We start from the raw sequence: 231,043 nt of genomic DNA, 5'->3' as shown, positions 1-231,043 counted from the left end.
ATAAATGACAAAAGCTATCAGTATTAACCAATGACCACCATAATTGCAAAATCTAACACAACTGTCATGTACAGTCATGGCCAAAGGTTTTGAGACTAGCACAAATTTTGATTTTCACAAAGTTTGCTGCTTCAGTTTTTATGGTGACAATTTGAATTAACTCTAGATTGTGAAGAGTGATCAGATGAATTGCAGTTAATTGCAAAGTCATTCCTTGCCATGAAAATTAACTTAATCACAAAAATTACTGCATTCCAGCTTCTGCATTTCAGTCCTGCCACAAAATGGCCTGCTAACATAAGTTCAGTGATCTTCTCGTTAGCTCAGGAGAAAGTGTTAATGAGGACAAGGCAGCTGATATCACCCTGTCATGCTGATTAGAAGAGCAGACTGATTGCTTTAAAAGGGTGGTGGTGTTTGAAGTTTTCTTCTCTTAACCATGGTTACCTCCAAGGAAACATGTGTAGTCATCATTGCGTTGAATCAAAAGGGCTTTACAGGCAAGGCCATTGCTGCTTGTAAGCTAGCATCATAAATGATTGTTCCCCATCAGCATGATAAACGAACCATTTATCAAATCATCAAGAACTTCTATGGTATCAAAACATCCTCCAAGAGCAACTCCTCACAACAACCCAGGAGCAATTTGGTGATGAACAATGCTTTTTTCAGCGTGACTGAGCAGCATGTCACAAGGCAAAAGTGATGACCAAGTGGCTCAGTGAACAAAACATTGAAATTTTGGATTCATGGCCAGGAAACTCCTGCGCTCAATCCTCAAAAAGAGGCTGTACAAACAAACTGATCAACTCTGAGCACAGAGAAGGCATGAATGGGTTGTCAAGATTTATACAAGAACTGACTCACAGACTTTTTGGTATTTGTAGTTGAGTGCAAATTTTTCCACGAGGAACATGTCCTTTTAAATGCTGGACCACATTAAGCTCCAAAGAGGTCATTATTCATTACATCCTGCATGTTATGTTATGGTCTTACCTATGCACTCACATTTAAAATTTTGGATATGAATCTTTGAAATTTGCTATATGGATTATGCCACATGTCTGAAAAATTTGTGAGACACCGGTAAAGTAAAGATAGGAAGTAATGGAAATATTCTGACTTTGGTCATGGTAACACCAAGGGGAAAAACCCAATAGCCAGGTGTACCAGAGAAATGCAGTAATAGGCTGAATAATCAACGGAAATATTGTGTGGCCCTCTGTGGAGGTAGGGTTCAACATCAGTGTTTAACAGCAAGCCCAGCGTTTTTTGCCTGTAGTTTCAGCTCCTCCTACAGTGCTTCCCCATTGCTAAGTCAGGATGATGAATTGAATGGTGAACTCAATTCTACGAACAGCATTCTTATGTAGATATTCTTATCCTCTACAAGTGCAGTGTGTATGGCCTGCAAGGTTGTATCTTCAGTGGATCCATTCATAAGGAACATCTGGATCCAGTGCACTGAAAGGACTGTTCTTAATATGTGCCAAGACAAGATTTCAAAGCATTTCATTATCAATTCTTCTTTCTTGTGGCTTAAATTATTGCAGAGTACAACCAATGTGAATACAATTTTACACACACATAGGCTAAATTCATTCAAACTCTATTTTTAGGATATGTGCTTTGTTTGCAAAAAAGGTAGTTTCAAAATCAAAGTCAGGTGATGTGTGTGTGTGTGTACCTCATTCATTGCTCCACTTGTGTCTTATTATCTAATTATGTTGTATTATATCTAATTATGTAACGCCCCAGGGGCTACTCTAGCTAGGATGGATGTGGGGCTTGTAACACGAATTAGACTAGATTTATATAACAGGCTTCCCAGATCAAGGGTTTGCCTATGGTATTACTTTACTTAGAATAAGTAATACTTATCAAACAACTCTATCCCTTTGATAGGGTTGATGAAAGGAACCAGCCCTGGCTATGTGCACAGCTCAGCCAATGTTTACAGTTTTGTGGTCAAATTGCTATGGTTTCTTGTACTTGCATTCGTTCCAGCCCAGAGGTTGACCTGATCTACTGTAGTTCCATTCATGCCAGTGGGAGGATGAAGAGGAGGATGGGGAAATGGTAGAAGCCAAAGTATGAATGGTGAAGAGGGAGAGAAGGAGTAATCTCTCAAGATTATGCTCCATAAGGAGAAACCTTGTCTGAAGTAATGGAAAATATGGGGCTGTTTTAGGCAACCCCCGACCACCATCAATGTCCATGTTAGTGGGTGCAAAATGGCATGCCACCAAAAAGCTTTCCAGACACATTTCCCCCATCCAAGCCTTTAATGATGGTTTACAATTGAGAATTACAAATGCCACTGATCTATCTGGGGATGTCATTCTCTGTCCATCCTGTTTTTCTTCAGCTTCCAGTTTTGCTCATGCCTTGACACAAAAACAAAACTTCTGAAGTGCCTCTGTAGCCTAAGAGCACTTCTGTTGTGAGAGACCTCAAATACAGCATTTTTTGTTGCTTGTTTTTCATTTTGATGTTATGGCTTAATTCTAAGTTGATTTCACATTATGTTTGAGTGCTGTAATTTTTTTAATGCTTCATTTATGCATTGTTGTTGTGTTACATCCCTGGATGTTGTGGGATTGTTATTCATGCTGTTGTGCTTTGACGGGTTACCCACAAGAGGTCTATCTGAGAAGAACCAGTGAGATGTGGCTCATTATTACAATGATGACCTGATTGGCTAATGGGACAGTTGACTCCTCTTTAAATTTCTGTGTTGCTTATATGTTGATGGCTTGTGGTATTTTATCAGTAGTCCCCACCCAGTCAAGGTAGATGCAGCTCTGTAGGGCTCTGAGTTTGTGTATCCTTGTCAGCTGTAGGTTTTAATTTAAATAAGGTTTAATGAGATTGAATTTACCCTCATCTGTCATTATTTCTCATCTGTCCCAGTGTGTACTGAATGTAATGAGGGGCAGTGGTAGCTCAGTGGTTAAAGTACTTGACTTGTAATCGGAATGTGGTTGGTTTTTTTTCCCCTCCCTTTTCTATATCCTATTTTTGCAACAGGGATTTAGGGTAGGAGTGTTCTTCTTTTACATTTTTTTAGGGAAAATAGTGAATGGGCTGTCATTAGTTAATTTTTGTATGTTTTGTTGGTGTAAGCCCACCCTGAAGATATGCTCCTGTTTTGGTTTATATTGTGATTGTTTTTGTTTCTTTCTGCATTATACAGATAAAATAATCTATAACTGCGTCTCCTTGTATTTTATGTTGTGCTCTTGTGGTCCTAGATTATTGATTTCAAAAGGGTTGTCTGTGTCACGGCTTCCACTGCAACCCAGTCTACAGCGGACTACATAACCCAGAAACCTCCTGTGCGCTCCCAGTCACCTGAGTAATAGCCTCACCTGTGTCTATTTCTCCCTAATGTGGTTCACTATATAAGCCCTCTTGTGTCTGTATATCGTTGTGAAGTCTTGTTTGTAGGACTTGTTACTGAGCTGTGGTTTAATACTGTGGCTGCTGTTCTGGATTATTAGATTACTCTTCTGTCTGTTCCCTTTTGGATTTGTTAGCTCTGTGCCTATATTGGATTGACCTCTGCCTGTTTTGACTACTCTTTGGATTGCCCCTATTAAACTATATGTTTTTGCTGCATTTGACTCCATCTCTGTTCACAAAGTCTGACAGTCTGTGATAGGCTCATAACAGTTGTGTTATCTCTTAATGTATTTGTACTCTGCTTTAATGCATTAGTGTGCTTGCTTAATGCAGTCATGTTCATTTGCACTGTAAATGACAGCATATATGTGCCTTCACGAATCATATTTTAAAAATGTTCCTGGTGACATATGATGCATCCCTTTATATTCAAATCTGGAACATTCTTCCCAAGATCATCTAGTTTTAAAACTGAGGTGAGTGATTTAAGTTGCTTTCTCAGCTCTGCACTTTAGTTTGGAGAAGCATGAACATACATAGATTATGCCCGATGTGAATTCCCTGTAATGGTCTCCATGGTCCTGTTCAGTATATCAAGCTAAATCCGCTGTGATGTTTATCACTCAGACAAAAAGTGAAGACAAAAAGTTGATTTAAGTAACTTTTAATTGACACTTAATAAAAAACATTACTACTGTATATCATGTTCAGATATTGTTAACAATCATAAAACAATGATCACAGTGACTTTAAAATGTGATTTAAAACATTTTCGTTTAAAATAAAAAGAAACTCATTGCAAAGGCATTATTTCATGCTGATACTGCACGTGACGTCTGCGTCGGCAGTGGAGAATTCAAGGTTTTTTTTCTAAACTGGAAAAGAGAGAAATGACTAATTATAATAATATTACCAATACATCTTCAATTTATATTCCAAAAATGATTTTTGTGATGTGTTTGGTTATACATAAACTCGCTACCTGTTCATGACTTCTTTTATATACTTGTTGACCCACTTCGCTTTAGGATCCACACAAACTGTTCTATCATCATGTTTGGTGATCCTGGACAAATAACAATAGATACAAGTTTTAAACTGCAAAATAAATCGCACCTATTATGTAAGAACGAGTAGCCACGTTATGAAGTCATACTTAGTCAGTTTTACTAGTTCTCGCAGAATGTTTGCTGGGTGGATTAACTCCATGGCGCAGGCTAATCATGCAGCTAATGAAGTAGATTTTTAAGACGTTTTCTAGGTGCGTGTGTTCCCTAGCCCGTTTTTTGAAAACCGTAATGAGTACAATATGTCCACAGACTCACAGCACTTCGGTTTTGCGACAACGCGCGCCAGCAGGCAGGATTTCCACTCTCCTGAAAGTTCGAGGGTTGATGAAAGAGGTGGTGGTCTTGACGCAGCGGCATCGGAAACTGAGAGTGGTTCCCTCCATAGGAAGCGCTGAAAGTGATTTGGTGCGAGTCATTATAAGGTTAACAACAATGAAACCAAGTGAGAACACTCGGTGTCCTTTAAACCTTGTGCCATAGTTAGCACAAAGACGTTAGCTCAGTATAACTGATTACAGAGAAACCGGACTTTTCGGTCAGAGGTCCTTCATCAGCTGATGAAAGAACCTCTGAAACGTCCTGTTTCTCTGGAAACCTTGTGTACCTCACTACAATTCTGAATATTTACATCTTTTACTACACAACTACTCACCTGAAATCTTCTATACATAGACATATATGTATATGCGTGTGTGTATGTATGTATGTATGTGTATGTATGTGTGTGTGTGTGTGTGTGTGTGTATAGACAAATTGGTAGCATACACAATGATACAGTGGCATTTCTGATTGTAAATACAAAGGTTTTTACCATGCAGAGTGGCAAAGCAGCAGAGCAAAGTGGCTGACAGCAGAAGGTAGACGACGCTGCGGGACATGTTGAAAGTGATGGCAGTAGAGTCGCTCTTGGGAAAGTGCACTACTTCACTGAGTATATAAGGATACTCAGAAAGGAAGTAGTAGAAATAGCTTAGCCTCACACATCATAGTGTCAAGGAAAAGACCCAGCTTTCAAGGGGAAACTGTGGGAGGGTATAGCATGCTACAAACAAATCTGTATGTTTTCTGCAACTAACTGGCAGCAGAGGTTTCATGTAGTTACTGTAAATTAAATGTTTATAGCACGTAACTGTAATGACAGTGATGCCGTGTGCTTTTTAGAGGACAACAGTACATTGCTCTAATAAACCATTTTGTGCTTTTTGGATATTACTGCAATTTGGGGGTTACACTGTTATCTTAACAATTGTATTGTCTAATATGTAGCCTAAATTTAAAACTACATTAAATAGTCGAAAGATCCTAACAAACGAATACAATATAATGTCTTTAAACGTTTTTAGATGTTAAATAACAAACCTTTGAAATTACTTACGATTAACTTGTTGCACTTAACCTGGTTCACTAATATCCATTCTGAATGGGGAACTGAATTCTGCAAACAGCATTCTTATGTAGATGTTCTTATCCTCTACAAGTGCAATGTGTATGGCCTGCAAGGTTGTATCTTCGGTGGATCCATTCATAAGGAACATCTGGATCCAGTGCACTGAAAGGACTGTTCTTAATATGTGCCAAGACAAGATTTCAAAGCATTTCATTATCAATTCTTCTTTCTTGTGGCTTAAATTATTGCAGAGTACAACCAATGTGAATACAATTTTACACACACATAGGCTAAATTCATTCAAACTCTATTTTTAGGATATGTGCTTTGTTTGCAAAAAAGGTAGTTTCAAAATCAAAGTCCATGTCCATGTTAATGGGTGCAAAATGGCATGCCACCAAAAAGCTTTCCAGACACATTTCCCCCATCCAAGCCTTTAATGATGGTTTACAATTGAGAATTACAAATGCCACTGATCTATCTGGGGATGTCATTCTCTGTCCATCCTGTTTTTCTTCAGCTTCCAGTTTTGCTCATGCCTTGACACAAAAACAAAACTTTTGAAGTGCCTCTGTAGCCTAAGAGCACTTCTGTTGTGAGAGACCTCAAATACAGCATTTTTTGTTGCTTGTTTTTCATTTTGATGTTATGGCTTAATTCTAAGTTGATTTCACATTATGTTTGAGTGCTGTAATTTTTTTAATGCTTCATTTATGCATTGTTGTTGTGTTACATCCCTGGATGTTGTGGGATTGTTATTCATGCTGTTGTGCTTTGACGGGTTACCCACAAGAGGTCTATCTGAGAAGAACCAGTGAGATGTGGCTCATCATTACAACGATGACCTGATTGGCTAATGGGACAGTTGACTCCTCTTTAAATTTCTGTGTTGCTTATATGTTGGTGGCTTGTGGTATTTTATCAGTAGTCCCCACCCAGTCAAGGTAGATGCAGCTCTGTAGGGCTCTGAGTTTGTGTATCACTGTCAGCTGTAGGTTTTAATTGAAATAAGGTTTAATGAGATTGAATTTACCCTCATCTGTCATTATTTCTCATCTGTCCCAGTGTGTACTGAATGTAATGAGGGGCAGTGGTAGCTCAGTGGTTAAAGTACTTGACTTGTAATCGGAATGTGTTTTTTTTTCCCCTCCCTTTTCTATATCCTATTTTTGCAACAGGGATTTAGGGTAGGAGTGTTCTTCTTTTACTTTTTTTAGGGAAAATAGTGAATGGGCTGTCATTAGTTAATTTTTGTATGTTTTGTTGGTGTAAGCCCACCCTGAAGATATGCTCCTGTTTTGGTTTATATTGTGATTGTTTTTGTTTCTTTCTGCATTATATAGATAAAAGAATCTATAACTGTGTCTCCTTGTATTTTATGTTGTGCTCTTGTGGTCCTAGATTATTGATTTCAAAAGGGTTGTCTGTGTCACGGCTTCCACTGCAACCCAGTCTACAGCGGACTACATAACCCAGAAACCTCCTGTGCGCTCCCAGTCACCTGAGTAATAGCCTCACCTGTGTCTATTTCTCCCTAATGTGATTCACTATATAAGCCCTCTTGTGTGTGTATATCATTGTGAAGTCTTGTTTGTAGGACTTGTTACTGAGCTGTGGTTTAATACTGTGGCTGCTGTTCTGGATTATTAGATTACTCTTCTGTCTGTTCCCTTTTGGATTTGTTAGCTCTGTGCCTATATTGGATTGACCTCTGCCTGTTTTGACTACTCTTTGGATTGCCCCTATTAAACTATATGTTTTTGCTGCATTTGACTCCATCTCTGTTCACAAAGTCTGACAGTCTGTGATAGGCTCATAACAGTTGTGTTTTCTCTTAATGTATTTGTACTCTGCTTTAATGCATTAGTGTGCTTGCTTAATGCGGTCATGTTCATTTGCACTGTAAATGACAGCATATCTGTGCCTTCACGAATCATATTTTAAAAATGTTCCTGGTGACATATGATGCACCCTTTATATTCAAATCTGGAACATTCTTCCCAAGATCATCTAGTTTTAAAACTGAGGTGAGTGATTTAAGTTGCTTTCTCAGCTCTGCACTTTAGTTTGGAGAAGCATGAACATGCATAGATTATGCCCGATGTGAATTCCCTGTAATGGTCTCCATGGTCCTGTTCAGTATATCAAGCTAAATCTGCTGTGATGTTTATCACTCAGACAAAAAGTGAAGACAAAAAGTTGATTTAAGTAACTTTTAATTGACACTTAATAAAAAACATTACTACTGTATATCATGTTCAGATATTGTTAACAATCATAAAACAATGATCACAGTGACTTTAAAATGTGATTTAAAACATTTTCGTTTAAAATAAAAAGAAACTCATTGCAAAGGCATTATTTCATGCTGATACTGCACGTGACGTCTGCGTCGGCAGTGGAGAATTCAAGGTTTTTTTTCTAAACTGGAAAAGAGAGAAATGACTAATTATAATAATATTACCAATACATCTTCAATTTATATTCCAAAAATGATTTTTGTGATGTGTTTGGTTATACATAAACTCGCTACCTGTTCATGACTTCTTTTATATACTTGTTGACCCACTTCGCTTTAGGATCCACACAAACTGTTCTATCATCATGTTTGGTGATCCTGGACAAATAACAATAGATACAAGTTTTAAACTGCAAAATAAATCGCACCTATTATGTAAGAACGAGTAGCCACGTTATGAAGTCATACTTAGTCAGTTTTACTAGTTCTCGCAGAATGTTTGCTGGGTGGATTAACTCCATGGCGCAGGCTAATCATGCAGCTAATGAAGTAGATTTTTAAGACGTTTTCTAGGTGCGTGTGTTCCCTAGCCCGTTTTTTGAAAACCGTAATGAGTACAATATGTCCACAGACTCACAGCACTTCGGTTTTGCGACAACGCGCGCCAGCAGGCAGGATTTCCACTCTCCTGAAAGTTCGAGGGTTGATGAAAGAGGTGGTGGTCTTGACGCAGCGGCATCGGAAACTGAGAGTGGTTCCCTCCATAGGAAGCGCTGAAAGTGATTTGGTGCGAGTCATTATAAGGTTAACAACAATGAAACCAAGTGAGAACACTCGGTGTCCTTTAAACCTTGTGCCATAGTTAGCACAAAGACGTTAGCTCAGTATAACTGATTACAGAGAAACCGGACTTTTCGGTCAGAGGTCCTTCATCAGCTGATGAAAGAACCTCTGAAACGTCCTGTTTCTCTGGAAACCTTGTGTACCTCACTACAATTCTGAATATTTACATCTTTTACTACACAACAACTACTCACCTGAAATCTTCTATACATAGACATATATGTATATGCGTGTGTGTATGTATGTATGTATGTATGTATGTATGTATGTGTATGTATGTGTGTGTGTATGTGTGTGTGTGTGTGTGTGTGTGTGTGTGTGTGTGTGTGTGTGTGTGTATAGACAAATTGGTAGCATACACAATGATACAGTGGCATTTCTGATTGTAAATACAAAGGTTTTTACCATGCAGAGTGGCAAAGCAGCAGAGCAAAGTGGCTGACAGCAGAAGGTAGACGACGCTGCGGGACATGTTGAAAGTGATGGCAGTAGAGTCGCTCTTGGGAAAGTGCACTACTTCACTGAGTATATAAGGATACTCAGAAAGGAAGTAGTAGAAATAGCTTAGCCTCACACATCATAGTGTCAAGGAAAAGACCCAGCTTTCAAGGGGAAACTGTGGGAGGGTATAGCATGCTACAAACAAATCTGTATGTTTTCTGCAACTAACTGGCAGCAGAGGTTTCATGTAGTTACTGTAAATTAAATGTTTATAGCACGTAACTGTAATGACAGTGATGCCGTGTGCTTTTTAGAGGACAACAGTACATTGCTCTAATAAACCATTTTGTGCTTTTTGAATATTACTGCAATTTGGGGGTTACACTGTTATCTTAACAATTGTATTGTCTAATATGTAGCCTAAATTTAAAACTACATTAAATAGTCGAAAGATCCTAACAAACGAATACAATATAATGTCTTTAAACATTTTTAGATGTTAAATAACAAACCTTTGAAATTACTTATGTTTAACCTGGTTCCCTAATATCCGTTCTGCTAATTTTGGAAAGTTTAAACTAAATAATGGAAAGAAGAGAATGGGGAAAAACATGTGGGATTAACCAGTAGTGCTTCAGAAAAGTAGTTTTGGCAGCATTTTACTGTGTTCCTACAATATTCTTATTGTCACAGTAGCCAAAGAGTAAGATTTTAGATACTGTATTGTGTGCTACTAGTGTTAATATTTTCCAAAATGTAAAAACAGGGTCCTGTATAAAACATCTAATCACATTTAAAGTGCCACACTGATTGTCAATCATTGTACAAAACACGGAAATGCTTTTATTTAGTTTGCGGGAAATGTAATTAATTTGCGGCCCGCTATAAAGGCAGAGCTCAACGTCCTCATGTAAAGAGAACACAGCATTTCCCCTCTATATCTGCTAAGTTTGATATCGCCTTTGGGTTGCTGGGAAAGGCTGCACCGTCTGAATGATGCTGTTCAGCTAAATCATGAAATGCGATAATGAGTGTAAGACACTGGGGAAACAGCTAATGTCCCCTGTTCCCTTTCGGAAATGAATCACAACGCCTTTTCTCAACGCCTCATCATCTGCAAAAATAAATCTAAGAGAAAAGATAAGAATGTAAAAATAAGAGTTCAGTTACAACGTTCCTTGGTGTAATAACATACAAAATGTTTGACATTTTCATTTGCATTCTGTATGTCATTTTATCATATTCTAAGTACTGCTCCTTACAGCCTTCAAACAACAAATCTATGCCTCTATAAATCTTGCTGATACGTTTCCGTTTCCGCAGGTGAGAAGCACAGGCTGTTTTATATGATCTTTCAAAGGACAGTTGGTGTTCTCGTTTTAGTTTCTTGCGTGTATAGCCTGGTTTCCTGCTGCATTTTTTCCCCAAATTCAGATAGCTACAGAAATGTGAAAGTGCCTCTCATACCACCATAAGCGTGTTATCGAAAGCAAGTGGAAAGAATAATTTGAGTATGCGTTAGATCGAAATAATGCCATAATTCACTACTATTCCTTCATAGTTAGTGAGGAGTTAAGTATGATCCCTATGAGATCTGGACTGGAGATCACGATCTTCATTAGGAAATGACCAAACATTAAAGCTACACTTTTAAAAAATCATGACATTTAACTTTGTGAAATTGTAACAATATCACTACTTGTAACGAGGCGAGACGCAGGATGCAGGCGCAAGCACTGAAACGCAAGCGTTTACTGAAACACAAACGAACGAACAAAAGGAAATAAAACACGATGATCGCAAAATGCTTAACTGACACACACAAGGGGAGTCCAAACACACAAGGTATATAAACGAGAAACGCAGGCGAGGTAATACAGGCAAAATAACTGACAACAAATGGAAGCAGCGAAGTTCTTTTTAGTGTCGCTGGCCTTGTTCTCGCCTGTGGACTGGTTAGGAAATTTAGGGCAGTGTTCCCCGGAGCTCGTTGGGGGTGGGTGGGGGACTCATGATTTGCCCCAGAGCTCTCCATATGAGCACGGTATGCTCCAGACCTCACACAGGAGACATGGTATGTCCCCAGAGTTCAACAGGATGATCTGCTGTGTTTCTCCTTTCTGAAGGTTAGGAAGGTACCAGGAGGAGAGTGCCAGTCCACACCAGACCAGCGGACCCTGCCCTCAGTCAGCTGACCAGTCCACGCCTGACTGTGTATGGGTGTGAAGGTTGGTCCTGGGGGCGTGTTTAACCTACCTTGCTTTTGCTACCAGGTGTCAGTACGATGGCTGCAATTTGTCGATATGAAAAGGCACCGTCTCCGTGCCTCGTGGCGTGGCGCACACCACGTCTCGTGTTCAGTGTGGAGAGGTGCTCGCCGGACTCCACATGCAGGATGGTACGGTCAGTAAACGGATTCCAGGAGTGTGCTAGTGTGGCCACGTTCCCCTGCACCCGCTACACCACCTGTGTCTTCGTACGCCGAGAGGTGCGTGTTTATTGGGGGTACTGCAACACTCCCTCCTGGTCAGCAGCCTCCACCCAGTGGTGGTGGCCCCTGCGTCGCTTTTGTTTATGTTGTTTTTAGTTCCACGTGTATTTGTCTTTTGGCACAGGTAGTGCGTGTTTCCTTTTTTCTGCTGTGTTACCCATGTGTCATTGTCTTTATATCTTCCATTAACATTCCCCTGTTTGCTGTAACCACTGTGTCTGTTATTAATGTTATTTTGTTTTTGTTTTTTTTATTTTCTCTGTCTGTGACATTACTTCTCACTAATCATTTCAGCTTTTAAACAACAAATCTCTGCATGTCTGCATGCGAAGTTATTATAGATTTTAGTACATACATTTGCTGTTAATACAGAAAAATAAAGTGAATAAAATAAAATTATAATACTTGAATAATAGTACTTGAGTAACTTCTTGAATAAATATTCAGTATTTCATTAGTTTTGTAGTTTTGCAATATTGTTTTTATTCTTATAATGACACACAAAAAACCTATTCTTATTTCTACTGATAAATGTTTTTAAATGGTCTTGTAGACTGATGAAAAATGTGACTACACAGGACATGGACCTTTTGAAAGAAAGAAATAATTCATAATATCAGAACTTTGTAGCTGACAGTGACTGCGTATAGCAGCACTGTTATACAGTTATACAATGGTTTGTTATTGATATAGCAGGTCTCCAGATACCTAGTTACAATCAGAACTGTACAGTATACATAATCCAGAGAATACAAAAATGGACTGCGGAGGGTAAGAAAAGGATTCCTAAGGACTTGGGCATCCATACGTCTATAGTCAGTTAAATAATTTATAAATAGCACTATCAGAATCAGTGCCTCTCTCCCTAAGAATGGCTGTCCTACCAAGATCAGTGCAAGTGTGAGCATTTTACTAAAAAGGTTTTTCAAAGGAGGTTTATAGCAAATCTGTCATTTTGGGCCCCTATACTTGTAAGCAGAGGCAATAAGAATAAGGAACAGAAAAAGCTAAGTAGACTGTTGGACATTGCCATCTGTTTTTAAACTACACCCATGGTGTGTTATTAGGACCTAGGACCTCTCTGGTAGTGCTGATCTCTGTGGGAGTTCATATCATGGTTTCTTTCGAATCGCAATATTTGATATTTTGGAAAATGTTAGTCATTGCCCACATGATGCGCTTTACAGCAATGACATGCACATGCCACATATGATAAATCAGATTTAGCACTTTGTCATTTCTGAACCTAAGAACGTTCGATACCTCTGGCCAACACTTCTTTTTCCTGTCTGAAACCTAGACCTGCTGTTTTCCTTTTTGTAGAATAGAAAGTCAGTGAGCACCATGTGTGCGCAACGCAACGCAATGCGCAACGCTGGATTACAATAAATAATAAAATATTTTTTTTTTTTGATACAGTAAAATGAAAGTAATGTGGTGGTTGGAATAGATGTGGTGGTTGGAATAGATTGCATGCAGCATTGCATGTACAGGGGAAAGCTGTAGGTGGAGTGCAGTGAAAAAGGTGCCAAACCACATGCACATTAAATAATGAGCAGGTTGCTCCTATCTTAGATGAAAATATCTCCATGGCCGTGAATGTGGCCCAACCATGGTAGGTGCACAAACTAAATGATACTGTCTTCAAGGCATCTCCATGATGTAAGTGCTTATTACTTGTATATTTAATATTTCAGATGTCATAAAATAAAAAAGATTAATTTAACAGCATCTATTAAAAATGCTTTTCCTGTAACTAGCAGTTGGTTTGATAATAGCTAATCAAGCCAGTGTGATTAAATATGAACAATATTGCAATATAGAATAGACACCTGTCCAAGTCTGGCTGTTTCACACTTCACACAGCTTTTTCATGTCTAATCCCATAGGTCCTCCACATCCAGACAGATAGGTAAGTAATGGTGAGCCAACCAGACATTGTGATTGTAGATAAGATGCAGAAAACAGCACTGATAATAGACGTGGCAATCCCAAGTGATGAAAATATGTAAAGGAAGGAATATGAACATTTTGAGAAATACCAGGGACTGAACAAGCAAAAAGAGAACATCCAGGTTGTCCCAGTCATGATGGGGCACTTGGAGCTGTGACCTCTAAGGTGGAGGAGCGGCTCCAAAATAATACCAAATGACCACACCAATCTCACGCCAAACGCTTGCAATCCTAGGAACAGCAACAGTATTGTACCATACTCTTTAACTTCCAGGGCTGACAGTGTCACAGTGGTAGAAGGCCCAAGACAGAAACACACACATTTCGGTGTAATTCGGTGTTCATGGATGTTCATGTCCCATGCACTGCATTTGGAATCTAAACTCCTTCTGATTTTCTTATTAATTTTTCTCCTCTAAACCTATATTTTGTTATCTGCAAGTTGTTCCCACTCTTCCAACGAGTGTGCATTCCCAACATCCAACTCTCTGACTTCTTTTTTTCCTCTCTCCTCAGACGAAATTCTTCAACTCCTGACTTCCAGCAGTCCGACTACATGCCCACTGGATCCAATTCCTTCCACTCTGTTCCAGACAACCTCAAGAGATCTAACTTCCTTTCAACTCCGTCATCATCAACAACTCCTTATCTTCTGGATACTTATTCCTATGTGCAATATATGTATATACTTATACTTTATATATTAGGGGTGGGACTTGATTAAAAATAATTAATCTAATTAATTAGAAGCTTTGTAATTAATTAATCGAAATTAATCACATTTTAATCACAACAATTCTTGTTGCTAACAGAGGTCCAGTGATCCCCAGTCAGAGGCACATTTGTGGCGCTCTTCACGAGAACCTGCTTTACTTTACTTTCCTCATCATACAGCTGCTGGATTTTTTTTCGACATTGTCTTTCTGGACGGCAGTTCGTAACTTGCATCAGCTGACGCAATTTGCAGCGTCTCTTGTAACCCTTTATCTTCGACCACAGAGAACGGTCTACAGTCCACAGCAATCCATCTCGCCAGTGAATTGGTCAATCTGTCTGACGTGGACTTTGACATTTTGTTTCTGAATGTGAACCCCGACATGTGGTAGAGTGTTGAGTGGCGACACTGTTTGCTCGTACTAGGAATACTATCACATTTAGCAGCTAAGTTAACATTACTGACCTGCGCGCTAGCCCCAACATGTTTTGCGTTGAGGTGGTAACGAAGCGTGGAAGTGCTCCTGTGATGAGCAAGCTCCTTCCTGCATAAAGTGCAAATAACAACATTTTTGTTTGTACTTCCATCTGGAAGTTTCTTGTATTTAAAATTCCCATCCACCAGCGAAGCCTCTTCCGTCATCTTCATCATGCTCATCACATTGTGCGTCAATATAATCTGTATTCCTGGAACTCGTGCACTGAGAAACGTTCCACGGTGCAAAAGTATGATAAAAATGCCTTACATTTTTTATTTCGTTATTTTCCCTGTAATTAATTAATCGAAATTAACGCGTTAAAGTCCCACCCCTAATTATATATATATATATATATATATATATATATATATATATATATTCGTGTGTTTATACGGTGTCTTGTCTCATGCACTTACTTTTATGTATAGTGTATATTTGCACATCGGAGTTTGGAGAAACGCAATCTTGTTCAGCTGTGCAGTACTTGTTGTATAGTCTGAAAGACAATAAAGCTGACTTTGACTTTGACTTGACGTGCCAACTGCATTCAAAACCGCCAAGGTGGTAGCAATCCTCAAGAAAGCCACACTCGACGGTTCCAATGTTACCAACTACAGACCGGTATCACTTCTCTCTTTCCTCTCAAAAGACCTCAAATGAGCAATTTACAATCAATTGCAAATTTCCACACCCAGAACCAGCTGCATGATCCCAATCAGTCTGGCTACAAACTAGCACATTCTACAGAAACAGCCCTCATAGCAGTGATAGAGAAACTTCATGTTGCTGAAGCTGCCAAGCTGTCATCTGTTTTGATTCTCCTAGACCTTTCGGCAGCCTTTGACACAGTAAACCAGAACATTCTTCTCTCTGTTCTCTCCAGTCTTGATGTGACTGGCTCTGCATGGAGATGGTTTCAGTCCTATCTGGAGGGACGGTCCTATTAGGTGACATGGAGAGGATCCTAATCCAAACCGTATAGACTCTCCACTGGTGTTCCACAGGGCTCAGTATTAGGCCCCCTTCTCGTCTCTTTGGTGTTCTCTTGGTGATGTACTGTCTTCTCGTGTTTTTTTCTACCACTGCTATGCCAACGACACTCAATTATTTCTTTCTTTTCCAGTTGACATGCAGGTCTCGAGATGTATCTCAGCATGCTTGACTGACATTGTGTCATGGATGACAGCCCACCACTTGAAGCTCAACCCCAGTAAAACCAAGCTTCTGTTCATCCCAGGAACTCCCAACCCTTACCATGACTTCATATTTTCCTACTAGAACTCTCTGGTATCACCATCCGAAACTGCCCATAGCCTGGGCATAGCTTTGGACAACCAGTTGCCATTCTCATGTTTCAAATCTAACCCGGTCTTGCAGATTTCTGCTTTTTAACATACAAGGGATTCGGCCCTTTCTCTCGCAGGAAGCTACCCAGGTGCTTGTGCAGTCTCTTGTGATCTCAAAGCTAGACTACTGCAACTCGCTACTTGCTGGTCTTCCTCTAAGAGCCATCAAACCTCTACAACTTGTCCAGAATGCAGCAGCACGATTGGTCTTCAATCTTCCAAAGTTCACACACGTTACTCTGCTGCTGTGCTCCCTTCATTGGCTTCCAGTAGCTGCATGCATCAGATTTAAAACCTTGATGCTTGCCTACAAAGCCAAAAATGGACCAGCCCCTTCATACATGAGGTCAATGGTCAAAGCCCGGTCCGTACCTTGAGTCCTTCGATCCTCAAGTACGGCTCGGCTTGAAATACTATGCTCAGGTGTCATGGAAGACAAGCATCGAGACTATTTTCTGTCCTGGCTTCAAGATGGTGGAATGAACTCCCACTTGCTGTACAGACAGCAGAGTCCCTTGCAGTTTTCAAATGCAGACTGAAGACCCATCTATTCATGGAATATTTAAATGCTAACTGACCCTGCTCCTATATTGACTGACTAAATGAATACTTATTGTAGGGTTTTGTTTATTACACTGATGTTGTATTAAAAACTCTAGCACTTATTGTTTATTACACTTATCATTGTTTAAGATAAACCTTATGTAATTTGTACTTCTAGGCATCAGCAGTGATCCCTGTATTTCTACAGTATTCTAGATCATTGGTATATTGGACTCTAAACTGCTGTACTGGCTAGGATGTATTCTATGAGTAAATAACAAAGTGCTTTGTTATTTACTCTGGATAAGAGCATCTGGTAAATTTCATAAGTGTAAATGTAAATGTAAATGCAAGTTTCATTTTCATATCAAAGCTGTTTCTGAAGAGGAATATCACCATCTGCTGTTCAGTGCCAAATCAGCCATCAGGAGATACATGAAAGAAGTTTATTAGTCTACCTTTGCTCATTACAATATCTTCAATAAAATAAAATATATGTAGTCAACACATTAACTTCTTTCTCAGTTGGCTCACTAAGCATCTAATATCTATTCTATCATAAAATCTTGCTATGGTTTTACATCAAGTATGACTTGAAAAGAGGTGGATAAGGTAAGGTAGAGTAAAGTTAGGGTAAACTCCTCTCATTTGTGTTAGGGTGTTACTCCTCTCATCTTACTCCTCCCATGTGATAAATTGTCACAAAATAAAACCTCTTAGCAATTTAAAAAATGAAATACTGTCTAACTTTATTTAGCGGTAAAGATAATACTTTATCATACGTGCCTTGTGCCTTTTCAGGGAACATCACAACAGGGTCTTTGGCTCGAGGCTGATGGGAAGGACTAGGATGGACGTGGCAGCCCATCGCAGGATGGGCAGAAGAGCAGACAAGGTGTTGAACATGAGAAAAGATCACAGGCACAGAGACAATAACAGGGACGGCTACGTAGCCCAAGAGGGGCAGAGACAAAAGGGAGAGGCATAGGAACTAGGGTGAAAGACCCAGCGGGTGTCCACGAAGGGAGGAAGGGCAAGGGTCCAGAAGCAGGCCAGGGAACAGAGCCGACTGGGACACCAGGATCCTGGGAGCCGGGCATGTGCCGGCTGTTGACAGTCCTGGGGGGTCTGGAGGCACAGCGGCATCAGGCAGTGGTGCATCCAGAGGCACCAGGGGCAATATCTTCCCAGGCATTGTTGAGCGACAAGTCTAAGGTATGCCTTCCAAAGCACTGGGCGCACCAGGTGGCACTTCTCCAATAGTGCAGGGCACGCACAGTGGAGTGCCTGCTAGAAGAGCAGGTGATGGCAGTGCAGGGTGGCATGCCTACGGGAGCATTGGACACACATGCTGGAGCACCTGCTGTAGGGTCAGGCAGGTGCACAGGCACTGAAGCCATGTCCACAGCCCCCATGGACACAGGAGTGTTAGGTCTTTCGCCCAGGGGTGACCCAGAACCAGAGAAGAGCCCACACAGGAGGCACAGGGTATATGGCAGCCCTCCTCAGGGCACTCGGGTGTGTTCGCTGCCTCTTTGGGTTGGGCCCCTGAGCAAGGCCCCTAACCCTCAATTGCTCAAGTTGTACTCAGTCATAATTGTAAGTCGCTTTGGATAAAAGCGTCAGCTAAATGCCCTAAATGTAAATGCTTAGTAAGACACCCTGCAGGGCCCACCTGACCACCCCCAGTCCCTAGTGGGCCCAGCATGGAAGCCTCAGGCCCACCCCCCATGAAATTCCAGGGCAGACTTCCTCCTCCAGGCCTGGCATGAAACTGGCCATAAGGAGGGAGGCTGAGGAGGTGTCTGGTTCAAGCTGGGTTTTTCTATTTTTTTCCTAGTGGGATGGCTGGACACATGACAGGATAACAAGATAACAAAGGCAGTGGCTACAAAAAAGGAAACAACACAAACACAAGAACATGGCCTAGCTGAGTCATGTGGGTCAAGCACCGTGACAGTCCCCACCCAATATACTTAGGTAAAAAATAAATATATTCCACTGACAAGTTTTGAGCAATGCTAAGATGCATATGTAATACTACCTGTTGATGATGGGATACTCATTATTGTAGCACCTTACCACCATACTAAATAACATCTGACTAGCAAACGTCTGACTTGCAGGAAAAAGTAACGTTAATGTTACGTTATGTTACTTTTTAAGTAATGTTAACATTACTTTTTTTCACTAAAACTGTAACTGTAGAAATAAATAATATTTTACTAAAATGTGTCAGTAATTGTACATTGGTAACAAACATTTCTACTGAATATGGACCAATTTGCAAATTCTGAATTAACTATCATCACTGACTTTAGCAATAAGAGCTAAGTTACATGGAAATTTGATTAGCCACACATTAATGCAGCATCCATCAGTAATCATGAGCATATTCAACTATTGTTAATGTTTTTATATTTTGTTATATTTGTTAGAAATTCCATATGAACTCTCAGTAATGCATGTGAACATATAGAGAGTAGCAGCTTTTAATTTATTGCAAATTTATATAGTATCCTGTGTGCTGTGCTTGGTTATGATAAATGGCATTATTAGTGTTTATTTGATTAAAGTGAAAGAAGTTTTTATTAATCAGCTTTTGTCATGTTTCATTCAGAATAAGTAATGAGCAAGATGAAGGATGGCAATCACATTTGGCAGTTTTTTGGGAAACCTCAGAAAAAAAGAAAAGTAAGCTGAGAGAAAATAAGTATTAGATGATATATAGAAGAGAGTTGTTTAAGAGTTGAGTCAGTGTTTCCTGACATAATAATTACCAGCCAGATAAGACATTGTCAACAATCCACTCCTGAATATCATGACAAGAAATACCAGTTGTTTACTGATAATATTTCCATGTTCACTCAGCTTCATTCAAAGTAGAGAGAGAGGGAGAGTATGAGGATACTTACAGGTCAGGGAGAGCAGGTGACTTGGAGGTGAGTAAGAAAAGGAGCAAATATTGTTGGTGATGACATCACAATTTCAAATATTAGGTAATAATAAATCAATAAAAATAGATGAAAAGTAAATAATGTTCTGTTGGTCAGAACTCTTTTCCCTCTATTTGTAACAAGTGGCTCGCAGTACCAGCGGGCCACCACCAGAGGGAGGCCACGCGGCTCCTTTTTCAGTTGCCGATCAGCTTTGTTCCTTTTTCCACCTCATCTGCCCTTTGGTCCATCTAAGGGTCCAGACCATCAGGGTCCTTCAGCCCTGCTCGTTCCCACGCTCCTGCCGCCCCGTTACTCTATTTGGCAAATTTCGATACATTTTCCAGTCAATTTATTGTTATGTAAAATCTGTGTACAAGATGGTGCTTAATACTCAAAACCTTTGTAAAAGTCTATACATTGATATTTTTTGTAACTTTAGTGGGCAAAAGGATTTATAGATTATCAAGTAATTTTTAAATGTCTTAACAGATATCTTAAAGTGATAATTAACTTGAAAATGTATAGTTTGTAAATTACCTATCGGCATCTATAGATATTTATACATACAAAATAGTTTCCACATTAGTTTTGGGGCTGCAAAATGCTGCAAATAATTTCTATGCAACATGTAAGTCGTTTATAAACTATGACTAAGAAAATCACTGCTGTCTGTTCATGTTTAATAAATCATTTGTAGGCCACTTTTAAGCTGTTTTTAACTGGGGTTCACAAAAGACACATTGTATTAGCAGCCAGGATTACTAAAGCTGTGATTTTATTTTTATTTTGTAAATATTCATGCAATATTAACTATTGGCCATAAGCCCTTTGCACTCTGACTGACTCATATTCGCAGTACACCACCGCACCTATAACACCCACATTAATTCACAAAACATATGCTTTGTCCTGTGTATTTTTATATGTCATGCTTTTCAGTTTTGTATTTGTTATTTGCATTCTGTATTTACTGACATCCCGGCACTGGCCTGTGTCACACGTATATAGTATGGCATTGCTACTTTTAGATTTTCATGCCTATATTATTTTTACTTATGTACTTCGCTTTATTTGTGTTCATAATTATTCTGGGTTGAATATTATGGAACGTTTATGCTCTGGCTGTGTGTGTGAGATGCATCAGGACAGAGATAACACAAGGACTGAAATCTTCTGAAGGAAGCAGCAACCACCTGTTTGTAACAAGGCAGAAATGGAGTATCATATGTCTCTTTTAGTGACTAATAAATTAAATCTATTTTTTTGTGTGTCTGATAATCAATAGGGGAGTGACAATACCCATGTTAGGACCTTTTTTTAAGGTTCATTATAACATTACAATGGCAGTTTTTTTTAAGTTTTTTTTGTTTTTTTAAATAAAATCACATTTCTGTCAGCAGGGGGCATGAGTTACCTTTCTGCAGCTTGCCGTTTAAATTTTTCTACCCAATTTCAATTTCTCGCCCAGTGTGTCCATAATGAAAGTATTCCTAAGAATATTATGTAATATCTTGATAATTCATCTCAGTCACACCTGTATGCTGCAAAGATTAGGTTCGATCAGATCTTTTCAAATTAAACACTCAGATGCTGGCAGGGCATACTGGTAAATATTTACCAGTATTTATGGGAGTGGTTTATGTAAAGAACAACAGACATGCCAGGGCATGGGAATAGTACATCTTCTGTTCTGGATGACAAATTCATTGTTCATTCAAGAGCAGAAACAATTGAATGTCAGATACAATTGGGGCACTCACCAAGATACAAAGGCAACAAAATGTATGACTTCAAGAATAAGACCATGTCTGACATTAACACACAAATAGATATAATGATTTCTATTCACATAGAAAAGTCAAATGGTTATTAACGTTCATATTTTACTTTCATTTTTGAAATGGGTAAAACAAAAAAGAGGGTACATGTAACACAAAAGTCATGTGAGGATAAAATAATAATCCAAAATGAGGAATTTGAGAATGTTAAGTAGGTGGCTTTATGCCTATTGTTCCAAACTGCAAGTTATCTCATATGCTTGGATTAAACTGATTTTCATATTCATTCACTGTTGGATATCACATATTGAGTGTGTTTGTGTGTGTGTGTGTGTGTGTATGTGTGTGTGTGTGTGTGTGTGTGTGTGTGTGTGTGTGTGTGTGTGTGTGGTAGCAGTTTGGCCATTAGGATTCCCCATAGTTCTCAAAGCTGATAAGAGAAATATACAAAAATGCTACTGCTACACTGTCTGGCCATGTACCAAATTCCATAAAGTCACATGATTTCCTGTCAATCAAACATTTAAAGGAATGTTTATTCTCCTGCAGTTTGTCCAGGTCTGGTGTTGTCTAGTCAGGTTTTGTCAGACAGCACCCATATTGGATTCTGATTAATATTCATGACACTTACTTTTTGCAAAATGTAATCTTATTAAGAAATTATACACAACACTTATCAAGCTCTTTAAAATTCAAAGACATTAGATTTGCTAGCACAAAAAAACAAAGAAATAAACCAAAATAATCTTATAATAAATCAACTATTCCTTATTTCTTTAATTTTCTTTTTTCTTTAATTTATTTTAACAGTTTTTAGATATACATTCAAATTCAAATGAAAACTGACACTGAGTATTCAACATGCCCACTACCATGGAGTTTTATGGGATTGCTGCATCTTCAGGTTTTTGTGCTTTTGGTTTGTTGCAGCCAAAGGTCTCAAACACAAAAACAGTTCACACACATGCATGCACACACACACACACACACACACACACACACACCCACACACACACACACACACACGCACACGCACATACACACACACACACACACACACACACACACACACACACACACACACACACACACACACACACACACACACACACACACACACACACACACACATATACACCTTGGTACATATTGATGGAAGAGAAACACCACTGAAACACACTTTTTTTTAAAATCTATGCATGAATTTCATTGATTTTAATTTAGACTTTTGGTTAGATTAAGCTTATAGGCATTTGTAAGTCAGAGGCTAATTTCTGTCCATGATGCCATTTACACTGACACTCTGTATGCATACATTATTGTTTTCCATGCCCTTGAACTTGGATCCAGGCAGAACTGCTTCCTGTTGTTTTTCAGCATCCCCCTGAGAACACAGAACAGAAGCAGTGTGACTTTTTTCAGTTTGTCCTGATTGGCAGGAGTCAAGCAACATACAAAGCTTGAATTTTGCAACCAATTGACTTACACAATCTCAAAAGCATCACAGAATGCACTGGGATGGAAAACTTTCCAATTTTGAATATTCTTAAGATGGGCTTTGTTGAAAGACCTACAGAGGCAGCGCTGTTTACTGTGTAGCCTTAAAGCTGAAACACAGAGAAAAGATTATCATTCAACAGACAAAGTGATTGTCTTCAAGTGACAATGAGTAATGTTTGTGCTACATAAAGTCCCCTGGGGAACCAAGCCAGGTAAGCCTAAGTCATATAACATAGCTGCTAAATCACTCCAAGTTTCACAAAGTTCATTTATCTCAGATTAAACTATGGAAGTTGTTGATTCAATTAATTCATTGCCAAGGTCATGTCAAGGTCATTAGTGGCAAGTTTTTAGTTTGTCAAACTCTGGAACACTGCAATGAAGAAGAGTGTGGATTGCAGTCAGCAGATGTCAACAGAACTGGCAGACTGAAGTGACTTGGTGGAGTGATCATTACCCATGACTCTTCAATGCTATTTGATTCTTGTCAGACAAGTGTAGCAAATACAAATGGTCAAAACCACTTCATATTATGTACAGCACCTTCATATTCATACAGAACTGTAAATCACAAACCTGGCCACTGATGAATATTGTTAGCCACAACTTGAACTATAAATTAGCAAAACCTCTGGCTAAGCTTTCAGGCAGGTTTTCTCAGCCTTTGTGGCTCAGCTGAGCAGAGGTGAAAGTGCCAGAAGAAACGACTTAGGCTCACATACCTGCACTGAGCTCTGCACACGTCAGAGCAAACAGCAGGAGCAGGACCAGGGTGCTGCGGCTCATGGCTGGTGTCTTCTGCTGCCCGAACCCTCTCTGGCAGGAGATGTGATGGACTGGCCCTGGACAAGTGTGCAGGTGGAAGGAGTCTAAAGGGGTTTATATAATTTATGCATGGGGCTGTCCTTTAAAGGATTTTCCATTCGAAATGTGGCATATGTAGTAATGGAAAACTGAGCCAAACAAAGAGGAAGCTGATGCGAGTGATGCAATGATGTTGAAGACGGCTGTTCTCTGGCCAAGATTGGGCTTCCGCCTACACTGTAACTCCCAGGATTAAAAAAAAAAAAATCCAGACTTTACCCACTGTGAGTGCATACCGTATGTTAAATCATTTTATGAAATGTTTATGAAATGTGATATACAATTACATTTTATGACAAAAGACAGTTCATAATGGTAAAGAAGCATTCATTCCATTTGGAAGCTATGAGGTGAATTATCTTGTCTATCCCATGAGATAGGTTACTGTTTTGTGCAAATAAAAGGGCTATAAGGATACTGAATGCTCCTCAGAAAACCCTCTTCATGTAGCTGACCCCCCCCCCCCCCCACCCACCCACCCAATTGACGTATCTGAAATCTAAAAAGTCCCTTGGATTTGACAGTACTGCACTGATACTTTAAAATAATATATTAAAGTCCTGATACTTTAATATAATATATAATATATATGTCCTGATACTTTAATATATTATATAATATATAATATAATAGTTTTCACACTTAGTCACTGTACAGTTAATTGGCAACCTACTTTGTTGTGCTGCTCATTTGTGAATAAAAATGTAGATGCATATACTGTAACTTGGAACTACATTTTGGAAAGCGAGAATACTCATGTCAGACAACACACTGCTCAAAGCATTCTCTTATGAAGGGAGGAATAGATATGGCCTGTATTTTGTAGCATCTGTCGGGCTGGGTAATTTTGCGGGGATTTCAAAATGCCATTACATTGCGAAATGCAGGAGTTGTGATGTGCATCCTTTGCAGAGGAGAGACTGGCAAAAGTCTTTCACAGTAGACTGGGTTGGAGTTTTGGAGCACAAACATACACTCATACAGAACTTTGTCAGTAAAGATGAGTGAGAAGAACAACTGAAGAGGGGATGGGGAGGAGAAGTTGTCAGCTAACAGTCTTACCTGGAGAAATGCATAGCTCGGACGCATGCATGCTCTGTTCCATTGTCTTTATTGTACTACATTTTGAGAGTTTCCCATTCTCAAAAGGAACATTTTTCAGTTATTTTTCATCTTAAACAGTCTTAAACTTACAGAGAAGATCAACACTCAAGCATGCAGCATTATGAGCAAATGGAAGAGATGGAAAAACAACAAAAGCAGTTTTGATAGAAAATAAATGAGAAATTGCATGAAAGAGCTTATAATAATACACTACACACATTAATAATGATACACCTATTGTCATGGGAAAACCCAGAAAAGGCCCAGAAAAGTGTGTGTGTGTGTGTGTGTGTGTGTGTGTATGTCACATTGGGACATTTGGGGATTTCATAATAACCTGTAAAGGGGCTGAGGTAGCGCTCATGACTAATCCTTACAACTCACCCATATAATGCTGTAAAGATTAATGCTATGGAGATTTCTGTAGGGGGAAATGCGGCCCTGGAAGGAGAGCCTCTTCTGGAGATGGGGATCTGTAGCCTACCTGGAGATAGGGAAATCCAGTGGGAGTTACCAATATGAAAGAATCATAAAGTCACTTGACAAATAAGTATGCCAGCAATACAACAACTATTAGTGATGACTAAACGTGAGATTCGATATAAATATTACTGTAATTGCTATTATTTTAGTAAATGCTATTGTCTGTTACCTACGCCCTAGAATGATATACCCAAAATACTTAAGCGGAGGAGCCAGGGGGTATAACTGGGGGGGGGGGGGGGGGGAGTTAGATGTTTGTATCCCAGGGAACATCCAGTTAGTTTGGAGGAAGTCATGCTAACCCTAAGCCTGGTTTACTTTCATTGACTGGCCGAGGCTGGCTGAAGAAACCAGCATTACTATAGCTATTTATTCATCTTTATTTATTGAAACCCATTTTATAAAAGTTTTATTTGCTCCATCTTCATCAGCAATGAATGCAATAGGTATGATTATTTACAATGCTTGCAGCTTCATGGCTAGAAGTGCAAACTGTTCAGTTCAACAGCTTTTTTTGTTTTGTATTTTTACCTGTGATTCATCTGCAACCACTTATGCCTGCTCTCACTTGCACTGATGACAAGCCATTAGTCATTTCAAATGCACATAACGGTTATCAAAATTAGAAAGTTCAACTCACTTGCTCCTTGTTATCTAACCTTTAACATAGGTCTTGGAACACAATCATACAAAATCTGTTGGCATGCAAAAAATGGAGCAGATGAAGCCAGTTCTCCAAGAGTGCTTTCTTTATATTTGCTTAGTTTAACCTCGACTCCTTCCTTTGTGTGATCTAATCTGAACAAAAGGTGCCAAAACTTACTTTCCCCCACTTGTAGAAAAAATAGATCCCTACATTAACCCACATTGTCATTAAAAGTGATTGGAAACAAAATGCTGTTTTGCTTTTTTTCATAATAGTAAACAAATCTTTTTTGTTTGTTTGTTTGGGGTTTTTTTGCTTTGCATACGTAACTTTAATTCATTTAGGTTTGGCCAAGAAGCATTTCTTGTTTTCCCTCAGTGGTGCAACAGCAGCAGTTCTAAATTAATGTTCAAGAACATTAAAGAATCCATTCAAGGATCAAGATCAAACCTTTGAAGGGGAGATACTGAGGAGCCCATGACACCATATGATTTTGAGTGGAACGAATAGTGTGAAAGGTTTGATAGAACAGTGCTATGCACCTCATAACTCATAACTCATCTGCCTTTTGACTCTTAGTTGCAGTGCAGAAAGTGCTGGGTGCAGCCTTTACCAGCAATGTCACCAGCCCAACTCTTGGTTCAGCAACTCCTGTTCATTGGATTGGCAATGATACCCTGACGGCAAACTAAGTGAAATGTTAAGCATCGAACAGAATCAGTGTCAAACACCGGAGGTGAACTGAGTGCCTCTATCAGATACAATGTCTTCTGGTAGGTGAAACACATTGTAAAGAATAGCTGTGGGGAGTTTTGGAACGTATACTAGCCTGCAACCTTTTGAGAAGTGGTCGATCACCACAATAATGCATGTATTAGCTTGTGAAAGAGGTAGATCCCTGACAAAGTCTATGGCTAGATGAGACCATGGGCACTTCAGAATGGGGAGCTGTTCCAACAATTCCATCGGTAGCTGATGAGGGGCACAGATATCACACTAATTGACAAAGTCTATTGTGCCTTGAGACATACCAGGCCACCAATACCTCTTCCTAAAATTGGGATTGACCAGAACTGAGTGAGGTATGTACTCACTGGAGAAAAACAGGACATATCTTGTCCCGAGGGCAGTCACTGGGGGGTGGTTTAGGGGTCTGTGACTGGATGATTTGTGAGTTGATGATCTATTGTATAGGGGCCTTAATGACTGATGGAGGTATTATGGACTTCTGGATCTCAGGTGAGTCTACTCTATCAAAAACACTTGACAGGGCGTCTGCCTTAGTGTGTAATTGTAATTAGTCTGCCATAGTGTGTAATTGTAATTAGTCCGCCTTCATGTGTAATTGAACTGAGTGAAAAACAGCGCCCGCCTGGCTTGCCTATCTTTCAGATGTCTGTGCTGCCGTAATATACTCCAGATTGTTATGGTCAGTGAGGATGGTAAATGGGTGAAGAGCGCCCTCTGGCCAGTGCCGCCATTGCACTAAATTGGACTTTATAGGCAGCAATTCTCTATTCCCTACGTCATAATTCCTCTCTGCAGAAGCGAGTCTCAAAATCGCAGGGAAGAGGATGGCCCCCGTGCCGATTTCAGAACTTCTGACTGTATGTTTTTTAGTCTTTGAGGCTTCGGAGGTCAATAGATCTTTTCACAAATAACGTAGGCCAGGTTTGATATAGAAATTTGTTACTCCCTTGTGTACCAGAATTTAATGTTGTGGTGTTTGACAGCACCAAGCCTGTTGCAAGGTGGAGTAAACCACTGTTTTCCGTTGTCTCAGTTTGTGTAGTTGAAATGATTTTTAATTGCTTATAGAAGATAACATCTGTATAGACAAAAAATACAATTATTAAAAAAGGAAGATGGTATCATATGGCTATTGGGTGTTAGTGGAGGGTTTTATCTTTGTGTTTTTTATTATGTGGACTTAATGTTTTTTTAGGTGTGGGGATTTAGGTCGCACATTATTGGTTTATTCTTCTTTGGTTTTGTTTGGAGTGACTTTTGTATTTTGATAACTGCCTACTTCAGACCACTAGACCCATGTAGTTGAGTGTTTTCACTTCTTGTCCCCAGATCTTCTGTACCAGTAACTCCAGTAAAAATGAACTAAACTGTAATATGTTGTATAGTTCGTACTTCAGCTATTCCAACTGTAGTGTTTGTATTATTAACAATCACCGAGGACGTTGTATGGCTGAGAGAGCATATCTGATTACCACTGTGTAACGGCCAGAGTGCCGCAGGGCAAAGAACAGGATGCAGAAGCGTTTCTTAACGTAGACAGACATTTGTTTAACAAGCTGAGACACGGAAAAACAGTGAACGTTATCGCACTCACATAGAATAAGCAGCGCAGTGTGATACAAACGGCGAACAAGAACAGAAACAGAAGCACGAGCGGTAACTAGAGCAACGAACATGATCGGTGAACACACGCATACACATGAACAACGACCGACAAACGACAGTATAAACACAAGGCTTTAAATACATACATAAGTGCCATGATTAACAAGATGCAGTTGTATGATAACAACGGGTGTGCGGCTACAAATAAGGGGGCTGTCACAGAGAACTGACAAACACGATTCCCACAGCACGTGGCGGGCCGTATGTGTGGGAAGGGGAGCGTACCATTACGCACTGGATTGCTGATTACAGCTGAATTATTTATACACTTTTATGTATGTCAGTAAAACCCATTTGTACATAAGTTCTGCAGTCCTTTAATCTTTGCTGTCAGAGTACCTGTTTTGGTGGGAACCTGTAGCTTGTTCCCATCATAAACGCTTCATCAGTGGTGGAACGTTGGCCCGTGTGATAGTCAGTGGATGCCACAAATTAATAGATAAGAATTATGGAATAATGGAAATTCAGGTATTTTTGACAGCTTTAGATTCATTACATGTTTCATAATACAATATCAATTCTATCAATAATTATCATATCAATAATTTCCCAGATCATGCTTTCTGAGATAAATACTGCTTTTGCTGCCTTTCTTGTGCATCTCTACTTTTCAAACCTGCACATGATCTAGGCTAATAGATAACTGAACATTTTTATTATGAATGTATTGGTTAAGAACATTAGATTGGTTCTTGTTAAAACAAAGGTCTTTTTGCTAAGTCAATAACTGCTGATGTCACGCAAGTTTCTTACGTTGATATCATGCTGTTTTCTCCACTGTAGGCACTTTACATATATTTCTAGATGTCGGCTTTATGTCTTTTGTATCCCAAGAGGAAACAGCCTAATATGGTGTGGAAGCTAACAAAGCAGCCTTCTTCTCTCATTTACCCAGTCAAAACAGCTCATAATATCGTGAAAAAAAAACAACGGATATCCTATTTTAAAATCAGTTTGTATAAAGCTAATTCCCACAGTTTTTTAAAGATGTAGTCTGTCCAAAGCAGGAGAAAATCATGCAGCAAATAATTTTCTGTTAATGAATATATTCATCTTCGGGCACTCATCGCATGCTCCAACAGCATTGCTGGTCCTGTCCACCAGCTGATATGTGGTTGAAAAACAGGCTGCCAGTTTACGTTTAACAACTAATGTCATATGAGTCAATGGCACCACTTATTTATTAATTTTTTTGACCTAGCTCTGAAAGATGATAATTTTGCTCAGTGTTGGTGTAATTTTAATAAGCTCTGAATTAGTGCAGTAAAACCCTTCCAACTTAACAAATCACATCAAAGTGTACGTTTGTGCTTTCTGGAGATAAGCCAAGGTAATCATATTGCGAGTTCCTCATTTCCAGCTTGCTCTTTCTGAGAAATGTTGGCTGTGATAGTAAAACGCACTGAATGCAGTGTGCTTGAAAATGTTTATAGTGCAATATTAATATTATGTTCAGCTTACATTTAATGGCTGTTGTGATGTTTCACAAAATGTCATAGGCCTATCCATAAAATACATTCTATAGGTATGAGCATAAAATAAAAATTATGCATTAATTCACATAAAAGAAATTTGCTGTGGATGTTCATTTAATATTATATTGATATTAATATGAATGGAACACAAAACTGTTCATGGTGAATATTGTGCATGGTGTGATTTCCGTATTAATGTTAGCTAACATAGTAAAATGGAATAAAAAACATTTGTGATATCATACAGGGAAGATCAAATACACAGGAACTCTGATATCCATTAAAATTTTGAATATGTGTAGTCATTAATATTTTTAGAACAGGTTCATACAAGTTTTTAATCACATGGAGGAGAAGAGCGTTTATACTGATTGCTGTAATAAAAGTATTGTTTGGTGAGAAAATGTGTAAATCATTATTTCTTATGATGAAATGTTTCCACAAAAACCTGAAGAGCCTATCATTGCTTTCACTGTAAAAGGAATTCCACCAGAGGCACTCAATCCAACTATTATGATAATGTTTATTTCAAAAGATTATTTATTGTGTTCCTTTCTCAACAATTTAAAAAGTCAAAATATCAAGACACATGCATAAAAGACATAGAGACAAAACAAACATTATACATCACAGTGTTTGGTGGTCTGTTACATAATTTAAAGAAGTAACCAAACTATTTACATTGAAAAACTGACTGAAGTGCTGATTTTGTATATAAAAATTTTGGCACATTGCTTATGAACACATGACTGGATAAACAGTTGCTTCCACTCTCATGACCTCAGCGCATTTCTCCAGGGCAGTATGAGATGAGGCAACTCTCTCACAATTCCTCTATTGCTGACTCCTGGAAACAATCATAAGCAATGATAGTAAACATTTCACTGAATATAATAAAGCTCAGGACACAATATTCTGTATGACAGTATACAACCATAAAAGTTGTTTTTTTTTTTGGGAAGATAATGCATAAAAGTTATAAATAGACATAAACTGACCTTTTTTGCATCTTCTTGATGAGATTCTGGACAAAGCCAGACTCTGGATTTAAGCATTTCTGCTCCATGGTATCCTTTAGTGTGACACTGCACAGAGCCATTGAAAGAATCACCAGGTTGACTGATTTATTTAACCAAGATACCTACAGTATATGCTCATTATAAAGTTATGATACTTACATGATCTCCTGTTTATCACAAGATGGGCTGGGAGATAATATTTCAACTTTCTCAACCCGATTTACCCGAATTACTTTGAGGCCAGAATCCCCACACAAACACCGTCCACGGGTATGTCTCGCCTGTCCTGGAAAACAAAAGCATTGCTTTTCATTGGGCCCACTGTGGACAGTAAGAAACAATGCAAGTATGAGTGTTCATATAAAAAGCTATCACTTCCAACAAAAAAGGCTTCCTTACCTTTGATATCTGCAACAAGCAGACAGATGAGGATGAAAGTTGCGATGGTCTTCATTCTGTTCTTGGGCTTGGAAATCTGCTCGGTGTACAGTTGCCTTTGCAATCTGAGTTATAAGTGAAGGTGATACTTTGCTCAGATTTATACTCCAGCCTGGGCCATCCCCAATTATGGCAGTTTTAGTTTTCATTTCTTAGTGGTGTGGGTTCCTTTTCCTTAGTCATTTTCACTTCCCTGTCAGCTAACAGCCTTGTAGACTTTAATATAAGGCATTCAGATGAAATTGTAGAAGTGATAATGAAAAATGGAAAATACACCTACTGTGTTGGTTTTTTGGAAGTAAAAAGTAAATGTGGTCTGTGAAAAAGGATTATAGCAAAACACAAACCAGGGCAAGTCACCCTAAAATGAAACAAAGTGTTTTGGAACATTTATTCAACAGCACATATTAGTGGATGAATTAAACATCTAAGATGTTAGGTTTCCAAGTTACAAGCTGTTTTAGAAATAAAGATTTACTGTAGATTAATAATGACTTTTATCATTGCAGTGTATTCAAAATTATAATTTCTTGCCTCAACACTACTTTCCTATGAAAGTGGAAACTTGGTGTAGATAGGGGAAGCGAGATGCTTTCAAAATGTATACTGCTTCTCCTGGACTTATGACCTACATCAAACACTGTTGCAAAACCACAAGGGCACGTCTGGAAGACATTTGCTATTTTTTTCATGCAGACACATTAAGAAGAACTACGCACAAAATGTTTGAGTGAAGTAGAACATAAAAGATTTAAATATGAGACCCTCAAACTCGCAGGCCTCTGGTGGAGAATCTGAGCTTGAAGGAAAAAGACCGCCCAGAAGAAGATATATATTTACATTTATATATATTTATATATTTATCCTGCTCCGGGAAGATTTTTTTTAATCTGTTCAACCAACCCTATTGCTCACCTCGTGCTTTCTTACCCATTGCATTAAGCAGAAACACAAACCTTAAGGCAGAGAGGGATTTACATAGATGTGTCTGAAATTACCACATAAGAAAATATTTGGAACCACAATATCCCATTACTCTGTTAAGCCATAACACAAGACACACATTTTTGTTTCGCACCTAATGACTAATTGACTAATGGAACCATGAAAAGACCCAATTGTTGTATATCCTGGACACTTCATGAAACACATTCCTTTAACTTATTTACATTGCTCTCCTATTTTTTTCACCAACCCCTTTAATGCAGTGCACAGTGTGTAAGGCTCGAAATTTACAGAAAGCACATTGAATTATCACAAAAAAGTGTCTTTATCTATGCAAGAAAAAAAAAAGGCCAGGAAAATACAGGTTGTGAGGCTATTGGCTAGACATTATTGGTGGCTGGTAGTACTTGCTTCAGTAAGGTGAGCAATATATACCAGTGGCGATGAAGCAATCAAGCAGGTTTGGTCTAGAGAACCTGTTATTGATAAATGTGAAAGAGATATATTCTTCAATTTGTCACTCAAGACTGATTAATGGCTTTAGAGCAGATGTCTTTCATGTTTATTCCTAATATGAGAGGTCAAAGGTAATTAAATTAACATTAAATGCTTTGATGTTAATTGATTATTCCAGTGGCAACAAAATTCTAAATAGTGACAGATTGTTATGTTAACAGATAACCCTTCAGTGTACACTAATGGATTTGCTTCTGAGTCTGCCACAATATCCCAAGGTATGCCCCAAGGCTTCATTCTTGGACCATTTCTGTTTTTAAACTATAGTTAGGCTCTTACTACTGTTTATTCAGTTTTTCTCCCATTTCATTTGCCAAAGATACCAACCTAATTTTGTCTAACAAAAATGTATCTTTATACAGTATGATTTAGACCAAAACAAGTTAAATGTATCCAAATGAAACTTAATTATATTTTCAAGGAAAAGTAGCATATACTGAGGCAAGCACCAGTTACTACTGATAGATATAGCATTGCTATGGTCTCAAATGACATCCATACTGATGAAAATGTAAACATATTTACTTCCTAATACAAATGTTATTAAGAACATTTGATTTGTTGCTAATGAGAAACCTGGTAGTTTTTCGTGAAATTGTCAGTCACCTTTATTATATGACAAATGTACACTTTTGTAGATTCCAATTAAACCTTTAAAAAACACTATATACTGCAACCTTTTTGATATTTTTAGGCACTTTTAATATGAAAGATACATAATACAAAATCATTAAAATGAACAAATGCAATAATACATAAAAAAGTGAATACAAAAGCAATAAAATATAAAATATAATCTTACAAAAGGTTACAAAACATTTGTACATCTGACAATATACAGTAGTGCTTTTTATTATATAAAAATCAGAATTATCAAAGTGAAATTGTTTGCAACATCTAACGTCTCTTCAATTATCTTGACACACAGTAAAGAATTTTAAAATGTATGATGTTCACAGACTTCTCTTCCACATCAAGAGACGTGTTTTATCCTCTAGGCTCACTGCAGACTCCTAAAACAAATCAGTGAAAAGTCATTGAATATTCCCTACATTTTAAAAAAATTGTAGTTTTAAAAGGGGATGTTATTTGACCATATACACTCTATTATTAAATTCAGAAACAAAAAGGTCAATTACTGTCAGTAACTGAGAAATTCTCACCTCTTTTGAATTGCCCTCTTGATATAGTTCTGGGCAAATTTAGATTCTGGTTTCAAGCATTTCTGACCTGCATCCTTTTTCAAGGTGACACTAAAAAGAAATTTTAAACTGGTTAGTCTGGATCAGACTATTAACATGAGACAAACTATGAGTTGTTCTGTATACGAGCTATTGTTTTACAGCTTACATGATTTCCACATTTTCACAGTATGCGCTGGCAGGATAAATTTCCACCTTGTCGATATTTTGTGGTCGAACCATATTCAGCCTAGGACCCTGACATAAGCACCTCCTCACACTACTCATGGCCTGTCCTGCAAGAAGAAAAGAATCATATAATTTGTTCTATTATTAGAGATTTATTCATCAATGTTCCAGAAATAAAAGCGCTATAATCAAATATAAGGATATAAGAAATTAGCCTACCTTGCACATGGACAATAACCAGACAGGCAAGAAGAACCAGAGCTGCTGCAGACTTCATTTTGCTGGGAGTTCTTGAAGATGTTGTTGATGATGCTCTTGAAGGAGATCTTTACTGCAGCTTGGAGACTGAGCCAGTGACTGAGTGAGGGTGCTTACTCCAGATTTATATGGTTAGATTGGGGCTTCCCCTGCACTTGGATGGACATATCTGATTTTTGCCTAGGAGCAATTTCAGTTTCTGAAGCACTTCTTCCTCTTGAGAGGACCTTCTGGTTTCCTTTTTTTATGTTACTGTCTAGTTTCTTGGAAACACTTGGCTTTTAGTTATTGTTGCATGAGGCAGCATTTCATCACATATTTAAGTTGCCTTTTCCTTCTTCAATTTAAATAATTTCATTAGAATAATTTTCAGAATTTTAGAAAATCCACCACACTGAGTATGGGCTCATACTTCAACTGTGTAAACACTGCGGGAGCTTTAGTTTTAGTCTGAATACCTTTATGAAAGGTAATTTTTGAAATTCCATAAAATCAACACCAGGTAATAGTCCTGATTATGGAAACCCAGACCAATCTTTTCAGTGGTGGCCTCACTCTATGTACATTATCAAATTTTGCGAAAGTTTTTCATGAAATTAAAAAAAAAATCAAACACACTTTACTGACAGTCCTATAAGTCCAAACAAAGCTATCTGTGTTGATGCAACTCAAAAGTGCTGAATTTTCATTCCAATATCACACATTTTTCCTTTTATGGGGTTGGTTATGCAAGATGATCTTTAAGTTTAATATGGTTTATGCATGTTTTTAGTATATCAGAGCAGGTCTATTTTTTAATATTCAAATGTATAATTTTTCTTAGATTATTTTTATTTATTTATTTATTTTTGCCTGTGAACAGCAGCCACTTCTCTCTGAAGGACTATATAGACTTTGTTAGTTCTAATAGATAGTTACCAGATCACTGAGGGTGTGCAGTGCAGAGGGAGGACATATATAACACAACAGGGGTGGAAGAACAAAACAGAAAACAAAACCATAGTAATATCATCAATGGTAGAACTATAGTATATAAACTGATCGATATGCATGTAAATATACCTGATTTACATAGTAAATCCAAAATAATAATAATAATAATGATAATAAATGGTATTTGATGTGTGTGTGTGTCTCAGTGTGTTCATGTCCAAGTATGTGCTTTAAATGTGGTAAGCGGAGGGGGGGATGTGTTTTGATTTCTAAGATGTGTGATATGTTTTTTGGATCATATCTAGGTGTGATTCGTTATTGTAATACTGTTCTTATAGTTTTTAACTGTAGGTGGTTAATGAATGGTGTTCAAGTTAAGTTGAATTGTGATGTTTTGTTTTTGAGGGGTGCAGGCAAATTTTCCATGTAATCTAGTATTACAGTTTTCCAATCTGTAATACTGATGTGGCTTCTTTATTTCCAGTTGATGAGGATGAATTTCTTTGGCAATGATTAATGCCATGTAAAGTGTTGTAATATTTTCAGTAGGCAAAAATCAGTAAGTCTCTAAACAAACAGAGTAGTGTGACACTGGGAGGTAGGAAACGAGAACCGAGTGCTGATATGGAGCTTCTTGATTCTCCATGACGGCAAAAGGGAAACAAGAAAGAACAGTGGTGAGGTGGTTTAAACAAAACAGAAATATAAATAGCTGGTAGAAGAAAGTACTGAGATGTGACGAAGCAGCAGGAGGTCTTGTGGTGTGATAGCCAAGTAACAGGCAGCACTGGAGGAGTGCACTTGTGGGCTTTATATAGGGAGAGGAAACAAACAAAGAACAGATGAATGTAATCAGCAATCGGGCGATTGAGAATGGTACAAGTGCAGTGTGTGTGTGTGTGTGTGGCCCTGAGATTGGGTGCCTGGTCCAACTGTGACAAGTATGGCGATAGGGGATATGTGTGTTTAAGCAGGAGGATAGGAGGTTGATCGTTTTTTGCTGGTGAAAAACAAAAACCAGTTTCTTAGATATAAGCAAAATAAAAAGCGACTGCCACATAATTGACCACATAAATGACCTTCTCTTGACGTAGCCTGAACAAAATATTGCAATGTTCTTGGTTTTGCAATTGGTGAAATCCCATGTGAGTTTTTTTGTGCATCAGTCTCCTGTTTGTATTCCTCACCCCTTATTGTGCTCTGACTGACTGAGTGAGGGTGCTTACTCCACATTACACGCTTAGATCAGGGCTTCCCCTGCACTTGGATGGACATGTCCTATTTTTACCCAGGAGTGAACTAAATTTCTAAAGCACTTCTTCCTCTTTACAGGACTTTCTATTTTTCTTTTCATGTGGCCAGCTAGTTTCTTTGAAACACTTGGATTTTAGCTATTGTTGCATGAGACGGCATTTCATCACTTTGTTTTGATTGTCTTTTCCTTCTGTAGTTTATGATGTCATTTTAATTAGAATAATTTTCAGAATTTCAGGAAGTCCACCACACTGATCATACTTTCAGTTGTGTAAAACTGATGGAGATATAGGGTGAAAGTGTCTGGATACCTTTTCAAATTTAATGAAAGTATGTAAAAATATTATTTTTGGAATTTCATAAAATCAGCAACAGGTAATAGTTTTGCTTGTGGAAACACCGACCAAGATCTTCAGTGGTGGTCTCAGTCTATATACATTTTATTTCTTTTATTTTTCCTTATTTAAGGTATCAGCTGTATCAAAAATGCAAAATAAAAGAATTCCTGTATGGTACACTTTTGCTTCCAAGTATCTGTTGACACATGCTGGACACCCCTTATAATTAGCTGTAAATGGAGTTCAGCTAAATCCTAATGTACAAATTATTACAGCTATGTCTAACATTATATCTGACAATGTGTTGCAAGACTGCATTAACCTTCTTGTACTTGAAGAGAAATAGCTCTCATATTTAATTGAATCAAAAACTCAGATTGAGCAAGAAATCAGCCACCTACCCAGGAAAGGTCAGTGAGGATGAACAATGCTTTAAGGAGGGCAGCTGGATATGTAGTGTTTTTGGATACATCAGCTGCACCTCTGTGAGAATTCAAGCCCCATCTAGAGACATATTTGTTATGTTGATGGAAGGGCTTTCATTCTTTAAACGTCCAGGTTGTTTGTCCCTCTGATTTGAAACTAGTTGTAAACTAGGGTCAATTTATAGATAATATAGATCTGCCTTGGATGTATGCATTCTAATGGAGAGTTTGTAAATGTGTATGTGTAGCTGTGATAACTGTAGGCAGGCACCCATGGAGAGAGATATTAAAATATACCACGATGCTACTACACACAACTTGGTGAAATTACTCAATACTGCAATATTCACTACAACAGGGGAACAATCAGGAAATAAGGCATGACCAAAACCAATTATCAAAAATAGAAAGTGCTACACGACTAATCTCTGTTTAGTATAGTAGCTAGCGCATATAATAATATTATATTGTAGCCTATTATTTAGCTCTTTGCTGTTGTTTCCAGCCTGTTGGCTGGTATTTGAAATGCATGTGATAATGAGAGATAATGAGAGTGTTGTATCAGTAATGTACAAGACAAGCAAACAAACAAAAAACTGGATTGATCCCTCTCTTACTCGCTCACTTGCTGGCTGATTAGTCTTGTGTGGGTGTGTTGGAAGCCAGACATTAACCTACAAGTGCAAAGGTGGTTCTTCTGTGCACTATGATATATAATTCCACCGGCACCATAATCCTGCCAGCAATGTATCAAAAACTGAGAACATTACAGTGAACACGCAGCATCCAACAGTTTTAAATGGTAGAATACAGACATTATTGATCATGGCTTATTTGGCAGACAGCAAGAAAGAGGCACTAATCACCATGTGGTTTTTGTTTTGTACTCTGTCACCATGTGCATTCTGTTTACTTTCCTTACTCACATGTTGCCACACCCCCCGTGATAGCAGTGTTCCCTGCTACACGAGTATTCTTCTTTCCCTTGATCTGTGTGTGTATATATACACCCCTCTGTTAAATCAGTTTGATGTCGGTTATTGCATTGTAGTTGCTCTTAGGTGTATGTGCTGGTTAACGTTGTGTGTGTGTGTGTGTGTGTGTGTGTGTGTGTGTGTGTGTGTGTGTTTGGACTTGCGCCTGCATACTGCCTCTCTTTGCAAACACACACACCACATGAAATCACAGCTACAAATATATTTATTGGAAAACCTATGTTGGGAAAACACTACTGAGGACACTTATTTGGCATGTTGTTAATGAATAACAGTTTTTTCTCAAGTTTTCAGGAACATTTATTTAGTTTAGTATATTTCAGATATATAAAACAGTAAAAGACTACAAAAGTAATAAAAACTTAGAATTATGGCAATCTACAGTTGCATCTCTCTTATAAATTATACAACAGAAATGTATCGTACAATAACAAAAAATATTTTCAAGTAGCAAGTCAAACAGTAGCAAATGGTGTTCTGATGATATCCTGACAGCTTCCTGTTCCATGTGAATGCAGTGTTATCCCTCATGCTTTACTGAGCACTCCTAAAGAAACATAAATAAATTGTATCAGTTAAATATATATTTGTCTCCATTTCATGATATATGAGAATATATACTTTGGTCTTGTATGCTTCAATGGAATGATTGCACAGAATGATACATTATAATCGGTATGGATTCAAATATTCTTACCTCCTTTGAATGGCCCTTTGGATGTAATTCTGAGCAAATCTGGATTCTGGATTTAAGCATTTTTGCCCTCTAACGTTTTTCAAAGTGACACTGATAAAGAAACATGAGACAAGTTAGACTGGAAGTGAATTATGTTGCACTACCAAAGTTCTGGATATTGGACTGAATAGTTATGCAGTTACTGAACTTACATGATTTCCACGTTTTCACAGTATGGGCTGGCAGAATAAACTTCAAGCTTGACGATATTTTGTTGTCGAACCATTTTTAACCCAGGACCTCGACACAAGCACCTCGTTACATTATCGATGGCATGTCCTGCAAACAGAAGAGAATCATACAATTTGCTGTATTACTATTCATTTGTTGTATTCTATTCATTGATCTGCAAAACGTAAAAGAGCCACAACCAAAATGAACAGAATTGTACGTACCTTGTACGTGTACAATAACCAAACAGGCAAGAGCCACCAACGCTGCTGCAAACTTCATTTTGCTCGAGCTCCTGAAGACTCCGTTGCAAAAGCCGGTGGAGTTGTTCTGGAGCGCGCTCGAAAGGTGAATGAACGAGGCCGCTCGCGCGAATTTTATAGTCGCCTCGCAGACGGTGATTTCCCGTCTGCTTTCGCCTCTCAGCTCACCGCGTTCACGACGTGACACTGTCTTCTTTCTTTGAAACACTCAGCTTTACGTTCAGCAGTTTTCATAGTTTCGGTTGTCGTGGAAGGGTTTCGTGAACGATGTTTACGTTTTTATTACGGTTCATGTCAAATGTGTGGAATACCAGGGTATGGTTGAAAAAATACTGCCACATTTACATGTTGCATACAAAAAAAATGACGCTAAATTTAAAATGGCTGTTATGTAGTCTTTGAATCATTTAAACAGTATAGTATATGCAGATGTAAATTAAATTAAAAAGATCAATAAAAGATCAGTGTAGTACTTGCTTCCTGTGCAACAGAAGAATTTCAGAAATAAGAGAACTGATTGTGTCTGTTCAGTATTTCACCCAGAACGTAGCGGAATTCCATAGTTTTCCTGAAACAAGCAAACAAAGTCAATTCTGTTCTTTCCCTTCTGCGTATGGCCACAAGGTGGAATGATATGCGCACTGTATTACACAGCGACTTACATACAGTCTGTGTGTATGCTTGCTTAATATGAAACAAAAAATGAATTCGCTCTTATCTTTAAATAAAGTATATATGTATCTTAATGTACTCAGTCACTGCTTATTCTTGCAGAGAATAGTGAAAGACTGTCATGGTGACGTTATGATGTTAGCAGCCCATTCACCTCCCATGTGATTCTCACTGACTGACTCATTTATGGATGTGCGCTATCTATCATGCAATGCCTTTGGGTTATTATAAATTTGTATGCAGCCTTGATTTCTATTTTTGTTTTGTAGTTTGTTGTATGTGTACACAGAATACCGTTGTGTCCACTGCTGTGTCCAAGCCCACGTCACCTCACTATGTCATTTTAGAGATATCATAGCTGTTTTGTTGTTTATCAATTTGGTTTTAGCTGAATTCACTAGCTTTGTAATTGACAGCACTTGCTACTTGAAAAATAACACTACTTTGTTATTAATATGTACTTAAATTAGAGTGGAATATAAACCTTTGTCTGAACATCCATAGATGTAAGCAGAGGCTTGGTAAACAAGACTACATGATTACTTAGTGCCCTACATAATCATGTTGTGAGTAGACCACTGTGCACTTCACAAACTCTTTACACTTTATCTGTACAGTTTATTCTGTTTATTAAGGATGCAATAGAAATGATATCTCTTTGATTAAATAGTCTATATTTGGATATGGAAGTTCCGATCTCTAAGTGGTGGAATATTTCTTTACAGTACTACTTCCACTCATTATTACTTGTAAATTTCTCGGAAATACTTTCGCTTATAGTCAGTGGCGCGACAGGGTCGCATTACATCACGTTGTTTGGGTTGTGGTAGAGCCTGGTGTAGACTGGCTTCTGAGGCTTTCTTACCAAGACTGATCCTCTTTGCAAGTGTCATAATTTGAACTGTATAGCTAACAAGGAATGATTATATCTATCATATCTATGATATCTATTTTTTTTGCTGACCTAAGGATTATGTGGTATTGCAGACATCCCTTCTATTCTGTCATATTTTTGAGAAGTAGAAGATATTTTGAAAAGAAAGTTTGATTTGATTATGATGTCTGCCATGATTCTATTTCGTATACCTTACAATATCTGCTCTGAATATGCAACCATATTTGATAAGCTGCAGTTAAAATGCATAATGTACTTATAACACCTCATGTGAGGAGAAACTTCTGATACATTTTTGTGGGAAAAAAAACATTGTTGTTGGAGGTCATTTTTCACAGCTGTGTGATATGTGCACCAGAAAAGAGACTTTGTGCATTTAAGGGTTTTTCCATCCTCACACTGGAAGTCATGCAAATGTCTGTTTTGCAGACACATGTGTACTGAGGGGAACAACACAATCTGAATTTTTGTGAGTTGTAGTTTCAGTTTATTTGAAGATGTTTGGAGAGGGGTAAACAAACAGGGGATCTCAGACTTTGCCAAGCCTGTACTGTATGCACCAGGAAGTGACTTTGCTTTTTTCCTTCTTTTTCTCTGTGAACAAAGACTCATTGAGTTCTCCACTCACGCCTCATTCCTGACTTCCAAATGTCACAGATTACCAATACATCAGCTTCATTAGAGAAACATATTTGCAAAATGGGTCAAGCATACATTGAGGTTTTGAGTGCTATTTTGGCAACAGGTGTGATGAGTTAGTTATAGTGAAAGTTGACATGTGATTCTGTTCCTCAAAATGTATCGTCGATCCCCTTCCAGTGATGCTCATTGGATGCCAATGAAGAAGAAAATGCATCGCTTGCATATTATAGGTTTCCAGAGATCATATGAAATATAATACCATTATGATGCTTTTCTTGTGCTCAGCATGTGAAAACAACATAAAAGGTATTTTCCACCAGAAAAAAAAAATTGCAAACAGATCCATCTTATTGTATAAATGGTTGATTCGTGAGTTTGTTCATTAATTAGTGATTATTTAAACTACCTCTTAAGATATGCTGTGACTATGTATATGCATTCTGTTTATATATTATCACTCAATTTGGTGGACATAATACAATACAAATATGTTCATTTATATTGAATATCTTACAAGCAAATGCAGGCAATTAGGTCTTGGCGGTCAAAACAGCATATATTAGCATTTTCCAAATGTATATTTTACAGAAAATTGGAGACACAAACAGATCATCTACAAAACAAGAGGTAGACATTTTATTTATGCTGGCTGCAAAAGGTTATACCAAGATCTTATTTATTTTTTGTTTCATTTTTCCACAACAAAAGAACTGTCATCTTACCACATCAACAGAATTAAAATGAAATTTGAGTGCAGTAATCAAATCCCAAAACTATATAAACCTTAAAATATATATGATTCATTCATTATATAGATGCTAAAAGCCATAATTTGGCTGGAAATAACCTGGAAGCAATAGGTGATTTGAAACAGGGTTCTGAAATTCACACCCAAAATTATGTTGATAATCACATGTGGAACAGAAATAACCACAAATCCACATTAGTCCCATTTTAATCATCTCTGTTTGTAATTAGCTGTAGTAGATAATGGGGAGTGAAAGCAGGCATCGCAGCTTTAGGGGTGCTTCTTCTGTTTCTTGCCTCTTCGTTTCTTGGGTCCTGGCTTTGGCTTCTTTTCACTGAAGGCACAGAAGGAGGGTGATCCCATAACAGTGATTTTGTTGGGCTCTCTGTATTTAGAGAGTTGGGAGTAACTAAATTAGCCTGAGCTGGTGCACTGAGCCTGAGCCCGTATGCTTTAGAGCACATGCAGGCTACTCACATTCTACGCTGCAGGATCGTCTGTCCTTGCTTTCCATCCGGGTCCAGGCAGACCCTTTTTCCTCTCTTGAGTGTGATACTGCATAAAATAAAACCAATAAGGATAAATCACAAAAGGTATGATGTCAAATGATCATCATATAATGATAATGATGATGGTGATGATGATGATTATGATGAGTTTTATTTATATACCACCTTTCAAGCTCAAGTTACATAATAAGAGACAGTGGATGTATATATAAATACATAAACATATCGGTGTAAAAGCATATATACACATATTAATGTACAGATTGGCACTTAAGGAGAAGTCCATAAAGATAGCAACTGAATTGAATATTAAATACCCATTATAATGATAATTTAATTACATTGTGAAACCTACTGCTTTTTGGTATTCACTGTCGTAGTAGTGTCTCATGGTTTGAAAGCCACTGATATGTACTCACACGAGCTCAGTCTTTGAACAGGAAGGACTGGGGAGGAATGTTTCCATCTTGCCAATATTCCTTTGCTTGACAGTGGGCACAAGAGTTCCTGCACACAAACAGCGCTCTGCTGGACCTCCTACACTCCCTGCAGGGCCCAAAAAAATGGTACCAAATAGTTTAATGAATAACTATGGTTAAACACTGAGGTCACAGGGACATGAACTACAGTCTACAAAAAGTACAACATTTTGCTTCTTGTTTGACTTTTTTATTTTGAAAGAAAAAAGATAAAATCATGACAACTTTTGATTTAATGTCATTTTGATACAGGAAGTTTACCTTACCTGCACAAAGTGTTGCAGTTACTCCAAAAATGATCAGAAATAGCAGTGTGACAGTAGTAGCATTCATAGTGGACCACTGCTAGTTATCAGGATGGCAAAGTGAACTTATCTCATAAAGAGGAGATTAAATGAAATGGGTTTTAGTTTTACAGAGACATTGACAAGACTTTCACTTTGCACTCCACCAATGGCAAGCTTTATGCAAGTCAACCATTCCTTTTGGGAAAATCCCACAAAAAAAGCAGTCCTAATGATGTAACCCAGCCTTGCAGTGAATTCAGACAATTATGAGGAATTAGGAAGTTCTGTAGAGTCACTCATAACTCTGTATGGGGCATTGGTCTCTTTATGAGGATAATATGTGATCTGTGATTTAAAATCAATAAAAACATATAAATGAAATGAATACATATAAAATTGAAAATGAATGCATAAAAAACAAAACCATTGGTACAGATTTAGAGTTTAGAGTTGACTGTCCTAATGTTACTAAGAAGATATTCTATCCATGGGTCAGATACAAGTCTTCCATACAAAACATACAAGAAAAACATGTCCATACATAGAACATGAAATATCATTCTCTAAATGCTGCAAATTGGGGAAAGAGTAATTAAAGTGTGACTGGCATGGGAAACAAATATCTGTATCTAGAAGTGGCAGCACAGTTGGGTGGCGGTGCTCCATTGCAGTTAGGTGTTTTCTGAGTTATCATTTTGGCTTTTCAATTTGCCAGTGACTGAGAGGCCTTGCTGACAGTGTCCAGTGTGTGATGTTTGAAGCTGAGGCTGTTGCCCAAGGTGATACCAAGTGTCTGAAAGCCTGAACCTCTTCCACTCGCTCTGCTTGGATGATGGTGGGACTGGAGATGCTGTTGATGCTACTGAATAAAGTTTTTTGCCAATAGTTTTTCTTGAATTCAAATGGCATGAACATTGTGCATTCTACATGTCTATGCTTTCCATTTAGATGTTATTATAATGCTGCAGTATTATAAATGCAATATTATTTCTTAATATGCAAATAGACATTGTGTTAATATCACAAATATAACAAGGGACCATGATAGAAATGCAGGTATACTATTTGATAAATCATAGTGCTGGATTTTTTGTATTTATTACAGGACTGCCTCTTTAGTTTTCAAAGGAAAATGAACTAAACTCTTAGGACGTACAAAAAATAGTATAAAGAGCTTGCATGACACCTAGTGGAAAAACTGGGCTAAAACACCCCATCTTTACTACTTTGTTAAGACCTGTTATTAGGCTGCATAATGTTCAAACTCTGAATGTATGTGCTTGATTTTATTGATATGGGCAAGTTACAAACCATTATACTAAATCAAATTTTGGGGTGAATTTTTTTAGGTTCAGGGTAAAAGTTTAATTTCTGAGGTGGGTTCTTGGAGTAACCACTGTGCATTATGTGGACCTGACTAAATCATTTACATTTTTCATGTAATACTCAGCTTGCTCTATGATTTCATAAAAGCAGTTCTTTTTCTGATTTATGCACTACCCAGCTTTGCACTCTGTGCACGTCCATGTTGTGCGATGCCGACTGTCCTTAGTGCTGTACTCAGTACAACATCTTGGTGTGATTTGCTGATCTTTTCTCAGCTGACAGTATTTCATCTTTGAGGTAATAAAAAGTATACTTGCAGGTCTGGGCATTGAATAACAAACTATAAAGTAAAGCCTAGAAATTAGAACATAGAATAAAGGCCCCTGAGGATCTCTGGTGCACAGCAGAGGCTTTGAGGCAGGTGGTTTCAAGGCCTTTGTACAAGCCTAAGGCAAATAATTCTGAACTATTGAGTCTAGAAACGTTCCCATAAGAAATAACTTCATTAGTATTGGGAAAGGTCATTGTTTTTAAAAGACTTGAAAGCCTCTTTGAGAGTTCTGTGGCTAAGCAAGGATCATTATCTTATCAACAAGGGCAGGGTGATGCTGACCTGTAACTTTATCTTGCAGGTGTTGCTGTGAATTGAAATCATCTTTGTTTGAAAAAAGTTAGATCTTCCAATGGGATATAATGGTGTCAAGCTTCAACTTGCATAATGATAGATCTCAATTTGCATATATTGAATAATGTATTGTATATAATGGTGCATATTTCAAACACTAGTATGAAAAGGAAGTTGGGGCGATTATATATTCACTCCTGAAAACTGTAAAAAAAATGCCTCAATAATGTTGACTTACAATAAAGAATGGGACCAACTATTCTCTTCAACTAATTCTGTAGTCTGCATTTTTATTCCTGAATGAAATAGAAATTATTATACCAGCATACTGAGGAATTTAGGAACAACATCTTCATTAGAACTTGTTTTGGTCTCTACTAAACCTGTTACCACAGTGCATTGGATGTCAAATGACAAATGCTATCTCTGGGACTTTACTGTGCCATAGCAATAAAGGCTTTTCTGCAGTATGACATGCAATAAAGGCACAAATATAAAGTAGTTAAAAAAAACAAAACAATAAAATCTGATAAAATCTTTCTTGTTAGTGGTGCATACAAAGCCATCACCAATTCACTGCCAAGGACTTGTTCTGTCCTGTTGACCGTCTTCCCAGTGAATACCTTAAAGTCAATCAGATATCCCGCCATATCTGCCATTGTCCAGATTTTGGAACCTCTCTTCACAGACATTCATTGGCAGATACTGTTTGAAAGAGGATCTTCCTTTGAATTTCACTATTACCTCATCTACGGCTTGTTGTATGGTTGGACTTTAGAGCTTCTTATAATTTTCTTTCAGTTTTCTTATGAGAGGATGAATTTTGAACCTCTTGTCATAGCCTTGGAATTTTCTTTCTGGCATGAGCATGTTGTCATTGAGATGCAGGTTGGCCAGAATACAGCTAAATTTGTTGACACTCCTCTCAGAGGAAATGAATGAACCTCACATTTCTGCATGAGAGAACCAGTAATCTCGATATGAATATTATGTTTCAACCGTCATGAGTATGTTGATTGCCATAAAAACTTTCATTTCTCCAATAGTGGCAGGTTGGGAAATTTTATCTGCTTGGGTTAGCTTGAAATGTCATGTCCTCAAAAAGCACATGAAAAAGTCTGCTAGACTCATCAATTTTTTCGATTTATCATGGGGGCAAATGTGCAGGTCAAGAAGGCAGAAAACTTTAAAAAATGTTAGTCCTCAGACTAATCACAGACTCTGTTGTAGAGGCACTGCCAAGGGTGGACAGGGGGCCATGGTTTCAATCGCCGGTTTCGCTAAATCTCCAGTATAGTTTGGAATAGCCCAGCCATCAAATTCATACATAGAGCTCGAATTCATACATAGAGAGTGCAGGAAATTAGTGTTACATTTTTTCAGCTCCAAAAACTGATTCATCGCCTTTATGAGTGTAATATGCATGTATGAGAAAAGAAGGAAAACTAAAATTTGTTTTGCAGAGGTATCCTAGGACGACGACATACTGAAAAAGTCAAGTGGCATAATGCACGCATTTAAAAATTTAACTGGTTTCTATGTACATGGTTCACGCCTCTATTTTGATTTTGATTTGATAACACTGAAAATGTGAACCAACTCCAATCAGTTGGAGTGCAATGTAATGTGGATTACACATAATTCCTGGAATTTATGTACTACTACGCCTTTAATAGTTCTAGCGCTGTCAGACGTCCCGCCCTTAAACGTGATCACTTAGTTTTGTAGCTGATTTTGGACAGGAAAAGAACGTCCTATTTCTGTCGTATTCCTGGACACGATTACAGCCAGTATTATAATGTCTTGAGAGAGGGACGTGACACAGAATTGGCTCAAACTGCTGCTGAGTATCACGTGAATTTGAACGGAAGATGGCGAACCAACACTCAAACACATTGGAGCACCAGTGCACAGAAGTTTCCAAAACTTCTTCTGCAGAATTTGTACGGCCTCAGTTTCAGGACAATAACGGACATTTTGCCAGCACCCCAGAGGAATCGTTTTCTCCGACCTCGGTTATTTACTTCAAAGAGGCCCTAAATTCTACTAACATACAGTTTGAGAATAAGAAAGGCTCGTCTGTAACGGCGCAAGTACCAGCTGCAGTGCAATATGAATTCCGCATTGAAAGAAGCAAAACAAAGAGTGAGTATTTTACACGGTTACTTATAAATAGCGTTTGTCATACAAAAATCAGCTTGTGTGCCCAGTGCTTTGTGGTATTACTAGCTAGCTAGTTAGCTAACTGTTTACGTATAACTAGCCAGCTAGTTGCTCTCAGTGCGACGCTGGATCATATTTCAATGTCAACACCATGAAACAGAATGGGGAGTTAGCGATATCTAGCTAGCTAACTCCATTTGAAGCTCCCTGATTGCAGAGTCTTAGTTAGAAAGTGAATGTTTTATATTTTTAACGTAGAGTTTTAGATAGGACGTTAACGCTAATGCTGTTAATGTTGCTGTTGTTAATGTTTAGCCAGCTGTTATCGGTCAGAGAGCTATCCGGTAACTTAACCTACCGCTACTGTTGGCATAAATCTTTTCTTGTGGTGATTTACCCAACTAACGCTAGCTAACTAGATTAATGTGGTTGGCTTTGTAATACTTGCCCATCATCAGCAATGTTCAGTATTTTGTACAAGTATTAAAGAGAGGCTTTGGAAATTGAAAATAGGCCAGCTGTCTACATTTACAATAAAGCTAACGTTAGTTCAGGAAAAAAAACAAGTCTGAATAGTCTTAAAATCAGTTGCCATCTCGCGCTCCGTATGGTTCCTCTATTCACAGCGTCATGATTAGGTGTAGGTGTGTGTGTGTGTGTGTGTGTGTGTGTGTGTGTGTGTCTTTCTTTTAAATAAACAACTATATTATAGGTCAGTGGGGTTGCAACAGATTTGACTGCTACATTCGTCGCTTGCGAACTCAGTGAGTAAACATCATGAGCAACGTCCAAAAACAAAAATGTGTCCGGATGACACATTTTGTGAAATTACTTACTGCTACATAACTGAACGAAGAAGAAAAAAAATCATCATTTTAGTAAATACAACAGACAGTGAATTTCACCTGTGGATCCCTTTTTAATACTTTTGATTTGTGAATGTAACAGTTTACCGTGCATGTCTCAGCAGGCGATGTCTTGACAAACCTAGATAGTGTGTAAGTGTGCACGAATGGCCCTTGAGCTGAGAGCAGTTACTGTGGTAATAATATTAGTTACTTAATTCAGTTTTTGCATTTTCTTCCTTATGTTGGTTCATGTGGCTGTATTTGCTAGCAGTGAGATTATTGTTCTAATGTTTGTGCATGACATGGAAAAATCAGACAGGTTATTAATTATCAAACAGAATGATACATTTTTGTGTCATGATTTGTGCAGGTACTGTCTACAGTTTTCATATATGGGCAATACTCATTTTAATGGTTTGAGACATGAATTGCCAGGACCTGAGCAATTTGTATAGTTGCAGCAGAAACCCTCTGTTTAAACAGTTAATGTAGTTCACACTTAAAAAAAAAAAAAAGAAAATAAAAGAAACTCTTAGCGTTACCAACCATGTCAACAAATTAAAGCTTCCTAAAATTGTGTAGAATTTTCTTTTAAACCCTTTAAATCAGGTCAGGGTTTTCCAAATTAATCTTTTACTGCCATATTTTCTTGTATTCATGTATGTGAGCTTGTATTTTTTTGTTTTTAACTTTTTATGGCTTAAATGACAACCTGGCACTTGTGAAACATTGTGTATTGATTGTCTAAAGTCTGATGGTGAGCAGTTTTCTACCTAGTACCGGTTTAGTCTTAGAATGTCTGCCACTGTTACACAAATAAAATTAGAGTAAACGGTAGATGATTTCTCACTTGGGGTCTGTTTACTGCCATTTATTTATTTAATTGATGAGCATTGATTTTTCCTTTAAAAAACATAGCATGATCATCATTATTTGTCCTAAATAAGTTTCTTGATTGTAGTTACCCACTAGCTTGAATCACCAGCTTGGTGCTGCGAATGGGTTGCACTCACAACTTGATTAGTCTTGCCTGCACCCCTTTCTCAGGCAGCCTCTCAGAACTAAGAGAAATAGATCACAGATGAGCACACTCCTGCATCAGCCTGCCCCTGGAGAATTCATCTCTCTACGCTTGCACCATCTGCTCACGTGATTCCCACAATTCCTGCTTAACATCACGGCAGCCATCTTGGTCGACACCCACTTGGTTGCAAGAGCACAGCCAATTAGCCTGAGCAGGGGGCTGTGCAGGGAGAGAGAGAGAGAAAGAAAGAGAAAGAGGTCCATCGGGATTGTTTCTCTGCCGCTGAGCCTCTTGTAGCATCTCAGTCCTCTGGCTGTGCTGAGTCGGACCAAAGGGCAGGGCAGCCTTTATCCGGATTTTCTCGACTCGCTTGGGGGGGGGGTGGGAAACGAGGGGGCAATCCCGCCCGCTCGCGCTGGAGAAGAAAAGCCTTGCAGGCTGCAGCAATCCCTGCCTCCATTCCTGCTCGGGCCCATTGTTTTGCTTGCCTTTCTCTTCTCTCGTTCTTTCCGCCATTCTCGTGAGGACTAAAACCAGGAGCCAGAGTGGTGCGCTTACACACCCCTACCCCTGCGTCCACTTAATTGCCGATCCACCCCACGTTCGGGTTGTTGGTGAGGACTACCATCACGGGCGGTGTTGTCATTGTTGTCGTCGTCGTCATTGTCGTTCCCTCCGCTATCAGCTGAGTCACCATGGCCGATCTGACGCCCCAGAGTGAGGCCCCCACCCCCACCACCGACAAGATCACGCAGGCCGCGCGGGAGACCATCTACCTGTGCAACTTCCGCGTGTCAGTGGACGGCGAGTGGCTATGCCTGCGTGAGCTCAACGACATCTCGCTCACGCCCGACCCCGAGCCGGCGCACGAAGGTAAGTGGGCCGGGTGCCACCACTTTGCTGGCCTCCTGCCGCCAGTGGCCCCACTGGGGCTTCCTGCCAGCCTAGAAGTGCAGTTTTTGAGAGCAGCACTGCTCCCCCCCTTAGGTTTGGACCTGTTTGGAAGATGACGTCTTGTCAGAGCAGGTGTAGGATGCTTGTTTATCATTTAAGGCGTGTCAGCCATAGACCAAGAATCTAAGAAAATACTGATTACTAAGCTGCCGATGGATTTGATTAAATATTTTGTAGTAGTAAATATGATTCTTTTTATATCATTGGTAACATTTTTCTGGTTCTGTTGACAGTTCTGTTAATGCAACTGTAAATGCCCTGTAAAATGCTTGTTTTTTTTTTTTTGTCAGCTTTTGTCTTGGTGTTTCTGTATCAAGACTGAAGATGGCATAATTTAGTATTGGAAAGCCATGTATTGTTGTGTTGTCTTAATCAAATCCTGGGGTGATTGTGGTCACATGGACCCTCCATGTCTGTTGCTAACAATATTTTCTGTAGATGCATTGAAGTGGAAGGCCCAGGGCTGTGTCCAATTAGCTTTTGGTCACGATTTATCCCTTTTGATCTTACATCGGATCATTTCTGTTTTTGAATCTTTTTATAATAATTAACTATAATTTGTTTCTGTGTATGTGTTGCTTAGTTGTGAAAGCTTGATTTAGTTTTATTAGTTTAGAAACAATTAGATTGTTTCAGATTGGCGGCATCCAGGCATACGTTAACAAATAAGATATTTTGCTAGTTCTCTCATTGTGAATAGCAATTTTGTTAATTTGTTTGAGAATAGCAGCATAAATCAGACTGCAATTGTAGTAAGCAGTTATCTTAAAAAGCTAATGAACTGATTTAAATAAGATCTCATTTGTTATAAAATGGTGAGATTTGTGGTTGTAGATGACCCATCGGGCATTTTCTAAAAATCTGAAAGAGTGAGGCCTAAGAATAAAATTGTAAATAAATAAATAAAAGGAAAATATGGTTCTATATTAGATATGTAGAGGAAAATCTATGAAGATAAATGTAGTGTTAAGATAACATCCGGTGCTGGAGCACAAACAAGTAATTCGCTATGCATTTATTACGGCAAGTGTGTCCCTGGAGAGTCAAGGTCTCCACAGCCATATATTAGCATGAAACGATGAGAGTCTGACAGAGTAGTGCTGTTACCCTGGAGACGAAGTAGCAATTGCCACTCGGTCTGTTGTGTTGAGTTGTGATCAATGGCCGTAGGGTAAATTGCAGCTTCTGTTCTAGGCAGTACAGGAGACAAAGCATTCAATTTTAAGAGAATTAAGATTATTTTATTCTAGCCTGTTTTATTTATTTAATTTTAACATGTGTATTTCTAAACTCCATCATTAGACTGCCATTTATTTAATATTTTCATCATCTTAAGTAAATTAACGAGAGTATTTATGTATTTTTTTTAAAGGTTGCAACTTAACTAAAAACAACACCAGGATAGCACTGGTTGATTTCATGTAAATAAGCTTTGATTTAAGATCACCAACACCCCCCCCCCCCCCCCACAGACACATATACACACACACACAGTCTGCTACACCTGCCATGCACAGTGCCAACTTTGTTGGTTTACACGTTGAGATAAAACGCCATCGCTGATCAGTGTCCCTTCCAAGGCTATTGATGGAGACACATGATGTCATGACAGAAGTCAGCTTACATTTACACACGGCACGTCAGCCAGTGAGGCCCTTGATATTACTCCATGCGGCAGACTCTGTGTGCAGCGCCTGTCCGAATGCATTTGACTCAGCAGTTCCTCACGGTGCACCTCTTGCGCATTGCCTTTAGACTGAATCCACGCAGTGGGCCAGCTGCAACAGAAGTAGTGTTGTTTGTTGTTTTGTGTGTTGGGATTTGTTGTTTGACTTTTTGTACAAGTTGTACAAAAGGAATATTACTGCCTGTAGTGTTCTTTCGCAAGGCATTCAGTTAGACATATTAGTATTGATTTGAGCAAGATTAACATTTTTTATGTAGTTATAACTGTGGAGTTTGTGATGCAGTTTAAAATGATGTCGTTTTAAAGTTAATTTCATTTTCATAATGATTGTCATACACAGGAAATCAAGTCTCATTGCCATATGAAGTGCGGTAGTTTCCATACAGAGCCACTGAATTTATAGTGGCTGACAGTTTGCCTACATATATCTCTCTTGTTGTGTAAACCTAACCTAATGCATATTAAACTACAGTATATTTCAACTGTTCCACAATTCTACAAGTTGCAGAACAGTAAGAATCATGTAATAGCTCTATCATAAAATGTCATGAAGGCATCAGATGGCCCTCATATTATTGGTCATGTTCTGGAAGCTGAAGTACAAAATGAACATAGACAAAAGGGGAAACCAGCTCTTCTAGCTACCTGTCTACATAATTCTGTCTACATATCTCTGTGTTTGCCTGACATTTTCAAGCTTGAATAATGCAAGACTACTTGGTTCAGAGTGCAGACCTCCATTGTCTGCAGTTTTCCCTTGTGAAATGGAGCAGTGGGGCTCTCCTGGTACATATGTCCTGGGCTCACTGAGCTACTTCTGTTTTCTCATGATGATTCTGAAGCCAAAAACCTGACACTAAATATATCCCTATATTGAAGCTTTTGGCCTTTGTTTTATGACTGGCCAGTTCATGTACCTGCAGTGGCTGGGCAAAAATGATGAGCATTTAGGCTTAGTGGGCTTTTGCCATTTGCACTTGGGGCTGATTTAAGATCAGCTGCCAGGGTGTAAACATTTAGGAGATTTTAAGCAATGGCAAAGGGAATGTATCTTATGGCACATTATGGTACAGACTTTGCTAGACAGCTAGTGATGTTAAAAGGTATGTAGTGATGTTTAAACTCCATATGCGTCCAAGAGTTACCTGCAAAGTGCAGAATCTTATGAAAAGCATTGCTTTTTTGTGTACACTCATGATATGCATGAAACAATGAAACAATTTCTTTTTGTTTTGTTTTTGTTTTTCTTATTATTATTCCTTTCCATTGCTCTGTGCAAAGACTCATGGGAGGATTTGACTGAATTGGTGGAGCATATGCAAATGCTTGATGAGTTCAAAGGTGCGTATGGCAGCATTGCTTTCCCCATTCCCACCCCAGGCACCATCTAAAAGCCATAGCTGCTGTTTTAAGTGGCCATCCAGCTCTGTACCTACCATATAACCGCCACGGCCCCTCTGAGTCACGCAGCACGGACACTCCAGAGGCTGATCTTCTCACCCACTGTCTCTCATGCTTGTTTTTTCCCCCACAAACCCTGTTTTTGGTTCTGGTATTTTGGACTTCGTGCCAATCTCTTAGTCATGGGTATCCAGCTTTCTAGTTTGCTAGTTACTGCAAAACAGCCATAGCTGTCCAACTCGCCAGCTAGAAGAGCTGGTTTCCCTTTTGTCTTTTTGTGTCTGCTATTTTTGCCCAGATTATTTCCTCCTCCGTTTGCCACGCTCCATTCTTATGGCTGATTATTGCTGACAAGTGCATGTCCTCGTAGGCATTTCACACTCGCTTGTCCTCTTTGTGCCTTGGTGCCTTCATTTAGTCTCTCAGGCCCGAGATGCTGATTTAGATTTACATATTTAAAAAAACAAAACAAAAACAAAACTGCCCTCACCTCCTTTGACCCTTAGTGGTGCGGCAAAGTAGAGAGAGAAGCTGCCTGTTTTATTGGGAACAGGAGCATATTTGACGTTGGCATGGTCCACTTATTTTGCACAGCCCACTAAGTTTGCAGCAGTGCTGCACCTGGCTGACGTGTCGACACCTTGCCACCACACTTTGAATACAAATCGAGGAGAAGCCAATCAAACTAGGTTTTGAAAGAGTCCTTAGATGTCCTCTCTTATTTGCTGACATTTTCAGTATTAAACTGAGTCTTTGTGTTAAACCCTTAAATAAATAAAATGTCATGTTTTGAATCAGAATTTAATATAATTACCTGCATTGCTCAGTCATTTTCTCTTTCACTCTCAGTGTTGGTGAATTACTTTTACTTTTTTTTGCTTCTGGAAGCATTTTCTCCATGTCACACCTCCACAAAAATTAATGAGGCTTTTTTGTGCTGTGCCTAAATATTGTGTGATTACTGGTTAATTGACATCAGAGGCATTATCTGTTTTTGTTCCCTTCAGTGGGTTTGCAGACACCTAAAAAATTAAAAATACTTAATTTCTGCCTTCAGATCTGTCATATCAGCAGATTATTTCCATATAAACAGCACTTGAGGTAACATGCATTTTAAGAACTCAAGTAATCCATAATTTGGGATTATGATGTAGCATTTGTGTTGCATGTTATAATAGATTGCAGAAGTGCCCACATTTGATTTGAGTAAAAGGTATTATAGTTGGTTCACCCTCTTACTAATGGGTATACAGTAGGTTTCTAAGGATCTTATGTAAAATATTGTTTTATAACTTTGTTCATGGCTCTTTCAGGATAATTAAGAATATTCTGAAATTCTTATCTGAATTAGACAATCTTAATGCAATGATTAATACCATCAATGTGAAATATTTTCTTAAATATATGCATAATACTGCATAGCCTGAACAGTATCAGTTGGCCTAAAGGTTTTAGGCAACTGTTTTCTGTGCTGTAGAGCTGTCTGATATCTACAAGAATTAGGAAACTCCAAACTTTGATGAAGTCATTGAAAAAATGTAATTGAATCACTTTGTGTTATGTAGCATAGTGGTTTAACTTTTTAGTAAGCGTCACATTTATATGGTAAGTGTGCATGGTCAAATATCACACAATGCAGCTCAAACATTGCAGTTGTAAGCGAACAGCTATGATGGCTGGGAAATAGGAAATCAGAACAAAAACATACTTTGCGATTATAGAGATGTTTAAAATAGCCTATGAAGTACAAATCAGATTTGTTTTTTTTTTATCAGGTTGCCCTGTCATAAGCTACAAGCTTCTGGTAATTAATCAATACCATATTTGTGAAAATAGGATGCTGTGGTTGCCGGAAGAGAACCAGGGGTGATATAGGAAAAACAGCTGACCAATTGTCGATATATGCAAAGACTCTGATGGTGATACTTCATGTTATGTTGCATGGTCTTTCATGTGCCCTCAGATCCCAAGGACCCTATCGCCATCGAGAGGCTTAACCTCATGAACATGGCCAAGCTGAGCATCAAGGGCCTTATTGAGTCTGCCCTCAACCTGGGTCGCACACTGGATTCGGATTACGCCCCCCTGCAGCAGTTTTTTGTGGTGATGGAACATTGCCTGAAGCACGGACTCAAAAGTACATGCCAGGACTTGGAGCACACACTGTTTCTGCTTCCTCTTTCAGCTTTGTCTGTCTAGTGTCTTCACATGATGTCTCAATGTTTCGCGTATTAAAGGTAAGAAGACGTTCCTAGGTCAGAACAAATCCTTCTGGGGCCCTCTGGAACTGGTGGAGAAGCTGACTCCAGAAGCTGGTGAGATCACAGCCAGCGTCAAAGACCTTCCAGGGCTCAAGTAAGATGAGTCTTTGTTCCCGTTCTCACCAAGCACATTTTCTTCTCATGTCCCACATGTTTCTGACTCAAAACCTTTCCCACCTTCCAGAACTCCTTTAGGAAGAGGCCGAGCATGGCTGCGGCTGGCCCTGATGCAGAAGAAGCTCTCAGACTACATGAAGACCATTATCAACAGAAAGGACCTTTTAAGGTGGCCACTCCCCACTGACCCTTCTGCATTCTGGTTTTACTGAGAAGATGGGGACACAAACCTTTGAGGCATCCCTGCTTCCGAAATGCTTGTGGTCATTTTTTGGTCTTCTCTCCTTCAGTGAGTTCTATGAGCCCAATGCTCTGATGATGGAGGAAGAAGGAGCTGTAATCGCTGGATTGTTGGTGGGACTCAATGTCATTGATGCCAATTTGTGCATGAAGGGAGAAGACCTTGATTCCCAGGTACTTTATTTACAGGTTAATAAATAGAACACCCATCATTACCAATCAGATACATCTTAGATCATGTGGCTAATTTGATCATTTGGTTAATTTGGACATGTCAAGGAACAGAATTTGCTCACTCTATAGGTTGGGGTGATAGACTTTTCCATGTATCTAAAAGATGGAGGCCACAGTAGCAAGAGCACAGAGGGGTAAGATACTCTCACCAGACCTTCTAACATGTAACAAATTACCTTTTGTATTAACTTCCAACATGTAAGACATGACCATTGTAAGACATGACCATACTTTCCAACATGTATTACATGCACAGTCTGACCATTTGTTCAAGTTACAGGAGTATTTCCTAGTTTTTAAGTTTATTTCTGTATTTCAGTGATGGCCAGATCACTGCTATCCTTGACCAGAAGAATTATGTTGAGGAACTCAACAGACATTTAAGGTGGAGTCAATTCTCCAGATGTGTTTCTTCTTTATGGAGCATGTTCCTAATTTCTGGTCTAGTTGGAGAACACAGCAAGTCTCATGTCATACCTTCTTCCCCTTTCACAGTGCTTCTGTGAATAACCTACAAGCCAAAGTGGATGCACTAGAAAAGTCTAACACAAAACTAACAGAGGAGGTGCGTCATTCTAAATCTAAATTTAAATGCTAATATCTGGACTTCTGTAAACTGTGATGGCAGGAAACAAATAAGAAAATGTAGCTCCACTTCATTGTTCGCTAGTCCAGCTGTCCATCTATGTTCCCCTGACCTTTTCTCTTTGAAGAGTTTATGAATGAAGATATTGGTTGTGAACAGAGGTTGGGACACATTGCTGTCACCATTAACTACATCTGTTCGCTGATATCACAGCTTGCAGTTGCAAACAACAGAATCATCACTTTGCAAGAGGATGTGGAGAGGGTGAAGGAAGAAAGCTCTTACCTTGTGGAGTCCAGTCGCAAGGTCCACAAAAATGAGTTACTACCCACTATGCACCTTCTGTGCACACATACCAGAGAAAGTGTTTGCATACCAGTGCGAACAAAACATATGTCTAAGAACATTAGACATGACACATTTTGTAATTGGCATATGTGTTTTAAAAACCTAGCTGTAGGAATGATGTGGGATTTTTATGTATTTGTGGAAGGCGTCAAGGCCAGACGGAACTGCGGATGGCCAAGTACTTGGAGAGACCCGAAAGCAGCTCAAAGAGGAGACTCAGCTCCGGCTGGTCAGTTAGGTCTCGAACGTGTGCATCTGTGTCTGTGTGCAGTGTGAGGTCTGGAAAATTTGAACATGTCTTCATTTAGTGGGTTTTCAGAGTTGCATTTGAGTGGTCAACAGAACAATTGATCTCGAAAGAGATGACAAGATTTACACTGCTGGCTCATGTGTAGGATGTTGAGAAGGAGCTGGAGGTGCAGATAGGCATGAGGCAGGAGATGGAGCTGTCTATGAAGATGTTGGAGAAGGACATCTGTGAGAAGCATGACGCACTGGTGGAACTTCGACAGCAGCTAGACGACCTGCGCAGACTCAACCATGAGCTCTCCCACAAGTCGCAGGTACCAAACTGTTCTAAACCAAGGTTGGTTATAGCGGTGTTGTTCGACCATTATCCATGCACTGCCTGTGTAGATCCATGTTGATGCCTAGACCGATACACTAGATAAGCTAGATGGGTTTTGTGCATGATTTGGGGATTCTGTGTGTGTGTGTGTGTGTGTGTGCACGCGCACGCTTGCCTGCCTGCTGCCTACAGAGCTCAGAGATCAGTGTGAAACAGAAGAATGAGATTGTCAGTCGCTTGGAAGAGAAAACAAACCAGATGGCAGCCACTATCAAACAGCTGGAGAGCAGGTATCTGATTACTTGCTAAACACTCCCACACACAGATTTCTTTTCTTGCACACACACACATTGACGTCATTACCCCTTATTCTGCACCCCCCCCCCCCCCGGCCATATTAACCATTTTGATTAGGTTAGCTCTCAAATTGTATTTGATTAAGTGTCCGTTTCTGTGTGTTTGAATAATGAGCCCACTGTAATACCAGTTTGGCCTCAACACATTAAAGAACCACTAATCTTCTTTCCTTTTTCTAAGATCTGGACTAGCCTGTGTTCTTTCTCTGGACCGATATGGTGGTCTTTTCTTGGAATAACTCCTCTCTCCCCCTCCTGTCTCTTACTTTGCTCATTCCCATTCATTTTGCAATCCCTCCCACCTCCTCATTTCTCTACTCCTACTCCATTGCCCTGATCAGTGAGAAGGATGTAGTCAAACAGGCACGAACCTTGAACATAGCTGCGGGAAAACTGCTGCAAAACCAACAGTAGGCCACTGACCGACGTTCTATAGCAACTCCGTCGACACAGATCCTAAATTTGTCTTTGCATATTATAGAAACAACTAGGGTTCAAGATCTGTCACAACTCCTTTCTCACACGGGCTACCGTGTATTTTTAATTTTTTTTGTTGTTGTTGTTTTTATTTTTATTTTTTGCCTCTACTTTTAATAGCATATTCTAAACCAGCGCTTTTCTCTCTAGTCTCCCTGTACTTGTTTTACCAGATACAAAGCGCAGCATTTTCAGACAGTGTGGGAATCGCTCATGGGCTGCTTATAACTGATAAGAACAGTCAGTTTTTTTTTGTATTGGCTTTGAAAATGCTTCAGTGAACAGTTTGAAAGCATTGGTAATAAAGCAGTGCATCTCTCTCATATCTCTGCAGTGTATTTCCATGCTGTATAAAAGACTGAATGGTAGGATATTACAAAAGATTGTTACTAATAAAAGGAAGCCTTTGGCCATGGATTGCCCACCTTGGGTAAATGTACAGCAACATAAATAATGGTCATAAAACTGACTCCGGTTAAACAAAAAATGTACAATCCAACATTGCAATAGGAAAGTGTGAAATTTATTTTCATCTTTATTTGGTACATGTTAAGTTCAAAACTTTGAAATATGGCTGTTTTACACAACAACCCAAATGAAATAAATAAGCAACAAGTTAACATTGGTTCAAGAGTCCGATGATGTGATGTTCAATCTGCTTAAGTGGACTCCCATGTTTAAAGAAATGATGATTAAATTGCAGGCATATACTCTAGTTTTAGGTTTTAGTTTGCTGTTTTGTGTATGACCACGTGCCTGAATTATATTAAAGTGGCATTTAACCGGATTAAAGTCTGGCCTGAATCCAAATGTGATGCTCAAGGTGGTAACAGATGCCAAACACGGAAGGCTACAATCTTGTGTAAGCCCAGTAATAGTTTCCTTAAGGTTTCCATGGATGACCTTGTCCTCTGTTGCAATGGAATGACGAAAAGTGTATGTGGACGTTAACAATATATGTAAACTGTAGTACTGTAGCATAATAAAACACAAACCAAACACTTGGACCTCCTTGCTTTCTTTAGCCTCATCATTGGCCATGTTCACCACTCAGACTCATAAGCAAGCTTTTTTTTTCCCATTCCCCTCTCTTACTACTTTTCCCCCTCATTCAGCTCTTCTCCCAGTTCCTCGCTGTGGTTTTACATTTATTGCGTTTCTCCTCCCTGCCATGGCTTTTTAGTTTTCATTTTTTTTTTTACCTCATTAAGTTCATCTGGCCCAACTCCAGATGTAAGCAGGTGGAGCGGCAGAGGGACCTGGCCGAGGAGGCCACCAGGCTGTTCAAGCAGGAGTTTGGGGACAAGATCGAGAGTCTGCAGCAAGAGGTGGAGCAGTTACTGAAGCAGAGGTGTGCAGTGCTCATACACCGAAATATGGCTGGCTTTTATGCTAACTGTGCTGGATATCTTATGTGCGGATAAACCGCATCCAGAACTACCTTCTTTCCAGAATGCTGATACCATTACATTGGTGACTCTACGATATCAATCCTGCATTTTTACTATGTTGTTGTAAAATGTGGCATTAAAGAGTCTGTGCTTTTTATGTGGGGTTTTTTTTTGGGGGTGGGGGGTGGTCAGGAATGGCTTGGAACAGGAGCTGAAAAAGGAGCGCGAGAGACGGGGAGGCCAGTGTTCTCATGCTCCTACGGGGAAAACCCCATCGCCGCGGCCAAGAGACGCGAGACAGCATGCTGAGAACATCCGAAAGGTGTCCACTCCATCCATCATGCTTCAGCTTTCCGATTTGTATTTCATGACGCTTCTGGTCCCTGAGGTATTGGATGGCACCGTGGGTGATGTTTTTTACTTGGTTCAGCAAATATGCTTTTTTTGTGCAGGAACTGGAAGCAGTGATGCAAGAGAGAGACGCACTCCAAAATGCACTGGATGAGAAAAGTCTCACCTCAAGTTTGTAGGTCTTACCGTCTTTGCTGTTACTCAGACACAAACTAATACATAAATACTGCAGCCCTTTTCAAATAAACAGTGTTTTAAGAACATTGTGGATAAGCTTGTCTGGCTTTGATTCCTAGGTCACTTTCACATGAAGATGAACAGGTACATTTGCATTGAATTTTTACCACATAACAAAAACAAAGTACATTATTATGCCAGTGTGGTATTACCCAGTTTGTCTAAATGACCTCTGCCAGCTTAATGTCAACTGCATTCTAGCTCAGTAAGAACGATGGCGTACTGAATTTTGGTGAGCCCTATCATAATGTTCATTATCATGTTTTAAAAGGGTCAGTCTTTTCATGAAGATCCAGAGCCTTCCATCTGCCCAATGTGCCAATGTGCAGAATCCCTAACCAGGCCTAAGGTATTTATCTGTATATAAGGGAGCTCAGGATGAGGATGAAACATAAGGGAGAAAGTTAATTGTGATTTATTTTAAAATGTTTTTGTCTTCATTTATCCAGAAACAATTATAGGTGCACATTGTATTTGAGGATGACACATTATTTGGATAATTATAAGGATGTTAAGGACAATTTAATTCATTCTTAGTGGTTTGATATTGGAATTTCAGCAGATAATTTAGTTTTTTGTTTTTTTTTTCTCTTTCTGGGGGCTTTAGTTTCTAGCCCTACACTTTCTTATACTTGCACAAGTTGAAGACAAGACAGTTCAGAAATGTTAAGTGCCATTATTTATTACAATACAATGTAATGAAACTATTTTTGATCCCTTTTGTGTTAACTGCAACACGTTTACAATAATTGTGATTTCTGATACACCTGTGATATTGTGTAAAACTGTGATTAAGTAAAACTAAGTAAGGATCCATTTTTAGAATTTAACATGACTTAAACTAATTGCACTTCATATATAGACTAGTTTGTACCTGCTTCAAAATGCATAAAGGTATCGGTTATTTAATGTTGGTATCTTCTACCAGAAAGTGCTAATTGTGGGTTATCATAATGGTGCATCTCTAGAACTGATTAGTTTATTTAACACAGTGCCATATAAGTCCAAAAGGAAGAAAACAGCCCAAGATGAAAAAATTCAATCATATGGATTTTGTCCCAGTTACTAACGCTACCCCCTGAAAACCCTGAAGCGGTTTCACAACTTGCTAATTTTATTACATCCCTGTGAACAGTCACTGATGAGAGGTCATGTGTGTTTCACTTTGGTCTGCTGTCTCAGCGCGAGTGCAAAAACTGCAAGGGTGTGTTCTGCGAAATCTGCGTGACCAATGAACTGCCGCTTCCGTCTTCCATCGACCTGCAGCAGGTGTGCGACACTTGCCACTCCCGTCTGCTGCAGCAGTATGCCTCAAGCCCTTCCTGAGCACACAGACGACATCAGTAAAGGAGAACAATTGGAGGACCTCTGTCTTTGATCTCACATTTTGAATGTTTGCACCAAATACTCAACTGGCTGGCTTTTTTTAATGCTTGCTGAAAAGGGATTGTTTTAAGTGTAATTTGTTACTTGGGTCATATGTTCTTTGAATTCAGTTAAAAGGCTTGAGCTTGTCCACCGAGTGGGCTTAAGCAGTTCTACGTGAGGTGTGTGCAAAGTCGATTTTGTGCTTGTCATGTGATTCTCTTTAAAGATGATATGTTGTGGAACCAAGACAAATAGAACACACTTCTTGGCTGCTCCCCAGGGTGAAATATTTAATTCTACAGATTTAATTTTAATTTTACTGTTTTATATAGAGAATATACTGTTTTTAGCATCATGTCTTGACAGGCTTGAGCTGCCTTGTATAGTTTCTGCTGGTGATCATGATCATAGCTTATATTTTATGGAGCCAAATGATTGTTTACATGTTACGTAATTTTAAAGTGCATTTATTTTATTACAACTTACTTTTGAAGTAAGCATGTTTAGATTAATTACTTATGTATTTAAAAGGCTTCAGGGGCTGTGTGAGGCTCCACTGACCTGTCATGCTGAAAGAATGCAAATATAACATCGCTAAACTTTCTTGTTTAACTTGATTCTAATAAAGACCTCAATTCAGTTGCACAAATATCTTAGTGTAAACACATGGCAAATAAATGTAAGATTTCATACAGGTGTGGTTTTGACTAGATTCAAGCTGTCTTTTGTGCCATTATACATTCTTATTTAAGGATCCATTTCTGTCATAAAAGACTAAAAACCAAGGATCCAGGAAAATGTAATGTTGAACACTGTTAAAACTGCTCAGATAGTTTTTTATAATGTTATTTTTCTCAACAGACCAAACCGTAAGGTGCAGTGTGTATGAAAGGCCTCCCTCAAGTGCAGGCACCTTTATTTGCCTGAAGGTGGCACTGCAGTGGCATTAAACTATTTGGTCAAGAAATCTGTCAATTTGAGGCACTATAATTTGCAGATAACTTACAGGAACCTCTGGTCTGATCAAGCTGCAATTTTGCCTCTCATACACAATTTATCTTAAAGACATGAAATTTGATTCCAATAGTGCAAAGAGACAACTTTACAGTTTCAAGTGTGTCCAGTTATCTTGCCAATTGCTGTTGCTGATTGTTGGCAACACACTTCAAACAAGTTCAAACGATTTTAACTGAATTGTCTCAAAATTGGGTCTTAAAATATTTGGCAGAGTGAAACGGAATGATTATCAAAAAAATTGACTAACAAACAGCTGCTTTACTGCAATCAAAACTGAGCGATGTTTTCTAGGCTTAATTTGCTGACTTAAAAAGGCGTACTCTGACTCAATTTGGCATGCATTTACATCACAATCTGCCAAGTTTGTTAAGAATTGGCCTCGGGAGATGCTATAATGGCGATTCTGTAAAAATGAATTGCACTACTACAGGATGGTTGCAGTTTTTCAACATATTCTTGGATTGTAGGATTTCAACTTTGGATTGTAGTGATAGTCTATTCTTTTTTCCCTCCGATTCCTGGCAGCATGCAGAATAAATCCAAGTGGGCACATTTTGGTCTGCATTTTAGATTGAGTATTAATAAGATTTATAGATTCATAAGAAAAACCTACTTTTGCAAACTAGTCCTTGATTTTTTATTTTTTACTCTGAATCATCACAAATGTGATCTCAATACATGTGCAATGACATGTATTAACAAAGTAGCAAGTAGTTAAAACAATGAACAAAAACCATGTACACATCATGGCCTTCACATGTCACTCTATCCTTTGGAGGGGTGATTCTTCAGGCAACACAAACGCAATTGCGGAATTCCTTAAGTAATCCTGATACTGGACAGGAACATTTAGTTATGGATGTAGAGGTAGGATTTAAACCAATAGGGAGTGATATAAATAGGTACTCTGGTATTTAAAAAACAATAAATGTGCAAATTCCATTATGTTTAAATTTAAAAGTGCAATATTTTGTGTGACAATTTGGTTACTCAGTTTTTTGTGTTTCTTTAATTTTTATTTTTAACTAAATTGGTTTGTGAAATTCAGTTTTCAGACTTACTGGCTTTTCACTAAATGAGTTCAACAAGGATCTAGAAACAATCTAGAGAGGTTCTACTAGACAGTTTTTTGTCTTATCAAAAATATTCACAAGACTTAATAATGATCAAAAACGTTAGCATGTGTACACAGATACCCTGTACATGCTAATCAAGCCTTCTTTGCTTACTGATTCAAAATGGCTGCAAATCAGCAACTGAGTAATTCTCATGAAACTTGACAAACATTCAATTATGTTCAATTAATGTAGGAATTTAATCACAATTTGACATCTCAATTAAATACTGCAGAATTAACATTTTCACAGCCAAGTTATACACCTAGAGAAAGAGAACGAGAACATTATAGTGGTACATTTCAAATCTGTAATTAGTATTAACAAAACAACTGAAAATGAACACTCACTTTTTTAGTGCTCCTTTGCTGCTGATGAATTCAGGAACAACTCAATATATCTGTTGTCTGAATTAAAAAAAAAAAAGTAATTCCCTTTGAACAACATAAATCTGGGAAGGCTGACATTCCCAACCTCTGCTTTCCACATTTTCCATGTGCACCCGTCGAGTATCTCTGATCATTTGTAATGCTAAACACTGACCCGCGTGTCCAATGGCTTGATGTCTTTTGCCATATTTATGGTTGATTAAAGGAATAATATGTTTTTACCACCAAAAAGTGGCAAACAATATTTATTAAAGTGATTATTTTTGTATTTTTTCTATAAAAGCAGCTCACATAAGGTAAATAGTCAAATTTGTGGTAATCCTCAAATGAACTAGTTTATGTGCCATAGAGCAGGTCCCCCACATGGAGAGGGTCATGTTTTTAAAATAGATTTGATACAGAATCTCTGAAACATCTAGGCCTCTGGGTGTCAGTATAATGGCTAATTCATACTGTAAAGAAGAGCCACTGGAAAAATGACTGACTGTTCCTTTAAGCTCGTGTGCAAGACTTACGTATATACTCCTTATCTTTGTCCATTGCTGCAACAGCGTCACAGTGTGACTTGAAGTGAGCCTGCGCCTCACCACTCACCCGCCCATCAGGGCCGAACTCCATCAGAACCTTCACCACTCTGATTGGGCAGAAGAACTGAGACAACGGCAAAAAACAAACAAAAAAAGGTACATACTGCAGTACTCCTCACTCTGTAATGCTTATCTATGTAACTGAGTACAGATAACACTTTTCTAAAATTACTAGCATCAAAGTAATCTCATTCCTTTTAACACCTAATCTCCTGAAGGTGACAGAAGTGAAGTGAAGATGAAAGCTCGAGTAAAAACACTTGGCCTATGGTTGTATGTTTCTGGTTAAAAGCGCAATATAATCCAAACCCAAACCTTTTAAATAGGTCTTACATTTACTATGTCTCCAGCTGTGGCTTGAAAAGGTAGGCCTCTTATGTGGATAAAATGTTCAGGCACAATACTGTTTGCTGTAAGAGAGGATAGAGAATGGACTAAGTCTGCATAATATTGAATTTGAAATCCTTAATATTGTACTCCATTATTGAATTCCATAAAATACAAAGTGAAATGGAACTCACTCCTGTTTGCACAGAACGCAGCGGCTGAAGCATCTACCCTTGCACTGCCATAACTGGTTTTAATCTCAGTCTTCTTGCTAGGGAACACTTCTATGTACCTGCACAGTCAGGAAGTCAACATATAGAAAGACTATTGACAGTGGAATGAGAATTAATCATGTATTTCACTGACTGTTATTTCAATGATATACAGCTAACCAGTAAACTTCAGCAAAGTCAGTGGTGACCAACTTTGTCCTCTGTTCAAACAACACCAGGCCGGATGCTGCTTAACAATCACCTTCACCACCCCCCACCCCATCACACCTCAGTATGGTCTAGTTAGTGTCATGAAATCTATGCAACAGCCTGACCTGGTCCCGATGACTTCTCTGTCCCACTGCAGGGCTTGATCTGCCATTTCCTGCGTAACAAACTGCACGTACGCATCACCTGAACTTCGACCTCGTCGGTCTGTCACCAGGGTGATCCCGTCTTCCACAATGTCCAGCCCTGAAAGGGTTTGGCCAGCATACAGTGAATCGGAAGCTCCAGAACACACGGCCGATTCGAGAGCCACAAATCTGCGAGATCCTCACCCGAAAAAAATTTAATGATTTCCTTCTCTGTGCAGTTAAACGGGAGACCTCGGAGGCGAACCACTCCATCTTGGCCCTTGCTTTCATCTGTGCCCTTTATCATAGCTTCAGCCTCTTCGTTCGTTACCTCATACACTGCAACCAAAAACATCAGAAGACAATCAGGCACAAAACAGAATCTAGATTACTTGCTCATTAATAGTTTTGGGAGATTCGTATGTCACTCTTACTGGTTGGTTGGGGTGGGTTGAAAGATTTGAATGGTTGGCTAAATCAGATTCAGTATAATGGGCCATCTTTATTAGTTTTATGCTTTGGGCTTAAAACAAACAAATCCAGTGCACCTGCCTTCTACATAACGTGGCCCAAGGTATTGCCTATGCCTCTCCATGGCTTTACTGATATCCTCCTCATGCTCCAGCTCAATGAAGGCTTGCCCGTTTGGCTTTCCGTATCTGTTGGTCATCAGATGAATTCCATTTACCCCACCACGAATCTGACACTCTGTGTGAAAGCAAACATGCAATATCAAGTATATCTTTGTAACGTGAGATAATGATGTATGAAACAAAAAAGAAAGGAATACCTTAAATAAAAACACCCAATATGTACCTGAGAAAAACTCTATCAGGTCCTCAGAACTACATGACCATGGAAGACCTTTGACATGAACAATGAACACTTCCTTTGTGTCCATCTCTTGAGAGGAAGTGTACTCGGGAAGTGGGGGATATTCATCATCTTTGTATGGAGCCTAAGACAAACGACAAACTGATATGTTAGCATGATATGACGGGTGGTATTGGATAGAATGGCGGGCTAACAATACAACCAACTTCCACGATATAAATTCAGTCAGACAGCTAGTTAGCTGAGTACTCCAAGTGTACTGAACTAGCGCTAGCTAGGGACATAAATGTGTGAACTAAGTACTATGGGGAAACGCGTTAAAATGAGAGAAAACACAAATTTAACTTGGCTAGCTACAAGTACTAGACTGCCAACAGTTACAAGTTTTCTAGCAACAGGACTAGCGACAGGGCTATGCCTATATAACAATACACCTCGACACTAACTGAACGTCTGGTTTATAAAATAACTAACCGCTAGCTGGCTAAATGACCTAGCTAGCATTCTTCCTACAAAGTTTGGGAGAGCAGTTTAACTAAGTTCATTAATCAAAATACAAAAACAAAAACACTTACATTTGATGTCAAGGTTCTCAAAGGTAATGACCAGGTTAACCTGACGTTAAGATTTAGTGTATGGTTCGCTGACCAAGAATGACTTTCTTTTCGAAATCCAGCACTACACATGGATAACGATGTGATTTTGTTTTGCTCAGTGATTTTCTTAACGCATAAGGACTGTCTTCCCCAGAGGAAACGGAACAGTGACGAGACAAATGCTGACCTTGTATTCACAGCCATTATACAGAAAATCAGCTAAACTGCAACGTTACTGACAAGTATTACTAGCCTAGCTAACACGTTGACCTAAGTGGGCACAGAACAGGGTCATGACGCATGATAAGTGAAGTTGGTTGCAGTAAAATGCTTCAAAATAATAGTTCTAACAGTATTCTCTATGTAATAAGTAAAGGAACGCAAGAATTGTCATAAAGTACAAAAAAAAAAAATTAAAACAATATAATCTAACATCTAGCTGGATTTAGATTGCTTTATTGTAGTATCTCAGTATTATATTCTAATGGAAAAATTATAAGGTGTCAGAAGGTAGGACAAAAATACCCAATATTTCCAAGGTCTATGCCTCATCAAAATTTAGTTTCAGATTAGTTTGTATATGAAGATTACATTTTATAAAGTACATTACATATTGTTTAATGTAACACATAGACTACATAAATTATGTTAGGTATTTTATGTTAGGTGTTTTTTTCTTTTTGTAAATATAGTGCATATAAAACAATTCCATTTTTTGCATTCCTGTTTATATTGTTTAATTGTACTTCAATATATATTAATATATAATATATATTATTCATTTTGTATAGTTCATATAGTTTGATTCAAGGTAGGTTATCAGTGCTGAAGTCAACCAGTGGACTTTTTTCCACACACACATCAGTAAATCTTGGATGACAATGACCCTGTGACCTGTTTACTTGTTATTCTGTTTCAGACTGCTTTTGGTAGGTACTAACCACTGCATACCAAGAACACCCCACAAGACCTGCCATGTTGGAGATGCACTGTCATCTAGCCATCACAATTTGTCACATGTCAAAGCTGCTGAGATCCATGCACTTTTTCCTGCTTCAAGCACATTTGTAATGAGAAAATCATTGCTATTTACTGTTATGACTGACCAATATATATATAGAAAACAAATCAATTTAAACACACACACACACACACACACACACACACACACACACACACACACACACACACACACACACACACACCTACAGTTTATTTTCATCTTTTATTACATAGTCTTTATTTTGAAAAAAGAGTAAACCCCTAACTACTTCCGTTTTGTGATGCTACTGTAGTTCATGGCTTCATGCATGTTCGTTAAAACGTTTTCTGGTGTTGCCTGCTAGTTATGATATACACCAAAGTAATCTTTGATTTTATTTTGACAATCGCATATTTTAGGATTTATTATAAAGCTGGTTACATAAGCAAAGCATTTTGCAATTATTATTTCGGCAGAAGATAACTGATAATATCAATTGAAACGTTTAAATTCTTGTGTCTTTATGAAACCTCGCGAGAATGTAGTGATATCGAGACTTTGAGAAGCAAGGAGAAGTTTTGTGGCACAGACGGAGTAGCTGCTGGATTAGTGTCCATGTTTGGAAATATCGGCATATAATATTTTGTATTTTGAGTGTTTCTGGTTGTAAGGAAGGACATATTTTCGACGTCGTATTTGGATAACTTCAGTGATAGATATGAGCTTTTTATTGTAAGTATGAAGCGTGTGTGTGTGTTTTTGTTTTCCTTTTGTTCTTGTTGGTAACGCTGTATCCTACTGCTGGTGATGGCTAGCTAGCTGTCGAGCACCCATTCAGAAATATTGCAAGCTATGGTAGCTGTTTGACTTCCACTGAATAGAGACCATGTGCTCGGGAGGGGGGGGGGGGCATATAACTTCTAATCTGCTAATGTGAATACACTGTTTGTTTATTACTTTCATCTCTGATATGCACTCACTGCTCTCTAATATTTAGTTATTTAGCTAATGCTAAACAAAAGCTTATATCTGAACTTTCTAGCTAGCTAGCTATGCGATAATTTAGCTAACCTAGCTGTCATATTTAAACCAAGAAGACGTGACCACAGGGTTTTCGTATTTAATGTTATCTAGCTAGCTACTAGTTAACACGTTAAAATAGCAGTAAGATAGCTACTACTATTCTGGCTTGCTACTTCCTGTGTGATGAGATCTGATGTTAGTCTGTGATCCATCCTGCAATGAACGTCGCTACCTACCACATCTGACTAGGATGGCGAGGTAGTGTTCGTAATTCTGACAGTCTGGTGCGACGCCCTGGAACTAAGATTGGTGCTAACCTGTGTGGTACAAGCCTTAGCGGCATAACACAGGCCCGTAGCTAGCTAGTGGAAGACTATTTAGTAAATTTTTGCCAATGCAGAACTAACCAGAAATCCCACCAACCACTCCACTACTGACCGCTATCATCTACGTCGTTGTCTTCTGAGTCACTTTCCCTTAGCCATAGCGTGCTTCCAGCTGCTTGAACGAGGATTACATATGTTGCGTTTGTTGCTGTATTAGGGGAAGATGAAATGCATTTTTATGTGGTTTTAATTTCTGTGCTGTGTATCTGGAGCATATTCTCTTCTGCTTTTCAGTAAAGTAGATAAGAAGAATGCTCTTACATTTTCTTACTCAAAAGCTTACTGTTTCTCCACTCAGGTGTAGTTCACTCCTAGGCTCTCTTTAAACACTGTATTTAATTTAGAAGCTTTAATTAGTTCTTGAGTCGGGTGTTCTTTTAAAAACAATGCCTGACTCTGCTACCCTGTGCCTAAAGTTCCCTTCAAGTGAGATTATTATCGTATGAAGTCTTCCTTTAAATTGAATTCGCCTCTTGCATTGCATAGAATAAGGCTTTATTCTATTTTTAGGTTCCCCTGTGAAGGCTGAAAGTTCAAGTTCAAGTTTGGTTTATAAGTCTGCAGCCAGCAATCATAGTGATTTAGCACAAGACAGACCACACAGTACTTCAGTATTAAGAAAGTTTGCAGCCAAAAAGTGGCAATTTCCTCTAAGTGTGCTTTTGTTTCATGGAACCTGCAGTTCCCCATAATGCTTTTATGCACTGCTCTTGGGCAAGTCACTTGACTTAAGAAAGTGTCTTTAGCATAAGACCTACAATAACAGCTGACCTCAGTTCAAGTTTGCAGCTCATGTGATTAGATCTCGCCTTCACTGCAGGTCCTGTCATTGTTCTTTCATCAGTTATTTTCAGTATCTTAAAACATTTTCTTTGAGATGGACAGGTCAGGTGCTTAACTTCACAGGCAATTTAAAGACTTTTCTGGAATATGTTGTATGTGAATGTATGTCAGCTTTCACACCCAAAGTACTGAGCAATGAATCATTTGATGGCACTCACCATTGAAAGGTCTTGCTTTCAACAGCCAAGCCCAGCTGTAAGGAGGCAGGGACTATGGTGTCTGCTGCCAGCAGCATTTTGTGTTGAAAGAATGTAGCCAAATGTGAAGCACTGGTCTTCTTCAAACTAATTTTACAGGCTCTGTCTTAGAAGACAGACTGGTTTTGGCTAGTTGTTTCATTTCAGGTTCAGTGAATTATTATTATTATTATTATTATTATTATTATTATTTACATAGCACCTTTTAATTAATTAGTAATGCTGCTCAAAGTGCTTTACCATACAGAATAAAATGGTAAATGAAGAAAAGATTGCAATTGAATAAAACATGCAAATAATAAAAAATGGAGCACAACTTGATTCTTCTTGGAATTTCATGTTTAGCAGGTTATTGTTAAAGTATGTGATTCACTTGCTGTACACACACCCTTTCAGTTACTGGGACTGCATATTTGGGCTTAGACATGTTGCATAGCCTGTAGCAGCCATGTAACTAGGGAAACTTTCGGCTAGTGGTATGTGAAGTCCAGTGTGTTCTTGCTTGCTTGCGAAAAAGAGCCTCTTCTCACTATTGTGTGGGATGTTAAACACAGAGGGCTGACTGCCTAACAGGCCAGTATCCATTTACTACAAATTCACAGAAATTTCGTCTCCTCCTGAATATTTTTCAAAGCTGAAAAGAGGCCCTTAATGTTGTGATTCCATGTAGTTTTTAACCTTGAGTTCTTAAATGTTTCACAAAGGGGAAAAAGAGCACTACTGATGAAGAATGAATTAAATCTAATGCCTCTGTGTCTTCGCAATCTTTCAGCCCCTATTTAACTGTTTTGTTTGTTTAATTCTCTCTACGTGTTTCTATTTGAAAGACCTCCACAGTTGGGCAAAACAAGTGTCTGAATGTCAGAAGGCCTCACATAAGAGCATGTGGTTGCTTTATCCACTCAGCTGCAGAAGAAGAGGTCGAATTACGGTGCGGCATAGATGCTATTTAGCCTTCCGTGCTCTGTTTTCTGCAGCCTCGTGGGAGACTGTTGCATTTCCTCACATTAAGTCTGAAGATCTATATTTGAGGCTGCCTTGGGGCTAGTGAGGTTTCAGGTCCAGGTCCAAGGTCAGAAAGGAGGTTGCAGCAAAGAAGGCTCCAATGAATTTGTATTAGCAGAAAAAGGGACACCCAGAGCTTTTCTGCTGAGGCAGACGTGATGTTCTCACTATGATTTCTGCTTTCTTCTCTTTATCTGTGCAGCGGGAGCCGCTCGTCAAAGACGTTCAAGCCGAAAAAGAACATTCCGGAGGGCTCACACCAGTATGAGTTGCTGAAGCACGCCGAAGCCACGCTGGGCAGCGGGAACCTGCGAATGGCCGTCATGCTGCCGGATGGAGAGGACCTCAACGAATGGGTGGCTGTCAACAGTAAGTCCCACGTGAGCTCACCCGGCACATGCACTGTATAACCCGGCACATGCACTGTATAGTGCTTCCTCACTTACTCAGAATAACGACCAGCTTTCTTCAGAGGCTGAAAGTTTTGCCCGGGCCTTGGCCATGGGAGTTTTTTTGGCCTTCGAAGCTGCCTTTACAGTGGATCAGGCCTCATTCACTACATTTCTTCTAGAGCATCTTTTTAATTTTTCTCTTTTTTTTTTTCTTTTTCTCCTTCTTAATTTGATCTTCGTGTATTTGATTGCAGAAAGAAATGACAGTGCAAATAAATAATGAAATGAGCAGTAACACACCACACTGTAGAGCAAGACAAGCCATCTTCGTTCTGTCTGAAATGTCATATTCAATGATTTGCATGACTCGAGGAAAGACTCAAGTCATGCCTTGTTGGTTCCTGTAGCAGAGCTATTTTTTGCCAAATTTAGGAAGTTGCTCATGCATGTAGTTATGAGGAAGAGAAGCAGTGAGGTCCACTTTACCTCTGCTTATGTAATTGTGAAACTGCAAAGCTTAAAATCTAAGAAAGCAAATTGTACTTCTGGCTCGAGGTCACATCACCTCATTTTCAGCTCGGCTTCCAGAATGCCGGCGGCATTTTGAGTGTGAAACAAACCAGACGGTGCGTGCTTCCAGTAGTCCCCTTGTCATCAACGCTGGTTAAAGTACTTAGAAGCATGCTGGCCACTTATCTGTATCCCTGTTCAACCTTGGCGTGCACCACATGCGTTTATTAACAGCCCTGGATCGATGAGCATGCTTGATGGCATGAGTCATCGTGCCTTTTGATGTGGTCTGAAAGGTTATTCTTCAGTTTCTCTTAGATGTTCCTTATGGCTCTGCGGCCCATTGGCCCATTCACATGGTAAATATCCCAGTATGTACTCTGACCAGAAACAGTCTACCAGCACCCCACCGCCCATTCCCCCACAAAACCAGCATTGTGTATGCATCCCATTTGTTTTGTGGCATCTTCTATGACACTCTCTTTCTCACTATACATAGCTGTACAGTTGGCCTGTTTCTTGAGTGCCGCCCATTTTGTATACCAATTATTCCCAAGGTGTTTGCTCAGTTATGTTTCCTTTGGCTTTGGCTGCAGCCTATTTTTAACAATGAGGATACGGCAGTGGAGGTAGAACTGCTGCCAGTGTCGGCCCCAGGGACGGGCGGTTTGTGATGGCATGGGTTTGTTTGTGGCGCTCGAGGTGTATTATTGCATCTTATTGTAAGGAAGGCCACCAGAGGTGGGTGTAACCTATTGCCTAATAGCCTAGTTAGCGAGAGTGTTTTCTGCAAGTCTCTTACAGGTTCAACTTGTCCAAACATGAGTAATTCCTTCACTAGAATTCAGGCACTGAAATGCCAGGTGTGTGATAGGCTCACTTGTTTGTATAGCTTCAAGAACAGTGAATCAGTATGGGCACACACTGACTCCTTTGAAACAAGACCTCAAGGTGCACTTTGTACTTTTGCTTTGGTTTCATCACTGGATTCTAACATTTCTTTTTCCCTTTATTGGGAGGGGTAAAAGTGGGGTAAAGGAGGCAAGAAGAGGGAGTGGATGACCTCGCAGTCAAGCTGCCCTGTCATGGCTGATGAGCAGAGACCTTGCGTTGGATGCCTGAAGACAAAAAGGCTCCAGTGTCTAACACCCGCCACTTTGATTCCAAAGAAATCACATATCAGTATATAGACCTTTCCTCATACACAGGCACAAAGGCAACACGAGCATGATTAATCACAGAGGTAGAAATGCGAGTTATGAAAGAAGACAGCAGTGACAATAAACAGGGTCCACAAACAAGAATCAACACAATAATCAGGATTATGGGAAAACATATGTTTGAGGCAAGATCCCCAAGTGCCAACAAGGTCAGTTAGCCAACTGAACCAAGACTCATGGGCAGGTGGAGGCTCAGCAATAGCGGCCTTCGTGTGCAAAATGTTGTCAGTAATGTTGTTATAGTAACTAGGGATGTCAAAGCAACACGTTTCATTAATGACCTTGCAGACACCTCCCTCCTTTGCCAAGAGGAGATCTAGGGCTAGGTGGTTCTGCAAGACAGCGGTACGGATCTTATCTACCTCATCATTGAGCAATGCCAGGGTGGTTTCAGTCCTATTGGCTAAATTAAGTACCTGCCATGCCAAACCCATTAATTTTATTAAGGGCTGCAGTAGTTTCTCCTCCCAGGAACAAACTCCAACCCACATTCGCTCCAGGGTTAGTCCATGGGTTGGCCAGTACATACCCACCATACCCATTAGGGGTGCCTTTTAGCCCTGCCAAATGTCAACTGCGAACATGTATATACGACCAGAGACAGGATAGTTAATGCTGGGGTACAACAGCCTTTCCAGGGAAATTGATGACGGGTATTACCAACTATCAAAATGGATAGGCTGGGGTATGCCATCCTACCGCATACCCACATGATAGCTACAGATGCTCCAGTGCCTAGGATCTCAGGGCAAAGAGACGGTGTGCCTGTTATATTATTTATTGTGCATCTTCCCAGTCCCATTTCTAATGCCCATACCTCATTTTTACGTAGCGTGTGGCTTAAAAATGGACCATCAGGTAAGCCTGCAGATCATAGACAGGTGGTACCTGTCACAGGTAATACTGCTAGGGTCATATTTCTGCATTTGAGGTAATACCGTTTACTAATGCCAATTTCACAGTCTGTCCTGTGGTCCAGCCATGAACCACCATCCAAGGCCCATGTGGGGGGTTACCACTGGCAGCTACTGCCTTAGATACATTTTGCATAGACCCTACTCCCATATTGATTTGACAGTCTGATGACTTATGATTAAGTGCTGTTGTGATAGTATCATCTACCGGGACCGATATTCAGGGTGTATGGAATGCTTGACATACCAGACAGTCCTTCCCTGGCTCCACCTCTCCTGCCACTACCAGGGAGACCACACAGGCTAAATTACCGTTACATTGTGGTAGATTACTCTGAAAGCCCACTATCCCCCCTTTTGTACCTTTTGAGACTGTGTAATGATATTGGCGTTATTTTTAGATGGGGCCCATTATTCCTACAGTAAGATTTTGCATGCAAGTATCAGGAAAATAAGGAGAGAAGAGTCTACAAAAGGATGTTAATAGGTGGATAGGATATCTATCAAGTTGCACTACCAATGCTAAAGTGTATTGACATAAACAGGGCCAAGGAGTACTTCCTTGGTGTGTGGTGCAGCTGAGGGGCAGTCCCTCAGCATGAAATCATATAACAAATTTTGTACTATATGTGAATGTGTTAAGGTGCATTTGGCTTGTCTGACGCTTCAGCTCCTGGTGATTTCTTCAGCCAGCTGGCGTGTATCCACTGTGCTGATCCTGATGTTAGCACAGCGGTTCGGGTCACTGCGATCACGGTTGTTGGGGGTCCGTATGCAGCTTCACCAGCTTTCTGCGGGTTCAATGATTTAACCAAAACAGTGTCACCTGGAATAAATGGATGAGTAGGCTTGTCTGTGGGAAGAGGGAGAGTGCAAGAGACATTACCATGGGCACTGTTCAATTTCTCAATCAGCATTTGGGTGTAGTCTGCCAAGGTCACGTCCGTGTCACCTGAATTAGAAACACCTGGTTTACCTCTGACCCCTAGGGTGGTAAATAGTCTACCAAAAATTGGCAAATGGTGACAATTTGGTGGTGGCACTGGGCGTCATTCTGATCTCACACAACACTGCTGGCTGTAGACCTATCCACTTCTTTCCTGTTTCCATCATAGTCTTTCTTAACCTTTCTTTCAAGGTATGATTCATTCTCTAAACAATGCCAGTTGACTGAGGATGATGAGGCATGTGAAACTTCCAATCAATAGTTAGGTAGGTACATAGTTTCTGAGTTACCTCAAATGAAATGAAACAGGGTCCCTGATCTGAATCCATTACCTGAGGCACACCGTACCTCGGTATGATCTTCTATATTATCTACCTTTGTGTGACGTGAAATCCTGTGAAAATTAGGCACAAGAAATGGCAAATCAGATTTAGGAAGGGCGATATGCTCCTCCGGGTCATGGATCAGACCATCTTTATCAGGCTTATATGCTTGATCAGCCCGCTGAGAGCAGTCCTGTCGTGTACCCTGAGCTTGTAAGAAAAGCAGATCGATATCATTCGGTACCAAACAATGAGAAAACATGGAGACAGCTTCACATGTCGATGATGCAGTGTATGGGCATGAGGGGGCATTAACAGCTGCCCAACATGCAACTTTGTCCGCTAAGGCATTACCAGAGGCCGTGTCAGATCAAGAGGTTGTCATGACCCCTGACCTTTACGACAGCCAGCCAAGCTGGTAGTGTACATGCAGACACACACTAGTCCGGAATTAGAAATGGGCTTACTGTCCGAGGTGCGGAACCCCCCGGGAGTGCCGAATCTTACCGAAGTTATGAGCAACTCCAAACACATAACGGGAATCAGTATAGATGGTGACAATCTGACCCTGGAATAAATGACAGGCCCTGGTCAATGCCATCAGTTCAGCTGTTTGAGCAGACCTGTAAGGGAGAGAGTAAGCCTCCCAAATGAGGTTGGGCAGAGAGTAAACAGAATAACCACAGGAAAATTCGGAGTCAGATGGTTTAAAACATGAGCCATCTACAAAAATGTGATAGCCGCCTTTCGAGCGGCGTGCTAGAGAGATGAGAGCGCAAGCTTGAGGACTCAAGGATAGCCTCCATGCAATAGTAGGGCACAGAGTCACCTGAATGATCTAGTGATGTCATAAGCGATTGCAGCAGATTAGCAGGTGAACTCAGGGTCATGTGTGATTTAATGGTTAAATTGAGTGTTGCAGAGGGTGGCCTCATAGCCCGAACGTCTCTGTGCCGTCATGTGCTGTGTTTGAATGTTATTCAGAATATTAATAACTCGATGTGAAGTGCGAAGAACCATGGGCTGAAACAATGCCAATTTCTCTGCGTCAGTGACGCGCAGGGCCGAGGCAGCCACGGCGCAAAAGTAGGCTGGCATGCCTTGAGCTACCGAATCAAAAGTATTAGAAAGGGTGGCCACAGGGCGATAACTGCCACCGTGCTCCTGGGCCAGGACGCCCACAGCTGTGGAGCCATTTTCAGAAACATAAAGGTGGAAGGGCAGATTATAGTTCGGCAGGCCAAGCGCTGGAGCAGAGCACAAGGTCGATTTCAGAGTCATAAATGAATGATGCGTTGATCTGGACTGAGCCCATGTGTCAGGACAGTTATCCACAGCCCTGCCTGAGGACTTTATCATGATTGGCAGCAGTAGTTAACCAGACCCAGGAAACTCAGCATGGCTTATTTTGTGCTGGGCAGAGGGATATCACGTATGACTGCCCGACGGTCATCTGAGAGGCGGTGTTCAGCAGCAGACAGCACGAACCCCAGATACGTGACAGACGGCTTGCACCACTGGAGCTTAGATGGTGAAACTTTAAAAACCCATATGAAGCCAGATGTTTCAGTAGTGAGCAGGACCCCATTACACAGCGCTCCTGCGTTGTTGATGACAAGAGGATGTCGTCTGCATAACTGATAACAACACAGTCCTCTGTAGGGACCCAGGACACCAGAACACAGCTGGGGAGTCCAGGAAGCCCTGGGGGAGCCGGCACCATGTGTATTGCCTCCTCTGAAATGTAAATGCGAAAAGTGATTGGCTGTCCGGGTGGACAGGTACAGAGAAAAAGGCAGAGCAAATATCCACAACAATAAAATAGTGATGGTGTGCAGGAATAGCAGTTAAAATGGCAGACGCATCATAATAGGTGACAGACCTGCTTCTTTTTTAGGAGAAATAAAAAAACAAAATGCTTCAAGATCGGCCTTAAGAAGTCAGCATTAACTCTTCAAAATGGGCAGCCATTTTGGTTTTCAGAAAACTGCCTTTTTCTGTCCCATTAGATAAATAATAACTGGGGGGGGGGGAAGAGAAACTTCATTAACTAGCAAATCAAGCCAGTAGACCCAAACTGTGAGTAACTGCACGTTGAGTAGAGATGCCTTCCCTTTGCAATGTTCTGTCAACTCTGCTGAATGTGAATCATTACAGATAATTTTGTGATGACTTTTTTTCTAAGGCTCTGCACTGTTTCTCTGCAGCTGTGGACTTCTTTAACCAGATCAACATGCTGTATGGGACCATTACTGATTTCTGCACTGAGGAAAGCTGCCCTCTTATGTCTGCTGGGCCTAGGTAAGAGTGGCTTTTTTTTCCCCTTTTTTTTCTTATTGAAAGCATTAGTTTGGTAAGAGTGAATGCATGAATCCAAGATACTGTGGGGAAAGAATTCACCCAATAGTATGTTGTTTTGTATCATGCTTGAACTGTCACAGGTATGAATATCACTGGGCTGATGGAACCAATATTAAAAAGCCAATCAAATGCTCAGCTCCCAAATATATTGATTACCTGATGACCTGGGTTCAGGACCAGCTTGACGATGAAACACTCTTCCCCTCCAAAATAGGTAGAGTTTTTTCCTAGAATGTTGTATTGTAGCCTGAAAGGTAAACCTATATTGAAAGCAACATTATATATAAAGCACCTGGCGACGATTGTCCAGAAAATGATGTTTTTGAAAAGCCCTTGTCGAAAACCCCTTGTGGCCTCCCTTGGTTTGGCGCTTCCAGGTGTCCCCTTCCCAAAGAACTTCATGTCGGTGGCCAAGACCATCCTGAAGCGGCTGTTCCGGGTCTATGCCCACATCTACCACCAGCACTTCGACTCTGTCATCGAGCTACAGGAAGAGGCGCACCTCAACACCTCCTTCAAACATTTTATCTTCTTCGTCCAGGTGTGTGCTTGGTTCTGCTAATATGAACTGAAAGTATGAAAGCAGCATCGCTGATGTTAGATAAAATAGATTGGTTTTGGAGCAGTTATTTAATAAATGGTCCACTCAAAACAGTTGCGTATTGCAAGTAATGTTGAAAAGTCAGAGGCCAAGAAGGAATTTTTAAAAATCTCCACATTATTAATAGGCGAGTTAGTGTTTTTGCAAGTTTCCCACTAGCTAGCCTCTCACTGCTCAGTAGTTTAGCTGTCCCACAGGTAAACCAAATGTCATCTCGGTTCACGTCCATAACCTACTTTAATTTTTGCAATTATGTGCACCTCTGCTCCTGTGTTGTGTTTCAGGAGTTCAACTTGATTGACAGGAAAGAGCTGGCACCTCTTCAGGAGCTGATTGACAAGCTGACGTCTAAGGACAGATAAAAAAAAAAAAGAATTTGACGTGGGTTTCACCTAGCGTCCCATTTACTCTCATTACTGTGCACAAGCAGCTTGGCTTTGTTCTCTCCAATATTTTACAGATTGTTCGGGACAGGTGCCTGAAACTGCAGAAAAACAGCTGCCTCTTAACAGTCCTCTAGAATTTTTACGTCCAGTTCTCCATGGTTTTAACTTGGGCAGTGAATACTGTTTATGTTGTCGTTGTGACGTTTTCTCTCAAAGCCGACCATATCTACGTAAGTGCCTGAAGTGTGTCCACCTGCAAATTGTAAAAGTTCCACTGTTATTATATGTCTTCATTACTGCTAACTTGCTACTAACCAAGGCCTTTTTGTTGCTATGGGGTTTTTTTTGTTTTTTTTTTACTGAACATGAAAAATATAGACTATATAGAATAAATGAAGCATGTAGACACTTTCTGTAGTTTAGCATTTATAGGGACTGATCCTGAGGTCTGATCATTTCTTTGAAAATTCTGTTGATTTAATCACAGCTAGACTATTTTTTTTGTCTTTCTTATTTTTTCCCTTGAACCCTGTATCATTTCTTCTAGTCATTGAGGTGCTGCACAAAAAAAGTCTAATTTGCACTGGGCCTGTAGTTGCCCAACATGACCTTTGTACCAGTAGAGTTAAATGAATAGTTAAATATGTAGATTAATCTGGTTTTAGATATAGGCTCTACTAAAGGTGGGTGGGCCTTAAGTCATAAGCTTACTATGCAATGTTTTTGTTTTTAATCACCAAATTTCTTTTGCATCGTTGACCAGACTTGCAGACCCCAAATTGTTTTGGCACAGAAATTGCAGCTAGTGCCAATAACCAAACCACTACGGGTTAACAAAGAGAACATAATTTCTCATCAGAGTTCCTGACTTGCCACTAAGTTTGTTTTTGTTTTTGTTTTTTTTCCCCCTGCAAATTTGTCATGTTGTAATTTCCTCAGAATAGTGGGAACACAGATTTAAGCAGACAAATATATAAATGGAATATATGATGTGTAAACATGAAATATTTTAAACATGAATCATATGAATATCTTGATTTTATATAATGCTTGGCTGTTTTTTGTTGTCTGCACTTTGAATTAGAATATTAAGAGGTGTGTTCCACTAAAGCTACCTCCTCCAAGATTTGTGGTAATGACGCTTTGTTGCAAAATTTAAGATTTTATCAGTTTATGTAAAGTATCTCTACTACAATATATAGAATAGTATATTATTTGATTTGGTTTCACCTCATGAATGTCACTTTCTATGAATGTCAACCAGTGGGTAGGAATTTGTGATGGCTATACTTGATCTTTTCACTAGACCCAATTTCAAAACCATATAAAGAGATCCTGTCGCAATGGTTGAATACACTATTTTCTTTTTCTGTCTTTTTTTTTTTTTTTTTTTTTTTTTTTTTTTTTGAGAAACTTGTAAATAATGTACACAGATTAGGTATGCAGTGGGAATAAGATGAAATACTTAACTTGCAAGACTTTATGGTACAATATTGAATGCTGTTTATAGTCTAATAAAACTGGTTTGTCCAAGATTGGATTGATTCCTCTAGCAACACACCCCCCCCCCCCCCCCGAAAAGTCAAATTTATTTGGGTAGCACTTTTTACAATATGATCTATTGGGCTCACGTTTGGTGAAATGTTTCAGCATACAACTTCCATAGTTTTCAAAACTTCCTCTTAAAACATTTCTTTACAGGATGTTTACTTTGTAGGAAACCAGAATTCCCTGAACACATGTTTACAGAGCCTGGTATGTACAGGAGGAACATTAGTGCTGTGCTGAGCCCAGCCATGCCTACTGAAGCCCAAGATCAGTACTATCACCCCTGAAGGATGCAGGGCTGAAGGCTGCATCTGCTGAGTGTTGACCTGTAGGCAGCTGCTACTGTCCTTAGCCACAGACGCTCCACAGCTGACATCCCGCTGAATAGCTGAGCCAGCAGCCAGCACTCCCTTTCTGTCTTGCTATGACGACCTATTTGAAGGAGCTGGGGTGTGGTGTCCAGCGGGTCACGCCACCGCGTGTTCAGTGTCTCCCCTGTTCCAGCACGCTCAGCTCATCAATCACTTGAGACTAACTAGCAGGATGACTTGGGTTAAATCACAGGTGAGAAACCCCAGAATGCAGTCTGGCACTCCCCTTTTAGTCCCTCTCTTTACAAGTTTGTTCCTTATTTTGAGTTGGGTTCGAAGAGTGCTGTTTGAACTTGCTGCGCTTTGTACTTTGGGATATCTGACTTTGTGGTAGGCATTCTGTGCTGTGTGTGTAAACATATGACCTACAAACTGGGCTTTCATGCTTGGCCTAATTCAGTCCTCCCTGGCTCTTAAAATACCAGCCAACAAGTTTATTAAACACACCTACCACAATGAGTGTGCATGCTTTGCAAGTAATGGCGAGAGGAGGTGAATTCCTTATTTGATGATTGCTGACCGTGATTACTGCTGTCTCTTATTGTGCATGATAAACATTTGAGAGAGGTTTCCACTTACATAGATACATATCTGCAAATCTGTGTGTTATATGACCAATACATCCAATTTATGTTTGCCCTGTTCAAATAGTCCTTTAAAAAAGGTCAGAGTTTTACAAATATGCTGCAGTCAGTCCTCTAAGATCTGAGTAGAACAAAATAAAAGCCTTGAACAATTCAACTGCCTCACAACTCATGCAAGGTAGGAGTACCCTAGAACTGGAATGTCTATATTCGGAGCACCAGGCCATTTGACATCACAAGCACATGATGAAGGTGAAATAATTTAGTGGCTTCAGCTCACTAATGTTTCTGGAGGCTAGAAACAGGTTTTATGAGGTCACACTGTAGAAGCTGCCAGGCCTATCCTGAGTGGCTTCACTGCACTGACAGCTCAGGCCCAGTGGGTGGTGCCAGATGAAAGTGATTAGTTCCCAGCTTCATGCTTCACACTGCTGGTCTGCCCTGGCAGAGCAGAACAGACACCCAGCAGTTTTGTAAATGCCCTTGTGCTTGTTTTAGATATCAATGAAGGTCATGACCCATGACTCACCCTTGTTTTAATTTTTTCCTTGATTGATATTTACTGTCCAAGTAGATGTTTAGGAGGGTGGGTCTCTATTGCATAAATAATGTATAATATTTAAAATCTTGATGGATAAAAATTACATTTACCTTTAGTGGAAAGAAACATGTTTGGTGTTTTAGCTGTTGGAGTATGATGCAAAAAACGATTTTTCTTTGGCCACATGGGGGCATTAGTTCATTATAAATAATTGATCTCAAGATGGTCCAAATTTAAATATTCCAGTATGAGAATAACAAATATAACGGTTGGTTTTGATTCATTCTTTTGCCACAAAATGTTCTGGCCTTCCCTTCTGCTTTGCCCTGAGCCCTGGAATGTGCCTATGGTGAATAGTGTTTCCTGTGGCTTTGAACATGACAGAGGATGATCTTAGAGGCCCAGAGATTCAAAGATTGCCAGCTGGTAAATGTTATGAAAAATGTCTCCCTGCAGACCTTCCATGAGGCATTAGGGTAACTGAAATAGTCCTCAGAAGACAGGTGTCTTTAGAGAGAGGGGGGGAATTATTCTGCAAGTGTGTCTTCCTTACTTTGGCAAATTGCATTTTTGCACAATTTGACCCACTGTAGCATACCCTTTTCTCATAACCCTGTCCAAATCCTAAATTTATTGCTCTAATCAGGTGTCTGAACAGCATCTAATGGAGACCTCTTAGACCTCAGCTGTCTCATCTTTCAAGTAATGTTTTAAGTTGGTGTAGGCAAGTACTAAGTATAGGCTAAATGGGAAATCAACTGAGAAGTCACAGGCCCTGGTGTGGGATAACTGTGACCTTATAGGTATTGGTTGATCACCAGTTACTACATCACAGGATCTGCTAAACTGTCCATGTGTAAATTTGTGAGCATGGGTTGACCTTGGCCAACACCTTTGCCATTTGGTTGCCCATGGTCCCACAGTCACAGACTTTTTCACAGAATCTGTGCTGGTCCATGCGTCATTGGTCGAATATTGACTTTTTTTTTTTTTTTTTTTGCAGAAAGCATGTCATTTCGTTGCCCTTGGTGTTTGACTCAAGCTATTTTAGCTATTTGTAAAAACTATTTTAATATCAATATGCACAGTAATTTTAACACAGTATTGCGTTACCCTCCTCTTTCTGGCAACTTCAAAATCACCTATTCCCAGTGAGCCCAGTGTTCTGCTGAGGTGCAGGTTTGATTGTTCTTGTTCTGATTGCTTTAGTTCATTTATCATGAACATGTTTGGGAATAAGAGCGTCCTGATTTCCTTTCCTTGTTGAGGAAAAGTCTAGGTGCTTTAATTTTTTTTTTCCTCCTCTGCTTACATCTTTGCTTCTAAATTTTGATGTTGATGTAGGCTGTAAAATTATGGAAGAAGGGACACTGTTGGGAGACCACTCAGGCTATGTTTTTGCTGACACCCCAGGTATTCCGAACTGCCCATCTGGAAATTTGTGAGCAAAGGTCAAGCTCAAATGAAGACTGAACATGAGCTTCTCCAGGATCCCAAGCTCATGGAATGTGGTGTGGAAATCAAGCCCTGTCACTGGAATTCTTATGACCTTTGATTCACTTTGACACTATGGTAAGCTATAAATTTGATAAAATTGCAAAAAGCTTAAATTGTAAGCTTTATTTCGAATTGGATACCTTTTAGAACGTGGAACTATGCTCTTAGTGAACGAGTGATTTTTGGGTTTCTGTACTGAAAACTTTTTCAAACAACTGTGATCAAGTGTAATCTTTATTTGTATAATTTTCAGTATTTTACCCAATTACTAAGACTGGCAAATTTTGTCATATACTATATTACCAAAAGTATGTGGCCATCTAACCATCACACTTATATGAGCTTGTTTAACATCCGAATCATGACCAATAAGGAGTCAGCTAGGCCTTTGTGGCTAGAAGGGTATCTAATGATTGTTAAAGTGTGTCTGTGGGAATTTGTGGCCATTCATCCAAAAGAGCACTTGTGAGGTCAGGGACTGATGTTGGATGAGAAGGACTGGCTCACAGTCAACATTATATCTCAGCCCAAAAGTGTTGTTGTCAAGACTCTGTGCAGGCAACTGAAGTTCCTGCAGACCAAAGTGTCAAACCATGTCTTTATGGACCTTGATTTGTGCATAGGGGCAGAGTCTCACTAGTACAGGAAAGCACCTCCTCAATCTGTTGACATAAAGTGCATCCGATTGTCTCAAATGTTGTCGTATGCTGTCATGTATGGGCAGTGGTAGCTCAGTGGTTAAGGTACTTATAATTGAAAGGTTGCTGCTTCAAGCCCCACTACTGCCAAGTTGCTACTGTTGGGCCCTTGAGCAAGGCCCATAAAATCAATTGCTCAAGTTGTACTCAGCCATAATTGTAAGTTGCTTTGGATAAAGGTGTCTGTTAAATGCCATAAATGTAAACATTAACAATAAAGTAATATATAAAAGTAAATAGCATTATCTTGGCCTCCACAAAACCCAGATTCATCTGTGAGTCTGCCACATATTAAAGCATGTTTCATCACTCTAGAGAACATGCTTCTACTGCTCCAGAGTCTGGTGGACTCTTACATAATGTGCTTACTTAACAGAGTTAGCATCTGGTATTGCACTTAGAGATCTTAGGCATACATACAGCTGTTGAGCCATGGAATCCAATTTTCATGAAGGTCCTGACACACAGTTCTTATACTGCTTTTGCTTCCAGAAGCAGTTTGGAATTATACAACAGAGAATAAGAAATGTTTACATGCTACTTGCTTCAGTACGTGGCAGACCAGCGCTGAGTTTGCATGCTCTGCTGCTTTGCGGCAGAACTGTTGTTGCTCCGAGGTACCTCCCAGTAATAGCACTCTCAGTTTTGACTGGGGCAAAACTATTTCACAAGTTTTACAAGTTATCTTGTGGTTAAGTCAGCTTCCTATGGTCATTGAGCTCTTCAGTATGACCCATTTTCTACAGTATGATCCATGTTAAGGTAAAAATTGTAGTAACTGAAGTGTATAACTTGAAGTTAATTGTGGTTGCATTTGAAAAATCAAGCCTGGTACATTAGATTGGGTCCACATCTAAACTCAGTGGGGGAGCTGATCTCTAGGGAGTGCCTGAGGAAGGTGTTGCCAGTTAAAAATACTGATAACAGATCTGCATAGCCTCTTTTTAACTCCAAACATCCTCATGTTGGAATTGGCCCACCATGCTAAGTAGTCCTAAAAATGGAATTAGTGCTGGATAGAGTGACATAAGAGAGGCACCTCAAAAGCAAGGTCTTTCTTAAGAGAGGATCACCGATATATTGACCCCCCCCCCCCCCAAAAAAAAAACCCAAAAGAAAAACTTAAACACAATAATTCAGCAATAATTCAGCCTTGGAGCAAAAAGGCTGGAACCTCCATTGTCTGACTCAATTCCAGAAATCAACAGGGCCACAGTAAAAGCTCTACCACCCCTCCAGGTTGCTGCAAAGAGATCTCCAAAGAGGCCTACTCGAGGCCCTCACAACACATGGGTCTGTAGTGATGCTTTGTTTCCTCACGCAGTAATGTACCTGTAAACACACCATCCTGCTCAGTGTCTGCCATAAAGCATCTTGTGCACAGTGAATTGTCTCTTCTTGCACTAACAAATTAGTGAGTCATTTTTGGAAGGCAGGAAGAATACTGTTTATAGAGGGGGAAAAAAGGCTGAACTGCCTTTTGCCTTGCAGCATGTTTGTTGGAAAATATGTATCTCACATCAATATCAACCTTTTAAAGGATGTATGGCACATGTGCCATCTGCTACGCACACAGCTGGAGTGGGCACTTTTTTTGTAGAACACTCTTTAAAATGCTAATACCAAATGAAAGGTGGTATAGTGAGTATAGTGCAAAATAGTTTATGCCAAATCCACACTAGTTTTCATTGTCTCATTCACATTTTTCATTGCACTGTTCTTTAAAAGAGTGGCATTTTTATACTTACAAGCCAGTGCTATTCTGATAGAATTTTAAATCTAAAGTAAGAATAAAAACACATTATTTTCAAAATAATGTCTTCCAAATTAAATCAGTGCAAATTCCAAATTCCAGTTCCAAATTAACTCAGTGTAAATTGTGCAAACAGACTGAATTTCACTAAGCCCATTTAAGTTCAGTTCATGGATAATATTCATTATGAATTGTGCTCCCAGCAAACACAATGTAAGACCCTGATGATTCAGCTATAACTGGAACTATGGGCCTAAAGAAGACAATACTTGAAATTCTGCCTGGTTAAGCCAAAAATGATAAATAAAGCATGAACCCTGTCTTAACTACACACAAACACTGCATTTGAACTAGTTGAACTAGTCACAGGAAAAGTACCAGGTAATGTTAAATTATAAGCTTATTATTATAATAAACTTAAATTCAGCATTTTACATGTTACATTTGAACATTTATTGCACCATTGTGAAGATCAATGAGGGAACTAATATAATATGTGTAATTAATGTGGTAATTAATGAGTGAATGTATAAGCCATTGTTTGTTGCTTTAAAAATATTAAAACTTGTATACCTAGACAATGTCATTTAATAGCTATGGTGTAACAGTGTACAATAAAGTTGTATAATATGGATGATGTCAGCCACTTCAAATCCCAGTAGCTGACAGTAGTATGAGCTTCAGAGCTTAATTAAATGCAGCATTGATCTTCTAATTGTTTGTTTTTAACATACTCACTCACTCTCTCTCTCTCTCTCTCTCTCTCTCTCTCTCTCTCTCTCTCTCTCTCTCTCTCTCTCTCATTGTCTCTCTCTCTCTGTCTCTCTCATTCTCCCTCTCTTTCAGATATAAAACAGAATAAGTATAAAGTGTGGGTTTGATTCATATTTTGGCACATATGAATATCTTACTTAAATTATATAAATCAAAACAAGCCACCAGTTGTAAAACAAATGCTTACTGTTACACCAAGCATCAAAAATCAAATGGCACTCATAAAATGGTGGATATGATTGCCTATTAAATTATTAATTTCCTGTGGCTTTTATGGATTTGTGTTTGTGAAGGGCTGATGTTGTCGTCTATGTGCCATTCTCACTGCACATATGGTGTGTGTTCCCATGGGGGAGAGCAAGCCTAACAAGTGGTTGACCTTCAGAGAGACCGACACAACTCTCCCTGTGTGAATTAGACCTTGCCATGTACTAGATTAGAGCAAGAAACCTGCTGAGATCAAGGCACAGATGTGCATGGGCTGTCTGTTCTCTCTCTCTCTCTCTCTCTCTCTCTCTCTCTCTCTGTGTGTGTGATATTAAAGGATATGCTTAACATTTATGGAAAAACTAAAGTTCACAATCAGTATTAGACTTACAGCAGCATATTAAGGCAATTATATATGTCTTATATATGTCCATGTTTCATTTCTTAGTTTTAGAATACTAGTTCACAAATTCGTTAATTTAATCCCATTCACAATCCACAGCCGATTTTTGTTAAAAGAGCTGTACAATATGAACTGTCATTTCCCATTTGCCTGGAAAAATATGCATTGCCTGGAAAGAAGTCCGCTAAAAGTGACGTCAGACCTATTGTTTTTTCAATAGGTGTCGCTGTGTGGAAAAATGAAGCGATGAACAGTCGATGAAGTTGGTAACGTGTAGCGTACTCACGGAGAATATATACATATATACTTCAGGACGTAATGTAGACGGCTGTTAATTTGGAAGCGAACGGCAAAAAGCAAAGGCAAATTTGAGACTACATAGGTCACCCAAAGTGAAGTATACAGCAAGTTGTTTTCATTAATTAACTCAGTTGTTCAGTTCAAAAGGACTTGGTATCGCTAAGCCGCAGGTAAACCGCGTGTTTGGAGCGCACCTCCAACTTTTCTGCGTTTGACCTCCCACTTTTGTCGTGACGTTATCGTACGGATGACTCTTAAAATATGAAGCGGAGACGCTGAAGTTTTATGCGGTTCTGTTGTACTTAAATAGAACAGCACGCTTTCACATGTCGAACTAAGGAACAACCAAAGAAAAACTAAACTGAAGGTATTTCCCCGTGAGATTTCTCCAACTACAGATTCTTTCCACGTTGTTTTCTTTCATACTAGCCATTTTCTGTGAGGCAGTTATCAGACTTCTGGTAGCCTAATCAGGAACCACTTGGAAATTTTTTTTTTTTCTATTTATTTATTTATTTTTACAAGTATGGCAATAATTTAAACAGGGCGCTGCTTAAATCTCAAAATCTTAACTCAAAATCTCTGCAAACCTCAAAAGGTTATTGCGGCGACGTCCCCGGATTGTGTTGGAGCAGCCTACTCCAGATCTACTGAAATAAATTAGACTACCGGCGATTCAGCCTCAGAAATGAGCGGCGCGAAGAACAAGTAAGTAACTTCAGGTTTTGCTGAGTATAGAAAGTCACTTGTGATGTTACAATAATGCGGAGCCTCTTTCCACTCCATCATATGATGATCTACAGGATAAATTGGAGAATTTCGCTCATCCAGTAGTATACAGTTGCGATTATTCCATAGGCTCCACTATCGAATTTAATGACTTAATCTTATAAAAGAGTGCAGTTAAATCCGGTTCTGTTGCAAATATATCTTTAAAAGTCTAAAATTGACGTAGCTGATTTCAGTTAGCATAAAAATAGGAGCAGGGTCTCTAAAATATCCCAATACTCTTTTTTGAAAGTCTCGTTTCAATAACAGTATTATAGGGAAGCAGTTGCCTTTGAAATGATTTGAGTGAAATTTATCTGATTTATCCATTTTTAATTCTGTAAACACAAAACCTGCAGTTTCAGGTGTAATGCATCTGTCTAGATTCTTTCAGAAAGATGGAACCTTAATATATGACACTGTGCTTTTTTCACAGAAACCAACTATGCAAAATTTCCTGAGAAAACTGGAAATATATAAACATGTAAATGATTAAGATTTTGGTCTATGTCACATACTCAGCAGGTCCCCTTATTATTGTTTAGGGCCATCAGCAAACACATAGCAGGAAAGCAGCGGCTTCATCTCCAACGATACTTCCTAGTGCCTGCCATGTGTGTGTTCGTCCGCAGGTGGCATTGTAGGTTTGGGGTGACAGAGTACTTACTACATGCCTCATTTTGTTAATTAAAATCCTCATGAGTTTGTGCGTGTCTCAAATGCTTGTCTCTTAATATCAGCTACATCTTTGTTCCTCTTTAAATGGACACATTTATGAAGTTTCATGTAATGATTAAAAAAATAGAAATTTTGCTAAGTGTTCTGATATTAATAGCCCCTTTCACCTGACTTTATTTGGTGCTGACTCAGTGGGAGTGAGAATGTGATTTGTTCAATTAAGTTTTGCTGCCCCGCCCCTTCTCTCTCACTGAAACTCTCACTCTAACTTTCTGTCTATTTCTCTCTCACTTTCTCACGGTGTCTCTCTTTGTCTCTCTCTCTCTCCCATTCTGTTCTCAAATCTGTGTGCTGCTCATAGAAATATAGGGGTGAATTGTAATGTCAGGACAGGATCACGGATACTGTAGGCACTGTAGGTAGAGGGAGGACTTGTCATTTTACAGAGTGTGCACCTATACCTATATCACAAGCCTTTAATCATAAACTGTGTAGCTTCTTAAATGCTGTCTATTAAGATGGACCTTTACTGATGTTACAAGGTACACACGGAGTTATTAAGTAACTAGTTACATCTGTACAAGTGATGTTTGGTGTTGAAGCGAATTCTGGATTGAGCCTTTTTTGTGAATAGTGAGCTGTATAATTCAAAATTTAAGCATGCCTATTTAGTTCTAAATGTTAATAGTTTTGCACATTTTTATGATACTTGATTTTGTTAAATGCCACCAATCATTTTGCACCTCAAAAAGCAAAATAATAAAAACACCAAACACCTTCAGGTTTAGTTTTGATCAGTTCAGGAAACAGGCTAGACTCTTTGACTGGCATACCACAACAGCTCACTATTTGTTTTGCTGTGATTGGAGGTTGGAGTTGGCAACCTTTCAGTTTGTTCGACTGAGTCTGTTCAGGCTGTTTGACACCGTGTGTCTTGGGGGGCCAAGCACCGCTATCAGATGGATCAGCTCCATCGTTTGTATTTCTGCTGATTTCTTTACATTCTGTTCATGTTTTTTTTCACAAACAAGCAGTAGAAACAGACGGAGGGTACAGTCAGTGCTGAAAATGTTTTTTTTTTTTTAGCTCTTTCTTTTATAAAAAGGAAAACAGCTTAGCATTGCATTATGAACATTTGGTCAAATATTGACTTTACAAACAGTGGTTGCATGGCTACTATACTCGATACTGTTTGAACTCCTTGTTCCCCTTTTCTTTGCAGTTTGGTGAAGCTGATGACAAACAAACCTACGCATACCTCACAGAAGTATTTTGCGCTCAAAATGTAGCAAGCTCGACTAAAAGGCTGTGGACTGTTCTCACTGTACAGTTTGGTCTTTGGACATCTCATATCTTACACCTGAGAAACCTTCATGAGAGAGAGAAGCCTCATGTGCTGACTAGCAGTGATCTTTGGGCTTTGTCTATTGAAGGCAAATGGCTTAGCCCCCACCTACCACTGCGCTACTTTGCACCGAGCTAGAGGTTAATGCCAAGACATTTATATGCAGATTGCTCTGTTAACCTTGAATAGGCATTAGTGACTGTCCCCAAAAAGTCCATTTACCAGAAGCTCAAGGTATCTGTTTAGCTAAAGCAGATCAGAGCAATGAGTGAGTAAAATGAGTAAAAGAGATTTTTTTCTCATTCATTTTACAGATTAACTGACTCCTTGCATATAGGGTCTTTTGATTTAAGGACACTGAACAAATAACAGAGTTATTATTTGTGGAAATTTTCCTTTATAAAAGATCCTCACACAGGAAATGAGTTTATTTTAGTGTTGTTATGGGCTCCTACATTCTACTCTGCAAAGACAAGCTCACCTAATCCTCAAAGATCACATGACTGAACCGGTAGCCACATAATTTCCCACCTGTATATCAGTTTGGTGTGTGTGTGTATGTCCTTAATTGGGTCAGCTGGAGAATATTTCTTACACGTGGTATGGGGGAGTAAACTGTGTGCTTAATGTGTATATACGCCACACGGAAACTTGTGCTGCAGGCCACCACAACCCCCTGCTGCTGATCTGGGATCTGTGCATGACTGCCCTATCATCACCTCATAGCCCATCAAAGCCAATTAACATCTAGCAGGGCCACTCAGCCAGCCCTGCACCTACCCTCCCCCTGCCCCACCCTCACCGTCCCCACAGGGCCAGATTACCCTCCTGGCGTCTACCTGCCAGGGACGCTTCACCGGCCCTGCACCCTCCCCCATGGGGCCGGATTACGCTCCTAGCATCTATCTGCCAGGGACTCTCCAGTAGCCATGCACCCTCCCCCCTGGGGCTGGATTACCCTCCTAGCATCTATCTCTGTCTTGCGTCTACCTCAAGGGCAGCAGCTTTTTCAGAGAAGGGAATGTGAAGCATGACTCATTAGCCCTTGGTTCCAGAAGCAGAACTGCCACCTCTCTTTAGCAGCCCCCTGTTAACAGGGGAAGATGGCTAGCACTACCGGCAGTGTCCTGCAGGTGAATGAGCCCAGACGCTATAGCTCGACGCTGCCTCTGGATGAGAAATGTGAAAAGTCTTTCTTCCTCTTCTACTATTACAGGATGGAGGACGAGGCGGTGCTGGACAGAGGGGCTTCCTTCCTCAAGCATGTATGTGATGAGGAAGTTGAAGGTAAGCTTGGTGCCTTCATGAGTGGCTCACCTTTGTCCAGGAGTTGGCTGCTAGCTTGTGCTAGCTTGTACTAGTTCACTGCCAAGTACACCTGAATTGAACAGTACTCAGATTAAATCCTTCACAAGAATGTTGAAGTTACCACAGCACGATGTTATATATGACATTTTGGATGTTTCTTAAAGAGAATTAGCAAATGAATAATGGTGGAACTGAATTCTTGTAATTTAAAATCAGACAAATTTGGTTTTCAATTACATTGTAGTAATTTATGTATATATGCATTCATTTTATGTTCTTTTAGCATTGAATATTGTACTTTAAATACATCCTAGTTATACTAAGTTTTCTGGACAGTGTATTCCCTACAAAAGGAGAGTAGCTAGCGCCCTCCTCCCAAAGTGTCGTTGACCCCCATAGGAGTTACCATTTTACTGAGGGTCAGTGATAGGGGTGCACGCTAGTTTCCCCTCCTTGCAAAGCCTGCTTTGTTTCCTATCACTTTTTCCTATCACTCCCACACAAGCCCCCCTCTTACTCTTTCCACAGTATAGCTGAGTGTTCCCAGGTTGTCCTTGATGGACATTTCCTCTTCCACTTACCTCGCAAGTCACTTCTTTGTTGGTGCCAGAAAGATCTCAGCTAAGTGCAAGTCAGGACAGTGATGTGCTGGGTTTTAGAACTGTGTGCAGTTGAGCTACAACACACGTTACGTAAAACACCTTGTACTACAAACAGGAACTTAGGAGCCGTTAAACAGATGACGAGGCGCATTGTCGCCTTAGCTTTAGAAAAGAGAAATAACTCCCACTGGATGGTTATTTGTGAAGTGGTTCCCATTTATACAAGTACATTTTGATAAGTACTTCCTATTTTATCTTTATGGGAACTGTTTTAAATATAGCTATCAGTAGTAAAAAAAAAAAAAATCTGTTACAGCAATAAAGGCCAAGCATAGACGTCTGTGAGCTCATGCATCAGAGGGAGGCGGATGGCGTTATCCTTCGAGTGTGATACGAGACGATGTATATGGCTGCATGTATTACAGAGGAGTCACGTGATAGCCCTTGCTCTTCCTGGTTAGCATGTGATAGGGGAGAATTATCTGATGGGTGGGAATTGGCTACGAGTAAAAAAATGTTTTTAAAAAAGCAAAAAAAAACCAACCCATATTATTCGTAGTATTAAACAGTATGTTACAAGGAACATTATTTGTGTATTTATGAACTAGCATGTGTCAGCTTTTTGTTTATTTATTTATTTATGTACTTATTGACTTTATTAGCATGCTGGCAGTTGTATAGCCTCATTCTCCTCTGGAACCCACTGTCCCAGCAGCTCCGTTACTGGGGCAACTGGGGGTACCAAGCTATGGCAGCCCACATGGCCTGGGCCAGGCGCAGGGAACTCGCTTCACGCACCGACAAACAGCGCGCCACTCTCATTCAGGCTGCTTTCTTTGCCCTTCCAGAAGCAGCCTGCTCCGAAAGCACAGGAAGCCCGCTACAAAGCCGGGGGAGGGGGGGGGCAGTATGCAGTCCCACCCTCCCTCTCACCTCCGCTTTTCTTTCTCTGATGCTTAAAAAAACCCCCACTTTTCACTCCCTTTTCCTTGTTCTAGCATCCTTCCACTGCTGTTACTTATTCTTTCCCTCCCTCTTTCTGTCATTTTTTTTCTTTTCTTTTGTCTTTCTCAAATGCTTTCTGGTTCCTTCATGCTACAATCAGATTATGTTGTCCATGCTGAGAGATGTTTCATTTTTAACCAGCATCCAATTTCTCTTCACATCTGAATGTGTAAGAGCTAGAGCAAGACTATTTGCTAATGCTTTAAGTTATACCTTGTGGAAAAAAGGGCAAATCAAAAATTGTGACGCATGGCTATAAATGTAGCTTGTAATCTAAACTTAGAATGTGCCATGCATTTAGATGAAATATACAAAAATGTCTATTTTGTCCTCAGATAAAAATCTTAAAAAAAACAAAAACAAAAAACAGGTTAGGAATTATCTTAAGTATTATATTAATCAATATCTATCAATAGGTTTAAGTTACATTAACTATATTACAGTATTAAATATATTACAGTATTCTGAATCTGGATATATTATACTTAAAATGTCAGGTAATTAGCCTTAGCTAATGTCTTTTTGATGATTTGTTATGTTAGAGCTAGTCCTAGCAAGTCATCTAAACCACGTAGAGCATTCACCTTGAGAGCAAGACATTCGGGGCTTTGAGGTTCTGATGGTTTTAATAGTTGTTTCCTAGCTTTTGTAATTTGCCCTGCGGTACCTTGTATTGCTGTGGTTTGGGGAGTGGACAATTTTTGTACGTTCACAATGTAGCTATAAATGTTTAAGCAGCAGACCAAGTTCCAGCAAAGCTAAACCAGAGTGCTAAGTCTAGAAGAGACACCCTGCTCTAGCATGGGCCATAATCAGTGTTTTGTTTGGACATCATATCACCACACAAATACGTATCTTACTAGAAGTCCACATCTGCACCGATTAACACACTGATGACAAATGACTATTACCAGCTGCACAGAGTCCTTTTATGTAGCATTTACAGACGTCAGTCTATAATAGAAGCCATAGTTGTTGTTGCTGTGCCTGGATGGGTTTCCTCTCGGCTCACCATGTGATTGGGTGAAGCAGGTGTGATGTCACAGATATACAGTGATGCTGTGTAGGTTGATTCTGTCCTATAGGGACACCCCAAGACTCCCAGGAGGAATATTAAATGAGGGCCCAGTCTGTTGTGCAGTAATGTAACATAAGAGGTCTTAGCAACTGACATGTTTCTGTCCTTGCTGTGGTATACCTTGGTTTAATAGGTTAAACAGACCTAATTTAATAACTTTGCTCATTTCTCCCCTTATAATGTGACTAAATAATGTGACTTAATTTTGTTCTGGTAATGTAACAAAATCTTTTCCAGTGATTGTTATTTATTGAAATAAGATAATCTGCTGCATGGCAATTCTGAAACCCAGAAAAAAACAAGAGGGAGTATGTTTTGTTAAATAATCTCATCTTTCAGGCTAAATCAGTGTGTACTAGCATTCCCGAGATTAATTTGCTCTGAGGTCGAACAGTCCTATCTTTGGAGAGTTCTATCGTGGCTCGAGCTTTAATCCAAATGCCAAAAAATGAAACCCGCAGCTTTTTGAAAAACTGCTAACAGGTGTCCTTCTGAGACTATGGAATGCATGACCATGAGAAAGCCTTGAACCTGAAAGTTAACTTCTACCTGTTCACTCCCCTCAAACAAAATATTTGGCTTGATGGTCTGCTGCAAACCCTTCTGGCGTGGGCCAGACCATTTTTTTTGTTCTTGGATGCCTTGGTCATTTCCTGTATAAATTCTGTTAAGGAAGTGGTTGGCATTTATTTACATCCTTACTTTAGCAAGAACACCAAATGTCAATCCCAGTGGTCCCTGAGGAAACAATTGACACCCAGGTCCTGACTTCAATGTCTTGTACAACATTTCCTTTCTCAGAATCAGCCACTGTGGAAATGACTTGCTCTAAGAGTTCTTTGTCAAGATTCAGTACGTTAGTAAGATTTTTTGGCCATGTGCCCTGACTGGCCTTTAAAGCTGAGTGGAAGTTCTGGATGGGGATTTTGGTCCTCTTTGAGTAATCCATAAAAGATCGGTTTGTGTTTTTCTTAATCTGCTTGACTTCTTGGCAAGTCCTAGGCCATTGTCTTGCCTCTGAAATCCCTGTTATGCCTGCTCACATTATGAATGACATTTTTAAAATACTTCATTCTGTTTCATTGCTAGCCAGTGCAGGCTAATCTGTGTCTTACAGAAGTATATCTTTGTGTTTAATCTCCACTGCTGTGTTATGAAAGTGTTTATTTTTTATGAAGCTATGTGCAGTTAAAATGCTATGAGTGCACATAGGATTCTATCTGGCTTCTAATGGCCTCACCCTTTAGCAATCACTCATGGTTCTCACCTTCTCTCTGCCAGGCCATCACACCATCTACATCGGCGTGCATGTACCCAAGAGCTACCGGCGGCGGCGGCGGCACCGGCGACGCGGTGCCCCCAAGGAGCGGAGGGAACAGGTGATGGAGAACACCTCGGACAGGTCGGACGGTGAGAACGCAGAAGAGGCCAGCAGCGGCATCCTTAAGCCACTCAGTAAGTGGCTGACACACACACACACATACACACGTCCATCCAAAGCTGCTGTGACTTGAGGCACAGGCACAGGCAAAATGCTCTTTTGTGCAATAGCCGCTTGAAATCAGACACATTTGCCTGATTTGATGTCATAGGGGACACAAGGCTGAGGTATATAATGACAGGGGAGGATCACCCGTACCAATTTGCATTTTAATCGCTCCTTAATGATGGCCGCAGGAGTGGAGCATGACAGTGGACGACAGACAGAGATCATGAACACCAAGGGGGGGAAGGAGACCAAACAAATGTCAGTCATATAGTGGTGATATAGTCACATAAGCAGCCCACTGCCTTGCTGCAGGACCAAAGCTGCCCCTTCTCTGCCCCTTACTGTGCGCAGCTGTTAATGGAAACTTGCTTCGGGCTGGAAGCACAGTTACGCTCAGCAGGACTCATAGTTCCTCTCAGGCCCACTGCCCTGCTTGCTGTTGACCCTCGCGGCTTCCCTGTCTAAAATGTGATTCAGAGCAGGACTCTGGGCTGGATATGTTAATGCTATTTGACACAGTTTAACACCAATGTTTCCTTTATATAAACACCAGAGTTCGCTGCACAGGGCTCAACATTAACTCTGGATATACACTGTTGTGTCCATATCTCTCTCTGGATATGTAATAGATTTTCTGCAGGAAATTGATATCGGGAGGGAGAAGATTAAGCAAGATTAGGGGTAACAATGTCCTGGCTTCTGGCCACGTGCCCTGGGTGGTCTATGAAGGGAACACTGACCTTTTGTTTTTAGATGGATTATTCGATTGTTATCATTGACCCAGCTGCTTGTTTGTTGTTGTCAATCATTCCACAAATTACTACCAAAAATTAAGTAGTAAATCTGCGTAAATATTATTAGAAACGCTTTGGAGCCATGCTCATGTTTCAGGAAAGCATTACAACGGATCATCTTGGAAATGAAAAAGATAAGTGACACTTCAAGTCTGAAAAGACTGTCAAAGCCAGACTGCTTTTAAGGGCACAAATGATGTGCAGTTATAGGTTTGCATATGTTGTTTAATGTAAATTTGGATTTATACATGCTTAGACATAAGTTTTTACAAACTTAGTCGATATCATGACTATTGAGAAGTAGCTGCTTGTAAAACTAACAACAAAAATAAGAATCAGTATTGCACATCTACTTTATTGATCATTGTCTAGCCGTCTAGTTTCTGATGTTTCTGGCGGCTTTCTTCACCCCCGTTTCTCTTGCTCTATTCTTGGATATAAAGGAGACCCCTTGTCTTGGTTCTTCTCCTCTTCCTCTAACAAAAGTGCTCCTTTGTGCTGCAGCTGGGGCCCTATGGAGGATTCATTTACATTCTGGAACTTGGACAAGATTTGTGGGAAGCCATTCACAGTCTTTGGAAGGTGCCCCTGTTGCTGATCTGAGACCAGTTTTACACATTCCCTGGTTCAGCGGCTTCTGTGGGGGCCTGAGTGGAAGTAGGCGCATCCAGATCTGTGGCTCACGCGTGAACTTTACAGAGTAAATGCTTTTCCCTTGCTTACTCGAGCAAAACCAAAGGGACTCCCTCAGTGGTCCACTTCTGTAGTTTGAATTATTATATTCATCTGGCTTAAAGCCACAAGTCTGAACTTCACAATAAAAAAGTTCAACCCAAAGGCAATGTGCTGAGACGTGTAAGCATTGTTCGTGTCTAAAACAGTGTTTACAGATAAGATAAGGGAGCGTTTATTTCCTGTGCTAGAACTGTTTGTTTTTGATGTCAGATTGTCAATGGATGCCCACCATTTTTAAATGAATAATTGCTCAGTCTAAACTATTTGTTTATTATTTCAGAACAGTACTGTAGCATGGGATACAACTGTGAATGAACATGGAACTATGGCGATTGCCAGCAATTTATAATTGTTAATAGTATTTATTGGTACAAGCTTGAATCATACATAGGGTAAATACTGAATGAATGGCCAAGTGGTATCAGGGCTTCATGCATTTATATATCTGAAGTACTTAAAAATAAAAAGAGGTGTGTCTTATTTACTTTTAACACAGAAATCCAGATTCTGTCTCTTAGACAATACTAGGGGTTAGTTCAACTCACTAAACCAAATTTTAGAATAATTTACCAGTTGACATGCAAATATGCTCTTACAAATGTAACATTTGGCTATTCACCAAAGAGATCACAGAACACATATTAGAAAACCTGTAATCATTGCAACAAATCTGGTATATCTGTGATTTCCAAGTAGCCTAAGTGCATGAACATGGTTATAAAATGACTTGTGAATACCAGAATGCTTTCAGTTTTGGACCTATGGACTGTGCCTATCTGTATGTCTGTATCATGGCTTCACATGCAAAAGAATTGCCAGGAATTGAAAAATCTGATTGTGAGACTTCACAACGATGGAAAGTGATACAGCAAGCTCTGTCACCAACTAAAAATCAGTCAAAATACAGTTGCAGCAGTAAGCAGAAAGTATAGGACAAGCCATAGCACCACCAACCAAAGCTGTAATGGCATGCATAGTCCTATGACTGAAGCAGAGATGAGTGTGAAATGATATTGGATTTATAGATAGCACTGTGAATGCCTGTGGATATGCCAAAATACTGGCTGACAAGATGATTCCTAGTCCACAGAAGCTTGGCAGAAGAGGAATATTTCACCATGCTAACAATCCAAAGCACACTGCCAAAACTATGCCAGAGTTAATAAAGAGAAAAAAGATTAAAAATTACTCAACCAAGTATGTCGCCTGACTTGAACCTAAATAGAACAGTTTTAGGGTCTTTTTAAAGAGAAAGGCAGAATCAACACAACACGTCCAGCAAAGACCAACTAAAAAGGGCCTGGCAAAACCTCTGTCCAGTTCGTGCAAGACTGGTATCTGAGGAGCATTGAGTCCATTATAAAAATAACACTGGACAAGTATTGAAAAATGAAAGATTTGAATCTCAGTAATGAAATGTGTCCTTTTGTTGTGTTGAATTGTAATCTCTTAGCTCTTAATTTGGCAAATCTTAACTGTTAGTTTTTAATTATACTTAAGAGAAAATACCCTTGTTCAGTTTAGAAGTAATGTAATTAGTGTAAGTTGACAGAGTGTTAAATCATTTGACATTTAAGTTATATTGCACAGGGGTGTGCTCATTTCTGTGGTATATTTTATATCATGTTAACTATTTAATAAGCATGTATAGATTGACTGCTATTGCATCTTTGACTAATTAAATGATCACTTATGACTATCAATTATAATGACTGAAAGGGTATATACAGTTTATGTGGATGTTAATATCATGCTTCAGTTAATTGGAGTTATGTCCTTCTCTGAGGAGAAGGGACTTAGAGTATCAGACAACGCTTGATGTCTTATGAACAGCTGTCTCCCCGGAAGAGAATAGATGGGTTCAAGGACAGATAAAGGAGCTCTTAGCAGCTATGTTTAATGAAGTGTTAAATTAATGTTATTTCAATTAAACATTGCCAAGCGCCTTCTCTTATGAAGTGCGATGTGGACTAAGCTAAATGTTTGGTACAGGAGTAAAGATTAACCAGCTGACATGCTGAAGACTTATTTATCTCACAAAGTTCAGGTGTATGTTTGGGGGAGGGGGTTGAAATCTGTATTGCCAATTTAACATGAATATATTTTTCAATAAATTGATGTTTACCCCTCTATTATTATAAGGTTGCTCAAGAAATGTGCTGTTATAATGCACACATATCAGTGAGTTCTCTGTGTATAAAATGAAAGTCCCTCTGCTGTGTTCTTTACATTTTTCCATTTGAAAATCAGTAGTATTTTCTTCACAGTGGTTATGCTACTTTTCTTCCTTCATTTGGCAGAATAAGGCATGACGGCTAAGGTGTCACATTGTTTCATATTTTGGCCATGCCGTTTTGAAAAATGGACTTGCCCCTGTGTTCTCCATGGCCTCGAGGGGGCTCTTTTTAATGGCCCCGCCCCCATGTGGAATGTGTCAGGCAAGGGAAGCAGCCCACGGTAATCCTCTCTAAGGCAGTTGGTCACTCCTCTGACCACACGTTATAATCACTTAATCTAACCTTCTTTCTCACCCTAAGGCTGCATTTACTTATGAGCAGACTAAGACAAGTGTTGAGGGGAAAAATATCTAGTTTTTTTGTTACATTTTTCTAGCTTTTTTTTTTTTTTTTTGGAAAATTGTTCAGAACAAGGGGATTGACCAATGCAAAATATGTGGTAATATGAGCCATGTATAAAGCTTAATAAACAGTGAAAGAAATTACTCAAGACTACTTGAGAAAAATAAGTTTCCCTCAGCAGGGACTGCTGTATTGGGTGGTGTATGTCTCTCAGCAGGGATTGCTGTATTGGGGGGTGTATGTCTCTCAGCAGGGATTGCTGTATTGGGTGGTGTATGTCTCAGCAGGGACTGCTGTATTGGGTGCTGTATCTGTCCCTCAGCAGGGACTGCTGTATTGGGTGGTGTATGTCTCTCAGCAAGGTCTGCTGTATTGGGTGGTGTATCTGTCCCTCAGCAGGGTCTGCTGTATTGGGTGGCGTATCTGTCCTTTAGCAGGGTCTGCTGTATTGGGTGGTGTATCTGTCCCTCAGCAGGGACTGCTGTATTGGCTGGTGTATATGTCTCAGCAGAGACTGCTGTATTGGGTGGTGTATCTGTCCCTCAGCAGGGTCTGCTGTATTGGGTGGCATATCTGTCCCTCAGCAGGGTCTGCTGTATTGGGTGGCATATCTGTCCTTCAGCAGGGTCTGCTGTATTGGGTGGCGTATCTGTCCCTCAGCAGGGACTGCTGTTTTGGGTGGTGAATGTCTCTCAGCAGGAACTGCTGTATTGGGTGGTGTATGTTTCTCAGCAGGGACTGCTGTATTGGGTGGCATATCTCTCCAACACAAGTGCACAGGTCCAATCTTGAGAAGAAAGTGACCTGACCACAGTACAGATCTTCATGACTGCAGTATATTTGGGTGCTTTCACAAAGAGGACTGGGCATTTTGGCCTGCAAACTAGAATGTCAACCAAGAGCTTTTGGTCAAGGAGACCTGAAGTCTCTTTCTTTCACTCTGTGTGTGTGTGTGTGTTTGTTCTGTATATATTGGGCCCTGAAATACAAAAGGTATCATTATGCTAAGCTCTAGCAGCTCAGCATGACAGAGTTGCTTCATCATCACGTTCATATTATTCTTATGGTTCCCAATTTGGAAAGGGTTGTCACAGAAAGGAGGTCTGTAGATCTCATGACTTTGCAACCTTTTGTTACTTTCTCCAGGATACGATTATGGAATCCTTGTCCAAATGTCAGATGTTAGCTTGGGCAGAATTAGCTGTGGTCCTACTGTTGTACTGTTGACCATTCTTCAGCTGTACTGAGGATTAACATGAATTTGGAGATAGTGAAATATTTTGATGAGTAGAAAATTTGGATAGCTTCCTTGTGTGTTCAGTTACCTTTGACTGGCATTATGAATAAGGTCTAGAATAATACATTTGCAGAACAAGCTGAGGGCACATAACCAAGACATACTCAGTCTGGGGTTTAAAAAGTCACTTGGGTTGGATTGAGAAATAAAAATGGTGGCAAGTGAATTGAGTTTCCCACTTGTAAGATTTGATCAGGGGAGATATTGCTGAGGAAACAGAATTATTGTTAACAGAATCCTGTTACCATATTAATATTAGTTTAGCCTGTAGCTGTACAAATCATTGATAGTCTGTTCTATTCACGGTTCATTTAATGTAACATGATATACCATTTCAAACACATATATTATAACTGAAGTAGGTGTAAGTACATAATTATTTTCAACATGTCTGTACTCTGGCTTGCTGTGGGCTACTACTGGACAATACAGTTAATAGTGAAGAAATACTTTAAAGTAATGAAAATAAAAGAATATTTACACGGGAATTGAATAAATTAACTTTGAGAAACAAGCTGCGCAGGAGGTCATGGCAAGTATCACTACAGCAGTAGAATATTTCATTGCTCCATTTTGTGCAGAGCTTTGAGTGTCTGCCATTGTCGGCTAGCGAGCAACTGGTGGTCAGGGTGGGCACGAGCTGAAAGAACAATCGCCAGTCTCAACGAAGCGCCATTGTGCTGTGAACAAAAGACAAGAGCCACTGGTCCCAGACATGTGACACCTCCGGTGTGTTTTCCATCCCCTCCTCTACGCATCAGCAAGGGTGCCAACGGAACGCCCCGTCTATATGCCAAATGCTAGAAAGAGAAGTACAGAATTTGTAATTGGTTCCCCTGAGGTGATGTATGTAACCGTGGTCCTCTACCAACTGGTGCACAAAAGGGCAGCTTGCCTTGTGAGTCCTCCCAGCTCAGTTCAGTTTCATTAGGCCAACATGGAGCGTATACCATGGGAAGCCAGTCTAATCAAAGAACATGTTGGGTTTGGGTTGCTGCAAGCGAACATCTCTACATGTACACCAGCATCTAAGAAAAAACTGCTGGACCTCAGTAAACTACAACATATATCTTAGGCCTTATTTCGTTAGGCGAATCCTCACTCTACTCCTCACAATGCAAGCCGTGAATGTGACCACTATCAGTAGTGAATTTCAAGTTCTTTTTGTGCTTTGATGTGTGGCGTATCGGCTGCTTCTAGCCAGTGTTCGTTGCCAGGCAATACAAAGCCAGAGTCCTTGTCCTGTTTGCTTCCAACCAGGAGTTGTAAGCCACAACGAATAGGAATAGAGCTTTCCTCTCTCTTTCAGCATGATGACCACTATGCGTTAGAAACATGCCGACCTGCCAGTACCTCTCATTGCAGTGCCAGCATGCTTGGTGGTGTGGGTTCTGCTTCCACGCTGCTGCTTTGCTGTGGATCAGCGTGTTGCGCTTTACATTGGGAACAGCCATGTGGTTGGGGCAGAGTATTCCCTGTTCAGTGCTGGCGTGGTCACACTGCATGTTCACTTAATGGGAGATTGCTGGTTCACATTTGTTTCCTCTGACAGGAGCTGTTATTATATATAATATATATAATATGCTCATGTAGTACAGCATCTTCTTCATTCTCCTCCCCAGTATAGCAGAGACCACTTACTGTCTCATGCCGAGGTTCAGTATGTATTTATTTAAATTTATTCAAATGTGTCTCCCCCGTCTCCACATAGCAGTGGTTGGTTCATACCTAATGAGGTCTGCAGAAAGCTTACTACCACTTTGAAATGCCCCAATGTATGAACTCTTTATAGTCATATCAAACTGGAAACTGATTTCTAGATTTCATATATACACGAATGTGTAAGTCACTTGGGTGGCAATCATTGTTACAAAACTTACAACATATTTATGTCCTTTTTTGATGTAACATTTTGCACTTGGTTAGCCCACCTGGCCAAAGAAATAATATAGCAAATATTTGAAGTAAATTATTACGAATCCATCACATACATATATACAGACACACACACACACACACACACACACACACAATGGACTATCTTAGATAACATAGGATAAGGTTTTCAGGGGATAAGGTTTTGTGGATTGTAGTGTTGCACAGGATTATTGACTTGTTTTCTAAGGCTAATATCATCTCTTCCCATAATGTCTGGCTTTCATCATCTCCCTGTGGTCATTTTTGTGTGAATTTCTCAAAAACCTGCACCTCTGTCAATCAAGACCTCTAAGAGATTCTTCAAATTGGATTATGAGAAGAAAATCTGTCAAAAATGGAAAACTCTAATACCTTCAAATTAAAAACCTGTACTTATCATATAACATATCGTGTTTATCAACACTTTTAGTCCGCAGTTTTTAGTGATTTATCTCCTGCCATTTACAGTAGCAACACTGATCACTGAAGAAACATACAGTCTACAGGTGTGAGTCTACAGGTGTGAGTCTACAGGTGTGAGTCTACAGGTATAGACTATATGACTATACGCAGTTTGGTAGGGTGAGCGAGGGCAAGTCTTCAGCTTGGAACGGCAGCTCCACTAAGCCCTTTTTCGGGCAAGGCCATTCCCCTCACCACCACCCCCACCGCCTTTCCCATGAGCACCCCCGTTGAAGGAGACAAAGTCCCCTTTGTGCAGACATTGGGCTCTTGGCGACCGAGGCTGTGGCTTTGAAATGCTCTGAGAACGATGTGATTTTCATTTCTATCTCTACTCCTCCTCCTCCTCCTCCTCTACATTCGCTCTCCTTGCTTGCTTGCTGGTATTGTGCCCCCCCCCGGCTTGCCGCACGGCGTTGCTGGCGGTGGTGTCTGCATGCAGCTCAGGGACACCGTGTGCGGGGGACTCTGGAGCACAGTGGGGACAGCTAAGCAACCCAAATGAGTTCTGCTGTGAAAGGCTGCCCATCCTACTCGCCTGCTGTGGTCATTAAATCAGCCTGTTATGAAGCATGAAGAAACTCTGAATTTTCTATTTGCATGAGCAAAGTGAGAGAGAAGGCCATATAAATTCTTTGTGCTGTAACTGGATGTGTTATATTTTTAAAGGTAAACTTTTTTTGATGTCTCCCCTTGCAGTCTATGAACTATTTAATAATGTGAATGAGAGCATCCCATTTCCCTTATTTGACCTATCAGTTGTCCTGTTTCTGCATTGTGATAAGCCAGACTTGAGACGTAACCTGAAAGAGATTCAGAAGCATGCAGTTGTAGCTGCTGACCTAGTTCTAGTCCACTGATTTTAAATGAAATTCAAGCTCTGTCATTTAAACAGCAGTAAACTTGTTCTGTGATGATTTACCAGCTTAGACAATAACAAAGCTTTTCATTAATCACCAATAACAAATCATGTGCCTTATACAAAGTTCCTCCTTCTAGCGTGACATAGCAATGCTTAAGGTGCATACAGAGTCATTTGCAAATTCCGTTGAAAGAGACCAAACGGGTTGGAAGCAAATACACCACGACATGAAGAGGAGTGGGTTTTTCTTCCACAAAGTCCATTACTTGCTGATAGATGGACACTTCAGTGGATGTCTATCTCGCTTTTTCCATGATTACTTACCAGCGTTTAAAAAATTTAGACTTTGTACATGTTTTGTGAATTAAATTATAAAAAAGAAAAGTCAACTCATATTTACCTCACTTCCTAGTTCCCAACCCCCAAAGTGATGGATACCTGCTAGCCAGTCAGTAATGGGTATTTTTGATGACTGTGGTATAATATAAGATAAGATGTATATATTTATAAAGTAAATCCCATGTGAGCCTGGAAATCATGAACTACAGGACCAATGGCTACCTGACTGCAAGGCTCTCTGGCTGGAGGCCTGTCTGGCTTTTTTGCACTGCAAGTTGGAAGAGAACAAACCTGAACTGGTTTTGGATCGTAGATCATAGAGCGGAATACCTCATTCATATCTTCTCTTCAGTTCCCGTTAAAGCATGACTGGATATTCAAATACGATTCTTAAGAATTTTACCTTAACAAATTATCTGTAGGCTAAGATTCCAACTTCAGTTATCCTTTGAAATTTCTTCAAAACATAACAAAGCACTTTTTTTTTGACTGTAGTCTCATTGCAAGATGCTCTTTTGAGGGTGATTTTTGTTATGATAGTGATTGTGAATTTACTGAACATTCACATCTATTGACACTTCCATGTGGATATGTGAGAATCTCTGGTATAAGAAACTTTCTTACCTGTTAGTCAGAGTTGCTTTCTCTGACAGTGGAAAATTTTCAAAATGTACTGTGTCATGAGCTTAATGTCTCTCAAGTTGTTCCCAGACTGTTAAACTTCATGTCCCTGCTTCTTGTGCTATATTTTATATTTCATCTGTATTGAATGGTGTTAGGCTATTTTCCTCTGCAGTTGTGGATGCCTGACAGATATTCAAATTAGAAGACAAGGGGGAAGGAAAGCAAAGCCCTCTTGCAAAGAAGGAACAGTTTGTGAAACATCTCCTAATTGTTAATGAGGGGCCGAGGGCAGGTTGCCAGAGCGTAAGGGCCAATGGCGAGCGGGGCTTCTGGCGGAGCAGCAGAGGGGCAGGCTGTTGATGTCAGCGGATGGGGGGGACCCCCTTTTTTTTTTAGCTACCTGGGTGACATTGCATTAGAGTGGCGGACAGAGAACAGCGGACAAACTCGCCCCCAGGCTCCAATGAAGGTCTGAGCATTTGCTCGTCTGTGGGGGTGGGGGGTTGTGAAACTGACCTCCGTCCCTCTCTCTCAGCTCACCCACACTCAACTAAAGTCACACACAGCTAACTTTCGGGCGGAACCAAAACTCTTTTTTTCCTGTGAGGGGTTCGGGATGGAGAACAAGGGGGAGATCGCATCGGGCAACAACAACGTGGAGAAGAACAAGGCAGATGAGAGAGTGGAGTCAGACTCTGGCCAGGATCCGGAGCAGGTGGCATGTAAAGGAGAGGTCCCATACCCACCTGAGCCCTCTCCCCCCGTCAACGCTGAGCTCAGGCCCAACGGCTTAGCGGAGGAGGGCCAGCCGCAGGTGGCCACTCGCATGTCTCAGCACCTGACCCCCAGCATTTTTCCTCTTGCAGTTTCTCCAGCGGCCGAGCGCATCCGCTTCATCTTGGGAGAGGAGGACGATGGCCCAGCCCCTCCGCAGCTCTTCACGGAGCTGGACGAGCTCCTGGCTGTGGACGGCCAGGAGATGGAGTGGAAGGAGACAGCCAGGTAAGAGCACGCTGGACCAGGGCATGGCATTCTGCTTCTCTGCTCCACGAGAGGCTGAGAAGAGGGAGATGAGAACAGCTTTAGATTCATCTCAAGGCAGAACTTTAAATGGCACTATCGCTGTGTTAAGAACAGGTTGGATGGTTCCCATGTTGCTGTATTTTTTCATGGTTGTGACTTTGCCAAAACTTCAGAACTTTTTCAAATTTTTGAACATGGTATACATTTACGATTATTAATTTTTAACAATATATTTTCTATTGAGCTTTCTGTGCAATGTTCACCTGTTAATGAGAAAGACTGCGAGTGAGGACATTTATTTACCAATCACCTTCTTTTTGAGCAGGACATAGGCAAAGAAAACCAATTTCTTCTATTAAGAGCAGATTAATTATTCATGAAAAAGCATTACTTGATAAATGTGCTATGTCGAGCAGCACTTGTGAGACTGATAATTCATGAATAAAACATCCGGAGCCTCTGGCACAGTGCCAATACCAGCTTTGTGCCAATATGCTAAGTTATGTCCTCCTGCCAACAAGAACATTATTAACAGCATTTTGCAAGGGGAACTCATTTGATGGTGATCAAGTGCCCCTCAAACACACCACTCAGCACCGCTGAAATAATGCAGTGCTTCCGCATGATCAGCTCCATCATCCACAGTTGGAGGCGAGCGTGAAATATGACGCACATGCCATAATGTAATCCTGTAAGCACGATTATAACAATGCAACGTTACGACATGCTGCACCGTTACATCTCCACACCGTTACATCGCCGTGATTAGCTGCCTGGTAGAATGAGCAGGAGCTGTGTCTTCAGTAATAGAAGTGTCAGCCTTTTCTAACAGGACCCTCTACCTCTCGCACACCATGCTGAGCAGCTGTTAACGCTTGCCAAAGCCCGGGCACTTGAATGTCCTTGAGAATGAAGTCCATCTCGTGTTTGTTCTTGATACAGACTTTTTAATACAGAATTTCTTTTTGCAAAAGTGGAAGTTATAATGTGGGACTTAGCAAATATCTATTATTTTGACTGTTTAAATGTTTTGACATTGTAATTGACTGTTCAACTGTCAGAGCTTCGTATTTGGCAAATTTAATTAGGGGGAGGGGAGGTGGGTTTGGCTGGTTAAGCTCATTGGTTTGCAGCTTTACTTAAGGGCAGTTGAGGGCAGTTGTTTTGTTTAAGTGTTGTTTTCTATGCTGAGTTGCCAAGTCTGCAACTGTTATTTAGCCTGGAAACAGAATGAAGACACCTGCAATTTAGCATATCCACAAAAACCTGTTTCAGCACTCTGCAACACCTTTCATTCCAATTAAACAAGTTGGGATTTATATAATCTAGTTTGTGTCTTGCATGTCAACAACATGGGCTGTGCTGGGACACTTCTCGAGCTCTTTTTACTTCGACCACGAGCCAACATCGCAGTTGACCTCTGTTCTTTTTCCCTCACCTCTCGATTCCAGGTGGATCAAGTTTGAAGAAAAGGTGGAGAAGGGCGGAGAGCGATGGAGCAAGCCCCACGTGGCCACGCTTTCCTTGCATAGCCTGTTTGAACTCAGGACCTGTATAGAGAAGGGCACCATCATGCTGGACCTGGAGGCCACCACCCTGCCGCAGGCTGTAGGTGAGCAGACACGTCTTTACCCCAGATCTGAACAAGCACAGCGTCAGTTACATAACTGATAAACTACGTTTTTGTTCTCGAAGCCTCAGTTTCATTGACATAAAGTAGCTTTGGTGGCTATACCCTCAGCCCTTTTTGGATCCTCATTCAGATCCCGGCTGAGGCCTGCAATCCCAACCACGATTTTGTCTCAAATCCATTTACATTTTACAGACATCACATGTAGAGTTACGGTACTGTGCTTTAAACCCCCATCTTGGTTCCAAGACAGCCAAACAGCCAAAAGAGCACAGCACGTCTGCGAACAGCAGCGCATATGGGGGAAACAGAAATGCGTTTTCAGTCCGAGCTGCAGATATGATGCACACTTAACAGTCACAGTTAACAGGCTACCTGTTACATGGTTTCCAGCCACTGCCATGTCAGAACATATTTATAGATCCATTTAATACACTCCGCTTTCAGTCCCCAGTGTGACTGCAACCCCGGCGTTCCGGGTGGGTGCATCCATTCCTGGAAGGCAGAGCGCTTCCTTCTTCCCACTCCCATTTTATTTCCTTTAGGAGGATTTAAGCCAGAGTAAGTGGAAGGTCAGGATTGCTGCTTTAGAAATCACTAGATCACTTTGGAAGTTACCACGGATGTTGCGGTACACTGTTGTGGTGTCTGTCTGAGGTCTTTTCTTTAGGATCTGCTTCATAAGAAGTTAACAATGCAAACCTGTCAAAACCCAACAAATGTCTTGTGCATTATGCAGAAAATAACTCAGAGCAGTGTCACATACCCTGCTTTTGTGTAAGGACAGGATGAAGCTTGTTCAGACCAAGAATGACAGAATGTGATTGGTTAATGAATCAATTTAGACCTATTTAAAGTGGGGTTCTCCTGTTTCAGTACCAGTTTTCTCTGAGAATGAGAGATCATGTTCTGTGATTATTCAGTAGATCCTTTGAGTACAGATGCATTAAACTACATCTTGTTTACAGAGTTCTGCTTTTTGTGCCTGAACTGAACGGAGAGTTTGTCCATTAAGCACTGGACCATTCAGAAAAATGTCCAGGGGCACCCAGCCTCCTGCCTCGGTACTTGACTTTCTTTGTAAAAACAGAACTGAAAAAAAACTGCCAGACAATCTCCTGAGCAAAAGCTTAATGGCTTAAAACAGAATATGAAGCATCACTCAAACATCTTTGGGTGATTTAAACTTTTCAAGTTGCAGTTACCAATTTGATCTTTTCAGTCAGCGTTCCTCAAACTAATTGAAAAGCTAGGGTGTGGAGAAATAAAAAAGTGTGCTTGTGGTGATAAACCTACATATGCCCGCTGTTTATGAAATCTGATCATGAACAGAAATGACTAAATAAACAAGGAGATCTGCATTCTCTTTTTCTCTTTCGCTGTCAGAGATGATCACGGACAGCCAGATAGAGACTGGCCTGTTGAAGGCAGACCTGAAGGACAAGGTCATGTACACCTTGTTAAGGAAGCACCGTCACCAGACCAAGAAGTCCAACCTGCGCTCCCTGGCTGACATTGGCAAGACGGTCTCAAGTGCAAGTAGGCTGTTTTCCAACACGGATAATGGTAATAGAGGTGCCAGTTTGGTGCAGTTCTTTTTTCAGCTCCTTCATAATTTTGCACTTTGACCTCTCTTTAAAAGGTTAGATTTTTGGTATTTTTCATTTTTTAATAAGTAGCTTTTTTTTTAGTTTTATGGTCATTTGAAAATGCTTCAATGTTTTTTTTAATCTGATTTAGCAGGTAGATTTCATTAAACAGCCAAGCTCAATTTGAACACTCCCCAATTTTACCAGACATCTAAATCCTAATTTACATAAAAATTCCAAGATATGTAGCACTTTATTTTTAGTTTTGCGAAACAGCAAGTTGTACTTGTTGCAGTTTTCCAAATCTGTTTGCAATTTAGAAAGAGCTTGATTACTGAAATCCACTGTATAGCACAACTGAGCATGATCCTCACACATTACACAAATGTGCTTATTCCACCTGTAACCATAAATCAAATGAGAACTTTTAGAACAAATGTTCTCCTTTTATAAATGAAACAATAATTTTAATAACATTCAATGATGTTAATGGTTTCATTTATAATTTTTTAAATATTATCATCCTGTCTGTTGTGCTTTTCTGACCTCAATATAATTATTAGTAAATCATATAAATTAATTGACAAATGCAGCAGTCTCAGTCTAGTAATTCTAATGAAGTTTGTTAAATGTTTCTAATTAATATCTGTCTCAAAAATGACTCACTAACCTTAGACGTAGTAAACAATTGCTCCTACATCAGTCTGAGCTACATCCTGTTTGCCTTTTTTTAAAACTGAATAATTACCTTAACTGGACAAACTAACATTATCATGTGTATTGATTGTGTTTCATTTCCCTTAATGAAATATCTTTGTATGTGGATTTATGTTTGTAAATGCATACAATGTCATGTTTCATGTTGTGGCTGGGGTAGTAAATTGTTATGTACAGTATAGTCTAAAATACTTTAGGTGACACTAATAGCAGTACTATCATTAAGGCCATGGTCTAGAGTAAATGGGACTGATAAGATGTGGTATCTGAAGAGATACCTCATGCAACAAATAATGTCTTTAGTGCTGTGTGAAGCAAACCTTTATGAGTTAATATATTGTAGTTATTAACTGTATTATCTTATATTGCTTGACTGAACTTTTAACCTATTGATGTGGTAGATTATTCTGGCGTCAGAAGGCCCCTCCTATTGAAAGTGTCATTTAAAATATTTTTTATTGTTGTTTTGCAATACTGTACATAACTTGCTGTGTGCAGACTTGTTATAGTCATGTGAACAACTTCTAACATCCTAAGTATGCACTATAGGAAGTAAAGGTCACCCGTCTGCCTTTTAATGAACTGTTACACTTAGTAAGGTACTTTAATTGTTTGTTTTCAGAGTGACTCAGCACTGACTGTAGTGGTTCTGTTTAGCCTGTCAAACACGCTATTTCCTTTAGCATCTCAAGGGATGCAACTCCAACTCTTTCATGGCCTTTCGCAAAAGCTAACTCTTAACAACAATGCTTTGGCTTTTTTTTGGGGGGGGGCACCTTTCTTCCTTTAGTCCTTTCTTGTACACCCCCCATCCCCTGCTTGTCTGCCTGCCTTGCTTCTGCTGCTGCTAAAACACCCCCCCAAAGTCTACTTGAGAGCTCAGTGTCTTGCCTAAAAGCTTCCGCCTCCAAGGAGGAATTACAAGTCACTGCAAGCCCTTGCATGGGATGCCTTATTTAGTTCAGCGACTCTAGCCCCGTGTCACCATTTGTGCACCTCCCTGCTCGACCCACCCATGTCATAAACGTCGTCCCTAAAGCCCGATGACCCAGACGGCGCATCTGCTGTAACTTAGCGCCAACAGCTCGTGACTGCATCCTGCCATTCAAGCCAACTGTGCGTGTGGCCTTCCTGTTTGGCATATTCATTCAACAGTAGTGACTGTTATGTAATAGGAGATCATATCTCAGCTTTGCCTTTGTGGTGGGCTTCACCCTAGTAGGATCTCATGCCAGGGTCTTTTTATTGCCTTTAACGAGACAGAAATTTCCACTTCTCCCTGTTATATACAAAGATTTTACTCAGCTTCTATCCAGAGTACTGGAATAGGTATGGTAACTTAACTAGGAAGATCCGTGAGTCGCTATTGCCCTCGATAAAACAGTTGTCACAAGTAGGCTAAGTGCATTTTTGTCCTCCCAGCAACTTTTTAAGGCTGTTCAATGTTTCCTTTTATCTGCATCAAACTGACACACCCACTTCATTATTGCATAATCACCTGAGTTTGCTAGTATTGGGAAGCATCTTATATGATAATAGTGGTGTTTAATTATACTCTACTGTTTGGTATTTGTTTTATTCTCTGACTGTAGTATTTGCAGTGTGGCACCTTCGTCATGCTTTCAGAAGGCTTAGTGATTAGTCTGCACTAGGGTCCACCTAGCTGGCCACGTTAGCTTCCCAGTCCAGTAAATTGTAAACACTGATTTTGTGTTTTTAAAAATCTGGTATCTTAATGTTAATGGTATCTTCTTCAAAATTTAATGTCCACCGACATTTAACATTAAAGGAGATTAATAAGTTACTTCAGCCCTTGGAATTTCATTGTATAGTTTATGAATCCTCTCCCATTTCATTCCCAATGTTGGTAGTGACTGACGAGATGTGCCTTCTTGCTGCAGTCTGGAATACGCTCTCTGTTCTAAAACCATGCATGCAGAGTGGACCAGGCTGCTGAACTCACTTTCATTGCCTTGATGCTGGGAACTGAGGGTGCCTGTCTAACCACATTCTGGCTGCACATGTTTCCTTCAGGTAGCCCCACCACTGCGCACCGGAATTTGATGTCAACCAGCTTGAATGACATCTCGGACAAACCAGAGAAGGATCAGGTATGTCCGCCTTCAAAACATTCCCTTCCCCCGTATCCCTTGCCTTGTTGAGGCATCGATTTTATGCCTGCTTAATCCACAACTATTTGCACAAAAACTGTTTGCACAGTAACAAGTTTGAGATGGTGTGTATCTGAATAAGTCATAAGCCAACCATTCAAGCCACTGCATGCCGCCTTGTTTGCTGGTGATTAGCAAGTCCAAAGTACAGTGTCTTCTCTGGGATCCTTCCAGTTCTTTTCCAACTAGAGTTATAACAACTCCTTTCATCCTCTGCATTTATCTCTCGTGGGAAACAGATAAGATGCCATGGATGCATGCTGCAGTCATACTTGGACCCACTAGCAAAATTTGACGCATCACAAACATAAACAAATGGAGTTGCAAAGGGGTACACAAGGACATACCCTGAGATAGATAAGCCCTGCCGGCTTGCAATCTCAACAGGAAATACTCTGCCGGGGGAATAGTGAAGAGAGTCTGCTTTGGCACAGCAGCATTGCAACAGTAGGACTATCTGAAAACTAAAGTTTTTCCAGCACCTGATATGGTGGAGTGTTCTCTGCGCTACCCCGGCGTGGACCTTCATTGGACGAAGCAGTGACGAAGCAGATCTGTCTGTGTGGTGGTTCTTTGTGAAGTGACGCTAATTAGGGGACCTCCCATCAGGTTCTTACTGATGCCAATTAGGAGAAGTCCCGTGCCCGGTAGGCCCAGGAGGGGCCCCTGGGCTGGGTGGAGGGGTTAAAGTGCCCCCCCAGATGCGTTGCAAGATTAGGAGGGTAAACAGTGATCAGTGAGAGGCATGCATGCAACATGCAGTGGCGAAGCATCAATGAACGACCCATTATCCTGTCACGCGCAGGCTTCCCCCTGGCTAGAGGGTGCGTTCATCCCCAAATCCTTAAATCCAGGGCGACCCCACATTCCCATAACATGGCATTTAGCATTGCAGATTATAGGGTGAGAAGGAATAGGAATTATACCAGACTATTTAAAGCATTAACTCACTGTTTTCTGGACTTGTTTGCTGTTGGCAATGTGGAGTAGTTGGAGTGGAATTCCCTCACATGGTAACTCATTTGCAAAGATTACCATCTGCTCCTAAGATTTAAAGTATGCAAACTAACAAAACAGCCTGATTGGTCAAACCTGATGGCGGATTAATTTCGCAGATGGAATACACGGTGTGGCTCTCTCCACCACAGACCGAAGAGAGCTAGGAGAATGAACATACTAACATAATAGTAACCTTAAAAACAGTATCTTAATAATAATAATAATAATAATAATAGCCATATACTAATAACCAACAATAATCCTAATATAAAGAAACTTATTTATTAATCTTACAGGCCACCACACACCATGTTTAAAAGTTCAGTTGAGTGACGTGGTAATAGAAGAGTAGACTGCTGTTTTACCGTGGTGTGAAGAAAAATAAACAAGTTAATGAATCGCTTTTTTACTAACTGTTAATCAGGTTTTACTGTCAATACGACATGTTACCACAGACACAAATTGTTAACACAACTACAGGTCTGCAAGTGTTACTTGTATTGAATGTATTGATCAGTTAGGTTTTTGATTTGTATTCACATTTTAAAACTTATAGAGAAAATGCAAACATATAGTATCTGCAGTAAGTAATGTACTTGTAAAATGTAAAAACAAAGGAAAACTTCTCCTATGTGTACACCACCCAATATTTATTCACAACCTAGCCTAGCAGTGACATTTTGTTGTTTGACAGGCACTTTGAGTTGTTTAGGGTTTTCCCAGTTAACCCTGTTAACACTTCACCCTGTTAAAGTTATAAAGTGATTCAGTTCTTGTCTGGATGCCTTTTCAAACTTCACAGACTTGACCTATGATGTTAAGGTCCATAAAAAGTGATGGAGCTCTCAAAAGTATCCGAGGAAAAAGTCAACTTCTGGGAAAAGACGGATATGTCCTGCACAAGATTTTCATGGACCAAAACAATGGAAATTATACCACAAATGTTCTGTAAAATATTTGCATAAATTAAGATCAACTTGTTGAGGTTATTTCCAAAAACGATCTGTCATATTTCTTACAGTTCATTCAGTAATGGAGTTTCCTCTGAACCATATACAGTTGTTTAGAAACTTTGAAAGAACAGAACATTCCTTTGGCTTTTTGCTTCTGCTTTAATTCTAAACAAGGTCTGCAGACATGAAATATGTCATGGCCTGTAAAAAATCTAATTTGTTACGCTTTAAAAACTGTCCTGTAGTCCAGTGCCACCAAATGGTCCACATTTGTACTCTAACCTATCTAACAGGACACTGGTAGTAGGTATTTGGTGTTCTTAACAGCTTGATCCCGATATACTGGAATGATAAGATAAAGCAAGAATATGCACTGTTTAGGTGACCCTGAAGACTGGGTTGAGAAACTGCTACAGCCTATTAATGTCGAGAGCCTGTACAATAGTGCTATAATCTCAAACCCTGTGTTTTGATATGACTTGTTTGGTGGTTAATCAACATGCTCAGTTTGAAGATATTTCATAACATCTGCCATAGCCTACTATTGGTGAACACTGCCACAGCCTGTCCTATGGAAACATAAAAATGTTAAACCTGTCTTAATCGTTAAACCTGTCTTAATCGTTAAACCTGTCTTGATCGTTAAACCTGTCTTAATTGTTAAACCTGTCTTAATTGTTAAACCTGTCTTAATCGTTAAACCTGTCTTAATCGTTAAACCTGTCTTAATCGTTAAACCTGTCTTGTTAACTTAGTAACTGGGATTTAATGCCCCCTCAGTGTCCTAAGTAACAACCCTTTAGAATACACATAATTTTATCTTTCATCTTTTTGCTTTGCTAATATGTGAACAGGAATATCTGGTCACATTCTTATAAAATTAATGAGAATTTATATTAACTTATCTCCCTATGAGTTTATAAAAAATCCTTTCATGTTATGCCATCTTTAAAGAAAATCAGCCTCCCCTTTGCTATATTAGTAGCTGTTAGTTGTGTTCTGTTAGAGAATTGCTTTAAAAAAACTTAGTTTTCTTAGGGAAATGTTCCATTGTCAACAAATACCCAAGTAGAGCCCATTCACAGTAAGCTCAACCTGACATTTATGGAAGTGTTTTTAAAATACACACTTAAGTATGCTTGTGCTTGTTTTATGAATGACTTGACTGCAATTTAGATAATAAAGCAAGCAGATTCAGACTTTTATTAGTTCAAGTTCAAGTTCAAGTTCGGTTTATTCGTCACATACATAGTCATACACAGTATAACGCGCAGTGAAATGGTGGAGGGTGCTCTGTCCAAACTCAGGAAGAGAAACGGGTGCATAGAGAAAAATATATATATGCAGATAAATATATATATTTTATGTATGTACAAAAATATATTAACAATGTATGTACAATATATGTATATTATGATTATATACACAATGTACAATGTATATGGTTGGGTATATAGTTTATTGTTGTAAATCCTTATAACCATATACTCAAGGTTTATGCTCCTGTTAACTGTTCGATTTTGGTCAAACAAGAAGAGAAATTTGGATAAAATTTAAGTTGTAATGCATGAATGCTTACAAAACCTAAGGTCCCCACAGTGTTAAATTAACAGCACACAAAAGACTGGAGAGTGGTGATGACCTTGGAAGCCACGTCTGAAGATAATTTATCCAGTGCCAGATTATGAAGAAGGGAGTGGAGGGAGTGCTAATTATCTCTCCCCTGTAAATTTTACATTTGGCACCAATGCAAAGGCTGCATGTCACCTAACAGCGTTGGCTTTGAAGCTTCCCTCCAGCATCCCTGCAGGAGCAGCAGCGATGCCCCTTAAGTAGCCGGTTAATTTAGAGGACGTGTCCAGGTTACCCTTGGTACCTGTGCAAGACCAGGATGGCATGCAGCACCCACAGAAGGCACTTGCTGATCAGCAACCCCCCGGCCCAGTCATCCGTCTCTGTAATTCCCATCACACGGATAGCTGTGGCTGTTTCCTAGATCCCGCCTCCCCCCATTAATGCCTTGCCTTGGCTCGCAGATCAAGGGAACACAGGGACTGCCCGTTTAACTGTCTGAAGGGGGCGGCGAGAGCTCAATGGTCAGCCCTTTTGTCCACGCTTTCCTGCACTCATTACGCCACCCCTGTGTGTGTCCAGCTGAAGAACAAGTTCATGAAGAAGTTGCCCAGAGACGCAGAGGCTTCCAACGTACTGGTTGGGGAGGTGGACTTCCTGGACGCCCCATTCGTGGCTTTCATCCGGCTGCAGCAGGCCGTCATGCTGGGTGCACTGACCGAAGTGCCAGTTCCAACCAGGTGCGACCAGTCCCACTCCTGAACCGTGTGTCCCAAAATATAGTCCATCGCACAGTCAAGCATAATTTACATTCTTGAAAAATCACCAGGTGCGTCCTTAACCATTATTATGGTCTCTCTTATTTAGGTGCTCATGAGTTTAGCAAGATAAAGTATTAGATTAGAGCTAGAGCTAAATTAACTAAACAGGGCTTGAACAAAATTATTTCTATAAGTTACAGGCATTTCAGGAGAGAGCGATTCTTTGGAATTACCATTTCAGATTTTGCCATGTGTCATAATATTAAATGATATTAAATCTATGCTGAATTTTCCCATACAGGTTTCTGTTCATTCTTCTTGGCCCAAAAGGCAAAGCCAAGTCATATCATGAAATCGGCAGAGCGATCGCCACCCTTATGTCTGATGAGGTAAACAAGGCTGAGTTTATAATCGGGGGGGTGGGGGGTGTCGAATCATATTATATCTGAAGTACGATCATATTGTGGATATAAATGTCGTGAGCCTTTACTGTGGCGCTATCTCAAACCCTTTGCTTTGATATGACTTGGTGAAAGTCCAGGATTAATTACATACTCGTTGTGAAGGTTTTCCATGACATCGCGTACAAAGCCAAGGACAGACAAGACCTTCTGGCTGGCATAGACGAGTTCTTGGATGAGGTCATCGTCCTGCCTCCTGGTGAATGGGACCCTGCCATCAGGATAGAGCCTCCAAAATCACTCCCCTCATCAGACAAGAGGTGCAGTCATATCCTTAACACTGGTTTTAGAGTGCCATTTATTGGGAAGCATCATTCTACCTTTCTTTATTATTCATTTTTCCCAGGCCCTATAATTAAGCTAATATGCCCTGAAAAATTGTTATTTTTTCCCACTCCCTGTGGAAAATCCTCTGCGAAATATGCCAAAGAGCTTCAGTATCTCACTTTTTTTCTCATCCGAAAAAGAAGGAAACACAATTGGGTACAACACTGAGTACAAGTGTGAGAAACTGAGGAACCTCCTTTTGGTCTGTATGGTGATCACAAAAAAGTTTGATGAGCTCTGTGCTAGTTTTTCGTGGAACCAATGAGCTTGGTGCCCTCCCTATGAGGGCAGATGATGAATAAGATTTCATTAGTTCTTTATTACGCTCTGAAAAATGTATCCTTGTGATCCACACTATAAAAAAAATGATTGCATCAAATAGAAACAACAGAAATGTATTTTACATGTGTACTATTTGAAAATTGGTGTTAATGTTCAGATGTTTACATTGCAGAATGCCTCATTCTTATGAAGGAAACTAGAACAACATACAGAAAGTGTATAAATGAATGAAAGCCTCATGTACTAGTTTACATTGACTGTCCTGTTCATTGTCCACTGTCTACACTGTTCCTATTTGCTGTCCAGGAAGAACATGTATGCTGGAGGGGACAGCACACATATGAATGGGGACATGCCCCATGAAGGTGGACATGGGGGTGGTGGGCATGCCATAGGCGAAGAGCTGAAAAAGACAGGGCGGTGAGTGACCCTAGTTTTGAAAATATTCCTGCTTTTTTTTATGTTATGTTGCCCGCCTCAGCTCAGTGACTCTAAGTGTAGCAGCTCATATGAGACAGGTTCATAGGAAATCTCAGACAGTCAAAAAGAATTACTGCCAGGCAGAAAGTCTGCAACAATAAAATGCTAACCCCTAATGCCGGATCAAATGTCGAATGGGCTTAGTATTGAACAAATGAGATAATGTTAATGGTCTCCATATTTTTCATTTAGCCATGTTAGGAGAATCACCTCTGATGGTGTGATTTAGTCCAGCATTTTTCTTAAACCCTGAACTGGGGGCTTTATCCTACTGACCAAAACAGCACGATCAGCATATATTCCATTGACCATTCAAACTGTTTTCCTCTGATTATGTTGTCGCGCAAACCTCAGCATCATGAAAGCTGAACTCTGTATTTATATGGTCACTGTTAAAAGTACTGCTACCACCTTCTCTGTGACAGGTCTGCTGAAAAACTCAGTTTGCTCTCTTTTTTAACTTTCCCCCCAATAGCAGCTCTGTTTGCCACATCTGTGAGAACAGAGACGATTGGCTGGTCAGCCCTCTGCAGCACAGCAGCCTGTCATTCGAGAGTTCACTGTATCAAACTCCTTTTCCAGATTCTGTGGAGGCCTTATACTTGACATCAAAAGGAAAGTCCCCTACTTTGCCAGTGACTTCTACGATGCGTTGCACATCCAATCTTTGTCGGCCATCCTGTTCATCTATCTGGGGACGGTCACGAACGCCATCACGTTCGGGGGCCTGCTTGGGGACGCCACCGACAACATGCAGGTGAACACAAACAAATGTAATACTTCAGCATCAGCACCGGTGGCAGTGTGCAGTTCAGGTTCGGGAAGTAAAAATCTTCCCCAGCACATTGTCCCAGCCACCTGACTCAGCTAACTGGCTCAGACTAGCAGGTAGAGTGAATTGATGAAACCAACCAGATTATTCCTAGGCACAGCATCAGTTTTTGAAGTTTCAGACCTCTGCCTACAGTGCAGCCTTTATCCTGTACTTCTGGAAGACTGTGAAACATTGCAGATAAAAACCATTGTGCTGTTTTGTTACTAACCAAGAAGTATTAGGACAGCTGAATATTTGCCAGTTTAAAATGTGTCTATTAGAGAAATAAAAAAAAATCAGCAAAGAAAAGGACATCCAGTGGGTGTATAGGTCTCCATATTTTCCTTGCTCTGCTTTACAGACACACCTATAAGCCTGAGGCACACTCCAGATATACCGTGCACATGATGTCCTCACATTCAGACTCTGTTCCATTCCTTTTGCAGACACACACACACACACACAGACATTCACACACACCAGATATATCATGCACATCATGAAAATGATGTCCTCATGTTTGGACACTAGCCCCACTGCTGCATTCCTAACCTCCACTTAGCAATCAAGTTGCGCTCACATACACACACACACACACAGCCAAGCTTCTACATCAGTAACCCTGGCCTGTCCGTCTCACCTACAGGGCGTACTGGAGAGCTTTTTGGGCACGGCTGTCACTGGAGCGGTCTTCTGCCTCCTGGCCGGACAGCCCCTCACCATCCTGAGCAGCACAGGGCCAGTGCTCGTCTTCGAGAGGCTCCTCTTCAACTTCAGCAGGTTCCTCTTCCTCTTCTTCATCCTCTAAAAGGGACAAATAAAGAGATGTTGCAGTAGAAGTCTCTGGGTATTTATATACGTAATGATGAAAATAAATGTTCAAGTGGTAGCTAGCATATTTGTCTGTGTACACTATACAATATTATATTATATATATATATATAGTTACAATATTACATATATTGACATATATTACATATACTGAACAATGTATAGATTTTGTACTGTCCTCGAAAATTTGTCACACAGCAAATTCACTGATGGGGTGTGAAAGTGGTCTTCAAATGTGCATTGTGTAGTCATACCATACTGTATTGAACAATACAGAATGTAGCATGTTAATAATGTATTATGCAATTTTGGGAATATATCAACATATTGCAGTAATATTTCATTTTCACATACTCCTTAAATAAATATAAAGAGTGTAAAAAGAACTTGGCTCTTGCAGGGACAACCAGTTCGACTACCTGGAGTTCCGGCTCTGGATCGGCCTGTGGTCGGCCTTCTTCTGCCTTGTGCTGGTGGCGACCGATGCCAGCTTCCTGGTGCAGTACTTCACCCGCTTCACAGAGGAGGGCTTCTCCTCGCTCATCAGCTTCATCTTCATCTATGACGCCTTCAAGAAGATGCTCAGACTGGCCCACTACTACCCAATCAACTCTGATTACAAGGCTGACCACGTTACGCTGTACGACTGCATGTGCATGGCACCCAGCACAGGTAGGAATCAGCACGGGGTGTCGGTGGACTAATTTAGTGCTGCTTTACCCTCTGCATGACCTGTAGGAGTTTCAGTAAGGGTCAGATAGGCTTTAGCGAGTGTCCAAGTGTGCCATGTTCCCTCTGTGCTGGGAGGGGCAATAGGTAGTACTGCCAAGCAGAGGGAAAAGCAGAATATCTAGTCCACGTTTTCGCAGCAGGGATGCATATTACAGAGCTCACTCACTCATCAAAATTAGATTTATAATAACTGACCTTTTTTGCCCTGGTCACTTACACAACTTATGCGTTTACCTGAGCTCAGTGGCTATGCATAAACACTCTGACATTGATGCTGTGCACAAAATCCATGTGGAACTGATGGCACTGAGTATGCAGTAATGGTGCTAGTCACCGAGGAGGCCAGTATGGATTTTATGGTTTAGGGAGTGATTTGACTGTGTGGGGGCAGCATAGTAGATAAATATAAGGAGGTTCAGAGTGTGCTGTTGGCGTAGTGCGTGAAATCCATATACAACTGGCGGGAACTGAACACAAATTAACGAATTTGTCAGTAGAGCTGGGCATGGCCTTACCCACCAGGAAGGCCATTGCGGGTTTGTGTTTAAAGAAATTCGTTAAGTGATATGTGGTTTGAAAGTGAACTAGTCTGGGGGTGGGGGGAGGGGGGTCCCTCTGAACTTCAGAATCTGGAGGTGTCCTGGACTTTAATCAGTGAAACACAGAAGAAGGGAGGCTTCTGTCTGATGAGCCCTGTGAAGAGCTTTGGGGGGTTCTTAGAGGGCAGAGGCTATTAGAATTAGAGGTTAGACATAATTGAGTGGAGTGGACTGGGCCTTTTATGAAACCCTAACGGTTTGGCTCAGGATATCTCATCCTGTGTATTATTTAGTTTTTGTATATTATTTCCATTTAGAAGCACCTCATTGGTGCTAGCGATTTTGACCCATCTTTTGTCATGCATTAGCCATCCTCTAACTCTTCGTCCATGATTATGATCACTGCTGACTGAGTTTTGGGGTGTTAGACTACGCTCAGCCCAGTGTGACATCGGCACATGGACACAGAAAACATCTCACTGCTGGGTAGAAAACTGCTATACACCCACCACCCACTCCGATACACCCACCACCATGCTACTGTCATGGCAGTGTCACCGCTGTGCTGAGATACCTGGTCAGCAAATTGGTCAGCTGTGCTTCTTTGGTCAAACAACTGACCAGTGATGAACTGGCTCCATAATGAGTGACAAATTCTGCATAGCGACAGAAGACGCATGTACTGCACCTATAAGAGGTGTTTTCCTAATAAAGTAGCTATTGAATGTAGGTGCAAGGTAGGTGTTACTACTAAAGTCATCGAGTATTTCTAAGTTTTATCAAACGTCATTCTTTAATATTGTTATCTTTAGTTCAGTTTTGGAGTGATGCCGTAAGTAAGATATCTTTGACTTGATACATTGCTAGTCCCAAGGCTCAGCCATTAGACAAAGAAACTTTTAATTCCTTTATTTTATTTTCATTATTAAACTTTATACACAAAGAAAAATGATTTTTGTCAAGGAAGTGGAATCTGCTCTACATGGTATGGGACGAGCCCATAAACCTCTTCACTAGTCTTGTACATGCAGTGCTAGGCAGGAGCAGTTTTTAAGTGCAGATGAAAAAGCTTTTAGTCTGTCAGCCAAGTGTATGGCGGTAACAGGTCTGATTTCACAGCATCATTTGCAGCATTTGAAAATGTGGGCAAAACAGTATTATGTAAGCAAGCCCAGCTAGAATTTTTTTTTTTAATGTCTATATGATCCATCATAAATTCAAAACCTACCCTATATCATGTTATAGTATACACAGTATTACTGTCCTGCTACAGTCTATGATACACTGGTATTACATAGTTATTAGTTACACATTCTGTCACTATCAATATTATTATTGGTAACATTGATTCTAATTAAAGAATTTGATATTACTGTTTAGAATACCCCAGGATGGTACTGCATGCTAGAATGCTGTTTTACACCTACAATCTATATATCAAAAATAAAATAAAATTTGCTTCACAGAAATTTGCTTCCTTTGAGGCAGATGCTTCCTTCTAGCGCTCACCATCAGCAGCCCTTCCATTCTTGTGTGCCACAGCTGATGTTTGTTTATTGTGCTCGCTTTGTTGCGTGTGTGTGTGTGTGTGTGTGTGTGTGTGTGTGTGTGTGGTCACGTTTGCCAGTGCAAAAATGAAGTTGAGGGAGTTAATCACCCCCATCCCCTCCCCCCGACGGTGCACTAATGCATCATCCACCACCCGCCACCTTCCTCTGAAGTAGCTGTGTACTCCACCTACCTCCCCTCCCCCCAGGTTCCTCCAGCGCCCCCCCTGGGAACCAGGAGAAACTGCAGACAGGTGGAAATCAGCATCTAATAAGCCGCGGAGGCTGGGAGGGTCTTTAAAGATTAATGGCGGAGAGAATGCATTGAGTGCTGGCGGTACACACACCAGGATGTCACAGCTGTAGCAGGCTGTTCACCGCCAGTGAAAGGAAGTGAAAGCTTAGGTAGATGCTAATTCTGTCAGAGGAGAGAGAGAAAAAGAGAGAGTGAAGCACTCTTAATGTCGCATGACTAATTATCAACGGCGCCTTTTTATTTACTGTCTGATACTTAGGATATAAGTAATTGTACTTATATGTACATTGCTGGTGATGAAGAGTGCTGAACTTCCTTTGGAATTTCAAAGTAAGAGTGGTATATGGTTCATACTGCAGCTGGTGGTTTTCATTCTCTACCTAACAAATATGTTATGATGCCACAAATATTGGCTCTATAACAATAAACAGTCTCTAGGGTTGCAGGATATGTCCTAATAGTCAAGTATGAGTGTTACCTTTTAAAATCCTCCAGGATGATGCTGCATGTTTTTGCTATATGTGGGTCAGTATTTAACCTGCTTTTATATCTTTCAGTAAATAGCTCAGACGCATACAACGATGCAGATGAAACATCCATTGTGTTGGACAACTTAACCGACCTAGTAAGTTCAGCCTCTCCATCAGCCCTGATCACTTTAAAGTTTCCTTAATGTTTAACATGTTCCTTAATGTTTCACATGTTTTCACATGTTTCACATCTCATGTCTACGGTGTATGGGACAAACAGATATGAGTCTCCCTTTTGATGTGAGTGACATATAGTTGTCTCTAAAACCAATTTTGCACTTGCTTGAGTTAAAATAACGCACAGCTAATCTACACAACCCTGTTTTCGAAAATTGCCCTCAGTCTCAATTGCAATCCGGCCCATAACTGTCATATTATCCTGCGGTATCAATGTGTAGAAAATGGCCATAGTCTCAGTGGGGTTAAACCCACTTCCTCTGCCCTGAGCTCACTGAAACATAATGCCCAACCACAATCCCTGCCACCACCTGCTCGGCTTGCCTGAAGGAAATCTCTGCTCTCGTGCTGCACCCTTTATCTAACACAGGGCCACCGTGGACACACGTTTCAGTCAGCTTCCCTACCAGTTCTCCTTTAGCATATTGCAATGTAAGAATCTCAAGGTGCCCCTCCCACTGTTTGGTAAGTAGAGTGAGTAAGTAGATGCTGTCTCCTACGAGAAACATATCAAGATGAACATATAGAAGAGTTTGCTGGGCTGATTTTTAGACTAATTCACAGAATAAGTAGGAGTTTTTTGAAAATCCATCAAGTCTTTTGAAGAAAAAACATACACAACCCCCAAGGTTCAGTTCTAAAAACATACTTTAACACACATTACCCATGTAGGGTTTCCTGCGTTTAACATAAGGGGTGTGCTTTACCTCCAAAAGCCCTTCAACACTACCTGGTCCTCGTTGACGAAGAAGGAATGCCTGAAGTATGGTGGCAATCTGGTGGGGAAAGCCTGTGACTTTGTGCCTGACATCACTCTTATGTCCTTCATCCTGTTCTTTGGCACCTATGCCTGCTCCATGTGTCTGAAAAAGTTCAAGACCACACCCTTCTTCCCCACCACGGTAAGCCGCCGACAGAATTCCCCATCGCCATTCCCATTTTCGGCTCCACTTCATTCCCCAAAACTATGGATTAAGGGAACTGCGTCCTTTCCGCCTGTCCCATCACAGTTCTTTCTGTTGCTAGGTGAGGAAGCTCATCAGCGACTTCGCCATCATCTTGGCCATCCTGATTTTCTGCTGCGTCGATGCTTTGGTGGGAGTTGACACACCCAAGCTCATTGTGCCAAGTGAATTTAAGGTAGGCCTCAAGTCCTTTGATTTATAAACTTCTTCAGATTCATTTATTTCCACCCAAACAAATTGTGTATATTATTCATTACTCACATGTAAGTATTTCTATCAGTTATTGCTCTCTGTTCCTCTTCTCACTCTTTCCCCCATCCTGCAGCCTACGAGCCCACACCGAGGCTGGTTTGTGCCACCGTTCGGTGGGAACCCCTGGTGGGTGTACCTGGCATCTGCTCTGCCAGCCCTGCTGGTCACCATCCTGCTCTTCATGGACCAGCAGATCACGGCCGTCATCATCAATCGCAAGGAACACAAGCTGAAGGTAGCCCCCCCCGATAGACACACCCCGCCAGCTCCGAGACCAAGACCGTGGTCGGCAGGCATTCTCCTGGAAACCAGGAAAACCCACATAGTTGTTGGCAAACCACAACCAGCCTTGCGCTCTCTGCCAGTACTGCCATATTTAGAGGGTTTTGTCATATACAGAGGGTTCTGTCACTCCTCCTTTGTTCCTAGGAGGTGAGTTAAGGCTTTAATGTAAAAACAGCTTGGCACTAGCAGGTCCTTTTGAGTCACAGATAATGGCAAGCATGGAAGATCAGGGCAGAATATTGGTCCAAAGTATAAACCGCAGACCCTAAATTAGTGAGAGATAATTGTGAGAGCACCATGTGCAACCGCTGGATCAATCTGTTGTGTGTGCATCCAGCGTTTTACACAACACCACAAACCATGTGCACATTTGCAGTGGGAACTATTTTCCCTCCATTCAGGCTATCCCTACACTGCTTAGTCAGCGGCCGTAACAACTGGGCCTTTTGTTGCTCGCAGTGTGAACAGATTTGGAGGAGCCTGACAAAGACGCGTTTGTGAACCAGCCGAAAAAAACAAATCCTTTCATTTGCCTTTGGATGACGCAATATGACACTTTTTCTGCAACACTGCATGCCCCTCTGTCCGAGACCCTCAAAAGCTTCACTACTAAGGGAGAGCTCCTCCTTTATCTGTGCCTTTGATTGTAATGAATAACGAACTGGGATCAAGAACCCTGACCCCGGTTTAATAAAGTACCCAGAGTGAAGTTGTGAGTTGTTGACTTGCAAGTCTTGATTTCAAGGCTCATAAATGTTCTTTGGGTCTGGACGTTGAGAATCTCGGTAACGGCCTGTTCTAAGCATGCCTCCTTCTCTCTGTGGTTTGCGTGTTGCAGAAAGGTGCAGGCTACCACCTGGACCTCTTCTGGGTGGGGGTCCTGATCGCTGTATGCTCATTCATGGGCCTGCCGTGGTATGTCGCCGCCACCGTCATCTCCATCGCCCACATTGACAGCCTGAAGATGGAGACGGAGACCTCAGCTCCTGGAGAGCAGCCTAAGTTTCTGGGGGTCAGGTAAGTTTCACCAGCTGACAAATCCCCGTTTTGGCAGTAGGGACCACTTATGCCTGGTAGTGGCAGCATAATAGAGTTATGCAATAACTGAAGTTTGGAAGAAAGTCCACACCTGAAGCTCTTTTCTCCCAGTTAAGGTTTAATATATACCAAAGCTACTGTGCCGCTACCTTCCCTGTTTCACCCCGCACCTGTCATCTCCTCAGCAAAGCAGAAGCCGCTTTAAACTCCCGAGTCCTGACTCCTTTCCGCTCTCTGTGGTTTCACATTCTCTCCTGAAACCGGATTTGGTTGAATGCGCAGTCCACATGTGCATCTGCTGACACATGTGCCATGAGGTGGATTCAACATTGTAAATGCAAATCGCAACGACACATAATCCGCTCTCGGTGTGCTGCCGTCATGGCAGAGATGTGCCTGCCAGGTGGGGACCTTATTTGCCGTTACGCCGCAGGGCTCCGCAGCACTGCACACTGCGGGGCTGGAGGAGGGTGGGTCGTGTTTAGAAGGCTGCTTATTTGGTTACACTTGGAGAAGCCATATTGACACAGCTGTAAGCTGCACAAACATCAGCACTTTTCCAGCAGTGGAAAATCCAACCCGGGGGCATTTGGCATATGTACCGCTGACCAGAACTATGTCAGTAGCAGCCAGTAATGACTTATTTACTTCTTTAGTTGTAACAGCCAGGCAGTATTATTGTCAGACCAGGCATTTTCATCATGGTGGTATTAATCCTCTGCAGGGAGCAGAGGGTGACCGGTGTCTGCGTGTTCCTTCTCACCGGCCTTTCTGTCTTCATGTCTCCAATCCTCAAGGTAACATGGCTTTTTATACAAAAGAGCGTATTTCCTGTTGTGTTCCTGCTGATGGCATGGCATTTTGCTTGCCAGATTTTTTTTCTACCATGTGCATATTATACTGGGCAGTCCTTAATATCCTGTGCAGTGACATGAATTTGGCTCTCTTCTCCAGCATATTGAATTGAAAATGAAACACTATGAGATTAACTCACTGTGAGGCACTGTGGAATGTCCTGAGGTTAACACTATGACTGCAGACAGTCAACCTTTATTTGATGGTATTTGTATCAGTATCGCCTTTACACATTGTCCAAGTAACCTAAGGTCTTTTTAAAAGGGAAATGTATTAAAAGGCCATTTGACTTTGTAATGGTGCATATATGTAGACTGGCATCGCTAATTATTAGTCATCAGTTTATTTCTCGAATTACCTTATTTATACTTGCAATGTTTGTTCAGGTTGCATATATGTGTGTCATTCTCCCCAGTTCATTCCCATGCCTGTTTTGTATGGAGTCTTCCTCTACATGGGCGTGGCCTCACTCAACGGAGTCCAGGTGAGTTGGTCTGGTATCTCTCGCCACACCTTCCCCCAGCCACCCGTCCACACGATCGCTCCCTGCTCACTCTCGCCTCTCGTCCAGTTCATGGACCGCCTGCAACTACTCCTCATGCCTGCCAAGCACCAGCCGGATCTGATCTACCTGCGGCACGTGCCCCTACGCAAGGTGCACCTCTTCACCTTCATCCAGCTGCTGTGCCTAGCCCTGCTCTGGATCCTCAAGTCCACCGTGGCTGCCATCATCTTTCCGGTCATGGTAAGTTTGCATCTATCTGCTCCAGCCACCCCCGCAACCCACCGCTTGCTACGGCTCACCGAGCCAGATCCGTGTCTGGGAAACACATCACTTGAGTGTCGACTTCGAAGAATTTTGGTCAGTCAGAGGCTTCTGTTTCCTGTATGCTGGTGATGTATAGAAACCAATGGAAATTGGTAAGCTGAGCTACCAATAAGCTGGGCTAAGATGACCTAAACATGTGACGCTTGCAGTCACATAAGAATCTTGTTATAGTTTTTTATATTTTATCGGTAGATGAAACTTTATCAGTACAGTACAGTACCATCCTCAACAGTGTTCCAGAGAATGAACCTAATGCAACGTCTAACACACTGCCATGTGTTTGGCCAGATCCTGGCTTTGGTTGCAGTGAGGAAGGCCATGGACTACGTCTTCTCTCAGCATGACCTCAGTTTCCTGGATGACGTCATCCCGGAGAAGGACAAGAAGAAAAAGGAAGATGAGAAAAAGAAGAAGAAGAAAAGAGGAAGCATAGACAGTGACGCAGACGATGTAAGTAACCCAAACACTGCTATTATCATCTTATATCATCATATTATCATCTAAATAACTATAAAGACTGTCGGAAGTTATTTTTATGGCTCAAATAAAGCAATAGTATTGCTTTTTCAACGGTTCTCCTCTATCCTGCATGTAGCTCCATGTAGGAGTGATATTGCTTCAGGTCCCACCAGTACATTTATCTACCTCGCCCACTTCGGTGGCTGCCAGAGAGACCAGCGCAGGGAGACACACTGCTGTCACTCCCCATTACGCCTCCTATTAAAAATATGATTCTGCAACTTTTGATCTTTCCTGTGCACCCATGAGTCTGAGTCTGTTGGGACCAGGTTTCATTATTGGGCCTAACCATGAACTGTGGTTCAAGTCAAGTCAAATTTATATATAACTCTTTTTACAACAGATATTGTCACAAAGCAACTTTACAAATGTCTGGGACCAAGCCCCCAGTGAGCAAGCCAAGGGCGACAGTGGCAAGGAAAAACTCCCTAGAGCACGAGGAAGAAACCTGGAGAGGAACCCATGTTTTTTCTTTCTCTCCATCTTTGTCATTGTAAAGTGACCTTGAGTCTGTGAAAGGCACTAAATAAATTAAACTTATAAGACTCGGAGGGGCCATCCCCCTCTGGCCAACAACGGACACAACAATTGTAACAGTATAGACAACAAGGAGCAGAATAAGTAGTGAAAGAGAAATATAAATAAATCATAATCAAATAAAAAATAAGCAATTAATGTCTAGTCAGGTTCTCTAGAAGTCCTAGTCTGTTCCTGATGGCGTGCATGGGTCTGAAACCCATACTGCATGAGAAGCACCATCAAGGGCAACGGAGACTTGGATCCATAAAAACTCCAAGATCTTTAACTGTTAGAGAAGGTGTGATTGGGAGATCATTGAGGTTCATTGAGTAATTAGAGAGTGAGGATCTAGCTATCTCTGGGCCTAATAGAAGCAGCTCTGTTTTGTCAGGATTAAGTGAGAGAAAGTTCCTCAACATCTAGTGTCTGACGTTCTTTATGCATTCCTTAATAATACTAAGCTGCTATTTGTCCTCTGATTTAGCTGACAAATATAGCTGAGGATTATCAGCGTAGCAGTGGAAACTAACACGGCGTTTACATATAATGTCACCTAGAGGTAGAATATATAAAGAAAAAAGCAGAGGCCCTAGAACAGATTCATAGCTAACCTTGTTGTATGCTGAGAAGCCTCCCTTCATGTTAACAAACTCAGAAAATGTCAGAACTTCAGGTCTTGAATATAATCAGGCTTGATTGCATATCAGTAATTTTAACTTTAAAAAAGTGCAAAAGATTCACATTTTGATTGAGATGTTTCAAAGTCCATCAATAGGTAAAAATAAATCTTTAGTGCTATTACTGTTTTCATGTATTATCTTTGAAAAATGCAGTTGCATCTCCTTTTGCATTGTCTTCTTATAATTTTTAATGCAAATTTCTAGAAATTAATTGTGTTCTGTCAATAATGCCTAAAAAAATAATGCCTGAAATCATGAAATTTGGCTAACAGCAGACCCCTATGCCAGGTCCTTCATGCTTAATGGTGTGCTATATCCGTCCAAGGCATTCAGCAGTTGTGAGCATGCCTTGCCCCCACCGCATGCTGCCCCACCCCTACTTCCTCTGACCCTTTTTTAAGTGCTCAGCGAATCCTTTTACCTCCCCCGCAGTCGGACTGCCCCTTCAACGAGACCGTCCCCAGCATTAAAATCCCCCTGGACATGATGGAGCAGGAGCCTTTCTTGGGGGAGAAAGCCTCCGACAGTAAGTAAGAGCCGAACGGTGATGGCACCCCGACCCTCTTTCCGGGCCCCCAGCCGCGGGGTCCCGGGCACTCCTCCCATCATGCTGCACTGCCTGCAGCGCATGTGGTTACTAAAGCCTCCTCTCCCATCAGTGGTTCCTTTTGCTCTCTCTCTTCCCAGACTTTTTAAACCCCTTCTTTCTCTCTTCTGAATTTCAGCTGCATGCTTTTGCTTTAATATTGTCACATTTGGAAAGGACGGGTCTCGTAGTAGAAAGCAGCATCGCTTTTCTTTTGGGTCAATTTGTGTGTCAACACATTTCATCGGGCAAATTGGTCCCATTTGTTTAGTTGATGCATTACAGAATGATCTCCTGGTAGTGAAATGATGTTGACCATGACCTTGTGGGTAACGTGGATGCCAAAGTTTGCTTGTATTTGCATATGCAAGCAAACGGGCCCAAATTGACATGGGCGCATAAATATTTGTACACTTTTTTTGGCTCCTCTTTGCATGCATGATACTGAGCACTTTCTAACGGCACGTCAACGCATGCTTGAATATGATGTTGCTTTTCAGTTCACTGCAACAAAAGTGCATTAACCAGCCTTGAGACGTGGGTTCCAGTGGATTCCAGTTTGTGTGCATGGGAGGCATTCTTGTGGTGCAAGCGTGACGGTGTAGCTGCAGGGCTTTTGTGTGTCTCGCTCTAACCACGCATCTTGTCCCGCAGAGGAGAAACCTTTTCATGAACAATACACCTCATGCTGAGAAGCTGCACTGCTGTCAGGACAGCCTGGTGTCAAGGTAAGCCAAAGGGTGTGGGATGCCTGCGCTTGTGTGAGTGTGCGAAGATCAGTTTGAATGTGGAATATTTACATTTTGAATGTGTGCGTGCATGTTTGTGCATGGGTGTGTGTATGCCTCTGGGTGTGCGCGTGTTCATCACCCAGTCAGAACGGTCGTGATTCGTGCGTGGAAGGCCTCCGGACAGCCTTATCTAGGCTTAAGGCAGATCGCAGTGTGCAAGGTGCAGATGACTCCAGGCAGTGTAAGCAGTGTAGCAGTGAAGAGCCAGTAAGGGCTATACACACAAATGCCAGTCAACGTTCTAGACAAACATGAGTGTGCAACTTATAGGAGTCTTATTTTCCTGGCCTGTTATCACCCCCGTGGGTAATTATCCCTGCCCTTCTTCTGACGAAGGCTTGTGTAGGTCACACTGTGCTGCTGCAGTGGCAGTGATACAATAATCTCAGGGTGGTGCTGATAAAAGCAAACTTTAAAATTGATTATGGCACCTAGAAAACCTTTGTCAAAGCCTACGTCTTATACTGGCAGTTTTTATGAGTAGTCTAGACTAAAATGATCAAGAGGCAATTTCTGTTGGCTAATCCAAAATGAGCTAATAAAAGATTGTTAAACTATAAATTGGACTGATAAAGCATTATGGTAAGATGCAAAGTAAGTTGTTGATCTGTAACTCCACAACTCCATTATGTCTACTGTGTTGAAATGATAAATGCATGAGACTGTCCTTCTCTTAAAATCACTAATAGAATTACATTCCTTATTTAATCTGTTTTTCAGTCCAGAGAGACTGTGCCTCAGATTAAATGTGCCTCAGATTAGAATTAAAATGGACTCAGACGACGACGACGACGACTACAAATACTTCTGGAAGCATCAAGGGTCTGAGACATCACTATAGCCCCTCCTCCTCTTTCAGCCAATCAGCAGCCTACAAAATGAACTTTTCAAGTGGTTCGTCAGTGAATTCTAAGGGAATCCTTTTTCTCTTCACGGAAAGCCATTTGGTCAAGGGATGAGACCTGAAAAGACTTGTATCTCCTTTGGAAGGATGCTTTCTCTGACTGGACCATACCAGCCATGCCGGGGGCCGTTCCCGCCATGGCCTCTCACCCGAAGTCTTCCATGATGCCATTTCACTTGTCGCTTGTCTGTCACTTCCTTCCTAAAAGCCCTGGCTGATGTGTCATAATCCCTTACTACTATGCAAGTCCTCATTTCACTCTTTGGCTGATCAACAGAAAATGCTGTAGCTGTTTCTCACCACGTGTTGGGAGAAGACACTCCCCTCTCCCATCCCACCCCCATTTGTATGCATTTCACACCTGACTTTTTAAATAAGGAATTACTGTAACTGCATTTTCCTGTAGCAGGAAAATAATATTTTGATAATTTAAAATTTTTGTAGCTCTACCTCTTATTTTAGATGACAGGCATTCTGTACAAAAAAAAACAATGACAGAAATGTCAAAGTTTGGATTTTTTTTTTCAGCATGGGATTTTAATATTAATATTATCTTTAGTGTATCTCCTGTCTATTTAGGGTACCTCCTGAACAAAATATTGAGTCAGAAATGTATTATTAACACGGAGGACAATGCTTGAGATATGAAAATAATATATTGTTATATATAGCTGTTCTTAACATTTTAGTAATACTTAATCATATTGTTTATGCTTAGTTTTATAATATTAAATATAATACAATTATTACAGTATTATGATGTATATTGTATCCCTTTACAAGTGATTACATATGTTAAAAAATGCTAAAGGTTCTAAAATAGTCTAATAACTAAAGATACTCTCTAATGTAAAGATCCACTCTTTAATTGTTTGCATTTTGCACTATGGTTACATTAATTGCATGTTTTATTCATACTGTAGATATCTGCAGTAACACCTGGTTATATCACAGCCCTTAATATCTTCCTTTCTTCCTCTTGGAAGTGTTTATCCTACACAAATGACCTAAGTGACTTAACCAAGGCTTGCAATAATACATGAAACACTCTAAAGTTATTTAGCGGTGTTAACACAGTGCCGTTCAATACACTTTTCTATTCATGTGCATTATTTGAGTGTTTTCTAGTTATCTATTGGTCATCATACTTCTAAATTACTCACAAGCTTTAAACATTTTGGAACTCCACACTTTTTGAGCGGAACACTTTTCATGTGAGAATGTAATACATTTTCATCTGATTCAACACGTGAAACCAACACTGGAACCCAGGATGATTGTAGAATTGGAAGAGATTTCACAGTTGCACTGTCCAGACGTAGCTGCCATCTTCTGTGGCCTGTGTGTCCGAACCTTCATTCTTGTACCTGTTTTAACATTTATATATGAATGAATTTGTAACTTATATTTTGAGGAATTACATAGTGTAAACTGATGAAGAATTCTACAGAGGGCATGTTAGAAAAAATTCACATTGTTTAAATGAAGATTATATTAATAGTAGTGTGTTTTAAACTGATAACATTTTAAATCACAATTTTGTGACTTAAGAGCACACAGCTGAAGTGATTTTAGAATTTATATTTTTCAAAAGATATGAATATTAAAAAATAAACTGAATTTATTGCATTCTGTCTGCATTTCTTTAAAATTGTTCATCCAAAAATAGCCTCAGAATGAGCTAGTAATGAACCATAGGTTTTGTTTTCCGTAATAGGTTTACTATTGAAAAATCAACTCATCATGATTCGTTGTGATTCACTTTCACTGTTGCAGGATCAGTAAATGTATTTTTATGAAAAATAAAGATCAAAATATATACTAGAAGAGTCTTCTAATATGGTTAATAATGCTCTTAGATGAATATGAGCTTTGACAGTTTATAAGCACTATGCGAAAGGGCACCTGTTTCTTTACTATGTTTAATTACACATACATATGCATAAGAGTGTAAACAAAACCAGCTTGATAAATGGTGAGTCCATAATAAATCACAGTTCTTACAACTGAGTCAGTTCTTACAACTGAGATCAGGAGCTGATCGTGGATTGCAGCAAGAAGCAGGAGCGGCTCTACCAACCTGTGAGGATCAGTGGAACCACGGTGGAGAGAGTAGATCGTTTCAGGTACCTTGGTGTTCACATCTCGCAGGACCTGTCCTGGTCCCGCCATACCAACTCCCTGGCAAAGAAGGCTCGTCAGCGTCTTTACCACCTCAGACGCCTAAGAGACTTCAGACTGCCCTCCAAGGTATTGCGGAACTTCTGCACCTGCACTATCGAGAGCATCCTCACAGGGAACATCACAGTCTGGTTTGGGAATAGCACCAAGCAGGACAGACAAGCACTCCAAAGGGTAGTGCGTTCAGCAGAGCGCATCACTCACATGGAACTTCCTGACCTGCAGACCATCTACTACAAGCGGTGCCAGACCAAGGCCAGGAGGATTGTGAAGGACCCCACCCATCCCAGCAATAGACTCTTCTCTCTGTTGAGGTCAGAGAGCCGCTTTCGCTCCCTGAAGACCAAGACAGAGACTGAAGAAGAGCTTCTTCCCACAGGCCATTCGGGCCCTGAATCAGGGAAACTGATAAACTGTGGGGACCACCACCACCATGTAACATAACTGTATAACTGAGTATATATATATATATATATTCAATTACTTTGTAACAAAACTGTAAATATGTTGTTATTCTACAAAACGGATCTGTACATTCTGTACATTGTGTACATATATACACAACCATATACATTGTACATTGTGTATATAATCATAATATACATATATTGTACATACATTGTTAATATATTTTGTACATACATAGAATATATATATATATATATTTCACATATATAGAATATCTATATTTCTCTATGCACCCCTGTTTTCTTTCCTCAGTTTGGACAGAGCACTCTCAACCATTTCACTGCGAGTTATACTGTGTATGACTATGTATGTGACAAATAAACCAAACTTGAATCTTGAAACTGCCCCCCCCAAAAAAGTCCTGTTGATTATAGCTTGTACAACTCTGCCATCTAGTGTTCAAAAGTCAATCTTACACAATACCTTAAAACAAGTAGCTCATAAATGATCAACGAATACCTACATTGTTATGGCATATATGGAGTTAAAGCCACTGAGAGCTGAAGTGAATAACATTTATTATCTTTTTACAGAGGCACCTGTTAAGGGTGCAAGTGAACAGTCAGTTATTCCAACACATGCTGAAGCAGGAAAAATGGGCAAGTGTAAGGATCTGAGCAGCACTGACAAGGGTCAAACTGTGATGGCTAGACTGGGTCAGAGAATCTCCAAGCAGGAGGTCTTGAGGGGTGCTCAGTGGTTAGTAACTATTAAAAGTAGTCAGATGAAGGACAACTGAACTGGTAAAAGGGTCATAAGTACTGTAGGTTCATTGATGTGCGTGAGGAGCAAAATCTTAAAGTCTGTAGCCTGGTCCAATGCCACAGAAGAGCTACTGTAACATAAATTACAGAAAAGGTTAATGCTGGCTAGGATAGAAAGGTGTCAGAATACATAGTGCATTGCAGCTTTCTACATATGGGCCTACGTAGCTGCATATCGGTCAGAGTGCCAATGGTGACCCCTGTCCATTGCCAAAAGCACTTATAACGGGCATCAGAACTGGGCCATGGAGAAATGGAAGAAAGTGGCCTGGTCTGGTGAATCAGGTTTTCTTTTGCATTATGCAGACAGCTAGGTGCATGTGTCGCTTTCCTGGGGAAGACATGGCAACAGGAAGCACTATGGAAAGAAGGCAAGCTGGTATATTCAGTGTGATGCTCTGGGTGATATTCTAAAAACCTTGGGTCCTGGCATTCATAAGCATGTTACTTTGACATGTGCCACTTGGTTTAATGGTATGTCTGATTCTTCTGAAGAAGATTCTAGGTAGAAACTTCAGTGTACTATTGTTAAAGATGTAGAGGTTTCAAACAAACAGGTCGTTTTGAACAGAGGACCAAAACAAACCTTATACTACAATTTTTACTACCTCTCATATTCATATATATATATATATATATATATATATATATATATATATATATATATATATATATGAGAATATGAATGAATATATATATGAATCAGACATACCATTAAACCATCTGCCTAATATTGTGTAGGTGCCCCTCATACTGCTAAAACAGCTCTGAGCCATTGTAACTTGGACTCCACATGACCTCTGAAGGTGTTCTGTGGTATCTGGAACCAACATGTTAGCAGATCCTTTAAATCCCATAAGCAGTGAGGTGGGGAATCCATGGAACAGACTTGTTTTTCCAGCATAACCCACAGATGATTGAGTTCTGTGGAATTTGGAGTATTTGGAGTATATATAGACATATACATGAGAGAGAGGAAGTAAAAAATTATGTTTTAGTGTAGTACAGTGTAGGTGTAGGTTTGTGGAGGTATCCAGAGAAGCTTAAACTGGATTTACCTTCTAGAATTTTAAAAGCACATTGCTTGCACAACTGAAACATCCTATGGAAACTTTGCATACAATGCTTTGTTTTCTTTCTTTCTTTCTTTCTTTCTTTCTTTCTTTCTTTCTTTCTTTCTTTCTTTCTTTCTTTCTTTCTTTCTTTCTATCTATCTATCTATCTATCTATCTATCTATCTATCTATCTATCTATCTATCTTAATCTTTTTCTGTATTTACATGATTGATAATCAAATTAACAAATTATATCAGAACATCAGCTGAGAGAAAACTCTGGTGCTTGAGCAAGCGAATTAAAATGCAATGTACAATTATGGAAAAACTGCAAGATATTTAACACAGTACACCTCATTCATATAGTGCACTTCATCATTCCAGTTGTTTCAGGAAATTATATATTCACGATTGAGAGTACTGAGCTCATGGTCTCTTTAGTAGAATAGCACTTTAATGACATTTGAAGAATGGAAACTCAAAATATGAATTTCCTTGCCACTCATTACCACGCAATTTATCATTACCATGTAGAACATATTAAATAGTGCCATTATGTCAGCACAATCACTTGCTTTCAGTGGCCTGAATCATCATAGTTCTTTCCACCTCAAGATGCTGATGTGCAGCAGATGCAGTGTCTGGAAGAATCAAGCTCTAATGCATACAGTACTTGCATTGTGAACTATGACGCTTTATAAAAAGCAAAGGCAGCTCTCTAGAAAAAATAACAATGCAGAAGCTTTGAAATATGTTTACCAGTGTAATTTTAAAAGGGTAATGGTAGTGGTTAATGATTAAGATTCAAAACCTTTCATTAACGATCATATTTAAGATGAAGATGGTTACATTTGATAGTCACAAGAAACGTTATAAAAATGATCCTGTGAACTATCAATTTTTCAGCTATACCCCCCCCCCCCCCCCCCCCCCCAAAACAAGTTGTGTAAGCAATCACAGGCGAGCTATTAAGATGGTCAGAAGGAAGACGATTTCTACACATACAGCAAGTGTTCGTCGTCTGTTACAAAATTCAAAGGTTTAATCTGTAATCAATTGTTTCGTTAGCCTATACTAAAGTAGCGCGTAGATACATTTTACATTTAAAAATCTATTGCTGAGATAAAAGCATTTTGCTTCTTGAATCAATCGATTTTGTGGCAACACAAACAGCAAGCTGGTTTAGAAACTGGTTGTGCTTTTAGGGCCTCCGAATGGAAACTTCCGTGAGCGTTCAAGATGTAGCGTCATCCTCTGATTTAATGATCGCCTCAGTCTGTGAAAAGCAACAAAAGAGGCAAGTAATGAGCGAGGAGACTATCGCTACTGTTAGATGGTAATAATTAGATGGTACTGGTTTTAGAGTTACTGACATTTACCACTTTACATCTGAGTCATCTTTCTGGAATATAAAAATAGTACCTAGGGAGGCGGATCTCGCTCCATCATAGATTAGCCCTATTTGTAGAACACTCTCCGGTTTTATTTAAAATAAGTACACAACTGAAATTTTAATTACTATGTAGTGTAAACCCTGTAATCCAGGGTCTAAATCCTTGCACTAAAAGGATTTTGTTTCCCCCCCCCCCCCCCTCATATCAACACACACCAACACACTTCACTGGGCACTCATTAGTCAGCCAATTGATGTCACGGTCGCGTTTGCGGCTCACAGAAAGAGAGGGGCGGTTAGCGGAAGTGGCGCGCTCACCAGCTTTTGGCACGCTAGTGCTGGAGAGTGCTGGAGGCAGCATGACGTGGCCAGCTCAACCCAGGCCCGGGCACGCTTCTCGGCCCCCTCACCCTGGACCTCCCGCTCAACCCTGCAACACAGAACGCAAAAACGTGCCGAAGCGTTTCGGTTTTACACGCGAGCACAGGCTTCGAAAAACTAAAGGATAACTTTAAAGGCTCCCAGATCGCTAATATGGTCAGTGGTTAACGAATCTAGTGTGGTTTAGCTTTAAATGCTAACCGGTGGATTTTGGTGAAATTCATTAGGTTTTAGCAGCGTATCCTTTGGGTGAAACACTCCTTCAGTCCTTATAGGGGGCGCAATACTGGTCACGTAAAGCTGAGTTTATTTTCGATCACCTAAATGAGGATGCATGGTTAGAGCACCAATGCTGGATTCCGTCAGGTTTATATAGAAACAATTTTGGTACTTTTCGTTTGTCTAAAATGACCGAAGCAGCATGTGTTTTGGAACAGGAGCGGGCGTGTGCGTGGCTTGTACGAGACATTAATTTGTTTGAGGTGCAATTTTAAGAAAAAAATAAATTATAATTTACGCTTGGATGATGAATATTCATAAAAGATCTTACATTGTTTTGAATGCAGGCAGCTCGGTTTTAAAGTACTGCGAGCAGAAGCCATCTATCTTGGTCAACAGAGCTTCCGTCTTTTCTAGTTTGTTCTTCTGTAAGATAAGAAATCGAGAGGATAAAGTTCTTCACTGGCAGACAGGATGGCAATAGGAATCTCAAAAGGAAACCAGGCTTTCTTCTAATCGTTTTTTATCACGCGTCTTGACAAAAAGATTAAAGGCTGTAAAGTTTTCTTAACAGTTCATTTATACATCAGCGTACATAATACACAAAATTCATCAGTGAAAGGTCGTGGTTTCTCGAAATCAATTTAAGTAGAATTTAAGTTCAGCTCTGTACCGGGACTATGTTCGACATAAAAGTACTTATATATGTAATTGGAGTATTTCCAACGAAAAATGAACGTGTTATTACAGTCAAGGTGGTGACCTTGACCTCAGGTGGAGGTTTTGTCTTGTAGCCTTTCGCGCGATATTCAATTAAAGTATTACTCAGCAAGCTTCGTTACAATTATGAAATAAAATTGGGAGTCCTTTGTATTCGGCGGCAGTGCCCAGTAGTATACGACCCGCAATGCCGCACTTTCAACTCCTTATAAGTACGCATCTAGTGCTTCATTTCAGAATTGCAGTCACACTTTCCTGTCTTTACGAGAGAATATTAATGTAACATATTTGTTGTTGTTGTTTTAGTAATAAAGTGGATACTATACGTAATAATGTTGCTTTCAAATACAAGTGGGGCAGTGCAAGGTTTCAGAGATCTTAAATGAATGCACAGACCAGTGGGCATACAGATGCACGCCCGTCTGTCAAACCCTTTCGAATATTTGCAATGGTATAGGTGTCGCCTTTCTAGCTGGGCAGCATTTTAACTGGACATCCAACGCATTGTGTCACTGAACGGCTAAGAACCTAAGAAAAGCCAAAATTGGACCCGAAGTAGAATATATTTAAGCCGCCTATAGCATATATGACTTGCATGTAAGCCGTTCATCAAAGCACGGAATCCTGGTGGGAGAGTGCTTATATCATTCACTTGCAGTGTAGTCCCACCTTCTCCTCTAAACACGCTTTGGTGTCATTTGTATCTGAGCAGCAGGCCTCCACTGTGCTTCTCATCTGATCTTGGATAGTCGTCAGCACTGGCAGTGGCACCGATGCATGCTTAACTCCAATCTGGAACAAATGTCTGGACACAATCATGCTGAATTAATTCACTTCACATTATATTGTCACTACTAATGATACTATTGGAATAATTCACAGATTGCAGTCATAGTAGGAAGAAATAAGAGTTTGTTGGTAGTCTGGTTTAGTGGAAGGTGTCAGGGATAATTCCGATTAGTGCTGTCTTAAACAGGTGTCATGAGGTGCTAGATGGTGGACCTTTAGTTCCCTGCTCACGTTAACAGAGAAGGAAAGGATGACTTTATCATTACCTTTGACTCACTGCACTGTTTGCACCCTGAACAGTATTAAAAAACCTTTTAGGGTCATAGTGGGATATTAAGATATTAATAATATATTAATATATTAATATTAATATATAAAAAAAAAAAAAGAAGTTTATAGTCGAGTCTGCTTTTTGCCCTGCATACAGCTGCATAGTGAATAATGAGAATAACGAGGAGTCATTGCAAAAATAATGTGAGAGAAAAGAAATGTGATCACCATTGTTGATGTCAAACCTTGCTGGTCTTATAGAACATTAGGCTGCTTTGCGATAGCCTTTTTAGCTAGGGATGCTTATATAGTCTCTGAACTCAAAGAAAACACTATAGAAGGTAAGCCATACAGAGAAGCCCATCTAATTACTGTCTGGGGTGAATTAATCATGGCTTCTCTGTGAGCCTGTCAGCCACTCTGTATGCACGCCTCTTTTCCTGTCCACCCATGTCCACAAGAAGCTTTATTAGCTGCAGACAGTGCATCATAGCCCTAGTGTATTTGTTTGCACCAGATAGCGTGCACAAGGCCCAGTGCTATAGTAGCCAATCTCTGATACTGCTTACTGACCACTGTAGCATGTAGATGAAACAGATCTTCAATCACTGTTCAAAAATGACCACATAATGAATATATTAAGGGCCGAAACTGGGCTTCATTATGCAACAGGAAAGAAACAAGAAGGGTTCAGTATGGTTTATACATTTTTGCGCTGTGTATCCCAGCGTGCTGACTGTTTGTGTGAGCCCTGTGTGAAGATCTGTAAATGGTACTGCTTGTAGGGAGTGGTGCCTGTTGTTTGGGATTGGGGTTTGTGTCTGTTTTTCTGGTTAGGGAGTTAGAGTAGGATATATATATAAAAACAGTATCCATGATGCTACTGCTATTAGAGTGATATCAATGGTCGGCATGCAAAAGGTTTTAAGACAAACACCACACAGAAATTTCATAAAATCAGTAAAGGTCTGCCCTGCTTTTATTGCTTTATAGCTTTTTATTACTTAAAAAAAAAATCTTTACTTTTGTTCTCCTTCAGGAGATGTAGCATGCAGTGTATGATGGATGGTGAATTGAGCACCTGTCTAGACTGTCTGGTTGGGTCTTCTCACAGAACTGGGTCCCAATGACCTGAGTCATGTTCCCAGATGCCTGCGGTCGTATTTTCAGGTTGTCCACACAGGTGAGAGTATCAAGAGGTGCTTTGCTGCAGCAAATCTTGAATTCCTCAGGCATGGAGGAGAGTATTGATTCCTTGCACAGGACCTTTTGAAAGCTGGTGAACTACCACAAATTAAAACAGCATAAGGGGAATGAGTCTGGATTTACCAGTGGGAGTAATTTAATAAGCCCTGTCTATCAGTGATCTGAACTGGGAAATGGCTTCAGTCAAGAACAAAGCAGCCAAGGCTTATCAACTGCTGATCTGATTATAGGACTTTTCTCTGTTTGAAAAATTCAATCCTCTTGATCTCTTTACCTTCTTTTACTTTTCTGTCTAACTGAGGTGATTAGTCAAATCTCCAGAGCTAAAGTTGCACTACAGCTCAGAAAGGAAAATGTAACAAATTTCATCCATGGTTTGAATTGAATCTCTCACACACAAACACACACACATGCACACATACATATACACACCCAAATTTAAGTCACACTATGGAAATTACGTCACATTCAGTCCTATTCATAAAGAAAAATATAGATCAGACCAATATCTGACCATGTCTGTGGTCCAGAAGAAAGAGTGAGGCCATGTATCAGGGACTGCAACTGTATGAATCTATAACTTTGATCCTTACCTCTTCAATTATATATTTAGGTCGTGTCTGAAAACAGAATTTAGTAAGTGCAGACTGAAAATGTTGAGCAATCTTGGATGCTTCTTCAAACTGTACTTGCAGGAGACTTCCATAATATGAAGCTAACCTGCAATTAACAGGTAGGTGACATTATCAAGCAGAGTTCTTATAAAGTGCATTTGGTTTGTATGATATACTGTAGTTGTACAAATTAAAATGGAGACAAATCATAGCATCAAAGTGAGTGTTGTCCTTCTGTAATAGATTAGCTAATTTATGAACTAACTAGTTCTATTAACTAAATCAGATCCATTAGCTAAATTTAATGTTAATTTCAGCTCACCTGATTAATTTGAGAATGATTAAACATAAACAGTGAAAGTCATTTAGCCAAACATTATAATGACCTGAGAGAGAATTATGTTAAATACTGCAATAGCTATTGAGTGAAAATGTGGATTAAGATTTTGATTAAGTCAGAATTGAACAGAACAGCTACCAGATAGGTGAATTAGTACTGATGATTTCTCGGTGGCGCATCAGAAGGAATTGCACCTTCAGCACTAGGAAAGTGCATCAGTTAATCAGTGGCTTACTCAACAGTACTTGACAACTGAAAGATATTTACCCAGTTTTATGGAATTTTAAATACACATTGTTGTAACAAACGTAGGTAAGAAATCTCAAGAAAGTGGTCAAACTCCTCTGCTGATACTTCTGCAAACAGAAACATTTAATTGAGAAATTAGACAGCAACACTACTGTTTCTTTCTGCTTGTCACTGTCAACACTGAATATGCCATCTTCTCTCTACTCTTTTTTCTCCTCCTCCTCCTCCTCCTCCTCCTCCTCATCATCACCACCACCACCACCACCACCATCTCTTCCATTATCACCATTATCATCATACTAATCACCACAACTGTTATACAGTATAGTTGTTTTTCATTTGTGTGAAAAATCTAAAAGTTAATCTATTCTTTTCTGTATAAGTAACAAACACCTGAACACTATACATCTAAACATTTGAACACTGTATACCTCTAAACATCTGAACACTGTATACTTGTAAACATTTGAACACTATAATTCTAAATGTCTCGACACTTAGTTGGTTTTGGGCAGCAGATGAAGAAAAGCAGTAGCAACCTCCCCAAACTTCAGAGAGCAGTGTCTTAGAATCAGCTGTGTCTGTGACTAAGCTTAAGCAGGTTGGATGTCGTGATGCCAGGACTGACTACGAAATTCCTTGCATTTATTTTACTCTGATCCACCATAGGACAGCCAGATAATTCTTTAAAATCTTAGATGTAATTTTGAGCCTACATGTATACTAATTTATGCACATAACTATATAGTCTTGCCTACTCACTGGTGACGTGAGTATTTTGGTCACTGTAAACAAATAATAGCATATGGTGATCAGTAAGTAATTACAGCATTTGCTGTTATGTGAATCCACAGATTCACCTTTTCCAAATATAAAATTTACAGCAAGCCGTCTCCAGATATATCTACATACACAAAATACAGATATGCTTGTTGTGTATTGGTATTTTTCAATACCAATAGTAGAATCAAAGTATGACCAAAGCAACAAAAATGACACAATGACACAATGTTCTTTCCATTGTGTATCCACTGGACTTGGATATGAACTTGATTAACGAGCTGATCCAGTTCAGATCATTTATGTCTGAATCTGAAAAATGCTTGCACTAATGTGCAGGTTTCCAATGTTTATGAGAAACCAGATTTTTCTTACTTTGCCAGTAGCTATCAAACTGCCATTGGGAATGCACATGTTCACACTGGGCCAAAATTTAAAAAAATGAAGAAAGAAGCAGGTGCCAAATTTATTTCAGCTTGCTGTCATAGAATACGACATCGCTGGTCTGTCCCTTATGGCCAAGGATTCAGATCTTGTCAGTCAGCTGGACTTTGATCAAGCTGTGAGCAATTTTGTGAAGAGGAATGCCTTTATAAGGTGCCTTTATTAAAGTATAAAATATATGGTTTATTCTTGACTTATTGGTTCTGCTTTGATAGCGATAGTGATATTAGTGTATCATCTGAACATAGCAGATATGGTGTAAGTTGTGCATTTAACTGAGATGAATGATAGAGTTATTGCATCATTTCAGTTTTTCTATCATGAACTCTTGGAATACTGTTGAATACTGTCCAAATAAATATTTTAGTCTGTGTGATCATGGTATTAGGATTTACACTCTGTGGCTGTACTCTACATTTGCTGTGTGTGTGTGTGTCCTTTCTTTCTTCATTTTGTCTTTAGAATGATCTTATAACATTTTGAGGGTTTGTGTGCCTGTTAGAATAATTATTCGCATGGTTAACAAACAAGAATCACTTTGCAAATATTTCTTATTTTGTTCAATCATCTCTATTACTTTCCCTTTGATCATTTCCATCAAAAGAAAAGGCATACCTCTTGGAGGAAGCAGGAGGTGGAGATTTTTGGGCTGCAGCAATTCTTAGCCATCCTCACGAGATTTAGGGTTACGTTGAGCAGTAACCCTGCTGGGACACTCCGGTGTCTCCGGGCGAACTCATGGACATACCTATCAGGCAGACAGGGGAGGACAGACCTTGACTGTTTTAATGGCTTTTTTATTTTTTAAAGGCATGGAATTATAAAATGTCACAAGATTTTAGTTATATATAGATAAGGATCAGATCACATTTTAGGAACATTCATGCAGAAATTTAAATAACTTCCAAGCATTCCTAAAATGTTTCTCACAGCTGGATGAAACAATGGCCTTAAATAGTGTCCAGTGTTCACACACTTCACCCTCATCATCCAGGTGTCCTCCCAGTATTTCCTTCTCTACTGTTTGATGAATTGCATAGTTTCATATAAAGACATTTTTATGAAGTACTGTACAGTCATCTTGATATACTGATGCAGAATCTAATATGCTTTAGATTTTAGATGCTGCATGGGTTTCTAGCATAGACCTATGGAATGTTGTCATTAGTTTATTGTCTCTACATCCTTTATTTCTTGTTTATTGACAGATGTGCTTTGCTGGCTATAATTCTACCTGGACTATTTTGTATCTCTGTGCTGTTGTTTGCCATTTGCTTATTTGAATAGCCTCCTAGTTTTTGGACATATATTATACATACATTAGAGAAAACATTCTCATGTTCAAAGCAGCCTAATCTAATTGCTGACATATTAAGATCCTATAAACAAATGACTTTATTTATTTGTTGGTTGGCCCCACTAAAGGACCTCTGTTCTGGTCTGCTTCAGTGTCTGCTATAAGCACTGTAGCTAAATGTCACTGAGCCTCTGGTAGGGCCATTTGTGAAAAGGAAAGCAATTAAACACTCTCTGAAAGGTGCGACAATTTGTTATGTTCTGAGCCATAGAGCAATGTGCCCCATTGTACCACTGAAACTTGCTGGAAAAAAGCCTTGCTTACTAACCTTGTTATAAGAGCTTCCCAGATACAGTAATTACCTTTCTTATCCCCTGAAATAAAAATGCCAGTCCTTCCTCTGATTTTAACCTTTATTTAATCAGGTAAGCAACAGCTGTAAGACTGATATTTGACCTGAGTCATAGTTCCAGCAATACAAAAAATAAGGGGCATGGATTATGCTATTAAGTAAAGTTTTCCTAAGAAACAGAGATGGGTGAAGTGCATGAACAATGTGAACAGAAGAAATGAAAAATGAATTAGAAAAGAAGTGCTGTGCCACAGTTTGAGGCTGTGTGCATAACCATTTTGTGTAATTATATTCCCATGTAGTTTAGTGATCTCAAATTTTTATAGTTTTGTGTAGAAATCACTGATGGAACTGAAAGGTTATAAGAGTAAAACAGAGACAACAAAGATTATATGTGTTTTAGTCACAAGATCTGAAATTGGTGATAGTGATGGGTGGGTGAACAGAATGAAAACTTGTGGATAACATACCACTCCTGCTTCTCTAGTACCCTCTCCCTTCCATAAGTATATAAGTGCTTTTTAAATTTTTATTTGATCAGAAATGTAAATGAGTATATAATGAGTAAAAACAAACACTATAATGCAATCAGTGGCATCTGTGTTTGACATTGTCTGGAGATTTAAAGCTGAATGCCAGTGTTTCTTGACTGGTAGAGTCAAGCTCATTAATTTACATCTTGCACTCAGGTTATATCATTGCTGGCACAGCCATCAAATGAAAAAGAGTTGCCAAGCACAATGGTTGCTAGGTTTCATTAATCATGACATGACAAGGAATGAGCTTGAGGAAGTTCATAGGTTAATGTCTACTGGGAAATGAACTATGATGTCAGAAGGTACATCATATGTTTCTTCTCTGCTCCATGATTAGGTGACATTGATAGATTTGTCTGGAGCTACTTCGGTTTGTTGAAAAGGTCACCGGACCAATGATTAAGTGCTACACATCCAGTTGTATCTGCATATCTGCTTACCACAGACAAGTGGATATGCCACTTTTTCCCCATTTGCTTCTCATGTTTGATAAACTGGCACTGCATCTTAAAGGCACTGCACTGCTAAAGGCTTTAGCAACCCTCTAACTGGTCTTCTACAAAAGAGAAGAATGTCACACATTTACATTTCAGAGGGTCATTATGTCAAACCACTTGAAATAAGGCACTTTTGACACCCTAATTCAGAGATCTTTGACACTAAATAAGTTAAAAACAATGATGATATCTTTTCATTTGTGTGTGAGAATATATATCAGACCATCAGACCTTCACTCTTTGCAATACCCCACAGACAAATTCTCACCGAATAAGAAGAAATTGATGCCCTTGTGAATTGTGGACTAGGAAAGTAAATGTGAGAAAAAGGAAAATAAAAAGGCAATTAGAAACTGACAAGTAATTTACACACACATGAAGACTTTTACCAGTTGTAGTTTATGTTTTTGAATCAGAAAGAGATAATAATTGCTGTACTAGTTTAATCAAATGTGTATCATATTTAGAAGAAGTAAAAGGGGGCTGGGGAATTAATTACTGTTAATCTAAACATCATATAAAACAATTAAATGACTAACATAATTTATTTATGAAATGTTTGCCTGATGCAGTTTATTGCTTTCTTTTCAGTGCTAGCATTCTCAAATTCCAATCATCATTGGTTCACTTGGTCTTGTGATTTTTTGAACTGCTAAAAAGGTAAAACACCAAAACAAAAAAATACATGATTTTTGCTGGATTTTATTCAGTCCATCTTGTACTGAGAGGAACAGCCTTTACATTATGGGTGTGCTGTATCCAATTTATCCTGCACTGTCATACATAGCCTTTGCATCCTAGTTACATTGTACCTCTGATTTGGACAACAAATTTGCTCTACCCTTTTACTCAGCTGAATTAACTTTTGTAAACATGCCAAATATAGTTTTAATTAGTGCTGATATCAGCTCCCTGTTTGATGTCTGGTTATATTGTTCATGTATATTAGATTAAAGCCTTAGCTCCTTCTATTAATTGAATGCTAATTTGTTAGGGTATTTTTAATCGAACAGTAGACATCAGAAGCTTATTAGGTGGGTGGGAATCATACACAGAGTCATATTAATTCATTAGCCAATTAATGTATCACACAGATCACACTTTAGTGCCATTCTCTCCTGTTTTTAGTACAAGAAGGCAGAGCAGGGTAATTAAGAATCAAACCTAACAAAAACACACCACATTACTAAGCTTAGTTTATCTCAGTGACATTTTCCCTAGTATTGCTTATCTATTATTATAGTACCTTTTCACTGTATTTCTATGTAGCATATTCTTTAACATATTTTACATCTTTTATTTCCCAAATCACCTCTAGCTGTTTGTCATAACTGGTCTCACAGAGGTATTCCATTTTTTAAAGAAACAGCAAAAGGATTCACAAAAATAGCATTCACAAACTTTAAAGTAGTTACTGGGGGGATTAATACCAATAAACGTCTTGTAAACGTCAATAAACTTGACTTGTAATTGGAAGGGTGCTGGTTCAAGCCCCACCACTGCCAAGTTGGCACTGTTGGGCCCCTAAGCAAGACCCTTAACCCTCAATTGCTCAAGCTGTACTGTGTCATAATTGTAAGTCGCTTTGGATAAAAGTGTCAGCTAAATGCCATAAATGAGTGTATTAAAATACATTATGCTCAGGTGGCTCAAGGGCTGCATTTCTGGGTTGAAAATGAACAAACTGCATATGCTGACTAGCTTCTTCAGTGTCCTTTCAGAAGTTCCTAATTAAATAATTTATTTAACCAATGAATGTAGATGACTAAATATAGGCTGAATAGATTGGCCTCAAGAGGCTAATATTGCCAAATAAGTTTAAGCTCTGACTCAGATTGCCTCTCTTGAGTGATTCTTAGTTGATGTAGAGTGCATAATATGGTGGAAAAGATTGTAAAATGACTTATTTATTTTAAAAGCACTGGCCAAATGGGCCATTAGCAGGAGTTATTAGTGATACATTTAGCATTTAATTCCCTGGGAAATCATTTCAAAGTAACAAATTGAATGAGAATTATTTTATGTAGGCAGAAAACAAAGAACTAATACTATTTATGTATTAGTTCTTAGTTTTCTGCCTACATAAAATAATAGTTTAAAGAAAGATGAAACAACATTTATATATATATATATATATATATATATATATATATATATATATATATATATATATATCTCAAAATGTATGGGTGGAGCATAGTGCAAAAAATAAATATGCATATAGGTCTAGGATACTGCTCTTTGTGGAAAGAGGAAAGAGCTGTGTGTATGTGTAAAGTACACTTTTATGCACAGACGAGCAGTAATATTATACTGTTATACTGTTGATTGTGATTTTAACTGGGTTGGCACATCAGGCTGGAAAAAGCAGTGTGGAAGATGTGAATAATGCAATAGGAAGTACATTCTCTGATCTTCTTTATGCTGGAATCAATGTGGGTCTCATGTTCGAGATCCTGAGAAACTACTCTTCTGTGGAACTTGAAACACTCTATGGCAATATCAGCAGAGGTACTGGAAATGAATGAAAGCAGATATTGCATATAAATCCACAGTAATTTGTGCAATTTTTAGACCATTTAGCTCAAGATTATTGAAACTGCACCAGGACTCCAGCTGTTCCACCAGCCACCATTATGTACACTCTTTATGAACATTTGATAGCCTAGCTGTTGGAGGATAGATGTGAATGGTGGGTTGAGGTGGATCCAGGGTTAGGCTATTCAAATATTTGAAGTTGTTGGTTAGTCATCACCAATGGAACAAGGGGTCTTCTTCTCTAGTTGATTTCTTCCATATCTTTCCAGACTGACAATAGGTGGTCATCCGATAGCCAACTTTTCATATTTTTAGAGAACCTCTGTGTTTTAGAGTGCCACTTGTATTTACATTTAAATAACATTTAGAAGATTATGTTCTCCAGAACAACTTACAGATGAGTATCACTTTAAGCATGCCATCAAGCTGAATCCCTGTCCAAGATAGGAAGTCAATGCAGGAGTAGTAGTAGTTGGAGCAGGTCCATTTTTGGTTTTATAGGCAAGCATCATGTAGCTGCCCACATCAGATATAATGACAACAGGTCAGCGATGTGAACACAACAGCTCAGTGATGTGGGGGGGATTTGGCAATATGCTTGGGTGCTGTATTTCCCTTCTCTGGTATGTTCTTGGCCATTTTTAGAGGTCATTTTTTTTCAGTTCATGATAGCTGATGTACACAAGGGTTTGAGATTATTGTACCTCTCTCAAGGTCTGGAGCTGTCTACACAAATGCTTCAGTATGATGTCACAGTGTTTGTGTCTGTTTCCCTATAATGAATTAGCTTTGAACTCTAAACTAAATTCTGCTGCTAGTGAGAAACTGTGCAATAATCAGGCAAAAGGAGGAAGGGCCATCTGATGTTTATTAATTGATTGGATTACTAATATAATATATCAGTACATTTACAGGTATTTTACATGTTACATAAAATATAGTGCTATTCATGAAATATGACAATTGATGTAAAATGTGCAAGTTGGATAGATAGATAAAAAATGTTTTCAAATTGCAACATTACAGTAACAGAATATATTGGTTTACAAAGCTGAATAATTAATATATCTTGAGGAATTAAAGATAATATACATGTGTTTATAAATAAGATAACAGGTTGCTTAATAATATAACATATATGAATATATTTACCTAAGAAAATTCTAAGGTAATTGACATAACCTAACCTGACATGACATAACCTAAAGAGGTAAGGTGCCAGTACACTGCAACAGTGTTGGTACCCATTTTAGTGCCAATAGCTGTGAGTAAGAATGACTTCACATATCGCTCCTCTGAGCAATACATTGTCTTAATCTGTTACTGTGGAAAGTGCTCCACTATTTATGCTCTGAAGGCCACCCTGGATAAGAGTCATTCTCCAAGTCACCGCATCCCATAGAATCCAGACAGCCAGCATTCTTAATCTATTTATTGAGTTTGCTGACATCACCTAATCTAATGCCCTTGCTCCAGGACTCTACCGGCCAGATGATGGCACTAGTAACTACAAAGACCAAAGCTGCTAGCTGTTATCCAACAAACAAGTTGTTGTGCCATTTTTCAGGTGAGCTGCTATGAGCATTTCCCTGTCAGCATGTGCTAATCAACAGTCTATTCATGTTTATGTAGCTGCAGCAGCTTGATTCAGGTGTCATTAGCCTCTAAACTCACTCCTTGTTGTGACACTCTTATTGGAATAAAAAGAGAAACTAATTGTTTGAGCCATTAATCATCTCATATGTTATTGTAACCACACCAGCCACGCGTGACACGTGACACCGCAGGTAATCATCACGGCAAGCTGAAAATACACTTTGGGTCGGGTTTTGCCACATGTCGCACATATCGATTCTGCCTAAAACACTAAAACAATGACTAGTCAATTATCGTTATTTCATGCAGTCCAGTGCCATAATCAAAACATAAAATAGCTAGCTTGGGCTATACGTTTACTTAGCAGCACTAACACAAAAGTCAAAACTAGGGTTGCTTTCTTAATTTGTTTACTACTCATCAGTATTTGAACTTATCAAATGGAAACTATGAAAAAAAAAACTCATCAGAAGCTGCTTTAGATTAATCCATGAGGGAAAAAGGCAGTTGCTGTTACCAAATTGTTAAGAGATATTATACTGTAGTTCCGATAGAGGCTACCATAAAGCTCATCTCCATTCCTGTTGTCACTGTGGGAATAGTCATCGTGTCCCTATCAAATGCAGGGGATCAAATGCCTTCTGCAGGTGAGGGTCTATTTTACACACACAAGAGGTGGGTACAGGAGTACAGCACAGAAATCTGATCATGTCAGAGTGATCTTGGGTCTGGGATTTTGTCCTAGTGTCTGATGGGCTCTGGTTCCAGGGCCCTGGTGCTGGCTCCCTCCTGTTCCTCTGCTTGCAGCACATGTGTCCTGCTGTTTGAAATGTTTGTTTAGTGTCAAGTTAAATGCTGATTCTTTTGATGAAAGAGTCAGGGGAGGGGAGTACAATTGCAGTGTTCTGTTAGCCTCAAGACTTCCTTTTTACAAAGATAACATATGAGTAGAGGGAGAGGGAGCTCTTGTAGATGTCAGACAGCATCCCCCACTCATACACATGCACACACACACAGTTTGTAAATGCAGCAAAGCTCTGCACATGTTCAGTCTCACACATGTAACCACCTTTCAAAGGCACACAGCACACAGACAAAATTGTCCCTCAGGTCTTAGTTTGTTGCTACCAACACTGCTTGAACAGTTTCTTTACCCTTTTACTAGCAACCCAAAAATATTCTTTATACTGTCTGGCCAGCACCCTCAGATTGTTTCTCAGCTCTGTTTATGTGGTAGCTAAACAAAGCACAGCGCCTGATTTCATGGCACCTGGTTTCTTCCACCCCCATGACACATGGCTATACTTGAACGAATGTGAATATTAAACACGTTGCATGTACTACTTAAAGCCTACTGCACCTGTTGTTCTCGGCATTTAAAAACCTGATCAGTGGATCCTACTGCACAAGGTGCATGCGTTGGTGCAGTATACGTGTCTCGAGGATAAGCAGAGACTTGCTCTACACAGGTTAAAGTCAGCTGATGGTTTGAGAAGAGTGTGAATTCATGCAAGGCGTACCAAGCAGTGCTTGCCATGTTTGGGCAGGGTGCTGCAGATTTGCCACTGCCTGCCTTCTGTGTTTGCGCACACAAATGGAGACTGCATTTTTGTGAGCGCGTGTGACTGTGGTGCCCATGTGGATGTAGTCACTATTGGTCAGGAAAAGAAAAGGTATAATATTGTTGTAACATTCCGAGCATGAACAGAGACGAAGTCGCATGCAGTATAGCAAATGCAGTTTAATAGAGAACACAGGTAGTCCACAGTCGTAATCCAAAGAACATAAGCAAAGGTCATAAATTCAGAGGAGCAGTCAACGAGGCAACCAAAACAGACAGGTAAAGAGGGTAATCCAACAACATATACAGAAATCCAATAACCAGGGGAAACGTACACAATACAAATGGCTCAGAAACTACCAAACAATGGCGAGACTTTGCAAAGACTATTGAGGACTAACAAGATACAGGTGAATGCAATAAAAGGCATAGATGTTAACAAGGGGGTGGAACAATGAAACTAAAACAAGGAAGCACAAGGAAACAAAACCAGGAAGTAAACAGACTGGTAGGTTTGATGTGGGAACTGTGAAGCCAGGGAGGGGAAAATGTGACAGAACCGCCGCCTCCTTAATGCGTGGCTCCCGATGCGTAAAACAAAAACTAAGAACCAAGAACAAAGGGAACCGAACCAAGACTAGATGGGTACAAACACTATAAACATAAACAAAACAGGAAACTGAACCATCGAATGAATAACGGATTGCACAAATGACACCAGGACTGGACCGTAGACAGACACAGGAACAGATACGGTCAAGGGCACAGGAATAGAAACAGAGGCAGAAAATGAGATTGACACAGGCATAACCACTGCAGACATTAACACAGTTTCAGGAACAGGTGACAGAAGGAACATTGGGGCAGTCTTAAGTGCTGACACAGCAGCTTCAGAGGGCAAAGGACACACTTGGCAAACACAGGGGAGTCACTGGTGCCTGGGAGGCCACAAAAGAGGCCTCAGGAGTCAATGGTCAGCTGTGGAATATGGCCTCGGAAGTCCTGAGCATCACAGGAGGTGCCGGGACAGGCAGAGCAGCTTCCTCCACACCGGAGACAGGAACTGACAGGGCAGCGTCCACTATGCCAGGGATAAGAACAGGCTGGGTGGCGTCCATTATACTGGGAACAAGAAAAGGAACAGGCTGGGTGGCTTCTTCCATGCCGGGAACAGAGATGTACTGGGTGGCTTCCTTCTTGCTGGGAACTGGAGGCGCAGCTGCGGAAAGTGAGGGGTCTAGGGGCGCAGCATCAATCAGGTGCTGGTCCAGGTTTGTGGCTGCTACTGCTGGCATGTCCTGTGTCACTGCAGATTTGGCCTGTGCATCCCCAAGTGTGCAGGATGTGGCCTATGTGTCTCAGAGTGTGCCGAATGCAGCCTTTGTGTCCCGGAGTGTGCTGAGATCCAGATGCTGGATCTTGCGTACCTTACCAGTGTCAGAAAGCTGGCTGTTGCGTTCCTTGCTGGTGTCCAGAGCTTGTATCACAGGGGAATACAAAGAAAGAGAAACTCCTAAGCAGTCCCTCAGGCCCAGAGTCCTCCTCACATGTTCCAAGGGGCAGGCGTGCTGGGACTTGAGGGCCTGATGCTGGTGCATAGAGCCACCCCCCCCAAAATATTGGATGCCTCCCACTCGGAGGCCAGGGTCTTGGGCTGCAGAGAAGGAACAGGCAGAGACTCCCTTAGGGAGATAGGATAAACCTACAACACAGCAGCAGACTCAGGCTCCCCTTTAGGCTTTTTCTATTTGTTCTTCTTATGACTGGACTAAGACTTAACATCTACGGTGCCTGGGGCTGGTAAGTCGAACGGAGGTTGGGTGGATATATTCCACTGTGGATCAGGGCCCTAACATCAGCTGTGATATAGTGAATCCTGCTCTCTCCTGACCCGGAAGTATCGCATTCATAGAGCCAGTCAAGTGTGTCTGCCAGTCGATGTGCTGCCAACGTCCAGAAACATTTCTCCTTCATTGACTGGTTGGAAAGCATGAAGTCGGACACTTTTTTGATAATGTACTCTAAATCTCTTCGCTGCATTCTAATGTCAGGTATACGGTAACTGCTGACTCCAAAAATGGCGAAATGATGATGAGACTTTGCGAAGACTACATACAAACATAAGGTTGAAATACAAAGACTAATGAGGACTAACAAGATACAGGTGAATGCAACAACAGGTATAGATGCTAACAAGGGGGTGGAAAAGAATGAAACCAAAACAAGGAAGCATGAGGAAACAAAACCAGGAAATAAAAAAATAGGTGGAGTTGCCATGTGAATTGTGACGCAAGGGATGGGGCAAACATGACGATTGTATTTCACAATATTGAAATAATGGCTATTGCTTTTTTTCTTAACTTGCATGGTGGTATGAGTGTAATCTCTCTTGTTTTATAATCTAAGTCAATTTGTAATGGGTATTGTTACATTGGCAGAGGAGAAGAATCACAAAACACCTTTTCTTCAGTTAACACACTGTTGTATTAAAGAAAGTCACCAACAATAGGTGGTCTAAAATGTGGGCCTCTTAAGGCACACATCATAAACACTGTATAGCATCTTCCTAATTGCTACTTAGACAAAAAAGAAAAGCACATGATTAAAGAGACCACATTACATATTTCAACTAATTAATAACATTACAAATTAAAATTTTAAAACTAAATAAGGCTGTGGAAAGATACACAGCATCTTCAGAGTCCTTGCTGTGCTCTTATCCACTCTCCCATTAGCCTAACTCCAAAAGTCCAGTAGTGGCTGCCGTTGCATATTTTCCAAATTTTCATGCTCTGATAGTAGTATTGTACAGGACTCTTACTACACTTATGATGGACTGAAGACTAATTTAGAAAGCTAGCAAATGTTTGCTGTGGTTCAATGTTATACATCTCTTATTTACTAACTTACTTCAGGGGGGCCTAAGGAAAGATTTCTCAAGGCCTCTGTACATTTTCACTGCTTGGGTTTTGTTTTGGACTCCTGACATACTGAGACACCAATATAAAAAAAGTGCCGGACAGAAGAAGTGTGGGGTGCCTGAGCCAGTGTCTATGTATAAGCAGCTCTATTTAGGCTTTTCAGCAGTGACTTGACTACATTTTCCCACCCCTTTAACAGGCACCTTTCATTAATTCTTCCCAAGGCAGGAGCCAACCCTGGAAAGGGTGCCAGTCCATCGCAGGGCACATGCACACACCCACTCAATCACAAAGAGATTCCTAACAACTGGAAACTGGAGGCTCCAGAAACTCACATAGGCAGCAGCCGGGCCAGAAGTTGAATGTAGGTCACCATAGCGGTCAAGCAGCAATGGTAACCACTGCACCCCAATACTGCCCTACAAACAGGCATCTCCCATTGTGAAGAAAAAATAGGCAGTTATTGCAGATGTAGCACTCAACAAAACAGCGTTTGGTGACACTTTTGCAAGCACCAACTTAGATATATAACCAAGGATGATGCTTCTGACATGAAGCAGGTCAGTAAGAGCCTGAGTAGGTCACCATTAACCATAATTGTACTTTGACATTTAGAGAGGAAGGAACTGAACAGTGAAGACAAGTGCACATATGCACATTACTGAAAGTGCAGTTGGTCTTTTTGGACCCCATGACATTTGGTCTTTTTTGACCCTGAAAAAAATATTATCCCCAAAGAAGGCAGATAATGCCCTCACCCATAACTTGCTCTGTCAGGCATGGCCCATGCTATGAACAACCAGCTCTGCACTGGGCAGCCATTTGCTAAAAAACATAAATCCCTGTTTAAATACCTTCCTTGTGTTTGTCCTCCTGACGTTATGATATTGAATTTGAAGCAATGCGATGGGGTCTCAGTAATCAGGCAAAAATCCCAAGGCACCGGGAATGAACAATAATTTAATTAACCAGGATTATTAGAGATCCCACCTAAGCAATTAATATTTGTAATTTTAAGATTATTCATTAAAAAAATTAGATATAGAAATAAATGTTTGCCATAATTTAATGCATAGCTAAAATGAGAGACAGAGTTACAGCAATGATAAGCCTGCATGTGTCATGGGACGCTGCTGATAAGGCCCAGAGGGCTTGAGAGGGAGCCTACATGTGACAGGTCTAAGATAAGCAAGGGAATGATGATGAAGCGCTTTAAATGTTAATAATATCTTAGCTTTAATCTATCGTGACACAGGGAGTCAAAGTACTTAGATCAACAAGAGTGTGACATGCTCAGTGGACGTGGAGCGTGTAATAATCCATACTGCAGAGTTCTGAATGTTAGGTAGTCACTGGAGGTCAGTAACCTTAACTAGGGTTGTTCCTGTGCTATGTTTAGTTAAAAAGTTAGATTGGAAATAGGATGATCGTTGATTAGTCACTAGAGTTTAAACCAGGTTTTTTGGTCTGATTATAACAACTTTCAGTGATTGATTACTGCTACAGTTCCCCCAAGTGGAGCTAACGTTATCAGGGAAATGATTGAAGGCAAGCATGCTTTAATTAGGGCTGTGGGGATCCAAATAGTATGTGGAAGTACTGAACTTAGCAATTAGTTCAGTCTGTATGATGTTATCAAAAACCAGCTGCTCATGAACTGGATTCATTTTGGAGTTGAAAAACTTCAAAAAAGCACAGCATTGCTCATTATAAATGTTAGTCTCCATATTTATTACTGGTGACTGTGGAGAAGAGAGATAGTGTTTCCTTTACCTGTACTGATGATATTTTTACATTTTTTTAACTAACTTAAAAAAAACTTTAAAAAGCTTTTTAAAAAAGTCTAAAGTAGGAGTATATTTAATAGTGTTAGATTCCATAATCAAGGTGCTCTACAAAAATAAGCTCTTTTACCCATGTATTTAACTTTGAGAGGAGGCCGCTTTAGAGAACAGAAGGTAAAGAGCAAGAAGGAGTATATGACTTTAAGAGCTCAAAGAGGTAAAACAACCTAAACCATGGGACTAAACTCTGAAATGCTTTATTTGTTCAAATCAGATAATTAAAAGAAATATGAGTATGTATATTGGAGCCAGTGTAGTGCAGCAAGTACAGGAGTAATATGAGCACAAGATGTTGCATGAATGAGAACTTTTTGCACATGTTTAAGGCTACTTACTTAAGGAGAGATTCATAATGTAGCCCAGAAAAACAGCATTACAGTTGTCCAACCAGCAACATTCAAATGCATGTACAAGTTTCTTAGCATCAGAATGTGAGAGAAAAGGCAGTAGAAAGAGGTTTTGGTAATGTTCTTGATGCAAGTTGATGTGGGTGTCAAATGTTAAGGATATAATAAATAATACTTGTGTAGAAGGTGGAGATAAAATATAAATATTGAACGCTAATGGACCAAGGATAGATCCTTGAGTGACACTTTGGCAAACCTTTACACTACAGGTTGTTACAACCTAACAAATAGAACAGTCAGAAAGGTTAAACCAAGCAAGCACAGCTCCAGTTATGTCAAGAAGGTTTTCCATACAGTTTAGCAGGAGAGGGTGATAAAGTGCATCAAAAGCCGCACTAAGGTCCAATAAAATAAGGATGTACTTTCAAGATGTATTGCGCCATGGCGCCAATAGAGGGTAATAAAAAGAGGCTAAAGGTAGTGCAAGAGGTTGCAAGCTCCACGACTCTTGGTATCAGCTCTCACCTTACTCAGGCATGGCTAATTACAAACACACTAGTAAAACACCTCCATCCCCAAACTGAACTACATGCCGGCAGCTGCTTCCTCAAAAAGTTACAGCTCTTCCACGCCCTACCTCAATGTGTAGTCGCTGGGGTCGTGCTCGTATTGAGCACAGATCTCCTCATGCGAGAGCTCCAGGAGTGAGGGCAGCTGGTCCTCTGAGTAGTGCACTTTGAGCAGGCAGGGAGTCCTCTCCTCGACTTCCCGGGCACAGCATTGTTCAATACCTTGGTTCGAGTGCAATGGAGAGTCCTTCTTGCAGGGCTTCTGTGCAATCACACTTTCCTTATGGAGGATAAAAATTCAGTGTAAGGGTCATGTAATATTGAATTATGGAAAATGTGCAAGCATTCCTAGATGGTTAAATTAAGCAAGTGTAGTGCAAAAAAACAGCCACATGTATATACTTTATGTACTAATACCTAGCAAACTTGTAGTACAAACCAGACAAGTAAAGGTATGTAAGTACCTGCAGAAAGTTAAAACCCAGCTAGTGTATTCACAAATTTCAGTGTGGAAAGCAAAGAGGCATAATTACTGTTATTGGTACAAATAGTGTAATAGCTTTTACTGATTTCTCAAGTTATTACTAAAAACCTGTTACATATTTGATGCATCAAAAATTAATGTTTACACCACAAAGGGGTTCAATCCCATATATTATCTGGCTTTATGATTACTTCTATTTGACCAGATTAATTTCTTTCATAATTAGGTTACTTTAAGGGAAAGGCCCTCTATAGTGACACCCTGGAACTGAAACAGCTTGAAGTGGAGACTGCTGAAGTTGGAGCTAATCACAAAGTGTGAAAGGCAGCAGCTAAGATAAAGAGAGGACAATCTGGAAGTGCTATTTTTACTGACATTTGATTAATTTTTATTAGTTAATGTTTCTCTGAAGTCCCCCCCCACCCCTAAGCATTCTGCTTGATAGAGGTTTGCAGTGGACAGAGGCCAAGTTAGAATCAAGTACTCCATTCTTCTGGCCCATACCCTTCCCTGTCCAACAGGTTCTGCAGCTGCTTTCCTGTCCTCCACGAGACCAGCAGGGCACTCACATAATACACAGGACCCTCTTCAAGTTCCAATGGCGGCAGAGGAGTTTGGGGCGGTGGCACTGCTGTCCACAAGGGTTCCCTTGATTACAGGCTTCATGGCAGACATGTAGAAGGCCAACAATGTGCAGCTGCTCCCTGGCAAGCCAACCCATTAGGTCACCTTGTTGATCCTGTGGCAAAACAAAGAGAGGTAAAGGAGAAATACTCCAGATTTTTGTGGTCTGTAATCACTATGAAGGGATGCCGTGCCTCCTCAAGCCAGTACCTGCACTCCATGAATGCTAGATTCATAGCCAGCAGCTACCCTGTAATTCCGTTCAGCTGGCATTAGCTTGCAGGAAAAAAAGGCGACTGGCTTTAGCCTGGTCCTTTCCTCTGCCTGCTGAGACAAGACAGCCCCCACTCCCACATCTGAAGCATGAATCTCCATGATAATGTACTTGGTGGGATCTGGCTGCTGCAGCGTGGGGACATTGGTGAATCCAGTCTCGAGGTTTTTAAAAGCCTCAGATGCTGCTTGCATCCACTTCAAAAGGGTAGTCTGTCCTCGGAACACGGCCTGGCCAGGCTGCTAAAGGACTGGATGAACTGTGGATAGAAATTGGCTTGCAGTATGTCCGGGGTGTGTCATTCCTGATGAGGTAACCCAGGAAATTTATCTCACAGAGGTGAAACTCACACTTCTCCAACTTGCAATATAAATTATTCTGCAGGAGAGTGCTGAGGGCTTGCCACATGTCATGCACATGTTGGTCATAGGAGGATTAGACCAGGATGTTGTCAATGTAAGTGATGATGGATCTACCCAGGAACTCCCTTAGGACCTTGCTAATGTATCCCTGGAAGACGGAGGGTGCTGTGGCTAGGCCATATGGAAGAACCAGGTAGTCGCAGTTTACTAAGGGCATCCTAAAGGCCATCTTCCATTTGTCACTCTCCTTAATCCTTATTAGATTATAAGAACTGCATAGGTCTATTTTAGTGAAGTACCACGTTCCCCTCAGCAGCTCCCCTCGGCACTAGCAGCAGTGGGTTAGGGTACTTCATTAGCAGTGTGCTTATACCTCAATAATGTACGCATGGCTTCAGCTGACCATATTTCTTCTTAACAAAGAAGATGCTGGCCAAAGTAGGTGAGGAGGAGGGGTGGATGTAGCCCTGGGCCAGGGCCTTCTGGATGCACTGCTCCATGACCTGCTCCTCCTCCTGGGACAGTGGATACAATCTGCATCATGGGGGGCAGCTCCTTGATGTTGATGGCTATAGTTATAGTCCTGATGAGGAGGGAGCTGGCCAGTCTTGGTAGGACTGATAACTTCCACCAGGTCATGGCACAGTGCATTGATGGGGCTGTCCTTATGGGCATCTGGGCTTTCCAATGAGGTGGGCAGGAGAGGCACAGCCATGTTCTTGAGGCAGTCTCTGGAGCAGGAAGGGGCCCACTTAGTGATGATCATGTTCCTCCACCTTGCACTGCATCCCAGCATCACCCAACTAGATGGGCTCCTTAGGGGCTGTGGTTGTACCCACTGGTGACGTGGACTTCTTCAGAGAAGAGCTTGCCCAGGGAGCGATGCTTTTCTTCCAGGAGGTGGTTGTACGTGATGGCTAGGTGTACAATGTCGTCGAGAGACATTGACTATTGCTTGCATGAGAGCTCTGCTTGCAGGTCTCCTCACAGGTTGCTCACAAAGGCATCCACCAGCGATGCTTCATTCCAGCGGGTCTCGGTGGCTAATATCCAAACTTCATGGCATGCTATGCCACCGAGTGTAGATCCCGTCTTAGGCATAACAGTGCCTGACCACAAGCCCTACACTAGCGGGGATGGTCGATTACCACAATTAGCTCCTTCACAAACTCAGGGTAGTCAGCCAGCAGCAGAGAGAAGCAGGACACCAGCACAGCTCTCCATGACATAGCCCTCCCTGTGAGCCTAGAGATGCGAAAAGTCACCTTGGCATGATCTGGCAGGTGTGGCTGAGGAAGCCAAAAGTGACTTTTTAAACGTATTTTTGTGTATTTTCTTGACTCATTAGCAAGCAAGAGAGAGGCTATGAATAAGCTCCCAGAATCCAGTATCTTCACAGCAGTAAGGTCAAGCAGGTTCTAATAAAGGCAACATATGAATGTTTACATAAAAGCAGACATAGAGTCTAGACAGAGTTCGAACAGGAGACAGAAGAGATTCCTGGCAAGGTTGGCTGGCAAAGTACCTAATTTGCTAACTATATGAGAATTGTTCTGGAGCAATTTTGCTTCATGTTTATTGGAAGAGATGTAGAATTTTATATATTTGGATCTATGGAGTAGCATTGTAGTAAATGGACTGGAGTAAGTTACGTACAGTCGAACGAATAAATGAATTGAATAAATGAACAAATATACTGTAAGGAAATCACATGTTGTAAACTGAGGAAGTAATAAACTGTTATGTATTCTGAGAAATCTAGGAAAAAGTGGAGTTTTCAAAACTCTGCTTTCACACAAATGTTGAGGCCCACTGAATGCACTGTAGAAGTTAAGGAAAGTAGCAGCTGCATCTTCATAGCAAAATCTTCATAGCAATAAGGTCAAGCAGGTTCTAGTGAAGGCAGCAGATGAATGTTTAATTAAAAGAAACATAGAGTCTAGCCACAGTCTGAACAGCCTGTAACATTATGCTTGGGCTGACACTGCAGACACAGGATTCCTGGCAAGGTTGGCACGCAAAGTATCTCTGTGACATCATTGAATTGTTGAATTGTACTGGAGCATCATGTTTATTGGCAGAGATGTCAAATTTTACTATTTTAAATTTATGCAGTAGGCATTATAGTAAACAAACTATAAGCTATGTTACCTACAGTTGAACAAATTAATGAATTAAATCAATGAACAAATATACTATTAGGAAATCACCTTTTGTAAAACTAGGGAAGTAATAAACTGATCTGTGTTCTGAGAAATGTAGCTACTGCTTTCAAAACTCTGCTTTCACACAAATGTTGCACTGTAAAGATTAAGGAAGGTAGCAGGTGACAAAATAGTTTTACCTGGTTTATATTATATTTCATGTGTGTAAACCAAATTGTTTTGTGTTTGCCATTCATATCAACAATCATTTATCATCACTACACCAGACTTGTCAAAATAATATTTAAATGTTCTGCATACGTCTTGAAAAATAAAAAGGTTACATGAAAATATCATGGATACCTTTTTAATAAATCATTTTAAATTATTTTTTATTTGTTTTGCATTTCAGAAAATGTTTAATTGAAAACCCAGAATATAAAATGGCACTTAAATACACTAAATTAGATTTAGTTTTGACATATACTGTTGTAACGGCCCGAGTGCCGCTTAGCAAGGAGCAAGACTCCCTCGACGTAGACAGACATTTATCAACAGACATAAAGACAATTGCACTCCTGTGTAACGTAAACAGTGAAAGTTAGACACGAATACGATTAACACTAACAAGGTGAACATCGACAAGAACAAAGGCAATGACCGACAAAGGCTGCACACTCCCACAGTGGTTTAAATACACAAAGACATTACACGATAAACCAGGTGCAGGTGTGTGCAAACATGGACGTGGTTACAAACGAGACAACTCCCACAACACAAGGCAGGCCATACCACATGATCAGTGGTAAGGGGAGCATACTGTGACAACTGTATGCAATTTATCTTATTTTCTGTTTTGTATATTTACTATTGCTCTTTAATTAAAAGTATTTCTTATCCAATTACATGATTCATTGATGGAGTAATCTAGAGAATCCTTGATTACTAAAATAAACTATTACTGTAGCCCTAGTTTCCTTTCATTTGCGCTCTTTGTTTCTTGCCCTTTTTTCATTTGTCATCTAGTGTCAACTTTGTCACGAAAAATGTGTTAGGTCGCATGTACAAAAACTATTTTTAATTGCCAGCCTTTCCCCTTAGGGAGAGACAGAGTAAGAATACACTCTATGTACACACCACACATACGTTACACACTGCACACTTAGACACACACACCCCCCACCCCCCTTTGCAATACCTCACATCTCTTTCCTCTTTTCTTTCTTTCTGTTTTGCTCTTTCACACAGACAAAACTCACACAACATAATTATATGTTGCTTGGGGTCTTGAGGGAACGTGGGAAATACCCCCTATGATATGTCCACACTGGGAGACATATTTGTAATTTAGGGGTGGCGCAACAATACAAAAAGGGGAGGACAGAGCTTTGTGAAACATTTCTCTTTCTCTTGTACTGCTTATATTCTCTCTGCTGTAAAAAATACAAGCAAAAATAAATTTGCTTCTGCTGAAGGTCTGGAAATATGTCTTTGTAACAGTGAGAGAAATGAGGATGTATCTGAGACTGGTGACAATGTGGATGACCCTGAAAATGAAGGCTCCTCCTCTAAAGGGAGTGACTGTATTTTTCTTAGTGTGGAAAACACAATCAAAATGAATCCAGGCCCCACCAGACAGGCTGGCAGCTATGGTACAGACATCAAAGCAGATTTTGAGTTATACATCCCGATCGATTGATTTCTACACAAGAAACTGAGGCTAGCCTTTATCATTACACAGATACTATACAGACATTTTTCAATGACTTGCAGTGACTTACCTCTTTATCAAAACAGTCAGGATCTGCTTCATTTTGGCAGCAATCTTCTGCTAACTTAGCGAACTCATTGACCACGCTGCTCACCTCCTCAAATGTCCCATTTGGGAATTTCTGGCTGTATATAGCCAAAACTCTGAAGGGACACATATAGTTTGGTCACATTTTACATTAAGGTTCCCTTATATAACATAATTTATGATACTAGTTAACATTAACAATGAATTTCAGTATTAAAAAACTCTAGGAAATATTCATAGATCTTGGGTATGTTCCAGACTCATGGAACACCGTGTTTTTGCTCTTGTTTTGGAACTATTTTTTCCATTGAATTCACATAATACACAGTACACAAACATACAATTAAGATACAGGTAAGAAGAGATGCCTATCCAATAAACCACCTTTTAACTTTTTTCTTAACGATCCTGAACATTTTAAATAGTTTTCTTCAATACTAGTACTTTTCATTGTACATCAACTTAGAAAACATTTTCTCGAACACAAAAAATGTATCACATTTAAAAAAAAAACAAAGGTGACAAGAGCTCTGGTATTGCCTTCAATAATAATAATAACAACCAACAAACCTATCTATTCTTACCTGTAACCTTGCTGTAATTTTCTCCATAATAAAAACCCTTTTTGTTTACATTTATCTGACACTTTTATCCAAAGCGATTTACAATTATGATTGCATATAACCTGAGCAATTGAGGCTTAAGGGCCTTGCTTAGGGGCCCAACAGTAGCAGCTTGGCAACGGTGGGGCTTTGACCCGCAAACTTCCGATTATGAGTCAAGTACCTTAACCACTGAGCTACCACTACCCAGTATTGTGAAAAGCTATGAATTTTACAATACTTGGAGGTTGCCACTTAAACCAAGAAACTGTTATCCTTTTCATTGATATTAAAAGCAAAGTTCTAAATACATAAGTCCAATTTCCATCTATCATATTAGGTGGTATAGTAGGTAGTAGGTCAGGTAGTATACCCAGTATGAATAGTGATAGATCTAAGGTAAAACTAATCCCCATAATATGTTTAATCTCTTTTTGAACACTTTCTCAAAATTCCAACAGTTTTGGTCAATCCCAGAATATATGTGTCACAATCGCCCACCCCTAACTAGTTCATTACATACCTGTTATTGTAACCACCTTAATCGTATTAGTCTCCATAAGTCTCTGTATTTAAAACCTGTGTTTGTGTTTAGTCTTTGTGAAGTCTTGTCTACTTTGTTTGGTGTGTTTCTGACCTGTTGTATCTTTGTCTGGTTACCTGGTGTGTTTGATCTCTGCCTGTTTTTTAGATTATCCTTTTTACCTGCTCCCTGTCTGTTTTGGTAACTTTATGGACTGCTTTTCTGGACATATGACCTTGGCTTATGTACTTTGGATTCTGTTTGTGGACTAAGCATGTTCTTTAATAAAGCTGCATCTTTAATCCATTACTCCATCTTGACACATGCTCAGAACAGGACAGTATGTTTGGTTTGGTTCGTTTGCTATGTTTGGTTCATTCTATTCTGTGGCCTAGCCTTCATTATCTTTTTTTAGCCTTGTTAATTACCTTGTATGTGTCACAGTAGGCTGGTCTCCTACCAGGAGGTACACACCCACTCCAGACAGGGGCTGTACCACTAACCTGCCCCGTTCACAATCACCGGCCTTTTGACCTGCTCCTCATTACCTGTCACTATATATTCCTGCAGGTTCCGAGAGACAGCACTGTGCATTAGCGGTCGAAACCTCAAGTGCCCATCGGTGCAATGCTAATATTACGAAGACGCTTCGTCTTAGAGTGGTTTCGTATTATTGCATTCCTAATGAAAAATAAAGAACAAGTCTGTTCTACCTCACCTCTCACTTCATCTGTGCCGCCTACATCACAGAATGCGCAGCTGCCAGGAAGCGACGCTAGCAGCCCTGACTGGGCTCACCTGGTGGCTGCCCAGATGGCGGCGCTGGAGCAGCAACGGCAGGAAATCGTGGAAGTTCGATCAATGGTACAGACTCTCGGCCAGTACGTCAACCACCTGGCCGTGAGCCCCGAGGTACGAATGACCTCCCCTGCTAGCCCACCGGTGCATGGACCCGCCAAGCAGACCGACAACCCTGAGGAGCAGCTGGAAGCAGCTGGATGCAGCAGGGGTACAGCCCAGGAGGGGAGACCAACGAAGAGGCAACAATGTGGTGAGTTGTCCCCAATCTCGCTCTATGTTTAAGGTCCCACTGAAGGTGTCATACAAGTGTCGGGCAGCGGGGACTGGGGTTTCACAAAGAGGCTAGGAATCAAAGCCATCGCCCTACCCTCTTCGCTAAGCATGCAAGCCCTGGACAGGGGCCTTGTAGGCCCTGGCTATATCACTCATGTCTCTCCCCGTGTTCTCCTCGTCACCCAAGACGGACACTCGGAGCGCATCGCCTTTTTCCTCCTTACCTCCCTCTCTCACTCTGTCACACTAGGTCTTCCATGGCTGAGGACTCATAACTCACAGGATAAGTGGATGGAGAACCGAATCCTGCAGTGGGCTCCCTCATGCAGCCGGAGATGCTTCCCGAACAAGGTGGTGACACTAACGGTGACCTGGATAGAGAGTCCCGGAGCCGAGAAGCAGGTCCCTATTCCACACGAGTGGACTTGGTGCAGGTTTTTAGCCCAATGAAGGCCCATCGGGACTGGGACTGTGCTATAAACCTCAAGGAGGGGGCAGTACCCGACAGGTGGAAAATCTATCCCCTCTCCCAAGAGGAGAAATGGGCAATGTAACAGTACATAAAGGAGGCACTGGAACAAGGGTACATCCGCCCCTCTAGCTCTCCAGCCTCAGCTGGAATCTTCATTGTAAAGAAGAAGGACAGGGGCCTGAGACCTTGTGTGGACTACTGGGGACTCAACAAACTGCTAGTGAAGTACCTGTATCCTCTCCCCCTGGTTCCAGCAGCAGTGGAACAGCTGAGAGGAGCCTGGTTTTTCACAAAATTAGACCTGCGTAGTGCCTACAATTTAATTCGGGTCAAGGAGTGGACGAGTGGAAGACTGCATTCAGCACATCCACAGGACATTATGAATATCTGGTCTCACCATACGGTCTGGCCACATCTCCATTGATATTCCAGGCCTACATTAACGAGGTTCTCAGGGAGTTCTTGGGAAGATCCGTCGTCGCTTACATCCACGACATTTTGATCTATTCCTCCTTCCTGGAACCAACATGTGCAAGATGTGTGGGCCTTACTACAAACCCTGTTACAGAACCAGTTATACTGCAAATTAGAGAACTGTGAGTTCCACTGCAAGGTGTTGGACTTTCTGGGGTACATCATCCAGGAAGGGAGTGTACGCATGCAACCAGGCAAGGTGGAAGCTGTGATGGCTTGGCCCAGACCACTCACACATAAGACACTACAGTGTTTTCTTGGCTTTGCCTACTTCTATCGGAGGTTCATCCGATCCTTCAGCTCGTTAGCAAGACCCCTTACAGACCAGCTCCGGGGCCCTGCCCGAAGGCTCAAATGGACCTCCGAGGTAGAGAAGGCATTTGACGATCTCAAGACTGCTTTCTAAACAGCACCGGTGTTACGACAGCCTGACCCAGACAGACCATTTGTGGTGGAGGTGGATGCCTCCAACATAGGAGTGGGCACTGTACTATCTCAGCATACAGGAAAAAGAGGCAGCCTATGGCCTATCGCATAACTTCTCCCAAAAACTGAGTCTGGCAGAGAGGAACTATGGCATTGGGGAATAGGGAGCTGATGTCCAAGAAGCTCGCCCTCGAGGAGTGGAGGCACTAGCTAGAAGGAGCACGACATTCCTTTACCATGTATATGGACCACAAGAACCTGGAATACCTCCAGACCACCAAGATACTAAATGCCAGACAGGCTAGGTGGTCAGTCTTTTTTTCCAGGTTCCAGTTCCGGGTCACCTATAGGCCTGGGGAGAACACCACTCGAGCGGATGCACTCTCCCGGCAACACAATGCGGAGGCCCTGTCGATGAGCTCGGAGCCTGTTCTCTCTCCCTCATGCTTTTTGGCATCTCTAGAGTGGGAGTTGGACTAATGAATAAAGGCAGCCAACCCGCATCCACAATGCCCTCCTAATCACCTCTACATGCCACCGAAACATCAGGGAACTCTCATCACATGGGTGCATACATCTTTGGGGACAGGACACCCCGTCGCCACTTGCACCGCACAGCTGATTGGGGCGTGCTATTGATGGGCGGCGATGAACAGGGAGGTGGTGAGACTGTGCCTGCAGTAAAATGCCATGAGTTCCTTCTGCAGGTAAGTTTCTGCCCATGCCTACGCCTCTACGACTATGGTCCCACCTGACGATGGACTTTGTCATGGACCTACCTCTTTCAGAGGGCAATACCGCCATCCTGATGATCGTTGACTTGTTCTATAAAATGGTTCGCTTTGTCCCTTTAGCAGCCCTGCTCACTGCGCTAGAAACAGCAGTCATATTATTCCACCAGGTATTCAGACAGTTTGGCTTACCTGAGGACATCATGTCAGATCGTGGCCCCCAATTCACATCGCGGGTATGGAAAGATCTGTTAGGTAAGCTGAACATCACGGTCAGCCTAACATCCGGCTATCACCCTCAGGCTAATGGGCAAGTAGAGAGGGTGAACCAAGAACTTGGTAACTTCCTACACCTCTACTGTTAGCACCACCCAGAGACATGGATCGCGTACTTCCCATGGGCGGAGTACGCGCAGAACTCTCTGCGCCACATGGGAACTGGTCTCACCCCATTTGAGTGTGTTTTAGGTTCCTAACCGCCTCTATACCCCAGAGCACCCCCGTGTCAGACCAGCTGGCAGTGGAGAGATGGTGCAAGGAGAGCGAACGGACCTGGCAGGAGATGCACAAGACCCTCGGGTGACCCGCCTCCACCTTTGGAAACAGAAGAGGGCCTGGCATATAGGGTGCGGACCCTGCTGGACTTCCGAAGGAGAGGGAGGGGACTACAATATTTGGTGGACTGGGAGGGGTACGGCCTGGAGGAGCGCAGTTAGGTTCCGGCCTCCCAGATTTTGGACCCTGATCTTGTTACCTCCTTCCATAGGCTGCACCTGCTGAAGCTTGCCCCGAGTAGGTGGGGCCGGCCATGTTCAAGGAGCCTGCCGAGGTCTTGGGGGGGGGGGGGTTGGGCGTTCAGTCACGGTAGGCCGGTCTCCTACTGCGAGGGACACACCCACTCCAGACAGGGGCCGTACCACTAACGTGCCCCGTTTACGCTCACCTGCCTTTTGACAGGAGACACTTGCTCCTCATTACCTGTCACTATATAGAGAGACAGTGCTGCGCATTAGCGGTCGAAACCTCAAGTGCCCGTTGGTGCAATGCTAATACTACAAAGACGCTTCGTCTTAGAGTGGTTTCGTATTATTGCATTCCTAATGGAAAATAAAGAACAAGTCTGTTCTACCTCGCCTCTTGCTTCATCTGTGCCACCTATGTCTCAGTATGTCTCTTCCTGATTTAATGTTTAATAAAATCTCACTGCACTTGCGTTCAACCCCTCACCTCGCTTTGTGATTACCCCCAAACGCTTACAGTGTGAAGTCCACCTCCAGCCCACATTCTCTCCAGCATAGTTCATATGTATTACTATATCTTGGAGTGTTAAAATACTGCATTTTATTTTTCAGTCACGTTTATCTTTGTTACGACCCCAGGTGGATCGTTTCTGTTTGTGTGTCCTTTTTGACTAAGGAAGGTACACACTGACTATTATTACTATTAACTATTATTGACCCTGACTTTGACACACCATATGTGATCATCGATTTTGCCCCATATTGAACTTGGCTGCTGTTCTAAATAATTGTGTACAAGTATGTAATACTTGTTTAACTATTGTCATTATATGTTTGTTGTAGTTTGGGAAATAGGGAGGTGATGCCAATTATTTTGTGCTTTCTGGGATTTTGTCTTCTGTTGTGGTTCAGAGAGTTAGGGCAGATAATTGTTGTTTATTTATATATTATATATTTATTCTGTTAGATAAGACATCTGCACTATTTTCGTTCCAGGATTTGTTTGTTATTTTGGCACTGTCATCTCCTGAAATACACTCCCTCTATGAAATAAACATCTCCTTTTTCTTAACTACTTCCTTTTCCCCATCTCTGCTTTCTGTATTACGGTCCAGAGCCTAGATCTGTGTGTGACATGATGGTTATAGTTTGATAATTTTACATAATGCTGTAAATTCTGTAATGCTCAAACTCACAGATCCTTCATTGTAGATTCATCCTTAATACATTTTTCTAATAATTTTTTTTTTCATAGAGACACACATACAGGCTGATTAATAAAAAAGAAATAACAAATACTGGTTGCATAAAGATTCTGGCCTGCAGACTCTGATATCTCTATTAATACAGGAGGTGAAGAAGACATATGAGGCCAGCTTCTAGTAGGGAAGTCACTTTACTGCATGGAGAAACAACATTTAGTATCTGGTGTTTGTAAAGCAGCAGGGCTTTGGCTTTCTGTGCACAAGAGGCTTGGGGAAACTTTGGACCCACCACAAGGTTATGTGAACAATATGAATTAAGCAAATGTATTATGGACATAGCTTTTAATGTTACCCAGTGACTGTAAACACAATTTAAAATTTACATTTACGTGCTCTTATTCAGAGTGACTATATATTTTATCAGTATGACAATTCTCTCTGGGAATAGAACACATGCTGTTTGTCAGTATGCTGTAATTCCTGTATGATATCTACATGTTATCCACTGAGTACAATTATTATACCCATATAACACAAACAGTTATACAGTAAACATGTGTGTGTGTGTACAGTGATAGAAGAGCTGGGAATGGGGCTCCAAAGACATAATCTGTTCCTGAGGTTGTGGTAGAACTGCAAGGGTCAATAGCCGACTGGATGATCACACATTAGCAATTCAGTAATTGCATGTGTGGATATGATATATTGTATACATTGTATACATACATTGTGTACTCTTTATGTCATTGTGGTGATCAATGTATCATGTAAATGGAATAAATATTTTTTACTCAACATTAAAGAGCTGTGAAGAGGTTAAATATGCAACCAGTATATCTTACTCTTTCTGCATAGACAATAAATATGCAATGTGAAGAATCTGGATGGGTGAGTATTTTTGCAAGGTATTGTATTTAACCAATATGTAAATGGTCAGATTTAAAGTTTATAGTGCAAGTACATGAACATATGAGTAATATGTATATATGGCTTGATAGATATGTAGCGAGAGAGAGAAAGAGAGGTAAAAATTGCACTGTAGTACACATGGTTTCCAGAGAAATAGGATGTTTAAGATGGAGGCCTTTTGTTGGCTGTTCACAAATTACTGTTCTTCAACTGGTCTATCATTCCATGACATATTATATTAGGAGACGGGCAGAAGTGCTTCCTTTCCTGCACTGAGGAGAAAATGACCAGTTTGCTTCAATCAGACAAAGCTAAGAGATCAATTTAACTGGTTTGCTGGGTGTTTTTTGGACATCAAATCTAATCTAACCCTCCTTCAGAATATTAAACAAAGTTTGGAAATATTATTTAGAAATATTTAGAGTGTACCAACTGATTAGGCTCACCCAGTTTTATGCAAACGTTTTAAGTAAAGACTATACAAATGCAAAGAATATTAACCTTTAATTTAGAAATTAAAAAAAATGCATTTAAATATTCACAACAGACACAGTGAACTTTTTTCTCTCTTTTGTTCTATTTAACAGGATTTATGTTTGTAAAAGGAAGCATACATTATTAAATACGAATATGCATACATACATTATTCTGAAGTTATTTTTTCCAATGACATTCCACTCCTCACATATATATCCCTGTGCATAGTTCTTGCCTGTAAAGATAAAGCATCAGTGGTAGTTTGTTCTGAGAAACCCATTCCTAAGTGGTTTTGTTCTTTAAAGTGTGATTTGGTGGGGGGAACAAGAGATACTGGAAAACCACCTCAGCATTAAAACTTCCTACCTGCAGCATTTTTTTTTTTTGGGTAATACCTCAGTTAGTAAAAACTGTTATATTAATGTAAAAGTTGTAGTCATAAAAGGAAAATGTGCAGAGATGTTGTGAAAACATTTGTGAAAATGATCCAAATGTTAAAAGCAAAAGTAATGTTCTCCAAAAATAACCATTTGCCATGCCTTGCAAAGGTAAAAGCACTACTGTTTTAGTCCCGTGACTATGTACATTTGTGAATAAAGCGTAATCATATTTATGAAATTTCCATACCTTTGTTCGCTGTCATACTTAGAACAATGATGGCAGAAATAAAACTGAGAGCTAGAGTCCTCATTTTTGGTTTCTCAGGAACTGTTTGATGTAGAAGGCACCGTTCAGTGTTTGATGGAGTAGGCACATATGAAACAAAAAAATAACAGCCTACAGTTGAGCAAATATTTCTGTACAAACAGAATTTTGGCACAGACACACATGAGTTACAAAACCATTTGAATTGCCCTTTAATATTTTGTCAGAGTTCCTTCCTTGAGGTGCTGTTAAAAATAAGACCTGACTGTTTTGGCTCCAGTGACCTTACCCAGAGTCTGAGGGGGGCAATTCTAAATAACTTCTGTCTGCTCTGATTATTTGCAGTGCAACTGCAGTAAATGGAAGTGGACCTGTCAGCATGCTTTTAATAGTAACCCACACATGTACCAAGTACCCAAGCAAAGGGTGTTGCTAAAAAATATGCCCAGTAATGGTGTCACTATATGTACTCTGCTCAGCAACCCACAGTATGAGCACCCCTTGCCTAAGTAGCTTTTTATTTTAAGTTATGGCCTTGGTGTCCAGGCAGCTCCACCACACCTGAACTTCAGCAGATGTTTCTGGTCCATTAAAATGCAAGGTAATCTGCTCCTCTCCAACATAGGACATCATGGCCCAGAGTGTCACATAAATATTTTTTGCCTGCTGCTTTGCCTTACCATGGCCCATCAGATTCCACTCTAGTCTCTTTTAAAGTGCAGTTGTTTTCCTTTGAACCAGCGTTTACAAGATTACAAAGAAAGTTACGAGGTCGATGTGAGGTGGAGCACGTAATGATGATAAGGCAAGACCTGTGGAAAATATAAAAGCACATTTCTCCTCTCCTGAAAACTTTCTAGCATCGCTTGCAGCCACAAAACCACACTTTCAGTTTTAACACATCAGAAATGGTATGAAAAGGACCTCTGACATCTTTTCATATGGTGAAAGACATCATATACAACTGCACATGTAAATTCTATTGATGGTTTTGGAAGATAATTAGACTGCTTTAGCACACTGCTAATGCAGCAAAAGAAGATGAAAAAGGAGAGAAGGAGCACTTCTTCTTAGAAGCTTGGCACGATGAAATATACATTAATCACACAAAATGACCACAGGACTTGCTGAGAGATCAAAGCTCTTAGAGATCTAATAGCTGTCCACTATAAGAATTCAAATATTACAACAACAAAACAATTCAGGAATCGCAACCATCTGTACCTGGCTGTCCCATGGACAGCAAGGTTTTGTAGAATAGTTTTAAGATTCTTTTTAGTGTCTGAATGTTGATTGCATGGCAAAAAAAAAAAGAAAACTGAATGATTTGTTAAAACGTTGATTCATTCTGAGGTTTGATACTTCATCAGTCAGAATTTCCTCAATCTCAGTCAGATTTTTAAAAATATTTTTTATTGTTTTTAGTATGTCTGCAGAAAAACACAAGCATATACATTTGATGTATAAATAAATCTTCAAAAAGAGTCTCTCATTGAGTTTTTATAAAAATAAACAATGCTCAAAACATTTCTCAGTTTGAGGTCTTAATGTCAAACAGAACACATCTCACATGCTTCTGAAGTAGTTCCTGAGAGCTTTTTGGACACCCAGCTGATAAATACTTATGCTTTCCTTCACTAAATTGAATGATTTGCTTTTCAGAGCTTTTCAATTTCACCCAAATTACTCTTAAATTCCTCCATGCTGCCTGGATATGGAGGTTCATTTTTTGCAGTGATGGGTGATCAAGTCCAAGGGCTCACCATGGTGGAACCTAAAGCTACAATAATTATCATCATATTTCAGTTCATTCCCATGTGGCTTTGAAAACAAAATACTCAAGGAACATTTTCTTTTCTTTGTTTCTTTTTCATTTTGCCACAAAAACATCAAACCGTTTACTCCTCCCACACACCAGTCATTTGTACCTTGACAAAAATGTAGTTTCCTCTGAGCGAATCAATCAAATACGTAGTTGGGGTTCTGCATTGTAATTACAATTTTCAGTGTTATGCCCCAGTTTTTAGCAAATCTATTCTGTGACCCAAATTATTGCTAAATGGCCCTGTGCCAGATTGCATAACTGTGTTTCAAGGGGAAAAATTACCTTATTTTTAGATTCACCCAGGGTTAGTGCTGAATCACACTTGCAGCCTTCTGTAAATGAGTGCAGTGTTTGTTGAAGAGCTGACTTTGTACAGCAGACATGATTGAATGTGGGTCCCAAAATACACACATATCCCTGAAACTCAGAGAATAAAGCTCTTTTCAATCTTTCTCACAAAAACTCATGCTATTTTGGGGCTGACATATGATGGAAGATCAAATGTAAACATAGCACATACATTAGTTTACTTCTTGGTCACCTACACTGACCATCATTATAAATATACAAGGGCAGGATGAAACAGGTAGGTTGAATTGATACTAAAGGTGAAGAACTCATCAAACATGAAGCAACATGTTTGTCTTACTGAGGACTTTCACCCCTGTTGTCCAAATATATTTTCAGCTTGTAATGAATAAGAGAATGGAGAGTGGATAGGGAGAAGTGTAGTCTAAGTCACTAGAGCAATGGTTTGCTTTTGGCCTGTGCTCATATGAAGACAGCAAGAACAAAGTGTTTCTTGAATTTTTGCTGAGAGTCTGAGTGCTGATTATCCTGTTCGACTTTCTCCCAAACTTCAGATATTGCGTGTCTGCGTAATGGTGAAATTCAGCCAGGATTGGTTTCATTGTAAGAAGAGTAGAAGGGACAATCTCAGCTCTTGTATATTTGTTAGTGAATTTAAAGGTAGGATTGCAATTACATAAGATTGCAATGGTTTGTGTACTCATATGAACCACCAACATCCACCCTATCAGAACAAGGAGGTGTCTGTACTTGCTTGTCTTTCATGTTGAACCTTCATGGCTTAACCAGAATACTGAATGGGAGATCTGTGCATCTTTGACTACAGAGTTTTAAAATAGCTAACTTCAGCTACTTTCTACCAAACTCTGAGGATTTCCCTAAGTGTGATGTGAGTGTAACAGCAAAGAGGTGGTCATTCTGTTAAAATAGCTTCAAGAGTACCCAACTCCGGTCTTGGAAATCTAATGCCCTGTAGACTTAACTTCTAACATCCCTGGCTCTAATATCCAGATGGTACCAAAGGCCAGTCTTAACAGGATCACATGTGTAAGGATTAGAACTAAACTCTGAGAGCGTCACTGATCAGGAGGCACATGGGCTAATATTGTCTATACTTCAGTGTATCTTCGATAAAGTAGCTTGTGTTTATGGTAATTTACACCAAAAAATTAACCACCAGCTACTGGACAGAATATTAATGGAGTTGTCTGCCTCCACAAGGATGAAAGTTAAGCATTATTTGCATACATTGTGAAATACACTGCCATGACCCAAATGTCAGGATGAAAGTTAAGCATTATTTGCATACATTGTGAAATACACTGCCATGACCCAAATGTCAGCTGTGAACCATTTTGAAATCAGCGAAGCATGGGTGCTAAAGGTAAAGTGGACTAGCTAGAACAGTCTTTTTCAGCACACTGTGCAGTAATTTAGTTTGTGACTTTTTCACTCTAAATCCTGATGGATAGATGAACAGATTAATACATACATAAATAACGATAGAAGTATTGCTGAATAATGGCCTTGGATAGAAAATAATTCTTAAATTAAATATATGAAAACAATAAGTGGTTACATATATGTTACTTTAACCCCCATTAAAAAGTGAGGATTACTTTTTTTCATGTTCTGCTACTGCAGCGTTCTTGGCTAATATAGAGATCTTACCCAAGTATGATCCAAGCAATTTTTTTTTATCTGTTAAAAATTAAAATGTCAGTCCAAGCATTTTGCACTGAATCATGTTGAGCACTTAGAGGCTCCAAAGATGGATAATCTACCTAAATTCTAAATCAGGACTAATCTCTAATGGAGTGCTATGTGAAATGTTAAATTAAATATGTGGTATGGGGCAACGTGTCATACGAAATTAGTTTGCAAATTATAATATCCGATTTGCTGATTCAGTGGACAGAAACTCATACTGGACTATTCTTCCTAAAACACATTTTGGGGGGTTTTACCCACTTAAATAAACATGATTACTATGCCTCATAATCAGTCTCATTAATAAATCAGTCACAGTTTTGTAATCAAATTCAAATCATCACAATTCTTAATTTTTAGCCAAAGAAAGTAATGTTAATGATTTAATCTCTGAAGGATTTAAATAACTGATTTCCTTGTTTCTTCTTGTTGATATTAGCAACAATTAGCATTCGAATGATATTGTAACTTGGTGAAAAGACAAACAAAAGCACCAATATTCAATATATTTACATTAATAGGAAGCAAGATGGTGATTTATTTTGCCTTTGTGTATGTGTGTGTGTGTAAAAAGGGAGAAAAATGAAAGTGAATGTTGATGTGTGCACACTCATATGTGATAGAGCCTCTCTTTGAGGTCTAACCTTAGTGGAAGGGAAAAACCAGAGACAATGATGTTCTGTTGGTCAAGGGTATTTAAACCATGGTGTTCTGTGTGCTATTGGACACACCCATATTCTTCCATTGATGCAAGGTCTGCGTGCTGCTGGTGGTACTGCCACCTGCTGTTAGGCATGTTACCTACAACATAAGGCTTATTCAATGATTAATAATTGAATAAGCCTTAATAAATTTTATCAGGCATGTTAGCATAGGGAAATTATTAACCTACACAGAAGAAAAATATTAAACTGCTCATTAAACCACTGGAGCTGTCTTCTAAGTGTAGAGTTTGGCAGTTCAGATAGAGGAATGTCATGTTTTCCTTTCTCTAAATTTGGAGTGCTCTTGACTCCACTGTGGTGGAGACTAAAGGTGCAGCCCACAAGTCCAAGAAGTGCTACCCCAGTCACAGTAGGTGTGCTCCAGGGTAGGTGGAAATAGCACTCTAGTGGCTCCTAGGAACCTATTATGTATCCCAAGACACTTGAGGTTTTTTTCCATTGCCAGGGACAGATGCTTACCACACATTGTGCCATTCTGTGCCAGTGTGGAATGGATTTTCTCTTTTGTGCATATATTTTTTTGACAGCTGCTCACATGTAAGGTATATTTTTAGGAATATTAGAATTTATTTATTTATCTAATTATTTTACTTAAAATTGCTGGTCTTATCTTTATTAAGGGTGAATGTACAGTTATCCAGTCCTCACTGGTAGATGAAAACAAATGGATTAAACTCTGTGAGGTTATTCTGCAATAATGTACATTTACACTTCCTATTACATGGGAACATAAAACATAAATATTAATTTAGCACAGAACAATGATTAAAATTATTTGAAACAGATTTCAAGCCTCTACTACAAAAAACAGCATTAGTATTCCAATGTAGAGAACTGCACAGAACGATTAATAAGAGTAGAATAGCCTAATTTGTGTGATAGATAGTGTTTCTTTTCTGTTGTAGGATAGGTCAGCAGTAATAAGAGTTTTAAGATACAAAATGTTTAGTTAGCTAATTTCAGCACTAGTAGCCAGTTGACATTGCAGTGTAAAACTGTATTGGCTCAACCAAGAGCTAGGCCACCTTTGGTCACCAGAGGGAGGCACAGTGTGGCTCTGAGGTAATTGTGGCAATTAGCCACACCTGTCCTCCTGCTTACTTAATAATAGCAGCTCACTAGCACCTTGGTGCTCAGTTTTTGTTCAGTGTACTGGTAAATGACAAAACTGGCATTTTGTGTAGAAACCTCAAGGGCTATCCTGTGAGTCTTTTTCTTTCCAGCTTCTCAAAAGCCTCTCAGAAAAGTTGTGCCTTTCGCTTCTTAAGTTTTTGTTTTCTCCTTGGTGGCTCTCCAATAGTTATTCAAGTTATTCTAGTGCTACTTCTAGTGCTACATTATTGCCAAAGGTTATTTAACCAAGTATTAAGTGGAGGGTCTGAATACTTAAATACATATTCAAGCCTTGATTATAAGTGCGGGGTTGACATTTCTGAGCCTGGAGTAAATTCTCTTGTGTTAAGTGTCCTAGTGAAAGGCGTTTTGCTCTTAGGCCGAGAACATACTAAATATTGTTTTTACTATTGGAAGGTCTCTGTTCACAATTTTCAAAAATGATATCTAGGACACCTCAAGGCTTTTCCCTGTACAATAATTCAAAGGGAAGAACCCCATGGATGCACTGCAAACCTAGCCATTTATCCCATGACCTAGCATTCTAGTGTTCCAACGTATGAATCATATGCTTCAGTTTTGTTAGTGTTTGACTAGCCCATCTGTTTGTTTGGTGGTGGAAGACACTAGTCTGAATCAACTTAATTCCCATATATATTACATAATTTGCATAAAGTGCGTGACAGATTTGCTGTGCCATGATCAGTCAGGATCTCTTTCATGATCCAGATTCGAGACCAAGTATCCCACTACAACCTTGTAAAGTGTCACTACTTCAGGATACTTGTTTACATAGTCCATTAGAACTAGCACAAAGCAATGTCACTGTGTATTCCACTCTAACAGCCTGTCGAAATCCATACCCATACAGTCCAATGGGACCACAGTTAACAGTAGTGGCTACAATAGCGTTCTCAGGACTGCAGGAGGATTAACAAACTGGCATTTGGAGCACATATTGCACACCAGCCCTGCAATGGAATTGCTGTAGGCCATATGGAATAACATTTCCCTATATATATATATATATATATATATATATATATATATATATATATATATATATATATATATATATATATATATGGGATTATGAGCTGACCACTTCATCAGTCTGAGTGTCCCATGTCACTTGGTAAAGGTGATCTATAATAATTGAGAAATAAGGTTATGACAGCAACGCTCCTGGATCAAACTTTTTTATACTCATTTTTTTTTTAAATCTTGAGATTATTCCAACAGGAAACCCTCCACAGGAGATCCCTCTGGGGACAATGGTGCAGAATGCTAAGGGTCAGTCTTCCTTTTGCAATTGATCTAAAGGGATTCAGCCTGCATCTCCACCTCTTCTGGCTCATCCTGAGATAGACTGAGAGTGGTGTCCAACTCAAGTGTGGTACAAGTCACACATGCATATCTCAAGCAAGAACCAACTCTTATGCCTTTGTTTCTGGAATCTTACAGTGACCAGCACTAATGGGTGCTCATGATTGTCCCTGTGCAGACACCCAGCGCACACCTTCCAATTTGTGCTCTGGTGGATTGTGATTTGATTACAACCCAAAACCACCAGCACCTCATATATACCCCTTTAAATATCACAGGTATCCAGTATGGCCTAGCTTGTTTGGGGCAGGGTCATCAGAGTTTCACTTTCCATGTGTGGGGACTATTCTTGGCTCCTGCCACCTGGAACAGCATGAGATGAGCCTCTGCAAATTGAATGGTGATGTCTAGCATCTTGAGGTGGTGGTACTAGACCCACACTACAGTTCTTTCCAAGAGGCACACAATGAATTTTTTCAGGAACACCAGGTCAACCAATGCTGCCGCATACAACAGCCAGTGCCTGCACCTGTCCCGGAGTTACTGTGCAAACACGGATGGCTAGTGGAACTTCTGCAGAGAACTTATGTTCCTCAGGGTCTAGGTGACACTTTGTAAGATTGCCTGCTGCAGCCCAGTTCAGCTGGAAGTCCACTGGAAGCTGATGTGCCATTGAGCTATACTTTTCTCCGATGAGCAGCAGCATCAAGCTAAGTGCTCAACTGTTTGAAGGCCATCTGCCTGCAGTGGCAACACAAACAAAACAGCTCAATATATGTCTCAGGGTTGTCCTGAGACATCGCCTTTGCTTACGTTGACAGATGTGGATGCAGGGCCGCTGGGCCACTGCAGCAAACCCTTCAGGACTTGCCACATACTTCAAAAAGCAGGAGCTGTTTCCTGTGCCTGGTGTTGCCTTGACTAGGGTTTTAATGACTTCATTCAGTGGAGAGGCCTCCATGGAGGCATACCCTTCCTCCCAGATTTCAGCACTATCGTGACACTAGTACATGTAGGAAGAATGCTTGGAGGCAGGAATGTTGAGGCAAACTAGTTTTATTTAACATAAACTGTGTAAAAGGCTAATTTTAATTTCTTGTTGTGCCAGAACTTGGCACTTGAACCTAATTATTGCCTGTGTGTGTGTGTCTCTCTCTCTCAGATCTGGTAGCCTACTGCAACAGAAACACATTGTAAGGTGCAGGTGTGCCCAATTTCAATCACCTGCTGGTTTGTTTCTGACTTCACTGCCTTAGATAACACTTCACAATAACCCTACATGTTTTTCAGTTCAAGGCCATAGGCCATGTTAAAACTGCTGTCAAACCCTTGACAGTGAATATTTCATGTTGGCCCTGGACCACCTGGAAGAATCATGCAGATGCACATATAATTGCATGCTATTTTGAAGAGGAGATATCAAAACACATTCTGCCCTGGGAATGCTTTGATGACTAATTTGTGGGATATGAAACGATTCTTGACTGAACTAAACTATGAGAATGGAATCTTGAGTGGCATAATTCAGACTTGTAGTGAGATACAGGCAGAACAATCAATAATACAGGGACAGGGTTATGGCAGGCCCATCCGCAATAAGCAGCAGGCAAAGACAAACATATGGACAAAACAGAGCTGGGAACACAGAAAAACAATTCTACAGCTTAATACAGCTCAATGATGGAGGCATTGTGTGTGAGAAGCTCCGCAATCAACAGAGGACAATAGAGGAGGACGCTGAGTCCATGGGGCAGGAGGGATGGAAGCAGGAAGTGGCAGAGTCTCTAGGATGTGGTGATTTAGGTTACAGTCCATAAATTTTCCTTAAACATGTTTTAAGAGAAATAATAAAATTAGCAAAATTCCGAGAAAATTACCGGTTTTATTTTTTATCTCGAGTAGCTCTCTGTAGTCACTGATCACACCAGCATGAACAAACCACATTACCAGTTGAAGACGTCACAGTATAAAAGCATTGCCGTCCACTTGCATCAAAAGGGCTGGCTTGAAATGGCAAGTTTTATTTGGAGTCAACAGACTAAGTTGAAACTATATACAATTAAATAGTTGTATTTATTTATGTCAATTTTACATTTACATTCATATTTGCAACCTGTGTTATCATTTTCAGACTTTAAAATGTTTCACTGAGTATGTTTGCGCTTTTTATACTAAAAAAAAAAGATTTTTCAAATCTGATTTTGCGTGACCTGATGTGTTTTGTGTGGGGGATTTTTTGTTCAGTATGTTAAATAATCCATCTACATCAGGTTATATATATGATGTTACACAAAGGAAACAACACATTTTCCATTGTAGTTAAGTGTGAAAGCATAAATTGTAGTAAAGGAACATACAAAAATAGTATATACTGTAGACAATCATTAAATGTTCTGTTGTGGATGTCATGATATCATGTCATGTGAATTAAATCACTTATGCACTTCAGATCACATGTGCAGTGAGGACACCAAATGGCAAACTAGGCCATGGTGGGTATACTAGGCCATATTAAATACTTGCAGATGAAGGGAGGCCTTATCATGGAGGCAGACTTGCTTAGGAAATGTGAGACAGACAGCTAGATAGATTGAGAGGGAGGAACCAATTTAGGAGCTATTAAGAAGGCCAAGTGTGCAGCTCTACTTAATGTAATGTACTGTTCTGTGCTGATATCAGGGGTATTAGCGTATTCTGGAGCTTGACCTGCTTAAATTGTCTTTTTTACCTCCTGCTGTCTAATGTTCCTGTGCAGCTTCTATTAACAGCTCCACTGAATTTCCATGTGTTTTTTTTTTAAACATCAAACATGAGCTCATGTAGAGATTCGTGGCAGATCTTTGAGCTGAACTTGATATGAACTCATTGGTCATGTCTCATTTACTCTGGCAAACCATAATTGACCACTTCACCATTTTACTTACTGATAAATATACACATGCAAAGCAAAAAGAGTATGCATTAAATGCATCTTCTTTGTTATAAGTATGTCTCCCTCAGTTAAGAAATATGAGGTGATAGCTTTGTATAGGCCTACCAGTTATGGGATACTAATATGTATAAACTTGTTTTTTGTTTTCTGACTAGAATTTTATTCAGCAACTGAACACAATTTCATTTGTTTCCAGCAAATCAAAGGAAAATAATAAATGTCTCATTCTATAACCATTACCCAATGCACTTTACAGGCTTTTTCTAGGAAACCTAATTGTATGTTCTTTTTCACTCATAATTATTAAAGTCATTTTTGTAACTGCTATAATGAATCATGCAAAGTAACTACTGAAATGGATAAAAGCCAATAGTGACTTGATTGCTCACTCTGCAAGGGGCCTTTAAACTAATCAATCCACTATGCATACAAGCTCATTCAAGCCATTTCTAGTTAAAGACCAGTAGCACTTTGATTTAACGCAAAGGTGAGGTATATCCCTTTATCTAATTGCTAGGCAGTAAATAAGAGCATGAGTCCATGTCACAAAAAAGCCCGTAATTCAAAGGTCTAATTTTCCTCAGTTGGACAGACTTTTATTTTTATTTTACCATTACAAACTGCATGCACTGAACTTTTCTGGGTTCCTCCATTTAAGTATAAAAGATGGAAAAAAGCACAAAATGACAATACAGTATGTGTTAACTAGAGGACAATTTAATTAACTCTGTTACAATTTTACATCATGCTTTCTTTGGCAGTGTAAGGAGAATCTCCCCCAGTAAAATGAATGACAAAGATATCCATTACAGCACAAAGTTAACAGATCTCTGAAAGAGATTCATTATGGTCTCTTGGTAGACATTCAACATTTCAGTAGATGATGCTCTAGTCATACAATTACAATATTAAAAGATGTATGAAAAGTATATGAGGGTGGTTATATACTAACCTCAAGCTAGGCAAAGGCCTAGACATTGGAACAGATTCATAACCTGATAGTAACTGTGCTATGCCACCCTAAATATGCAACTTGATATTTTATTTCTATTCAGTCACTGTGCCGTTAATTAGTGCTGAAGGTGAAAACCAATCAAAATCAACATATAATGAGACTGACTAACCCCAGTTGTGAGACTAGTAATGTGATAAAAACTGCCAGCTACATAAAAACATAATGCAAGACATGATCTACATCGTTGCAGTGAGGTAAAAGACTTCAACAGCAAAATTATATCTATCTAAGCCCCTCCTGGAGCATAACTCTTCAACAACTGTCCTCTTCCTGTCAGGTGCCAGTGCCACTAAATGCTGCCATCCAGGTCTGGCAAACTTGGCATCAGCATTGAGGTCTTGTCTCCAGGTGTTCCTCAGCCCCTACCGATTTCTCTTGCTCTGAGGGTTCCATTTTAGCGACTGCCTCATGATGTTGGATACTGATTTCCATAAGGTGTGACACAGCCGTCCCCATTGTCTCCATAGGATTTCTTCCTCCATTGTGTCGTTGTATACTGAAATTGTATCTCTTCTCAGTATATATCTGTGTATGGTTTCTTCCTAGGTGCAGTTAGGTGGACAGCATGAAATGGGGCCTCAGATAAGACACATAGGGAATAGATGTATTATTTGACATAAAATGGTAAAAGTGAACTTGGATAATTGAGCTGAAATGTCACTGGGCACTTTCACTTTGAATTTCTTTAAAAAATAAATGTGGCCATTAGCTACCATTTAATTATTACTTGGACAGGCTTGTGTGCTTAATTAATTGCTTCCAACATCAAATTTTCTAATGCTGGCTGACTAAGATTTGTTCTGGTTCCTGCTATTCTCCAGAAGTGCATCGGAATTAATGGTTGCAATTCAAGTTGCTGATGGTAATCTTAGTGGGAATTTTTGATGGCGCCAGTGATCACTGAAGCATCTCCTAATGTGCTCATCTCAAGACAATGTCTGAGAAAGTTAGCAAATTTTTTTTTGCTCCACACTCAGTATGGATCTTAAAAAAGCACCTTTTCCTGGTGCAAAAATAAAACCTTTATCAAAGAAGGCTTCATTTTAATCTTTGTGCATCAGACGACAGTATGGAATAATTTTTTTGCCTGAATGCTTTGAAAGGTATACATTTTATGTCCAGGGGAAGCTGCTATAGCTAGGGGTTGCCATCTTTCCAGGGTAGTACAGCAGTGAGCAATGCTGGGTGCTTTCACCCTGACCTGACAACCACAATACATCAGACAGTTGTTTTGCATGTCTGTGCGTCTTCACCTGGAGCCACAAAGTTAAATAGCTTTTAGGCCTGGTTCAGGATTCAGTTCTTATTTCACAGTATTCTCACTGCTGAGCTGAGTATAGAATTCATTGTGTGAAAATAAATGTTTTCCCTCACACAGGCAGCCAGTACAACACACACACACACACACACACACACACACACACACACACACACACACACACATATGCATACTTTAAAAAACTGTACTGTGAACAGTGTATAATTGGTTGAATCATGCTGACACTGAATAGGGAGGCATATCTAGAGTTGTGGGGCACAGCAGAACCAGTTCAGACTGGCAGTGTTTGAGTGCTGTCATATGGCAGAATAGGTCTAGTGGAGCTCATTTGATGGTGCAGATAAGAAATTTTGGTAACATTACTGAATGTAATTCAGTAATTCTGACTTTTATACATGTATGCTAATGACACAATGTGTGAGACACAGGGAGGGCATGGCCAATTTGACGAACACACACACACACACACACACACACACACACACACTCACACACACAGACGGAGGCGTTCGGGGGGAGGGGCCGTACCGTGACACTAAGGACAAAAGCTTAGCCACTTAAGTAAACTTAGCTAATTAGCTAGCTAGCTAACAAACAGGAATCGTGGTTGGTTTAATTAAACAGTGAGCTAGGAATCACCCGATTCCTATCTAGTCACAGAATCTATATTGTTGTTGGTAAACAATTTTATATGAAATGACTGCTATGTGAGAAGCCTCTTGTGACTTTACAAAGGGCTTATATAGGTGTCATGTAGCCTTCGAAACTGTCCATCAGTAAAATGTTACTGAAATTTGTTCATGTATTCTAAATCTCTTAAAACCACAGGCAAAGTAATAAACTGGCACTCCATGGATAGCTAAACTCTTCAAAATTCTTATGAAGGCATTGACATTTCCATATTGACCAAGCTTTTGTTCCCATTTGCTGATTGGATGGTGCATATTGTCTGGAGGGAATGTGATTATTCTCAGCAGTATACTAATAAAAGCAATATTAATGTAATTATTGGTTAATTATTGATATTGTTCCCAGAAAGGATTATTCAGATGAACTTGCCTGGTACAGAAGATTACAGTGTTACTGGAGCCAGGCAACCTCAGTCTGGAATCCAATTAATCAAATGATCTAGGGATCTCAAAGAACATGACAGGCTAAAATGAAAGTAACGGTCCACTTAGATTCCTGTTGAACCTTGCCTCAGAGAGTAAAGGGAAGCAGTTCCCCAATCTGTGGTAGATTGCTTCAATCTAATTTAGAGAAACCCTTCTTAATTAGACCTGTAGATAATGGTGCTAGAGAGCAGGCAACATTTCGATCACTGAAACTTATTGGACTTAAAAGTGGAATGATTGAGGCAGATGCCACATATCTCACTTGAGAACTAAATCCACTGTAGAACACTGAGAATGGGAAGAGCAAGAAATAAGGCTGAATCAATGTGAGAAGTGTGGCCAAATGATTAAATAAACACATTATTGACAAGGGTGTCCTGACCCAAAGCATCCCAAATCAAATCACCGTGCAGCACAAAAATCTGCATGACTGGATACTTTCAGCTTTTACTGACAACTTCTCCTAAGCCTAAAATAGTTGTGGTGTGTTTGAAAACTCTGACCAAGTGAATGACTGAGTGCTCACTTAAATGTCAGTTAGCCCTACATGGTTATAATTCTTCATCCATTACGTTAACTATGCAGTGTGTGTAAGATCATCAATGCAGTAAATATGATCAATTATGCAGTTTGGTAAAGATGATCAAAGTCCTATGAAGATGGCCTTTTTTACTATAAACTATAATGCTAATAAACTGTTGACACACCTCTTCATGATATTATTTGCAGTATTTTACCATCTGATTGCCTAGATGTTAATGTCTGAGTTTGACAGGGAGAACTTAGTCAGAGAGATTGGATTTGTTTATGTGCTTACACAAGGAGTTTATAATTAATTAAAGTTTGTGTTTTAATGCACCCTTCAAAGAACATTATTCTTATGTTTTGTAATGCAGAAAAATGATTACCTACATAGTTTGCATGAAGCTTCATGAAAACCAGCTTTCAAAGGAATCATGTGACAGATGTTTCTAATATAACATGACACAGCATAAGCATGACACACAGAAAATGTGAAAATTGTACATGGAAAGAACTGTAGAAGATTACTTTGAGCAGTAAAGATAATATTTGTCAAGAATTTGATTTGGAACACTTAAAATTGCATTACAAGAATGAAGAAGCAGTGAACATTTTACTTTCCTTCTCGTGGCCAAATCTACCCTTATAGATGGACAGCAGCAGTATAATTCATGTAAACACACATGTGAATTTAGGTAATGCATGTTTTGGCTCTAATGTACAGTGATTTATTGACTGTAACAGGATGTAAGAGACTATTATAATTGTAATAATTGTAAAAGGATATGTGAAAGGAATTATACTATGAGGGTACTTACAATGCAAATGGCCTGGAAATGTCAAGTTGCTCTTTAGCTAAACCCAGCTAAAGATTGGGTTTTAAACCAATCTGCAATTTAGCCATACGTCCACAGTAACAGAACATGACCTGCCTATGAATTTGTGTTACAAATTACCCCCCCCCCCCCCCCCCCCCCCGTTGCTCAACTTGTAAGTCTCTTTGGATAAAGGTGTCAACTAAATGCTGTAAATGTAAAACGTGTGTATGTATACATAAGACACACTATAATTAATCTGCAATGTAAGGGTTGTTAGCCTTTATTTGTCATTATTCTATACATTAACAGGTACATTTACAACATAATTTATAGTTGATGTGTAATTACATGAGTTGTACAAACATATAAAATGGGACTCAGGTTTGGAGGACTCAATTTAAAGTCCTCTACTTGGTCACTAGATCAAGTGAATTCTGAAGTCATGAAGATAATATGCTCATGATGAAGGTTTTAGAAGTTGCATGTGAAATAATATACAAACGAACTAGCAACAGCTAATAATGATTTTTTAAAAGAAGTACAAAGGTCATAATCATTAGCATCTTTCAGTGCAGTGCAAAACTCAACTCAGCCAAGCTGTGTTTAAGATATAAAGTAAATCCTGAAGAACTGCAGCATGTCGTGATGGGAAGCGTCCTTTGATATAATTCAATCACAATTACATGGGCTATGTGTTTGTCACGATTGCTCCTCCTAGCGTCTCTGTTGTCATGGTTACTCAATTCCTTGTATCTTACCGCTACTTGCATTTTTGTTGTTCTTGTCCCCTCGTTTTCTGTCTTCGTGAGTATATTCCTGTCGTTATGTATTCTCGGACTTTTCACACTGGCTCTATGACCCTAGACTGTTCTAATGATAAAGATTCTGGATTTGCCCATAGTAAATCTCGCTCTTCTCGGCGTATACGTCCGCCTCACAACCGCTCAACGTTAACGCTACAGTTTCTATAAAATATGTGATTCATTATTACAGTTAGTGTGTGCCCAGCAATTTAACACTACTAGAGTGTTTTACTTTTGGTGGGCATTAAAAAAATCTGTTTCAGTCATTGTCTGTGATATTACTGTCAGGTGTTAGCCTCTAAAGATGTGATGTTCCACCTGCTGTGGAATCTGATTGATGGATTATGATCTTTTGAAGTGTTTCAAGTAACCCATTTTTACCCTGGTTGAGCTCTGTATGTAAAAATGATTTCCTCCAAGTAATATAACTGGAAAAATGTTTATCAGGAGATCGACAAAGACCTCAATCTCAAAGCAGTGGTTGAAGTATTTTTTAAATATAAATACAGAGATCATAAAATCCAAAACACAAGTTATTTAAAAAAATCTGAGACTCTAGAAAACATGTAAATATCTTATTCTTAAAATAGGAACAGATTGAACAGCAAATTTTCAACACACATTTGATATCTCCAGGAAAAATGAAAAGGTCCGTTACATCTGTGATCCATGCAATTCTGTTTGGCAACGCTTACTTGCAATAATATTTAACATACATTTAAAAAAAAAAAAAAAAAAAGCCCATCACCAATTTAAACGGCAAATTTATTTCGAAAAAAACTTGAACAAGCGTCTCCGCTCCACCATATATTGGTTACTAGTGCCCCCTATTGGTAAGCAAATTAACCCAACCCTTTCGGGTGCTAGAAGTATTTGGTGCCAGGTTTATTTAAGGAGTTATAACGTCTATACATTTTGTTATTTAGATTAATTTGCAGTTAGCTAAAATCAAGTACATTTAAATTTCCTTATCAAAAAATAAATTTTCCCTTAGATTGGCCGCATCTTTAGTCGCAGGCGCAACCTCAATCACAAGTGCTGCGTGCTCGTTTCCTATGGTCCATCTTCGTTCAGTGACGGTGAAAGGCTGCATCGTCATTCCTCCAGTCCACATTATGTGTCCCTCGTGCTTCTGCGTTGTCGAAGAGAGTGTATCTGAAAGTCGAAGCTTTTGACTTCAGAAACGTTTGGAGACGGAAAATGATGGCATTCTTTTTTGAGTTTATTTTAAACAAACGTGTAGTTTTTAAACTACACAACCAATGGCTATATAATGTTTTTGTAATGGGTTATTTTTAATTCGAAATAGGTTCTCCAGAACATCGTATAACTTCTATACTGGAAATTCAGAGACCATAAAAGGTAAGAATGATGCTACCTCGGGATTGTTAGGCGTGAATGGATACTAGTGGGTTATTATATGAAGTTATCAAGGCTACCAGCTGATCAAGAAGAGTGGTTTTCGTAACTTTATCTTTAACATTACAACATACAGGAAATATAAACCAGTGTCAGCAAATATTGCAAAATCTATTTCGTCCAAAGGTCACTAATGATTTGTAATAAAATAAGATATTTGGTTTAATTTTATCTGTTTTTTTGTTTGTTTGTTTTTTTTTCATTTTATTCTCTAGCTACTTACTCAGAAGATGTGGGTTTTCTTTAGATTTCTCTTTGTGCACATGCATATAAACTAGTCAAAAGACCCGCTATGGCGACTGAGGAGTAATGTGCGTGCAGAATTGACTTCAGTCTAAATATGGATTAAACTTATTGTTTCCTTTATGTGCATGTGGATGCAGCCAGAACCGCACAATATACATACACACACACAAAATAGTTGGTGGTGTTACGCGAGATTAAAAGACTACCAAATTGCCACTTAGACGATGGTTGAGAGATCGCAGAGCTGAATGTAAAACCTAGCAATAATTTTAGCACAGTTCATAAGATCACCCTTCGCACAAATGTCGTGAGTCGGCGCTTGTCGCGCATTCATTTAAGTTGGGACTTGAGAATGTACAGCTCGTTTTATCAAGAGAAAATACAAAAGTTTATTAATGTGATCTGTGGCTAAGAGATCTGACTGGCTGCTAAATTCTGGAACGAAAAAGGACGAGACAGGCGTGTATAGAGATTTCCTGGTACACATTTGATAATAACATCAGCATCAATTACTTTCAGACTAGGCAGCACTCTTAGGCACAGCAAAATTAAAAATATTGGTGTGTGTGTGTGTGTGTGTGTGTGTGTGTGTGTGTGTGTGTGTGTGTGTGTGTGTGTTTGTGTGTGTGTGTGTGTGTGTGTGTGTGTGTGTGTGTGTGTGAGAGAGAGAGAGAGAGAGAGAGCGAGAGAGAGAGCGCATGTGAGTATGTGAGTGACAGAGGGAGAGAGAATCCATACCTGAAGCCATAAAAACTCTTCAATGACTTAACTTCTTTTCTTACAGATTAAAAATGAACAGTGGACTGCAACTGAACTTCACTTTTACAGATGATGAAAACTGGACTTTGCCCAATGTAACTGAGGAGTATGTCGTGTTTCGGAGCAACATCACATATGTTGGATTTTACTTGCACCAGCCTTCAGTAGCTGCTATCTTCATAGTGTCTTACCTGCTTATATTTTTGGTCTGTATGGTTGGCAATGGAGTGGTGTGCTTTATTGTCTTAAGGAGCAAGAACATGCGCACTGTCACCAATCTGTTTATCCTCAACCTTGCTGTCAGTGACCTCCTCGTTGGGATTTTTTGCATGCCAACAACTCTTCTTGACAACATCATTACAGGTCAGTGCAGTGCCCTGCATCAGTGCATTTCTAGCTGGAAGAAGCTCATTTGCCAATCCTTGAGGTTCCTTTGAAAATACATGAAATGCTGTGAATTTTAGACAAGAATGGTCCCGCACAGCTTTGAATTAAAATTTGAATTTATTTGACATAACAAATAGTGGGATTTCAACATAAGCAAAGTCATAGTTTGAAATTGACTCCTGATTCGCAAATACAGTACACATTTTTGTTCTCTTCACCTCTTAATCTGCCTGAAATGTTTTTAAGTGCATTGAATACCTGGTACTGGTATACTGGGAGCTGGTTTACAGCAAAAATATTTACCATCTTTTGGATTCCAGGAACTGGTTTGAGAAACACTGACATATAGTAGACATGCATACATTTTAAGATGGTTCATGCTGCTCACTGATAGTTGTTGCCAGGCTCATGCTTGTTAAAGGTGGACTCGGTCAAAACAGCATTTAATGATGTAACATGAATGTTGGAAGACAGGTTAGGTGATAGAATAAGATAATAAGATTTTATTAAATTACAACATAAATTAACAATGGAACAGAAAACAAAATGTCTTTCACCCTCTTTCACTATTTCACTCTACTTGTTTTTGACTTCTTGGTTTGAGATTGTCTGACACACAAAGTTCCACAGGGTGCTTGTTGCTGATAACCTGACCTGGTCATTGCAATCCTCCTCTCTTTAAGAGAGCACACCAGCTTCTGCATTTCCTCCTGTGGCTGAGGCAAGCATATTTGAACACAGCAATCCTCAGTTTATAAAGGGGCACCATAGAGAGTGTTTTGACCTCTGTGTTTGACATTTCTCTGTGGTTTGAAGGCTGTAATGCCTCAGACTGAAAAGCCCTGACGAGAATGGTAAGGACAGTGGAAGGAATCATTGGGACCATGCTCCCACCTATTAAGGACTCCAGCATCATGGATGCCTCCGCCCACCCCTCTCACAGCTTGTTTTCCCTCTTACCCTCAGGTAAGAGATCCCATAGCTTGTGTTGCAGTACTGCTAGACTCCTTAAGAACTTCTACCATCCTTAAGCGCTTCTGCCCTCTGCCATCAGACTCTTGAATACAGTGGAAAAAGTGCAATATCTGAAATGACTGAATTCTGAATAGTTCATAAGTGAATGAGCATGCAATATTTAGATTTTATTAGGTTTAATTTATTCTTATAATTTATTTATATGTTACTCTATATTTATTCTCATAATTCCGATTTTATTATTAGTTCCTTGTTTTTATCTTGCTCATGTGTTTTAAGTGGTAAAGCGAAATGTGATGTAATTCTGTTCTGCTGTGTGATCTTTTATAACTGAAAGTCATGGTATGTATAGCTGATGCTGTGTATAGCTGAAAGTCAGTAAATAAATCTTGAATCTTGAATCATAGACCGGTTCTGGCTCTTACTGCAGATGATTGTCTGAATAAGCAGCAATGTGTATATACAGTGAGGTCTGAGGATTCTGTCCATAAAATGTTGACATTGCCAGAGTGCCGAAGAGCCCAAACAGAAGGGTGACCCACTGTTGTAAACTAAACAGGGTAGAGAAGGTCATTTTTTCCTTTGATGTTAGAGTCAAGGGGATGTGCCAGTATACATTAATTAAATCCAGTGTTGAGTAAAAGCAAGCAGATCAAGCAGCTTGTGATACATGGCATTGGATAAGCAACAAATTTAGACACCCCATTGACTTTCCTGTAGTCACAGAACGGATCAGACCCATCAGTTTAGGATCCAGCACAATGGGTCTGCTCCAGTCACTGATGAACTCCTCTATTATCTTGATGTAGAACATGGCCCTGAGGTCATCCTGAGCCCTGTTTCTTTTGTGTTCAGGTAAATGGTAGGACCGGCTGCTTTATAACCACTCCCAGGGGAGTCTCATTGAAATGCCCTATGAGATCTGTGTTACCGGGCAGGAGTGAAAACACTTCTGTGAACTCTGCTTTCTGGGCCAGGGAGAGATAAATGGTTGCTACAGAGGACCAGAGCAAAATGTGGATTTTTAGGAACCTTCGGTTCATCCCTCTTGGGAATCAACATCATCAGAGCCACCGGGACTGCCACTCGCTTTGGTTTCAGGAGGTTGGGGTGATAGATGTGGAATGCATCAACCTGTCACCTTCTCATAGTCAAGCTACCCCCCATGTAAACTCACACAGCTGGATGCCTCAATTATATGCACAGGGTTGGACATGAAGCAAATTCTCCTGCTTTAATCAACTTAGTGAGTGAGGTTTTGCTGTCAGGCCATGAACTTACTGAATTTTGCTTTTACTATCAGAAGATCCCTCCTTCCAATTCTTTCACATCGCACAGCAAAAAAATAGTGTTTCTAAGACATAGTGACTTTATGTATAAACCTCTGAATTTGTTTTTTATTGAACCATTCAACCATCCCATCAGTTTTTGGGGTGATGGACACTGGTGAGAATTTATGTAATCCCTAATCATTCACATAGTTTGTGTAGTGGACATGACCTCTTTTGGGATTTCAATTTGGGAGACAACTTGAAAGAGTGCCTCAACATCACTGTGTTCTGAGATGCTGGAGAGCGGCAACACTTTCGGATATCGTGTGGCATAGTCTAACGAGAGTAGTCTAGTCTAACAGGACTAACATAAAGTGATATACTTGTGCACTTTGCTTTAAGGGCCCAACGATGTCCATGCTGTTTCAATCAAAGTGAACCTTGATTAAGGAGAGCGTATGAAATGGAATTCTTGTGACCACAGGGAGATTAACCAACTGACATTCAGAGCACAAAGCAAACCACCTGTGTACATCCCCATCAGTGCCCAGATAATAGAGAAAAACCATCGAATAATTGAGTGTTTTAAGATGATTTAAATGCTGTGCCATGTGGTGGCTGTGGGCCATGTAGAAAAGCATTTCCCTGAGGCTTTTTGTAACTAACAATTATGTAACATTGGTTATTGCTTATTGGTCTGTGTGTACCACAGCACCCTGTAGGGTCTACCCTTAATGATTCAGAAGTGAGAATACGACATGCCTGTTCCTGACTCAAACACCTGACAATCACTTGTTGTAGATGTTCCTCAGTGTGTCAGCCTAGGACTGCTCTAGAGGGAAATCCTCTAGAGGAAGACCCACAGGAGGCAGTGACACTGAGACACTGCCTCCAATTCGGGTTCAGTCTCGGAAGCCCCCCACCCCTCAGTCTCGGGATCCACCACTGCCTGATGAACATGCCCTTAAATACTCACAGGTACTTGGTGTGCCCCTGCATGGTCAGATGAAAGCTGTGTCTCAGTGGGGACCTGGATCAGCATTCCTACTTCCATGTGGGGGTCCTAGTCTTGCTGCAGTCCTGCCCAGGTCTTATCCTAGTCAGACGCACCCATGGGGGGTGGGGACATGGAGAAAAGAGGGAAGTGTCTGGAGAAAAAAAGAAGAGGAAGGATGAGTGGGTTGGGTTAAATTTGTTCAGGGAAAAGGTTTGGGGGTGTCACTCCCCATTTCCAGGAGCTTTGATGGGATAGAGAGAGAAAGAGGGGGGCTCCTGACCCGCAAAATGTGTTTCTGCCGGCAGGATGGCATCATCCAGGGTGTCAGGGTAGTGGCACGTGACCCACTTTGCTGTCCTTTCTAGAAGGCGAGTGACGAGCTATTCCAGCACCACAATAAATATCCATGATGATTTGTGCATCACATCCTAGACCAAGCAGCCACTGACTGCCTGCAGCAATCTAGGAGCTGCTGCTCATAGGCAAAGATCTGGCCAAACTCTTCCAGAGACAAAGTCTCTGTCTTTGCTGTTCTGGGCTTCAACCAACCTGGTGCAGAACTGCTCAACTCCGTGCTTTGTAGTCCAGCTGCACTGCTATTGGGTGCTGGGTAATGAGCTTGGTTTCTGGCTACTGGGTCATGAGCTGCTGTGTCATGAGCTCATTTCCTTTAGTGACCAGTGGTACTGGCTGCTCTTAGCCTTGCAGAATTCACCACGTCCTCACACTTCACCCTCTGTTGCCACAAATGAAAAGCCAGGAACATGCAACAGGAGGTAAGCAAAAGTTGCGTTTGACAAACTGAGACTTGCTAAGGGTTTTCAACACAAGTACAAACAACTTAAGATATCTAGAACAGAATAGCTCAAATAAATTTAAAAGTGTTCAAAAGCGCTTGTTCAGATATGGAAACATTTTACAACTGGATAAGACTTCTTACAGACATTTTGTAACAGAATTATTGATATTGCATTTTGTAACCATTGCAAAATCTAACTTTGATATATAACGTACCGCTTAATCTCTACAATATGTTGTTATATGGGTGTCTTCGGCATAGCAAGTGGCTGCATTTCATCCCTCATCATATTGCTCCTGACAAAAGCAACCAAATAATTAAATAACAATTAAAAAAACTCTACAAAATAAATGTTGCATATATGCATACTTGTCAGAAGTCCTAAAGTGTAATTAATAATAGGATAACACAGAGCACTGCTGCCTCACAGCTTCTGTCACCGGGCTTCTATTCCCAGCCTTGCTGATGCCTCTGGTGAGTCTGGAAACTCTCTCTGTGCTCATGGGGTTTCCTCCTACCTCCCAAGGTGTGCATGCTAGGTTTATTTGTGTCCTGAATTGTTCTGGTATAAATGAGTGGGTGGGCATGCATGTGCCCTGTAATGAATTGATGCCCTATACGGGGCTGGTTGCTGCTTTTTGCTCTGCGCTGCTGGGGTAGGCTCTATAACCCTGCTTTGTACTAAGTGGTTTAGAACCTGAATGAGTTAATTATTTTGAATGTAATTAAGCACTTTTGCACTTTTGCACTTAACAGAGGCAAAACAAAGGCTTTTTTCTATTTCTCTCACTAATACATTTTACCATATTACCTGAGTTTATATATATATATATATATATATATATATATATAGCAAAGCAAAGAAAATTAAACATATATATATATATATATATATATATATATATATATATATATATATATATATATATATATATATATGTTTAATTTTCTTTGCTTTCCTGTAGCTAACAGCCTTGTTTGTGAAAAAAAAGACATTTTAATCCTGTTTTAACTATGTTGCTAAAAAGAACTGCCTTCCCCCCTTAATTAATTTAGCCATTTTTTACAGCATCATTTATTTTGCCATTGTTGCATTCTGCTATTAATAAGCTCAGCATGATTTGGTAAACAATCATAAATTCTTAATTACTATCCACACATTATCTTATAATACACACTTGTTGATTCTGAGAGCCCATTATATGTTGTAAATATATTGCTTGTTTGTTTGTTTTATCAAAACCGATAAGCAGAGCAGTTAACATTTAACATTTGCCATTAACCTGTTCTGCACTTAACTCTAATGGCTAATGCTATTCTGACTGCCAGTCTTGCACTGATGAAAAATTAGCATCCTTCCATCCATATACTTGTAAGTGGTAGCATTGGTCTTCCTCTTATTGCTCATTAGTACTCTTAAGACAATATGCAAATAGCTCATATGCCCATAGGTAATGTGTATTAGTCACTGTTGTATTGCATTTCCAGTCAGTAAGTATACACATCATGCTATATGTTGTATGACTCACACATTATTTAGATAATGAATTTCATCATTAAATCTGTGTCTGGGTTCTTTCTCCAAGCATGTTTTATGTATGTGCTTTCTGTTTCTTTACAGGCTGGCCGTTTGGAAGCATGGTTTGCAAAATGAGTGGAATGGTCCAGGGCATATCCGTCTCCGCCTCTGTTTTTACCCTGGTTGCTATTGCAGTTGACAGGTAATGTTCTCTTACCTCGTCTCTCACAGTATAGTACCAGTAACACTTTGAGTATACTTTTTGGCACTAAACCAGAGATCTCAAATATTGAACTGTTTTAAAGCAGACTTTTGTTTTAGCAATAATTTTAATCATTAGGTATTAATGTGGCATGTTTTAAATGACTTTCAATTGACTGAACTGTCACTGTCTACATGTCCACTGCTGTGGATTACCATTTCATTCAAATTACAAATTTATGTTTATTAAAAACAACATAAGCCTTTGTATCTGTATTTGTACAAACAAATATATATTAAAATCAGAAGTATTTAATGGATTTTGATGGCATAGAGAATCATGAAAAAATAAGTGGGTAATTTTCAATTAGGTGTACTTAAATTGTGGCAATGCATACAATGTTGCTATGGACATTTAAATTAATATGCAACATAGAGAACATTTTCTGGAATTAGATTATGAAATCAATGGTGCATATTTGCTACTTCACACTTCATTTTAGCCATCTGTTCTCATCCTACATAAGCTTTACATGCATTCTATAGTTCCATAGTCTGCAAGCAAGTTGAACAGTGATGAGTATCAACTGCCAAACAGTACTTAAAGCCAAATGAAAACAATATCTGTTCAGACTATGTGGCAGGGTGACAGGAGTGCTTTACTGCATGGTGGCTGTAGCACTAGAGTATATGAACTTTGTGGTCAGAGCACAGGATTGCCATCTGGAACACCCAGGTTCAAGGCTGGGTGTGATTCCTGCCTTCAGAGGATGTTTTTAATCACAGTACATACAAAGTGGAATTTGGATAACTTCCATCTTTTCTTCTTAATGTGACTACTGCATCAATCAGCTTTGTATTAACCAATATTTTTGCCAGAATGTTTTGTCACTTTGTTTTGTACTACTGTGAAACAAGATAGGCTCACAGAAACACAGTCATCTCAGAGTGTGCTGGTAATGATGGTAGTGCTCCTGGATTTTTGCTACTGCTGTCTGATTACTGGTGCTCAGATGATAGCTGCAAGTCATGAGCCTAGATCACAGCCTGGGCCTGTAATGGCCTATCAGAGCTTCACTTTGCTGGTCCTAACCACTGTCATGTCCACTGCTCATTACCTCTCTGCTATAAAGGACTGTCTAGGTTTGGAATCCTCATGAACCACAAACCATACAACAAAGACAAAATGCAAACAAAAGAGCCATATGCTATTAGGAAGCACAAAATCCTCAGTTCCATAAAGAACATCTTACAATGTAAACAACTTCAGAATGCCCTTTTCACATATTACTAGATCAGGTGATGTCAAATAATGAAAGAGGAGAATTACAAATAAAATTAAATCTTCTTTTTACATTTACTTTTCCTTTTACATTATGTTTTGGAAGACTGATTCAAATAAGATGCTCAGAGTGACTCAGCCTGTTCATGTCCTGGATATATTGGGGAAAGGTTTATAATAGTGGCTTCTTCTTGTTAGAGGATATGATAGGATTATGTCCTCTAATATGATAAAGGATAGAATTCCTATTTGTTTCCACCACACCATGAATAATTTATTCATTCCCAATTAATCTACTTTTTTGCTTTTCCTCAGGGTAAGGGAATTTCATTATCAATAATGAGTTGAGAGTTCCCCTGATAACCTGTTGAGAAAAGGACTGGTTCCTTATCAAATACATCTTAGAAATAGTCACTACCGTTCACTTAATCCAGTGGAGTAATGATTGAAACTTTTGCTGACAAATTGTTTTCTACAAATTGTATTTTTCTTTTTCACAATGTTCTGTCAGATCTCCTGTTTAAGGTATTGTAGGATATGAAAATTACAATCAAGTTTCATGGAACACTCCACCTTACTATCAAAGTCTTTGATAAATAATTCACTATGACAACTGCTGAGAGAACAGGCAAAAAGAGGCAGTGAGGTGGAAGATGTAGGCACGACTTGAAGCCAGAGTTCAAGTTCAAAATGTGAAAGTCCTCGCCAGGTCTTTGTTTTATCTGTGGACTCAAGGCAACAGGCAGAATTAATTAGGAAGCTAGGTGCTTAATTAGTGAAATATGGCTGGACATTTAGGGGATGGATTTTAATATTTAAAATTCAACTTGAACACCTCTTCATGGAGGTCATCTGTCTCACAAAGGTGAATTATTTCCCTCATTAGGTTGCATTTTTTCCTTAGATTGTTTTTGTTGTGGGCAACATGACATTCCTGCCTGCAAAGGACCTTGTTATTTTTAAGAAAGATGCTATCAACAACAATTTACTGACTGATTACACAAAAGTGATAACTGATTACACATAAGGGGAAATGGCTGATATATGGTTTTTCATTGGAAGGTTTTTGGATGTTTTTTTCATTGGAATTATTTAGATTAGCACTGTTGTCAATATGTTATTTTTAACAGTGTGATTGGGATTTGGTAAATTTTACAGCTTTCTCAAACTCTACTGTCCAAATTCAGATGTTTATTATTTATTTCAGATTATTATGTACATTGTGAAAAATAGCAGTAACTGTAATCTAATAATACTGACTGAACCCAATAAATGACCCAAGTTAATTTACTTAATTATCTTGTGGTCTGCTAATTGAGAACCTGTGGTGGGAGGTTTTTAAATCAGTCTGCATACAGCTGCACATCTCTCCTGCCTATTGATGGCCTGAGGATCATCTCTCTGAAGAGAGGTTGTCTATATTTCTGTAAAGGACTGTGGAACATACAGCAGCAGCAGCAACATTTTCTCATCTTCAGAAGTCCTAGCAGTGCTTTGTTGTTTGTTTGTTTTTTTGTTTGTTTTTGTTTGAAATTCATATGTAGGTTAATCTATAGGAGCATCTCATATAGGGATGAATTATGTTGTACTTGAGTTAGACTATGCTGCAGATTGTGTAAATGAGACTACAAACAGACCACTTTTAAAACAGCTCATGTAATATGCATGTTACCTTGGCCAAAGTGGAAGCTGGAGATAGATTTTGTTTTCTTCATGTTTAGCTGTATGTCTTCACCTGCCTTAATAACATTCTCCGACAGTAGTTATATAAATTCTGGTTGGTGACAGCAACATTTGAGAAAGTTGAAATATTGAAATGGAAACAAAATGAAAAAATAATTGCAGCCATAAGTGCTATCAAAACTAAATAACAGATCCTTGTGAAAGAGAGAAACTTTAAGCAATTTAAGTTAAAAAACGTAAAATGTCTGCCATGATTTTGTATTACCCAGTTTCACAAGGTAATAATACCTTATGGCTTTTGTGCAAATCCATCTTCCTTTTGCAGAGCTACAGTTATGTTTGTAGCAGCATAAGCAGATGTGCCTATAATGTTTATATTTCCTACACTATTTGATGGGACAAAGGCAAAGGGCATTTCTTCAGTCTGCAGCTGTACCATGTGCAGAATGAATCTGCAGCTGTCTTTCAAGTGCCTTGGTTAAAACCTTTAAGTCATCAAACATAAAGAAAACTTGCAATCTACAATTGCTTGAAATGTCCTACCAGATAATTATTTAAAAAAACAATTCAATTATAACAGTACGTTGATGTGTGTACTGTGGTCTCCGGTCTCCACTTTTTATAGCAAATCAGTCCCTATTATGACATACTCTTACCAGCCAACCACTTGACAGAAAAGGAATTTCATAAATTTTGATAAATTGTACATTTTCTTACAATTATAGCAGTATGTTGATGTGTGCTGTGGGCTTCAGTAAAATATCACTTTTTCCAGCAAATCAGTCCATGTAATGATACCCTCTTCTTAGCTACCAGCCAACCACTGAAGGCTTAATAGAAAAGTAATTTCATAAATCTTGATAAATTCTACATTTCCTTACATGAGTTTATGTCCTTGAAAGACCATTAAAAAAAACCTTTATAATATACTTTTGGAAAGAAATGATCAATCTGTTAACATCCTGCTTAAACATCATAATTCCCTTATCTCCAGAACGTTTGATGTGTCTCTTTTAGGAGCAATCAATACGACGAAAGCAATCACCACTGCACTGCTCACAGCTTTAACCATCGCCAAGACAACTATCCTCATGAACTGGAAATAAAAAATACACCATTACTATCACTCACTGGAAAAACTCACTAATGGGTCGTATATCAATGGAAAACATGTGCTTCCATCAAAAACAGAACCATTCGATACAACTCAATCAAGACCCTGGTCATTAATTTTCTACAACAGTAATCACCCCAACAAAGTAACAACACTGAAAATCCAATACCCAATTCCATACCACCCTTTACATAATCACAAAAAACCCCCCCACTTTCCTCCATATTCACACTCTCACACACAGACACATACACACACACACACACACATTCTATCCCTGTATAACAATGTTATTTTATTTATCTGATCTAACATACATTTTGCTGGTATTATTAATAAGCTTTTAAAAGGTATTATGATTTTGTCCTTGTTCTTCTCTTATCCTATTTGTTGGTTTGTTCATGTTTATTTGCTGGGATGTTCATGTTTATGTGCTGTCCTCCCTCATGAATGATAATATTTGCATAATTGCAAATAAAATCTTAATAGTCCTCTGAGGAGTGGGGTTGGTGGTGGGCAAAAAACAAAAATAAACTTTTATTAAAGCCCTCTTTCTGTAAAATGGGAGGCTTGGCAGGATACAGAGATGAACCATGTTAAACACAGAGACGTTTATTTGCCACACGTAACACAAGGAAGAACAGCGGAGCACACAGGCTTATGTAGGGTCAGACAAAGACCATCGACGAAACAGGGCCTTATATACATGCACAGTAATTATGTAAACAAATACACACACACAGGGAGACATCTGGGATGAGGGGACCGTACTGTGACAGAACCCTCCCCCCCAACAGTGCAACTCCCAGTGTGCCAGCCTACCAGGCTAGGCCCCCAGAGCATCCTCCTGGCATCCTTCGGCAGTCGGTGTTTCTGTAACACAGGAGGCGAGGCAGGATACAGAGACGTTTGTTTGGCACACATAACACAATGAAGACCAGCGAAGCACACAGGCCTACGTAGGGTCAAACACCGACAAACACCAACATCTAAACAGGACCTTAGATACATGCACAGTAAAATGTGGAACAGGTGTGATACACGTGGAGGTTGTGGCCATGCAAACGAATACACGCGCACAAACAGGGAGACGTCTGGGATGAGCGGGCTGTGCCATGATACTCTCTCATGCGTACTCATAAGTCCCCAGGACCTGACAGCTACCCAGCAGAAATCTTCTCATCTGTTCTTTTATTTCACTTTTTTTTCCCCAAAATGCAGCCATACCTCCTTATATGAACACTCCAAAAAACATTTTTGTTCCAATCTGATTGGTCCAGCTACCTAGCATATCACTAATTAACTAGGATATAAAAATCATAATTAAAGCCTTATCAAGCTTGCCAACTTCAACATGTGCACCAAATAAATTTGTGACGATACTTTCAAACTCGGCACATCGAATGACTCAAAGCACAACAATTCCTGACCTCCTAGTAGATTATCTATTAGAACCGTCTCCTGGTTCCAAAGGATTCATTTCGAATGCCTTCTCCTTAGTCAAGTCTTGTGTTGCTGCAGATAGGATTAAGGCTAATTAGGGAAAGAGTTAAGCAAAGGATGCATGGAACCTTGCAAAGAGTAAATTATATTACTTCCTGTGCCAGATTGGGTCTAATACAATTTAAGGTTCTCCACCATATACACCTAAGCAGGGCAAAGATATTTTCCCATTTTATCACAATGCTGACAAAATTGTAGATGTCACAAATGTGGCATTGCACGTTTTGGCTATGCCCTAAATTAAAAGGCTACTGGTTAACTATGTTAGACATTATCTCTGATAGTTGTACCCTGACAATTGAACCAAGCGCCAAGATAACCATATTTTGGGTTTCAAAGTATGAGGGCCTTCTTACCCATAGACAACAAAAGATAATTGCTTTCACATTATTAGCATGCAGACAGGTCCTTTTTAAATTGGAAATTGGCCAGCTCACCCAGAAGAGCACAATGGCTACAAGATCTTGTGCTGTTCTTACATCTGAAGAAGATTAAATACAATATCAGAGGATCATTTAGAAAATTTAGACAGAGGTCCTTCATCAACTCTGCAAGCAAAGTGCTTCTGAATTAGTAGAAGGAGGAACCAGCCTATTTATAAGTTCCTGAAAAAGAGATCATATTTGTGTCCTGCTTTAATCACTTTAACCCAATTCAAAGCAAATGTTGGCATCTTCGTGTAACGTGGGAGGAGTGAAGAGCGAACACACTTGCGAAGTGCCGACGCGCTGGATGTTATGCGAAACGGGACTAACGAGGGATGCCATAAAGAGTGTGACAAATATAATAAATAAATAATAGGTTAATAACAAACAAACAAACCAACCAACCAACCAACCAACCACAGAACAGAACCAAAGACAGCCAGCAGTAACGGGTTAACAAGGTGAGTGCGAGATTTATGCAACAAAGGAAATAAACAATAAAGAAAGACTAACGGAGAACAATGATCAACTACAACATACAACTAGAACATGTAGGGAGAATACCGGGCGAGAAAAGAGAGTGGAGTCAAACAAGTCAACATTAACGGGGAAGGCAGCGTAGACGACAAACACAGAGTGAGAGTACAATAATCGCGCGAACAGCAGAGAACTAAACAAGGAAAGCAACAGAGACAGCGAAGGTAACTAAACAGGGAGCGCTGGAAGAAAGTACATAGAAACGAGCGGCGAGATCAAACGGGAAAATACTAAACACGTAAGAGCAAAGACTAACGAGAGTTAACCAGAGCCAATGGCGCACAACGAATGATTTATTAAAAAAAAAAAAAAAAAAAAAAGACCGACAAACAAGAGACGCAGGAACGCTGTTTACATGGGAATGCAATTAGGGACAAACTCGGAACAGCTGGGCACAAAGGGGAGGAGACACAGAACTATGGAAACTGACGAATACCCTGAAGTGACTCGTTTGCTAGGGAAACGGGGTACGCTTAGGTCTGCGGACGTGACACAACACTTTTTTTTTTGTGTGTGTATGTTTGGTTTAATTGTGTTTAATTATTTACTACATATTGTTTATTTGTTTATTTTCATTTATTTCTTTATTTATTGTTAATATTTTTTATTTGTGTAAAGAAAACTACTTTGAGAATTAAAAGGGTTGAGTGGAAACATAACTTGGTTATGTTCATCATTCCCCTATGCTTGTCCACTGTTGCTAAACAGTTGCTAGTGGTAGCTTGGTGGTTAAGGTATGTGACTTGTACTTGGAAGGTTGCTGGTTCAAGCCCCACCACTGCATTGTTGAGCCCCTGAGCAATACCCATAACCCTCATTTGCTCAGGTTGTACTCAGTCATGAATGTTTTGGGTAAAAGCATCAGCTAAATGTAAAAATACATTGAAAAAATTGTATTTATAAACCAGCTTGGAATAAGTGATCACCACTCTCATAAGCACAGATCAATGTGGTTTTATCAAATGGATACACTCCTCAGAAACTACCAAAGCTTATTCACGTTAATTCATATATACAACAACACTTCTTCAAATAAATCACCATGTTTGATAGAGTAGAGTGGTCTTTTCTCTTCAGCATGCTCAAACAATTTAAATTTAGCCCTTATCAATTGGATAAAAACATTATACATTAGACTACTCACCCTCTGCCTCTGTTTCACCAAATACAAAAAAATAAATAAATAAATATCAGCTACAAAAAGGAAGTCGACAAGGATCTGCTTCATCATCATTATTGTTTTGACTTTTCATTGAATCACTGGCTACTCACGTCCAACGTTCAGACAGATGTCATCATAAAATCAGTTTATATGCAGATGACATTTTAGTATGTATTACCAATCCTTTACAGCAACTCCTATCAGTCTATGATCTGAACAATTCTAACAAGGTGTCTGGCTACACCATTAACAGGTCAGAATCTTTGCTGCTGCCTTCTGAATTAAATTCGACTGGGATAACAAGTTCTGGTACATACTAGGTAAACATGCCACCCAATTCATTAAATGCCCCTAAGATCTCCCCAAACCTGAATAATCTATATAAACTCAATGATATCCCTTTACTGCAAGAAATAAGACTAGCATGATGGAATAAACTATGCTTATCTTTAATTGGCTGAATATAAACAATTAAAATCATTAGCCTTCCTAAAATCAACTGCTTGTTTACTATCAAATCAAATGTATTTATATATCACTTTTTACAACAGATGTCACATAGCAGCTTTACAAATGTCCAAGTCCAAGCCCCCAATGAGATAGATAGATAGATAGATAGATAGATAGATAGATAGATAGATAGATAGATAGATAGATAGATAGATAGATAGATAGATAGATAGATAGATAGATAGATAGATTCAACTTTATTGTCATTGCTTAGTACAAGGCAATAAAATGCAGTTAGCATCTACCATAAGTGCAAATAGTAGCAATGTGTAAACAGAAGAATGCCAGAATGTGCCTAAGTATATAACTATGACATTATATATATAAACTCTATATGTAAAAGTTGTTTCTAAATATATATATATACAGTGGGTGAAATAAGTATTGAACATGCCACCAACTTTTTCCCTGTGTCATTTCTCATTATTACACATAATTTATGGACATTTATGGTTTGATTTCTTTGCATGGGTGGATTGGATGGGTTGTTGCCGACATCTGGTGAGAATTTAATGTCAATAGCACCTTTAGAAATATATTTACTTAGAAAATTGGTGACATGTTCAATACTCATTTCACCCACTGTGTATGTTTATATATATAATGTCATAGTTATATACTTAGGCACATTCTGGCACTCTTCTGTTTGCACATTGCTACTATTTGCACTTATGGTAGATGCTAACTGCATTGGTGCCTTGTACTGAGCAATGACAATAAAGTTGAATCTATCTATCTATCTATCTATCTATCTATCTATCTATCTATCTATCTATCTATCTATCTATCTATCTATCTATCTATCTATCTATCTATCTATCTATCTATCTATCTATCTATATAAAGCATAACAGGATATATACATAATATATTAAGTATAAAAAAATAAGTTACAATACAATGTAGGTAGTACATAACATAGTGAATATTTACAGTGCATCTTTACATAGTATGTACAGGATAGATATAAACAGTAGTGTATGATGTGCATACACTATATCCAGTATGGTGAATGCTAAATATAAATAAGTCCAGGGTACACCAAATAGACAGTGTAGGGGCAGCAGTATTTATTGGTGTATATCGGTGTATAGAGTTAAGTAAAGTGATGGTGAATGGAAAGAAGCTGGACCCGAGCTGACTGGTTCTAGCATGGATGCTCCTGTATCTCTTCCCAGATGGTAGGAGGTTAAACAGTGTGTGGTTGGGGTGGGAGGAGTCCCTGATGATGCTGCGTGCTCTGCACACACACTGCTGGTGGTGAATGTCTATAATGGTGGGGAGCTGTGCACCAACGATGCACTGAGGAATCTTCACCACCTTTTGCAAGGCCTTCCTGTCAGCCACAGCAGAGCTGCCATACCACACTGTCACACAGTTGGTCAAAACACAATCGATGGTACAGCGATAAAAGTTAGTCAGGAGACAGACGGTCCTTCCTTAGTCTACTCAGGAAATAAAGATGCTGGTACGCCTTCTTAACCAGATGAGATGTGTTGAGTGTCCATGAAAGATCCTCAGAGATGTGGACACCCAGAAACGTGAAGCTGGAAACAGGCTCTACTTCTGTTCCGTTGATATGAACAGGAGAGTGTGTGCAGCCTTTGGTCTTCCTGTAGTCCACAATGAGTTCTTTGGTCTTTTTCGGTGTTGAGGGAGAGGCTATTGGTGGAACACCAGGTTGCCAGATGCTGAATTTCCTCCCTGTAGTCTGTTACCTCATCATTGCCAATGTGTCCGATCACGATTGTGTCATCTGCAAACTTAATGATGTTAGATCTATGCAGAGGCACACAGCTGTGGGTGAACAAGGAGAAGAGCAGAGGGCTCAACACACAGCCCTATGGCCCACCAGTGTTCAGAATGAGGCTTGAGGACATGTGACTGCTCAACCTCACAGCCTGGGGTCTGTTGGTTAGGAAGTCCAAAACCCAGTTACACAGGGGTACTGCCTCCCAGGTCACTGAGCTTGGTAACTAGCCTGGTGGGGATGACTGTATTGAAAGCAGAGTTAAAGTCAATGAATGGCATGTGTAAGTAGGTGTTCCTATTGTCCAGGTGGGTGAGGGTAGAGTGAAGGGCAGTAGAAATGGCATCCTCGGTCGATCTGTTTGTACAATACGCAAACTGGTGGGGGTTCAGTGATGGTGGAAGCATGGCCTTCAGATGACTGAGAACAAGTTTCTCAAAGCACTTCATTGTGATGGGTGTGAGTGCAACAGGGCAGAAGACGTTCAGACATGCTGCAGAAGACCGCTTTGGCACCGGCATGATGGTGGATGTCTTCCAGCATGTTGGAACAGCAGCCTGAGCCAGTGACAGATTGAAGATGTCAGTGAAGACCTGAGCTAGCTGTTCTGCACACGCTCTAATGAGGCATCCTGGAACGCCATCAGGGCCAGCGGTTTTCCATGCGTTTACTCTGCTCAGTACTGAATGCACATCTTCAGTGGATAACATGGGAGGTTCATCCTTATGAGGAGGATGCCCATCCCATTATCAATACATAAGCAAGCCAAGGGTGTGACAAGGAAAAACTCTCTAGAGCACGAGGAAGAGGAACCTTGAGAGGAACCAAGACTCAAAGGGGGTGGTTCATCCTCCTCTGGCCGACAACTGTCACCACAATAGTAACAATTTTAAGAAAAATATAAATAAATAATAATAAAAATGAAAAAAAGCAATTACTGTCTAGTCCAGTTTTCTATAATTCCTAGTCTGGTCCCGATGGTGTGTGCATGTCCGAAACCCATCCCGCACAAGAACATCCATCAAGGTCAATGGAGAAGTAGTTGGCTGGGGTGGAAGTGTGGTGGGCTGCAGCAGGGGACATCAGGGGGTGGTAGAAGTAGCCATGACAGCTGAGACGGGTTGAGGCTCAGTAACATGAAAGCAGGTGTAGGTGAACAAAATAAGTCTAGCAATGATTTTTTCTATGTATAGCATCACTCTCATACCTGAGGTCACCTCAGATAACATAAAATATTAAGAAATACCAAAAGGAACCAAGAGGAACTGCATCTTATCACATTATAACTTCACTATGAAGGATGCTTTTTCAGGTTCTAAACTGAACTTTCAAATAACAAAATGGTTTTGTCATCTCATAACTTAAATATGTTACATTTATTTATTTTAAATTTGTTATCTGTTATGTAAAACAGATCAGCTCAGGGAGTGATTCTGATGTAACTGAATGCCAGTGAACACTGCAAAAATAAAAAGAAACCATAAAGACAAAATGTCGGCGTCAAGACAATGTTTAAACATAAGCACGTATGTGTATAATGTTTGTGCACTGTTAGAATTTCCTACAAAACAAATCCTTTTCATCTACAGTAAAAAAAAAAGTGTTTTCTATCTAGATGTATTAAAGATCTATCCTCTATCATGTTAGCATGTCTAGTTTTAGATAGGTGAAAGGCTACTATGGTCTGAGGTAGTGACAGACGGCTTTCTCATTTTAAATACTGCATATTCTATCAAGTCTGAACATGCTGCACCTGCTATAACATTTACATATTTCCACTTATTCTTCTACCTTGCCATCTATTTATACTCATGTATCTCTGAATAAAGTGTGCGTGCTTCTCAGAATCTTTGACTCTGTGACACTCATTCTGAGCAACGCTCCCTAGGGCCCTGAGGTAGGACAACCAGAACAGGTGAGGCATACAGTGGGACTAGAGGGACAGGTTTAGGAAAATTTTCCTTACATGTGAACATTTTATTATCAGATGAAACTATGGTCTCTGTGGATTAGATAGACTGAATAGTTCAGACAGAATCAGGGACACTTATCCATGAAATATAAATGAAAATTACACATTGCAAAATTTGAAATTCACAAGAATAATCTAGTTTAATGATGTGGTAATTCCAGTTCTTGAGTGGTAATTCTTGCTCTCCTAAAGGCACATTTCCAAGGTAGAGGTTCTCTCGTCCTCACCGTATTCACCAGTATTCAATGACTGAAGGCATAACCAACTTTAGATGTAAAGGCATCCTGTTCCTGCAGCCTACCACTGGAACTATGGATGATGTCATCATACCGTTCAAAATAAACATACTCACTTTTATCACAAAGGTGTCTAGACCTTGTTTTCTCCTGTTTAAAAATGGTGTTTTAAAGGGGTTCCCCACTAAACCCAGCACATTCCAGTGAATAAAAAAAACCCCTACATATTTGCTATGATTATTTAGATTCACAGTGAAAAGAATTTATACTTTGTTGGCATGGCAATTGCAGCTTGCAAGTTGTTATTGATATATATTTTGACATAAATAAATAGTGCATTTGTGAGTAAAATATGTGATTCACACAACTGCATGAAACATGATATGTTGAAGATATGCTAAGATTAGTGAGGCCTTCCCTCCACCCTCTCAAATCCAGGGTGGAGGAAATGGCATCAGAGACTAGATTGAGCAGCCTCGAGCTCTGAAAATGAAACATGATTTGTGAATAAAGAAATTAGGTTTGCCCTTACGCAATTTCTTATTTTGACTTGTTAATTATGCTTCTCTCCATTTCCACTTTGAATTGTATGTAGTGCTGGATGACACCGAAAGCAGGCTGAACCTGAAGACATAAATAAATGCTACCACTTGAGACACCACATTTAGGTTCATCTTTATAAATACGAAATAAATATTAATATGAAATAATGAGAGCTGGAGTAAATCCTCGAGGAACACCAAATGGTGTAGTTCTAAATTCTGTGACAGCACCATCCACACCATCCACATGTAGATGAAATGTTACACAACAGCAGCAGTCATCAGAGGTTTGGCTTAAACACAGTGTTTAGGAAGAGTGTTTTGTTCATCACTCTTCCGGATGTTTCAAAAACAGACGATTGTTTGCCAACCACACTTGCACTGATGATTAACTTTATGAACCCCTTATTTTACCACATAGACCTACGACCGTTATCACTGCAGTAATCACTTCTGATGACTAAAAATTGCTAGCTTTATTTTATTTTAAACTGCACTCAAACACTTGGTTTTGATCTTATTCCTCATTGACATATTCCTTCATTGTTATTTTATGGACACAGACAAATTCACATCTTGTTGCATCACAGGCTTAATGATATATGAAGAGATTTTTGAAGTAATTGATTGTAATCAGCAGATTTGCTAGCCATGCATGTAATCGGCAAAAAAGACATGTGCGTTGGGACTCCCTGTCAGTTAAAAATGACCTATAACTATGCGGATTCATGTAACCAGTCACTCTCCCATTATTACCAAATATTTTCAATGTTGAGGTATGACAGGCTCATCACTTTAATTTGATATTCATACTGTTACCTTCTGTAAGATCTCTTTACTACCTCAGAAATGCATCCGTCTTCATTGTCCTTATCTGATGTAGATACACTGATATATGCACTCATTACTTATAGGTTAGATACTATAGGTTAGATACCCCGTTGGCTGGAATTCCTAAAAATAATATCTAGCAGTTGTGCACCACTTTTAAATCTAATAAACAGGTGAAAATATTGTGCCAAATGAAATCCCAATCTGGATTTACATTCTCTCTATTACAAACTAAACATAAAACAGGGTATTTAGCTTTAATAAACAAATTGTGCATATATAAAACCAGCCCACAGGAAGTGTTAAACAAGTTCAGATGTCTGCATAATGGATGACACTTTAACTGGGAGTAAGAAATACCATATGCTTGAAGAACTGAATGTAGCCTAAGATATAAAAAGTAGCATGTTGTTATTATTATTATTATTATTATTATTATTATTATTATTATTAATAATAATAATAATAAATTTGATGCTTTTTCAGATATGAATGCTTCTTGATTTTAGTTAGTAATTTAAAGAACAGAATCAGACTCTACATAGCATGGCAAAAGTATGGGGCAAGCTATGCTTATTCAAATTCATTAAACATTTTATTAAAATTTTAGTCTAGCTATTTCATGCCCACAAAAACCCATGATATGTAATAGACAGCATAAGACTGAATTATGACTGGAATTACAATCTAATCTTAGTCTGTATCATTGCGCTTTTTCCTTTTCTTTCTCATTTTCTTTTTCATTTATTTTCATCTTCAAAGATACAATCATAACAGACATATATTGTCTTTTGCAGATTCAGATGCATTGTTTATCCCTTCAAGCAAAAGCTGACAATATCAACGGCCACACTTATAATTGCAATTATCTGGATCCTGGCTATATCAATCATGTGCCCCTCTGGAGTCATGCTTCAAGTGACCAAAGAGCAAAGCATTCGTGTGTTTCTTGGAAGTGGCAACAGGACAAGTCCTTTCTATTGGTGTCGGGAGAACTGGCCCAATCAGGAAATGCGAAAGATATACACCACTGTTCTATTTGCCAACATATATTTGGCCCCTCTCTCCCTCATAGTAGTCATGTATGCAAGGATTGGGATCACTCTGTTCAAAACTGCCGTGCCAACAGGGGGGAAACGTGGCCATGACAACCGTCACAGTGTATCCAAGAAGAAGCAGAGAGTCATCAAAATGCTCCTGATCGTGGCCTTGCTCTTTATCCTGTCTTGGCTGCCTTTGTGGACATTGATGATGCTCACAGATTACGCTAGACTCACTGAGCACCAGTACAGGCTTATTAACATCTATATCTATCCTTTCGCCCACTGGCTGGCATTCTTCAACAGCAGCGTCAATCCAATTATTTATGGGTTCTTCAATGAGAATTTCCGCCGTGGATTCCAGGCCATTTTTAAGTTCTGGCCATGCGTGGCTGGAGGGCACAGGCGAAAGACCTATTCACACAGGGTGCAGGGTAACTCTGTGCTGCCAGCTCTGCAGCCTTCTACAGAGCCTATTTCTCTTAACAGTGTGGACAACAGCTCAAGGAGGGTCAATCACGTCAATGAGCAAGACTTGGTCATGGAGGACCTGGAAAAAGTATCAGAAAGCAGTGCTGAAGGGGCTTCTCTCTAAACAGATGGTTAATGGAATTAAGGCAGCCCATCTGTCACTTTGTGGCAGCCAAATAGTGTTATATGATGTGTTTTAGCTGTGTGTTGTGAAATATCCATTTGACATGTATTTCTGTTTATGGACTAAACTTGCTTACAGTCAGTGAATTCACACCCTTGTGCATGAGCTATCAGAAATGGTCAGTTATCAGTTAAAGTATTCAGGAATGTGGAAATGGGGTAAACATGGCATGCCAGTGAGATTGCTCATACTGTACCAAGCATTCAGTGTTTGAATTATTTAGTGTATCATGCTCTCTAGCTATAGGTGTTTGTTAGAAACTTATGTTGATGATGCAATAACATAATGATTGTTTACAGAGAAATCTGCATTCACTCCAGAAAAAAACAATAACATGTTTTGTTTTTGGTTGCATGGGGTCTTGGGGAATTCTATACAATCATTTTTCAAACACTTAATCATTAAACTGTGGGATACTCAGCCTTTGGGCTGCTGGATAAAGAGTGTTAATGAGAAGTGCAGTTTCTCATACATGCTTGGTGACCATTCACTCACAAGTGGTGTGAATTCAAATTTTGGTCATTTACTGACCACCATACACCAGGGTCACTTTAATGTTAAGTTTTTCTGTTTTCACATGATTGTAAATTTAAAATATGTTGGATTCAGAAATACTGTTATGCTAGTGATGCATTTGCTATGAATATACTAAAACTGTTATATCAGGAGGATCTTAAATTTCAGAACTACTGAAGCACTGATGTATCACGATTAGTTATTCCAGTTCAAAGCACATTGCAAAAACAAATGGAGGATTCATTTAGAAAGGAGGCTATGATAGAGTGCAGTATGGGACTTTGTGTTTCTCACATGTAATATTCAAGCATGTCCACTTGGATTTATAATAATTTACAAACATGCAGAAACATCTGGACTGCATTATTTACTTACTTACAGTGCAATTGATGAGGTAGATGTTTGATTTATTGTTGAAAGAACATCAAAAAGAATTTGTCACCTGAGGCATACTAGGCAAATTTCAGCTACATACTCACTTTAATTGCTTCTGACATAAATGCTGACATGTTGAGTACTGAGCTGAAAGTCATTGGTGAAATTTAATCATAATGATTTTCAAGTGAAAATATTTTCAGTTTGTGACATAAATTTGTAATGATTACATATGAGATTATTTGCGTGGGATTTTTGAAACCTGCTCTTATTACACAGTATCTTTTGGCTTCTTCCTTTTAAACAACTGGCAAAACATTCACTGCTACCATACAGTCATTGTGATGGATGTCTTGATGCCATATGGTGAAATGTAGCCCATAAGTCTGATTATTTACATGCAACACGTAAAATTATGGTGTAAGGTTTTCTGCAGTCCAATGTCACCACTTTTAAAAAAGAGGAGTCCTGTCTTGGTGTAAGTGATTACCACAACTGATGTGCATCAGCTGCAAAGACACCAGAAAGACTGGTGAAGTCTCTGAACATCATTAAGAATGGCTGAGTGATGGCCTTCCTTCTGAAGTGAGGTAAGACATTAGATTGACATTAAACTACATAGAAGTGGGAAAATATCTCCAAGCTTTATCAGTTCTTCTCAACAATATTGAGTTTTTTAAATTCTGAAATTAAATTTGTGTATTGCTAATGGCAAATATTATAGTTATGTTATAAAGGGTACAGGGCTTTGTAATATTTGTGATAATGATGTGGACATATTCTGTATATATTTTTTCAATCTATTTCTGTTGCCAAAAATGTTATGAGTGATCTATAAATAGATGTTTAGAAGATGGTCTAGGCCAGATCCAATGCCTTTATTTGTCATACAGTACAATGAAATACTTCTTTTTGCAAATCCCAGCTTCTTTTTGGAAGCTGGGGTCAGAGTACAGGGTCAGCCATTATACAGCACCCCAGGAACTGAGAGGGTTATGGGCCTTGCTAAAGGGCATTGATCCCACAACCTTCTGATTGATAACACAAAGGCCTACCCACTAGGCTACCACTGCCTCCAGTTGTTGATGTGTAGGGCCCACAAAAGTTTAAGATCCATATCCACATGGGTAATGATGAGTCTAATAATGAAAGTTTAAATGTACAGTTTACATACAATCACTAACTTAAACATAATACATACATTTTAACTAAATAACTAAATAAAAGCAATTTTTCCTGTTGTACTTCAAAGTACTGCTTATGTCATGGATACACCATTTCACTACTGTAGGATTAATAAACCTGTGACAATAGAACCTCTTTTGCCAGTGCATTTACTTTGCCCGTCTATGACACAGAATATATTTTTTAACCCCACAAGAAAGATCTTCATGAATGTCAACATATAATGACACTTGTGTATTTCTTAGCTACTCAGTTTTACAATGAAATATAACCATTTTTCCTCATGTACTTATACCTGGTTAAGATGACCTCTGTACAATGGTTGAATTAGTGTCTCCTCAGGTGCCTGTTTAGGACATGCTAGCCTAGAATGTGGTGGAGCCAACCATTCCCTTCATCTTGAGAAAGCAGTCAGACTAAAAATCCTCTAGAACATCTTACGCCACAGAAGCTATATTCCCAGTTGTAGCCCTTTGACATGGTACACAGTATTCAGCAGTGAACTGTAGTCTGTAAGTGGACAAAGAGAGGTCGAGCTTCCTTCACCTTGGTGAGACACTTCATTGTGCATCATTTGGGTGAGTGAAGGGTAATGAATCCTAGTGGCAACTTGCCTTTCACAGGTGACAACAAACTGGGCACGAGGGGGTTTGAGCAGGCCACATGTAGTTTATGTAGTTTATGTGGTGTTATGTGGTGTTAGTACTGAGGGATTAACACCACATGAAGGTAGTTTATGTGGTTTTAGTACTGTAGGATTAACTGAAGGCCTGAACCCAAACCCTGCACATTCTCATAGTAATGGAGTTTTCACCAGTCTGGATCCAGGTTAGAGTCCTGGATGAGCATTTTGTATGGATGGAGAATAGTAGGCATATGGATTGCAGAGAATGCAAACATCAAATATCTGCCCTTCTATCAGTAGAAGTCATTCTTGCTTGTGTCAGTGTTGGCCCAAGAGCCAGAAACACAGGAAACTTTCTACTGTGGTACTAAGCGTGAACAGCCTCAGCTCCACTGAAAGTGCAGACGTTTTGTGGCCAGCTGCTTCCCCATCTAATTCAGGATTTCCACTTGGTATGCCATAGGGAAAGAGGTGGTTTTCAGGGCTCTCACCAAAAGGAAAGAAGATCTTTTAGATCTTTGGAAACATGGAGGACTACCTTTCTGCCAAGATCTGATGGGCTCCACTGTGAGGGAGACGAGAGTCTGAACTCATCTATGTCACAGACATCCTTCATTCTACAGGTTGGGGATTGAAGAATCTTTCCATGAGGCTTCAAACTGAGCTAGCATTACAATGGATGCAGCTGCTCGGATCTACTAAGGGGATAAGACAGTCTTGAATATCACTGTTTGCTTCTCACTTTTTGTTTTTCCTGAAAATGCACCAAATTAAATAATTAGAAACCTAAATCACTAGGTAGGACATGTTTGATCCTTTAGTTTGGGTCCTTGAGTGATCTTATCTTACATTGATTTTCCCTTCTATCTAAGGGAACCATATGCACAAATAAGAGCAGGAAGCTTTTACTAACAACTCTTTGAGGTGGCTGGTGTTCATTACTGTGTTTTGTTGTTTTGGGGAGGAAACACATTCATAGGTGATACAAAGAGTAAGTATATTCATGCTGTGCATGCAGCACAAAGCTTACTGTTACTTCATTACACATCATACAATGATCATATATGCTGTCACTAAAAACCTTTATCAAAAATTACATTGTTACATGGCATAGGTTTACTTTAACAGTTTAACAAGCAGACTTGACAGTTGATATTATTTAAAATTATTCAAAATAAATAAATAATAAATTATTTAAAAATGACATTAACAACTAAACAATCCATAATGATGCATTAACAGAGTAAAATAGGAATAAATAATTATTTAGATTAGATCATGAAAATGGGTCATAACAAGACATTATGATGCATTATTGCTTGTAATAGTTTGCCATGGTAGGCCAGTGGTCCAGCAGGAGGGACACACCCACTCCTGCTCAGGACCGTACTACACACCTGCCCTGCTCACAATCACCTGATTATTAACCCAACACACCTGTTCCTTGTTTTCCCCTTTTATTTAAGCCCACAGATACCTGAAGTCAGCGTTGTGCATTAGCAGACTATAGAGCGACTACTGAGCGCCACCGAAACATTGACTTCTCCTTGCATTTGTTTTTCCTTTTTTCTTCTTGCTCTTTTTATTGTCATGGACAATAAAGACTACCTCACTAAGAACTCACCTCTCACTCCTTCTGTGCCGTACACGTCACAGAATGTGCAGCCTTCTGGGAATGAATCGAGCAGCCCTCACTGGGCAAGCCTGCTCTCTGTTCAAATGACAGCAATTGAACAGCAGAGACAGGAAATAGGAGAGATCCGCTCCACGGTACAGGGTCCTGGATGATGCGTGGAGAACCGTTGCTAGTCCAGAGAACAGAGTGAATCCGCCTACTACTCCTTCAGAGCAGGAGCAGGTAAGATGTTTGATTGCCACCCCTGAGGTTTATGGAAGAGAACCCGACAGCTGTGAAGGGTTCTTGGTTCAGTGCGAGTTGTATTTTGGCTACCAGCCTCATCTGCCTGACCACACCAAGGTGGCCTTTGTGATATCCAGGCTTACGGGGAAAGCCCGTGTCTGGGGCGCAGCTCTGGCAACCAACTCCTCACCGCTGCTGAGCAACTACCCTGGTTTCTTCTGGGAACCTGCTGATAGGACCTGCTACATCTGTGGCAGGGTTTGCAAACGGCTGCTGATTATGCCTTGGAGTCCTGGACACTGGCGGTGGGAACACGGTGGAATAAGCCAGCTTTCATGGATGTGTTTATAGGTGGCTTGAGGGGAGAGTTGCAGGCTGAGCTTGCCTGCAAGCAGGAACCAGCCACGCTAAATGAAATCTTCCACTTGGCCATTATGTATGACTGCCTTCTGCAAGAGCGTCATCGTCACTTTCGTCATGGGTCACCCCATCGAGAGGTTACCCCAACAGCCAGACTGACTGAGAGTTCAGAGGAACCCATACAGCTGGGCGTAACCAGAGTGCGACGTAAGCCAAGGGCACAGAGAGAGGAGATTCGGTGAGTTGCTCCCCAGAGCTTTCATTGTTCTGTATTCTGTATTCTGTAATGATATTGTACAGGGGCTGTCCTCTTTCTTCCATGGCCTTGGTGGACTGGGGAATGGCAGGGAATCTAATGGACGGGAAAATCGCGAGGAGGCTGGGGATAAAGGCTGTTTCATTACCCTCCCCATTACATGTACAAGCACTTGACGGAGGACCTGTGTGCTCTGGGTTCATCATGCATGTCACTCCTCATGTACGCCTGGAAATAAACAGTGAACACGTAGAGCACATATCCTTTTATTTACTTTCTTCTTCTTCTCATCCGCTCACATTAGGTCTTCCCTGGTTACGTTCTCACAACCCTCACCTGTCATGGAACAAAAACCGTATCATCATGTGGGCGCCTTCCGGCAATAGGCATTGCTTCCCTAACCAGGCTCTGCCCCTCCAGTCTATGTAAATAGAGAGTCCCGAGGCTGACAAAGACATCATTGTCCCTCAGGAGTACCGAGACCTTACTGAGGTATTCTGTCCCATTAAAGCTACTCAGCTCCCTCCTCATCGTGCATGGGATTGAGCCATTACCCTGAAGGACGGGGTTGTTCCTCCTCGATGCAGGATTTACCCCCTCCCCCAGGAGCAAGAGCTACTGATGGAACAGTACATGAAGGAGGCTACGGCTCAGGGTTACATTCATCTCTGCATATGTCCCGCATCAGCCAGTGTATTCTTGGTAAAGAAGAAGAATAGGGGTTTGAGACCATGTGTGGATTACCGGGGACTCATTGAACTATTGGTCAAATATACCTACCCTCTTCCCCTGGTTCCAACTGTGCTTGAACAGCTGAGGGTAGCCAGGTATTTTACTAAGGTAGACTTACGAAGTGCATACAACCTCATACGTATCAGAGAAGGTGACAAGTGAAAAACAGCCTTCAGTATGTTGTCAGGACACTGAGTATTTGGTTTTGCAATATGGTCTAACCACAGCTCCCTCTGTATTTCAAGCATACATAAACGAGGTCTTAAGGGAGTTTCTGGGTAGATTTGTCATCACTTACATCAATGATATCCTAATCTACTCTTCCTCCCTTGACCAACATGTGCGTGCTGTACCTGCAGTTCTCCATACCCTGTTACAGAACCAACTGTACTGCAAATTGGAGAAGTGTGAGTTTCATTGAACAGAGGTGAGTTTTCTGTGGTATATTATTAGGGAGGGTAATGTGCGCATGCAACCCGGAAAGGTGGAAGCAGTAACCAGCTGGCCTCGATCTCAGATGCGCCGGGAACTACAATGGTTTCTAGGGTTTGCGAACTTCTATCGGTGATTTGTTAGGTCCTTCAGTATCCTGGCCAGACCCCTCACCGACATGCTTCAGGGCTAAACCAAAGGGATTAAATGGACTTCCAAGGCAGAAGAAGCCTTCGCAAACCTAAAAACAGCCTTCACAACCGCTCCTGTTTTGCAGGAACCCAACCCTGAGAAACTTTTCGTAGTGGAGATCAATGCCTTGGATGTAGGAGCTGAAGCTGTTCTGTCCCAGCATGGGGGGAAGGAGGGCAAGTTGAAACCCCTTGCCTACTTCTCTAAAAAACTAAGCCCGTCAGAACAGAACTACGGGGTTGGAGATCACAAGCTCCTGGCCATGAAGCTGGCATTCAAGGAGTGGAGAAACTGGCCGGAAGGAGCACAGCACCACTTTACGGTAATCATGGACCATAAAAACCTGGAGAACCTGCAAACCACCAAAAGACTAAACTCCAGGCAAGCAGGGTGGTCACGCTTCTTTTCCCGGTTTGACTTCCGTGTTACCTATAGCCCGGGAGATAAAAACATAAGGGCGGACGCGCTCACGCCAGTTCGGTACTGAGGCACAGTCTACCAACCAGGAGCCAGTTCCCTCTCCCTTGTGTTTCGTGGCATCGATTAGCTGGGAATTGGATCACAGCATGGAGGCAGCCAACCCATACTCTCACTGCCCTCCTAATCGACTCTATGACTATATACTGATGGCCTGCCATGCAGAAAGAAGTGGTGAAGTATGTGGCGTCCTGCTCAGAATATGCACGTTGTAAGATGCCACGTACACTGCCTGCAGGTAAGCTGCTTCCCCTGCCTACTCCACAGCGCCTGTGGTCCCACACACGTATAAATGAGAACACTGATAAGGAACTGATATGAAATGGAGCGCTTTAATGAACACATTACTTTTAACACTTTTAATGGCACACTAATTTTAATTTGCAATACACAAGTCAAAATAATGATTATGAATTCATCACCTTTGAACATAAAACTATTATAACTTGCTACCTAAATTAAGCTCCACTGCGATGATAATACATTGTAAAACATTTGGTGTAACACCTATGAACAAAGTGAACAAACTTCTGGATAAAAAAAAATTAAAAACCCTTTACACTTTTCTTTTCAACCTAAATATGCGTAGGGTGCAGCTGGTTCACTAAAGTAAAATAATGTCTTTCTTCTGTTTTTGATTTTTATGAAATTATTTATAATACTATGTGACCTTTCATGCATCAATGTCATGGCTTTCTAGAGGAATGATTTACAATATACAAATATATAATATATGAGCTATATGCATATATAATATGTATTATATAATACAGCTAATATATGAGCTAAGACGGAGCTATGACTGAGCTTGTGTATTATGACATAATCCTGTCAGACATACACATCTGTGTATGTTTTCTTTTTCATTTTTAAAGCAGGACTCCACCAATTTCTTCATCATTCAATGGTTAAATGTCATCAAGAGTGGTTTGGTTGGATGACCTCGGACTCACATGGCAGACACAGAATTACATGGTACACAAAGATTTGTTTGGATGTCCTAGAAAATACATGGCACATACACCAGGCTCTCACCAACATGGCAATCTTGCAGAGCACAGTTAGCATGCCTCTTTGTCACCCACTGAAATGAAGGCTCTATATGAAAATGCTGTTCGGTGCAAAACCCACAAAACCCAAAGCCTCTGCCAGGCCATGTGATGTGTGAAATTTGCTTGGCACTTTGTAGAGCCAGCGTGGGTTGGCTTATCTTAATGCTTTTAGAGCCACGTTTAGGTTAGACGGAAGGCTGGTTAGAACCGTCAAAACCCTCTTGACAGGGACTGTAGCTTGAAATGGGAGACTGGGCTTTCATTCTCTTAGTTCGTGTGAGGCACAAAAAAAGTGGCGCAGTATGCTTTGTGCCATCAAACTCTTTGTCTGAAGCTGACTCTACAGGCATCTCCTGGTAACATGTGAATAGTAGGAGGTTGGATATTTGGAAGTAGAACTGGCATTAATTAGTGTAACTTGGGTATTTTATCAAGTCTGTGCACACTCTAGTGTGCTAAACTAATGACCACTTTGTTTCATTTATCTCAACTGTTTTTGAAAGGAAAGCCATTGTTTTTATGTTTCTTTCTTTTATGTTTCTTTTCTTTCTTTTATATGTTGCAGTCAAGAAATTGACTGCAACAATTTCTTCCTCAATTGTTTAGTCATCAAGAGTGTTTTGGTGTCAAATTGTGCCTTTCTAAAGAAATTACGCATTTAGCCAGCTACAGAGTCAGAATAGTTCACAATAGTAGAAATATAGCTATTTTATGTGCTATTTAAAATAACCAGTGATCAATTTTGTGAACAATTCCGACTTGATGCAAAATTTCTCTATGTAGGTATACATGAAATGACATATGCATGCATGTGTAAGGGTGAGATGTGGTAGTAGCAGGCTTCAAGTTGGTAACAATGCAGTTCTAAATAACAGCGACCAGGCTGAAGTTCCAGTATAGGCTATCATGTGCATACAATAATACGGCAATACAGCAATGGGTAGTAGTAAGTAATGCTATCAACCATGGAGCAGCTTCAGATGTTGTCAAACTGGATAATGTGTAATATATATATATATTATACTATACCTTAGATAATATACATAGTGTACATAATATATACAGCGAACAATGCAAAAATGGGCATATACTATTATTGATTGAGATTCCCACGGTAGTTTCTGCTCCTGGTTTTGCTCGGTTATGTTTTGACCACACTTCCTTGTTTGGTTTCATTCTGTTCCACCCCCTTGCTTGTATCCCCACCTATAATCATGTTCACCTGTGTCCTGTTAATCTTCATAGATCTCAATTATTTAAGCCCTGTGTTTCCCAGGTTGTCAATTATTTTGGTTTGTTTGGTTGTGTGAAGATTTGATGTCGCTAACGTAGTCGCTGTCATTATGGCTTACTAGTTAATTCCTGATTCCTACCTACTTCTGTGCAGTTGATGGAGAATGACAAAAAATTACTTAACAAACTATCATTTTGTTTTCCTTGCCTTTTGCTTAATTCATATGTAGGTTTGCCTTAGTGTTTGCCTCATGCTATGCATCTGTTTTAGTCTCTGTTATCCTCCTGTGTTTGTTAGTTCTCTCACGTTTATAAAGAACTCCTGCACTTGCATCCTGCCTCTTTTGCCTCATCCCTTTTAAATGTTACATCACCAAGAATGTCCTAGGGAACTTCAGATCACCCATAATTCTCTGATGATTCCTGTTGGCGTATGTCTTTATGTTATATAGCAGAACAATTCACACTCCTATGATTTTTTTGATGTATTGGGAAAGATGTACTGATAATATTCCACAAGCATATTTTAAACATATCCATCTTTATTTTAAAAAAGTCAAAATCCATAATCCATATGTTCAAAACAGATATATAATAAATATCCCGAAGAAGTTTACTAGATCATCTGAAGCTGGAAAATAATACTTAAAATTCTGAAATATGTTCTCTCTTCAGGTATTCAACCACATCTTTTACACAGTACACATCTGTTTTTTTATATATATATATATATATATATATATATAGTGAATTTCTTGCTATGATTAAAAAAAAATTATGTTAAACACAATACCTATAATGCGGAGCAATCACATGAGAAATGTGAAATCTATTATGGGCAAATCAAAACCAGAGTCATAACAGTCCAGGGTCAAAGAGCCAGCATGAAGAGGTCCAGAAAACATGATAAAACAATCAAAGTAAAACATGAAAACTACCAACAAGCAACAGAAAACAGGCTATGTACAAAAACAGGCAGGGTGAAAACAGGGCTAGGACATACAACCGAGGCTTAGACTAACAGCTACGTACAAATGCCATGGGCTAGAATACACACAAACGGACAGAAGCTAAAACAATGACCAGCAAACTAACAGGGAAAAGCACAGGGTTTACATAACAACAATAACAGGAAAGAAACAAGGAAGAGGTGATGCAAATGACAGTCAGAGAAACTCAAACGAGGGATGGAAAAGACACAAGACAGGTTTACCATGGAGACAGGAAGCTAGGACGGGCCAACCATGACAATACTACAATATAATGTGCACAATATAAACAAGAGATTGTTTATCTGTTTAAGATGAGACAATGCATATTTGTATATGACATTATGCACTAGTCATAAATAGATTAATTTATATTGCAATTCATTTACAATCACTAAAATTAAATTAATAATTTTCTTCTTATTTTGCGCAACCTACCTACTTCAATTTTTTGTAGCATGTGGCATAGCAGCCAGAGTAAAGATTTATTCTTCCTAAGTGACAGTCTACATCACACCATCCTCATCTTCAGAGAGTGACGGTCCCCATCACAATGCTTTCACCTCTAGGGAGCGCCTCTGTGCACGTTTCCCTCCGCACACAACTGTCCTTTCCATCAGGGCTGCACCCATGCCACTCATCAGGGGTCCTCACACTGGGCTAGACCATCCTTTCACAGCAGGGGTGGATTCATCAACCTAGGGCACACTCCAGATGGCCTCGCTGCCATCCCACTTCTCAAACCCAGGCCTGACAGGAGGCAAACAGACGTTCTGACCACCGGACCAAAGACACAGCTGCCCTGGCATAGCAGCCAGAGCACCCATTTATCCTTCCTAAGTGATGGTCTCTGTCACAGTAGGGTGAAATTAAGAACTAAACAATTTCCATAAAGCTTCACAGATGTTAAAATCACACTGATAACAATAATGCACTGATCACTACCATTGTGAGTAAAGCAAAGGCAAATAAAACCTTTATGACAGTGTGATGGTCTGTTATTTTATACAATGATAGTGTGAAGTTCTCCTATTTTATACAATCCATAGAGACAAATGGACTATTTGAAAAGTATATGAGCTGCTCTGTTTTTGTTTTTAATTTGCACACATGTGAAAAAACAGTTAATGCAATGTGGTATTTTAACATTATGTTTTATATATTCGTCCACTAATGTTGATCATACTGATTAACATGTGATTATAATGTGTAGAGCAGCTGATATAATTTCACACATTCTCAAAAGAACTTTTTTTGAATGCCCTTCACAACAATATTTTGGTTCTTTCTTAGATTTATGGCAATTAGCATACTTATCCAAAGCAACTTACAAATATGAGTACAATTTGAGTAATTGAGGGTTAAGAGCCAAGAGTGGACCAAGAGTGGTAGCTGGACAGTGGTGGGGTTTCAACCAGCAACTTTCTGATTACTAGTGTAAAGTGGAGCTGTTAGGAGGCGGATGCATACGCGGAGTAGAGCAAGATTTATTATGGGCAAATCCAGAATTATATCATTATAACAGTCCAGGGTTATAGAGCCAATGCAGAGAGCCTGTGAATACATGATAAACAAAAAGGAAACAAAATACACGATGACAAAAATGGGGAAGAAGGCTATAACAATAACACATGTGATGAAAAGAACAATTAACTAACACTAGTGATAAACAGGCAGAGAAAACATGTGGCTTGAAATATGAAGCAAGGCTGGTATTCACAATGACCAGCAAACAAACAGGGAACAAGACAGGGTTTAAATATATGTGCTAATAAGAATGAACAAAACACAGATGATACAAATTATGGGCGGAGAAAATGAAAACGGAAGGAAAACAAATACACAACCATGACAATGTACATGCTAGGAGGGGCCAAACATGACAACTAGTCTAATCTTTTAGTTTGAATCTTTATTTTTTAGTGCAAAGCTCTTCTAAGTATTTTTTTATGGACAACCTCCACTATGTGTAAGTCAATGTTTGATGATTTGTATCAGCTCTCAGAGGTAAGGTCTGATTTTTATTTTTTATTTTTGCTATAAACAAAAGGATCTTTAAGATATTCTATTCCCAGAGCATATATCAATATGACTGTAGACAGCTCCAATTCAAGTCCTTTAAATTTTTGTTGTTTGAACTCAAATCTCTAAAGAAGCAGGGAACCGTGGCCTATAGCGACTTTATCAGATTGTATGCATCAACTAAGAATACCTTGTTAAGGATACCAACTATGGACATCCACCTTCACTTGGTATAACTGAATCAGATCAGAAAATGGGAAAACATCCTCAATAACTGTTCTCTATATTTAGAAGTTTTAATCACTGAGAAAAAAACTGAATGAGAGAAAAAAAATTGAATGAGAATAAAATATTTGAACAAATAATCCAGGATGTCCCCATGTCTGACAATTTTCCCCAAGTGAGAAAACATCTCGCTTCTTCAACTGACTCATTTAAGAATCAGCTCAGAGAAAATAAAAAAGAATAAATATGAAGAAAAAAAAGGTGACTACAAAGAGGGAAAAGTCTATAGTGTGCAAAAAAAGAGAAAATTACAATGCTCAGAATAATCACCCCTCTGTACAATAAAAACGAAGTATCTAACCTATCTCTCTTTGGTCTGGAATTTATCCATTAGTGATGATCATTCCAAAGTTTTTTCCTCCAAAGATTCATATTCATGTCATGAAACCATTATACTATTATAATGACATTATACTTCCTTTATACTGACACCTACTGGCCTGGATGTTTCAGATATTTTCTACTAAATTTATTTTTAACAAAGCCGCCTCCATGAGGGGGACCCGCTCTATGGACATAAACCAATTCATTTGAAGAATACAAAGAAATTTGATTCTTTATGTCATATAAACTGCCCTTTATAGCAAAAAAAAAAGAAAAAAAAGAAAAATCACTTTCATAAATATTGTTTGCTTCCATTTGGTGTTTAAAATGACTTGTTCTCTTAAACATTGCTCCATGTGAAATACATCACTTAGACATTTCAGCCATGTTAGAGATACTACCTTCTAGCTAACAGTGCTGCCATTGCAGTAAATGTGATGTTAGCATCACTAGTCCACATGGCATGCAGTAATGCTTCTGTTGCATGTAGCATCCATTTCAAAGCACCTGAGGGCAAATATTTCAATCGACAGCTTAGGCATTTAGCTAGCTAAGCTTATTTACATGATTTTCCATTTATCCATTATGCGGTTGATTGGTCAAGACATGCTTAGTGTACACATTTTGTTTCTTTAGTTTAGAACCAAAGCTGCTAGCTGATAACTGCTAATGTTGCTAACAAACACCATGAATCAACAGCAACCCAAATAGACTTCATAAATACAAGGGTAAACCTCTCAAATCACATTCAGGTCTTACTAAAGGTCTCACAGACTAGTTGCTGTGTTTTAGGATGCAGTATGACTCACTGTGAAGTATGAAAGTTAAGATAAATGTCACTGGTATGGGTAGCAACATAGATACAGTTTGAACAGGTCAAGAGAGGTTTGTGGACATGCAACTTATTTACAAAGGCTATTATTTTTGCTGTTGACATCCAGCAAATATATCAGCTTTTGTTCTAAACTAAAGTTGCCAAATTTGGACTCCAAACATTGTGGCCAATCGACTGCGTCTGGGGTAAGTAAAAATAATCTAAATGTTCTTTTTCCCCAAACCATCCCTTTAAGTAGCAATGAAATCTGCAATATGATTTGGTCCTGTATTGATCAGGAATTGGTGCCATATTGTAAATGGATTTCTGTACCCAACCCAATTCTCCCCCATGAACACGTCAGTCCTAAAATTCATGTTTTCAACAAGCAAATTCAATTTTCAAAGCCATTCACATTCATACCTAACAAACTCCAGCGCAGTGATAACCACGTTTTCCAAGCTCACTGATAGAGATATTGAGAATGTCATTGAATAGGATAAAGGACCAAAGTACAATAATCTCACCAAGGAGGAATACAAAGCATTAAATGAATGAATAAATAGTCCAGTAGTTACAATAAGAGCAGCATACAAAGATCATTGCAATAATTGCATATGTTTTTCCCCCCCCCTAAAAGTAGCTAGCTAGTTTTATAGCTAAAGTCATTATGCATTTTTGACCTGCACAGGTTCCCCTTTTAATTTCTTATGTGGATTTAAATTTAATAAACACTTCTTGGTTTTGAAAAAAGAAAAAAAAAACTTCATTGGAATTACAAAAATCATTGTTTATCCAGGAAGTTGTTTGCTTGAGGCTCTGGCATCTTGTTAATTTAATGTTAGCATGAGCAAGAACAGTGTCAGAATCAGTATTTTCATCTCATTGACAAATAATGAAGCCTATCATCTTCTGATGTTCAGTTCTTGCCACTCAGCTATTAATTCAGGTAGTCTTATCCTATCATGGCAGTCTAGACTGGAAGTTACTAGCTATAATAACTAGCTATGTGGCTAGCTAGCAAGTTAAGTGTTATTTAGTAAATGCTATGAAATGTAGCATGTCTTCTAAAATGCATGAAATCCATCATTTTTTAGAAAATAGGTATGTGAAATTAACCAATTTTCCAATGAATTTATTAGGGACTTACTCATGTGGTATCTCTTGTAGCACATCTTTAGTAATACACTTTTTAATACACTTTACAACTGTATGACAACACCACTCTCTGCCTCCAGATGTCTTGTTGGAAATATTTAATATTGTGCTATCTAAAATTGTATTCTGGTTTAAGGATTGCTACTATTTAAAAGTCAAGGGGACAGCAATGGGAACACCAGCAGCCCCATCCGTTGCATCATTATTCCTCCAATGTCATTTTGGTAGAAGATCCTATATAATGCGTAATCAAACCCTTTTCACAACATAAAAGAACTGGAAAAAAATATACTGGTGACATCCTTTTGCTCTGGAATGTTACAGTTATATTTACATTTACATTACATTTACATTTGACATTTGGCAGCTGCTCTTATCCACTTATAGATGACATTAAAAATGCCTTGTCATTTACTCATAGAATGGAGAATGGTTTTACATTCCATTTGTTGAAGAGCTAAAATGTTTCATGAGTCTATGAATGTTAGTACCTCCTTTTTAGAAATTCACTTTAAAGCATCATTGACATTCCATGAATTTTTTTAGGTCTTACCATTTTTAGCCACCCCGAGGGATGAGTTAAGAGCCCCATTTACAGGATAAAAATGGAATGTAAAACCTTTCTCCACACCTTCAGTAACCATCAACAAATAAAAGCAATATACCTAAAAGGTCAGTTTATGTGATTGAGGAAGAATTGCTCTGAATGGGGATTTCAAACAAAAAGCACATGGTATGAAAAAAGATTGAGAGAGACAATAAGAGAGACAATATTCCAGTGATGTAATATGTCATGCCTACTAACATGCTTACAGTGATTCCAGGGCTGAGTTATATATAATATAAGCTGAATTTCATTAGTTGAATCATTGTAATAGGCAAGTGCACAGCATTATTAACACGCATTACATCTTGAAAGCTAAGCCTATACTTCAGGATTTAAAAAAAACACCTTTTATTTTATGAAGGGCACCTACCATAAGAGATGTAGTAGTGCACACATTAAACCAAAACCCATCCAGCACTGTTTATCCAGTTTGGTGTGTAATTATAGATGTGGCAGATGCAGTCAGTGCAGCAGTACTGCAAATGTCAAGTATTTTCCACCATCCTCATACAGGAAAGGTTTCACATCAAACAGTTTTTACCTGCAATACCATCTTTGTTGTCTATAAAGTAACCATCTCCTGTGGAAAAGCACGTGTTTGCCAGACAAAACATCCATTAAAACAGAAGATACCTGAACACCCAAAAGAGCCAAATACACAGGTAAAGTTCTTTTGCAATGACCAAGCATTACTCTAAGGCCAGCCATAGCTCTCCAGCTTCTTTAAGATTTGTGGGGCTTGAGCATTTATCTACTCCAATCAGAGGTGCTAATATTGCCAAATGTCTTTCCCAGCAAACATGTTCTAAGTTTGCACATTGAACACTATGGCCTGCAGAGTGTCTTTAAAGTTTTGTCCTGAATGCCTGTTAGGCAGAAATGTTGATATTTTGATCAACCTTTGACATGGTCTGACTAAATTAGAGTGCATTTAAAGGTATTGTCTGTGTTTATTGAGTCCTGTGTTTATGTGAATCCTGACCTTCATGCCTTTTTTTTTTGCGGGGGCTTCTTACTTAAAAATGTACTTAAAAGTATACGAAGACACTTTAAAACCCATATCATAATTTTGCTATTTATTGTTATTTCCTCAATTATCTTATGTATAAATACCCCTTGCTTTTCTGTATTTGTAGTCAGGTATTGCTGTTTTCATTTTTCCTTTGCTCTCAGTGATTCTGATCCTGCTCTTTGTTTAATTCAACGTGCTGTTTAGTTTTGTTTCACTGTCTAATGGCTTACTGACCTCTGACCGTTCTAATGATAATGGCTGTGGAACTACTAAAATACCTCATCCACTCATTTGCATCCTGCCTCTCTTCCCTGACCATTACTGTCATATCGCCTGATTCCTCATCACACTACAATACCCAGTAGGCTGTTCGTCACCCAACCCAAGACTCCACCAATCATGAACTTCACATCAGATCATCATCACTGGAATATTGAACTCACCTGTGTATTTGATTATTTGAGCCTGTCTCGAACATTAGGACACTGAAGTATTGCCTCTAGAGTCCTATGCGTACTGAGTGTTCTTTTGGATTGTTTTTCTGTGTAGCAATCCTTGACTTAGTGAATCCTGTTTCTGATTTTTGCCTGCCCCTTTTGGATTCTGATGCCTGGATTATTGGATGGTCTTTGCGGTTTTTTGACATAGACTGTTTTACCTACTTTCAAGTTACTCCTTTTTTTTGCAACCGTTTCCACTACCTGTTACTACTATAAATCTCTGTTTTTTATCCACGAGCATCTGATTTTTTCCTGGCCCGTGACAGTTACATATGGAGTGTACCACGGGTCACTATTTAAATGCAATCTCATGCATGCATTGCATTCATTGTGTTCATTGTAATCAATGCATTTCAATGATGCATATATGTTTGAAGTGGAAAGCAATAGAGTTGTGCCTTGATTAGATTTAATTGTACCAATTCTGACACAGATTCATTATTTATTTTTTAAATGCACAGCCCCATGTAATGTGTTCAGTAAATTAGGCAACCTGAATATATAATATTTTTATCACTGCTAGGTAACGTACAGTTGCTCTAAAACCTGGTGAAAATGGCTCCCTCTACATAATTTGACACTCAGGGGCAGTGAGGAACACTACATGCTTGAGGTTGAATCATTTTCTACAATTGAATAAGGGCAAGACCTAGGTTATTATATTTAGTTATACCTACTCATGTTACGTCATGTTTGAAACCTTGGCCTCATTTTCAGTTCAGCTCTAAGATTTGATAAGACAGTTGACTTAGTTTAGCTTTTTCAGCTGAGAATAAGATGTATAGGCTAGACTAAAATGCATCCTGTCTTCTAAAAACTTTCCTCCTATTTCCTCCCCTATTCATTACTACTCCCTCTACACTAGAATTTACCAGTGAACTATGTCACATCAGCAGGTGATTTAAAATGTGGCTCCTAGTTTCCTGACTGGTACCAGTAAAAGAGTTAGACTCCTGAATATTGTCCTTTTCCATGGTTCCATATAAATAATGTATTGTCTTATGGATTTATTTGTTTTTAACATGGCTCCAAGTTATATCTCTAACCTCCTTTATGATTTTTTACAATTTGAAAACCTATTTATTTTCTCTAGGCATTTGGGTCTTACTTGGGTCTTTAGCTGTTACTTATTATGTGTTTTCATATCATGGCTATACACTTGTTCTCAGCTTGTTCTTTGCTTCCATGCTGTCTTTTTGCTCCTTTGAACTATTTTTAGCTATTTGTATCTACTTCAGTCAAAAATACTGAAAGTTGATTTTATCCACCTGCTAGATTTTCTTCACTCATTTCCCTGCCCAAGTATTCATCTCATGTTGTTATGGCCTGGTCTCGACTCAAAACCAAGAAGTCAGAATGGTTAACAAAATCGGAGGTCAAAGCACACTTATAACACAGATTCAGAAGGCACCAAACAGTCAAAAGCACAATGAGTCAGTAGTCCATTGTCTAAGCATCCGAGTAGGCTTTATATCTGTAGAATCAGTGCGAGGCAGTTAATTGGGGAGGAATAGGCTATACCTAGAGGAGAGGATCTGAAACACAAAAACAAAGCACAGCTTTTTAAAAA

The 231,043-nt window shown here is 39.8% G+C and overlaps 13 protein-coding genes across 30 annotated transcripts; 4 read left to right on the top strand and 9 right to left on the bottom strand.

Moving 5' to 3' along the window:
• Positions 1–4,053: 4,053 nt before the first annotated feature.
• LOC113589787 (alveolar macrophage chemotactic factor-like) lies at positions 4,054–5,444 on the bottom strand. Its single transcript, XM_027029608.3, has 4 exons — positions 5,287–5,444; positions 4,731–4,866; positions 4,388–4,471; positions 4,054–4,280 (listed from the first exon to the last, which is right to left on the bottom strand). Exons 1-4 carry the CDS (start codon positions 5,351–5,353, stop codon positions 4,262–4,264), a joined length of 306 nt encoding a protein of 101 aa, XP_026885409.2. The 5' UTR covers positions 5,354–5,444; the 3' UTR covers positions 4,054–4,261.
• Positions 5,445–8,061: 2,617 nt separating this feature from the next.
• Positions 8,062–9,507, bottom strand: LOC113589797 (alveolar macrophage chemotactic factor-like). The gene is made up of 4 exons (XM_027029635.3): positions 9,350–9,507; positions 8,739–8,874; positions 8,396–8,479; positions 8,062–8,288 (listed from the first exon to the last, which is right to left on the bottom strand). Exons 1-4 carry the CDS (start codon positions 9,414–9,416, stop codon positions 8,270–8,272), a joined length of 306 nt encoding a protein of 101 aa, XP_026885436.2. The 5' UTR covers positions 9,417–9,507; the 3' UTR covers positions 8,062–8,269.
• A 13,108-nt stretch (positions 9,508–22,615) lies between these two features.
• On the bottom strand, positions 22,616–24,005 carry LOC113589772 (C-X-C motif chemokine 11-6-like). Its single transcript, XM_027029573.3, has 3 exons — positions 23,851–24,005; positions 23,115–23,235; positions 22,616–23,012 (listed from the first exon to the last, which is right to left on the bottom strand). Exons 1-3 carry the CDS (start codon positions 23,912–23,914, stop codon positions 22,919–22,921), a joined length of 279 nt encoding a protein of 92 aa, XP_026885374.3. The 5' UTR covers positions 23,915–24,005; the 3' UTR covers positions 22,616–22,918.
• A 6,615-nt stretch (positions 24,006–30,620) lies between these two features.
• Positions 30,621–31,678, bottom strand: LOC113589575 (C-X-C motif chemokine 11-6-like). Its single transcript, XM_027029301.3, has 4 exons — positions 31,534–31,678; positions 31,294–31,420; positions 31,114–31,200; positions 30,621–30,962 (listed from the first exon to the last, which is right to left on the bottom strand). Exons 1-4 carry the CDS (start codon positions 31,586–31,588, stop codon positions 30,950–30,952), a joined length of 282 nt encoding a protein of 93 aa, XP_026885102.1. The 5' UTR covers positions 31,589–31,678; the 3' UTR covers positions 30,621–30,949.
• A 2,030-nt stretch (positions 31,679–33,708) lies between these two features.
• On the bottom strand, positions 33,709–34,772 carry LOC113589567 (C-X-C motif chemokine 11-6-like). Its single transcript, XM_027029289.3, has 4 exons — positions 34,623–34,772; positions 34,384–34,510; positions 34,197–34,286; positions 33,709–34,046 (listed from the first exon to the last, which is right to left on the bottom strand). The coding sequence occupies exons 1-4, from the start codon at positions 34,678–34,680 to the stop codon at positions 34,034–34,036; spliced, it is 288 nt and encodes a 95-aa protein (XP_026885090.1). The 5' UTR covers positions 34,681–34,772; the 3' UTR covers positions 33,709–34,033.
• A 4,021-nt stretch (positions 34,773–38,793) lies between these two features.
• On the bottom strand, positions 38,794–39,954 carry LOC113589672 (C-X-C motif chemokine 11-6-like). Its single transcript, XM_027029439.2, has 4 exons — positions 39,738–39,954; positions 39,495–39,621; positions 39,304–39,393; positions 38,794–39,153 (listed from the first exon to the last, which is right to left on the bottom strand). The coding sequence occupies exons 1-4, from the start codon at positions 39,793–39,795 to the stop codon at positions 39,141–39,143; spliced, it is 288 nt and encodes a 95-aa protein (XP_026885240.2). The 5' UTR covers positions 39,796–39,954; the 3' UTR covers positions 38,794–39,140.
• Positions 39,955–42,606: 2,652 nt separating this feature from the next.
• LOC113589778 (alveolar macrophage chemotactic factor) lies at positions 42,607–44,146 on the bottom strand. The gene is made up of 4 exons (XM_027029595.3): positions 43,988–44,146; positions 43,662–43,788; positions 43,211–43,288; positions 42,607–43,067 (listed from the first exon to the last, which is right to left on the bottom strand). The coding sequence occupies exons 1-4, from the start codon at positions 44,052–44,054 to the stop codon at positions 43,004–43,006; spliced, it is 336 nt and encodes a 111-aa protein (XP_026885396.1). The 5' UTR covers positions 44,055–44,146; the 3' UTR covers positions 42,607–43,003.
• A 3,535-nt stretch (positions 44,147–47,681) lies between these two features.
• rufy3 (RUN and FYVE domain containing 3) lies at positions 47,682–63,264 on the top strand. 14 transcript variants are annotated; one of them, XM_027028885.3, is made up of 19 exons: positions 48,946–50,867; positions 53,917–53,976; positions 56,000–56,173; positions 56,274–56,391; positions 56,482–56,583; positions 56,705–56,828; positions 56,958–57,022; positions 57,208–57,273; positions 57,384–57,453; positions 57,688–57,780; positions 57,968–58,051; positions 58,218–58,385; positions 58,583–58,680; positions 60,455–60,574; positions 60,807–60,936; positions 61,067–61,140; positions 61,262–61,286; positions 61,474–61,551; positions 62,385–63,264. In XM_027028885.3, the coding sequence occupies exons 1-19, from the start codon at positions 50,690–50,692 to the stop codon at positions 62,526–62,528; spliced, it is 1,971 nt and encodes a 656-aa protein (XP_026884686.2). In that variant the 5' UTR covers positions 48,946–50,689; the 3' UTR covers positions 62,529–63,264. The 14 variants fall into 14 exon arrangements, with proteins under 14 accessions (XP_026884678.2, XP_081570251.1, XP_081570250.1 ...); XM_027028877.3 differs by lacking the exons at positions 48,946–50,867; positions 53,917–53,976 and adding an exon at positions 47,682–48,104; XM_081714125.1 differs by lacking the exons at positions 48,946–50,867; positions 53,917–53,976 and adding an exon at positions 47,682–48,104 and having other exon boundaries at positions 61,810–62,527.
• Positions 63,265–64,878: 1,614 nt separating this feature from the next.
• On the bottom strand, positions 64,879–68,293 carry grsf1 (G-rich RNA sequence binding factor 1). The gene is made up of 10 exons (XM_027029158.2): positions 67,983–68,293; positions 67,390–67,531; positions 67,126–67,281; positions 66,778–66,912; positions 66,553–66,691; positions 66,200–66,297; positions 66,012–66,088; positions 65,607–65,742; positions 65,053–65,109; positions 64,879–64,967 (listed from the first exon to the last, which is right to left on the bottom strand). Exons 1-9 carry the CDS (start codon positions 68,205–68,207, stop codon positions 65,057–65,059), a joined length of 1,161 nt encoding a protein of 386 aa, XP_026884959.2. The 5' UTR covers positions 68,208–68,293; the 3' UTR covers positions 64,879–64,967; positions 65,053–65,056.
• Positions 68,294–69,341: 1,048 nt separating this feature from the next.
• mob1ba (MOB kinase activator 1Ba) lies at positions 69,342–81,625 on the top strand. The gene is made up of 6 exons (XM_027029168.3): positions 69,342–69,717; positions 72,642–72,808; positions 78,952–79,045; positions 79,186–79,319; positions 79,483–79,646; positions 79,991–81,625. Exons 1-6 carry the CDS (start codon positions 69,704–69,706, stop codon positions 80,066–80,068), a joined length of 651 nt encoding a protein of 216 aa, XP_026884969.1. The 5' UTR covers positions 69,342–69,703; the 3' UTR covers positions 80,069–81,625.
• Positions 81,626–88,732: 7,107 nt separating this feature from the next.
• On the top strand, positions 88,733–134,893 carry slc4a4a (solute carrier family 4 member 4a). 4 transcript variants are annotated; one of them, XM_027028691.3, is made up of 27 exons: positions 88,733–89,135; positions 89,367–89,476; positions 92,776–92,846; positions 96,834–97,007; positions 107,517–107,652; positions 109,125–109,285; positions 110,690–110,842; positions 113,644–113,720; positions 117,887–118,044; positions 118,367–118,454; positions 118,632–118,786; positions 119,442–119,555; positions 120,198–120,372; positions 121,076–121,209; positions 121,661–121,932; positions 124,892–124,959; positions 125,758–125,943; positions 126,068–126,181; positions 126,332–126,493; positions 127,382–127,560; positions 128,306–128,378; positions 128,852–128,920; positions 129,008–129,181; positions 129,554–129,715; positions 131,416–131,509; positions 132,224–132,297; positions 133,081–133,217. In XM_027028691.3, exons 2-26 carry the CDS (start codon positions 89,457–89,459, stop codon positions 132,259–132,261), a joined length of 3,207 nt encoding a protein of 1,068 aa, XP_026884492.2. In that variant the 5' UTR covers positions 88,733–89,135; positions 89,367–89,456; the 3' UTR covers positions 132,262–132,297; positions 133,081–133,217. The 4 variants fall into 4 exon arrangements, with proteins under 4 accessions (XP_026884492.2, XP_081570246.1, XP_081570247.1 ...); XM_081714120.1 differs by lacking the exon at positions 88,733–89,135 and having other exon boundaries at positions 89,457–89,476; positions 110,690–110,869; XM_081714121.1 differs by lacking the exons at positions 88,733–89,135; positions 131,416–131,509 and having other exon boundaries at positions 89,457–89,476; positions 110,690–110,869; positions 129,554–129,735; positions 132,238–132,297; positions 133,081–134,893.
• A 3,275-nt stretch (positions 134,894–138,168) lies between these two features.
• gc (GC vitamin D binding protein) lies at positions 138,169–173,517 on the bottom strand. Of its 2 annotated transcripts, XM_081714123.1 has the most exons (13): positions 173,449–173,517; positions 173,142–173,222; positions 172,680–172,749; positions 164,865–164,997; positions 159,264–159,475; positions 145,753–145,885; positions 143,932–144,020; positions 143,304–143,430; positions 142,586–142,788; positions 141,115–141,250; positions 140,057–140,151; positions 139,444–139,555; positions 138,169–139,008 (listed from the first exon to the last, which is right to left on the bottom strand). In XM_081714123.1, the coding sequence occupies exons 2-13, from the start codon at positions 173,203–173,205 to the stop codon at positions 138,967–138,969; spliced, it is 1,416 nt and encodes a 471-aa protein (XP_081570249.1). In that variant the 5' UTR covers positions 173,206–173,222; positions 173,449–173,517; the 3' UTR covers positions 138,169–138,966. The 2 variants fall into 2 exon arrangements, with proteins under 2 accessions (XP_081570249.1, XP_026884506.2); XM_027028705.3 differs by lacking the exon at positions 173,449–173,517 and having other exon boundaries at positions 173,142–173,417.
• Positions 173,518–189,764: 16,247 nt separating this feature from the next.
• Positions 189,765–214,607, top strand: npffr2a (neuropeptide FF receptor 2a). Its single transcript, XM_027029530.3, has 4 exons — positions 189,765–190,013; positions 191,101–191,438; positions 197,126–197,225; positions 211,569–214,607. Exons 2-4 carry the CDS (start codon positions 191,108–191,110, stop codon positions 212,404–212,406), a joined length of 1,269 nt encoding a protein of 422 aa, XP_026885331.2. The 5' UTR covers positions 189,765–190,013; positions 191,101–191,107; the 3' UTR covers positions 212,407–214,607.
• The last annotated feature ends 16,436 nt before the right edge of the window (positions 214,608–231,043 follow it).

The sequence above is a fragment of the Electrophorus electricus genome, chromosome 5 (assembly GCF_041902795.1).
Source record: "Electrophorus electricus isolate QZ-2024a chromosome 5, ASM4190279v1, whole genome shotgun sequence".
NCBI lineage: Eukaryota > Metazoa > Chordata > Actinopteri > Gymnotiformes > Gymnotidae > Electrophorus > Electrophorus electricus.
The sequence above is the reverse complement of the archived record's forward strand: the minus strand, read 5'-3'. Positions and strand labels throughout refer to the sequence as shown.

Coding starts and splice junctions, on each gene's coding strand:
- mob1ba (XM_027029168.3), top strand. Junction 72,809..78,951: donor CGAATGGGTGGCTGTCAACA/GTAAGTCCCACG, acceptor GTTTCTCTGCAG/CTGTGGACTTCTTTAACCAG. Junction 79,046..79,185: donor CTTATGTCTGCTGGGCCTAG/GTAAGAGTGGCT, acceptor GAACTGTCACAG/GTATGAATATCACTGGGCTG.
- LOC113589575 (XM_027029301.3), bottom strand. CDS start 31,588: ATGAAGACCATCGCAACTTTCATCCTCATCTGTCTGCTTGTTGCAGAT. Junction 31,421..31,533: donor GCTTGTTGCAGATATCAAAG/GTAAGGAAGCCT, acceptor TTTGTTTTCCAG/GACAGGCGAGACATACCCGT. Junction 31,201..31,293: donor TGTGATAAACAGGAGATCAT/GTAAGTATCATA, acceptor GGCTCTGTGCAG/TGTCACACTAAAGGATACCA.
- rufy3 (XM_027028877.3), top strand. CDS start 47,831: ATGGCGAACCAACACTCAAACACATTGGAGCACCAGTGCACAGAAGTT. Junction 56,829..56,957: donor GAGAAGACCTTGATTCCCAG/GTACTTTATTTA, acceptor CTCACTCTATAG/GTTGGGGTGATAGACTTTTC. Junction 60,575..60,806: donor GAGCAGTTACTGAAGCAGAG/GTGTGCAGTGCT, acceptor GGGGGTGGTCAG/GAATGGCTTGGAACAGGAGC.
- LOC113589778 (XM_027029595.3), bottom strand. CDS start 44,054: ATGAATGCTACTACTGTCACACTGCTATTTCTGATCATTTTTGGAGTA. Junction 43,789..43,987: donor AACTGCAACACTTTGTGCAG/GTAAGGTAAACT, acceptor TGGGCCCTGCAG/GGAGTGTAGGAGGTCCAGCA. Junction 43,068..43,210: donor ACGATCCTGCAGCGTAGAAT/GTGAGTAGCCTG, acceptor CTGTGCCTTCAG/TGAAAAGAAGCCAAAGCCAG.
- LOC113589787 (XM_027029608.3), bottom strand. CDS start 5,353: ATGTCCCGCAGCGTCGTCTACCTTCTGCTGTCAGCCACTTTGCTCTGC. Junction 4,867..5,286: donor CTGCTTTGCCACTCTGCATG/GTAAAAACCTTT, acceptor AATCACTTTCAG/CGCTTCCTATGGAGGGAACC. Junction 4,472..4,730: donor TGTCGCAAAACCGAAGTGCT/GTGAGTCTGTGG, acceptor TTATTTGTCCAG/GATCACCAAACATGATGATA.
- LOC113589567 (XM_027029289.3), bottom strand. CDS start 34,680: ATGAAGTCTGCAGCAGCTCTGGTTCTTCTTGCCTGTCTGGTTATTGTC. Junction 34,511..34,622: donor GGTTATTGTCCATGTGCAAG/GTAGGCTAATTT, acceptor TTCTTCTTGCAG/GACAGGCCATGAGTAGTGTG. Junction 34,287..34,383: donor TGTGAAAATGTGGAAATCAT/GTAAGCTGTAAA, acceptor ATTTCTTTTTAG/TGTCACCTTGAAAAAGGATG.
- LOC113589797 (XM_027029635.3), bottom strand. CDS start 9,416: ATGTCCCGCAGCGTCGTCTACCTTCTGCTGTCAGCCACTTTGCTCTGC. Junction 8,875..9,349: donor CTGCTTTGCCACTCTGCATG/GTAAAAACCTTT, acceptor AATCACTTTCAG/CGCTTCCTATGGAGGGAACC. Junction 8,480..8,738: donor TGTCGCAAAACCGAAGTGCT/GTGAGTCTGTGG, acceptor TTATTTGTCCAG/GATCACCAAACATGATGATA.
- LOC113589772 (XM_027029573.3), bottom strand. CDS start 23,914: ATGAGCCGCAGCACCCTGGTCCTGCTCCTGCTGTTTGCTCTGACGTGT. Junction 23,236..23,850: donor GTGTGCAGAGCTCAGTGCAG/GTATGTGAGCCT, acceptor TCTGTGTTTCAG/CTTTAAGGCTACACAGTAAA. Junction 23,013..23,114: donor TGTGATGCTTTTGAGATTGT/GTAAGTCAATTG, acceptor CTGTGTTCTCAG/GGGGATGCTGAAAAACAACA.
- npffr2a (XM_027029530.3), top strand. CDS start 191,108: ATGAACAGTGGACTGCAACTGAACTTCACTTTTACAGATGATGAAAAC. Junction 191,439..197,125: donor TCTTGACAACATCATTACAG/GTCAGTGCAGTG, acceptor GTTTCTTTACAG/GCTGGCCGTTTGGAAGCATG. Junction 197,226..211,568: donor GTTGCTATTGCAGTTGACAG/GTAATGTTCTCT, acceptor TGTCTTTTGCAG/ATTCAGATGCATTGTTTATC.
- LOC113589672 (XM_027029439.2), bottom strand. CDS start 39,795: ATGAAGTTTGCAGCAGCGTTGGTGGCTCTTGCCTGTTTGGTTATTGTA. Junction 39,622..39,737: donor GGTTATTGTACACGTACAAG/GTACGTACAATT, acceptor TTCTGTTTGCAG/GACATGCCATCGATAATGTA. Junction 39,394..39,494: donor TGTGAAAACGTGGAAATCAT/GTAAGTTCAGTA, acceptor TTTCTTTATCAG/TGTCACTTTGAAAAACGTTA.
- slc4a4a (XM_081714121.1), top strand. CDS start 89,457: ATGAGCGGCGCGAAGAACAA. Junction 107,653..109,124: donor GAGTGGAAGGAGACAGCCAG/GTAAGAGCACGC, acceptor TCTCGATTCCAG/GTGGATCAAGTTTGAAGAAA. Junction 120,373..121,075: donor ACGCCACCGACAACATGCAG/GTGAACACAAAC, acceptor TCTCACCTACAG/GGCGTACTGGAGAGCTTTTT.
- gc (XM_081714123.1), bottom strand. CDS start 173,205: ATGAGGACTCTAGCTCTCAGTTTTATTTCTGCCATCATTGTTCTAAGT. Junction 159,476..164,864: donor CTGACTGTTTTGATAAAGAG/GTAAGTCACTGC, acceptor ATCCTCCATAAG/GAAAGTGTGATTGCACAGAA. Junction 139,009..139,443: donor CACTAGCGTGCCAAAAGCTG/GTGAGCGCGCCA, acceptor TGCTTTTCACAG/ACTGAGGCGATCATTAAATC.
- grsf1 (XM_027029158.2), bottom strand. CDS start 68,207: ATGGCTGTGAATACAAGGTCAGCATTTGTCTCGTCACTGTTCCGTTTC. Junction 66,913..67,125: donor TGGGCCACGTTATGTAGAAG/GCAGGTGCACTG, acceptor TTTTGGTTGCAG/TGTATGAGGTAACGAACGAA. Junction 66,089..66,199: donor TGCGTTCTGTGCAAACAGGA/GTGAGTTCCATT, acceptor CCTCTCTTACAG/CAAACAGTATTGTGCCTGAA.